At 48.4% G+C, this 265,775-nt stretch overlaps 21 protein-coding genes across 31 annotated transcripts; 6 read left to right on the forward strand and 15 right to left on the reverse strand.

Annotated features, from left to right (window-relative positions):
* Window positions 1–2,811: 2,811 nt before the first annotated feature.
* PEX5 (peroxisomal biogenesis factor 5) lies at window positions 2,812–14,112 on the reverse strand. Of its 3 annotated transcripts, XM_082043052.1 has the most exons (16): window positions 13,995–14,112; window positions 13,290–13,481; window positions 12,734–12,769; window positions 12,430–12,562; window positions 11,625–11,759; window positions 10,381–10,486; window positions 9,107–9,197; window positions 8,664–8,780; window positions 8,191–8,283; window positions 7,907–8,026; window positions 7,238–7,381; window positions 5,294–5,364; window positions 4,933–5,148; window positions 4,627–4,792; window positions 4,282–4,439; window positions 2,812–3,913 (listed from the first exon to the last, which is right to left on the reverse strand). In XM_082043052.1, exons 2-16 carry the CDS (start codon window positions 13,437–13,439, stop codon window positions 3,712–3,714), a joined length of 1,938 nt encoding a protein of 645 aa, XP_081899178.1. In that variant the 5' UTR covers window positions 13,440–13,481; window positions 13,995–14,112; the 3' UTR covers window positions 2,812–3,711. The 3 variants fall into 3 exon arrangements, with proteins under 3 accessions (XP_081899178.1, XP_081899179.1, XP_081899180.1); XM_082043053.1 differs by lacking the exon at window positions 8,664–8,780; XM_082043054.1 differs by lacking the exons at window positions 8,191–8,283; window positions 8,664–8,780.
* Window positions 14,113–20,681: 6,569 nt separating this feature from the next.
* Window positions 20,682–29,469, forward strand: LOC309437359 (solute carrier family 25 member 33-like). Its single transcript, XM_082047707.1, has 7 exons — window positions 20,682–20,841; window positions 25,885–26,061; window positions 26,472–26,549; window positions 26,870–26,970; window positions 27,607–27,673; window positions 27,871–28,154; window positions 28,254–29,469. The coding sequence occupies exons 1-7, from the start codon at window positions 20,750–20,752 to the stop codon at window positions 28,451–28,453; spliced, it is 999 nt and encodes a 332-aa protein (XP_081903833.1). The 5' UTR covers window positions 20,682–20,749; the 3' UTR covers window positions 28,454–29,469.
* Window positions 29,470–29,609: 140 nt separating this feature from the next.
* On the reverse strand, window positions 29,610–44,832 carry CLSTN3 (calsyntenin 3). The gene is made up of 18 exons (XM_082047700.1): window positions 44,715–44,832; window positions 41,916–42,038; window positions 40,798–40,993; window positions 40,119–40,327; window positions 39,659–39,808; window positions 38,833–39,018; window positions 38,177–38,446; window positions 37,806–37,918; window positions 37,564–37,726; window positions 36,431–36,487; window positions 35,488–35,645; window positions 35,156–35,304; window positions 34,454–34,680; window positions 33,210–33,380; window positions 32,483–32,628; window positions 32,227–32,362; window positions 30,517–30,734; window positions 29,610–30,444 (listed from the first exon to the last, which is right to left on the reverse strand). Exons 1-18 carry the CDS (start codon window positions 44,797–44,799, stop codon window positions 30,313–30,315), a joined length of 2,889 nt encoding a protein of 962 aa, XP_081903826.1. The 5' UTR covers window positions 44,800–44,832; the 3' UTR covers window positions 29,610–30,312.
* An 857-nt stretch (window positions 44,833–45,689) lies between these two features.
* Window positions 45,690–47,398, forward strand: RBP5 (retinol binding protein 5). Its single transcript, XM_082053523.1, has 4 exons — window positions 45,690–45,890; window positions 46,148–46,326; window positions 46,776–46,877; window positions 47,263–47,398. The coding sequence occupies exons 1-4, from the start codon at window positions 45,818–45,820 to the stop codon at window positions 47,314–47,316; spliced, it is 408 nt and encodes a 135-aa protein (XP_081909649.1). The 5' UTR covers window positions 45,690–45,817; the 3' UTR covers window positions 47,317–47,398.
* A 5,154-nt stretch (window positions 47,399–52,552) lies between these two features.
* C1R (complement C1r) lies at window positions 52,553–59,173 on the forward strand. The gene is made up of 11 exons (XM_082066967.1): window positions 52,553–52,629; window positions 53,428–53,656; window positions 53,889–54,081; window positions 54,256–54,399; window positions 54,547–54,743; window positions 55,235–55,382; window positions 55,472–55,593; window positions 56,168–56,246; window positions 56,651–56,791; window positions 57,715–57,789; window positions 57,899–59,173. Exons 1-11 carry the CDS (start codon window positions 52,622–52,624, stop codon window positions 58,717–58,719), a joined length of 2,157 nt encoding a protein of 718 aa, XP_081923093.1. The 5' UTR covers window positions 52,553–52,621; the 3' UTR covers window positions 58,720–59,173.
* A 3,214-nt stretch (window positions 59,174–62,387) lies between these two features.
* C1S (complement C1s) lies at window positions 62,388–72,384 on the reverse strand. Of its 2 annotated transcripts, XM_082056431.1 has the most exons (12): window positions 72,243–72,384; window positions 71,739–71,803; window positions 71,114–71,318; window positions 68,936–69,113; window positions 68,541–68,666; window positions 67,669–67,868; window positions 67,294–67,447; window positions 66,944–67,059; window positions 66,635–66,713; window positions 66,245–66,382; window positions 65,658–65,732; window positions 62,388–63,612 (listed from the first exon to the last, which is right to left on the reverse strand). In XM_082056431.1, the coding sequence occupies exons 1-12, from the start codon at window positions 72,258–72,260 to the stop codon at window positions 62,819–62,821; spliced, it is 2,148 nt and encodes a 715-aa protein (XP_081912557.1). In that variant the 5' UTR covers window positions 72,261–72,384; the 3' UTR covers window positions 62,388–62,818. The 2 variants fall into 2 exon arrangements, with proteins under 2 accessions (XP_081912557.1, XP_081912558.1); XM_082056432.1 differs by lacking the exon at window positions 72,243–72,384 and having other exon boundaries at window positions 71,114–71,236; window positions 71,708–71,769.
* A 10,817-nt stretch (window positions 72,385–83,201) lies between these two features.
* Window positions 83,202–98,241, forward strand: LPCAT3 (lysophosphatidylcholine acyltransferase 3; the record flags this gene model as incomplete). The annotated part of the gene is given in 14 exon segments (XM_082054911.1): window positions 83,202–83,243; window positions 83,245–83,398; window positions 92,293–92,400; window positions 92,518–92,624; window positions 92,761–92,854; window positions 92,976–93,013; window positions 94,070–94,248; window positions 94,648–94,756; window positions 95,491–95,577; window positions 95,901–96,067; window positions 96,692–96,839; window positions 97,374–97,532; window positions 97,643–97,769; window positions 97,889–98,241. Coding segments are annotated over 13 exon segments (1,509 nt in total). The 3' UTR covers window positions 97,760–97,769; window positions 97,889–98,241.
* A 223-nt stretch (window positions 98,242–98,464) lies between these two features.
* Window positions 98,465–100,670, reverse strand: EMG1 (EMG1 N1-specific pseudouridine methyltransferase). The gene is made up of 6 exons (XM_082054927.1): window positions 100,483–100,670; window positions 100,304–100,405; window positions 99,843–99,984; window positions 99,420–99,478; window positions 99,110–99,259; window positions 98,465–98,790 (listed from the first exon to the last, which is right to left on the reverse strand). The coding sequence occupies exons 1-6, from the start codon at window positions 100,621–100,623 to the stop codon at window positions 98,677–98,679; spliced, it is 708 nt and encodes a 235-aa protein (XP_081911053.1). The 5' UTR covers window positions 100,624–100,670; the 3' UTR covers window positions 98,465–98,676.
* A 196-nt stretch (window positions 100,671–100,866) lies between these two features.
* PHB2 (prohibitin 2) lies at window positions 100,867–107,176 on the forward strand. Its single transcript, XM_082054937.1, has 8 exons — window positions 100,867–101,029; window positions 101,101–101,185; window positions 101,264–101,343; window positions 101,460–101,644; window positions 103,724–103,853; window positions 104,313–104,416; window positions 104,823–104,900; window positions 105,458–107,176. Exons 1-8 carry the CDS (start codon window positions 100,903–100,905, stop codon window positions 105,536–105,538), a joined length of 870 nt encoding a protein of 289 aa, XP_081911063.1. The 5' UTR covers window positions 100,867–100,902; the 3' UTR covers window positions 105,539–107,176.
* A 5,829-nt stretch (window positions 107,177–113,005) lies between these two features.
* Window positions 113,006–123,169, reverse strand: PTPN6 (protein tyrosine phosphatase non-receptor type 6; the record flags this gene model as incomplete). 3 transcript variants are annotated; one of them, XM_082070047.1, is made up of 15 exons in its annotated part: window positions 113,006–113,769; window positions 113,890–113,987; window positions 114,706–114,857; window positions 115,253–115,320; window positions 115,613–115,767; window positions 116,035–116,166; window positions 116,286–116,435; window positions 116,527–116,606; window positions 117,016–117,112; window positions 117,522–117,635; window positions 117,801–117,917; window positions 118,636–118,858; window positions 121,952–122,146; window positions 122,430–122,552; window positions 122,828–123,169. In XM_082070047.1, the coding sequence occupies 15 exons, from the start codon at window positions 122,833–122,835 to the stop codon at window positions 113,661–113,663; spliced, it is 1,821 nt and encodes a 606-aa protein (XP_081926173.1). In that variant the 3' UTR covers window positions 113,006–113,660. The 3 variants fall into 3 exon arrangements, with proteins under 3 accessions (XP_081926173.1, XP_081926172.1, XP_081926174.1); XM_082070046.1 differs by lacking the exon at window positions 122,828–123,169 and having other exon boundaries at window positions 122,430–122,566; XM_082070048.1 differs by lacking the exons at window positions 114,706–114,857; window positions 115,253–115,320; window positions 122,828–123,169 and having other exon boundaries at window positions 122,430–122,566.
* Window positions 123,170–128,619: 5,450 nt separating this feature from the next.
* LOC309453059 (protein C10) lies at window positions 128,620–129,676 on the reverse strand. Of its 2 annotated transcripts, none has more exons than XM_082076188.1 (3): window positions 129,542–129,676; window positions 129,009–129,185; window positions 128,620–128,919 (listed from the first exon to the last, which is right to left on the reverse strand). In XM_082076188.1, exons 2-3 carry the CDS (start codon window positions 129,130–129,132, stop codon window positions 128,771–128,773), a joined length of 273 nt encoding a protein of 90 aa, XP_081932314.1. In that variant the 5' UTR covers window positions 129,133–129,185; window positions 129,542–129,676; the 3' UTR covers window positions 128,620–128,770. The 2 variants fall into 2 exon arrangements, with proteins under 2 accessions (XP_081932314.1, XP_081932313.1); XM_082076187.1 differs by lacking the exon at window positions 129,542–129,676 and adding an exon at window positions 129,254–129,454.
* Window positions 129,677–130,312: 636 nt separating this feature from the next.
* On the reverse strand, window positions 130,313–157,808 carry ATN1 (atrophin 1). 3 transcript variants are annotated; one of them, XM_082066065.1, is made up of 10 exons: window positions 157,538–157,808; window positions 141,050–141,241; window positions 140,092–140,229; window positions 139,618–139,731; window positions 135,404–137,430; window positions 134,624–134,840; window positions 133,798–134,512; window positions 132,390–132,533; window positions 131,960–132,140; window positions 130,313–131,420 (listed from the first exon to the last, which is right to left on the reverse strand). In XM_082066065.1, the coding sequence occupies exons 2-10, from the start codon at window positions 141,125–141,127 to the stop codon at window positions 131,387–131,389; spliced, it is 3,648 nt and encodes a 1,215-aa protein (XP_081922191.1). In that variant the 5' UTR covers window positions 141,128–141,241; window positions 157,538–157,808; the 3' UTR covers window positions 130,313–131,386. The 3 variants fall into 3 exon arrangements, with proteins under 3 accessions (XP_081922191.1, XP_081922190.1, XP_081922192.1); XM_082066064.1 differs by having other exon boundaries at window positions 133,798–134,515; XM_082066066.1 differs by lacking the exon at window positions 157,538–157,808 and having other exon boundaries at window positions 133,798–134,515; window positions 141,050–141,091.
* Window positions 157,809–167,357: 9,549 nt separating this feature from the next.
* Window positions 167,358–177,431, reverse strand: ENO2 (enolase 2). 2 transcript variants are annotated; one of them, XM_082071374.1, is made up of 12 exons: window positions 177,290–177,431; window positions 173,708–173,799; window positions 172,696–172,791; window positions 172,354–172,412; window positions 171,256–171,325; window positions 170,951–171,084; window positions 170,103–170,325; window positions 169,447–169,644; window positions 169,118–169,319; window positions 168,813–168,921; window positions 168,617–168,675; window positions 167,358–168,272 (listed from the first exon to the last, which is right to left on the reverse strand). In XM_082071374.1, exons 2-12 carry the CDS (start codon window positions 173,790–173,792, stop codon window positions 168,203–168,205), a joined length of 1,305 nt encoding a protein of 434 aa, XP_081927500.1. In that variant the 5' UTR covers window positions 173,793–173,799; window positions 177,290–177,431; the 3' UTR covers window positions 167,358–168,202. The 2 variants fall into 2 exon arrangements, with proteins under 2 accessions (XP_081927500.1, XP_081927501.1); XM_082071375.1 differs by lacking the exon at window positions 172,354–172,412.
* A 321-nt stretch (window positions 177,432–177,752) lies between these two features.
* On the reverse strand, window positions 177,753–183,760 carry LRRC23 (leucine rich repeat containing 23; the record flags this gene model as incomplete). Its single annotated transcript, XM_082065883.1, has 7 exons — window positions 177,753–178,074; window positions 178,358–178,581; window positions 179,177–179,313; window positions 182,094–182,224; window positions 182,321–182,574; window positions 183,450–183,568; window positions 183,644–183,760. 7 exons carry the CDS (start codon window positions 183,758–183,760, stop codon window positions 178,067–178,069), a joined length of 990 nt encoding a protein of 329 aa, XP_081922009.1. The 3' UTR covers window positions 177,753–178,066.
* A 4,924-nt stretch (window positions 183,761–188,684) lies between these two features.
* Window positions 188,685–191,609, reverse strand: TPI1 (triosephosphate isomerase 1). The gene is made up of 7 exons (XM_082051977.1): window positions 191,426–191,609; window positions 190,495–190,618; window positions 190,330–190,414; window positions 190,067–190,199; window positions 189,751–189,836; window positions 189,507–189,594; window positions 188,685–189,257 (listed from the first exon to the last, which is right to left on the reverse strand). Exons 1-7 carry the CDS (start codon window positions 191,535–191,537, stop codon window positions 189,139–189,141), a joined length of 747 nt encoding a protein of 248 aa, XP_081908103.1. The 5' UTR covers window positions 191,538–191,609; the 3' UTR covers window positions 188,685–189,138.
* A 264-nt stretch (window positions 191,610–191,873) lies between these two features.
* USP5 (ubiquitin specific peptidase 5) lies at window positions 191,874–207,075 on the reverse strand. Of its 2 annotated transcripts, none has more exons than XM_082045590.1 (20): window positions 206,819–207,075; window positions 205,237–205,362; window positions 204,871–204,937; window positions 201,867–202,000; window positions 201,416–201,561; window positions 200,920–201,104; window positions 200,229–200,323; window positions 199,527–199,720; window positions 199,293–199,364; window positions 197,905–197,986; window positions 197,565–197,690; window positions 196,976–197,129; window positions 196,405–196,579; window positions 194,973–195,061; window positions 194,642–194,764; window positions 193,892–194,035; window positions 193,589–193,734; window positions 193,354–193,507; window positions 192,627–192,711; window positions 191,874–192,452 (listed from the first exon to the last, which is right to left on the reverse strand). In XM_082045590.1, the coding sequence occupies exons 1-20, from the start codon at window positions 206,924–206,926 to the stop codon at window positions 192,359–192,361; spliced, it is 2,499 nt and encodes an 832-aa protein (XP_081901716.1). In that variant the 5' UTR covers window positions 206,927–207,075; the 3' UTR covers window positions 191,874–192,358. The 2 variants fall into 2 exon arrangements, with proteins under 2 accessions (XP_081901716.1, XP_081901715.1); XM_082045589.1 differs by having other exon boundaries at window positions 194,573–194,764.
* A 70-nt stretch (window positions 207,076–207,145) lies between these two features.
* CDCA3 (cell division cycle associated 3) lies at window positions 207,146–209,822 on the forward strand. The gene is made up of 5 exons (XM_082045607.1): window positions 207,146–207,506; window positions 207,583–207,712; window positions 207,803–208,039; window positions 208,946–209,067; window positions 209,419–209,822. The coding sequence occupies exons 1-5, from the start codon at window positions 207,255–207,257 to the stop codon at window positions 209,557–209,559; spliced, it is 882 nt and encodes a 293-aa protein (XP_081901733.1). The 5' UTR covers window positions 207,146–207,254; the 3' UTR covers window positions 209,560–209,822.
* A 1,484-nt stretch (window positions 209,823–211,306) lies between these two features.
* GNB3 (G protein subunit beta 3) lies at window positions 211,307–216,349 on the reverse strand. Its single transcript, XM_082051988.1, has 9 exons — window positions 216,217–216,349; window positions 215,615–215,653; window positions 215,337–215,443; window positions 215,162–215,225; window positions 214,888–215,050; window positions 214,735–214,801; window positions 213,619–213,820; window positions 212,240–212,456; window positions 211,307–211,428 (listed from the first exon to the last, which is right to left on the reverse strand). The coding sequence occupies exons 1-9, from the start codon at window positions 216,271–216,273 to the stop codon at window positions 211,322–211,324; spliced, it is 1,023 nt and encodes a 340-aa protein (XP_081908114.1). The 5' UTR covers window positions 216,274–216,349; the 3' UTR covers window positions 211,307–211,321.
* A 7,251-nt stretch (window positions 216,350–223,600) lies between these two features.
* On the reverse strand, window positions 223,601–234,658 carry P3H3 (prolyl 3-hydroxylase 3). The gene is made up of 15 exons (XM_082066780.1): window positions 234,172–234,658; window positions 233,743–233,895; window positions 232,837–233,026; window positions 232,578–232,709; window positions 231,539–231,672; window positions 231,161–231,250; window positions 230,793–230,845; window positions 230,522–230,580; window positions 229,221–229,345; window positions 229,004–229,099; window positions 227,882–228,032; window positions 227,594–227,711; window positions 225,114–225,189; window positions 224,576–224,716; window positions 223,601–224,280 (listed from the first exon to the last, which is right to left on the reverse strand). Exons 1-15 carry the CDS (start codon window positions 234,592–234,594, stop codon window positions 224,068–224,070), a joined length of 2,154 nt encoding a protein of 717 aa, XP_081922906.1. The 5' UTR covers window positions 234,595–234,658; the 3' UTR covers window positions 223,601–224,067.
* A 1,581-nt stretch (window positions 234,659–236,239) lies between these two features.
* GPR162 (G protein-coupled receptor 162) lies at window positions 236,240–240,471 on the reverse strand. The gene is made up of 4 exons (XM_082056450.1): window positions 239,011–240,471; window positions 237,992–238,181; window positions 237,275–237,426; window positions 236,240–237,115 (listed from the first exon to the last, which is right to left on the reverse strand). Exons 1-4 carry the CDS (start codon window positions 239,848–239,850, stop codon window positions 236,588–236,590), a joined length of 1,710 nt encoding a protein of 569 aa, XP_081912576.1. The 5' UTR covers window positions 239,851–240,471; the 3' UTR covers window positions 236,240–236,587.
* A 10,822-nt stretch (window positions 240,472–251,293) lies between these two features.
* CD4 (CD4 molecule) lies at window positions 251,294–264,531 on the reverse strand. Its single transcript, XM_082060681.1, has 10 exons — window positions 264,287–264,531; window positions 257,520–257,659; window positions 255,276–255,431; window positions 255,047–255,190; window positions 254,565–254,834; window positions 253,779–254,141; window positions 253,424–253,666; window positions 253,215–253,333; window positions 252,923–252,990; window positions 251,294–251,634 (listed from the first exon to the last, which is right to left on the reverse strand). The coding sequence occupies exons 2-10, from the start codon at window positions 257,578–257,580 to the stop codon at window positions 251,619–251,621; spliced, it is 1,440 nt and encodes a 479-aa protein (XP_081916807.1). The 5' UTR covers window positions 257,581–257,659; window positions 264,287–264,531; the 3' UTR covers window positions 251,294–251,618.
* Window positions 264,532–265,775: the final 1,244 nt, after the last annotated feature.

A 265,775-nucleotide genomic window follows, 5' to 3' on the forward strand; every position in this document is an offset into this window, starting at 1 on the left:
GCTAAGGTACGAAGGAAATATTTGCAATGCAGTAAAAGTAGAAAAGATACAGGAGAATGTGGTACAGTGGTAGGGAAAGGGATCCCCGTGGGAAGAAGTGGACTGTACTAAACCATCTTATTTACAAAGGAGACACTGAAGAAGGGAGCAAGAGAGATTAATAGAAGTATAGGAGGGTGACCTCCAAAATCAATTATTTGCTATGCTTTACAGTACCAGAAGTAGGAGACCACAAAGGAAGAAGTAGCAGGCTTAAAACTAAAGAAAACACTTGGATACCTAAATACAGTTCCCTTCTCCATCCATACAACATTGTAGACATCAAAAGCACCACCTGGTTTTAAAGTCAACAAGACACAGGCAGAGAATAAACTCAAAGGCCATTAAACAAATATACTGATGCAACTTATGAGTTAATCAGTCTTTAGGCACCAGACTCCTGGAGAATCTGGGAAAGCACCTGCTATATGCTTGCCATGAATACCCACTCTTTCCATGAATACCCACTTCATGTCACCACCCCCGAGCATTCCTCTGAAGAAGGATTGATCTGAGTCCCTTCTGAACTGGAAAGACTTCAACACACACAGGCAAAAGAGGTAGGAGCATGTGACCCCAAAATAAAAAAAATCTGGGGATTATAACTCAAGAAAACCCAGAACCATAATGAGGCTCAGCAGCTCAAGATAAGGAAACTGCAGTGGTAAAGCAGAGTATACAACCACCTTCTTGACAAGTATGGAAGCTAATGACAAGCACTGCAGCTAGAGGTATAAGGATCTCAAAGCACAAATTTTCATTTGCTGATATGTCCCAGTTGAGTGTTGGGTAAGGCCAACACCAAAAGAGACAAGAAATTCTAAGACTTCTTGGGGCCTTAAGCAGCAAATAAATAAATCACTGAAGGAAGTAATACAGCAGAAACATAGCAACAAATGTGGGTGGAAGAACACGTACCCTTCCCTTTGACCACATGTCCAGCACCCTATGAAAGATCTAGTTTGTGTCCTGTGATGCCCATGGATTTGGTGAAGAAGAAAGAGGAGCTATGATCCCTCACTTTTAGTGGTGACAGGCCCTGCCGTTGTTTTATTCATTGTGGAAAGTACAAGAAGGGAACGTACAAAAACTGCAGAGCACAATCATTTATAAGGCCCTCAGCTATTTGATCCAGCATTCAAGTCAGGCCTGTTCTGCCCATGGGGTTGGATTAAGGACCTCCAAATGTCCCTAACTGCCTTATCTTTCTGCAAATCTAAAATGCCCAGTACCTGCTACCCAACCCTGCTGTCCAGCAGGGCTTCACAATAGATGTCACTGGAAATGCACACTAGACCCTGCTACTTCCCCCACTTCAAGATGAGGATCAGGATACTTACTGACCTTCAGTGCAAGCCTGATGCAGAGATAGCCAGAGATAGGGTGGCAGATGGCAGGCAAAAGATATGAACAGGCACTAGAATGCAGCTATGATGGGCCAGCAGCTGTTCCCTGCAACACTGCTCCATTCCTAAAAGACAATCCTTAACAGGACAAAGGTCTGGACAGAGGCAGCCCAATCTTCACTCAGCTCTGCAAGACTAAATAGGGACTCATGTCTAGGTCAAGATCTGGCCTTAGCAAAGGTAGCACAGATGCTATGAGATGAAGGGAGGGAAGGAAGCGAGGAGAGAGGACAAACAATGACAGCCACTCTAGTTACAGGGACAGGAAGGGATGTGTTATAGGGAAGGACAGGAAGCACAAAGTCAGAAGATTAAGTAAGTGGCAAGGGAAATTGAGACAACTAGGACACCAAGGAGAGGAAAGGCATTAATGGCACTTGGGGATGAGAAAAAGTGAAGGCCAAGCAGGGATAATAGGAGCATGAACAGAGAGCAATATGATGCAGCAAAGAGGCAAGGGAAACTGGTGGTGAGAGGGACAGCAGAGAACTGGAGAAGGGAAAACATCTGGACCGCAGGTGAGGAACAGCATAGGCACTAATGTTTTCTTCTGTTCAGCAGAGAAGAATCTGACAGGAGGACTGAGATCAGTAAAAAACAAAAGTCACATCTCTGACCGGGGGCAACATGAGTGACCAGGACACAGACGCAGTGCTCTCCTTCCTTTTAGATAGCAGAAGCATTTAATCGTTCTGCATGCATTACAGCAATTGCAGAACAGTGCATGCAGGTTTCAGTGCCACAGTGCTGGATGGGAGACACAGGGGAAGCTAGAGCTCAGAAAACAAACAGCAAGAACTATTCTCTGCACATACTTTCTGCTCTTGATTGTTGCAGTAGTGAGAGAAAAACAAGCCTCTGAGATAGAGGTATGAAGAAACAGGTGCCTGATACAAGAGGATGGATTAAGTGCTCCCTGTCTAAGCCCCTGGTCTTGACTATTGAAGCAGTCAGGTTCCTCAAAGAGGTGATAAAATGTAACACAACTTCCATCACTGCAGGTGGCAAGAAAATGAAAATGAATGCTTCACTGACACTTAAAACTAAGCAAGGAGGAGAAAAAAAACTAACCCAAAACAAACACAAACAGAACCAACACCAAAACCACACACACACAAAACAAACAAACACACACACAAAACAAAAATCTTTTGGTACAGGGAAGTCCTACTGGCTCACAGAACTGAAGCCTGAGGTTACACCAAAATGAGATCCTTTAACCTTTATTTGCATATGGGCTACCAGTGAAACAAAACCTGGGTCAAAAGGGATGACAGAAACTGAGAGAGACTCTGACCTATCTTTTGAAAACCCCAGAGATCAGTATTACTCAACGCATGCAGCTCCAGAGGCACAGAGGAAGAGGTCATTTTGGCAATTTTAATTCTCCCCCTTTATTATACAAAATACTTTACAATTAAAAAACATTTTCCCCAATAGAATCATATACAGATATTTATAATTAACAAGATCCAGTTGCAGACAAGATGGAAACTTCTGCACAAAGGAAAAACAATAAGAGATTATCAAGTGAAAATTAAGACTTCACCCCTTCCCCACCATATTCTGGGAGGGGAGGTTACATTTTAGACTTTTATTCCTATCGCATTCCCTCAGGAATGAATTCTGGGATATGCTCCTATTCTGACAAGCTAAGGGCCTCCACCTGTGTCCCTAGCATAATACTCCACTCTCTGAAGGTTCATTAAGAGACACTGAGAAACTAGCATCTGGCTATACCGTGAAGTTACTAGTACCCAGAAAAAGGGACTGCTGACCCCAGTTTTCCCTGGCAACCCACATATACACACATGCAAGCACATACATGGGGGAAGCATGCTCAAAACCCAGAATTTTCCACCCTTGCACCAAATGGCAATCCCACCCCAACAAAGCAAACTTCACTCAAGAGGCTTCCAGCAGGTAATCCCTGCAGAATGGTTACCACGAGGTCTCATAGCCAAGCTGGGCATTACTGCAAATGCAGTCTGGCAGAAGGGCTGGATGGTGCTGTCTTCCCCACTTTGATCATCTGCCTACCAGCAGAGTGTCTGTCAGTCAGCCATGGAAGTAACATGAACCGCTCAGGCCACAACAGACAGGTAGGGGAAGTTGCACACTTAGTGGAGGTCCTTGAAAAATGGTTTCCAATGATCGTCCCTACCACAGCGGAGATATGTGTGAACCCTAGTGAACACTTTCTCTCTAAGGAAGTTCACTGCTGGGCTGAGCCAACCCTGCACTCACAGGGAAGCCCATCCCAGAATCACTGCTGGAGGCCAAATGCCTGAAGCAGTGTGGGAAGATCATGGGCATCAGCTGCCCCATACAAGTCACTCTGCCCCAGCATAGAGAGGGCCATGCGGAGGGTGCTCCAGATGTTGTCAGACATAGCGCCTTGCTGCCCCCGTGGACCTCTGCTCTTCTGCTGCATGTGCAAAGCCTCTAAGAAGTGCTCCACAGCCTCACTGTCAATATGAGAACATACACAGGTTTACTGGATAATGTGGTACATCTCATACTCCCTCCCCCATTTACTTCTGAAGTACTTCCACTCCAAAAGTTTCCTCCTCTTCACAAGGTCCTGACTTACTCCAGAACCATTAACAATCCCCTTTCTCCCCTCTGAACAGAAACTGAAGTCCAGATGGCCTCCACTCCAAGTGCATCTGCTTTATATTTTGTTCTCAGAGCAGAGTCTCCACATTCACTCCGCTATTGTATGCCAAGGGAAGGCTACAGGCAACGCATGGCACTGCCCCAGTCACCTATCAGTTTCCCCCATAAACACAGGCACACTCATGGGTCTCAGCAGATCTGCCCATCCTATGCTCACCGGTGAGCGCCTAAGTTGATGCAACTGATGCCCAAGTTGTAGCGAGAGCGGATATATCCTGGCTGGAGCTCCAGTGCCCGCCGATATGCAGCCACAGCTTCCTCACTCCGATTCCCATTGGCCAGGGTGGCACCAAGCTTGTTCCATAGAAGATGGTCCTGGAAGAGCAGGCCAAGAGAAAGGGCTGAAATAAACTGGATCTTTTAAAGCTTCAAGCCAACCCTCCCTCCACCATGTGTCTGCCTTATTCTTCCACTCCAAAAATGTACCACCCATACAAGTAGCACCTCCACCCAAACCTTCACACCTCCAGGTATCTCCAGCAACCAGTCTGCCCTTTCTTACATTGGGGCGCACACTGAGTGCAGCACTGAAGCAATCCACAGCCTTCTCGTACTCGCCACTAAGGTTGAAAAGGACACCCAGGCCACACTGAACATCAGGATCCACAGTCGAGGGGTTGCTGCGCACAGCTGCTAAGAAAAGCTCTTTTACCTCCATGAACAGCGAGCTGGAAAAGCACAGAAAAAGGATATCATTGTACTGTAAAGAGAGCTGGCCTTGGGTTGCTACCTCCGCTCCTGCCTGAACCAGTCACAACCCTCCAAGAAGTCTTTCAGCTGAAGGCCCTAATTTGTCACCCTAACTCACTCAGACAGCAGGGAACCTAGGGCACGCTTGGAAGGCCCCAGGTTTGCTCCCGAGACACTCTCCTCCGGTTCCTTCTCCAGCAGGTGGGCATAGTCTGGCTTATGGCGTAACCAGTCCCGCAGGGTCTCACATGCCTGCTTCTGCAAGGACTCATTAGTGAAGCTGACCGCTAAAGCCATAAGTGCTGTCAAGTTCCCAGGCTGCAGTTCCAAGCACCTGAAGGTCAAAGAAAAGTAAACACAGTACCCAGACACAGGAGGTAACATAATCAAGACAGAGTACACCATGCAAGCCATATGATCCTTGTGGCACTATGCACTAGACAAAGAGCCGTGCTCAGAAGCTCTTCTGCAACACTCACCGTCTAAGGGCACTGATTGCCAAAAGCTCCTGTTCATTCTCTGCTTGGGTGGTTCCCAAATATTGCCAGGCCTGGAGAAGATAGAGATACAGTAAGTCATACTTCTTCATATCCAGAGAAAAAGATCAGCCGATAAACCACAGACATGGATTAAATTCACCGTATTATCCCACACATTTTTAGAGCGAGACCAAATATAGGCAAGTATACCCATTAGCCACAGATAAGTTTCTTTCAGAAGACATAAACACATTATGGCACATAGGTCCTAAAGGACAATAAAACTGGTGTTGTTACTGTGAAACGAAGTGAACGTCTACATGGAGATCTATCATAAAGCAACTGTTGGCAGTTTTATACTTTTAAGTCACAGAATCTCCACTTCTGTGGTCAAAATGCAAATGAAGGAGGGAAAAGCAGATCTCATTTCCCTAGAGCAAAATGGCAAAGTGGCAGTGCTAATATGAGACCCCCGCAAGGCTGTATATACTTGTGCAGTGGTCCACTAGCAAGTGATAATCTTGGGGAGTTGACCGACAGATCTGAAAGCACAAGCGCTGTTATTTTACCCAATTTTCAATCATCCTCACACCAGTATATGAAAACCACTTCCATCTCCAGGCTGCTGACATAGGAAATACTTAAAGCACTAAACCGAAGTACCTGTTCACTTTATGTCGATAACCACACCCCTTGCTCAAAAACAGGCCAGATAGTTGGCAGGACTGTCAGCATGGAAGACCAGCATTTTGAACATAAGTCACAAAATGCAGGATCAACTGTTTCAAGAAAATTGTTTCATTAGCAAAGACCCAGACACACTGCACAAGCCACCACAAGCAAGAGGCAATCCGGTGCCTCAAATCTCTAATGCTTCACCATATAGCTAGCTGCAACTCAAGAAGAGCTGACCCGTGATAACTACATAGTGTTCTCCAGTTAGAAGTCTGTATTCCCAGAATCCAAGGACCTCTGTTCCAAGAGGTCACTCTCATCAACACCTCAGGAATAACAAATTAGGTATTTCCAATAATATACAATTAGCAGGGCTTGAATCAGACACATTTAGAATTCAGCATGCCCGCCCCTTAAGATTCTTCTTCCCCAGGCTGAACAAACCCAGTTCCCTTAGCCTTTCCTCTTCCACCATGTATTCCAGGCCCTGAATGCCTTACTGATTTCCACTGGACTTGTTCTGTTCCTGGGTACTTAAGGTAAGCACTCCAGAAATGGACAACATGAGTGTATTTGCATTCTCCCTCCTGCAAATATCCACATCCCCTACCTCTGGAGAAAGGCATACAGACTATTCCATTTCACAGTTCATCCCACAGAAGCTGAAGTGCTTTATGGAAAAAAGTATTCAACGAAGTAGGAGCTGAAAATCTGTCTTCAGTATAAAAATAATTCTCTAACCCCCAGCTTCAAACAAAAACTGTGAAGACACCCAAGCCATCTCTATCAACCGCTTGAGTTCCGTGTTCTCCTGGCATCTAGACGGAAGACCTATCCAGGACCCTCAGTCTAACAAGCTGCTCAGAATTAGTCCTTAATACAGACACTGAAAGCAGTTATCATCCGCCATAAGCATCTCCAAACTTGCAATGCCAATAGACTTCCACAGAAGCAACTTAAGAGATAAGAACTCCTTGTCTTGGCTTCCTGCATAGTCTCACATGCTCCAAAGATTTTACACAGCTTTGGTCCAGAGCCTCTACACTTTTTGTAACTGACCTTAGTCATAAACCTTCTTGCTCACAGTCCTCCTGGGGATTTACATACATCAGCTACATACTCAGAGCCACAGAAAATCTAGATGTTTTCATACACCCTGCACAGTTAACACTGAAGTGAGTTTTCTAAACAGACCGTAACATCTCACAAACAAAGGATCTGAGTAGCAAGACACCTGGCCAAGGCCTGTTATCTCTGCTCTTCACTCACCTCCATATGATCCGGCTTCTGTTGCACTGCAGCTTCGAAGAGCAAGACAGCATTGGGGAGGTCACCTTCCTGCAAGCACTTCCGCCCCTCTTCAAATGCATCTGGGTGATCTCTCATGGGATTATCTTCCTCAAACTGGTAACCCTAGCAGGGAAGGCAGACAGGGGTTCATGCTAGGAGACAGGCTTAGGGAGAAAAGCACTCTCTACAGTTTAGTACAGTCTAGTCTTGCTCAAACTGCAGACCAGCCAGCACCTTGTCCCTCTGCTAGTTTGTAGCAGATCAGAGAACAATGGCACTTCTTCCTGCCTGCTCAGTGCTGAAAAATTCCCCTAAACCAGACAGGCAATAAGTTGCAACAGAGACTAAACGTATGGGGTGGGTCCTCCCAGCTTGGGGTGGGATGAAAACACTTGCACTCATTCCAAGGAGTACCAGCATCAATTGGTATTTGGTGTTGCACAAGAACTAGACAACATCTGCAGACAAGCACAAGTGAAAACGTATTTGTTTAACCCCTGGCTGGTCTGCGATGAAGATGCAAGTGACAGTAAAAGATCCATGCAAAAAGGAATCCTAGCAGCATTTCAGGCCTGTGGAGCTCACCTGCCAGTTTCCTCAAGGCAGCCCATCACAGTGCTTGGACTGAAAGATCCTGTTCTCTATTACCTTGTCATATGATGAAGAGCTGAGGTCTTCATAATCAGAGAGCCAGGGGTGAGCCTCTGCATCCCTCTTGGCCATCTCCTCCCACTCGGCCTGGAGTTTGTCCCAGAAGTCCACATCTGACTGAAGGGAGAAGAGAATGTGAATAGTGTAACCCAACCATAAACTGAGTTCAGTACACACCCCAGAGAACACCCTCTTAAATGTTTCTAGCCCTCCTCACAGCATGCAAAGGAGAGAGGTAACCCTCAGCTGGTACCCCAGCCCAATTCCTCCATCAGCTTTACCTCCACAGCAGTCTTTGCCTGCTCAAATTCCGTATCAAGAGTTGACATGTTCCCAGATCGTGCAAAGTGATCCACCCAGGCATCGGATGCCCCCTGGGAGTTTGGAAAGAGAAGTACACCTTTCTTTTTAGAATCTGGCAACGTCAGGGCACATTCCAAACCAGCAGGAGGGTCTGTGATGACCCCTCCTCCCCATCAGCAAGAACTGATGGCCTGTAAAGTGGAAGAGAGTTCATCTGGATATCCCTTTTCCCCCAGGTGCTATGGAAGAAACCTTACACTGCACAAATAGCTTCCCAACTTCTGGCTAGATTCTGCTAAGAAGAGCCCAGCAGCCCCTCCCTTGCCTCCCCCAGCCTAGTCATTAGTAGAGCACTGCTGAAAGTTGAACTTGCCATTCTCTATCACTCCCAGACTGCACACTGTTGAAAAAAGCTTTCCTCCTTCAGAGCACATATGGCTGGGGCTCCTACCTGCTGCTGTATAAACTCAGCTGCCCATTGCTCTGCCTGATCTTGGTCTCTGTGGGTCACCTGATTAGCTTCGATCGATACCCTCCCATCTCCGATCTGGCAGACAAACTTTAGGAACTGTGGCAGAGAAATGAAACAAGGGTGGAGCTGGGCAGATATTTTGTCAACAAGCCCTCCACCCATGCCCCTCTCCTTCACTAAGAGGACTTCTCTCTGCAAAGTGAGCACAAAAGGCCCAAAAAGGTGGAGGTCAAGACTTATCATGTGGCAGACATGGATAATATCTAGAGTGAATGGTAGGGATTCAGCTTCCAATAATCAGGGAAGAAATGGAATGCAGGACAACAAGAGGCTTTATTTCTTTACTGTCTTCCCCCTTCCCAATTCCCCACACCCTTTACTCACACTAGGTATCTGTCAACACCAGTCAGGGAATTTCTCACCTCAGAATTCTTGAGTTTTGGATCATCCACTTTAGAGAGGAAATCACTAACAGTTTTCTTAAGATCATCCTCAGGTTGATATTCCTCATACCTGTGTTCAGAGGCAGTAAAAGGGATTATCTTACAACAGGCAACCATGGATTCTTCCACTTACAACAGTCTACACAACGGGGCAGACAACAGTATGGAGGGATACACCCCTCCCCTCACCCCGCAAAGTCTCTGGGGTTCTCGTCAGTGATTCAGTACTTTTATCCACCTGCAAAAAATTAAAATTGCTACTAGGCTAACTGACTGACAAAAACAGTAGCAAAATTAAACAATTACAGTGACAGCACAGTTCTGAAGAACAGTCTGGACTCCTTGGCAAGGATTCTATCAGACACTGCAAGTTTCAGCACTACCTAAAACAAGGTCACATATCTAGGAACAAAGAAAGTAGGTCGTGCTCATGGAAGAGGAACAACATCTTGGAAATGCATCAGCTCCATAGAGGATTGAGGGCTCATAGCAAGCACACAACTCAATGTGTTGTCTAGCTTACAGCAAGATAAGAGTAGTCCCAGGTGTTATCACTACACTCAGTCTTGGTGAAGTCTTTGGAACTGGTGGCAATAACATGTCCATATTTGCAGAAAGGTCTCAGAAAAGGCAAGAGCCATGAGGAAGGAAAATCCAAAAATGCAAAATCTCTTTGAGGGAAAAAATCTAAGCAGCCCAAATTGCTTGCTTGTGCTTTGCTTCTTTAATTGAAAAGCTTGACTGTAGTCAGCAGGTACCTATACAGAGAAGATCCATAGCAGTAGACTGGTTCCTCAGTCTACAACACAAAAGCACATTAAAATAATGTCTAGAAGGCTGAATCTAGAAATATGCACAGGAAAGGCTGAATGTGGTTTGTTGGATAAGGAGAATAAAGCGGTGAAAGTTTACAACTAGTAGTCTAGTCCTTAAGATCTCTAACTCTAAAAAAGCATCTGTTGTGGAAAAATGTTCTGCTCCTGAAATAATTTTAAGGACCTTCACATTAGGCATGAGATAAGTTAGCCTACATGATCACAATATCTTCTTGGAACTAGAAAACAGAAAAGCTAGGATCTCTTAAAAACTTCAGTCTCCAAGCATTGTTTCCCCTTTTCTCTGAAACTAAAGGCCTGAGTACATCAATCTAGGTTAAATGACTGAAAAGCATTCAGACCATAGCAGATTTTCTATCACACATCCAACTTCACCCACCCAAGCAGCAATAACTAGCCTTGAGAAGACAGACTCACCATTTATCTGCCAAAGACTGGTCTTCTAAGTCCCCAAGCCACAGTTTCTCCTCTGACTGCTCTAGGTATTCTTCTGCCCACTTGGCAGGAGACACAGACAGCGGATCTGCATAGGACATTAGGAAGAATGGGGAAAACAGTAAAACAGGCAGATCATCATTCAGATTAGCTTCACATTTTGCTCTCTCCACAGTTAGCTAACATACAGAGAAGACCTCTTCAAAAAAATATCGTTTACACCTGTTTCTTCTTTGTTTATTCTGATCTAAAAAAAACAAAATAATAATAATAATAATCAAGCCTTAGGTTCAGACTGTGTATTAATACATATGTCACTGTGGCACCCATAACCTTATGACTTTCTGCTTTAGTTCCACAATATTTTCATCTGCTCCATGTAGGGTACAATGTAGGTCAAGAAAATCAGCAATGCATTACAAGTCTCTGTCAAAAGCACAGCCAACAAAACACTAGGTTTTCTCAGAACTTTCACGAAAACCTTTGTAAATGCTGATTTATATCCCCAAAAGTTTAAAGAGTGAAGGTCAAAGGATGAGACTACCTGGTTCTCTACAGTGGCCACTCCTGGAGAAGGGAATAGCATCTACTTAAATCTTACTCATAACTTCCAGATTAGGTCACGGATGACAACAGGACTCCATTCCAGCCCCAGCTCTATACACAATGCAGGATGGCTTTTCAGAGAAACTACTGGCTTGCTTGAAATGAAGAGCTTAACCTTTAGGCCAGAAACATTGACTTTGCACATTTCCAACATGCAACATCCCTCTGACTCCATGAAATGGACAAAAAGTATTTCACCAAAGCACACTAAGTAATATTCACATTTGTACCAAAGGCAAATATAGCCTTAAGAGAGGGAATTACAGAATATGTAAGCAAGAAGCAGTACTAGGCCATCTGCAGAATTTGCATGATTTGAATCACAATAACTCATATAAAAACAGTTTGAATAGCCTGCTTATCCTAAGTTCTCCAAGTAACCCAAGCTAAAAACAAAAGACCCTTACACCTGAATAAAAGCTACCACACCACATTGTTCACAATTTGGCTAAGCCGTCACAAAGCAGCCTCACCCACCACCTCCTCGTTAAAGTTGCTACAGTAAATACTGACCGCTGGGTCAAAAGCATTACTCCAATTTCACATTCAGTAACATTCCATTATACACAGGCATGTGACTGGGTAACATCTTGACCGTAATTCCAAAAGGGACCCTTCACCTGTCACTTCAGCAATGAACTCCTGTGACCAGTCAGCCTCATTGTAATCTGAAGAGACATCACCAGCACTATCTGCTGCAGCCAAGAATTCCTGGGTCCAGTTTTCAGACAGTGCCAGGGCTGCCACACCTGGAGCTACAAGAAGAAAAAACAGAAGTGAGTATTGGAGCACTCAAAGGCATCATTTAAGTGTTCCAGGCCAGCCTTCATCCTGTCTGGTCTTTCTCCTTGTTAGAATAAAAGCACAGAAAGATTCCCCTTGGAAGGAATCTCTGGAGGTTGCTACTGTTCTCACAGCAGGTCAACACTAAAGCTAGAGATCAGTTTGCTCAGGGAATTCATCAGGTAACTTCTCAACTTGTCCAAGGCTAGCAATTACCCAGCCTCCCCAGGCACCTGTTCCAGTACTGAACCACCCTCAAAGGGAAGAAATGTTTCCTTACTTCTAGTCAGTTCCCCTTTCTGCAAGTTGTGTCCATTGCACCTCATCCTTTTGCTGTGTATCATTGTGAAGATCCTGGCTGTGACTGCTGAAGAAAGCTACTAGACACTCCATCCTGCCCCACCCCCCCTTAAGATTCCTCTTCACCAGGCTGAACAAACCCATTTCCCTCAGCCTTTCCTCTTACACCATGTATTCCTGTCCCTGACACCTTACTGATTTCCACTGGACTTGTTCCAGTATGTCAGTGTACTGGAAAGCCCAAATCTGGTAAACAATACTCCAGATACAATCTCATAAGTGCTGAATAGATTGGAACCACACTGCTAGGAGCAGCTCTCCACCTCCTCTAGTTTCCCTCACCTCGCTGAGGGGCCTGTCGGAAGCTCGACTGTTCAATCTCTTGCATCTCAGCCAACAGGTCATCCATCTTAAATGTCTGGGGTGCATGGGACAGTAAAGGTGCATTCTGCTCTTGCAGGAACTCTCCAACCAGCTGACATAAAAGGATTACAAACATAGCAAAGAAGATGGAATAGGCAAAGCCACAGAGCATGGGAAAAACAAATGGGCTTGTCAGAAGGAAATACTAATATCAGATAAGGGGAAAAATAGCAAACAGTGTTGATGAGAAAAGTAGTAAGGAGATGCATCAATCTAGTCTTACCTCATCTTCAGTGGCTGCTCCCAGTGGTTTGGATACCTACAAGGAATATTGGGTAATTACCCCAACAGCTTTGACTCCATATCCCTCTCCACACACACCCTGTGACCCACTCAGTTTACACCTTTCTTTTCCTTAAGTTTCTTTTCCTGTCAGCATTTTCTTGCAGTAGCTGCCTGCTTATGTGGAAGCTAAAGGAGCAGGGATAAGTTGAGTGATACTGTCCAACCCCCCGTGCCACCACTTTCTGGGTTAGGGTCTGTGACAGTAAAGAATACAGTTCACCACAGCCACCAACATAGTCTGAGTGCCCATAAATGCAGCTTCCACAAACAGGCCCTCACCTCACAATGCTGCAGGACAAATCAGGTAACCCTGTGATCCCTTTCCCCATAAAAAAAGGCAACGCTGCACTTATCTGCACCCACAGACCCCTCATACTGCTCACCCCACACCCCTCTTCAGCCGGTGCACCCCTATCCCATGCTGACCCACCCAGACACGGGCAGGCCCCACATCCAGCCCCAGCTCAACAAGCAGAGCAACCAATGACACTCACAGCTGCAGGTCCGGGAGCCCCAGGGGGCCAGGCCAGTGGGCCCTGAAGTCCTTCCTGCCGCAAGGCTTTGTCCTGGGTGAAGTGGCCGGCCAGTTTCATGAGTGGGTTGGAGCCCCCACATTCTGGTTCCACCAGCTCCCTCATGGCCATGGCGCCAGTCAGGGAGGGAGCCAAAGGCCGCCGGGCCTGCACCTGGCCCCAGGGCGGCACATACAGCGGGTGAACGCGACGCGGAGTGACCGACTACCGGGAACGCGCGGTGCCGGGCCCCGACTCAACTGCCACCCACCAGCCCCCCCTCCCCTGCGGGCCCGGGAGCCTGCCGAGGAACACCAGACAACTCCAGCCATGCCGCCACAACGCCCGCTCACCCGCCGACTCCCAGAGCGGCCGAGCGCAGGCCGGGCAGGCACAACTACCGTAGCCAGGAAGAGCTTCCGCCTCCCGCCGCCCCGGGGAGCGGGACCCCATGGGCCAGGAGCGGGATCTCCCTGAGCTCCCTCCGCCCTCCCCCAGCCCTCCCGGAGAGGACACCCGTTCTGCAGGACAGCAAGGCCGCGGCCTCCCCAGCGAGTCCCGCGCCCCCGCTGCCCCTCCCGCCAGCCGCCCGGACAGCAGGAGCCCAGCCCTGCCCCGGCACTCCCCACCCCAGGCACGCAGAAGCGGGGGCGAGAGGGGCTCAACAACAATTCCCCCACACCGTACCTGGCACTACCGGAGCTCACAAGGCTCACGGTGTGGGGGGCGGGGCCGGCTCTTAAAGGGAGAGCCGCACCAGAGCGCCTTAAAGGGCCAGACTCCCTTAGGCTGCCAGCGCCCGAAGATCTGTCCCTTTCCGGCTTCGGCCCCAGCCCGGCCTCTCGGGTCCCTCCCGCGGCCCGTGGGGCAGCAACACGAGACATGTTGATGCAGCTGGAGCTGCGCCCGGGCGGCTTCAGCTCTTCAGGGTGCAGCTAGCGGGGCGGTACTGGCGCTTCTCCCTGGCACCGCGCGGCCCTCTGCCCCCGATCGCTGCAGGGCCGCCGGTCTCTCTCTGCCCTTCTCCCGCAGCTCCTGGGCTTGTTAGCAAACAGAACACATAACCACGGACGTAGTTATATGCGGTGCTTTTATTTCAGCGCTGGGAAACCAGGGGTTCCTACCCAAAGCTGGCTTCGACCACCGATTCGAACTCCACTACATTTATACAATTTGGTTACATACATATTCATTAGGGTTACAACGTGTGTATTGCATATTCATCAGATTACATCATTATTTCACAATATCAGTTGCAGCCCCTTGGAACTACTCTAAGCATGCGCAGTGTCCTCTGGTGGTCGTTCAGGGGGTCTTCAGGATGAAGTAAGGAGTCTTCTTCACTTGTGAACTTTTTACCTTTTGTCACTGCACATGCGCACTATTCCTATACTCATTATAAAATACTCAGGTTTCTTGGATGCACATCCTCAAGGTTTCTTGGATGCACATCCTTTCCGTTCAAGATAAGATAAGGACTTACTGAGAACTAATAGAACTAATTTTAATTCCCTACTCTCAAACTAAGAGATAAAACCTTGTATACCATCTGTGAAATTTCAAGATAAGACAAGAATCTTGGATACAGTTTACAAAAGCAAAATACAACTAACTATAACAGGCTGGTTCCCGAGCCCTGTGCCCCCACGCTGGCCTAGCACCGCTGGCGGAGAGGACGGGCACGCCAGCACTGGAGCAAAGCGGCGTGTATATTGTGTGTGCGTATAACAGTCATTGTAAAGGCCCGTGGAGAATGAGAGAGTCTTGTAGTAGTTGTGAATGGCCCACATGCACCTGGCTGATGGACGGCTACTTTAGTATTTGCTTTGGGATCACTAAAATGTTGCGGCTGGTGGTAATGGGTTAAAAGTGCCTGCGTTTAGCTGAAAAGTATGTGGTAGCTCCAGATAAGCCATAGAAATGTCAACTCCTTCACAGTTTTCATCCTTATACACGTGTGATTCCAAAGGAAGAGCAAGCCACCTGGAAAATCTGGGTTCATTTGTATATAGCCTGTAAGAGAATGGGAAAAGCAAAAAGAGGGGTTTGCATGAGGTGAACTGCCTCCTGTGACATTAGGGTACTAGAAATAAACTGGTTTTAGAATCAAATCCCATCTTCTCCTTTTCAAAAGGAACATGTTCCTATGCAGGGTCCTTTTCAGACTTGGCAGATACAGGTTATCTACCCAAAGGTGATGTCTAGTGCTGTTTAGACACTATTCTTTGGCAGTATGTCTTCTTTACTGCTCTCTTTACAGCTTTGGAACGAATATGACATCTACAGCACATTCTGTGCTAGCAAGTAGTATGGCTCAATAGGAGCAAATCATTAGAAGTCATAGAGTCAGGGCTGGAAATCCAACATCCACTCCAAACATGTTTGGGGAACATTAGTTTGGATTATGTCTTCCCTGGTCCCATGGACTGCCCACCAATTTGTAGCTGATGTGCATGAGGTATGCTCATCTGTATAGCACACCTACTAGCTCAGTGCCACCTGAAAGATGTCTAGTTTGCACACCAAGCCTGTTCTGCAGTAAAAACCAAAGCCCAGCAAGCAGGGATCACTGGAAGATTCACTTTGAAACCTTCAGATATCCTTTCAGGTACTGAAATGGAAGCACCCTATATCTGGCAGGCAGCTGCATTAAGATGGCAACACTGGAAAATACATTTACAGAACCATTCTTACACATGGAGACTGACGCTACACATGCTTCGTAACACTGGCACAATACATTCCACTCTTCCAGATGTCTGCCTTATGATATTGCTCCCTACTTGCCTGTAAATTGTAGTCATCCTGGGACTAGGAGTACACTAAACCAACCCTTCCAGAATGAAGCCCCTGGAATGACAAACAAGATTAACCCACTATTGCCAGATGCAATCCTGTATATACTCAGTGTGATAAGGGTTAGCAAGAGCACCTGAAGACAGAGAGAAAGGGAAGAAGCTTTTGACAGAATCCTGAATTATGTTCAAGCAGAACAGATGAACAGTGTGTTGTCCCCAAAAAACAGGGTTCTTTACTCTGTTTGCATAGAAATGAGCCCAATTTAGCACACAGAGATGAGATATTGTATTTATTACAGAGTTGCGCAAGTCTGGATGCTGGAATAAAGACAGCATTCCAGCAAGAAAAGTAAAAGGCATTATATACAAAATCTAATCACTATGTTCACACCCTAAAGAGCCAATTGGTTAGACATTTGCATATTGCATTACATAATCCTTTTAGCGTATAATGAGCAACATTCAGCTGAAGGACACTTTATCCAACAGTCTTGTGATATGTGTTAAATCAAGATTCAACTAATTGAGCGGGCTTCAAAAGGTCTAAAGCTGTAAGGTCAGTAGTGTCTGTAGTTTGTGATTAGGTTTTGCCAGACATTCTTTGTTATACGAGCACACTGACCTAAAACTGAAAGGATTTCTATATCTTTAGGCTGGCAATTGCAGACAGGAGTCATCCTTTTAAGTGATGACAACAAATGCTGCTCCTAGGAAAAACAATAGTCTGCACAGATCCATGGAGAAGTGGAGTGTAGGGATTCAGATAAGGCATGGGCAGAAATCCAAAAGCCATCAGAGACTGAGCAGTGAAGAGGTGAAGATGAAGCAGTTTTGATGTATAAATATTTGTATCAGGGTCTTGGCTTATGCTCATTACACCAATCTATGATACCAGTCCAGCCTGCCCTACTGGTTCAGGACAGGAACTCTGAAAGGCAGCTGGGTAAAAAAGTCCCCATAGCCTCCCTTCTTTAGTCTGAGCAACAAGAATAGGCACCATGGGGAACACACCCAGGGTCATCACTGCTGCCTTCAGGGACAAGACACACTAAAGAAAAAAGGCATTATCTCTTCTCTTCCCCTCTTCTCCTGAGAAGACAGATTCTTTTCCCTGGCTCTTGACTGCCTTCAGGCTCACCATGACTCTTGCAAAACAGCAGTCATAATTGAAACAGTTCCAACACTAGGCAATCCTTTGATCTACTGAAAATGTCATAGTATCATTTGCACCAGTCTGAAGACAGCCTGTACGAAGCTTTCAGAAAGCATCTTCCATGGCTCAGTCACAGTTTGCCATTGCCTAGGAGTACCATGGGTACTGTACCACCTGAAGGTACAGAAGGGGACCTCGCAGAGTGAGACTTTCTAGGTTTTTGACCCAGAGCAAAGGAGACAGAAGGAAAAGCTGGATGGCCCCCTTTATCCCTTACAGTCCCAAAAGACTCTGATTCAACTAAAGGAATCAGAAGTGGTAGTGGTGGCAGAGCATCCAGGACAGCCACAGCAATAGCTATTGGTAGATAAGTATTCGTCTGAACTCACAGATATTTCTGTTTGCAGGTAGAAAGCAAAGGGTCTAATCTAAAGTCAGCAGGAAAAGGAGAAAAGTCAATGGACCGTTGCATGCAAAGTGCAAATATTTTGGCAGTAAGTAGTGAAACATAAGGGGGCCTCAATAACTCTTGGAGGGGTAAGAAAAGCAAATTGTAAAAGGCTAATATAGGCTCTGCATCCTTCAGCCAGTCTGAGTTTCATGGTAGCCAAGTACTCTGCTGAAGGTCTTGGGCCTGATGGGGATCAGCGACAAAATGGAGGTCTCTGCCAAGCTATTCCCCATCCTAACTTTGTGAAATTCATTATTTCTTTCCAAGTGCAGAAGTGCACGCATGCTTTTATTAAATGGTGTGCTACCCTTTCAGGCCATTTCTGTCACTGATCAAGACCATTTGAATACTCACATTGCAACCCCTTTCAGGTTAGTGTTATCTACAAATTTAATAGGCACACTTTCTAATCCACTGTATAAATCACTGAAGAAACTATTAATACCACACTGAGAACAGATCTCTGCAGGTCTCCTTCTTGATGATTTTCTCCAGATAGACAGTGTACCATGGAATACCAATCTTAGAATTTTCTGATCAGTATCAGACTCTGCTCACAGTGATTTCAGTAGATCCAGTTTCCCATGCTTCCTAGGTTGTTTGTAAGACTGTCAGATGAAATAGAATAAAAATCCTTACCGAAGTCAAAATATATAATATCTATTGATACATCCTTATCCACAAGGCCTGTTAGTCTACTATGAAAGATTGGTTTGACTTGAATTTTTTTTTTTTTGGCAAATTAAAAGTTAGAGTTGTCTACTTAATATTTATTTGTTCCAGTTATCACAGGGGGAGGCAATAAAGTAACACTGGCTAGCCAGTAATTCCTGATATAGTCTTTTTAAACAGCCAATATATTTGGCCTTTTCTAGACTTCTGAACCTCTCCATTCTCTAGAGATCTCGAAGATAACAGCCGGTTGGTCTGACATTTCTTCAGCCAGTTCTCCAGCCATCACAGGATTAATTTAGTCAAGCCTAACTGGTCTGAAAACGTTGACTCTGCCTAAGTGCTTAGAAATCTAGAATGACTTTTTGCCCACATGTCATTTGTGCTATTTAAGGTATTCATCTAGCCAAAATTACAGTGAAGACAAGTGAAAAATACTTGCAACTTCTTGGTATCTTTGATCAATTTTTCCATTTCACAGACCAGAAGGCCAATCTTTTTACTAGTGTTCTCATCACTGCCCATGTAGTGACATGAACTATTGATAGTTCTTTTCTTCTCCACCATAGATAATTATTCATTTCCTCTTTGAAGTATCTTTGTAGGTGCCTGAAGTCATTTGCCATGTTTCCCTCAATTCCTTCTTCTCTAGGCTACACAATGCAATTTTTTCAGTCCTCCTGCTTGGATGGCCCAGGTGAGTTGTTCCCCTCTGTGGGTTCACTTTCCCACATTTGCCTATTTTGTAGAAGCATTACAAGTTTTTATTAAACCAGTCTGTTTAAGTCCAGCATAAGGAGGCTTGGTGACTGCTCAGTTTTTTTGTTACATGTGCTTTTTTTGTTATTTGCCAGTTGTTGCAGCTTTGCTCACTAGACACTCAGTCTTGTGTCACTCAGTGCTGTAAGTACAGAAGTCACAGGAATAGAGCTGATCTGACAGCTTATTTCATCTGACCTACAGACTATCCTTGTACCCATACAAACTGATACAATGTGTGCCTTTTTGGCAATAGCATGATGTTGATGTATGTTCTGCTTTTTTCCAAGGAAGATGATATTCTGTGAACTGTGACACCATCTGAAACTTTTCATTTGCAAAAGCAACAAAGGATCTTTTGGGCCTGAATATTCCCCATCCTTGACACACTGATCCTCCAAACTTCAAAATCATGGGTTTATTTTGTTCAGAGCTTTTTGTGGTTTTTGGTTTGGTTTGGGTTTTGGGTTTTGGTTGGTTGGTTGGTGTTTGGTTGTTTTTTTTTTTTTGGGGGGGGGTGTCTTTTGGTTAGTTGGTTTTGTTGGGTTTGTTTTGTTTTTTGTCTGAAACACTTGGCCTGTTTTAATATAAAACCAAACATCTGAGGAAGCATCTGTGGTCCCAACAGAGCATGGATAAGACTCAGGAATGACTAGGCTCTGCTCTTGGACCCATCAACTTCTCCACAAGCTGATCTCAAAGACATTATTTTGCCATTTCGGCCTTGGTCTCCTCACTTGCAAAACAAAGATAAGGTTTCTTTCGAGTTTTTTTAATGAAAGATCTTTGAGTGGCTGGGCCAAAGGAGCTGTATTAGCAGGCTAAAATCTGCAAGGAGAGAAACGAGAGCACAAAAAGGACGGAGCAGGGAGTGCACCTCAGCGGGAGCGAGGCCTGGGTTCAGCCTGTTATAAATGAAGACGAGTTTTTGAGCTAATCAATTAATTTTATTAAGCAAGCAAATTTAAAGCAAGCGGTAATTAGGCAAAACAGCGCTGGATGACCGGGGGAACTCGGTTCCGCCAACGGGCACAAACACTCAGCTTTCCGTATGTGCTTTTATATGTTATTCACTCGTTCACGCGCTGGGACACCTTGACGAATTAACCCCTGGTTGGCTAGTCGACAATGTCCACGCGCTACCGGGCGCTTTGTTATCTGATGCACCATCTGGGCGCTCTGTCATCCGGTGCACTATCCAGGTGCTCTGTTATCCGCTGCAACATCCGGGCACTTTGTTATCAGTTGCACCATCCGGGCGTTCTGTTATCCGGTTTCCTCCAGATGTTGACCTAATTACTATTACAAAGTTCTACAAAACATCATCAATCTTGCACAAGCGTAGTTATTGCTTACAACAATATGCATAATATGATTGAATCCTACTCGATTTGCTCAACAATAACAATTTTGACCATCACTTATTACAAGCCCAGAGAACACACTGGGGGGAGGCACCGTCCATCAGGCGGGACACGCCGGGATGTCAGGAGCTGCAGCCCTGCAGGACGCCCCCCCCCAACCCAGCTTACGCAGCTGGCGGGCCCGGTCCCGCGGCCGCCCGGGCTCCTCCTCCGGCCGGCCGGGAGCCAATGCGCGGGGCGGCCGGATGGCGGCTCGGGGGTGGTGGGGTTCGGGAGGCGGCGCAGAGCGCCGGGATATGCCGCAGCACAGCACCCTGCTCCACTTGCTCGCCGGAGGGTGAGTATCCCCGCGCGGGGCGGCCGGGGTCCGCCGGCCTCTGCTCCGGGACACGTAGCCGGGGGCAACCCGAGGCTGCCCTGGGCGCGGGGCCTCGCCGGACCCGCGGGCCGTCTTCCTCTCCCGGGTCGGCGTGGCCCCCACGGCTACAGCGCCTTCTCCCCGGGTTGCTCCGAACCCGTCCTGTGCTCCCGCCTGCTGCCAGGCCGGCGTGTTCCCTCCGGCTGCCGCCCTGGCTTGCGGGCGGCCTGCCCGCCCCTGAGGAGCGAGGCCTACAGCGGCGGCTTGCCCCGGTGCTCGCTGCGGCCGGGCCTCACGTCGCGGCCGCACTTTGTGCCGGGGACGGTGGGGCACACGTCCTTTAGCAGCTGCCAGAGATCTGGCGAAGAGGACACTCTGCCTTGCCCCACTTGCCCCATAATCCTCACCCGCGCTGGCCTTGCTGTGCCAGTTGTAAGTGCAGGCGCGTTGTCCGCCACGGTGAACCTGTAGCTGTGCAGTTCGGGAAGAAGGGAAGGGGAGCCTCCCTGTGAGACGTGGGGGCCTTCACCTGCTATGTTATCCAGTCTGAGTTTACCGGAGATGGCGGGCAAGGGAAGCAAGGTGCCGAACGAGGGAGTGAGAGGCACCACAGGGCCTCTTCAGTGGAGGAAATGGTGGAGCACCCTTGTCTTTAGGAGAGTAGCCAGCCTTCCACCATCGCATGGCTGAGATTCCTGCATGTCTTCTCTGGCTTTAAATAGTGTGGCTGACTCTGGTGGGCCGTGTGTTTAGAGCTGCGCCAGGGCACTGCCTGTGAATTCGCAGTGTGCCCTTGAGCAAGTCCATTCTTGCACTGCGTTTCACCCTTCCTGTCTTTAAGAAACATGTATAATTTAAGTCTCAAAACAGTGAGGTTTAAGTTTATGATGTCCTAAACCAAAAGATATTGTGGTCCTCTGGGCTTTTCTGAGTAACTGCAGAACCCCCTTGTCCAGAGAGCCACCTAATCCCTTTCCAAATTCCACAAGTCCATGTGGTAGTGAGGTCTGCGTTGTATCATGTGCAATAAAACACATCATTTAATTGCCCTTAATTAGTAGATTTCCAGTTTTCTGCAGCTAATGCAGTTGTTGTGCTATGTTGATCTTTGCTTATATGTACTTACCCTCTCTGTTGCCACTGTCATTTTATCTGTATTGTTCTCTTTTATTAATTTATTCTTTGAACTATATAGTCGCTGCATCTTAGCCTTTTAAAATATATTTTTTCATATTTCTTAGCTTTCTTCTTAAGCTTTTTGTCACCTTCATTTTCCACTTTGGCTCCTGAAAAACTGTGAGAGTTTGGCTAGTGACAGGAGTGTTGCTAGTGGGAGCTTTGGCAGTCTGTATCCTGTCCTCACCCATTAAGCATAATCCTTGAATTACAATTAATTAAAACCCGGGAGATAAGATGAACAAGAGATGAATAAGAAGTTCAGATGATTTCTGCAGTATATAGTTAATATTATTGTTTCACCTAATTAAACAGATCTCATTGATGAAAGAACAGTTGTTTGCTTGATATGTTCTCGTACAAGAACTGGGGATCATCAGATGAAACTTGTGAGAGGTTTGTTCCAAACTAATGCAAGAACATAGCTTTTAACACAGTGTGCAGTTAAACTGTGGGATTCCTGGCCATAGGATATTAAGAAATACAAGGTTTTTTTATGAGTCCAGAAAGCATTTTAAAAAGATTAATGAAAAATGAAGTGTTGAAAGCTACTAAATGCAATGTAACATTTCTGGCTGATGAAGTTCCTGAGCTGAAATTTGCAGGAAGCTGGGAGAGTGTTCTGGAGACTAGTATTTCTCCTGCTTTTCTGTAGGTGATCTTTATTTACCTGTGTCCTAGGCAGAATCTTGGTTAAACTTGGTTTAACAGATTTGTCTGAGCTAGCCTTGCTATTTTTAACTGACGATTTTCAAGCCATCTCAATTTTTGGCTACCCTGAGTAAGGGCTAAAATGTGAATTACCAGTAAACCTTGTCACCTCTGTGCATGTTCTCACACCCTTTTCAGATCATTAAAAAATGTTAATAGTGGTTTTTGTGTTTCTCTCAACTAATCCTCTTTTCCTGCCATCTCAAACTTTCCAGTTTTTCTTTTGAAATATGAAAGTAAGATCTTTTTGCCACTACTTTGCTCTGGGAGTACATGTTGTACTGATTGTCAGCTGTTGTTCTTCATCATATTTTGCAGGAATTGCTTTTGTTCCTGCTTCCAGAGTAATGACTTCAGGGTTTTTGTTTTGTTAAACCGGTCTGCTTAAGCCCAGCATAAGGACCCTTGGTGGCTGCTCAGTTCCATGTGTTTTTCATTGTTTGCCAGTCACTGCAGCTTTGCTCAGTACTGTGACAATCTTTGTCACCAATGGATTTTATGAAAAGTAAAATGTTACCTCCTGCCTGTTGGTGGAAAGATGGGAAATTGTTGCGTCTAGTCCATAAGTGATTTTCCTAGACTCTTACTGGAGCACTGCTGTTTGATTCTTTACTGACAACTGGTTTCAGGGCAGGGAAAGAGTGGGGGCTATTTTTTTTCCTTCTTTTTGAGATTTTGTGGTCTGATTTTAATCCATTTAGCATCTATGCTGTAGACAGAGTGCTAAGGTTCTAAATGTGTTTTTGTGAGATATCAAGCTCACTTTTTGCAGAACTGAAGTATGTTACATCTTTGTAGAATCCGGCATTTATTTTCATTTTGTTTAAAAAAAATTATATATAGCCCTCCCCTGCATTGATTACTACGAAGTGGTTTTTAAGTTTATAGTGATCTGATTCCATAATTCTCTGGAGTGTTTTTTTAAAATCCTGTTAGACATTAGGACTTTTCCACAGGCCCCTAACATTTCTTAAGCATTTAAATCTGTAGGTATAAAGTCTCTTCAATCAGCTATTTTTAATATCCATGGCCATGGGTTTTTTGTGCCTGCTGATTTTAAAATGTTAGTTCCAACTAGATTTTGTTCAATTTTGCCTTCATTAGTATTGGAATGAAAAATATTTCATGTCTTTGTGATGAGTAACAATTTCTTTAACTCTTACTATAGCTTTTAAAATTATTTTCTATTATCTATACATATCAGTATCTTGAGAAACTTTAACTCGGGAAATTTGTATATCTACTGGAGGCGTGGGTTTGAATTCATATCCTGGCCACGCTCAGGTGTGGACTTCTTGGAGGAATGAGATATTACGAACACATTACATAAAGTTGTGTCCAGGCAATTGCTTCTCTAAATGTTGTCCTGTTGTAGTTTTTCCTCAGCTTTTAGATAAGAAGTTGACACTGCTCTATTCAGACTTCTTAGACATCTTGATCTGTCACCACTGTACTCAATTTTCTCCTGAACTGGAAACTACACTTCTGGTCAAGAAAACAACAGGCCTGTGAGTCTGGAGCCTGTATCAGGCAAATTAGTAGAAACCATGGTAACGTTCCTGTTAGGAACGTTAGACCCCTGAATTAATATGTTCTACATGGGAAGAATCAACATGGCTTTTGTAAAAGCAGGTCCTGCTTCATGTGACACCTGGATTGCTATGTAGACTGTTTTGGTGTCCGTGTTTGATGAGCTTGTTCATGCAGAAAACCTGAGCCGAGACATTTACTGCTTTGCTTTTTGTTGTCTTCTGAGCCTGAGCTGAGTTCTTTGGTTGTGTTTTACCTAATCCCAGACTCCCGCTACTCATCATATCTCCTGAGGGAAATTGCTGCTGATCAGCTGCTTTGCAAGTCATCACCAATGCATATATCTACAAAGGGCTTGACAAAGCAGCATGAGTGTAATGGAGTAACATAACTAGTTGCTACTTACTGGTATCAGTAGCTGCATCACCTTCTAGCTGCCAGATCTTAAGCTCTTGGACTTCATTGCAATAGGCTTCCAGGTGTCCTTTTACTTTATTTTTTTTTTTTATCCTAACCAACAGGCAATAGTAAATGAAGCCCTAGGAGCAAAGGCTGTGGGAGCAATATATGTGTGCACTGAGCTGTATAGACTTTTTCAAAATAATTCTTCAGAAATCTGGCCTTTGGGTGTCCTGTGCTATCATATGTAATTCCATTGTTATACTTGATTGTCCTCTGATATCTTGTAGTGCTTTGGTTGGCTTTCCGTCTTTGGAGCAGAGCGAGCTTTTTTTAAGCCTCCATCTGTTGTGAAATGAAGTGAGTTTGGCTGTACCAGATATGAGCAACTGTCCATTCATCAAAGCCTCTTGCATGGTTGTTCCATGCAAATTGATCTCAAAACAGTCTTTCAGGTATTGAGCATCCTCTAGAATAACAGACTTGTGAGTCCAATGATCTGAAGGGCGGAAGCTGAGAACCGAACGTATTGGTTCTGACTTGTCCCTGGGTGGCAGAAAGGGAGAATGGAGATACAGGTCCTTTCAGCATTACTGAGATGTGACTAGGCTGATTGATGGTGATGGCTCATGAGTTCCAAAAATAGCTTCTGTCTGCTGAAGGTCAGGGTCTGCTTTTAGTAAGCAATTCAAGCTGGGGGTGAGCCTGACTGTTGGTAGAAAATACAGATCTTGCTTACAGAGCCTTGCAAATGTGGGTTATGGGTTGAAGACACAGGCAGGCTGAGGGGTGGGAGAATTTTGTGCTGCCCCTGTCTGAGCCAGTGCTACTGTGTGGAGGTGTGAGGGACAGTGCCTGGTGATCTCAGCAGAAGGCATTGCAGCAAGGTTGGGCAGCAGAAATGTTTGCTCTGGGAAATTCTGAATTCAAAGATCAGCAGCTTTGAGCTGAGGGACTGCTGAGTCCCCATGGACTTGGGACTGTTTATCTCAAATATTGAGTGAGATTTCAGAGTGAGGCTGCCAGAAAAAGTCACAAGCTAAGCCATTATTACATTAATCAGTGTCAGAGCAGGAGGCCATGTGTGATGCAGACTGGGGGACCTAACCTCCTGTCCTAGAGGGGAGAGGTTGTGGACGAGCAAGATCAGAATTACTGCCCTGTTCCTGCACAGGGCTCATTCTTATATGTTCTGTTATGCCCTAGATGTGGTGGCACAGCTGGAGCCATCCTGACATGTCCCCTGGAAGTGGTGAAGACACGTCTGCAGTCATCCCAACTGACACTGCGGCCTCTGTGCCTCTCAGAGATACACCTGCCAGGGATGAGTGTGAGGCTGATGAACGCCACCTCACCGTCTCCTGGAATGCTCAAGTTGATGAGGTGAGTAGGATAGGGCACTGTGCATGTTAGCACCACCGAGGTGAAGATTTGGCCATCAGGTAGAGAGAGAGAGAGGGAAGTAACATTTAAGATGAGGATCTGGAAACCACAAGTGCAGTAGGAAGTTTTATCAGAGCACAGGTGCATCTGCTTCTTACAGTTGATCTGTGATTTGAACTCTTAAGTCTGCAAGGCAGCTTTTGGGACTGTGAGAAATTTCTCAGCTAGTGGTTTGATCAGGCCCAGAGTGCTGGTGTCAGCAAGATAAGGAGGAAATGAGTGAAGGACAGAGTAGGGCAGAAAAAGGATAACACAGGAGGTGAGGAGATGATGATACAAGAAGTACTGAAGAACAGGAGAGCCCCCAGCTTAGTTATTCTGCTGATTTCTCTGTTTATGTCCTTCTGTAGGGACATCCTTGAGAAGGAAGGCATACGATCCTTGTTCCGAGGTCTGGGTCCAAACCTTGTTGGGGTTGCACCCTCCCGGTGAGTACTGCTTCCTGAGGATAGCTCATGCTATACGCTTTTTAAAGGACCTTCATGGCAGCTATTGCTCCACGTTTTGAAAGCAGTCTGAGCCATGTGCTCATTGTGCCACAGGACTGCCTCACACAGACATTTTCTGGAATTTCTGATCATAGTTGTAAGATAAGGTGATTGCTGTTGGTGTCTGTAGATGGTGTCTGATGTCACACTGGACAAACCTGTGCTGGGAGTAAGAAAAGTTGGAGTGAGACTCCCACGGCAGTGCCATCTCTGCTCCTCATAGATGAGTTGTAACCTCTTCTGTATTTCTTTCTAACCAGGGCTATATATTTTGCTGCCTATTCTGGTGTTAAGGAGAGGCTTAATGCTGTCCTTGTACCGGAGTCCAAGAAAGTACACATGCTATCAGCAGCCTGTGCAGGTGAGTCTATTCTGTCTCAAATCAGAGCCAAGGGGTCTTTCTGTCTCTAAGTGTAAATGGATTTAATTCCTTCCCCATTGCTGCTTCCATCAGTCCTGCTCTCTCTTCTGCAGTTTTCTCCCTCCACACCTGGAACAGTGAGTTCCTTGGGTAACCAAACCATTTTCTCACTCTTCATTCTTGTTAGGCTCATCTCTTCAACTAATGGATCTAGTCTTTAGCCCTTCAGCTGCTATCAGGAAAAGAGTTCCATTCAGCTGTGAAAGGGAGAAGGCAATGTGTAATTTAGACCATACACAGAATGATTTCTCTTGATATATCCCAGTTCTCTAACAAAATCTTTCACTCTTGCAAGTTTAGCCCATTGTTTCCTGCCTCTTTGTAACACCAGAGCCTGTAGTAGGGTTGGAGGCAGAGGAGCTAATTACCCCCAGACAAAGGCTGGAATCGGGGAGGAGGAGAATCAAAGGGTCTGCCTTAAATGTCTCTTCTCCCGTGGGAGCTCAAGGTCATTCTCAAATTGCAATTGCCTGCTGCTTGCCAAGCAGAATTGGGAGAGCTGATAGATCAGCACCTCCTCACAAACTGTCAGTGTGATCCTGGTGCTCATGGCTGTCTTCCTGTTCTGTTCTCCAGGCATTACCTCTTCAACACTCACCAACCCTATCTGGTTAGTGAAAACCAGGATGCAGCTGGAAGCCAGGTAAGGTAGGCTAGCAGTGCAGAGCCACTCTGTGTCAGATCAGGACTAGTTTGGGGGTGGGGTTGGGTAGGGGTCTGTGACTTGCCATCAGAACATAGTCTTCAAGGCATGCTGGGGAAGACTCATACATTGTGTTCACAAAAGCATTATAGGTCAGTGGAGTAGTATGCCATTCTAACCCTCCTTGCTTTTTCCAGGGTGAAGGGGGAGATGACCAGCAATGCACTCCAATGTGCCATGCATGTGTACCATACTGAAGGCCTTCGTGGATTTTACCGTGGTATTACTGCCTCCTATGCTGGAGTGTCGGAGACCATCATACACTTTGTCATCTATGAAGCACTCAAACAGCAGCTGAGAAACAGCCATCATTCCCTTTCCCCACCACTCACACTTTCACCAAACAGCCATGATTTCTTTGGACTAATGGGAGCTGCTGCTGTCTCCAAAGCATGTGCTTCATGCATTGCATATCCACATGGTGAGTGGGTCCGCTCTCTTTGCTTCTTTTCCCCTCGATGGGAGATGCCATGCCTGTAGCATCCATCTGCTAATGTCACTTCCCTTTTTGTCTCTCCAGAGGTCATTCGGACACGGTTGCGAGAAGAAGGGTCACGATACCGTTCCTTTGTACAGACTCTGCAGCTTGTGGTCCATGAAGAGGGACCCTTGGCTTTATACCGAGGGCTCCTGGCTCACTTGATCCGCCAGATCCCAAACACAGCTATCATGATGGCTACCTATGAACTCATCATACATTTGGCCTCTTCCACCTTGTGAGCATGCTGTAGCACCTGGCTGAGGCTGGTGTAGAGATACAGGGACTTCATGGTCCTGAGACTCAGTTTTTTTCATTGCTCTGAGAGGTGGTGCTTTTCATAGCATATCAGAACTGGGTCAGGCATAGCATGCTTGGGACATAAGACTATTTTGTGCAAAGTTTTTTGCTCCAATGTGCAAAATGTTGCCTTTCTTCTTTCTGGAGACTTGAATTATTTTGGTGTTTCAAGGTGTCAGGGCACTGGTTTGACAGTGCCTGCTGTAAGTTCTTTGTATTAAACAAGGGCATGGAATTTACTGGCAAGGAGACAAAGGAGAAAGCGTAAGAGTATCTTAGACAGCCTTAGCACGTTCACTTCTTTTGCACCCAGTCACAACCATATGTGGGTACAGTTGGACATGAAGACAGGCTAGGGCGGAGAGAACTGTAGCAAGCAGAGATCTCATGCTGAGACCTTTAATGCCCTCAGAGGGGCTCTTAGACTCTCACCTGCTGTGCTGCCTTCCTGCCTGTAAGGAGAATTCCTCAGCCTTGGCTACCAGCAAATATCCTATGGCAGAATCTTCCTTTGGGTCCATAACATGTTGCAGCCTTTGCCCCAAGATGTGTCAGGCAGTTGACAGCCTCTTTTTGTCTTGCAGGGTCTGACTAATCAGACCAAGTGCATCAAGGGAAGAAGCACAACATGCTATGAAGCACTACATGAGCAACTACTACTGGGCTCACAGCCATGCTTTGCCAATATCTGTTGTTTTTCCATCCCTTCCATTTCCAACAGAAAGAGGAGGACACTGCCTTCCCTCAGAAGTACTGGGGCTGTTCTGCTATTATACAAGCTAGACACCCTGGTGTGAAAAGTACTGTTTTATGCTGGTAAAGAAGGTGGATCAGGTGAAAAGATGGGTGAATCTGAGGATTTGGCCTGTTTCTGTTGATGATACACTAAGTGTACGGAAAGAGCCTTATTTTTTTCTGTAATCAAGAATTCAGTTTGCTGCATTACACTTGCCTGTGACAGGCTGGTAGGCCTTCTGTTCCTCTCTGGGTTCCTACCCCTGTGTCCTGGGGCTACATTGTGTTTACGAAGAGTATTTTGACTCTTAAAAAGGTGGGGGGTAGGGTCATGGGTGTTGTGTTTTTTCTTGTTCCAACACATATACTAAAAAGCCCTTGAGATAAGGCAGTGATTTCAGTAAATACATGCTCTAGACAATCTCCAGTCTCACATTACAGGCTACACTGGCTGTTTCTCTGCTTGTAGTGAAAAACTACAGAAGCCCTGAACATTTTATTTGAAATCCATTTATTTTAAAATCCACTTTGTTTCCTCATTCTTCTTACCTTCATTCATTTAGTTTAGGCGTATCGACAATTTTACAAAGCGACACAAGCTGCAGTGGTTTTTTTTCATGAAACGAGAATAAACCTCAAACAACAACATTGAAAAAATATACAATATATATATATATAGTACCTGGGGAGGGGTTGTGAGAGACCCCACTCTGAGCCCTATGGCTGGCTCCTCCTTCCAAATTTCAGTTCTTTCCAAGTCCCTCCTTCTTCATCGTAGTTTGAACTGTGCCACTGTCATGTGCAATTGCCCTAACACGTTTCTAGAGAGCCACATGGGGGGGTCAATAATGTGGGGAATGTCCACAATGAGAATGACAGATGATGAAAGAACATGGGAGGCGGAGATGACAAATAAGGGAGGAGCGCATGTGTACACAGTGGGGGAAGGAAGAAGTTCAAAGTAAGACAACTCCTCCTTCCAGCCATATGTTTGGGGGGGATCCATTGGACTGGTGTTTTAAAGCTCCTAGCAGCGGTGAGAGCCATCACTTTTGCCAATGATGTGTCAGTCATCCACATCGTTGTTGTCCAGGGAGTCGGGTGTCTCTGAGTCGGTGCTGTCATCTTCATCCTCCATGCCCTCACTAGCTCTGCCCTTGGTACTTTCTGCTGCCCTCTCCTGGCAGCTCTGGTAGGACTGGGGAGGTGAGACATAGGTTAAGAAGGATCTGGCAACCCAGCTGCCTGCCCAGCCTCAGCCACTCCTCACCTCCATGGGGTTGACAATGATGGTGAGGGCTGAGTCATCCCACAACATGTCACCCTCTTTGCCTCCAGTGCTTGTGTGCCCCCCTTCAGCAGCCCTAGGGACCTCTTGCTCCATGCCCCGCTGGTGCAAGGAGTGGATGCGCAAGATGCCAAGGATCACCATGAGTGCCAGGAAGCCCACACACACCACAATGATGACAGTGGCAGCACTGGGGACCACTTTGGAGAAAGAAAATGAGAAGGTGTGGTTAGAATCTGTCACAGAAACATGCATCTCCAACCTGACCTGCAGGAACTGGGGTTTCTGGGCAGAGCTTGGGTTTTTCGTTTAGGCAGGAACTTGTCCTGACTTTTCTGCTCCCTTGGGCACAGGCAGTTCCCACCTTCAGCTGCTGTATCTTTGCATGAGGCCTGCATGGTTTTCCAGGAAGCCTAGGTTCTGGCGTGCTCTGATGTCAGCCTGGCCTGCACACTGCACGTCTTTATCTACAGAAGTCACCAGAAAATGTTGCACAGCAGCCATTTGTATCCCCCTCTTGGAAAGGAAAAATGTGTGCTGGGGAGAGCCTCTAAGGGCACAAGGATTTTTAGAGGGTGTAATTTCCATGCAAGCAGTAGAGATAGAAGGAAGCCAAAAGGAGTCTGCTTTGCATGTGGGACAGAGGTGAGGGCTATGATGGCCTTCTAATTAGTGCCATGGTCAAAGCCTGGCTTCTCCATAGAAGAAAACTTTAAATTCACCTAAGACTGTGAGCCAAACTCCCACCGCTTTGTTCTAGGCCTGCAGGCTGAGCTTTGAGGCCCCAGATAACCCCCTTCTCTGCAAAATCTGGGCTCTCCACAGATTTGTTCTAGGTGGTTCTGTACAGCAGGGACAAAGTTTCTGCTGCAGTCGGCAAGAGCTCGGGAACAGAGTGGCAAAGGCTGGTTTTTGGTGCTCTCCCAGAATATACATGGGCTGTCCCTGCAGTGGCTCAGTGCCAGCTGCAGAACTGGACCAGCCTGGGATCAGCTGCTTCAGGAAGCTGCAGCAAAAACAAGCACCAGAGGTGCTTCCCGTGTTCCTTACATCAGGGGGCCAAAACCAACACAGGGACCTCTGTAACAGTCCTAGAGCTTTCACAGCTTAGGAGGAGCCAGCCGGACTGTGGTCATGCTTGTAGCACAGCGGCTGCCAGCACAAACCAATAAATCTAGTCTAGCTTTCAGGCTTCTCTCCTGTTTTGGGGACAAGAAGCATCTTGTCTGCATGGTGCCATCTCCTATATTTTTTTGCCTTGTGGACCGCCACCTGGTTCCATCATCTTTTGTTTTGTTTTCAGAGCAGTGGCAGTCTTGGTACTCATTTCCCTCCTGCTGCTGAAGCTTCTTTCTGAAATTACATTACCCAAGCACACATAGCACCTTTGCAAGGTGCACAAATGAAATTGTAACAGCTTACAGTTGTTCTTTTTAGACCTTCTTAGGTGTAGATTTCAGACTGCTTCTACCTCAAGAAAACAACACACCAAAAGAGAAAGATTGTTGTAGCAAGCTCTAAAACACAACTTGACAGAGACTGCAGTCCATTTGATAATGGTAAGTAGGAAAGGACAGTATAATGGGAACTCAATAAAATGGGTATAGGGAGCCTGAAAGGAATCCTCTGCCTGTTCTACCAGGATATCAGAAAATCAGCAAAGGAATAAACCCAAAAGATAGCGTTACATACTTGGGTTGCTGTGGGTGCTTGCCAAACTGTGCCCAGATAGCTCTGGGGGTAAATGATGGCCTCGGTGCACGAACTGCTGGGAATTCAGAATGTGGTTAGGATGAGCAGCATGGTTCATGTTGTGGAGGACATTCATCTGCAGAAAGACCAGAGCGAGACAGACTCAACCATGTGTTCATGGTACATTCTACGTTGTGTGTATTCCCATCTACCATGGAGGCACAAGCACCTATATGTGCCGGTATTGATCCTGTACCTCAACAGTGAACTCATTGCTGGAGTAGCGTCCATTCATCTCAGTGCAGGACAGATGAAACTTTCTTTCATAAAGAGCAGCGCCATGGTTGATGTGGTATGAGACCTGGCGTAGTATTTCCTCGTAAACTGCAATGCTCTCCACACCTGAGACAAGAAGAGAGAACTGGTGTGGGGTAAGGAGGCTCCTGCTTCAAAGTCATCTGGAATTGTAACCCTGTAGCAACTAGCAGCTACAGAGGAATCCAAGACAATGCTGGGTTTTAGGACATGAGCATAGATGGAGGTGGCTGCAAAGGACCTGATGAAATCCCTGCTTGCTAAAACAAGTAGAAGGGAAAGAAGGATGAAGAGCAACAGCCCTGTTAAGTTGGAGTGTACAATAGTGTTGTACCAGTTGAACCTGTGGGATACGCTGTCCTCCAGTCATGCCATGCAAAATGGTGCTGGCACATGGGAACATGTGACCCCAAGGAGTAAGTCAAGGAAGAGCGATACAAGCCTGGGTGAGGGCTCAGACACCATGCCATAGTACTGTGCGCCAGAGGAGCCACCTCCCCAAGGAAGTGGCCTGGGGCTTCCAAAAGCCAAGAGTTCAACAAATGGTTACATCTCAGAGTCTCACGGAGTACACCCACACATCTTTAACATCGGGTTAAGTGCTACTCCCAGCAATGCCTGACAGGCAGTGAGAGAAGCGTAATTAGACAGCCAAGGAGAGGACATACCTGTGATAGTCAGGTAGGCTGAGGTGTTAACAAGCTCCAGACCCCGCTGCTGCAGCAGTGCCCCATCCAGGAGCAGATATTCCCTCTCTGGGTCCAAGTCATCTCCTACCAATGAGATCTCGCAGCCATCAAGGTTGTGCACAATCTCATCTGACATTCGTGTGTCTGTCACTGAGGTGCAAGCAGAAAGAAGACAGGGCCAGAAAGTCAGACAGCAATCAGTGAAAGCAGGTGTTAATCAGAATGGTACCAACTTACTTAAAAGTGCTCACATCATATGGAATAACTTCTTTCTCTGGCTAGCACTGACCTTGAGCAAAATCACTGACAGTGTAATTACTTGTTGAAGGAGTCCCCTTGATTCTAATGACATTATTTATGCACATAATAAAGTCACTTTATTTTGAAACAACATAATATTGTCAGAGTGGATCATGGTAACACATCTTGGCTGTGAGGACTCTGTTGACAGTGTGCAAATTAGGAACAGCTCTATCACACGTTCCCAGACCCTGAGTGCTTTTGAAAGCTTTCTCCTGTCTCAAGACTGCTGGTTAGAATTGTCGAGATCTTCTTTAAAATGGCAATCACATTCAAGGACTAACTGCTTTCAGCAGGGCTAAGACCAATCTGTTCTGAGTCAAGAAACCCATCATTGTATGAAGAAAGGCAAAGTTGCTAAATTAAAAACTATGAGCAAAAAATACTATTAACAGAAGAGACACAAAAGAAGTGAAAGTACATGTTGAGTGTAGAGTGCAGAGAAATAATCTGAGCCTGATGGAGAGAAATTAAGGGACAAGATATTACAGGGTGTGAGGAAACTAACTGGGGAATTCAAAGGAATAAGTGATGCAGGAAGAGATTGGAGAAGCTGAGAAATAAGGAAAGCAGGAGACTGAGTAAGTGCAGGAGTGGAGAGGGTAACAGCCAGGACATCCATCCAGTGCTGGATTCAATAAAGGGAAATGTAGGTAAAATGTGAAAGGGATTAGGAATGAGCAGCCTGGGAAAGGAGAAGAGAGTGAAGCAAAGGCACTGTGTGGATAGAAAAAGTACAGGGAGGAGCAGAAAAGGATAAGAACCGATTAGCCTACATATCGACTGACAATGTGCCTTGCTTCTATATTTGTAAATTCTCTCCTATTTTGAGTGTAATGAGGGGCTCTCCTTCCTCTGCAGGACAGCAACTCTTGTACGTCTTTCCAGTTTGTCTCTTATACCTCACCCTGTATTCCACTCACCGGTACCATGCCAGTTCTCATCCTTCTTGGCTTCCACCTGGTGAGAAATAGAACAGGAGATCTGGAGGTTGGGGAAGAGGGGGACCCCATCAGGAGCCTCAAAGTCTAAGGCAGGATGAACAAAGTGGGCATTGCCACTCAAGAGGATCTGGGGGGCATCAGGCTGTAGCACCACAACATAACCTTCCACATCAGGAATGGAGACACAGGACTCTTCACTGAAACACCTGAAGGAGAGCAGTAGAAAGCATCAGTTGGCCCAACCTTCCACCAGCAATATTGTAAAAGAACACCTGCTGCCCATTACTGCCAGTGAAAGGAATATCCTTTTTCTGTAGTCGTCTTCAAGCTTCCCTATAGTCTGTGCTGTGCAAGACAGAGAGGTGTGGTAGGAATGACATCACTGGGTTTCAGGTGACTTGGTCACACCCACACACACCACAGAGAAAATGAAAACCAGCCCACATACCTGGAACACCATGAGTGAGGGCAGAAGTTCTGCTGCCTGCACAGACCCTGGGACCCAGGATTACAGTATCCGTTTGGATACTGGATACTCTAATATTTATTTTCAGGAAGACTTTTATCCATTTGGAGACCATCAATTAGAATTAAAATACATGATGATGGAGTGTTATTTTAGTCAAAAGAGAGGTAACCCTCTTGCTGAACTTATCCGGAGGTGCTGCTTTGTCCACTCACTTGACAGTAGTCATGAGTCTGAGTGGCCGGACTCCAGGGGTAGCAAAGCGCAGTGAATTCATGTAAGCCACATGCTGGATTGCATGGTTGAAGGTTTCCACATCATCACCCTCCAAGGTAAGCAGGGACTGAGAGGGGTTCACATGAACCTGCAGGTGGAAGAGAAGAAAATACTCAAGGTTCCTTGGCAAATACCAAGAGTCCACGCTAAGGGAGACAACAAAGGAGAAAAGCGGAGAGTTGCTTGAGGTGGGGGAGCAGGCAAAGTCCTGGGATGCAAGGCTGGGGAAGAACGTGGAGGAGACCCATGCAAGCTCAGCAGATGGGCGTACCTTCATCCCTTTGCCAAGACTGTCGAAGTCACTGTAATCAAGCCCCTCACGGCAGGCATACAGGCATTCAATAACCTCCCGGCTCTCCAAGCTACCAGGGCGCACAGTGAAGCCAGCCAAGTAACCATGGAAGTAGTGGTGTATCAACAGAGGATCTCCTGAGAGAAACATGGGAGGTGGACGGTGTGAGAGACATGGTGAGGAAGAGGGCAAAAACAACAAAAGCAACAGTGTGAGGGACATACAGATGCTAAGGGAGATAGAGAGACACAGAGGGGTGCATGGAGCATGGAAAACCCAAGACAACAAAAGCAACACTGAGGCAACAGTGAGGTTAGGGGAGGTAGAGAGAGACAGAGGTGTGCATAGGACATGGAAAAGCAAAGACAACAAGAAGATGTGGGATCCTGATGTAAGGAGATGACAATTTTTTGAATTCCAGATGGAGGAAAGTGAGAAAAACAGGCCAACAGAAAGACTAGGGAAGTGAATGGTGGGTAGCATAGAGAAGTTTCTGCCCAACTGCTGAATGCCAGATGGAAACAATGTCTTGTCCCCTTCTCACTTTGCTTCTTGTGAGGGCTTTTAAAATAAGCTATATGTTACACAGGTATTTAGGGATGAGGTGACATCTCCTGATGTCTCTAATGGCTATTGTGTTCTTCGGAGACCAACTTTAATGATCAGGCATGAGGACTCTTTCTCCACATGAAAAAGCATACTCTGTCTCTCAAAGCAGACTGTAGTACTCCTGTCAGCCTTTTCATGCTCCACAGATGTCAAGGTATCAAGGACCAAACTACCAAATAAGGGTTTTCTTTCCCAAGATGGTGGAAGGTGGCAGGACAGGGTTGGGGGAGCTGTATGAGGAAGGCACCATGCAAGAAGTGATAGTCATACACGGTGAAGAGGGGAAGAGAACTATACTCTTTCTTTTCCCTACCTTGTACAGTATCAGTGGAGTTCTCATTTCCTTTGACTTTCTCTTTGTTTTTCTCCTCTGCAAAAGAACATTCAGACAAGCAATAAGACATTGGAAGAGGGTAGTTGCAGGGTCAGGCAAGGATCTACACAAGTGCTTGTATTGGCCAATCCAAAAGAACAGCTCTGGAGTCATATGCCAAGTAATGCACCCTTCAACCCTAGAGACAGCACATCACAGATGAAAGAGGGCAGAGTTCCCCTCATGAAGAGATGGTGAGACTGTACTGAGTAACTGATAAAAGGGAAAAAGCATAGGGGATTTTTCATCCTTTTCCAATCATTTGGGAATTAATTCTCATTTACGGAACATGGTCGTAGCCATGTTTGCAACAAGCCATGTTCTCAACATCCCTTTGAAACTCAGATGGTTCCAGGAGGGTGTCCCAAGCTGAGTAATATTTGTTGGTTGCAAAAAGTTGATAGAGGGACACAGAGCTATGGGAAGATTCCTGACCTGGGAGAAGCAGTACTAAATATTTGATATTGCTAGAAATTTCTGCTGGACTGAAGGCAAGCAGCAGGCAAATGCCTTCAGTTCTGTCCTGCTTCAGTCTTGCAGGGGAACTGAGAGACCTGGGAAATGCAGTCTTGCATCTCCACAAAATCGCTTTAATCTGGTAGTGGCTTAACTATGTTCCTAACCTTATCTTTGCCCTCCAACCCAGTTCCTCTACAGAATGACTTGTGACTTCTTCATATAGAGCCTCAGGACACAGATATCCCCATCAATACAACCAGCAATACAAATAGTACTGCCTACTCTAGTGAAAACTTTTGATAGAAACACCAATGCCTGAATGAGGTACAGTTTCAACATTCCTCTGCCTGAAAGCTTATTATCCATCGCATATTCTACTGCTGTTGTCCATGAAGCTGCCAATGACACTTGCCCCTGAGCTATTATTACTGTGGCCTGCTGGCTTGGTCTATAAGGAGGGAAAAAGCCCCATTGGCTTTGGTGCCAAGGAAGCAAGAAGGCTGCAACGTGTTTTGCATCATTTATTATTGGGCAGTGTTTCACCTCTTCTGGATCTCCCTCCACTCTCTTGTTTCCCATATGGGTTGAGCTTGGTTCAGGGAGTGGGCACTCACCGGTCCAGCAGGCTCCAATCATGAGCAAGGGTTCCTGCCGTGGGGGGTGAATGAGGCCATTGTCATGGATGAGGGCAGGGTCATAAGAGACACCATCCACGTAGAGCGTGACAGTGGGGAATTCCAGGTTAAGGGCATAATGGTGCCATTCATCATCGCAGACCTACGTCAGACAGCAGAGGAAGAGATGAGCGAAAGGCAGAAGGAGAAGGGACATGGGGAAGACGCAAATGCTTCCTCACCTGCTCAAGCTTCCAGAGAAATTTCACAGGCCTTGCACTTTCCAGCAACGGCCAGTAGAGGAAAGCAATCCGGCAGCCATGCACAGCCAGAGAGTAATGAGAGTAGCCATCCTCTGCCAGGGACAAGTACAGGGAGTTATGTATCATGCCTTAGAGCAGTCTCACTAGCCAGAGCCCAGAAGCACACACCAGCCTGCACAACTGGCACTCTACACTGGCTGCTCCCAGAAAAAGTGACACCTGAAGAAGCAGTGTTCCCCTGCCCAGATCCCGCTCAGGAACACAAGAGATTTCCCCCTACCGGGACAATCCCTTCTAACAAGTTAGAGGCACTGGGCAGAAGTGTCCCCACCCCAGGAAAAGTGTCTCACCATTCTGCACTGTGCTGCAAATCACTGTCTCCTCTTCCCGCCTGCCTTTGCCAGGGACCACGGCATGCTTCATCCATACAGACAGGGTGAAGTGGTCACTCAGCCCCTCATGGGCATTGGGCCCATTCACCACAGGCACCTGGGCAGCCTGGCTGCCATTGAACCAGTAGATGAGGCTGCTGTCCTGGCTGTAGTGCACCGAGAGCCGCGCAGTCCAGTTCACCGTGGGGCTAGGCACTGGCAGCAGGTCAATCTCTCCTGAAGCAGCACCTACGGAGAAGGGAAGGAGTCAGGGATGTCAGCATGGGAGAATAAGGAGCCTGAGAAATGGGGAACAGATGAGAGGGTGCTAGAGGCAAGTCCCACAGGCTTTGAAACTCAGATGGTTCCAGGAGGGTGCATCAATGAACAGAAACCTCTGGCTCCCCAGCAAGGAAAGCATGGGGAGACCCTTATAAATATGGGCAGGGTGCTCATTGCCCCTCAACGCAGCATGCGAGCTACGTGTTCTCCCAGCCCCACTGACCACACCAGATGCGAGGAATGCGTGCCCCAGCATTTCTGCTGTGTGAGGCACAGAGCTACCACTGTGAACCCCTCTAGGAGAAGGGGCAGGGTGGCACAGCTGCCCTTGGCCCAGGAAAGAATCAGTTCACCACAGAGTTTGCGTAGTGACTTCTCGGAGTAGTTATCCCGGTCACAGCCCTTGGCCACATGGTTTGTCTGCAGCTCCACGGTAGCTTGGATGTTCCACAGAGGTTCATCGCAGGTCTCCAGGTGAATGCTGGGGAAGAGTGCAAGGCTGCCTGCACCTGGGATGTACTCAATCCTCTTGTTCCAGCCTAATGAAGAAGAGTGAAATATAGGGGTTAGGTCCAGCCAAGGACCCAAGGCCAGAACATCTGGCACACATACAAGTGGCATCTATTTACTAGACCAGAACCAGAGATTTTTGGTCCTTTCCATGTTGAAAAGACTTTATGCAGCTGGCATCAGTGCACAGGAAGACTTCCTAGACGCAGAGAGTCCAAATTCTCAACTTCTACAGCTAGTACTAGTGTAGCATCACTCCTTGGATTGTCAGTTTCTCCTGACAGGCAGAACAGATATTTAGCTGTGTTGATTTTCCCTTATTTCTATTGGCTAAGGTGAACCCATAGGCATATAGCACCTCTGAAAAGCCAAATATCCTCAAGATAAACAGCTCCAAAACCAATGTACATTAAATACAGTCTGTGAGTCTTCTCAAGTACATAGCAGTTCACAGTAATCCAAGGAAGGATTTTCCACTATTAGAATTGTCTTTCAGTGGCTTTGCAACTGACTTATCCCCTTAGATGGGACTGATGGATTGGTGCCAGAACTGAACCATATATTTGGGCATACAAATTTATATGTGTATATACACACATAATGAGTAGAACTGAGTAGTAGTTCAGCAAAAGCAAAGGGAAGACATAACTGTATTTGGAAGTTTCATACCCTGCCAGCTGGGCTTGCAGGTGGGTTTCACCTGGATCTCCACTTGAGCATCATCAGAAGCCCGCTTCTTTCCACAGTCATAGGCTGTCACTGTGAATTTGTAGAGATGATCTCCACTGTACTGCAGCTTCTCCGTGTTCTCGATGTTACCTGGTTAGCAAAACAAAGAGCTGAAGGGAGAGGAAAGACAGTCTCCTCAAAGATGTTCCTTCTAGAAATCACTCTTATTTTTGATTAACTACAAAAACAACCAAAAAGGGGTTGAGTTCCACTGGTACTGCCACTCTATAACAAGCTACAGCATCCCACAAAATGGCTGCTGGACCTCTGCACCAGGAGAGAAAGATCAGCAGTGCTAGAAAATTCATATAGCACAGCTCTGCCAGCAAATGGGACTGGCAGAGAGGGAGCAAAGCAGGAAAAGGGGAGTGACGTGCTCATGGCAGGTGGCGATTCTTACCATCATTGTCAATCAGAAAGGGAATATTGGGGGTCAGGATCTCGTAGTAGCAGATTTGGCTGTACTGTGGTGAGCAGTCTCCATCAATAGCCTCCACACGTAAGATACGGTCATACAGCTTTCCCTCAGTCACTGCCACACGATACAACTTTTCCACAAAGACGGGAGCAAACTCATTCACATCGTTTACTCGGACATGCACTGTGGCCCTGATGCAGAGAGACATCAATAAGAACCGATTGGCTGATTAGGAGCCATGCACCACCTAAATTTCAATGTAAGTCACACCCCTGAAGTGCATCAGTCTGATTTCCAGCCATCAAAAGCAGGGATAAGGAAAGAGACCTTGTTTTCAATGCAGCAATGTTGGCACACAGGAGCTTAGACAATGGTTTCCCACTCCAGAGAAAGAGCAAAAGGAATGATCATGTAATCTGGATCTCCTGCCTATATGCAGCGACATAAAACACCACCCTTAGACACAACTGTCAAGCAGCCCTCATTTCTAGTGTATTCAGTCATGTGACTCAGTCTTTAGGTCTTATTGACATGTTGAGTTATAGCATCAAGGCTGGAGAAAAATACTTCTGCCTAAAGGAAGCATTCCCACAGCAATTTCATTTGCGTTTCTGTGATAGATCACATTTGGTAACATGCAGCAATGACTACATGGACTTACTTGTGTGATTTCTTGGTATTTGCTCCATCAGGTCCCTCTCCACAGTCATAAGCCTGGATGGTGAATGTGTGCTCCTTATGTGCTTCACAATCCACCGGTTCCTTGGCCCGGATCAGCCCCTCACCTGTAGCTTTGTCCAGGATCACAGCTTCAAAAGGTACCCCTGCCCCATGGATCCTGAAGCCACAGATTTCACCTAATACCCACAAAGGCAGAGAGGAAGGGGAAAAGAAAAGAAATGAGGAGAGCGCGTTATGCCCCCTTGCTTCCCTTTGTCACATTTTCTTCTTTTCTAACTTACAATTATCTTTCTTCCTCATTATCACCTCTCATTTTGAGCAATTTTTGGTTCCCTAGGAGTTCCTCTTTCCATGTCTTACAGCCATTAATGGTGTAGCTTGCCCTCTACTGGAGACCACTCCCATGGCAAGGAGACTTGACCAGCATCAAGAAAGATAAGACGTTACAAGGCTCAAGCTAGATTTATTAGTGCTACACAGCCATAGGACTGCGGAAGCACCTTATTTCTCATTGGCACCTCTCAGCGCCTTATATTGTAGATAGACAGCCAAAGCATGAAGAACTATGATGTCTCATCCACCTATGCATGCAGTATATGCACAGTACCACAGGGCACTGCCAATAGGATCACCTAAATCCTAAAGTTCAGCTCACAGTGACAACTTTTCCGCTCCCAAAGCTGAGGAAGGATGTGTGAGGAAGCTCCAGGCACTGCGTAAGCAAGCACCAAGAATACAACCCTCATAAAGCCTCGGCTGTAGTTTCAGGGATTTGTGCTTACTGTTAAGGGATGTAGCACTGCCAACCAAGTGTGCCCTTCCAGCTTCCTCCAGTGCTCATAGACACAGAGCTGTGCATGTGATCTTTAGAAATAGCAGAACTGCGTCAAAAAGTAGATGGCTCCACCCTCAGTTTCTCTCCCTAAGCGAAACAGCTCACAGCATCCTAAATCAAGCTGTGCCCAAATTACCTGCAGACTTCACTAGGGATCTCCTCCAGAACAAGGAATCCAGCACAGGGATGAATGTCATCCTGTCTCTGCCTCTTCATTAGACTCCCCCTGCCTCCAACCCTTCCCACAGCTGTTGCCCACCTACCTGCATAGCGCAGTGGAGCATCTTTGTCCAGTGCAAATAGCGGTGGGTTGAGCAGGACTGTGTTGTCATTCTCCATTATGATGCCCTGGTACTCAGCTTCAATCCAGGGTTTGTGCTTGTTTGCTGAGGTGGATTTGGGGCAAAAGATGGAGCACAGGTATGTGTTAACCGCCAACGACAGATTCAGTAGGAAAAGAGCAGAATACCATCCCGTGGCAGGTAACAACCATCCCTCCCCACCTTCTTCTCTGGGAATAATGAAGTCTGAAATAGGCTGGGAGAAAGAAGTTATCTTTCTTTAGTGCTACTCAACATGGGTCTTGGGAGACCTCATCAGAAACAATGTGTTCCTTCTGGTCTCTTCATTACTTTTGCATTGGAAACGTGAGGAGAGGCATCTGGGTGCCCAGGAAAGCTGAAGCAGTTAAAAAAAAAAAAAAAAAAAAAAAAAAAATGACATCAAGAGGCAGGAGTAGCCTGATTCTGGAGACAGACTCCAAATGTTAAATCCTTTAGCTCATTGAAGCCATAATTAAAGGATGCAGGATACATTTTCCCTTGGGGTGTCCTCAGGTGACAAGTCTTACATGTAGCCATTATCACTTATGCCTAGCATCCTCTGGACTAAGGCCCAGCATCTACGCACATGTACCCAGGCACACCTTCAGCCAGTCATCCTACATGTGTAATAACCTACTCTGAGAGTCCTTTGCTACTTCTTTCCCCACTCCATGGTGAGCACCATATTCCCTTGGCCCCTCCTTGCTAATCCTGATGGCTGGAGCCCAGCCAGGCTTGGCATGGAGGCAGCAGCCAGCAGGAGGCTCTGAAAAATGTCACAGGCCCAGAAATAGCAAATTAATCTTCATCACACAGGCTCCGGGGCAGGGAAAGGGAGAAATAAAGGGGTGGGGGGGAGGGAAAGGGAGGGGAGAGAGAAGAAAAATCATTACAAATTGAAAACCCCTCCCCCATGCCCACTCCCTGCCAAATGGGCCTCAGAGATTATATTACATAGCCTAGTTACAACCACCATTCCCAGATAATCCCCTACTCTCTCACCCCCTCGAGACAAATATTTATTACAACCAAGCAACATTTTGAGCACAGCATGGCTCAGAGCTGGTGGGAAGTAGGATACAGAGCCTTTCCCCTCAAGGGCACTGCTTCCAATATGTGAATTCATCCTCTGCAGCACAGTATGCTCTAAAACCATACCAGTATGGCATGATGTGTTGACTCGAAAGGGACAGTATCCCTTACAACCAAGCACTTCACCAAACTGGGGCCAGGGGATGCTGCTGGAGCCAGGTGGTGGGCCAGCAGACAGGACAACAGGTCAGAAAGGGGACGCACCAGCAGGGCAGAATGGGCAGACCCAGCCGGCTATAGCCACGAAGAGCGTGGGCTGGCATTTCTCCTTCACTGTATTGATTAAGATCATAAAGCATTGCGTAGGAAATCCAGAGAAACATCCATCCTGCTCAGTATGCAGGTGGAATCCTTCCTGTGTGCAAGTGCCCATGTTCCACCCCACCCCTCCATTGCCCCCACCAGATTCCACTCTGTGACGGCTCTAGCCTGTGCAGCACAGCACCAAGGTGGGAATACGTAGCTACAAATGCCAAATGTGCCCTGTTGCTGGGGTAACAAGCTGGTGGTAGAGAGATAAATCCTTTGCTGCATCCACCTGCAACTTGGAAATCACCAACCTGATTTGTCAGGAAATTAGTTCCTGGAGATGTGAAAAACATTTTGGGAATATTTTTAGGATAAAGAGTCTTACCAGCTTCAAGAAAGCTCCTGTAAATATAAAATAATTTGCCAAAGGTGGGTAAATGTTTCAGAGTGTAAATTTGCAAAGGAGAGAGAAAATCCAGAGCATAAGGAACCTTGCCTCACCACTGGGCCCCTTAGCACCAGAGCAGAACAAATAAATGCCCTGCCAATGTCAGCATACACACAGCACTGCGTTGCACCCACCCTGTAGCCTGACCTCATCCAAAGCACAGAAGGCACCCTAAAGTGTCACATTCCCTCATGACCCCTGAGTCCCTCGCATGTTTGCGGATTCTCCCACACTGTCAGATTACTGACACACTGACTCCCCTCAGATGAATTTCTCATGCCTGTCTCTACAGACACAGACCTAGAAATCTACATCTTTCTCCATTGCTCTACATGTTCAAAGAACATCTGCATTCAGAACGTTACAGCTGTAGCATTAGGGTTGGGTTTTTTTTACATATTTAGCACATAAAATGCTATTTTATACAAGCAACCAGCATAGTTAACATAAAACTGCACAATAATTCCTACTGACAGATTGTAGATGGATGAACTAGAATTGGAAGATGGAGATAGAGGATGTGTTTTGGAGACCACAGGGGTCTCAGTATGCTAAACGAAGGAACCCTAAATCCACACAGCGATAACTGAAACAAAAGCAAGACAAGTGGGTGGAAAGGGGAAAACGCGAGGGGAATGCTAGGAGGAGAGGAAAGAACGGGAAAAAAAGCAGTGGCAGGAAACAGATGGAGAAAGTAAAGAGAGGGAATGGGATGAGGGCGCCGGAGGGGGCAAAGAAAGCCAGGGCCGCCGGGGACTGCGGAGACCCCCCGACAAAAAACGTGTCAGCCGAAGGCGACGGGCAGCGCGGAGCCGCACCGCCACCGCGGGGGCGGATGGATGAGCCAACGTGCCCCTCATCCCCGTCGCAGGGGGCAGCTGGAGGGTCGCAGCGGCGCGCCCCGCCGCCGCCGCTGCCCGGGACAGTGCCCGCGGCGCTCCGCCGCTCACCTTTGTTGGAGGCGCTGCCGGGCAGCGCGGCGCAGAGGCAGAGGAGAGGGAGGAGGACGACGGCGCGGGGCCGAGGGTCGCCCATCGTGGCGGCGGGTCCCAGCCCGCCCGGGACTACCGGACAGCGGCGGGCGCGGCCCTGCCCGGCCCACGCCCTCGCTCCCGCGGCGGCGGCGCGCAGGGACGCCGCGGTACCTCCGCGATCCCCGCTCCGCTCCGCTCCGCTCCACGCCCGGCCCCGCCCCGCCACTGCAGCATGACGTCACGGGCGCGGCGGGGGCCGGGGGTCGGCAGCCAATGGGAGGGGCCGCCGCGCCAGGTGCTATGGGGGGGTGCGGCGCGGCTCGGCCAGGCTAGGCTCGGTGCGGTGCGGGGGAGTTGCTGTTTTCCTTCTCACTGCAAATCTGGGCTGTGCACGGAGAGGGGCGAGGGCTGGGGGCACCTGGATCTGGTGGGCGACGGTGGGCGCTTCAGAACTGGCAGCCGGTGCTTCGCCCCGGGAAGCATCCTCGCACCTGCTGAGGGACGCGGGAGGAGCAGGGTGGGGAGGGGAAGATCGTAAAGCGTTGCGTAGGAAATCCAGAGAAACACCCATCCTGCTCGATCCTGAAGATCGAGGGGGTGCCGAGGCGAGGGTCTGCAGACTGTATCCGGACCCCGCCGCCCATGCGACCCGGGCTCGGCGGGGCGGAGCTGCCAGCCTGCCGTCTCCTCGACGGGTTGGCCGGGGCGGCAGCGGCACTGCTCTGAGAACGCCCGTAGCTACCGGCTTCACGGCGTGAAAAAGGGCCGGCGGGAGGGGGCGGGCTTGCCGCTGATTGGCAGCCGAGAGTTAAGCAGACCCCCGAGGAGGTAACCTGTCGCTCTCACGTCGCCCCCAGCCGAGGCGGAGATGCTGGAAGCGGGGGCAGTCCCGGCTTTTTCCGCGCCCCCCGGCGCGGGGACTCTTACTGCAGCGGGACTCCGGGAGCCGGGCTGCCCCGCAGACCTCGCCGCACCGCGGGAGAGGGACCGGCACGCCCGCTGAACGAGCTCGATCCCAGCTCCGTGCGTGTTCCGCTGCTTTCTCCTCCTCGCCACCGGCCCGGTTCCTCTGCTCTGGGATGCCTCCCAACCTCACCGGTTATTACCGCTTCGTCTCCCAGGAGAACATGGACAATTACCTGCGTGCTTTAGGTAACTCCGCCTTCTTCATTCCACTCCTTTCTCCCTCTCGCTTCCTTCTGTCTTCAAAAATGTCAGCAGTTTGGGAGGGGAGGAGGGGTTTTGGGAACCCTCTGGTCGTTCTGTCTGCGACCATCACTTTTGTGCTGTGGTGTGAGAGAGGAGAAGACATGGCTGGAGCTTCCTGACTACGAGTGGAGGATCTGTGGGGATGCAGTTAGAGAGGGGTGCAAGTCATCCACAGATCTCCCCTCCCTCTCATCCTCCAGATATCAATGTGGTCCTGCGAAAATTGGTTTGCCTCTTGAAGCCTGATAAAGAGATCATCCACACGGGAGATCACATGGTCATCCGCACGATCACCTCCCTGCGGGACTATGTTATGGATTTTGACCTGGGAGTCCAGTTTGAGGAAGATCTGGGACCCGTGGATGGACGGAAGTGCCAGGTGAGAAGCCCAAACAGTGCAGTTTGACGGTGGACTGGAGGGCACTAGAAGTTCAGGGAATTGCTTCAGCTTTTGATTCACAAACCAGATGAGAGCCCAACCCAGAGCTGGCTTGTCCCCACAGGTCCAGGAATAAGTGGTTCTCTGAGTAAATCACTCACAGTAAAGGAGAAGAGCACTGTACAGCCAGAAGCTCAGTACTTTGGGATCCAGAGGGTACTATCCTCTGGAGCAAAGCTCTGAAAAGACAGAACATCAGGCCACTTGGCAGTACTCTGTTGCACTTGGAAGCCAGAGGGTCATTCACCCTCCCACAGAGAGCATCAATCCCAAGGGGCCACCAAAGACACACCAGGGACTGCATTTGAACATGTGTCTGACAGGAACAGTCAGTGTCATTGCTGGAAACTTGCCTTGGGATCACATCTTCTCTCCTCCTTTTTTTTCAGACCACTGTCTCCTGGGAGGGTGATCAGCTGGTGTGTGAGCAGCTGGGAGAGAAGAGGAACCGTGGCTGGAGGCACTGGCTGGAGGGGGATCAGCTGCATCTGGTGAGGAGGGGTCCAGCGCAGCTTGCTAAATCTCAATTGCAGTGGGTGGGGGGCGACACACAGTGTGGGTGCTGCAGGTCCTGAGCCAGCTGTGTAGCTTCCAGCTCCACTCAGACTTCAGCCCCAGCTCCAAAGGGGCAGCCAGCCTTTCACACAAATATCTGCCTCCAGGGTTTAAAAGTTAACACAGCTCAGCAAAGACGATGTCCCTGCTCTGCCCTGCTGCCTGAGCCACTGGGGCTTTGGGGGGCTCAGGAAGGGTGTGCAGAGGCATGTGGCCTGCAAGACCAGCATCAGGAGGGCAAGCAGGGCTGTGGTAATGGCAGCTAGCATCCAAGAAGTGGAGGATCCAAACTAAACTCATCTTTCACCCCGCTTTCCCCAGCGCATGACTGCTGAAGACGAGGTCTGTGTCCAGGTGTTCCAGAAAGTGAAGTGATGCCCGGCTGGATGCCCAGCCGGGACCCTCGCTCCTGAGTGAAAACTGCCCCGGGATTGAAAACGAAACAAGACCCGAGAGAGCCGAGCCTCCTTGTAGCAACGCGTTTTCTTGTGCTTTGCCTCTCGCCCTGCGGCGGCGGAACGGGCCGGGGCGGGTCGGGACCTCCCGCGGCCGGGGGGTCACGGCGGGGCCGGGCCTGCGGAGAGCGGAAGGCGGGGAGAGGAGGTCGCCAGGGTGGGCCGAGGCGGGGAGGGCGATGGGCCGCCGGCTGCACGGAGGCTCATTTCAGAATAAGAGCCAGTCGGGGAGGAGCGGGGCGGGGGTTGCTCCACGGCCGGCCCGCACCTCCGCAGCTCCCACGCTCCTCCTGCTGCCTCCGCCGAAGCCAAACCCCGCGCTGCCCCGCTGGGGCGCAGGAGGTGCTGCCTTGAGTGGGCAAGGTTGACTGAGGCTGTGCATTCTTCCTCAGTCACCAACACCTGCCACCTCCTCTTGTGCCCTGATGCCGCATTCTTCTCAGGATCCCGGAATAACTTGTCCTTCAAAGTCAAGGATTTTCATGTAATCGTGTGAAGTCCGAAGGCTGGGGCAAGAGAACTAACCCCATGTTCACTGTGCTCCTGAGAAGGTCCCATGGGTGATGAAGGTTCAGGCTTTCCTCCTGGTGTGAGAAAACATGGCCAATGCCTCTAGCCCCTTCACTCCTTCTGACATTCCTGACAGTGTCTCCACATGGCCATCATACCTCTGTGGGTTCACAACTCCTCTCTATAATCAGAGACCAAGGGGCAGAGCCAAAGGAGGTGATGTCCACTGAAAAGTCAGACCAGTGCCAAAGACAGAGACACCCGATGGGATGTGCACAAACCCACAGCCACACGGAGTTATTTCTGAAAGAAACTTGCAGTTGCCCCCCAACAGAAAGTTGAAGGGGAGTGTGCTCAGAAATGCATAGCTACTGACATCACAGAGAACCATGAGGTAGGCAAATTTTGAAAACACAGGCCCTTTCCAAGCAGAGAAAATGCCTTTTTTTTTTTTTTTTTTTTTTTTTTTTAAATTCTAGCAGCTCATCTAAAAAAAGTAGCATTTTCTGAAGAGCGTCTTTTCAGGGACCTTAAAAGGTGAGTACCATAAAAAAAGCATTCTTTCAGAATATGTGATAAGCAAGGGGTCAGGGAGCTGCAGCTGTATAATATTCTATTCTATATATTATATATTATATATTATATATTATATATTATATATTATATATTATATATTATATATTATATATTATATATTATATATTATATATTATATATTATATATTATATATTATATATTATATATTATATATTATATATTATATAATATCAACCTCTGGCTCTTCAGGGTTGTCTCTGATGACATCCCAGGCTGCAGCACCTTGTCAATAGCCACAGTACAAAAGTATCACTGGGTGGGACACATTCAAACCCAATGCAGACCATGCAGACCTCCACAACCCACCATTCCTTCTATCACAAGGAGCCTCTACATTACTATTGTTGTAACATGAGGTTGCAAAAGGCCGAGCTTTGACTGATGCCAGCTGAAGTTGGTCCAACTGTTTCCCTCTTCCTACTCCTTCATACAATGAGAGTCCTCTGAGCTGCTTTTGATCCCCAACACCAAGCTCACTTCACAATGTCCAGGCTGATATCTTCCAGTCTGTTTGACCAACAACTAATTAACTAGTTTCAGTCCCTGCTCCCAAAGCTGGTACAAATTTTCCTTTTCTGAGCCTACATTCTGGTTTGGTGATAGATAGCTATTGTCTTCAGGTGGTTAGCCAGACTCTTTCAGGAGCATGCCAACCACCTCCGTAATTGTCATGTAAGCCTATGACGTGATATACTGAGTGCATTGCATCTGATTGGTTGCCAGCCATCATATATCCATGACAGCCTCTTATATTCAGAAACCAGCCAGTTGTGCCAGCACCATAGGCAGGAATCACCCACCTCATGTGGTCTACAGTCATAATAAACATAAGGGATAGTACTCCAACCTATTCTAGGGTTTCAGTTAGTAACTATCAGCACTATTTCACTGTTTTTTCATTTGTATTCATGCTGCAGGTGCAATGCCTAAGTCAGATGGTGACTTTGCACAACAGTACCGTATCACTGACACATGAGCCTGTGAGAGATGAGGATGCTAGCATGTGGCAGGGAATAAGGTGTGATATTGGGAGGACACTGACTTCGTTCTTGCCCCTTGCTGAGCGGCCAGTGCTGCAGAACTACCTCCCTTCTGGGGTATTACACTTGGCTTTGCCCCTTGATTCAGAAGGTGCCAAGACCCTGCTGCTGCTCACCATCTCATACCAGGGGAAAGACCCACTGTTAGAGTCCTGAGCCTTCTTTTGGTGTAGGTCATTGTGTGAGTCCAGTGCAGGCAGGTCACAAGTACAACCAGAGGCCGCGAATGCAATTGGCAAAGTGCAAATTTATTTTTGTTACCTCGCTACATGGGGATCTCTGAAACAGCACCTGAGTCCCTGGGCAGAGGTGACAAAAGCAGAGACACAGGCACTGCAGAATTAAGCCGTGGTCAAAGATGAACGAGCCTGCTCATTTTGGTCTGTATATAGGGATTCACGCAGGCGCAATTTACCACACTGCTTTGATCTTTGCCTGCAGGAATCTCAAGGATATATGATAAACTGCCTTTATGAATCTTTTCACAGGCCTGTTATCTAAACACAGAGGTTCTACTTGTGATTCATGTGTTTTCCTACACCCTAGCTGCAGTTGCTTGAGCGTATTTACAGTTCTCCTTGCCATTCTTCCGCTATTCCCATACAGTCATCTTCTCCGTATCAGCCAGAGCTGCAGGAGTGGCATGATTTGTTTGAAAGAGTGGTAAGCCACTGAATAGCACAGGTCTGGCTGTGTGAAGTCCAAAAGGCTGCAATGGGTAGTCAAACCAAGGAGTTGAAGGTGGAATGCTCTGGGAAGGCAGCTCAGTGTTACAGGTGAGCCTGGGCTTGTGGCCCTGGTGTACTGTAGGGCAGGTGGTGTAGCTGTAGGATGCCCAACATAGGTATTTCTCTGTCTTCCTTGCTTCAGCTCTGAGGATAAAGCATCCAACTCATCTTCTGCTTCTCCTTCTCAGTGGATGACAGGGTCTGCATATCAGAGGATGATCTCCTGGCTTCTGAGGCTGTAGAGCAGGTTTCTTTCCAATGACCTGCTGCAACACACTGTATTCAAAGTAGGAGTCTCTCTCCATGAGAGGATGTCGGCATCTTTGACCATGCTGAAGATGTACAGTTTCTCTACTTTGCTCGGATAGTGTCTGGATTTATTGTACAGTCCTCTTGTAACCCAGCAGGCAGCAAACAGGTGCTAGTTTTGGCATTCTGTGGTCCTACATGTATTTTGCCCTTAAGCAAAGAAAGGCACAGACATCCTTCTGAGGAAAAAATGTCTCCTGCCTAGCATAAAGAAAAGGTTTGCACAGAGCATCTGAAGGGCAATGCTAGCAGTTGGAGCACTGGAGGAGGACTGAAGGCATAGCTGTATTGTTCAAATCAGGTGGGTCTATGGGACATGTTATAGAGGTGGGCTGCTCCAGTTAGGCTTATCACCAACTAACCACTCTTGCTTTACCAGCTGAAGCACTTTCCTAGTACCCAAGATGGTGTTATCGGAGCAGGGGGAGGAAATGAAGACGTGGGAGATTTGCCTTGAAAGTGCCACAGGGAACTCCCAGTAGTGCTCCCTGGGTATAAAATTCTTTGTCAAGAACACACTGAAATTATCATCTTATAAATGATTCTCAGTCACATCTGTCTATCTGTGCCTTGCCAGGGAACACTTCCCATCAATGACCTGTTCATAACAGATCTCTCAGTGAGTATTAGTTTCCAGTGCTTGCCAGCTACTTTCCAGATGTGGTTTCTGAGTAAAAGCTTCTCTTCTGGGGGACAGTAAGCCAGCAGAACCTGCTTCGGCACGGCACAGCACAGCAGTGTTACTGCCCGAGTATGTTCGCCACACAGAGGAGATGTTTGGGCAATGTGAAGTACTGGGGTAATGTGCCCCACTAAATCTTAATTCCGATGTCTTTGACCATATGTTGTTAATATAGAGGCACTAATTAGATGTTCATGTGATGTTTTGCAGATAAAAATTCAAAGGTGTTTGATGAGCAGGTTATCTAGTCTTCAATGCACTTCATTAAATTTACCAAAGAAGCTTTCTTCACTCATTTTAACACTGTTTTCATCTTTATTCAACATGTTTTTGTAGCTGTGAATTATTTCCTATTATTTAGATGCAAGGAACTTGCTAGTTTCTCTGAAATGACAGATGATTCTAAGAGAAAACGCTAAAATGATGTTTTACCTCTTACACCAAAGTCTTAAAGCCAAGGAATTTTAAACTGTATAAAGTTGGTGGCACACCATACGTGTCTTGAGCACTGTGTTGATAAAGGCCTGAAAAGTGTTTCTGAGTTGCTATCTTTTCTCATTTCCACATTAAATAATGACAGCCTTATGTATCTATCTTGTTTCTCCTAAACATGCTTGCAGAACAGCAAGAAGGGTTTTTGAAAAGGGGCTTCTTCGCAGAATGCTTTGATTTCTAATCAATTTTACTTAATTAGTTCATTTCTATTAATATCTATTTAACTCAAATGTCTGAGGTTTCTTGCATTGCGTGAAGAAGCTCCTAGTTCCCGTCTCAAAAAACCTGAAGTACTCTTCAGCAAACCAGAACAGACAAAACCTGACTCCTATGACAGTTCAAGGGGTTTTTTTAAAGTTTAATTTAAACTTAATTTAAGCTTAATTTAAATAAATTAATTTAATTTGTTAAGACTAAAATTTATTATCTTCTTCCTACACCAGGAAGCTGCCCAGAAGGAGCCAGGGAGACTTCCTAGGAGAACAACTTTGAGGGGGAACAAACTGAGAGCAGCTGCTGGATTGCAGATCAAACCCTAGGAAGGGTCTCAAGCAGTCGTTCATCCTGCCTTCTCGCCCACAAGGAGGAACTGGGCTCTGCCTGGCCGGGCTGTGACGGCCCCTAAAAGCGCTCCCGGCGGCCTGCGTTCGCATGCTGGGGGGGAACCAGCAGCTCGGCAGCAGCTGGGCAGCAGAGGGCAGCAAGCGCCGAGCCGCGGGAGCCTGGTCCCCTGCCAGGGCCGGGCTTCTCTTCCCTTCCCCCGCCTCTCCCCACCTACCTGATCGGCCCCCGGGCTCACTCGCTGGCCGCCGCTCCGGAGCTCCGGCCGGGGCAGCGGGGAGGACGGGCCGGGGGGCGAGCGCATGGAAATGTGAGTGGGGGCGGCTGGGGTGGGGATGCGCAGCCACATCTTTGCGGGAAGGGAAACGGGAGGGTTAGGCGCTTCCAACAAAGGACAAGAGGGCAGACGGGCTACACCCATGGTTACTGTCCCTCTGATAAAGCTTTGCTAGCATGTAGGGTTGAGGAAGAAGGATCATCCTGGCTGATGTTTTCATGAGATGTCCGCAGTGAGCTTCTTTTGGAGGAACACTGACAGTCTCGTTCCCCAGAGGGGAAGAGGGGTGATCTGCAGAATGAGAAAAAAACCAGGAGGGGCAACTTTTGGAGGAGAGGGATCGAGGCATGACTGGGTAGAGGGCTGCCCAGGAGGCACTACAGGATTGCTGCTCAGCAAATTGAGCTTGAGATCTCCACAACCTCACCAAAGGAACTGGGCAGAGGTCCTAAACTAGCAATAGACAGAAATGGCCAGATGGCCCAGACCCAAAGGGAACCAAACTTCCCCTGTTTCTAAGGGACTCAGCCCCATGACTGCTGGGAACAAGCAGATGTTGCTCAGGAAAATCACCCATGTTTTTTCAAATTGCTTTCTGGTTTGATGAAACTCTTTGGCTGGGTCACAATGCCTTGCTGGAACCTGGGTAGTGCTGATGTCTTCGTTTCAGCTGTCCTTGTTCCTGAGTGACCCAAGCCAGAAGCTACACCTGCAACTAGGTCTTCTGTGTTTGGATTCCATTAGACAGTTCACAAGTCGCTTGTGAAGTCCCCCCTGATTTTGGATGACCTAATTTTGTTAAATGTCATAGTTTACTTGCCATGTTCACAGGCACGTTCCTTTTCTCCTGTGGGCCTTCCTCTTTTGGGGAGTGATCAGTTCCAGTCCAGTGCCAAGAAAGCTTTTTGGGGAGATCAGATCTCCTGGCTATCCCAAGCCATATCCCAACAATAACATCAGCATCTGGGATATCCATGTTCCAAAAGGCTATGTGGTAAAGCTGACCTTCAGATATTTTGACCTGGAGCCATCTGAGTCCTGCTTCTATGACTATGTTAAGGTATGTGTATAGATACCTGGGCCAAGGGGTGGCTGGAGGTGGGAATCTAGTGGCCAGCATATGCAATGTCTCTTCATTCAACAGACCTCCTCTCATGCTTCCCACAAAGGAAAGGGAAGGAGATAAAGATAGAAATGGGTGGAGCAGGTACTAGAAGCTCATGGCTGGGTAATGATACATGGAGCAGGCTGAATCTTACGAGGCTACAGTGATTTTCCCTTAACCTTGACAGATCAAAGCAGACAAGAAGAACTTGGGCCGATACTGTGGCCAGCTTGGGTCAATCACAGGCAATCACCCAGGAAGAAAGAAGTTTGTATCTAAGGGGAACAGAATGCACTTGGCGTTTCATTCTGATTTCTCCAACGAAGACAATGGCACAGTGATTCCGTATAGGGGCTTCCTGGCCTATTACCAAGCTGTGGGTGAGTAGGCAATACCCTCACCATGCAGACAGAAGCCTGTGTGGCTCCAACCAGCTTTCCTCCTTGTCAGACAAATAAAGAGAAGCTGTAAGCAAGCATATGGATCTCTATGTACTTTCAGTGTACAGCAGAGAGGTTTAATGCTTTCCTTCTCTCCTCCCTGTATGTCTTCAGATCTTGATGAATGTGACCCTAACAATGCTGCTGAAGAAGATGAAAGGCCTCGGTGCCAACATGTCTGCCACAACTATGTGGGTGGCTACTTCTGTTCTTGCCAGGCTGGCTACCAGCTTCAGAGTGACCTCCACTCCTGCAAAGGTAAATTGAAATTTTGAAAGATCAGAGGATTCCAGGGAAGAAGCCCTTCAGCCAGACAGGGTGGGAGAAGTGACTTAGAGAGCAGTTGACTGGGCTGCAGAAGTCACAGCTCCACAATGTGACCTCTACGTTCTCCCTCTACACCAGTGGAGTGCAGCAGTGAGTTGTTCACAGAGGCATCTGGGTATCTAAGCAGCCCCGAGTATCCCCAGCCCTATCCTGAAGACCTCCAGTGTAACTACAGCATCCGTCTGCAAAAGGGCCTGTCTATCTCCCTGAAGTTCTTGGAACCCTTTGAGATTGATGATCACCAGCAAGTCCGCTGCCCTTATGATCAGCTTAAGGTACTGGAGATTAGTAAACTACTTCCAACCCTGCTGCCAGACTTGGACAGGAATTCTGGGTACACCTGTATTTGGATGAGAAATATGGGGTCAGTATAAGGAGAATGCCCCAGTACGAAGGACTGAGCTCTTCCCTTGTCCCTCCTTCAGTGCATGCACTTTACCATTGTCCTGAGGTCAGAGGCTCTGGGTCACAAGCCCCTGAGTGGAGCCAAAAAAATCATCCTTCTTTCAGTTTTATCTACCCTTGATTTAATCTCAGGATTTAAAGGGATTGATGGCTCTGATTCCCATGATAAAGGAGGTGAGCTTGTGGTATGTCAGCCCTTTGTTCTGATCTGTCAGTGCAGAAATCAGCAAAAATGGGTCAGACAACCAGCCCTGTTCACCATCATAGGCACTGTGGCAAGCTTGGTCTGGATTGAAATAGGAATATTGGGGCAGAGATGCATGTGTGTTTCTGTCCCTGTGACACCTGTTTTCCCCATCAGATCCAAGCACATGGGAGAGAGATTGGTGAATTCTGTGGCAAGGAGTCACCTGGCAGCATTGAAACCAACAGCAATGAGGTGGACATCCTCTTCCTCACCGATGAGTCAGGGTTCAGCCGTGGCTGGAAGATCCACTACACCTCGAAGAGTAAGATATTTCTTACGCAGAGGCTGTTACAGCCCATCTACACCATTTGTTAATACCAATTCACTTTGTCCCATTCCATTCTCTGAAAGAAATGCGGTGCCCGCAGCCTGTCCCACGAGATCAGTTTACCATCATCAGAGACCCGCAACCTGTGTATCAATTTCAGGACTATTTCATTGTCAGCTGCAAGACTGGGTATAACCTGATGGAGGTGAGATCCCTTCAGTCATATTTAGGCTTCTCTTCAGTTTGTGTAAGTCTTTGATCTTTCAGTAAAACTTTCCTTTGGGGTTTCATGCATGGTAACCTCTTGCAATTCCTGCTTCTTCCTTGCTTCTGTTGGCTTTCTTCCAGTGGTTTATCCTTTCCTAGTTTCCTTCCTCATGCAGTTACCATTTCACAAAGCCCTGGTAGAAGATGAGAGACAAAGATCTCATGAAACATTGGTAAACAAGAATATCTCTTTGGAAGGATATGAATTCAGACTTGAAGCAGCAGATGTTACCTGCCTCCCTTGCCATCTTATTGCCAGGACTGGGTAGCACTTGTGACACTTTCATTGTTGATGGCTGCTGATACCTTGGCCTGCTATGAAGAATTTGTAGCCTGTGGCAAATGCAGGATAGAGGGAAGGCAGCCAAGGGAGAAGACAGCAACTGGAACAGACTGCAGGGGGGCAACTATTGGACAGAAGTGGAAAGATGGGCAGATAGAATAATATTTTAATGTGGGGAGGGAATGCAAAGCTCTCTACAACCAACAAAGATGTTTTCTTTCCCATGCAGGGCAACCGAAAGCTGCTGTCCTTCACAGCTGTTTGCCAGGCTGATGGCACATGGCATCAATCCATGCCCCGCTGTGAAAGTGAGTGATCTGAGAACAGGGATGATGCCCCCTGCTGTGGCTTTCCCCGTCCAAGAACATAATGAGTTCAGACTCTATAACTCAGTTTGTCTGTGGCCATAGACTCATGGATATACTGGCTGGAAGGACGTGCAGAGGTCCGCAGTTGACTTTCGTTACATTTTTCCACTTGCAAAAACTTTAATGTTTTTCCTCCCTTACAAAAACGCGTAAAACATCACCTATAATGTTAATGTTGTAACATCTAAAAGCAAAAGATCCCAGTCTGGGATCCATTTTAGAACAACCTCTCTCTGCCCACTGTACTAAGTGGTCCTTGACATCATGGCCACAATCCAAGTTGAGCCTAAACCTGCAGGCAGTAAGGCTATCTTGTGATTATTCTGTTTTTTTCTTTCTTGTAGTTGTGAACTGTGGCAACCCTACAAACCTGACCAATGGGGCATTCAGCTATGTTAACAAACCTGCAGACAACAGCTACCAGTCAGTGATCACGTACCAATGCAATGAACCATATTATCACATTGTCACTGGAACAGGTGGTGGTGAGTCCTACTCGCACACAGACACTGAAATCTGTGTGTGAAAAGCCCGCTTAGATTTCCAGTTAGAACTGTCTCTGCTCCCCAGGCTTGGGGCTCCCCAGTCTTTCCTTGGCTCTGCAGCATAGCTCCTGAGGCTTCTTGTCTCAGCCTATTCCCACCCTGCTTCATTCCCAGAGTCCATCACATCCTTCCTCTACACTCTCCTTAACTTTTGCAGAAGGTCATCTTCTCTCATCTGTGATGTATTCTTCTGTAGTGGATTTCATTATTTCACTGAAATTTGAGGCATGGTGCCTAGGAATCACCAAAATTATGAAACTTTGCTACACCAGCCTGAGTTGCTACAGATGCAAATAAATAAACTTACATTCCACTCCACTGTAACACTGTTTACCTCTTTGGAATATTGTTCAGCAGCAGAGACATCTAAGGGCTAAATAACATACATACAGAAAAACTGATTTTTATGCAGCAGGTCAGAAAAATTAAGGTAAAGTTCAAAACCATTCACATGCCTTCTTTTTGCACCTATGATTCTACAGAAGTAGTGCCTGAGCTCTACTGATCTCCTTGGAACTGAGGTGCTTGGAGATGTACATGCTATCCAGAGGGAGACATTCCAGACTGTACCGCAGGTGGCTTTTCCTGGGAAAGGGTGCCTTTGAGATGGAAGGGTTGAGTGCAGCATGTGGGACACCTTGGAGAGAGGAACCCCTGGAAAATACTCCTATCCTATCCTATCCTATCCTATCCTATCCTATCCTATCCTATCCTATCCTATCCTATCCTATCCCATTCCGTGCTGTGCTGTGCCGTGCCGTGCCGTGCCATGCTGTGCTGTACTGTGCTGTGCTGTGCTATCCTAATTTTCGCACCTCATGGCTGCAGGCCTGGGTCTCATTTACTTCCCTCTCATCCTACAGACAGATTCACCTGCTCTCCTGAGGGAACCTGGGTGGATGGAGATGGCCAGGTGAAAATTCCTGCCTGCTTGCCAGGTCAGTAAAAGACTCTTCATCTGATGTTTACTGATTCATGCTTAGAGTCAGTACAAAGCCAGGACATCATGCAGGGAGAGGGTCATGACTTCCTTACATTTCTCCACAGTGTGTGGGAAGCCGGTCAGTCCCGTCACTGAAGTCCAGCGGATCTTGGGTGGCAAGACAGCAAGGACAGGCAGTTTCCCTTGGCAGGCTCTGACTCACATCCATGGACGAGGGGGTGGTGCGCTCCTAGGTGACCGCTGGATCCTGACCGCTGCCCACACCATATTACCCAAAGAGACAGCCAGGAACAATGTAAGCCTGGACCAGCTAGCAGAGGAGGCTGAGATTTTCCTTGGTCACACCAAGGTAGAAGAGCTTCACAAGATGGGTAACCACCCTGTACATAGGATCTTTATCCATCCAGACTACAATCCTAATGATGAGCACAACTTCAATGGGGACATAGCCCTGCTGGAGCTGAAACATCCTGTAACCCTGGGCCCTATGGTACTGCCCATCTGTCTGCCAGATACTAGCAACAATACTTTCTATGCAGATGGGCACATGGGCTATGTGAGCGGCTTTGGTGTGGAAAAAAACTTTATTTCAAATAATTTGAAGTATGTAAGCCTACCAGCGGTTGCTCGAGAGAAGTGTCAAAGTTGGCTGGACAGTAAGAAGAGAGATATGCCTATAGTTTTCTCCGAGAACATGTTCTGTGCTGGCTTCCTCACAGTCAAACGGGATACCTGCCAGGGGGATAGTGGGAGTGTCTTCACAGTGTTAGACTCAGAAAGTGGTCGCTGGGTGGCTACCGGTATTGTTTCTTGGGGTATCGGCTGTGCTGAAGGTTATGGCTTCTACACCAAGATCCTCAACTATGTGGACTGGATCAAAGGGATAGTAAGGGAGGATAGCCGCTCAATGTTGCTGTCCTACTAGCTGAAGAATCACTGATAGCATATAAATTTCCAGACACAGCAAATCTTATCTAAAGCTTTTGATGGTGTCTGAAAAGCTTTCCAAACACACATGCCATGTAACCTTCATCATGAGCACTTCTGAAAGCCACCAGAGTGTTTGATGAGTTCTTGGTGGTAGTATCAAAACTTACCAAAGCTGCTGTACCATTGGCAGTTTGTGGGACTTCTTCGTGAATGTTCTAGCTCTTCCAAATCTTATTACTGGATGAAGCTTTAATAAGATAAGAAATTCTCATGACAGCAAACATGTTATTGTTTGAAGTGCTGACAATATCATCAAACTACTGCAGTCAACTTTTGTACTCTATTGTGCAGGGCAGCAGACTTTCTTGAAGGATGTGGTACTTTGTGCTGAGTACAGTGTACATATGCCCATTTGCATTAGTGAGATTCTATTAATATTAAAATAATTGCTGGAGAAAACTGGTGTGTTATGTTTTTCTCTCCTTTTTTTTTTTTTTTTTTTTAACAACTACTTAATATTCCACATCACTGAGAGCAACTTCTGGACTTTAAATAGGCATTGCTTTACTTGCCACTAAAGTGTCTCCAGTTCTGCAATGGTTATGACAGTTGCTCACCTGTAACAAAATTGCCATTAGATTAGGAGTCTGAAACTCCAGGTGGCTTCAAGGAAGGCAAAAATAAGCTGTCTGTGTGATGCCACATTCAAAAGACAGGAAAGATGGCAGCTAATCTCATGGAGAAAAGAGCCCAGGCACCTTTACTGACCAGAATTTGAGGACAAGGTTTTTTATGCTATGCAAAGTAAAACTCCAACTGTAGGACAGCAGCTCTAAAATTATACTGATTCAGAGAGAAGATGACCCCTCTTGTGTTGTGCACTTGTCCACTCTCTGGAGTTGTCTCTTGACTAGTTTCCTTACTGCAGAACAACTTAGCTTTTTCTTGTGAGTCACTGAGAGAACTGAAGTTTACAACAGCTTGACAGGGGAACTCTGGGGGTAAGGTCATAGTTGCCTTCTTGCACTGTTCTCTGTAAGATCCAGCTCCAGATCTTTTCAGGTATCAGTATCTCATATATACTTTTGAGATTATATACCCCGTGAAATTGCACTTCTGATATAAATTCATCCATGATCTCCAGGGTTCAGAATTGTGTTGATTTTTCCCATTTTTATGTGCAAGAGGGGAGCATAAGGGGCAATAAGAGCATGGAAAACCATGATGTCCAGTTGTACAGGAGCAATGGATAAACACTGGTCTGGGAGGGAGGAGAGAGAATGAGGCATATGCAACTGAGCAGGGTGATATTCCAGGTGAAGAACAGGGAATTTCTAGAATGCTCAGTGAGTACAGGTGATAAGAACAACAAAATACCCAACTCTTCAGTCCTTGTAAAAACTGAGAAACATAATTGAGAAACCATCATAAAGAATCTCCTGCTTTGCAGGACACTAGGAAACCTTGGGAGACTGAGGCATGGAGAATAGATGATTTGCCCCCAAACCCTATAGGAATCTGTGACCCTCCTAGAGATGGTCGTCCCAGCTAAATAAATATCTTTCCTGTCTCCAACTTCTGGACCATTCAGCCACATTTCTGTTTCTCTTCTCCTCTGCTGTCCTTAATTGATTACAGCATTTGTCTTCTTGTCCTTTTCCCAAAAGATCGGAATAAATCAGTAAGCTAGTAAGTAATCATGTGACACTGCTTGCCTGAGTGGCTTTGTGGTCATAGAAACTAAGGAAAATGTGTTACCTTAGTTTGAAGGTCACTTTTTCAGAACTTAAGATAGATTCATTTTCCCCAAATTGTATTTTGTTGAGCCATCACTGTTGCTGAAGTATCACCACATACCAAAGAAGCAGCTTTCTGATAGCCAGCCATAGCAGTCTGTAAGATTTCCAGTACCTTTTGCTCATGACTACCCCAGATGTTTGAGCACAACTGTATTCTTTATGGAATTCTAATACACATTGTGAAGTTATAAAATATTGCTACAATGACACCACTTTGTCATTATTGTTTCTTTGCCAGTATATAGTCACCTCTTTGCACAAGATGAATGTAGGCTAAGATTGCAGCCTGGACTAGTTACCAGGGATGGACACTACTCTTTTGTGCTCCAATAAGTGAAAGCTGAGATGAGTCCACTTAGCAACAAGAAGGAATGGCTACAAAACTTCATACTAAAGTTGGCACATACAGATATAAAAGTGAAAAGCATTCAACATCCTGTGGTTCACAGTTGCTCAGGAATGTAGTACCAGATCCTTGTCTACCAGCCCAACAACAAAGCAACATTTTGCTTGTTACAAAAAATTGAAAGTGCTTGAGCTGAGTGCAGGAATTTATATGAAATCTCTCAAGAGCTGGACATACCCATTTCCTAGACTCTCAGAAAAACTTAGCCTGGAAGAGGAGGTCTCTAGTCCAACCCACTGCTGACAGCAGGACTAACTACCAAGCTTCATGGCCTTGCCTGGTCAAGTTATAAAGATGTCCAGGGACAGAGATTCCCCAGTCTTTTATGGCACTTGTTCCAGTGCTGACCCACATCCTGGGAAAAAAGCCCAACTGGAAATTCCCTTGCTACAATTTGTGTCTATTGTCTCTTGGCCTGTCACCGTTCACCTTTCTAAATGGTCTAGCTCTGTGTACTCTCTTGCCCTCATTTAGGTAACTCGATACAGCAGTTATCTTCCCCTCTTAGCTTCCTCCTTTTCAAGCTGAGCAAACACAGCTTCCTTCATCTTTGGTCATATGCTATCTGCACCAGCTCCCTGGCCATCTTAGTGGAAGGATACGTGTGAGGGATATAGGATTTTCTAGAGCAGAAGACAAGCCTAATGTATGTCAGGTAATCTTCTCCCACAACTCTACCTTCCCTAAATCAAGCAACTTTATTTCTCAACTAACACAATAAAGTTTGAAAACATAAAGCCCTAAGGACAGGTGAATGAAAGGATTTTGAAAATGTTTCTTCTGCTCAGCTTGATTCAGAAGTCCAAAGTATCATTGCTGGTAATGGTTGGTCTATGAGATGGGATCATCTCAGAAGCACTTCAGAAAGACTCTTAGGTAGAGAGGTGTGTGGGAATAACAGAAGTTTGTTGTGGAGAAGAATTGTAAATACACTCAAGCAACTGCAGCTGGGGTGTAGAAAAACACATAAATGACAAGTAGAACCTCTGTGTTTAGATAATAGGCCTGTCAAAAAAGTCTTAAGGGCACCTTATCAGACATCTTTGAAATTCCTTTAGGCAAAGATCAAAGCAGTGTGGTAAACTGCACCTGAGTGAATCCCTTTATAGAGGCCAAAACAAGCAGGCTCGTTGTTCTTCACCAGTGGTTGAATTCTGCAGCACCTGCATCTCCACTTGTGTGACCTCTGCCCAGAAGCTTAAATACATTTTTGAAGATCCCCCAGTCAGCAAGGTAACAAAAATAAATGTGCTCTTTGTGTTGCATCCATGGCTTGTAGTTGTTCCTGTGACCTGCCTGCGTTGGCTCACACGAGAGGTGACAAAAGCTGGCAGTGCAGTGGGTCAAAATGTGACTAGACACTTTATTTAGGAAGTTTTAAGGAGAACTAGGTTTAGACTGAGAAGAAGAAAGGCAATACACACACAATAGCACATTGCACAAAAGGCACTTTGGACATTCTTTAATCCTGTTAGATATTCTGAACAATACAGAAAATACATAACATAGATCAGAAAGCAGGTTCTGAACCTGCCCTGGGAACCAACAATTATTCTTTCTTGTCTTCATTGAAATCTTCCTGTCAGGTGGGGGGCATGGCTAAGTCTTCTCCAAGTGGGAAAAAATGGGGTAGAAAAAAATGAGAAGCAGAAAGAGCCTCTTTGTCCAGAACAGTATCTTCCTCTGATGCTACTATGAGTGGAAGAAAGAGAATTTCCCTTCTCAGAAAACAATGACAGTGGGAGAGACAGATACACATTTCTGACTCTCCACTCAGCACAGACACAATGAGTAGGCCCATTACATACACAGAGTAAATAGGATCATAGCCAGCCTAAACATGTAACCATCACATTTAGAAAGGGTGACTATGCTGAAAGGAGAAAGAGCTAATCCTGACATTCTTCTGCATCCTCATGCTTGCTCATGGTCTCTGTAATCCAGTCCAAATAATGCATTACCTTGGTGTAAAGACCAAAGGTGCCACATCTTGGTCCCCAGGAGATCAGCCCCGCCACATAATACCGTCTGTCATCAAGAGGATCTTGGATGGCATAGGCTCCACCACTATCCCCCTTACAGCTGTCCTTGCCACCACCAGCACAGATCATATTGTCAGTGAATCGGTAAGCACTAGAATCAGCAGAGCCCTCTGGTTTCACAGATCGGCACTTATCCATGTCCACCACGGGAATCTGGGCCTTCCAAAGATAAATAGGCAGTCTTCCTCTCTCTCTCTGGCCCCAGCCAGCAATGTAGCCCAAAGTCCCTTCTTGCAGCACATACTCAGGTGATTTACCAGGAAGACAGAGGGTCGAGATGTTTGGGCCCATCTTCACAGGATCCCTCAACTTCAATAATGCAATATCGTTATCAAAATCCGTCCTGGTTTCTATGGGCTGCTGCCTCCATCCAGGGTGGATGAATGAAATCTCTGGGATCAGCTGCTTGGCTTCACGGTCCAGAGATTCTCTACCAACATTGATTACCCCAGCATACATGTTGGGTTTGTCATATCCCTCCAACACATGAGCTGCAGTCATGACCCATCTTTCAGAGATGAGTACACCAGCTCCTCTTGGATAATCAAAATACACCTGCCAGGGAAAGTTGCCCTTTTCTGCAAGGGTGCCTCCAAAAATCTTTGCTTTCTCTTTGATTGGATTACTAGGCACCCCACAGACTGGAAACAAAAGAAAAAAAAAAGGAATCAGATGGGAGAATTAGCAGTTACAAATAGGAGGTTCTTTCTGTGTCCCTTCTTCCTGCGTCCTCTAAAACATTTTTTACTCCTGGTAACCAATGTTTATCATATGTCAAAGAGTTTGAAACTAGTATTCCCAGAGAAATTCAAGAACATTCAAGAAAAACTATCAACATTCAATTTAGGCTGAAAATACTAATTCTCAAATTCTTGTTCTGGAAAGCAGATGTCACCCTGCCAGTGTTGGGTATGTCAAAGCTCACAATTTAATTGCACTCTAGTTATCACTTTTCCCTTGCTGAATTATGTCCTGTAGCTGAAGGGATTGTCTTTCAAAAAGTATTTGCTTAAGTTCTTAGAAATATGACACTGCTCTTTATTTTCTTTTTGTCAGCTCTAGATAGTCTCAGGTTAAGTGTTTAGGTTTGTCACTAATTTTTTACCATTTTTCCTCTCCATTCTTTTAGTATGTAAAATCTTAAGGACTGGGTTAATGGAGATCTCATCTGTGGGTCTTATGGGTACAGAGATGCTCCGTGCTCTTTCAGTAAAATGTTCTGTAATGTTTTGCAGAATGTGAGCACTAAAGGTGTAAATAAGGCTGGTCATTCTGACATAGCTAGGAAATTGATTTCTTATTACATTGCCTTGTGTCCATTGAACCCTTGGTCATACAGTCAGAGATTGAGAAACTATAGGCAGTAGGTAGCTTCCAATTAAAATGAAGCAGAGTTTGTTAAAGAACTTCATATTATCACAGAAAGATTTAGGCTGGAAAGTACCTCGCAATGTCTCTAGTTCAACCTGTTCCTCCCTAACTGCCCTTCTCCCTGCTCTCCTGACTGCAAAGCCAGGTTGCTCAGGGGCTTTGACAGGTGACTTCTGATCATCCTCAAGGGTGGTGATTAGCCAGTTCCTCTGGACAACACTCCCAGTGCTCTGGGAGAGCATTTTTCCTTATATATGGTCAGAATTTCCTTTGTTGCAACTTGTGCGCATTGCCTGTCATTGTCTTTTATTGCTGTGTGCCGAAGAAGAAGAGTCAGGCTTTATATTCTTTGTAACCATCTCTTGGGTAGTAAATTCCTTGAGCTTTATCTTACAACTTGCCTTTTGCACTGTGCACTTGTGTAGTCCAAGTCACTGGCTGAGCTAGCTGTTAAAAGGGTTGAATCATCAGCTGGATCTTGTACTTTGTCAATGAAGATTTGGAGCTTTGAAACAGTGAACAGGTCCTAGGCCTGCTGTCTCCTCTAACAGGGTAAGCTGAACAGTGTGTAAAATACATAGGATTTAAAATTCTCTCTATCAGCTGGAAGTTAAGAGCAAGCCATAACTACCAGCAGTCAGGAGCAGGAGTAGTATCCATGCACTTTGCTCCTCAGTGTCTCCCAAGTACACAAAGAGAGGATGAAAAGGTCCTTGACAAGGATCTTGCTTGAGCTTTCAGACACAGTAAGTGTAGCTGAATACGGGAGACATTAAACCTTAAGTGTTTAGGCTATGGCTTCCGGTAAGAGTAGTGAAAGACCTTTCCCTATAGCGCTGCATCTCTAGTTAGCTGGGCACTAACCCCAGGAGAGGTTTGAAGAGAAGCTACAGCTCTCAGTTTAGCTTGGGAGGGACCAAAGACAGAAAGGTCCAGCATTGTTGGACATCTCTTTTGGCCTGACAGTCTCTTTGCTACCTGCAACACAGACAGAGATATAAAGCACTGAACAGCTTAAAAATGTGTATGCTTGAAGGTGGGGAAACTGGTGCAGAAACACACACTGATACTTGAAGAGGTCCTGTTACACTAGATGTCTTATTATGTTGCCCACTTTTGTTTCCACTTTCTTTTTGCTGCCTCATCTGACCTTTCTTTGAGGCCCACAGCTTTCAGAAATGCTCTGTCCAACATGATTCAAACAACATAGAAAGGATCAACTGTACATTCAGGCTTAACAGTTTAAAAACAGAGAGATAAAAGAAGAAGTGGTCTTCATATGCCATGTGTACATATACACAGTGTTTGGTAGTACCTGGGACACATTTTGGTAGCTTTGTTCCCATCTCTTCATTGACCCATTCTCCGCTGGCTGAGCACCGATACACCCCTTGGAAAATACAAGAAAAAATAGTGTCATAAGGATACAATCAAGATGAAGAGAGTGTAAATAGTATTATTGTATAAGATGATATATTAACCTTCTCCTTGCTTTCCAAAGCAAGCGCAGCTTGGTAAACATTGCTGAGCTCTCCCTAGAAGTACACCACCCCACCAGGGTGCTTCTGCCCCTATTTTGGAAGGGCCTCATCTAATAGATTTCTTGAGTCCTTTGATTCTCCACCAGAAATCTGTGCTAGATGTGACAAAAATCTCCATAGTTCACACACCAGGCAAATGGGGAGAAGACTTGCATTTAAGGTCAACAGCCCAAGTATAGACATTATGAGAATGTAGTAAACACAAAGGCAACACAAAACTACTGCTGCAACCCCACACCAATTAGAACATTTTCACAGTCTTGACCTCATGGCATATAATCCCAGCACCATGACGATGCCAGTATCATTTCTTAGGCTTTTGATCAAAGAAATATATTTGTGTAGTAGAGGCAGTGCTTACCATCCCCTTTAGTTTTTAGGGTATAGTAAGGTGCATCACATTGATACCGGAAAGCAGCTTTGTACAGAGGCTCATGAAGTTCGGAGACATATACAGCTTGGGCATTTTCAATAAGAGTGGGATCACCACAGTTCACAGCTGTAGAGAAGAAATAAAACCAATCAAATATAATTAAAGAGGCATCCTCACCCAACAATATGATTATTCTATATGATGGGGAACCACTCAGCTCCTTGTCCCTGTACAGTCATCAGTGCTCACTTCCTCTGTCCCTTCAGCATGCTCACATCCCAGTCCTTCAGCGTTCTTCTAATCTGGAGATATAGTGGATCTAGAGCCTAAAGGTTCCATTTCAGTCTGCTTCCCACAAAAGAGAGATGGGTCACTTACGAACACAGCTGAAATGGGAGTTGCTCCATTCACCATCGTTCTGACAGCTGGAGTGAAAAGTCATGATGCTGTCTCGTTGCTAGGGAAAAGAACACAGGATCCATGTAAGTCACTGGCTGTGAAACACAGCTGACCCAGGCACTTCAGTGGAGAGTCCTCAAAATGCTGCAGTGGCTGTAAGAAGCTTTAATTTTCTACAGCTGTGGTGAAAACTTGGAGTTCTCAAAGGTGCTCAGAACACCTGAAGGGAAGCTGCTGAGAAGATGCTGAGAGGGCCAGAGGGAATATAAATTTTTCAATGTAACTTACCCTTACAATTTCGTAGCCTTCAATACATGTTACCTTCACAATGTCCTTGAAGATATACCTGTCCTTCTTTGGGTCAAGAACAGAGTTGGGGATGACACTTGAGGGACAGGTTACAGCTTTGAAGAGACAGGTAGAAAACAGTGATTAACTAATTCAAGATTTACTCTCCTTCCAGCTCTCAAATTCTTTTTCCCCAGTTATTATTTTCCATAGTAAACATGCATCCTCTGTATACTCAATACCAGCAGCTCTGAACATGTTAACATGCTGTTGTGCAATGAATCTGACCTGGGACAAGCTCTCTCCCTAACTCAGCAGCAGACGGAATGCTTTCCCAAGTGTTTACTCACGATCACCATAGTAGCGTATTTTCCAGCCTTTGTGTTGTACTTTATGGTCTGTCTGGAAGATTATGTCAAGAATGTTGTTCCTAGTTTTGACTTCTGAAGGACCTGGGAATTTGCTGCCACAATAGGGACCAAAATGCTGCTTTCCAGAGACAAGCTGGGAAAATAAAAAAAAAACAAAAAGAAATGAGAAATACCAAATGTACTCATATAAATAGTCCGATAGGTATTCAATAGATAGATATTCAAATGTATTCCCAAGAACTTCAAAAGACAATATAGTTGAAAACAAAGTTAAGCAGTCACAGGGATATAAATATGAGGAGATTGAGGGGAGATTCAGAGCATCCTGGCTCTCTCCCTAAGCACCAGACCTACTGTTAAGCTGTCGTGGCAACTCCCTTTTGAGTCAGCTGGTTCCACATCGAAGTCCCCGCTGCGTATGGACAATGCCACAAAGTAGCCTGGACTCAGAACCACTCGGTACTCACAACGTGAGTTCTCTGGGTACTGGTTGGGATAGTTTGGGCTGGCAATCTCCCCTGATGGCTCAGTGAAGATATTTCCACTGCAGTTCACTGAGATTAAGGAAGGAACACAGATAGGATTCAGAAAGGAAATGGTCCATGTATGAACCTGACAAGCTTTCCCTCTTCCACTACATCTCTAGTTTCCTCAGTCACCTGCATTAACCATGTCACAACATTGCATCTTTCCAAGAACCTGAAAACAGGACCAGCCTCTATCTGATTAGCATGGGACTTTAACTTCTAGTGGCCTTTCTTTTTACCTTCTACCTGCAATTTAGGCCACTTTCTCTCATGCTCAGTTCCTCATATTAAACTCTTTTTAACATGCACCATTTGTGAACTTTCTTTTTTTTTTTAATTCAAGCCAAGCAGCTCCTTGGCCATTTTTGTGTCTTTATTGAATGGCCCTGTTTTGTCAGAGATTAAAAGGTTCACCAATAGCAGTACACTAAGAAGGGTCTTCATTACAGTCTTTAAAGAATGTAATTTAGCAGTTTCTTAATTCTTTTACACAAATAAGAATGTTAAGAATATGTTAGTTCAAATTCCACAAATCACAGTCTACTGCCAGTTCAGATTTGCACTGGGATGATTTTTTTCCCCCAAATATATCTGTCACAACTGGTTGAGAAGGTTGATAGAGAATGTCTTCCATGCACAATATCTCACTTGGTCTAAATTAACTCTTGCTGTTGACAACAGGTCATGTAGATCTCTTACCTCCACATGTTCTCTTATCCTCATAGAGGAAATAATTTGGTGGACAGGTACAGAAGTAACCTCCAATATAATTATTACAGTAATGACTGCAAGGTTCCTCCACAAAATCTGTGCATTCATCCAAGTCTGCAAGTATGAAAAGATGAATCAGCCAAGATTGTGAGAGGGCCCTAAGGGCAGGAGGAAGATGAGAAAGTGAAACAAACACTGGTGGACAACAAGGAAAATGTATCTCTAATACAGCATTTATGCTGGCCATAGTAGAAAGCAGTCTCATCTGGTGCCATCTCTTTTAAACAAGGCATTCTTGTAAGGAAAACCCTTTGTCAGCTTTCCCCCCTGCCCCCCACAGCCTGGACACTACACAGATTTAGAGGAGGATGTGTCAACCTTACCCACTGCAACATAGTAGGCTGCAAAACCAGTGAAACGCTCCTCATTGGAAAAGTCTGATTGGAAACTCATAGTGAGGGTGTTATAAGGGACATGAAATTCCTCCACAATCAAGGAGCCAGGGGCATGAGGTTTCTTCCGCCCACAAAGCACGCCTTCAACATGGCCACCAGAAATAATCTGCAGAAGAATGCAAAGAGGTGTTCTCTCATTACTGGAATACGTATAATACCAACACTTGAGTCTTTCAGCTTACAAGTGGCTAACCAAAGGCTCCTAATTGCATGCATTTCTCACAACATTCAGGTAGATCTACCAGAGCACAGCTATGTCACATAGTTGCCAGGAGGGACCAAGGCTGCTGTGTCATCCACCAAGCTGGTTGAGGGTGGAAGACAGCCAGCCAAGGCACAGCTGAATGGAGCCCCTAGACAACCAATTTCATTATGTTTATAAGACATAAGAGGAGTGTTTCCTGCTACTGACTTCCCAAGTGTGAAATACCTATCATAGAATCATAGAATGTCCTGAGTTAGAAGTGACCTACAAGGATCATCAAGTCCAACTCCTGTCCCTGCATATGACAACCCCAAAATTCACACCATGTGTCTGAGGGTGTTGTCCAGTCTCTTCTTGAACACTGTCAGGCTTGGGGCTGTGACACTTCCCTGGGGAGCCTGTTCCAGTGCTCCACCACCATCTGGGGGAAGAACCTTTTCCTAATGTCCAATTTAAACCTCCCCTGGCACATCTTCCTGCCATTCCCTCTGGTTCTGTCATTGACCACCAGAGGGAAGACATCGGTGACTGCCCCTCCTCCTCCCTTTGTGAGGAAGCTGTAGCCACCATGAGGTCTCCCCTCAGTCTCCTCTTCTTCAGGCTGAACAGATCAAGTGACTTTAGCCATTCCACATACAGCTTTCTCTCCAAACCCTTCACCAACTTTGTAGCCCTCTTCTGGACACTCTCCAGTAGCTTTATATCCTTTTTATCCTGTGGTGCCCAGAACTGCACACAGTGCTCCAGGTGAGGCTGCACCAATGCAGAGCAGAGCAGGACAATCACCTCCCTTGCCCGGCTGGCAATGCTGTGCCTGATGCACCCCAGGACATAGTTGGCCCTCTTGGCTGCCAGGACACACTGTTGGCTCATGTTCAACTTGCTGTCAACCAGAACCCCCAGATCCCTCTCCGCGGAGCTGCTCCCCAGTAGCTTGTTCCCCAGTCTGTATGTACAGACAGAGTTGCCATGTCCCTGTCTTAATTTCTCAGATACAAATCAATCCAGGAAGTTAACATCTTCTGGCCCACTTGTATAAAAAAAATCAACACCATGGTTCAAAATGGCAAAGCAAATGACTGACAGTCTGCAAAACAGTCCAACAGGTTCATTGGTTTATTGCAAAAGGACACATGTTCTTATAGCTCCCAGCAGAGCACATCCAATCTAATGTCCCATTTTGGTCCTTCTGCAAGGTCTCTTTCTGGTGCTACACCCGATCTTACTGCCCCTTTTCACACATAGCTATTGCAGGATAGGATGGTCTTCTTTCTGTTTGTGTGGAAATACTTGAGCTTTTGTGCCTTGTGGGACAGCATGGAGCAGAGCTAGTGGGTCTCTAAGTTTAAAGAAATCTGTGGTGTGTAGATCATAGAAAACTGTGGTGCAATGGACCACAGCGCTTCATCTGAGTGCCCACTATGAATACCATCTCTTGATGGTTTTTAACCTTCATTATTTCCAATCACTTCCTGATTGCATTAAATCATCTATGTCCACTCATGGATTAATGCTGAATAATTTCATGGACAGAAAAGCAATGCCCTAAGAAAATGGTGCCTTTATACTTATGGTTCACTGGCTAAGAATATGCCTGACAATAAGGAGGTGTCAGTGATGGCTAGGAAGGCTTTTCCTATGAATACAGAAGAAACATGGGGAGGCAGGTATAGATGGGATAGTTAGTTGGCAGACAATGCCCATGTGATTATGAAGCAAACTCAATTCAGTGACTGCTCATGCAAACACACTAGGCTATTTGGGCTTCCTGGAGCTCAGAACAGGAAGACTGTGTCTATTAATATCTCCTCTTCCAGCCATAAGCTTTGTACACAGCTTTGCTGTTCTGTGCTCTAACCCACCTTCTTGTCTTTTTCTCACTTGAGAATGGGGGACAGTACCTTCACAAAGTCATATTCGCAGTTCTGCGATGGTTCAAGATCCATATGGGTGAAATAAAGGCGAATGCCATATCCTGAAGGGACTTGGATTTCCCAAGATTTCTGCACATCATTTGGATACACCTGAGGATAATTGGGTGACAAGATCTCACCATACATGGAGGCTGAATCAGTCCAGACAGGGAGACAGAAGAAGATAAGGTACCTGAGAAAAGAGGAAAGAAAATGACATTGCAGTAGTCTTGTCTGTCCACATACGCACACAGTCCCTAGTGAAAAAGCTAGTCTTTGGCTGTACAGAGCATGCAGCATAGCTCCTGGCTTTGAAGTTTTAATGACCAACACTGCAGCTGTGTGGGGCTTGTCTTTCTCCTGTAGCCTTTCACACAGAAAGAGCACAACGTCAGTCATGCTCCCTGCTCCTCTCCAGCTCTGTAAGAGCTGGTAACACTACAGGAGTTGATCACAAGTGTCTTAACTGGTATTCCCTACTTAACTGCCTTGTTCTGGAGGCTACAGATGCATTCAGATTTAAGAATCAGTACAGTACTACAGGAAAAACACATAATTTAAAAAATTAAATTATTAACAAACCTGAGTTCCCCTTGGAGATTCAATAACTCACCGCATGTGGAAAAAGCAGATCTTCCTTTCTGAGAACTTGCAGGAATTGGACTTTAGAGTTATGATCTGGGACAAAAATCAATGTGATTGATTAATGTTACCTGTGCTCCTGCATGTCTGCAAAGCAGGTCAAAGACCCTAAACCCCCAGCTTCTGGAGAGCACGTAAATGTTTTTCCTGAAAAGTACATTTATATCTTTGTTCCTTTCTGCATACAGCAACCCCAATCATCAAGAAGGGGTGCTGGGCTCTGTACTGACAAAATTGAGAGATTATCTCTATCTTGGTATTCACATGGTGTCTCCAAACACCATGCTGGTGCACAGCAAATTAAAACAGAAAGCACATCCACCCTCCCAGGGTACCCAATCCATTCTTCCTAGCACCTCAAAAATCATGCTAAGACCTTGGGGTTGGGGAGCAGTTTGTCCTGACTCTTCTAGCTGTCAGACAGTAACGCTCAGGAAGATTTTCCTTTCCCATTTCTAAGGCTTGCAATATTTACCTTCTCTTCCCAGTTCATGTCTGGTTTTCTTCTCTCTTCCCTTCACTTTTCTCGTTCTCTTTTTTCTTCCTGTTAACACACTCCTCCAAATGCACCCCTAATTTGCAATATCGCAGCACCCTCTACCTGTGGGATGCAGCTTCCCAACCTCCGCACTGGGGTGCGATGCTGGGCCTGCCGGCTTTTGCCTGGAAAGGGAATTTCCAGAAATTGCACAATCCTGTTGCCTCAGGCTGTGCGGGGGAGCATGCAGATCTGGTCTGTATTAGGCATTTTCGGGAAATCAGATGACTTTTGGGAAAAGGGAGGATAACAGAGTTTTTGGCTGCCTTTCCTCTCCTGCTCTTCTGTCTCCCTTTTAAAAGTTAGGAAGAGAATCCAAAGGGTGTAAGAAAGAGTCCATGTTGGAACTGGTAAAATGCTTCTGCATGGAAAACACTGTTCAAACATCCTGTCCAGAGACCATTTTGTGTGGTCCACTCTGTTACTGCAACCTGGTTGCCACAGTGCTGCTGCCACTGCTCCTCACCTGATGCTTCAGAGACCCTTTTTTAAGGGGAAAACAAACAAACCAACCAACCAAGCTATATATAGAGAGAGTGGTCTATTCAATGTTGTGCCTCTCTGAGGCCACCAGCAGGAGTAAGAGTGCATTGTTTTGCTGTTTTTTGTTACGAGAACACTCCTCTAAGTAAGAACTTGACTAAAGAGTCTTAACTACGTCTTTATTTACCAAATGAACTTAATGTAAGAGCAACTGTTTGTCAGACTTCAGCCTGGAGCAAATTAGATCTAAGACCCTTATGGAAGGGAATTTTAAGACTTATTCCAGGTAGGACCATTAATCCAAGCCAAGACCAAAATGCCACCATACAAGCTAAAATACCTGTCACTAATACTCTAGAAAACCCATCCTCCTCACAGACCAGCTACACTGGGACTGGACTATAAATGAAAATGTAAAACTCCATTAAAACCTCTACCCTTTATAATCAGCACAGCACACTTCAGGGTTTGTTTTAGCAAGGAAAAACATTGTGGAAGTTTCAACAGGCCATAGGCAAAGTGTGTTAGTAAAGACTCAAGGGAGAGAAACACCTACAGATGAGTCATAACTGACTTCATTGTAGCCAGGATAAAGGCTTTACTTAAGAACACGCCTAGCCTGTTTTCTTTGTCAAATTGAAAATGGAAAGAGAAAGAAAACAGCATGTCATCTTACTTCTGATGTCTCTTGGAAGCACAACTTGATGTTTCTAACTGGAATTTTGAGAACCAGGAAAACAGTGCTGAAAGATACACAGCAAATCATGGGGAGATGTTTTCTCCTCCAAACTGGGCACAGTAAAGATCCTGCCAGTAACTCTTCAAGTCACAATCATATTTTTAAATGTGCATGGCAGAAGTAAAATGAATGTGGGCTGATATATTATGCATGTCATTTCATTGCAAGGGAATAGTATATTTTCATATAAACCTGACTCAACTTGTCTGTAGCAGTGGTAAATTAATTTGTGTGTGTGTATTAATAATTCTTTAGAAGACATATACCTGTTAATTAAGAAAAATATTTCTGAAGTTAGTTAAATAAAAAGGTAGCTGCATTTTACCTGGGCACATACCTACATAATGATAACTATTTATGCAGAAGATCAGTGATATTGATGTACATATTTACACTGAATGCAGCATTTGATTGCATTTGCCTAGATCTGTATGGTTTTTATGATTCATAAGATGAAACAGCTAGGTAGTATATTTTACAATTCACTGAAACTATGTCAGAAATTATATTAAAATAATAATTTAAAAGAGGCAAAATCATGACACTAAGGTTAATAAATGATAACGTTAAGTTTGCCAATGCAATATAATTCTGCTCAGAGGCACACACATTCTCCTAAATTACATGACCACATACTATTTTTCCTGATTTGCATAAGACAAAACTTTTCTTAAGATGACTCAAAGCTGCATGGCTGTAACCTTTCTGCCAGATGATATGAAGAACAATAGTGCTCCTGTTTTCATAAAATTACCATCTAGAATAGGCTTGACTGGCTTTTCTTCCTCCAGGAAGTTGGGAGAAAAAACGTTTTTCCTGAACTCTTAAGAAAAGCCATGATTTCTCATCTGGAAATACTGAGTCAGTGCATAAAACAAAGGGAGCAAATATCAAGAGAGAAAATATAACCTGACAAACCTGATATCTTTCTATGATGGTATGACTGACTGGGTAGACAAGGGGAGAGCAGTAGATGCTGTCCACCTTAACTTCAGCATGGCTTTGACACTGTCTCCCACAACATCTTCATAGGCAACCTCAGGAAGTGCAGGTTGGATGAATGCTTGGTGAGATGGATTGAGAACTGGCTGGATGGCAGGGCACAGAGGTTTGTGATCAATGATGCAGAGTCCAGTTGGAGGCTTGTGGCTAGTGGGGTTCCCCAGGGGTCAGTACTGGGTACAGTCCTGTTCAGCCTGTTCATCAATGACCTGGATGTAGAGACTGAGTGCACCCTCAGCAAGATTGCCGATGATACTAAACTGGGAGGAAGGGCTGACACACCAGAAGGCTGTGCTGCCATTCAGCGAGATCTGAACAGGGCTGAAGGACTGGGCAGAGAAGAACCTGATGAAATTCAACAAGGGCGAGTGTAGGGTCCTGCACCTGGGAAGGAATAGCCCCATGCAACAGTACAGGTTAGGGGCAGACCTGCTGGAAAGCAGCACTGCAGAGAAGGACCTGGGAGTCCTGGTGTTCAACAGGTTGACCATGAGCCAGCAATGTGCCCACAAGGACCAAGAAGCCCAATGGTGTCCTAGGGTGCATTAAGAAGAGTGTGACCAGCAGGTCGAGGGAGGTTATTCTATCCCGCCACTTGTCCTGGTGAGGCTGCATCTGGAGTTCTGCATCCAGTTCTGGGCTCCCCAGTTCAAGAAGGACAAGGAATTACTGGAGACAGTCCAGCGGCAGGCTACGAAGATGATTAAGGGTCTGGAGCATCTTTCTTACAAGGAAAGGCTGAGAGAGCTGGGTCTGCTCAGCCTGGACAAGGCTGAGAATGTATCATATTTATGTTTATAAATATCTCAAGTGTGCATATCAAGAGGATGAGGCCCAGTGGTGCCCAATAACAGAATGAGGAGCAACAGGCAGAGACTGAAGCATAGGAGGTTCCATCTAAACATAAGGAGAAACTTCTTTACTTTGAACTTGCTTTAGCAGGTGTGTTGGACTAGATGATCTCCAGAGGTCCAACACCAACCATTCTGTGGTTCTGTGATAACATTAACTAGGTGAAATCCATCAGCAGGGAATCAAGGATATGTAAGTAGCAATTAAAATATCCTTGATCTAATATCTCCAAGATATTAGCAGTTATTTGCCTGTTTCTTATTCTGCCAATAAGAGGATTCAGTGGGTTTCTTGCATGCCACACTTCCCTGCCTCATTCTTGTGACCCAGGCTGTTTTTGTTGCCAGTGGTTAAATTCAGAGCTTTGGGTAAGCCCCAGGAAAACTTGCCTGTGCTCTGGTTCAGAACTGCTTGGCATAACCCACTGATTTCCACCTCTGCTCACCATACCAGGGGGATTTTTACCAGTGTCTGTTCACATCTTTTACTTCCTCCAGCACTTATTCTGAATGCAAAGCTCTCACAGCCTCCCAGTTAAAACCTGCAACTTGGGATCATTCTGCTCCATGCACTGTACCACACAGACGCCTGCTGCCTTCTCAACTCACTTCCTCTACATCCCTGGATGTAGCTTCAAGTGGCTGTGACTGCTAAGCACAGATGCCTACACAGCTGATGTACTACCTTACCTACAGAACAGAATAGTCTTGTTTACACCTAAGACCTTTTCCCTGTAGGTGAGGGGCTCTGACTCACAGCTGGAGATATCCCACCATGGGTCAACTGGCATGGGTTCTGCCATGATCTTCCTAGGGATGTCCATCCTCACTGCACACATGGCCTCACCAGCAGCGAGCCAGTGGCTGAAGAGGAACAGTTTAAAGTTTTGTCTATTAGAGTAAAATGTTTCTAAACACTTTGGCTTACTTTAAACCACAAGGCTGTAAACTGCAGGAGCAGAGCAGCTGCTGCAAGAGGAAACGTGACATTTCTGGAGCAGGACCAGTAACTTCCAGGAGACGGCTGGCATGGGCCAGGAGGAGTGACGAGAAGCTCTTGCTTCCTCAGACGCACCAGCCGCTCCTGCTACACCACGAGTGACGACCACGGCTCTGCGGCTCCATCGGAACCGCAGCTACGGGCGATGATCTGCTGCCTGCTCCTCCCAGCCCGCCGCCGAGGGCCGCCCGCTGCGGCGGTCCCGCCAGTCCCGGCGGCACCGAGAGGTGGCAGCAGAGACTGGCGGAGCCCGCGCAGCCGGCGAGGGCGGGAGGGGCGCAGCCCTGGAGGGCTGACCCGCCCCGCCCCCAGCGACAAAATGAGTGTAGCTGGGTAGCAGGGCTTCCTGACCCCCCGGGTGACACCAGCCAGCGCCTCGAGTTTCGGCCGCGTTGTGTCCGAGCTCATACCACTTGAAAACACGGGGCATGAACTGCCTCTCCCTAATTTCGTGGAGGGGGCCCGGGGAACGGAGCCGGCAGTGTCTGAAAAACAGGTTCGGACATCACATTTATTTGTGCAATAATATCCTCACGGAAAACGTGAATTTTTTTCAAGCATACCATCCCCTCCCCATCTTAAACATCCGCCAAGTCCCAGTTTCTCCAGCTCTCTCTGGGTTGTCATTCACTCATTCATGACTTTTTTCCCTGCTGGCTCCAAGGTCTCCTATTCATCCTTTTAATGAAAACTTACTTTCATGTGTTCCCCTGCCTCTCATTCCAAGCAGTCACCCTCCCTCTGTACTCCCTGTCTTGCTGGTGGTTATTTCTTTCCTGCGTGCTTTGTTCTCTTCCCTTGACTCTTGTTTTTCCAGTATTTTCCTCTTCCCCATTAGCGTTCAACCCTAAGCTGCAGTCTCACCTGCTCTCCAGATAGTTACTTTGCCCCTAGTAGCAAGCTCCTCTCCCGTGGCCATTTCAATCAGGACAAGCTCCTCCTGTGCCTGCCTGGGAGAAGAGGCACCAGCAAGGCAGGGAACAAGGTCCTGTTTCAGTTAATCAGTGTAGAAGAAATGGTCCTTGAAGGAAAGTCCTGCAAGAGCTCTTGAAGAACTTTGTGCAGCTTTGTGCAGCTGTGGTCTGTGGGAAAGCTGCATGAACCACTTGAACACAGTCAATAAAAATGAATTTGCAGAAGCTTCAGCAGCTACACTCCCATGTTGCCACACTGAGGCTCATGTGAACTTCAAGTTTCACACTAATACCAATGTAATGTCATGAAATCACGGTATATCTTGGGGACAGTAAATATTTTTTGGGACATCCCTTCCTCCCAAGCATAGCACTGCCCTGATTATTAAAAAACAAAGAAACAAAAACAAAAACAAAACAAAAAAAAACCAACAACACACAAAGGAAAAAAAAAGAAAAATAATGGTACTCATCGTGATCTGAGTCTCAAAAACAGCTACTACGCTCTAACCTGAAGTGGCTATCTAGTATTTAATCTAAACAGGTCAAATATAGTAATAGTTCAAGCAACTGAAAACAGAATCTCACAATGGAAATTGTTAGGCAATCTCAGGAGCAGATGCTGCTTCTGAAATCCTTCTCTGACAACAATAAATTACAGAATGAAATGTCTAAAAGTTCACATGCACTCTGACTCACTATACACGTAGCTAATTGACCACAAGCGTATTTAAATAGTACAGTATTTTAGAAAATTATTTTGCAAATATTGGACATTTCAAATAAATTACTCTTCACACAAAATGAGTATCATGGATTTTTTTCCTGAGCTATTCCAGAACACAAGGGACATAGACCAGAATTTTGTCCAGCCCAGCATACAGCCTCTAACGCTCCCTTTTTGTGCAAACTCAGGTCAGAGTTGTGGATGGACTGCTGAAGGTCTATGAAAGGATACCAACTGAGAGAGACTGTGGTCCAAAGACATTTTTGCTGCTACGAATGTGGCCTCCAAAACCAGATGGAGCACCTTGACTTTTCAAAAGCAGAAGGAGCTTTTCTGCCAGGAGACAGAGGTTTCCTTGGGCAGATGTACTAGTGCATGTGGAAAACTAAGCCCAGCACTACAAGCCCTCATGGCAAGCCCAATATAGTACCAGTGGCCACAGCAACGGTGGTGTGGTTGGTGCCAGGTTACAGCCTGACCCTCAAAGCAAGTCTATTGCCCACAGAATCCAAGTAATCCTTCAGGCATGATCTAAACTTAAAGGGGATGAGAAGAGAAAGGGAAGGATGAGGGAAGGGGAAGGCACATGTGAAGGTCTAAGGAAAGAGGCAAGCATATACTGATATTTCCCTGCTATATTCCCCAATTTTTGGCTATCTAAAGCACAGAGACTTACTGAGCCAGTTGTATGTGTATCTTCTTTTTTATATGTCCTCAGTGGACCTTTCTTACATGAATGTTCTCATCATTTCTTAACTTTTTCATGGACTTTTAATAAAATTATAACAATGACCTAGTGGCCATTACTGAAACTTGGTGGAATGGATCCCATGACTAGAGTGTGACTATCGATAGCTACAGGCTGTTCAGAAGGAATAGGCAAGGAAGGAAGGGTGGAGGGGTTCCTTTCTACATCAAGAGATGGATAAAGTGTGAAGAGGTGTCCCTGAGGAATAGCCATGAGCAGGTTGAAAGCTTAAGGGTAAGATTCAAAGACCAAGGCAACAAAGGGAACCTTGTATTTGGTATCTACTACAGGCCACCTAATCCAGGGGATCCTACTGACAAAGCCTGCTTACTCCAGCTACAGGAGTCGTTACACTCACAGGCTCTTGTCTTGCTGGGGGATTTCAACCACCCAACATCTGCTGGGAAAGTCAAACGGTGAGCTGTAGGCAATGCAAGAGACTCCTGGAGTGCATTGAGGATAACTTCCTAAGCCAGGTAACAGACAGCCGTACCAGGGGAGATGCGATACCGGACCTGATGGTCACTAACGCAAGTGAGCTAACTGGTGATGTCAAGATTGGAGGCAGCCTGAGCTGCAGTGATCATGTGCACATGGAGATCACAGTCCTGAGGGATGTGGAATGGGCGAAGAGTGAAGTCAGGATGCTGAATTTTAGGAAAGCCAACTTCCGGCTCTTCGAGGAGCTGGTCAGCAAGACCCCCTGGGAAACTGTTCTCAGGGACAAGGGAGCAGAACAGAGCTGACAGATCTTTAAGGACACTTTCCATAAAGCACAAGAAATCTCTTGATCCTCAGGTGTAAGAAATTGGGTAAGGAAGGCAAGAGGTGGTTGATTTGAGACCTGCTGGTCAAAGTAAAGGGCAAGAAGGAAATGCACAGGCGGTGGAAGCAGGGACAGGTATCCCAGGAAGAGTATAGGGACACTGCCTGGTTGTGCAGAGATGGGGTCAGGAAGGCCAAGGCACAGCTGGAGCTGAACTTGGCAAGAGACACAAAGAATAACAAGAAGGGCTTCTGCACATGATCCAGAAAAGAAGGTCAAAGAAAGTGTGTCCTCCCTGACAAGCAAGACTGGCAAACTGGCAACAATGAACAAGGAGAAGGCTGAGGTACTCAACAACTTCTTTGCCTCATTCTTCATTGGCAAGCTCTCTTCCCACACTTCCCGAGCAGATGAACTGCAAGAAGGGTACTGGGGAACAAGGTCCCTCCCACTGTAAGAGAAGATCAGGTTTGTGACCAGTTACGGGACCTGAACCATAAATCTATGGGACCTGATGAGATGCATCCCAGGGTCCTGAGGGAACTGGCTGATGTAGTTGCCAAGCCCCTCTCCATGATATTTGCGAAGTCATGGCAGTCAGGCGAAGTCCCTGGTGGCTGGAAAAACAGGAACATTGCACCCATTTTTAAAAAGGGTAGAAAGGAGGACCCTGGGAACTAACAACCTGTCAGCATCACCTCTGTGCCTGGGAAGATCATGGAACAGATCCTCCTGGAAGCTGTGCTAAGGCACATGGAGGATAGGGAGGTGATTTGAGACAGCCAGCATGGCTTCACCAAGGGCAAGTCCCACCTGACCAACCTAGTGGCCTTCTACAATGGAGTAAATACACCAGTGAACAAAGGAAGAGCTACAGATGTCATCTATCTGGACTTCTGTAAAGCCTTTGACATGGTCCCTCACAACATCCTTCTCTCTAAATGGGAGAGGTATGGTTTTGATGGGTGGACTGTTTGGCGGAAGAGAAATTGGCTGGATGGTCACATCTGTAGTGGTCAGACACAGCATAGTCAAGCAGGATACAGTTTTTAAGAGCTTATAACCCCAGACCTGTTAAATCTGTGAGATAATTTGATTGTATCAAAAGTCGGAGGAAGCTTGATTATGGAGTGGATTCCTTCAGCGGTGATGCTAAATCTCCAATTGCTTTTTTATGTTCTCTCTCCAATTTGGCTTTCCATTTTCATGAAAATTCTACAAACAAAGAAGTTTAAGATGCCCATTCCTTATCAGATACGATCGGGGGAGGGACAGAGGGTCAGCATGCTCACATAGGGCTCATTTACTTAGGAAACTGGCCAATTAAACATGGAAATGAGAAATTGATATTCAGTCATTCTTTGGACTTCGTAAAATGTTTGGCAAACAGTGACCAGCTAGGGTGAACAAACACAGTAATCAATTTGTTAATTCTAACCTGATGAAGTCAGCTATCCGAGGATGGGGGTTGAACTCTTACTAACCATCTTGACTTGCCACTTGGCACCTTACACTGCCTTCAAGGGACTTCTGGAGGTCAAGGCTAAGATCTCCCCTTCTTCATGCACTTCCTTGCTGCACTGATTACTCTTCATTTCAATTTTTCTCACTTTCTGTGAGCCTTGGGGCCTTATCCAGGCATCTTATGAACATTTCCAAGGCTGAAGATTTCCTAGCCTCTCTAAGCACCTGTTCCCATTGTGAAGCTCCCTTTGGTCCAACTGAAATTTCCTTTGTGGCAGCCTGAGACCATTGCTTCTTGCTGATTCACTGTAGACCTCTGGCTCTGTTCTTCCTTAGCCCCATGTTAAGCCACATGTTATGTCAGGTGCATTTGTTTTTCTGAACTTTGTGAGGTTTCTGTCAAACCATTTCTTCATTAATTCCTTATCTATTCTACTATCTGCACTTTCTCCATCTTCTGCTGCAAAGCAAAACTGCTCTTTCAAGACTCTTTCCTCTTCCTTCTCTGATCTGTGCCTTTGCCACAATGGGGCAGGGGAAGGAAGAGAAAAATCACCTCATTTAAAGTGTCTGTTGAAGTGCCCATGCCCACTAAGGCCTGTTCCCAGCAGATGAGCCCATCCCACAGCCATACTGTAACCTCATGGTCAGAGTGGCCTCTAAGGCAGAATAATACTATGTACCAGCAGAGGCTGGGAGACAATGGGCTAAGGAGCAGCTCAGGAGAAAAGATCCTAGCACATAAGCCCATGATGCACCCTTGTAGCAGCTAATGCTAATGGCACACTGGGTGGCACAAAGAACAGCATAAATCTAAGGGTGGAGAGATAATTTCCTTCTATATAGCACAGATGAAGTTGTATTTGGCACACTGTGTTCATTATGGGCTCTGCAGCACAAGAGAGGTGTGAACAAACCCAGTGGAAGATCACTGAACAGGAGCCTGGAACACTGATACTGAGGAATCTGGATTTTTTTAGCCTGGAAAAGAGAACAGCAAGGGAAGGTAAGGTTTTTAGCCTGGTCCCCTAAGTAAATGACGCCTATGTGGGCATGTTGCTGGTCAGCCCCTCTCCCCATCAGATTTGACAAGGAATGGTATCTAATAGATGCTACTGCCCAAAAGGGTGGTTATGAAGGAGGAGCAGACCCTTCCCAGGATAAGACACAATGGGCATAACTTGCAACAGAGGCAATTCAGAGTATAATCTGGACAAAAATACTTCCTCCAAAACATGATTCATCACTGGCCCAGGTGCCCAGGGAGGCTGGGGGCTCTCCACCCATGAAAATTTACAGCAGTTGCCACGGCAGTGTCCTGAGCAACCCGATCAACCTTTGAGTCCTGCTTGTGAGCAGGGATTGGGACCAAAGATCTTCAGAGGTCCGTTTTCATACAAACCTTTGTTTTTGCCCCCGCCAGCTAAGTTTGGGAAATATCGCCCACCTGAATGGCACAGCAGGAAAATGGTAACATAAACAAGGGGAAGAGCACCACATCCACTGCACCTGAAGCTTTTGCTGAGGAGAACTTGGGGTGCAGTCATGGATGTCTGTACAAAGGGACACACGTAGGAGAAGGTCCTCCAACGTCGAGGTTGCGCAAGCCAAGACAACTGGTGACTACAAAGAGTTGGGTGCCACAGGGACGGGGCAAAGGGCAGGTGCTGCCGTAATGCCTGGTGTGTGAAGCGGGTGCCTCGGGGCCACAGGAACCAAGCACTCAGAGTCTGTCCTCCAGCCACCGGAGTAGCAGAACCCAGCAGCACTGGGGGGATCACTAGGATGCCTTGTCCCCGGCCAGCGAAGCAGCGCCCCTGGCCCAGCCGTTGCCCCGCTGGCACGACGGTTAGCGGCGCGCACAACCGTTGGCCGCCCGCCACCATCCCCACGCGCCTCGTGTCCGCGAATAACCCCTACCCCGCCCCGTCCGCTACCCCTCCCTGCCCGGCTCTCTCGTGTCCCTCCACAGCCAATGGGAAGGCGGGCTCCGCCTCGCCTGCCTGCCCCCGCCCTCCACCTCCCGGGCCGAGCCCCGCCCTCGGAAGCGCTTTCTCCAATCATTGGCCAGCGGGGACAGCCCTCTGCGGCACCGCCCACTCGCGGGGTAACCTTTGCCTTAGTGAGCGCAGGGCCCTGCCCCGCTGCCACCGACCATCCAATCGGAGGCGACTCGGGGGCGTGGCCGGATCGGCGCAGCCAATGGGCGCGGAGGGGGCCGCGAGCGGTGCGGGGGCCGTGGTGGCTGGTGCCGCTACCGGGTTCGAGGAGCTACCGGCCGGCGGGGCGGCCGGTGGAGAAGATGGCGGTGGCGGGGTCCGGCTGGGGCCTGGCCCAGGTAGCCGAGGCCCTGGGCTCGTCGGAGCAGGCGCTGCGCCTCATCGTGTCCATCCTGATGGGTGAGGGAGAGCAGAGGGCGCGGCAGTTGGGGGTGACGGGTCTGGCACCCCAGGAAGGGAGCCCCGCCCGCCGTGGGGCCGGGCGACCCCGCCGCTCCGCCGCCGTGCCACGCTGCGCGGAGGCCGGGACCGGGCAGCGCCGCGAAGCGCCTTCCAGGCGCGAAGCCGCACCTGTGTCAGCGCGGCTGTGCCAGGCCACGTGTGCCCACGGAGCCGGCGGGCGAGCCCCCCGCCGCCACCGGCCCGCCCCGCCACGGCCCGGCCCAACCCGGCCGGTGGAGGGTGGTGTGTGTGCGGCTGGTGCCGCGGCGCGGCGGGGCGTTCGGAACGTGGCTCGCGGTAGCTATGGGCGTGGGAGCCCGGGGAGACCCTCCGGCGCTCCCGGGGGAGAGGGGGAATCTACTTTGAACCGGGCAGGCGAACCGGTGGGTCTCCCCGCAGGGAGGTGGGGGTGCGCTCCTGGCAGGCTGCCTGTGAAACGGGTGCGCGGGGGAGAGCCTGGGCTTTGAGACCTGCAGAGCCAGTCACCGTGCTGGTACGGTGCGATGTTGGCATTCAGCTTGCTGCGAGACAAGTCCGATTTGGGTCTGTGTCCTGAGCACTGTTTGGGACAATAAGAACTTTGTTTGCAATTGTTCTGCTGTCTTTGTGCAAGTGGCAGGTGCTGCATATGCATCAAATTCCCCATGAGCATGTGTCTGGAGGGCTGTACACTCAGGAATCTCCACAACCCCTCTGACATGTTGCCCTGTCAGACTGCAGGGATCTTGCTGCCAAGAGACATTATTAATGTCGGCAGCAGTCATGGAACTATGCAGGAGTGGCGTGTCATCACAGGGACTACCAGGTAGGGTGAGCAAAGCCTGCAAGCTAAGTGGCCAGAAGAACTGGGATGTTGTCCTGTGCTCCACTTGCAATGCGAAGCCTGTTGCAAAACACATACTGCTTATGCTTATCTAAGCATAAGATAGTTAAGGCAGAGCTGTTGTTATGATGTGGGCTAGCAATTGAGCAGCACATTATAGCTCCCAGAACATTAATTCAGGTGTATGTCTACATGTTGTCTACATACATCTCTACAGATGCCCAAAGAAACTTTGGGTTTTGAAAGCTTTTGATGGTGTACTCACCTAGCAGAAAGGAAAGACAAGCTTTTCTCTGTACCTAAAAGTATATTTGAAGGGATACAGCTGCTATTGTGTGATCTGTCAAAGTTCCTTTGGCTAACTAAAAGTATAATTTTTTTAAAGAGTTGCAAGAAAAGTTGTGTCACTTCATAAATGTGGTCTGGAGCAGAATTATTTCTGATGATTTAATCTACAATATGTGAGATCAAACCGAACCAAACATTTTTCACGTCAAGTGTAGATATAGGAGATTGAACTGACTATCATTTTGAACTTAATTTAGAAGTCAGTTAAACCAAATTTCTTCTATAAAGAAAAAAGCAATAGGAAACATACAGGACATGCACATAAGTTAGCGTGAATTAGTCTTGCAGCTCTTCACAGCTGAACAGGAAAAGTCCTGCTTTCCTTTCTCCCACATCTGTCTCTGGTACTTTAATTACAATCTGACTGAAGTTACTTGCCTGGTAGAAACCTAAACCAGAAAAAGCAGATGGTTTACTACCAGGTTAGTCAACTGAATGAACCAAGGAACTAGTCTAACAAGTACTGACGCAGAAAAGATATTAGAAAGTGTGTGTGGAAGCAGATACATACAGTAGACTGATGCCTTTGCAGAATGCACTTTGAACATACTCTCAGAGTTCCTTCTCACTAGCAATAAGCTAGAACATGACACTGGAAGGCTGCTTGGTGTCCTTATGGGTAAGCAAAACCACTTATTGCTTTGAAATTAACTGCAAATAATTATCATTTTAATAAGAAGAAATACCCACTGCAGTCAATAGATCCATAAACATTCCACGTGCAGTGTTGACACCAAGCCACTGAGATGGCACAGTGTCTTTTCCTAATGTAGGCCTCTGTCTGTTTTGCATGAAGTCTTAATGGATCTTTATAATTTGTATTAAAAGTCTGTGTGTCAGGTACCAGGAACCCACTCCCAACTCTTTCCCTCACATACCTGAAGTGTAGTATACCAAACCAGACTAGAGTTGTATATTCTCTTGTCCGTCCTTCCTAGCTCAGTATCTCTTAGTTACATGCAACTGAAGGTGTAACTTCAGATGAAAGGCTTAAAGGCATGCACAACAGCCTTGCCTGTAGTTTGGTTCTCTTGCAGGTCATATAGATGGAACCATTAAGGCATAGGGGATTGACTTCAGCTTTCCTGTTTAGTGGATGGGTAGTAAAGCATTATATATACCATTACATTAAAATGGTGCCAAGCACCACTCCAGAGCAACATGAGAGTAGAGTGAGAAGAGTTCCTTAACCCAGCACTAACATGAAAAGAAATGTTAATGTAGTTGCAGCTTAGTTTACAATCGTTTTAATGTGACTGAAAGCCTTAAGCCTGTTGTTAATGCAGCTAGCACTGATGACCGCTTCATATGATGGCATGGGCTACAAATGAAAGGCCTTTCTAAAAGCTGGAAATGGCATTAGGACAGGCAAGGTATTGCTTTTCCTTTACTTCTTCCAGTTCAGGTGTTTGTGTAGAATCGGGGGAAAATAGTTTTGTTGGCTGCAGCTAATACTGCTGAATTATTTGAGAACAAGACTGTGAAGATGAAGCACAGTACTCTCTTCCAAAGATGGATTAAAAAGTTGTTGCTTATTTCTCCCTCCGTGATGCAGTTTGCCATCTACACAGTGCCGTTCTACTGCGACAACTGTTTCTAGGGTTTCACTGTTCAGCAGATCACCACAAAATGGTATAAATAGCCTTCTGCAAAAGAGGAGGAATTGCAAAGGACTTTGCAACTTCTTACATTAATTTTCACAGGAAGCTGAATTATTGTTGAAAAAATTAGTCTGAATGGACTCTTGATTCAGAATGAGTGTTTTCACTTAGTCGTGATCTGAAATAACCAAAAGACGTAATTTAAAACTAGTAACATTCTGCTACTACTGAAAAAAAAAGTAAATACAGGAGAGAATGAGAGAAGGAGAAAGTAGGAAAGAAGAGCAACCAATAACAAAAATTGGATAAGTCCTAAAGGGCACCATGCTTTCTCAGTGAACAAATGAAGTTTGTAACAGCACACTGCTGAGTACATTATGGGGACTTTAGTCAGAGCTTTGTATTTAAATCAGAGACATCCTGCAATTTTGAAGCAAAGAATACAACTAGAATAGAGTCCGTTACTTAGATTGTACAAGATTAAAAACTTACCTCATGCTTCCCACATGTGAAAATTTGCATAAAAGATCTTTGAAGAAATTGGGCTGCAATTTGGCAATGTTATCAACAGCAGTGATACTCAAAGTGTGGTTCTGGACCCCAACATTTAAAAAATGGTGGTATGTCTAATACACTAATATCTGTCAGTCATATCCAGATGTCTTTTCAGAGAGGTATTCTAACTTAGATTCTTCAGTAGGTCCAGGTCCCAGTGTTCCACCAGGAGAAACTCTGTCTGTAGGTCAGCATGGAAGACAATAGTGGTCTTAGCTCCGTGCCTACAGAGTTACTTCCAGGTTGCTGGAGTAAGTGGTCTGAACCAATGGCTGTTCTGTTCTCTCAGCGGAGAAAGGGAGGGAGCCCCTCTGGTGGTGTGAAGGAGAGAAGAGGGTTTCTGTGCTACTGTGCTGTCCTCCTGTGAGAGGAGACAGCTTTCTTCTTGCTGTCACTGCTCAGTCAGGATACAGGAGGCCTTGTGGCACTGTGTATTTAAGCCTTTAGGCTGGTGTTATTTCTTCCATGGCTGTATGATCCCAAAGAATTAAAGATCTTTATCTGGCCATACTGTTACACAGCAAGCTACCTGGGATGTTTTACTGCATAATATGGAGGGGGAGACAACATAGTGTTTACAGCCCTGAGCCAGAACTGGCCCTGCTGATCTACCCAGACCTGCCAGGAAGAGCCCTGGGACCCTCATGTACAGACATAGCAGTGAGCTGCAGAAAATAACACGTTCCTGCTGAGTAGGTGCCAGAAACCAGCTGCTTTGCTTGCAGGTGATCTTACCTCTTCCTACCTCTCACCATTTTTTTTTTTACATCCTCTGCTTATTCCTACTCTAAGCATCCTGAATATTTTTAGGCTCAGTGAAGTTTTCCCTATGGTCACCCATAGCTGATGACTTGCCCAAATGAAGCGCCCAGCTGGTCAGGCAAACAAGAACCTTACTGAAGGGGAGGCAGACAACTGGTAAGAGATGTGAGAAGTTTTAAGAGGCAGAGGTGCTAAAACCAGCCCTGTCACAGAGCACTCATGCTACCTTGTTTAAATTCTTCATTTCAAATACGTCTTCTTATTTAAATTAAAAAAAAAAAAAGCTGTGTAATGCCATACACTGACCGTGTCTACATTAACAAGTAAAATGGTACAGTAGAAGCAAATCTGTAGAGCAGAATTGTTTGCATCAGTACCTGATGGGTTTGGGCATTTACTTCAGTCCAGTCACATGGACTGAGCACCCACTGGAGTTCATTTTCAGTTCACTTTCATCTGAAAAGAGTCCAGTTCACATGCTTTGAGACAGTTCCACTATGCAAACTAAAGCACCGTTAAGTGGACCTTAGACGTATACTCCTGAGCTGAATTAAAATACTCATATATATGTACCCAATACTAAACACAGTGTGGGACTTTTGCAGTACTGTAGACAGAAAAAAATACCTTTGAAGTAAAAATATTAGGTAACATCTCTTTTTCCTGTTGTCCACTTCCTTTTAGTTTTAGCATTCTTATGAGAAAACTGAGACAATTGATCTGCTAGATGTTAACATAGGTGGAGTTAACTAAGCAGCAAAAGGGAGAAGAGAAAAAGAGTCTGATCTGCTCTCTTGAAGATGAAACAGAGCTAACGCATGTAAACGGGGAAATAAAGGGAGCAGAGATGAAAAGAATGTTTCTGGTGTTCTTATTTGCAGCTTTATCTCTGGAAAAAGACAGACATCTTAATCACCCATTCCAGAAGATGGCAAACTTGACAGTGCTATTTTTGCTTGGAATTAGTAGAACTTTGCTCCTGCCTAATTCAGCCTCTTGATCATTTGCTTCTTTTGCTCAGTTAGATTCTTGTGTCTGTGGACAACTTGGACGTTGTGCAGTGGTCCATTACTCCCAAATGGCTGTGGCGAAGAAGCCGACCTTGTCCTTTCTTTCCAGTGCTGGGGTTCTCTTAACCAGAGATCATCTTCTTGTTCCTAAGAAGTTAAAATAAAAAAAAAATTAAAAAAGGGAGGAATTTATCATCAGCAGCATGTGTTGGCTAATTTGGCCCTTTTATGTCAATTGATAATTCTCTTCTGTAGAAAATCTATATCTAGAGGCAAAATTCAACTCAGCATGCAGACTGCTTTTCAACTGTGGGGTGCACAGAGGAAGAGAAGCACTTCAGATTAAGGGGTCACCTGCTTTCTCCAGGAGTATTACAGCTGTTCTGGCTGGGTCTGCTCTGCCTGGAGGAGCTATGAAAGAGGAGCTGGGCAGACTGGGAGCTGCTGGGCAGGGTCCCTCAGCAAGAGAGGAGCAGGAACTCCACTCCTGTTGTTTCTGAATGGCAAAAGCAAAGCAACGCGACATCCTGACGCTAACATATCCAAATGTGACAGAAAGGTGGCTGGGAGGCAACAGTAACTTCAAAAACTGCTCTTCTGCTTTTGCTATGCTAATGCAGGCTGCTTTGCGAACAACATAGTGGGGTGGGAGTACTGCTCTTGTTATCAGTAGGAGTAGCTCATTATTTAATACATCGTGAGTGTTCAGAAGTACACAGGCCACAGCAGAATGCCTATTGATATTCAGTATCCACTGCCATTTGAGGGTTAAAATTTATATCTGCAGTGTGGAACTGGCCAGGTTGTGAAACTGAGAAAATTATCTCCTGTGCAGCAAAACTGTAACTAAATTGTGGTCCAGAGTATTCGCAAATTGCTCCAGATATCAGAAGACTTTAGGTGGATGTTGTGACTTTTGAACTGGAACAGCATCCATGCGGTGCAAGTCCAGGATTTAAATTTGTGGCTTTCTAAAAAAATATATGCTATCCGTATTAGTAGCTCTCTGTTTGCAAGGGGTCACAATTCTTTTTCCTTTAGAGCAGCACTACTCAAACCACAATATGATCTCCTGTGTAGAGCTAAAAAGGAGTACACCTGACAAGTGAGACAGGCCTTTGAAGGAATAGAAACACTAGTTGGAGAAAATAGATAAAATCTCTGGCTTTTAGAAATGCAAGGTACATTATAGTATCCAGTCATAATTTAATTCTATCTACAGGAATGGCTAGAGCCAAAAAAACAGATATTTTTTTCCCCAATGAAAATGGAATGTTTTGCAAGATTGTACTGATTTTTTGAGACAGCAGGAAGCCCTTGAAAATGTAGTTTTAAAACTATATGTGTTGAGGAACAGGAATAAATTGTGTTTTACCTGTATTTCTGATCTAATTTCTCTCCCTCTTGTTTGAAAAGGGGAAACATTTTTCCATAGTAAATCTCAGTATTTTAACTTTCCATCTAAAATAATGGTAACACTCTATAAATTTGTTGTCACTTTCCCTTTTGCAAAGCCAGTTGTTAATATGTTTATTAAACTTCAGCAGGAAAATTGGCACATGAAAACAAGAATCCCTGTCTGTATGTTTCTGATTAGAAGGCTGGAAGACAATACTACTTTAAAAAAAAAAATCATATTAATTGCTCTAATTATTTTAGTTACTCCTGTATCCTCAGAGAGCCCGTGTGATGAACTCTCTTTGCCAATTCCCCTTCCTCCCTCAGCTGGCGTTCAGGGAAGCAACGGGGGAGATGGGACAGAAGTGCATGCCAGCCAAGGAAAAGAAGGCTGTGTAGCAGGCATGGGGAGTGGGAGCAGAAGGGGAGGGTTATGGTAAAGTGTTTGGTAAGGGAACTTGGAATTTACAGGAGGGAAGGCCAAGCTGGATGGGCAGGAGCGAGGTTGCCAGGCTCTTCAGGCAAAGGGCCATGGTATGTGGGTCTGGCTGGCTGCTTAAACCAAGACAGCAGCCTGTGGTGTGGAAACCAGCACAGGCTACAAAAGGAGGAAGGAACAGGAACATGGAAGCAGGGAAAACCGAAAGAAGGGCGGCAAGAGCCAGAGGCAGTGGGGAGCAGCAGCTGCGTTTTCAGCAGCAGCAAGTACACATCTGGGCACAGCAGAGCATGCTGCCATGTGAGATCTGGGAGGTAACCCTGAAGTCTCAGCTCTAGGACTCCCTCCCAAAGGGCTTGAGGGGATGGAGAGAACCTGAAAATGGTTCCAGTCACACCTCAGCCTGTTAGCCCTGATAGACTGCAAGAAGTGTATTTTACATAACATAACAGAGTTTCTCATTTCCTTGCATGGTGGTGACTAGATTTGGCCTTGGTTATTGGAAACCTTCCATCTGTCAGACACTTCTTGGCAAAATGTGCATTTCATCACCTTTTATTTATTTTCCATATAAAACATGACTACCTACTGCTACTATTACTCCATTAGTGCAAGTAGCAGAGGTCTACCCACTGCTACAGATTTCAGCTAGGCTAATAAGCAGTGTGGATGCCAGTATAGTGGTATGTGATGAATTTGGGTTTTTTGGTGGAGTTTTTGGTGGTTTTTTTTGTTGGTGTTGTTTTTGGTTTTGTTTGGTTTTGTTTTTCTTTTTAGTCAGGATAAAAGAACACAAGCTTGCAAAGTAAAGCAGTAAGTTACTAAATGGCAGAATTGAAGTTGCTTCTACTATCCCAGTTCAGCTCATTCTGCACATGCCTTTAGAAACACTTCATTGTGTGAACAGACTTCACATATGTATGAGATGGACAACACTCCCTGTGTCAATATGTATTTAAACATAATATATTTATTGTCTAATACGTGGCAATATTTATTGCATGCTACCTGAACCTCACCTGGACGACAGAATTTAATTTATTTGTGGATTTATGTATGGCACTTCTCAGTGTACTACAAGAGTGCTTCACAAATGTTTGCTTCTCACTAGAGCTACAGATGAATAATGTGGATGCATTCCTAAATTAGACTAGGAGCTAAGACACAGAAAATGCAAGGAAAAAACTCCTTCCACTTGTTTCAGCTGCTCCATATGAAATGCTTCTGACTTTGATTTAAAAAAAAATACAACATATGTAGACCCAGTAGATTGTAGTTACAGCTTTGTGTGCTCAGTAGTTCACAAATTGGATGCAAATATGAAGTTAGAGAGTTATAATATAAAGAGTATACTACTAGAGGTCACTCAGGGAACTCTTGGATTAAAGCTGGTCAGCAGAACTCACTGAGGTGAGAGCAGGGATTGAATTTTTTGGGACAATGTAATGGTATTGACAATAAAATTCCCCTCCTCTTTTTTTTTTTTTTTTATTAATCCAGTTTCTTACTACATTCACTGCATTTATCACAGAATTTGGAAACCAATCAGAGACTGAAGTCTGATTCATGTATTTCAGCATTATTCATCTGATGTATTGAATGAGGCCAGAAACTGCAATCCTGGAATTTCTTGCACTTCAATGTCAACTTTTAAATATTTATGTTCCTGTTAAAGTATTCTGTATAGTATACAGAATAATTCATCTGGCATCTATCTCCCAAGATGGAAATACAATATCAGGAATGTACACTGTGACCTGTGTTGATGATATATCTACGTAAAGTACATGTTCCTAACAACATGTTCAAGAAAGCTATAACCTGGACCGTTACAAATTCTTATCTACGCTAATTTGCAACTCTTTCATCTGTTTTTTTGTTTTGTTGTTTTGTTTTTTTTTTTCTCCTCTACTCAGGATATCCTTTTGCCTTGTTCCAGCGCTATTTCCTCTTCCAGAAGGAGGCCTACCTCATTCATCTCTACAATATGTTCACAGGACTCTCAATTGCTTACTTCAATTTTGGTAAGATGAGTTTGGGAAGAGAAAGCTGCCTGGCGTAGGGTGTGCTCTGGTTTGAGAGGATCTGTAGCGGGAAAAATGTAATTTCTACTTCATCTCTCTCTTTTTCCTGTCACACAGGGATGCAGTTCTGTCATTCACTGCTATGTGTCCTAATCCAGTTCCTCATACTGAGACTAATGGGTCGCACAATCACTGCCGTCTTCACCACGTTCTTCTTTCAGATGGTAAAACTCCCTTTCTTACTGCATCAGTTTGTTCAGTTTTGCACTTCCCAGTAGCAACTCTGGGTGGAAAAGTGGAGACAGATCAAAAAGAGCCAGAGGAATTAGTTTGAATAACCCAAACAATGGTTTATTTCAGACGTACCTTATGGCTGGATATTACTTCACAGCCACAGAGCATTATGACATCAAGTGGACAATGCCACATTGTGTCTTGACACTCAAGTTGATTGGTGAGTGACACCTCCCTCCTATCTATTGCACTCTGCAAGCCGCGCCTCAGGGAAGAGAGGACTGCTTGTTCAACCAAACTAGCCCATCCCGGGGCTTCAAATAATTGTTTCACACCTCTAGGTCTGGCCATCGATTACTATGATGGAGGAAAAGATCCGGTGAGTAAGACAGCATTTCTCCTTCATTCCTCCTTCCCTCTTCCATGCTCTTCCAGTGAGCTAGAAGTCAGAAAATCAAATTCAAAGGATGTGAGTTAGCAAGCTGCATTCACTGTTTGGTAAAAGCCATAGCTGAGAGGAGAGCCTCGGTGTTTCTAAAGGCACTGAATTCTGGAATGGAAAGAAATAATTTTGAATAGAGATTAGAGATGGACGAAAAATTATTTGGAACAGTGATTAGAGGTGGACAGATGTTTCAATCATGTCAGAATATTATTCTGCCCCCTTCCAAATTCCCCACTATCTCCTTCCCCCAAATCTGTTGCATTAGATTGCTGATCCTTAGTGCTCTGTGTCTTGTGGGTAGTGTATCTTTAACTTGGAAACCATCAGTACTAGATCTCAGTTCCCATCTTCCTTTCCATTGTTTAGTCTTACCATATGCCTGTGAATGGTTGCCATTTACCATTTGTTAGGGCCTGGTTTTTAGAGCAGATGAAGCAGTGACAGAAGTTGCACAGCACATCCTACTTCAAGCATCTCCATTCCCTGTCTCCTGTTTGGGGCCTGACCAAGTCTTGAGCATCCATGGAATCACTGCTGACTGCAAGAAAACCAGGTTGAGCTGAAATTTCCTAAGCTGAAGTTTCAAGTATTTAAAGACAATGAATTCTTGCGTCAAGCAGTAGGAATTGTAGGATGATAAGGTCTTGGGAGAGAGTACATGCAATTGTTGTCAGGGACTGGAATAGGTCAGATACAGTGCTTTTATTATGCCTACTGTGCTGGCAGGGATGCATGTCAATAGATCCCTTCCATGTTTTGAGCTTATCTGGGAATAGAGATCTGTGCAACTGGTATCAACCATTGGATCTTGTTGCTGTTTAGAGGGGATAGGGATAGAGAGGGCTGAGGAGGGGAATATACAAAGTGGAAACTTCCATATACATGGGAGAGCAAGTACTGAGACCATTAAGGAGGTAGGCAGAGAACATAGTATCCAGAGCTATTATGAGATCCCCTAGGATGATGTTAATGCCACTCCCTTTGGTGCAGGAGATCCTGACACCTGAGCAGCGGCGATTTGCTGTCCGGGGAGTTCCTACCTTGTTGGAGGTCTCAGGATTCTCCTATTTCTATGGTGCCTTCATGGTGGGGCCTCAGTTCTCCATGACAGACTATCAGAAACTGGCAAGGAGTGAGATGACTGACGTTCAAGGCCAGAGACCCAATAGGTAATAAGAAGCCACTTAGCTCCTTGCTTTCCTAAGATCCCAGAATGCTGAATCCTCCATGTGTTCCCTGCAGCAGAGTGCCCTCTTGCCTGGACACTGAAGCACTGTGACTAAAAGTGTTTTATAGGTCAAGGCAGCTTATAACTCTCTGCTTAAGGTCCTAGCATTGTTCTAGGGCTTGAATGTCAACAACCATTTGACATCTTTCATACAGACTTGGTCCCAACCTGATAATGTTAGCATCCCAGCTTCCAAATGGAGGCATCTGCTGCAGTGGAACATGGTGACTCCCTTTTGCTATCTCCCCTACCTCTTCCTCTCCACTTCTGTTTTTAAAATTATGAGTTTGATGGTCTTTTTCCAAGGCTTTTCTTTGACCTTTGTATTTTTTTTTCTCAGTTTTGTGCCTGCTCTCAAGCGCCTGGGTTTGGGTCTCTTATTTCTAGTAACCTATACCTTGTCAAGCCTGTACATCTCTGATGAATACCTCATCTCAGATGATTATATGGTATGTATTCATTTGGCAGTTCTGGGTTGTGGAAGAATTCCACTTCTGTGGTGGGCACTGGATCTACAATAATGTTTTGTTTGTTTGTTTGTTTGTTTTTGTTGTTGTTGTTGTTTTGTTTGTTTTGTTTTAGTTTTTCCTCAGTTTAAGTCAGCAGCTAGCGATAAGCCTTTCCACAACTGATTTGGCTTTACTACCTGTCCTATGCATTCCACTTCATGCAGAATGGGAATGTGTTAAGCTGAACTGAACCAAATGAAAACTTTTACAAATAGAGAATTAATCTTAGATGCTGCTGTTGTTTATAGAAACCTAACATGTATTCTGTGACCTTTTAATGTCCTTCCATTTAGTCATTACATGCGAAGAACTTCACTAGAGTAACTTGCAAGGCTTTGAGGTTCTTAGAAAACTCTTAGCAAGTAATTCCTACTTGCAGATTATTGGTGTTTCTGTGTCAGTATGAATAAATGAGAGTGTAAATTCTGCAATAATTATGCTAATCCCAGTCCTCCCAAAGTACATATTTCAGTAAAGCCAAATATTACCAAAAGAAGGAGAATTACGTGTAAATCTGCATAAGCCAATAGCCTGGCAGTCCAGTCTATATAGAAGTTTCAACAAATACATCAGATTGAAATGGAAGACAGTGATGAGATCTCATCTTCCTTGTCTCACTATTGCGACTCAACTCCATTTTTAATTTTTATTCTGTTTCACTCCTATCTCTGCAGGAGAAGCCTTTCTGGTTCCGCTGTGGTTACATACTGATCTGGGGCAAAATTATACTCTACAAATACGTGACTTGCTGGCTTGTTACGGTGAGTCTAGCTGTCATTCCAGAAACAAAAGACATGTGAGTAAACGTTGCACCTTTACAGCTACTTAAAATGCTCTCGGATTTAATGCAAAATGGAAGTAATCCAAATATCTGGACATCAGTGCAGATCAGTTTAGCTTGCTTTAAGTAATCAAAGGCTAGCTAACTAAAAAGCAGGCAGTTTTCAATCCATTTGTTCTGTCTGCAGTGGTGCTCTCCACTGAACACAGCGAGAGTCGGAGTTTCCTCAGTTCTGCCTTTCCACAAAAAAAAAGGGGAGAGGCAACGTTTTCCTCTCATCCTTTTTGTGAATCTTTTCCATAGGAAGGTGTCTGCATCCTTGTTGGTCTGGGGTACAATGGGAAGGACCAGAGTGGAAAGCCTTTGTGGAATGCCTGTGCAAACATGAAAGTCTGGTTATATGAGACAACACCTTTGTTCACAGGGACCATTGCATCTTTCAACATCAACACCAATGCTTGGGTGGCCCGGTGAGCAGGACAAAATTCCCCTTCTATAATGTGTGGGTAATGTCTGTGTCAACAGAACCAAGATCCTGGGCTGAGAGGGAGCATTAAAGGAAGAATCTGCCAGTTTTCTGTTCTTATGCTCTTCTACATTTTGCTGCTGTGCCATTTGAAACAGTTTACTGGGTTAGACAGATCTTTTCACGGAATCTAAAACAGCAGTTCACTGATGTAGACAAGCAGCTGATGGCAGCAGGAGGGCAGGGGCTAGAACCAGACTATGGCAAGCCCTTTGGCCTGTGTGGTCAGCCACAGAACTGTTCTGCCAGCTGGTGCCTACATCGTGCCTCTGGATGCTCCCTATGCAATCACCCAAATGGGTTTTGGTTCAGCACTTGCTGGGAGACTCAACTGAATTGTAAAATGTAGTTTCTGTGTGCATTGTTGGATGAACCACTTCTGCCCATTAACTGGGGTTTCTTTAAAAACAAGGACTGAGGTACATTTTGCCCTGGTAAGGGGAGCTATCTTGCTGTTCCTGTCACCATAGGGCATGCAAAGTCCCCTGGGGCCTGCAACTCTGACATGGAGAGGGGAGGACAGACAATAAACTAGGAGCACTTTGAGTTTGTTTATTTTCTGCTCTAGCTACATCTTCAAGCGTCTGAAGTTCCTGGGTAACAAACTGCTGTCACAGGCGCTGGCCCTGTTCTTCCTGGCCATTTGGCATGGGCTGCACTCTGGCTACCTGGTGTGCTTTCAGATGGAGTTGCTGATAGTCATCGTTGAAAGACAGGTGCGCTTTGTCTGACTTACCAGAATAGGGTGGCCTGCATTCGCCTTTTCCCTTGGGTCTGGAAACTGACACACTGAAGGATTTACTTGGATTAAATATGAAAAGTGGCTTCTTACCTTGGAATTGGTTTTCAAACATGATACAGTTCTGTTCTCAAGACCTCAGTACATTGCTGGCTTCTGCAAAGGCAAGCCATAAATTTATTGCAGAAGCTGACAGGAAGGAAAGTGGAGAACTTGGCATATGAATAGAGGGCAACTGAAGTGCTTGGCAGCTGGAAAGGTTGGAGGGACAATCACGTGAGCTCAATGGCTCTGCTAAGTCTCCCAGTACTGACAGAACCGTATTCTATATTTAAACTGTTGTTTCTTTTAGTTAAAATTTTGAGGATGGGGTCCTTAGCTTCTTTTTTAGACTAACTGCTTACTAAAACTCTTTTTACACAGCTGGATAGATGACTTTGGCCCCAGAGCCTGCATATGTAGCCATAGGACATTCAACTGATCAGAATTCTTGTTTTTTTCTTTAAATTAGGTCATAAACCTTGTTCGGGACAGTCCTTCCCTGAGCACTTTGGCCTCTATCACTGCCTTGCAGCCCATCTTCTATGTGCTGCAGCAGGCTAACCACTGGATGTTTATGGGTTACTCTCTGGTGCCATTTTGCCTTTTCACCTGGGACAAATGGATAAAGGTAGTACCCACAGACAGCCCATGCAAGCAACTCTCTTCCCTCCATCCCATCTCTTATGTGCTTGGCTCAAAGCTGCTTGCTGATGCTTAACCCTGCCTTTCTCTTTACAGGTGTACAGGTCTATTTATTTCCTCGGCCACGTATTGTTCTTCACCTTATTATTGGTGCTGCCTCACATTCGCAGATTAATTGTGCCACAAAAAGAAAAGCTAAAAAAAGCAGAATAACAGCCAAAAGGTAAGGCTGTATGAGGTAGAGAATCCCACACAGCTGAAGTGGGCAGCAATGTTACATCCCAAGGTAAAAGGCAAACATAAAATCAACCAAAACAAATCTAGCACTTTTCTCTTTTTCAGATTGTACCACCCGTGCATTTGTAGGAGTCAATTTAACACTCCGGAAGCAAAGCATCACCTGCCAAGTTTGCTGTGTTAAAGTATGAGTTTTTTTTCAGCGCGAGGAGGGGGAAAGAGAAAGCACAGGGTCAGAAACCCAAAAGGAGGGGGATGGAGTAAGCCTCCTTCCAGATCCTCCACCTTCTGTATGTTGCCTTATCTCTCTGCCACCCTCCAGCGGACACTCATCTCTCTCTGCTGGTATCCGATGATTGTAAAACACTCAAGGCAAGCACTGTATTGGATTGGAGCCACCTTCTGACTTTTCTACGTTTGTCATCCAAGATAAAAAAAATGCTGTTGTTTTTTTTCCATATTGGCTTCAGTTCCTTTCCTCTTGGGTGCCTTGGTGCAAGAGTATGACCTGTTGCACACCACTGAGCAAGGTGACACAACAGGACTGAGTCACTTCAGCTGCCGGGTGAGCAGGACACTGCTGAGAATTTCAGTTCCATGACAAATTTGGGCTGAGTCCCTGCTATAAAGGGATCAAGCCTGACCGCATATTAAACATGAGAAAGTAAGATACACAAGCACTCTTCTCAAAAGTGGGCTTTAATAGATGAGAAAAAGGCTGGTGGGGCATCCATTTAAAGTCTCATTGCTCCAGAAACTACAAGGACAAAATTGAAGCTGTTCACTTCCCAGGAGCCCAAAGTGGCACCAGGTCCACACCTCAGTAAAAGAGGCTCTCCAGAACATGGAGTCATCATGTAAGAGTCCACCATGACAGTAGTAGCAGCAGGGGCTCATACTACTCCCCACGCTTCTTCAAAGGCAGTAGTAATTTTAGCACATGTCAGGGCAGCAGAGAGGGGATAGTTGCTGATGGAGATCATCTTTTCCGTATAGTCAACATTCACCTAGAGGAAGAAAGAAAAACAAAATCAAGCTGCAGGTTTTCACTTAGTCCCATTTATCTCTGTTGGTTGGAGAGGCACAGTATTTCTCCAAGGTTAAACACAGCAGGATACCTGCTAGCCCTCACTAGTGCATTGGGCTTTTTTTTAAAAAAAAAAAAAAACAAGCCTATCTGGGGGGAAAGAATGGGGGGACAGGACAGGGGGAACCAAACAAAAAAAGAGCAGAAGAAAAAAAAAAACAACAACATGGTCAGTACAAGATGGAAATCTATGCTGATAAAGATTTTTATAACTCCAAGTAACAGATAAATGCACTTACCGAACCATGGGCAAAAGCTCCCACGACAATGGCAACTGGCTCCGCTGTAGGAACCAGTTTACGCAGATCTGACACCTTTGGAACTGCAAAAGAGGTGCCTATCTTCATACAGCCCACAGGGAGATGATCACTGACTGGATTTTTTATTACCTACACAAAGCAGAAAGTTAATAGATGCACAGAGGTTAAAGACCCTGCCACATAGCTAAATCCATAGTTTGGGGAAAAAAAAAAAAAAAATCACCCTACATCACTAGCTGCAAAGGAGGAAAGTTGTGACATTACCTGTGAACAGTCAAAGAATGTTTACCTTCAACAATTTCTGAGGCCCATCAGCTGCTCGAACACTGAGCTTATGCAGCAACTGAACTGAGAGAGAAGAAAGATAGTTGTCTATTCTTTTGCTAGAGGAATCCTACCCTCTACCTAGTGATCAGAGATAAAGTATACAGAAGTCTATCTTTAGAGTTCCCAGCGTCTTCTAAAGTAGTCCTAAGAAATACCGATCAGTGAGTTATTTTACTGCTAGCACAGTCTCACGGAGGCACTCCCCACTGTGCTAAGGAACATGTAGTTGGACTATGCATCCTGGAATTCACAAAAAGCCACTTCTATTTCTCTTTTCCCACTTTCACATTTTTAAAGCTGGTACAACTTTTTGACTCAAAATTCTTGCACTCCTAACCACCCTTCTGCATTATTTTGTGGCTAGTAAAAAGTTTGAATCACTTACCCATAAGACCACAAAATCGATCAAAAGTTCTTGGGATTCTGGTTTGGGGATTTACTTCAATGAGAACATTCTTCTGGGTATGGATATATACTTGCAAAAGGCCAGCCCGATTCAGGGGGCTGTCCATGAGCATCAGGAGACTCTGAAATAGAAAAACAGTAGTGAAAGTAGAAAAGGTGCACAGGGGAAGACTCTTGGAAAACTTGAGGATTAAGCCCTGTGAATACCCAAGAGACCAATGCTGAGGCAGAAGAGTTCATCTGGCCATGTCAGCTCTACTGCAACAGTAACCAAAATCCTACATCCAAATAAAATTATTACACTTACGAACCACGAGCATAGCGGGCAGTGCCAAACTGACCCCCGTTCCAGAGGCACAAGCAAAGCTCCGGAGTGCGGGACAACCTCCTTCAGGCCACCCCCCAGCAGCCCGGGCAGCCACAGCCGCAAAAAGCCGGTACCTGGTGAGTGATGTCGGGCCGCGCCTCCCCGGGGTCCCGGCCGTTCCGCAGCAGCAGCCCCTTGTGCTTGTCGCAGTTAAGGAGCTCGAAAGTCTTGCCCACCTGTGGCCAAAGGAGGGAGAGGTGGGCACGGGCACCCACGGCCGCCTCCGGGCCGGCGGACACCACCCCGCCCGCACCTTCACGGTTTCCAGACTCGCCCCTTCCAGCACCACCAAGAGCCGGCGCTGCCCGCAGGGCCTCTTGGCCTCTAGCGGAGCGTCTTCAGCCGCCGCCTCCTCACCGTCGCCGTCCTCACGAGGCCGCCTGGGCGCCGCCATCTTGCTGCTGCCGCCGCGCGGCACCGGGCACACGTCACCGGGAGCCTCGCCCCCAGCCCGCCCACCGGCCGCCCCCACCACCCAAGATGGCGCCCAGGATGCTCTCGTTATCTCGCTCCGGCGGGACCCACTTCCGGATGGTAGCGTGACGGTGCCGGAAGCCGGCTGGAGAGCGGGGAGGGGCAGCGGCGCTTCCTGCGCCGGGGTTTCCCGCCGGAGCGCCTTGGTGGCGGCAGCTTCCGGTGTCCTTCCCGGCGGGGCGCGCGGCGCGGCGCGGCCATGGCGCAGAACCTGAAGGACCTGGCGGGGCGGCTGCCGGCCGGGCCGCGGGGCGTTGGCACCGCCCTCAAGCTGCTGCTGGGCGCCGGCGCCCTGGCCTACGGCGTCCGCGAGTCCGTCTTCATCGGTGAGTCCCCCCCTTCCCCCGCGCCTCGGTTCCTCCGCCGTCCGCGCTGACTGTGCTGCTTCTCCCCACAGTGGAAGGCGGGCAGCGGGCCATCTTCTTCAACCGCATCGGCGGCGTCCAGCAGGACACCATTCTCGCCGAGGGGCTGCACTTCAGGTAGGGCCCAGATCCCCCGCCCCAGCGCGGGCCGGCGTAGCCGCTGCCCCTGCGTAACGCGCTTCCCGCCCCTGGCAGGATCCCCTGGTTCCAGTACCCCATCATCTACGACATTCGAGCCCGGCCGCGGAAAATCTCTTCCCCCACCGGCTCCAAAGGTGAGAGCGGCCCCGCAGGCCGAGGCACGGGGTCCAGGCAGCACCCGCGGGACGGAGGGGGCGGGGCGGGATTCGGGCTGCGGGCCCGGCCCCGCTCACATCTCTCTGCTCTTCAGATTTGCAGATGGTCAACATTTCACTGCGTGTTCTTACACGCCCCAACGCTGCGGAGCTGCCCAGCATGTACCAGCGCCTGGGCCTGGACTATGAGGAGCGAGTTCTGCCTTCCATTGTTAATGAAGTGCTCAAGAGTGTGGTAGCCAAGTTTAATGCTTCACAACTCATCACTCAGAGAGCCCAGGTAACCCTTTCTGGAGGAGACTCGCACTCAGACTGCAAGGCAATAATGAAACTGTGGAGATGGGGAATGTTTTAACAGATGTAGATATATTAGGTCAGTAGATGGTGCATCCGAACGGGGGGGGGGCATGGGACTGTGTCCCGCTTTCAGTTTCATTCCGATATAGATACAAACATTAAGGCTGTACGGTTAGCTTCTGAGTAGAAAACTGGATTCATTGGCATACAAAGCCTGAAACTGTACCATAATGTTGTGATAGGGTAGAAAGACCTGATTTACATCCTAGTCCACAGGCAACAGTAGAACTGGCTTTAAAAAAATTATTAGCTGCCTCTCTTCATGGGTCTCAGGAGAGCTGTGAGAGCAAATTAAACAGTTTTAAAGGATCTGAAAAGTGAGGTGGATAAGTGATTATGGGTACAAACCGGAACACAGGACGTTCCACTTAAATACGAGAAGAAACTTCTTCTTGGCGAGGGTGACAGAGCACTGGAACAGGCTGCCCAGGGAGGTTGTGGAGTCTCCTACTCTGGAGACATTCAAAACCCACCTGGACACATTCCTGTGTAACCTCATCTGGGTGTTCCTGCTCCGGTGGGGGGATTGGACTACTAGATGATCTTTCGAGGTCCCTTCCAATCCTTAACATTCTGTGATTATCAAAGCAGTAAACTTTCAGTAATGGGTGCTACAGAAGGGCAGCAGCTGTTTCTGTTAAGAAAAATATTAGAGAGTAATTTGGTCAGGTGGCAAAATAATATAAATATTTAGCTTATAAAAGCCTGTACCTGAAAGTTTCTGTTCCAATGATTGACAGTCTGCAAATATCTGTTACCTGTCACAGCTGAGGGAGAGAGAAGTTGCTGGTCTTTTAAAAAGCTTCAGAAGAGGTCTTTCATGAGACTGTTAAGAGTACAAGTTGTGAGAAAAGTTAAATACAAAGTATCTCTTAACTAGTTGCAGATCCATGACAAAAAAGCAAATAGTAGAACTAAGTGTCCAGGTCTGGTGAGAACTGGTCTATAGCAGGGGCTTCAGGGTCTTGTGCCAGGCCATGTGCTGTGCACTGAAGGGATTTATTAATGACCTCGTATAAAGGGAGTGGATATGGAGGATGTGACAGCAAAGAAACAAATATCTGCAAGGAATTTAGGTTTCTTGGAAGTAAAGACGACTTGGATATCTCTGAAATTTCTGAACAAACTGACTTTAATTTGCCTTCTTGTGATATATTCATCTACTGTTCGTTACTGTGAAGTGGTGCATATTGAAGTGGTTGATAATCGGAAGATAATGAGGTGACTTTAGTTACATGCTTGCAGTTCACTTGGTAAAGGATTCTGGCATAATTTTAGAATTCTGCTCAGAAATGGCTGCAATCAAAGCAGAAGCAAATGCTAGACTGGTCAAGGATGTGATACTGTGGTAATGATTTCTGTTTAAGTAAATATTTAGTGCAGGACTTGTCAGCCTGTCTGAAAAAGGTTAAAGGTGAGTCAGAAATGAGTGGAGTAAATCAAAAGATCTACCAACAACACTTGTGCAAAAAGACAAAAGAGATGGAGTAACCGCCCTAGACGAGTAGCTACAGTAATTAAGAGATGTGATATGTCTACAGTGTTTAGCAGCGGAGAGTGGTAATTTTTATTTTCTTAATCTAAATACAAATATGAGGAGACAGTCAAACTGCAAACAGTGACAGATTCAAAAGGGAGGAGGAAACAGTTTTTGCAAAAATGTGTAGGAATCGTGGAACTAGATGTGATAGGATATGAAAGCAAAAAACTTCAAGACCATTTTATTTTTGCACTACTAGTTGTATAGTTAAGTAATAACTATAAGCTGTAGTGTAGTTTTGAAAATGTGGTAGGTAGCTGTGGATATGCAGTGTTATTTAGAGGTGGCAGATTCAGAGATAGTAGGTATTCGTGTCCATGGTTCAGGGTTTGTTTTAGGTAATGTCTCTCTTGGGCCTTAAGTGAATGAACTGTAAAGAGCAGTTGTACTTCACTTCTGGAGTACACAGGAAGTGAGAAACAGCTTGTATTTTGTTCTTTTTTTGCTATATTTGGGTTTCAGGTGTCTCTGCTCATTAGGCGAGAACTGACAGAGCGAGCCAAGGATTTCAGCCTCATCCTGGATGATGTGGCTATCACAGAGCTGAGTTTCAGTCGTGAATACACAGCAGCTGTGGAGGCCAAGCAAGTGGGTGAGTTCAATTTGTGCCTGGAAAGGGTGAATTGCCTTTGCATTTTCATTGAATTATTAAACAATGAAGCAGAATTTGGGCCAGCGTCATTGCTTTTGCACTGATACAGCTGTAGAGTTAGAAATCTCAGCTGCCTTAGAAATTGAGCTAAACAGGTTATTTCTCAAAGTATTATCAGAAAACTCTGTGTCATAGCTACAGGGATAGATCATTGGAGGGACTGAGTTCCCAAGACTGTAGGGTTCCTTGTCACACTGGAACTCTTATCACTTTGTGTGGGGTCTGGATGCTGTTGGTTTTATTTAAGAAAAAGTACACTTAGACACATTTCTTAATTGTGAATTTTGCCCCAGAACGCTATCAGTTCTTTTGGAAGCGAGCCTCTAGGCCTGTAGGGTTCTGGTGGAGGGCTCGGAAAATGGGACCTGTTTTCAGTGCTGTTGACCACTCTTTCCACAGCCCAGCAGGAGGCACAGCGCGCGCAATTTCTGGTGGAGAAGGCCAAACAGGAGCAGAAGCAGAAGATTGTTCAGGCTGAAGGAGAAGCTACAGCTGCCAAGATGATATCCTGCTTTGGGAGATTTTGTGGGATGTGGCTTGTGAGCTTGACAGTCCTGAGAACCTGTCCCATTGGGCTCATACTTAGGAGACTGTTATGAGATGATAGCTTCAGGGAGGTCACCGTCATTTTTTGTTTCCTCTGCAATTGGCTGGAGTGAGGTTACAGGTCAGAGCAGAGAAGGCCATGAGCCTTCACTCCCTGTTGTAAGCTTTAACTTTTATTGGCTGTGTGTGACCATCATCCATAATTTTGTTATTGATTTGAGGAAGTTAAAATATGCCTGCCCAAATGCCCAGGTTATTGGGGTGGAGTTTGTTAAGATATTTGATGATATGGCTTGGGTAGAATTCCACGAGGGTAGGTAGCTTCTGTTAGCAGGTTCTTCCTTAACTTTTGCTCCCCTGTACCTCGGTGAAGCTCTCAGCAGGAATCCAGGCTACATCAAGCTACGTAAGATCCGAGCTGCTCAAAACATCTCAAAAACGGTGAGCAATGAGGCACAGTATTTCCTTTGTCCTTCTGCAGTCTTTGTGCTGCCCTCCCAACCTAGTGGCCATATGATGAATTTAAGGCGAATGTGACTTGCCCTGTCCTGATCTTTGTTCCCACTCAGCCCTTCGTGGCTCAAGTAGAGCTTAAGATTTAGTTTGCAATGATCGGCAATTAGATGTGAGGCTAGGAGTTCATGCTCTACATACGACAAGGCCAGATCGACATCAGATTCCATCACCCACACTCAGCTGCAGCCACCAAAAGCTCCTGGTTCCCTGCAGGCTGAGAAGAGGGAACAGAAAAGTGGGAGATCAAAGGTCTGTTTGACAGGGGACAGATTGAGCACTTCTTTTAGGAAGTCTGATGGCACTGGGATGGGAAGTCAGGAAGTTAGAGTTGTTTTGGGAAACTGCATTGATTTAACTGAGATCCTAAGTGAACAAAACGAGAGTGTTGTATCTGGAGGGAGAGAGAGGTTCTTTTTCAGTGCTGTTCCTCCGTGTGCATTTATAGTCCTTTATGGCATCTTTTTAATTGATTTGTTTTTCAGATTGCTGGCTCACAAAACCGTGTGTATCTCACAGCAGATAACTTGGTACTGAACCTGCAGGATGAGGGCTTCACCAGGTAAAGGGGCCAGATGGCTGGATTTCTCTGCTCCCTACCTGTGAAGCTGGTCCCCCCTTTCTGGAGCTCTCTCAGGATCTTTTATCTGGAGAGGAGCATGATGCCAGAGGACACAGCCAAGTAGGGAGCAGTCTTACTTACTGTGGAAATTGAGATTGTTGTTAAATGTAATCAATTTACTCTTGTGTTTTGTTTTATTTTTTTCCTTTTCCTCCTCCTTACTGCATCTCCTGACACACAGAGGAAGGTAAGGCACTGTTTATTTTAATCCATTTTTTCAGTACTTGGAACAAGGGTGTTGATGTTTGATGCCTGGGATGTTTCTGGCTTGGGCATTTCTGGCTGCAGGAAGTTTGTTCCATCTCTCTCAGTTTCCATTTGTGATGTGAAGCTTGAAGCCTTCCTTGTAGAGGCCACAGAAGCATCTACAGGAAGTAGGAGATACTCAGTAATTGGAGCTCTGTTTGTGTCCCATAAGGAACCCTGTATGGGGAAGGCAGGGGTAACTGAGGAGCACCCTCTGATCTGTCCTGCCTATACAGGGACAGATTAGAGGACATACAAATGCAGGATTGCATTTACAGCAAAGAGGGCATTTGGATGATGGTAGGAATTTGTGTTTCTTTGGGGTAATGAGCTCTAGGAAAGATGCTCTTGTTACTCTCCAAAAGCTGTCCAGCCTGTTCTAGAAAACTCTATTCCCTGCTTTCTGAGCTGGCAGGAGTTTGTTTACTGGACAAGGCAGTGCCTGCTGAGATAATAGCATGCAGCTAAAAGCTTATATTCCTTAGAATCAAGAAAGGAAGCCAGAGCTGTGGGAGCTGTATTTTCTGTGGGATCTGTGACTGTAAGACCGTTCTTCCTTACCTCTGACCAGATCCTGTCTTATTCATCCCAGAAGACTTACGGGGCTTTGACAAAACTACCTAGTAGGAAGGACTTGAAGTCCAGATCCTTTGGATATAACACCCCACATCTGCAAGTCTATAGTGAGGGTCTGGTTCAGCTTTGTTTGTGCTTTCTGGACTAATGACTCACTTCTGTCTTGCTTTCAGTGACAGTCTCCTGCTCAAACAAGGGAAGAAATGAAAGAAACTAAAGCATCTTAGAACCACTGGCGCTGACCAGCAGAAGATAGGAGGGAGGAGCTTTGAAGTCCCTCTGCTAGTATTGTTTGCCCTCACTTTAAAGTTGCTAATCCAGAAGCCAGATATGGATCCCATGCCCCTGCTCCATCTGTGGTGATCCAGTTATGGGATTGGGCTCTGCCACTAGGCAGCTGTAATCCCTTTCTCACCCCACCAGTTTAAACCTGGGGAGGGGGGAAGGGTGCTTACTGGTATTAAACCATGTGGATATAGTAACTCACCTCTAATCTTCATTAATTTTTAGATTTCGGTAGGGTAAAATCAGTTTTGGTTTGTTGGGATTTTTGGCCAAGTGAGGGAATTCTGCTGCCATCAGTACCAGATGTTTTTTCTAGTAAATTTTGTCTCTCTTTCACTCTTGATCCCAAGAGAACCTGGGACTAAGTTCAGGACAATGTCATTCATTGGGTGCCTGTCACTGCTGGAATATCTGTGTCACTCTCTGCTCAGTGATTCTTTCAAACATTTATAAAAATTAAAACCCCTGAAATTTATACTGTGTCTAAGTGTGCTTAGTGCCAGAAATAGAGGTTATTTTGCACAGCGGGAGGTGGAACAGAGCTTTTATGTGGTTGAAGGCAGAATCAGGATGTTGTTGGGAAAGAAGGGAAATGCCCTCCTGTTCACACAGAGGTCACTGGGTGGGAAGAAAAAGAGCAGGTGTGGATGCTCACACAGCTGCAGGGCTGATCAGAGCTGGTTTCTTAGCTGCCTATAGACAGTAGAGGTGAGCATAGGTTTACCTGCTTTTCCATGTCACAGCAGCATGTATGTATTGTGTCCTGACATCCATTGTTACATCTTGTTTTATTTTTCTTCCTGCTTTTCTGGCCAAAAGTATAGGAGAAATCTTCCTCCACTGACTAAACTGTCTTCTGTACTTGGGCTTTTAAGGCAACTTTTTTTCTATTTCAGGGGCTCATTTTTTCCATGTCTCACTGGGCTGCCCTATACCAGATTTAATACTTGAAGATTTCACAGAATTGTAGAATCGTAAAATATTCTGAGTTGGAAGGGACCCACAAAGACCATCGAGTCCAACTCCTCACTGCTCCCAGGGCAACCCAAAAATTAAACTGTGGATAAGAGTGTTGTCTAAAAGCATCTTGAACACAGACAGGCTTGGGGCCATGACCCTGGGAAGCTTGACAACCCTCTCAGTGAATCGGTGATGCAGCTTTAAGCCATTCCCTTGTTTTCTGGTGCTGGACACCAAAGAGATCAGCACCTACTCTCTGTTTCCCCTAATGAGGAAGCTGTAGACAGCAGTGAGGTCAGCCCTCAGTCTCCTCTAAGCTGAACAAACTTGTATCCTCAGGTGCTCCTTGTAAGTCATGCCCTCTTTCACCATCTTTGTTGCTCTCCTTTGAGCACATATTTTTATATCTTTTCTACATAGTGGAGCCCAAAACTGCATGCAATACTCAGGGGTGAGGCTCGACCAATGCTGAGTATAGTGGGACCACTGCTGCTTTTGGCCAGTTGACTATACTGTGCCTAGTGCATCCGAGGATTATGTTGGCCCTTTTGCCTGCCAGGACAGGTTGACTCATTGATCTTGCCATCAACCAAAATGCCCAGATCCCTTTCTGCAGAGCTACACTCCCACCTGTTGTCCCCCAGTATACTCAGCTCCTGTGTCTAGGTCATTGATAAGAGCTTTGAAGAGAACTGGCCCTAAAAATGAGCTCTGGGGAACACCACTAGTGACTGGCCACCAGCTGGATGTTATCCCATTTACTGCAAGTCTTTGAGCCTGACCCATCAGCCAATTGTTCAGCCATTGTATTGTGTGCACATCTAGCTGTGTGCTTGATATTGTCCAGAAGGGTACTATGAGAGACAGTATCAAGAGCTTTGCTAAAATAAAACCCACATCTGCTGCCTTCTCTTTGTATACTAGGCATGTGACCTTGTAATGAAAGATTGTTAGTAAGGCAGGTTTCCCTTTGTGAACCCATGTTGGCTTTGACCAAAGACTGCATTGTTTTTCAATATAGCTCCTAGAATAATCTCCATAATTTTACCAGGCACCAGAATGAGACTGACAGGCCTGTAATTACCGGGGCTGTCTTGCCCTTCTTGAAAATTTGGGTGACATTTTCCAGCTTCCGGTCAACTGGGACCTCTCTAGGTTCCCGAGGCTGTTGATAAATAACTGAGAAAGGTCTCGCAATAACATTGGCAAACTCTTTAATACCCTGGGATGAATCCCCTCAGGTCCCATGGACTTTCTGTGCATTCAGTTGCAGCAGCAAATTCTGTGTAAGTTCAAAGTCAACTGGGAGCTTATCCCTCCCCGTTTTGTGGTCCTCCAACCCAGGGCTCTGAGCATCAGTGTTAAAGACAGATGTGAAGAAAGCATTGAATGTCTCTGGTTTATCTTCATCCCTGTTGGGGGATGGGGTGACCAACCTCATCAAGTAATGGACAAATGTTTTCTTTAGTCTTCCTTTTGCTATTAACATACTTTAAAAAGCCTTTTTTTCTTACCCACTATAGTACTGGCCAGTTTCAACTGCAGCTGAGTTTCTCATTTTCCATCTAGTTTGTTGAAGGAGATCCCTATTCAGCCAAGGCAGCCTTCTGCCTCGCTTGTCTTCAGGCACATTGAAATTGTCTGCTCCTGTGCTCTTGAAAGAAGGCTCTTAAAAAGTGACCAGTGTTTATGGACCCTAATATCCTCAAAAGCAGATACCCAGAGGACCCTACTAAGTAGTTCCTCAAGCAGCCTCAATTCTGCTCCCCTAAAATCCAGGGTAGTAGCTGGCAGTTTTTCCTCATACCACCAAAGATCTTAACTATTTCATGATCATGATGGCCAAGACAGACACCCCTGAGACTATCTATTTACAACCAATCATCTGTATTTGCAAACAGCTGCAACTTAGGCGCTCCAATGAAGAGGGGAGACCTTTAGGGACCTCTGACACAGGTGAAGCAGAGCACAAGATATTTAAAGGAACATAAAATCTATGAATTCCTGGTTTTATAACTCACTGTTGCTGGAAATCAGAGCCATAACTAATACCTGTCTCTTGACTTGCAACATCAAGGAAGCACCAATTTTTTGAAGCAGCTTTGAAAACACATTCCCAAATAGCCACCTGTAACAAAAATCATCTGTATGTCTAAGTGCCTAAGTGTAAAGCAGAGCAAACTACAGTGCCACGTTTCTTGACATACAATCATGACAGTTCTTGTTCAATCTGCAGACAGTGGATATTATGGCCACATAAAGCTCTGGAGTCTAAAACAAAAGCAGGTGTTTCCCGAGAGTAGGTCTTCAGACCCGTGGCTTATAAGGGGGTGTCAGGCAGCGTTCAGGTGTGAAACACAATACACCTCCACTCATCTTTCAGCTTTACTTCTCTGTCCAGTGTTTTCTTCCATGATCTCTTTCCTGCCTTTTCTTCTCTTGGCAGCAGAGCTGCAAAACCAGCTAGTAAATGCACATGTGTTGTCTCACAGGCTGAGGGAAGCTGAAGTCCAGCACATGGGGAAGAGGATCTGCCCATGAGGTATCATCTGTCTATCTTCTGAATGCTCCCAACCAAATTCCTTGCCATGTCAAATGACAGAAAGCAGTGTCCTTCCTCCCAATATCTCTGGTATGGCTTCCTCAGCCATGTGCTCCAGAACCAGCTGCTGAACTCAAAAAGATGGGATTGTTGCTGTGGCATTGTTTCTGCCTTTGCTTGCTTGAGGCAGAGTTTGCAGCTCAGAAGGAGCAGAAACCCCTTAGTATGCACAGGACGGCATGTGGCACTCATCCTTGGTGCTGTGATTTGTCCCTCATAAGCTTGTCTGTCGCCTAGACGTAGAGTGAAAGCTGTTTTTTTTTTCTAACAGGATGAGGGTTTTTTTCATCCTGGAAGTATATTATTGCTGTACCTGTGCCATGCATCATTGGCTTAGGAAACACTGTTCTCTGTGTTAATGTGGCTGAAATTACTATAGCATTCGTAGAGCCTGTCCACTCCTTTGTACGCTGTCCAGCCTCGCCTTGGCTCTGTCTATGCATTTGGCACCAGACCAAAGCAGGGAATCTAGCTGAAGTTACCTAAATCACCCTGCCCATCATCCTGCCACAGCCTTGCTGATGGGGATCCTGCTCCCTTGTGCAAAGTGCATGAGTGTGAGCACATCCACTGGCAGGTGGCAGGGTTATAGGGATGCAGTGTCTGCTTCTAGTTGGTTTCTACAAGCTGATAGCTGCTTTACCTTGCTGGCTCTCAGGCAGGTGTGTTGCCTTGCAGGCACATTGTTCCATGTAGCTTGTAATACAGCAGCAATAGCCAGAGTTCAAGGTACATCACGTTCCTTCTCCTTTCTGCCCCTTCCCCCGCCTGGCTGAGTTTGTGCTTTAGACTGAGAGCAGAGGGCCTTAGAGTCCCCACACCAAAGCAAGAGACAATTAGAGGTGGACTTTTGAAGTGCTCAGTATGGTCCCATGTCAGACAGCTGATAGTGATTGATTGTACAGGGCCCTCTAATGCCATTATCTGCCCATACAAGGCCTAGATGTGTCTCAGACCAGATAAACCTTCCAGATTTCCAAGCATTCTTGTTCTGGGTTCTAGGTCACTTTGTGACCTAGTTCAGGCTTTTCCGTAAGTGGCACGGAGCTCTTCCTGCCATCAGCTCTAACCAGGTCCTAGTCGAGGACCCCCTAAGCCATCTTTTCTCTGAGTATTAAATGCCCGCAGCCTCAGCAGTACTTGTACCTGTAAATTAAGGATCCCCCAGCATGTTCTCTGTGGTCTAGGTGAACTGCCACAGAAAGATTCAGGTCTGCACTCCTTAGCTGTGGCTTTTCCACACTCTCTCAGCATTCTCCCAAATGGGTTCCTGGGTACAGTTCACAGGCTGAGGCTTAGCTTTAACTGGTAAGACTTTAAAACATGCTGAGTCCCATTCTGACACCACCAAGGATATAAATAGTGGTGGGAAAAGACCTCCGGCAGTCTTTAGTCCAGGCTGCTGCTGTGTCACTACTATTATACAATACCAGGTCAGATCAGCTGTGGCTTTGTCCATTCAATTGTTGAAAGCCTGCATCTGTTTGAATGCTGTCTGATAAAAGCAGTCTTAGTGGTCAACCTGAACCTCCCAAGCTGCAATCTGGGACCATTGCCTCTGGTTTTAGTATCTGCCACTACCATCATCTTCATACCACTCCTCTGTGTAGCTGTAGATGAGAGTAGCTTAACCTTCAGCCTCCTCTTAATAAGCCTAAACAATCCAGCTCACTTAGCCCCTCCTTGTAGGTGACTAAGTATCAGTGAAGCCACAATGTGGCCGTGCTCTGATCTACCTTCTCCATAAATATGAAGTTTCAGCTCTAGCAAGTGGTACCCAGGAAGGAGCAGTCAGGGACTACACTGATTGCTGAAGCAGCCCTTATGACTTACCCTCCATCTCAGGTTGGACACCACCAAAGACAGATGAAACAATGACTAATGAATGATTTGGAAGCATGAAGATGACTTTTCCAAATGCCAAAATTTAAGTGCAAAAGCCTGTGTCTGCGTTTGACACAGCTAACTCTCTGTTCTCACTCACCTGACAACTACCAGCATTCAAGTCTCACAGCAAGGAGCCACTGTAGTTGGTCAGAACTTCTGCTCAGGAGTTGTCACGGTTTAACCCCAGCTGGCAACTAAGCACTGCCCAGCTGCTTGCTCACTCTTCCCTGGTGGTATGGGGGAGAGGATCGGAAGGGTAGAAGTGAGAGATCTTGTGGACTGAGCTGAAAGAAAGTTTAATAGGGAAAGCAAAAGCTGCACACACAAGCAAAACAAGGAATTCATCCACTACTCTCCACTGGCAGGCGGGTGTTCAGCCATCTCCAGGAGAGCCGGGCTCCATCACACATAACAGTGACTTCAGAAGACAAACACTATGACCACAACCACCCCTCTTCCTTCTTCTTCCCTCAGCTTATATACTGAGCATGATGTCATATGGCATGGGATATTCCTCGGGGAGCTGGGGTCAGCTGTCCCAGCTGAGTCCCCTCCCAGCTTCTTGTGCACCACCTACCTTTTCCTTGACAGGCCAATGTGAGAAGCTGAAAAGTCCTTGACTGCTCAGCAACAACTAAAACATCAATGTGTTATGAATGTTACTCTAAATCTAAACCACAGCACTATATCAGCTACTAGGAAGAAAATCAACTCTATTCCAGCCAAAACCAGGACGAAGAGGCTATAGGAAGTGATGAAATCTAAATTAGAGCCATTTTTGTAAGCCACAATTGAAGCCACAAGTACAGCTATACTCAAAAAGAAATTATAGAAAAAAACTTCTGGGAGTCAGCATTCAAACAAATACACATTTATTTACAAACAAGGGAGAAAACATAGCCATCACATCAAATTCTTATCTATTTACAGCATCCAATCGAAGAATTAAGTAGAAAAGAGATTGTAGGGCACGGAGTTGGTATTAAGGCAACAGGAAGTTTTCTAATGAATTGCAGAGGAGCTGAACTGAAACAGGTCAAAAACTCCAGACTTTAAAAGATGAGGCTTCAGGGAACACTAGCAGGCTAAATTCTAACCCACAGCAGTGGGCAGAGATGTAGCTCCTGTAAAGAGCTTCCTTAGCTCTTCTTCAAGAAGTCAGCTACAGCTGACACAGCAGAGGTGAGTTTGGCCTCCATGCTCAGAGAAGAAGGGAAAGAAGAGCTTCTTTTGGTTTGGTTTGTTGGGTTTTGTTTGTTTGTTTTCCTGTTAATGAATGGCAAAGGGGCAGCAGGAGACTTCACTGGCCTGCAGAGGCAAGGGACAATGGAGTTGGTCAGCTAAGCTGGAAAGCAGTCTGGTTCAGGGCACGGGAAGGTGGCATGGGAGTGAAGGGCTAAAGCCTGGTTCCAGTCCAAGAGTGGGGAATGGGAAATAAGCCAGCCTGGACGTGAGCTCCAGTCCTGCACCCCAGGTTCAAAACCCCCATGGAACTATCTGCAAAGCACGCTTATTTTTTCTTTAGTGAACCTTTCAGCTTCTTCTCTGAGGAGCGCTGTTTCCGCACCTTTTCCTCTTTTTTCCCCAAGTTCTCATAAACAGTTGACTCATCTTTCTGCCTGTAAGACAAGGGAAAAACAAAGGAAAAAGTGAGCATGGGGAAGAAGCCAGCCAAGCCAGCAGAGAGACTATTGCCAGAGGCAGGCATAGCTGCGCCTCAAGTTTAGGTGAGCTCTTACTTGGAGGATTTTCGTGTAGCCTTGACGTGCACATTCCTCACTGCAGGGGGGTAGGCAATGTTCCCATATTCAGACTCTTTTGGCTTGCCTTTCTGAGACTACGGAAGAGAAAAATCAAGGTGAGAAGAATGTGGTGTGGAGGAAGCGTGTGAGTTTTTAACCACGCTTCATGCTACGATCTCAGTGGATCTTGGTGGATTGTTGAAGCCCTCAGGCTCAGTGCGCCCTCCCTACTGCTCTCGCAGAGGTGAGCAGCAGGGATGCAAAAGTATCCTTATACGTGGGTGAACAGCAGAGCAGCACATTTCTGGAGGCACTGGAATGCCTGGGAGTGTCATGTCAGCTAAAGAATATTAAACAGATAGCAGCAGCTAGTGGGTGCTGCCAGAGGCTATGAGGAGAGAGAAATGATGCCACTTATCAGCTAGTAGGCGGAAATCCTTTCCACAAGGGCTTAGGTGGTACCTGCAGAACCAGCATGGGAAAGACAAAGAGGAAAGGAGAGGTCAAAGTCTTTGCCTGTCTTAGATTCAGCCTGTAACAAAGCAACACTTGGTGGAGATGTGATATAGAATGAAGCTGAAATAACTGCATTACAACTTACTGCTGCTTAGCAGGTCAGAAGGGGCTGGTACTTGAGCTGCTAATGCTGTCCCCTGAATTTCAAAGGGACAGGGACTGAAATCTTGGTGCATCGTAGTCTGCGTAGGTCCCAGTGCTATCTTAAAGCTTGGGAAGCAGAGCACCTGGGCTCAGAGCCAGCACCATGCAGGGCATGGACTCAGAGGACAGCAGAGTAGAGTTCCCCCTTCTCACCTGAATAACTTCCAGCTTTTTCTTCGTCGTCTCTATGAACTGGCAGATGGCCATATAGATGAACTTGTACTGGGCCTCTGTCTGCACCATCCCTGAGCGCTGGGCCCTCACCATCTGGATAGTCTTCTGGATGTCAATGTCACAGTCCAGCCCTAGCAAGGGGCATCAGAAAAGCTTATGGGTGTTTTCACTGACCCTCCCCTCAATTCTCCACCAAAAGCAGTCACAGTGGAGGCCAGTCAAGAAGTTTCAACTCCCGCTCCACACTTTTTATTCCTGTATGGACCTCCTATCCCTCCTTCCTGCTCAACATCTTCCAAGCCTGACCCTGGAGGAAGAGCCCATGCTCAGGAAAGGTTGGAGCCACAATAAGTGTATATTGTGCAGAGATCCAGTAACTGCCACGTGGTGAGGACAGCAGAACCAGGGCTGTAGCAGGATCTCTCCCACTGATACCTGAGAGTTTTCACCGCTTTGCAGCTGGACTTAAGGGTACAGCACTAGTGGGTAGGCCAATTCACTTCAACACATTGTGGGGTCCTCTTACCCTTGGTGGAGATTGTTTCCACTATCATATCAATGACGATGATAGTTCCAGTGCGGCCAATCCCAGCACTGTAAGGAGAGGACAAGCAGAAGTCAGAGCAATACAGCTCCTGAAACAAAATGCAATTGCTTCTGGGGAAGGATGCAGCACTTGTAGCATCTGTTCAGCAAATGCCACAAAAGAGTCAAGGACTCAACAGGCAGCAGAGTTTGGTTTGGGGGCATCAAAGAGGAAAAAGCGGAGCTGGCATAAACTTCCCTCACAAGTCCCAGGGAAGAGCTGGTGCAGCAGGACAGACTGTCTACAACTCACCCTATATAAAGGCTGGAAAGTGCTTCAAACCCCAGCCTCTGTACCAACCTGCAATGCACCAGAATAGGCCCTGCATCTGGGATGCTCTCCTGCTTCTGGTTTATTTGGTCAAGGAAGCTGAGCACTCCTCCTGGCTCACTGGGTACACCATGGTCAGGCCAGCTCAGGTACTGGTAGTGCCAGATCTCACGCACAGCCTTACCCTGAAAATGACAAAACACCACACTGGTAAAACTGGAAAACAGACCTATCCTTGTCCTCTGTCCCAGGGAGAGGTGGGTCTGAAGGTAGAGGGAATCTCTGTCTCCTGAGCACTTATTGGTGACTCCAGCCCAAACCAGGTGGGAACAGCAATCCCAAGAACGATACAACAGCAACATCACCACAGCACCCAGCAGTTCCCAGCCTTAGACATACAGTGACCATTAGACCCATGGGCTCCATGACAGCCCTCAACCAGGCACACTCACATGATCCTTCAGACACACACAGAGGTGCCGGAGCTTGTACTCCAATGCATCATGTTCCCCAGCGTTCTCCACAAGGTAGGGACCGTATTCCTTCATGCTGCCCACCTCTGGCCAGTAAGGCACACATTTGTTCTGTGTGGGCAGAGAGGGCAGGGTGAGGATGGGCAGAAGGCAGGAAAGAGGGAAAGAGCAGAGCAGTAGTTGAAGGGGAAAAGAGAGCAGCTCTGAGACACCTACAAACTGCTACTTACTCGCCCTCTTTCTACCTCCCGTGTGGTCATCACAATAATGCGCGTGTTCTCCTGCCACACCATCTGCCAGAAGTCATTGACTGTGGCATCCAGGCAGCCCTGGCTAGCGATGTAGGTCTTGGTGCACTCATCTGGGCTGATCAGTTTGTTCTGTGTGTGGACAGGGGAAGATCAGGAGCGCTGCAGGAGCAGGCAGGGCCTCCCCCATTTTGGGCATATAGCCATTTTCCAAGAGTCTCACCTTGACATAGTTGGCATTGATATAGTCAGATCCAGGGATATTTGGGTCCCTTCCTTGGAGGATGACTCTGGAGTGATCAACTGGGGATGCAGTGAAAGAACAAACAGAACGATGAGATACTCTGTGCCCAGCCACACGAAGCTCCTTCGCTGCCCCATGCCACCTCATTCAAGTTGCCCAGAGCATGTAGCATGCCCCATATTTTCACCTCTCCCTCCTTGTGGTCAGACCAATTTCACTTTATCCTCTCATCTCTCTACCCCTGACGGACCATCAGAAGCTAATGAGTCTGATGCAACCCTCCCTGCTTCCTTCAAGGACATGAAAAGCCTGTGAGCTCTCTCATCAGCTCTTAAATGCTTAACGTCTCACACCTTGTAACCCACTCTGGAGGACAGAGCAGGCTGAAGCAGGGCCGGGTTTGACTTGAACAGCTCTTCATTGCCTGTCTATTTGGGAATATTTTTATAGTGGAGAAGCAGGACTCACAGGGCAAGATGTTCTTGTATCGGTTCTTGCTCTTGTTTTCAGGTCTCTGACCCTCATGACGGTCAAACAGGTGCTTGGCTTCCTGTTTTTGCAGACTCTGAGAGCAGTAGAGAGAATAGTCACAGCAAGGCCAAATGTATGACAGGGGAGGTGGGCACTCAGGAACAGTGGTGACACTGGGTACACATGGACATGCTTGTGGGAAAGCAGAGAACTGAAAAGCAAACCTAGACTTGAAATGTCCAAGATTCATGCCATCACTGTCTTGGTGCCTTGTTCTCCCAACCATGAAAAAGCACATTTCTGTCTCACTGGGATCACTTAAGGATGACACTTTCTCCCCAGAGCAACACATTCCAAGCAGAGACTTCTTTCAAAGATAAATTGACAAGAATTTACAAGACACCTGAGAAGCTTGTGTCCAGGAAGAAATCAGGGATGGAGAATGAGTGGTGCACAAGAACTTCCCAAAAAAGCCAGAATAACAGCCCCCAGCAGTTTCTTACGTCAAATTCCTCCCAGAATCCAGCTTTTGATGTCTCCTCAGATAGGCTCTTCTTGTTCAGTTCCTGCACTCTATTCTCAATGTCAGCAGCGTTCACCCTCGTAGCGTAGTAGGGCTGGGGATGGAAAAACACAATGGATTGGCATGAGAAAGAGACACTGCTGGAGAGCAAAGTCTCCTCTGTGTGCTATGGAGAAAAGAAGGAGAGGAACACAAAGTAGAAATAAGAAGGGGGGTCTCTCCAAAGGAATGCCTAAGAAACAGAACAAATGGGATTTACCTGCTTCAGGTACACGAAGGAGCCAGACACCTCCTCAATTCCAGTCTTCTTGAAGTGCTCCACTAGATCTGCCAAGCTGTCAAACATTTCAGCACCTCCAACTGTGTAGCGTCCATTCTAAAAGGAGGAAGAATGTGTAATGCCCCACTCATGACATTCCTATAGACAAAGCTGATAATGCTCAGGGAAAAGGTAACAGGGGTGCAAAGCCATAGGCACCAACCACCCTGTGCCATCTAGAAAAGCACTTCTGGCAGAGAGATCAAATGGTAGTTTGCCCTAAGAACACCAAGTTCACAGCATGGTGAACCGACTCCTGTTCTCAGCGGATGGAAGCCTAGAGAATGTATGTTGCTCTCAGGTTTCACTTCAGGTCAGTTACTTTCTGTCCTTGAAATCTCCCTCCTCCTCTCTTTGCATCATCCCACATGAAAGAAATAGAACTTCTGACAGCCAAGTTGTTAACATCCTTCAGACTATATGTGGAGGCCTTGCAGATGCCCCACTCCTCCTCCACAACTGTTAACACTTTTGAGTTTGGTGAACTCATAATTAGATTGTGAGTCCTCCTCTCTCCCTTTTACCACAAACTCCCCATACTGGAGTTCTTGGTCACACTGAGCCCTGCTTCCTCCCATATCTGAGCACCCAGTCCTGCCCATGGTCACCCAGGTTGGGGTGAGGACATAAGGAACTTGCAAGGTGACAGCACTTTGATCCAAAACACTGTTGCTGGTAATCAAGCTGACAGGGCCCATGCTTTTGAGGACATGACAAACAGAGATCATCAGAGATTTCTTTCACTCCCTTTCCTTTTGCTTTCCCAACTGCTCACCTCACACATGATCTTAATGTGCGTGACTTTGAGCTGGGCCCCAGAGGCACTGGTTGCACCAGCTGGTGGAGCAGCAGACCCAGGTTTAAGCTGGTCAGTGAGGACAGACAAGACAAAATCCCCAGGTTTGCTGAGGCTCTCCCGCACCAAGAAGGTCCAAGGGGTGGCTTTGGCCTGGAGAAGTGACTCAGCTGCAGGGCCTGACAGGTGCCCATGGTACCACCTAAGAAAACACAAGAGAGGGTCAGAAGAGAGGTGAAGATGCAGGGAAGTGGATGCCCTTGACCTGATGAGTGAAGAACAGCAATACCAGGGAAGTGTGAGGGAAGAAGAAGGGAAGGTGGAGACAGAGGAGGGGAGAAGAGAGGCAAGGGAACCAAGGGAGGAGCAGGATGAGACGGACAGCAAGAAAAGGAAAGGGCAAGGGATGAGGCAGAGGTAGAAGGGGCCCAGGGAGCAGAATGCTGGTACCAGAGAACACAGTGGGAAAGCACCCAGTGTGATCCAGTTGTGTGAGGCACACATTTTCAGGTAAGCAATGCTTGCTGGCTTGAAAACCCATCAGGGAAGGGTAGTCTATGGGTTTCAGCACTTCCCAGCATCATTCCAGCCTTACTGCTGCAGGTTGGTTCAGACACTCGGAGACCAGAGAAATAAAAATAAACCCCTTGTGAGTCAGACTCTACCATTGGATTTAGCAGCACCCAGATGGCTGTCTAGAGATTGGATCCAGGAAAGAACTATCCCAGTGACCCATCTTTCTGAAACTCAGTCAGAGAATGATTCCCATTCTCTGGGCACATCACACTGCAGGGATCAGTCCAGCCATGGGAGTTAACAGCAGGAGCCACCTGGAACACATATTCTGCTCCTCTCCTGGTACTTATCACTGCTGTAGATCTGTGTGTGTGTTCCTATCCTCAGCACAAACACCCAGTCAGCAGCTCCATTTCTCCTCTCAGCATGAAGTGAGGAGCATCCCCGTTTAACTGAGGTGCTCTCTACCTTGCTGCAGGACTGGCCCCAGGGTGCAGAGGGACACAAGTGTGGTGCAGAGGGCACAGGTGCTGCTAAGACCCTTCCCACCTGCAAAGGCCTCGGGACAGGGGGAGGGTGTGCCTGCCTGGTGGATCTCACTGCACTGTGCAGTGTCAGTGCAAGCAATGGACACCAGAAGCAGGCTGGGAGATGGGACAACGCCGGCCTATCCTCCTACTGCAGGGCTCTTGGCCTTGCAGAAAATCCAGATGTGACCCAGGTTGTCCCTGTGCAGATCCTCTAGCTCCTCACGCTTGTCCCAAGCTTCACAGTCTCTTTGGACCACATCAGAAGGTCCAGGGGGGCACTGCTGAGCTGCTAAGTAGAGATGCGGAAGGCCGTGTTCACTGCAGCTCTGTTCTGCTTCCACACAACTCACTTGGCAGCTGGAGCTACAGATCCAAACCATAGAAAGTTGAGAGCTGTGAGGTTCTCTGGGTGCTGGGAAACACTCTGGATCATCCCGCTGCTCCTGGTACCCATTTCTGGTGAAGCCTCTGCTGCGTCTGGACCCATCTCAGCCCAATGGCCATCATATCCGTGGTGCTCCTGCCCCAGCCCCTTCTCTCCTTCCCAGCTCGGTGTCAGAAAGGGGAATGGGGCCCTTCTCTTCCAGCAGGGATGGGCCTGGTTCCAACAGACCCCTACAGTTCTGGGATATCCCCATCTCCAGCTGCAGCCATGTGCTGGGCTCTACCTTCAGGGGCCTTCGCAGCACAGCTGCTGTGCCAGATGAAGGCCACGTTGACTGCAGCTCTGTCCCGCTTACACAGAGCTGTCTCAACAGCTGGAGGCATGTCTGCTTCGGGCCATCTCCCCTGGTGAGCAGCATTTCAAAGCAGGTAGCTGTTGCAACAGACTGACTTGCGATGCCCATCCCTGGTCCCGCTCATCACAGGTACCACAACAAATGGCAGCCACACTCTATAGGTCACCGCAGACACTGCCATCAAGGCCAGGCTGATGCTCAGTGGACAAGCCAGTGCGGTTAGCGCTGTTGGAACAGGTTTGCTGGCCACGGGGCAGCTAACAGTGGAGACCTGGGGTGGTACTAATATCTATGGTGAACTTAACATGGCCATGGTTATGTTCCCAAGAACTGTAGCCGAGGCCCTCACCTACCCACGCATCTGGCCAGACAAACACATTCCTCTACACAAGATCTAGGAGCCATTTTGACAGCAAGAAAGCAGCAGGCAGTTGTTGTACCTTGGAAAGTAACTTCTGTTGATCATCACTGCAAGAAATAGCTGGTGCCTTCCATTACACAGCAGTCATTAATTTCTGATGCCCCTCCCAAAGAAGGGTTCAGCCACCATGTGCCAGTGCTCAGGTGCCCCCTGGGGAATGGTTGACCCCCTCCTGCTCATGAAAGAGGTCTCCAGACCTCCTCACCACAAGTAGGAAGGGGTTAATGGATCCTATTCACCTCTCCCTTCCCCCAGTAGAGCCCAGCTCTTTAAAGCCACGTGATGGAAAATCACTTGGGGAGACAGCGAGAGGAGATTTCGTAAGAGCCTGATGGGGGGGAGAAGTTTCCAACCGCAGGGAGGAAGAGAGGAAACTGCAGGGCCACAACCCAACAGCCTTGAGAGGGGAGGACAGCCAGCATATGCAGACCCTGGCCCCTCTGCAGCCTGACCCTGGAGTAAGCAGGGGTGTACCTAGATGCTTCGCCCAGGACATGTTTGGTCCCTTTGTCTCCAGGTATGCAAGGAGGACCTGTCTGCCCCAGAGCACAGCGCAACTGCTCCCAGAGCTGCATGAAAGAGCCTGCAAGCACAAGGGCAAAACCACCTGATTTGATTTAGGAACTTGGTGTCAGAAACATATGCAAAGTGGGGACAGGAAGGAGACTAAGCAGGCTAGGAATAGCAGGGAAACATGGTTCTGCTCTCAGCTATGTGAGTCACCCAGACCTGGACTAACCGAGGAGGCCAAGGGCAAGGCTCAGGGCATCCACATAATGTCACTCTACAGACCACTGCATACCTGTAACTAACGCCACAACCTTTGCTTTTAGGAAACAGCATATAAATAGCAAAAGCAACAGGAAACCAGAAGTAATAATGGAACCCCACTAGGTCTGCTGTGATGGGTCAAGGTACATCCAGCTATTCCTGGAGATGCCGCTCATGTGGAAGCACAGAAGGGTATGAGAGGCAAGAGACACTTTTTGCAGGGCTTGGCCTGAGGATGCAGGCAGGGCAGAAAGAAGACCATGAAACACAGAGGAGGTCTCATCAGAGTCACACCAGCTGCTCTGCCTTCTCCATACCTCTCTGTAGTGGGGTCGGAACAGTTGAGCGGATATCGCAAGTCGATGATCGTTCCATCTTTGTCCTGCAGTGAGCCCTGTTGCTGTGTGTAGTACTCCACCAGTTCTGACAAGGTGGCAAACTTCTCCCCTCCATAGAGGTCATAGAAATCCCCAGTATTCTGGATGCGGATGTGAGTTACCTGGTCACCTACCCTGTGGGATGATACACAGAGCAGTCTAGTGAGGTGGTTGGAAAAGAGGCAGAAAATGTTCTGCATTATCTCCAGCCATGGAACCAGAGCAAACCATCGCAGTGAAAGGAGATGACAAGAAAGAGAAGCTCCTGGGGCAACTTGAGGGATGCTAGGAAGCTTATCTTGGAAAGAACTCAAAGGAATAAGGACAGGATGAAGAAGATGCCACAGGACATGTGAGCATCTAAGCATTCTGCAAATGTAACCCTGGAAAGACAGAAGTTGGGGTCCAAGTTACTTACCTAACTGAAAGAGAAAAATCCCCTTGATTCTTCCGACTGGGTCTGGCCAGAAAGCTCCCATGGACACCTCGTCCCTTCAGTAAGGCTTCAGCTTCCAGCCCACTTAGGTCACGGTGAAACCACCTAGCAGAGGACATAAAAACAGAATCAAGTGAAGAGAAAAGGCCAGGCACCATTGTGTAGACTTGTTCAGTGAAGGATGTCACCATCCCCAGAGACACCCACACAGGTGAGAGCCAGCAGCAGCAGCCCTTTCTACCCAATACCTCCCCAAGCCTATGAAAGATTTCCATGAAGATACAGCTTTCAGAATGATTCCCCGCTCTGCTCTGTCCTACTTTCCTGTTCCCTCTCCCTGCCCCTTCCCCCCAACACACACACTACTCAGCCCCTCTTACCTCACCATCGTGGAGGGTGAAAGAAGAGGGAGCCAAGTGGCTACCACCAAAACAACTCAAGAAACAGAGGATAAATCAGCTTGCACCGGCGAGAAAAGGGAAGTCGGAGGTCTGTGTTGGAGTACCCAACACCAAGCTTTTTCTGCTCCTCTGGGGAGCTGGCCATGTATCTCTCCTGGCATCTACCGTCAGTCCATATCCTCTCCACTGCTTCTGGATAGGCGCCTTGCTCTCTGTCCCTCTGCACAATGCTGCTGGGCACAGCCTGTGTGAGCTGGGCAGGCGCAGCACCAGGAACAGGAAGAGCTCTGAGCCATCAGCTCCCCAGCCCCAAGCTGCTTTGCACACACTTCTGCTTCTCCTTTTGTGTCTTCTCCACCCCGCCTTCCCTACCCCCCTACCCCCCCACCCCCCATTGGGTCCCTCTCTTATTTCCACACCAAGGTTGACTCTATGTGTGTGTCTTGGGTCCTGGCCACACTCACAAAATTCATTTCTGCACATCCTCTGTGCTCCTTCTTTCTCAAAAGGCCAGGGGGAGCCATGAGTGCTTCACACCCCCAAGCCCTTGCTGTGGTGCCAAGGGGACCACAGCTACCTGGAGTCACCCAGACAACTGCAAGGCTGAAGCAAGCAGCACATGCTAGCATACATGGAGCAATGAAGTGCCTTACTACAGGTCATGACCACCCAGACACCCAGCTTGGCTCTGCTGAGCTGCCCTCAGCTGCAACCTCCATACTGCAGCTCCCTGATGAACCTTCTGGGCACGTAAATATCCTACACACTCTGTACAGCCACAGGGAGAACATGTGCAAACCCAGAGCTGCAGACTTGGAGGTTCAGCCCAGCTCTCTCAGCACAGTGCTGCCTTCCCAAAAACAGCCTGCTGGTGGGTGCGACTGACATGAGCGGTGGTGGCTCAAAAGGGCCAGGGTGGAAGGTGTGGTGAAGTTGCCCAGTAAAACAGGCAGAGAGCAGGGCAGAGGGCCCACACAGAACCAAAAGAGCTGAGCCTAGAACCTTCCAGGTCCCAGTACAGCATACTGAGGCCAAAGCTGTCAACCTGGACAACCAGATCAAGAAATAAAACAAACCATTTCCAGTTACCTGGTCATCTCCAACTACAGCCCATGACTGCCCTTTTCCATAGCACTGGTTACAAGGTCTGCAGGTCTCATGAAAGAATGGGAGCTGAGCAGTGGCCAAAGAGGGCAATCCAGCTGTCAAAGGAGCCTGACTCTTCCTTGGTGCCACCTCAACCATCCTGTGTGGTGGTGTGGGCAGCAGGAACAGCAACAGACTTGCTCATTTCAAGTATCAACAGCTGCATAACTTCCCTATACACCAGCAGACTGGGAAATCCTGCAGAAGGCTGAACAGGTTACTAGCAACGACCAAGGCAAAACTCATGGCCAAGACAGAAACTAACCACAAAGGGAAGTGCAGGAGAGATGAGTGGGAAGCTAAACTTCATTGCTAGAAAGGCAGCACAGGCACTTACAACAGCTTATTTTGAAATGCTTCTAGTTTCACACACATGATGAGCTGGGATGTGGTAAGCTGTAGGAATCCAGCTGTACTGACTAAAAACTGATATTACGGAAAAAAACGAAACAAAACAAAAGAAAACCCACCTTAAATGTACAGAGACCTGTGTCTCAAGGGAACAACTTCTACACAAAGTTGTAGAACTTGCACCTAAAAAAACTGTACCTAAATCTGAGCCAGTCTAGCATTGGCACAGGAAACAAATATTGTTTAGTTGTAGGACAGAAACAAAAGGAACTTCTGGGCATACGTCCCAAAGAAGAATTCCTGATATCAAAAGAATATTAGATTATGTAGGGTTGATATGATGCCATGGCAGATGAAATCAGACCTAGGCATCTCTACACCTTATGAACTGTCTGAAGCAGAACATCTGTCCAAGGAAGAGAACTTTAGTGGGACACAGGGGAACAGGGAAAGAGCAAGGTAGCAAAGAGCCCAAATCAGAAGAGAAAGAGTCGATTAGCACTAAACTCATGTAATTCAGTATGCTTCAGAAGGACAAACCACAGGGTGCAGCATAACCCACATGTCAGTATTTGTGTGGATACAAATCCCAAATCACATAATTTACAGAATGAATTTATACTTCTGGTTGCTTTCAGCTCAGAAAAGGACTGGATGCACACAGCTGACTCACTGTCTTTGACCTGGGCCATCTAATTAAAAACTACCAGTGAGGAGTTCCTTCTGGTAAGGGAGGGAAATACCACAGTAAAGAAGCAACTGGTTGGTATCTTTGAGCTTGCTCTCACAAATGGCTGCCGCATGCAATGACAGACTATAACTGAGCTGCTAAAATACTTTCTTAATATAATTAACGGGTCAAGAGATTTCAGCAAAGAGACTACTCTTACGCTGTTGTTCAGCTTTCAGTACAACACAGATGGTGGAACCTCATCCTGTAAATCCTTTGTGGAGCCAAGCCTTAGCTAGCACAGGAAAAAATTTAGAGGAGAAGAAATATGAAATAGCTAATTAAAAACCACTCACATCTGGACCACTGTAAAACAAACAAAAACTGAAAAAAAAACAAACAAACAACAAACAACCCAAAAAACCCAACCAACACACACACACACAAAAAAAACCCACACCAAACACCACCACTGGGAAACTGGACAGAATGCAGCACAAGGCCACTAAGTGGGGAACATGGACTTATCCAGCTTGGAGAAAAGATGCTTAAGGAGGGATTTAATAGCTGTCTGAGACTACCTAGAGGAGGACTAGGGGTTTGGAGCCAGACTCTTCTTTGTGGGATACAGCAAAAGGACAAGAAGCAACAGGCATAACTTGCAGCAAGGGAAATACTGATTGGGTATGGAGGAAAAATTGTACATACACTCCCCCACAAGGGCAGTTCAGCAATTGCCACAGGTCCCCAGAGAGGCTGGGGAATCTCCACTCTTTGAGATCACAGAATCATAGAAAGTCCTGAGTTGGAAGGGACCCACAAGGATCGTTGAGTTCAACTTATGTCCCTGCATAGGACAACCCCAGAATTCACACCATGTGTCTGAGGGCATTGCGCAAATGCTTCTTCAATACTGTCAGGCTTGAGACTGTGACACCTCCCTGAGGACCCTGTTCCAGTGCTCCACCACCCTTTGGGTAAAGAACCTTTTCCTAATGTCCAACCTACATCTCCCTTGGCACATCTTTCTGCCATTTGCTTGGGTTCAGGACCCACCTGAACAAGGCCCTGAGCAACCTGATCTAGCTTTGGGGTTAGCTCTGCCATGTGATTCAGAGATCAAAATGGTAGTTGAAGGAAGAATAGAGGAAGAGGTTATGCATGGAGCTACTTTTCCCCCTGTACTCCCTAAGCTTCTATTCGCAGCTACTTGTAGAGTCAACTGTCAAATCCATCACAAATTTAGGATCCTTTCACAAGGAGTTCCACTGCTTAGCTACAGAAACACCCCCTCCTTTGGCTTGTCTATAACCTCCTCCCTGCCCACTTTTATTAACATCTGGTTGTTGTAAAGAAAGAAAAAAGAGCAACTGATTTCTATTCACCCCCTACAAGCTGCTATGACACGGACTCATAACATCCATATCCTCCCTCAGCTCTTTGCCAGGCTAAAGACTCCAACCCTGTTTAGGTGTTCTTCATACAGAGTTTTTCTACAGCTCTGATCACCTTTGCTGTCCCTCTCTGAGATGTTTGCAACTCTGTTGGATTGTTTTGGAAATAAGTGTTTAGTGTGGCACAGAACTGCAGTGTTCAGCATGGTGGTGAGATATTTACGTATGTATATATATACATAGCAACAGTGATGATTTCTGCTATTTTTTCACCACAACCAAGCATTAAGCTAACAATTGCATGGACTTATACATGATCACAGTCTTACTCTAGAGAGGTTACAATTACTTCACAGTTAATTGTTTTATATGAAAATTTTGAATTATTTTTCTCCATGAAAATATGTCTATATTTATATTTCATCTTCTGTTCTATTGTCCACTCCTTCACTATGCTAAGGTCCTTCTGCAATTATTCACAGGCAGCTCCCACTCTCTTATCCTGAATAACTTTCTAACATCAGCCAATTTTCTCACCTCACCATGCAAGTTCTATTTCCAGAACCTCTCTCTGTACAAAAACATGCAGAGATGCTGCAGCTGCAGGCCTGGCAGAGAAACTGTGGGACTGGGCATCATAAACCCTGCTTGCTCTTTATTATAGTGAGAAGGAGCAATAACACCAGCAGCAGCAATCTAAAACACCATGAACTCCAGTCCTCCAGCTATCCTGTAGCTCTTATTAGGTGGGGTTTTTTCCCCTTCTGTACCGAATTCCTACTGCCAGTATTTTTATTTTTCTCACCAACCACTCTTGTTTTCTTCCCCTAACTAGCACTGACAGCACTCACCCACAGGATGGCATCAGGATCTTGACTCCCAGACCCCCACTAATGGGGCACTAACAGCAACAGGTGGAGGAAACACCACAGCCCTTATCCAGGGGATCCTACTAGAAAAATATAAAGCAATATTTGAATTATTAAGACAGTATCTGGAGACAGACTTAAGAGAGAGATCAAAGACTTTGACAGAGGACAAGTGGACTCGCACCTCCCGACAGGGCTGGACGCTCATGGTGGTGAGTGCCCCGTCTCTGGAGGGGCAGCTGGCAGCACTTGGGAACTGACTTCGGCACCTTCCATGACTCACCTGTGTCTGATCTGCACAGGCACAGCCCCCAACTTCCCCTGTGCTCGGGTGGAATAAGAAGAAAAGGTAGCTCCAGGTCAGGCAAACCACAGGCCTCAAGCTGAGGGGTTAATTTTCACCATTTGGAAAGCACTTCCTGGGCTGCAGTTAATGAATAATTAAAGGGGTGGAGGGAAGGCCAAGGCCAAGCTGGGAGAGGCAGATGGAGACGGAAGGGACTGACTGCTCTTCCTGCCTCTGATCCACTCAGCTCACGCCCTCGCTGGCTACGTTCCTGCCTGGTTCATAACTGAAGAGTGCAGAAGACAAAACCAGACACAGCTCTCTCACACCTGGTTCACAGCTCCCTGCTCTCCCTGGCCTGGCTCCTCCACCTCCAGCCCTGCCACCCATCATCCTCCCCAAAGACCCCAACGCTTCCAAGGGCAACAGGCTGGGGGCTACAAGCAGCTACATCTGATGTCCCTTTGTTTGAACCAAGCTAGAATCAGAAAAATCTCACACTGGAGTGAGGCTGCCCCGCCAGGTTTGTCTCTCTGTAGTCCCAAAAGACACAAGATACCGTTCCACACAGTTTCTGTTGTTCCAGGCTGCAGCCAAATGAGGCAAGCCCAGCCCTCCCACACGGTGCTGCTCCCTGCTGCCTTTTTCTTTAGGGCTGATGCGTTCAGCTGGAAAACAATGCAGCCACAGGCACTGGTGGCAAGAATAAGTTATCTGCCCTGACCGTGCTGGGGATAGGGGTCTCAGCTACACACACAGTACTTGCTGAACAGCAGGAGGTTGTGTTTAGGGACATGTTACCTAGTATGTTTCAAATACCGCATTTGTAAATGCTTGCTCTTAGACAGGGCTTAGCACCTCTGAAATGTTAAAAAAAAAATATACTTCCATCTCAAGCCCTCGGGCTTTCACACCAAGGCTTGTAAAATCAATTACCTTTTTGCAGAGCTTGGTATATACTGAGCCCCTTGAGACACTAGCACAGTTTTCATCAAAAATGAGGTGGACACGGCTGTAACTGCCTCTGCACCAGGGAGAAGCACCTGTGCCTGAAGGCATTTTCAAGATATTCTTTATTCACAAGCAGACACATAAGCATACACAAAGCATCCCACTCCCTTCAGGTCAGTGTCTCCCTTGTTCAAGTGCTGACAGGACCCATGCCTTGGGAGGACAGCCGTGGCAAGGCAGGAGAGGTCCACAGTCTCAGGAGGCTGCCACTCCACCGGTCCCAGCCCCATGCGGTGGCAGCGTCATGGGCGGCAGGAACATGGCCTTAAGCTTGCCCAACATGCTGGCGATCTCTGGGTCCTGGGACTCGTAGGACTTGATCAGCCGGGCGAACTTCAGGACCCCTGCAAGAAGGAGAGTAAGAAGGAAGCACACAACCACCGCCGCCCCCTCGGCAAGCCCAGAGCTCCCCACCCGGCGGGGAACACCCCACCTTCACCATCGTTGCTGAAGCCGTAGGCTTTGATCACGTCCTGCTGGATCTGGGTGGCCACGGGCAGGAGAAACTGCAGCATCTTGCCCATATCGTTGCAGGCGTTGTCCCGAGCCTCCTCCATCCGCTGCGCGTTTTCGGGCGCCCCAAAGGCCTTGATCACCTCCGCCAGCACCACTGAGGGAGACGAGCACACAGCTATCAGCCGGCCCCGGCGCCAGCGCTGCCCCGCTACCCGCACTCACCCTTCGCCTGCTCCGCGCTCATGGGCGCCAGCGGGGCCTGAGCGGACGCCGCCATCGGGCGCACCGGGGCCGCTGCGCCCCCGCCTCCTCAGACTCCGCAGCACCACCACCCAACGCCAAGCAGCTAGGACACACCCCCGCCCCGACAACACATGCGCGCCCCGTCTATTTTTATACGTTCGGGTAAGGCTTCCCGCGCGGCGGGAAACCTACTGGACAAATACTAAAAGAGCTGAAATCACTGAAGGCACGCCTGGCCCGCGCCAGGCCCCACCCAGGCCTCCCCACCTCCATGTGAGGGCGAGGGCTGCAAAGGCCGCTTCTGCCTCGGGCCACCTCCCGCATGTGCCCCAGCGGCTCCGCGCCCCCGGCCCGACCCGGCCCCGCTGCTCTGTCCGTGCTGGCAGCGGCCGTTGCCGTCCACGCAAGGCGGAGCCCCGCGGCGCCGTTCGGCCGGTATGCAGATAAGCCGCTTCCCATTGGTAGCGCGGCGCGTACGCCCCGCCCCGCGGGGGGGCGGGCTCTCCGCTGCCACCGCCGCCAGAGCGTGTGCTGCCGGGAGCGGCTGGCGGGAACCGCGGTCCCTCCGCCGCTGGCGCGCTCTGCGCCGGCCCCGCCACCGCGCCTGGACAGTGCCCGCCGGCGGCGCCCTAGCTGGGCTCCTCCCCCGCCGGGCTTGTCGTACGGGCCTGCTCACCGGCTACCCCGCGGCGTTTCCTGAGGTGATGCCCCCTCCCGGGGGCCCCACGGCAGACACCGGCTCCCCAGCCCTTCTTAGCAGCGCCGGTGCTCCTTCCTGGAGAGTGCATGTTTGTGCCCACTCTCAAGACAAGCTCCTCCTCGCAGGCCCGCATGGCCAGGGTAGCTCCTGGCCCCGGTGAAAATAAATGAACACAACGGAGCCTCTTCCTGGAAGGGTTTTTTGTGTGTGTTTTTTGGTTTTTTTTTTCCTTCTTCAGAGCTTCATATATATATATTTATATATATAAATTATTAGAATGTGTGTTGGGTCTTGGGAGTGCGTAGGGAACTTCATTTGGGTGTTTTTCCATAGCTGGGTTGTTGGTTTTCTTTTCCTTTTAATGGTTAAGTAAATATATATATATGGGGACCAATCGAGAAATACAACTGTGAAATCAGACACGCACGTGGGGGGTCAGGGGGAAGGGAGTCACAAGTTGCTACATAAAACTGCCACGTCTAATAGGATGTGCATGAGTTAAAGTACATCAATTCGAAAGGGTGAGGGTAAAGGGCAGCCACCATCTCAAAGACAAATCTCAGGATACCGTACACTTGGCCATGTCAGCTCTCCCCACCGGGCTCAAAGGGGTCGTGGTGGCGACGGCAGCTTTGAAAACAGTCTCCTGGTGCTTTGCACCTCGTGGCCATGCCCGTTCCTGTCAGCAGTGGGGAAGCACAACCACCACCTTGCAAAAAGTCTTGCGGTGCTTAGCACCCCGATGGCTGGGACCGGTCCCTCCGCAGGCAGGAGCAGCCACGTTGGAAGGGGTCCTGTAATGCTTCGTTTGCATCTGAAGGGATGCTGGAGAGTGGGAAGCCGCTCTAGCTAAACTGAAATAAGTTCCATGTTGCTCTTCCGTATTGCTAAAGCAGTAACTTACACCTAAAGGGGGGTGGGGTGTGAAGAGACATCTTGAAAAAAAGGCTCTGTTGGGTTTTGAGTTACTTCTTGGCTGCACCTCCTCCTCGCAGAAGCAGAAAAGGCAGCAGCATCATGTATGTGAAGTCCTGTAATGGTCTGCTCTTTTTATTTAATGCAACTGTCCCCCCAAACAAAAGATGGAGCTTCTGCCATTCTGAATTCACATCAGTCTTTGTCTTTTTGAGCTCTGTGCAATGCTGATTGTTTTCTTCAGAGTTCTGCTGAAATCACGTACCGATCATTTCATGTTCATCAGTGGTGTGTCAGTCCTCCCTCTCTTTTCTGTCCTCCACTTTCTGCTCTCATGATGCCATCCTGTACTTTTTGTCCTGTCGTCTCTCACACTCTATTGCATGGTGGGATCAGGATGTGTCACTCTGCAGCTTCCCCTCCTCCAGGATTTGGTTGATTGATTGCTCCTCTTGAGAGAAAGACATGATGATGTCACATTGACACTTGAAGTCAATTTAAAGGGGTTTGTCACTTTCTTTCTTCAGGTGGCTAGGATACAGAAGAGAAACAAGGTGACTGGGAGAGAGAAAAAGGCAATTTAGTATCCCCCACTGCCTTTTGTTAGTCTAGACCCACATGACACTGCGGGCTTGGAAACCTTTCTAAATCCTTCAAGTAGGAGATGCTATCGAAAAGGGACAACATTGCACCTCTCTCTTTCCCAACATGCTTCCCTATGCCTTTGTGAAAGTCTTGTCTTGGCAAAAGCATCCAACCCTTGCAAATGTCTGGTATTTTGGCAGGGTTATCAGTTAGTCATAACATGTGTGAAACATGCAAGTTTACCCTCCCACCAGGAGAAGAGGGGTTGAGACGCCACATAAGATTAGACACTGAACAGCCACTTGCCATGAATGACCATCCTAGTGACCACCCCAGCAGCTGTGCGCCAGTGACAAGGCATCCCTGGTCCCAGGTGTGGGCTCAGGCTGGGTCACCCACTTCAGGGCCAATGTGTTCCTGTCCCCTCTGCCACCCCCAGGCACCCCCTGCTCGCCCTGTGCTGTGGAGAGCACAGGCCCATGTACCTGTAGTAGTCCTCCTGCGTGGGGAGCGGCACACCATGCAGAGGGTGATGGGCATGAAGCCATTGCTGCTGTTCCAGAGCCAGGCGCTGCAGCTCAGCTGACTGTGCATGCATGGCCTGGAGCTGATGTGCTGCTGACATGGGTGCAGAGAGAGAGCCCGGCAGGTCCCTGTAGGGTGCAGCTGCAGCCAAAGATGAAACAGAGAAGAGATAAGGCAATATTAATAGCTCCATCCTTACCTGTGGCCCCATACCTCAGGCAAAACTCCTGCACTTCCCTTCCCAGCCCCACCACGTGCAGGAGTTGTTCATCCAGGGTTCTGTTTAACAGACCTCAGTTTGGGTCTGTGACCCCTCATGTCCACCCTGCCCTGGGAGCTCTGCTGATGCCCTTCAGAGGAGACCAGCAGACTCCCTGTGAGCATCCTTACCAAAAAGCTGGTGGCGCAGCACTTCATTCTCGTGCAGAGGGTGAGGCAGGAGGGGGTTAGGAATGGTTCCAGCTGGGTATGGTATCCGGGTGAGGTGTGATCCCGAGGCAAGTGGGTCGATAAGAGGGTGAACAGAGGCTGAGGCTGGGAAGAAAAGATACCACAAGATAATTCTCCTGTACTTTGTAAGAGGTAACACAGAGAGAGGCACAAGGCACAACAAAAAAGAAGCAGAGAGGGTTGGTGTGTGTTTGAGATAGAATAATTTCAAGGCTAGACAACACAGCACCACATTCTTCTGTTACTCTTTTTGCCTGCATTGAATTTCACGTGAGCCAGCCTGGCATAGCTCTGTCCCTATGCTCCTCAGGGAGAAGTACTGTTCCTTAAAAATCTGTTCTGCAAGGACCTGCTCTACAATCACGTCTGTATCGAGTATCGTGCCTATCTACCACCCTGGCTGTCATTCATGTACATACTCATATCGGGTTCTTCCATTTCCAGGTCTCATCCAGCACAGATGCTCAGTGCCAGGCACTGAAGTTTGCAAGTACCAACCAAGGCTGAAATGCAAGGTACTGTTCACACAAAATCTGTTCTTTCCAGTGTCCTGGACTCTCTGCCAGAGTGCTGGCTGGAGGTGGCCAGCTACAGAGCATGGGGAAATGGACATTAATTTGTACCTGATGCCATCTCTGACTAGTTGTGGCTGCTTAGACTGGGTGTCTGTCTGTCACCAGATTCCACTGAGTGCTCATAGGACCTGAGCAGGCACAGCAGTTTTTCCTACTGTAGTCTGGGCTTTCCTTCCCCCAGATTTTCAGTCCTAAGCTTCTTTTTACTTTGCTTTCCTATAGGATGTGAAAATGGAAGGACCACCACTCAATTTTGAAGGAGAGCAGCCTCCAGTTCCTTGCAATTAGTCCATCTTCTATCCCATCCCATCCCATCCCACCATCTGCAGCAAGAGCCCTATTTGCAAATTAGAGAACCAACGTTTCATTAGTCCTAAGGATACTGTAAAATTCATTAACGGGGCTCCCACTCCCTCTGCAGACCACAGAACCACCACCTTGGTAGCCAGTGGGATGCCAGCACTCACATTGTGTCCCAAGAAATCTAGAACTAAAAGACAGTGCAAACTACTCTGCTTGCCACTAAGCAGTAAACTCACAGACAGCCCAATACTTGCAACAGAGGTCAGTGTCTTTCGCTGGATGCGAGCAAGGGCAAGGCTGGATGACTGTGATGTTGACCTCTTCTGGCTGAAGAGGTGGATCTGGGGCCTCGAAGTCTAGTCTCAGCAGCTTTTGGACTTCCCCAGGACCAGAGTGAGGAAGCACAAAGAGTCCATAGTAGGAGGGAGAGCAGGGCTTTGTGCAGGACACCACCCCCATGGGGTCCTTACCTGCATGTATGGCATCCTGCTGGTGGAGATGGAGGTGGGAGTGGATGTGGGAATGCTGATGATGATGAGGTGTCACATTGAGCATCTGCAGCCGGGCCAGAGGGTCATTGCTGAGAGCAGCCACCCGCTCAGCATGCTGGCGCTCAGCTGCCAAGCGCTCAGCGTAGGACATGTCAGGACGAAGGGTCGGGCCGGCTGCCAGCGCCAGCCTCTCCCTCTCCAAGTGGCCCAGCCCTGGGTGGAAGGGAAAAGCGGGATGAAGGCCGGGGGCTGTCTGCAAACTCAGCCCGCCATGGCGTGGGAATGGATCCATAGCAGCAGCTGGCACGGCGTGGAGCTGCTCCAACTCGGCAGGCTTGACTTCAAAGCCAGGCTTGAGACGTTCACGCAGGTCCCGGTCCCTCAGGTCTCGTTCGCGGGCCTCCCGCTCTCTCAGCTCTCGCTCCCGTGTCGCTGGATCACTGCTGTAGATGGCCGGCACATTGTACCCCAGCAAACCTGGGTCGACCGCACCCAGCGGCACATAGAAAGGGTGGTTGCGGTTGCTGGGGGACATAACGTGGGGCCGTGCATATTCGCTGAGGGTGCGCAGAGCCGGGGTGTCAGGGCCCAGGTACGGGGGAACAGTTGCTACAGCACTGCCCTGCTCGAAGGAGGGGCGGTGGGGAACTGGCCCGAGGGACGAGCACTCAACCGGCCGGCCCTCCTGGGCCATCTTCTGCAAGAGAGCAGAGAGACCAGCTTTAGGGTCCCAGCAGGGAGTGGCCAAGGGAGCTGTCGAGCATCTACCCTGGCTGTGCTGCGGCAGTGGGATCCCCAAACCTACCACACTCCTCTCCAGCTCCCTCTCCTTCTCCCGCTCCTTCTCCCGCTCTCGTTCCCGTTCCCGCTCCTTCTCTTCCCGTGCCTTCTGCTCAGCCTCTCGCCGCACTTTCTCCACCAAGTCTGCCCTTTTCTTAGCCAGCTTGGAGCCATCAAGGGGTACGAAGTACAGGTCCGTGCGGGAGCAGGAGTTGAAGCCACGGTCTAGATGTTTGTTGAATCTGGGGATGAGAGGTGTAGCCTATCAGTACAGAAGGGGTTGGAGGGCAGGGATGGGCATGGAGATGGGGACAGGGGCAGGCAAAGCCAAGTCCAGCACTGTGGGAAAAGGAAGAGCATCACGGAAAAGGTACTTAAAGGGGCCTATGAGAAGGCTGGGGACAGACTTCTTAGCAGGGCCTGCTGCAACAGGACAAGGAGTAATGGTTTTAAACTAAAGGAGGGGAGATTCAGGCTACAAATGAGGAAGAAATTTTTTACGATGAGGGTGGTGAAACACTGGCACAGGTTGCCCAGAGAGGTGGTAGATGTCCCATCCCTGGAGACATCCAAGGCCAGGCTGGATGGGGCTCTGAGCAACCTGATCTAGTTGAAAATGTCCCTGCTCATTGCAGAGGAGTTAGACTAGATGACCTTTGAAGGTCCCTTCCAACCCAAGCTATTATAAGAAAAGTCAAAAGGGTGCAGCTTCACCCCACACTGAGAGTGACCTCCCCATCCCTGCCCCATATATCCCTCCCCAGCCTACAGACACCCCCTGTGTGCCCCCACAGCCTCCCCTCACCTGGCTGACTGGCTGGCGTGGCTTGGTACATCCACCACCTTGGGGGGTGGTGAGGGGCTGCGAGCAGGTGGCACAGGGCTCTCAGGGGGGTCATACTCCTCTGATGGCTCCTGCTTGATCTGCGCAGCACTGAGGGGAAGTGGGGGCGGTGGGGGGGCTGGGGCGGCCATGCTCCCTGGCAGGGGTGGTGGGGCAGAAGGGGCGGGTGAGGGGGCTTTGTAGCCCCCTGCCACAGGGGAGGAAGCCACCCGGTAGCCAGGAGGCGTGGTTGCCCGGAAAGGGGCAGCTGAAGAAGCAGGGGGTGAGCCTGGCTTATAAGGGGCCGGGGGCTGGAAGGTGGGGATGGGGGAGGCTGGCCGCTTCCCATAGGGGGCCACAGCTGAGGGGGGTACTGGGGGTGAGACCGTCTTGTAGGGGGCTGCAGATGGGGAGGCCATGGTGGCGATGACGGTAGAGAGGGTGGTGGCAGCTGAGGTGACAGGAGGGCCAGCCCCATGGGCAGGGGATGGGGGTGGTGGTGGGGGGAAGGTGTAGGTGGCAGGACTCTGCCCAGGGGGATGAGCGCACATGCCAGGGTAATTTCCCTGGGAAGAAGCAGCAGAGGAGGATGAGGAGGATGAGGAAGAAGATGAGGAAGAGGAGGAGGAGGAGGCGGAAGAAGTGGAGGAAGAGGAGGGAGCTGCAGCAGCAGATGATGGAGCCTGGCTGTAAGCGGCCTGGCTGTGGGGAGGGTAGAGGCGCAGCCCATAGCTGGCATGGGAAGGGTGATGGCTGTTTGACTCCAGGCCGTGAGGGTAACCCCCACTGGGCTGCGATGGAGCTGCAGCTGCTGGGGAGACCCCCCCACCACTCCCGTGGCTGTGGTGGTGCTGCTGGGGTGGCTGCGGGTGATGGGGCGGCTGGCTGGCAAAAGGAGCAGCGGGGTGGGAACCAGCGTTACCCAGGGGGCGGCTGTATGGGGGTGGCCCCTGGCTCCAGACAGGCTGGGAGGGCAGGGATGGCTGGGTGTACTTAGGGGGCTGGCTGGACACGGAGAGGCCACTGGGTGGGGGGAAGGAGTGGCCATAGGAGGCAGTGTAACTGGGCAGGGGCTGGGATGGGGAAGGCTGGGGGTACTGGGCCGAGGAGCTGGAGGCAGGCAGAGGTGGCGGGGCATAGGGGTAGCGGGAGGGGGTCAGGGCTGATGCCTTGTCCTGCCCCATCCCGTGGGGTGAGGGAAGGTGGCCGCTCAGGGCCTGCCCCACCATCCCTGGGGAGCTGGAGGCAGCCACCGCATTGTTGAGTGGGCGCAGGGCCGGGGGGGGAGGCAAATTGGCAGAGACGTGGGGAAAGGAAGGGGCTGAAGCTGGGGGGGCGGCTGGAGGGTTGGCTGGGGGTGTCTTTTGAGGTGGGGGGCCCCCGACCACTGATGCCAGTGAGATGGGGGTGGTGGGTGGCGGATTGTGCTTGGCACTGAGGGTCTGCTCACGACCCACTGCTGCTGGGAGCCCTCCAAGCCCACTGGAAATTTTGGCCCCAACTTGGACCACATTGGCTGGAGGGTAAAGAGGAGCGTGGGTGGAGGAGGAGGAGGAAGACGAGGAGGAAGAGGAGGAGGAAGAAGGGACAGCAGAAGGGGCAGCAACAGCAGAGGAGGAGGAGGCAGGTGTCTGTGGGGTTTGAGCCTGGAAAATTCGGGAGGCCTGGCCCTCCAGCTGGGAGTGGTAGCTCCCAGCAGGGGGTCCCTGGGGGTGCACCTCACCCGGGAGCCCAAAGCCAGGCTCAGGTGGACGGGCCAGGCTGTCGGGAGGGGGAGCTACCGGTGGGCTCTGGGGGAAGAGTGGAGGATGGTGGTAGGAGTGAGATGGCCCCTGAGACAGCACAGAAGAGGAGTCAGAGTCATTCTCCACGCTGCCAGGGCTGTACACGCTAGGTGAGGTGCTCCTGTTATCTTGGTCAATGTCCCGTGGATCACTGCTCATCTCGTCATTGAAGCTGTGGCCATCAAGGCTGTCAACATCAGATGGGGATGGAGGGCAGGGCAACTCCTGAAATAAGGAGAGAGACGTTATATGGCCTCCCAGACCATGCACAATGCTTTTCAAGTTCCCTGAGAACTTTCTGACCTTTTTCTGCCATCACTAGAAAACCCCACAGAGGGAAGGAGACATTGTTTTGCATGGTATAAATAACACCAGTCCTTCTGCCTCCCCTTGGATCAACTTCAGTGCTCTCAGGTCCTTCATGAGCATTACACACTCAGCAAGGAGGTACTGATGGGCACTGTGTGTACAGAGGCAGAGAGGGAGGGCAGGGAGCTGTTACAGATCAGGTTGAGAGTGAATAGATACAAAAGGTCCTCACACCACCACCACCAGCAATTGGCAACTGGCCAGGGTATGATCAGTGGTGGTACCAGCAGGTGGCATGGAGCACCATGCACCACAGTATGCGCAGCACAGCCCCCAGACCCTGAATTCCTCTTCTTGTCCCTGCAGGACTGCTCCACCTCCCTGCCCCAAGTGTTTTATCCTCTGGCCATCCTGCTCCTTATGTCCCCCCTGCACTTCCCAATCCCTGCTCCCCCCTACCACCTCTCACCTCAAGAAACCAAACATTAGTGACTCAACAGTCACTAACAGCATGGACAAGTGCCACTCCTGAGCCTGGGGGCTTACGGGAGAGGCTAAACTGAAGTCTATGTAGGGAAATTACATAGGTGTGACCACACTGACTTAATTAAAGTGACCTCAAAACATGAGCAAATATCCTTGTGTTCGTGGGCCTTTAAGGCCAGTTCTCTGAACAGGTTAATAGGAAACTGAGAAGCATGAGAGCAAAGTCTTCCTCCAACCATCCGACCACTGATCCAGCCTGGTGTCATCGGCATTTTGGAAAAGCCCTGTGACAATGACACAGAGTGCATGCTTGAGCAGATTTGGAACAACCATCACCCAGACCTGACCACGACTTAAGCAACTCTGTTTCACACTGCTCTGGTGGAGCAAAAGAGTCCAAGTCGAACCTGACCAGCAGCTGCACACAGAGCCAGGCTCTCACCCTGAGCTGGGAAAGGCACATCCCCAGCTCTGAGAGTACAGCAGTCATAGAATCATAGAATGTCCTGAGGTGAAAGGGACCCACAAGGATCATCAGGTCCAGCTCCTGTCCCTGCATGTGACAATCCCACAGTTCACACCATATGTCTGAGGATGTTGTCCAGTCTCTTCTTGAACACTGTCAGGCTTGGGGCTGTGACACCTCCCTGGGTAGCCTGTTCCAGTGCTCCACCACCCTCTGGGGGAAGAACCTTACCCTAATGTCCAACCTAAACCTCCCCTGGCACATCTTCCTACTATTCCCTCGGGTTCTGTCATCAATCACCAGAGAGAAGAGATCAGCACCTGCTCCTCTTCCTCCCCTTATGAGGAAGCTGTAGCTGCCATGAGATCTCCCCCTGGTCTCTTTTTCTCCAGGTTGAAAAACAAAGTGACTTTAGCTGCTTCTCACACGGCTTCCCCTCCAAACCCTTCACCAACTTCATAGCCTTCTTCTGGACACTCTCCAGTAGCTTTATATCCCTTTTATCCTGTGGCACCCAGAACTGCACACAGTGCTCCAGGTGAGGCCGCACCAATGCAGAGCAGAGCGGGACAATCACCTCCCTCGCCCGGCTGGCAATGCTGTGCTGGATGCACCCCAGGACATGGTTGGCCCTCTTGGCTGCCAGGGCACACTGTTGGGTCATTTTCAACTTGCCGTCGACCAGAACCCCCAGATCCCTCTCCGTGGAGCTGCTTTCCAGTATCTTGTTCCACAGTCTGTTCCCCAGGGGTTGCCACAACCCAGGTGCAAAATCTGGCACTTGACCTTCACGCATTTGGTGACTGTCCAGTTCTCTCTGCAGGGCCTCTCTGCCCTCAAGTGTGTCAACAGCTCCTCCCAATTCTGTGTCATGGGCAAACTTACTTAGTATTCCCTCAAGTCCTGTGTCCAAGTCATTTATGAAGACAGACAAAGCAAAGGAGGCAGAGAGCCTCAGTCTGCTTGGTCATCACTCCTGGTGGCATTTTTGTAACCCGGCAGATGCCATTTATGTTGGAAAAGCTGTAGCATGAAACCCAAGGTGGCAGGGCTCCCAAGTAGTGGGAACCTACAGCTGGGCAGGTGTGAGCAACACAGGCAGGCAATAGGAGACTCAGGACATGCCAGCAACCACAGCATGGAAAACTCACCTCTGTTTTGGTTTTTTTGGGAGCGTTGGTGTCCTCCCCTTCACTCTCCGAGATCTCTTCTGTTCGACCCTGCTTGCTGCCCTTGGGCGTGCAGGATTCCTCCACCCGCCCCTTCTGCAAGGGAGAGGGGAACAGGGAGGTGGAAGGGTCATGGGGTAACTTCCCACCTTGCCAGACTTTCACAGACTGCACAGAGCACAGACACACCCACCACAGCACATGTGTTGAAGAGCTTAGCACTGCAACACCGAGCCAGAATATGGCAAAAATTAGCACTATAAAGGGCTGGTGAGACTGAAGACAAGTTCTTGGGGGATGATGGGAAGTTCAAGACACTGGGGATGAGAGCAAAGAAGGATCCCACCCATTCCAGAGCGCTAACCCAGTACGGGTTCATTGGTGGATCCCTGAACAGATTCTACATAGTCTGGGCAGACCTCAAGAACCCCGTGCTCACATACTAGCTTATACTACCTTTGCTGTTTGTCGGGACTTCTCAGCCTTGCCATCGCTGCTGGAGGTGCTGACGCCCCCAGGGGAAGCTCGACCCCGTGACCTGAGCTCCTCTCGAGGCCCTGGAGTCTCTTTCTTCCGTCCACTCCGCATTGACATCTAAGAGAGCGATCATTGGATCAGTCCTGTTGTGCATCTCACTCCACTCCTGCCCTATCCTCAGTCTTCCAAAGCCCTTGAATTATAGAATAACCTGGGCTGGAAGGGACCTTCAAAGGTCATCTAGTCCAACCCCCTGCAATGAACAGGGACATTTTCAACTAGATCAGGTTGCTCAGAGCCCCATCCGGCCTAGTCTTGAATGTCTCCAGGGATGGGGCATCTACCACCTCTCTGGGCAACCTGTGCCAGTGTTTCACCACCCTCATTGTAAAAAATTTCTTCCTCGTCCAGCTTGAATCTCCCCTGCTTTGGTTTAAAACTAATATCCCTTGTCCTGTCTCAACAGGCCCTGCTAAAAAGTCTGTCCCCATCTTTTTTATAGGCACTTTTTAAGTACCGAAATGCCACAACAAGGTCTCCCTGGAACCTTCTCCAGGCTGAACAACCCCAATGCTCTCAGCCTTTCCTCACAGTGGAGGTGTTCCAGCCCTCTGATCATTTTTGTGGCCTCCTCTGGCCCCTCTCCAACAGGTCCATGTTTTTCCTGTGCTGAGGGCTCCAGAGCTGGACACAGGACTCCAACTGTGATCTCACCAGAGCAGAGCAGAGGGGCAGAATCACGTCCCTCGACCTGCTGGCCATGCTGTTTTTGATGTAGCCCAAGATACAACTGGCCTTGTGGGCTTCAAAACCCCTGAACCCTCAGGCACTCCACTACACAAAACTCATGTCCATGAGCTTTGCCCTGAGCTTCAGTCCCCACCCACAGCTTCAGCTTGGCTCCAAAGCCCCACCCCTCATCTCCCACCTCACGTACTGAGTCTTTGTTCTGTCGTGTCTTCATTCTTTTGGGTGTAGGACCCCCATTCTCCTTGGCCCGGTTTGATGAAAACATAAATTTTTATCACTTCACACGCCTCTTTGGCTGTTCCCGGGAGGCAGGTATGGGCAAGAGCAGTTCTTCTTGAAGGGGGGCGTACACCAGCAATGCAACAAGATCCCAGTGAACCTGAAAAGCAGACAAGGACGTGGTCTGTTACAGAAATATGACAAAATTAATACTGTTTCCTTAACTATTATTTACAGAAAAAGGATGTTCACAAAAAATGCAATAAACTTCCCCATCAGAAGGGGGATTTGGCTACTGTCACAAATGATTTCCAGCTTCTAGGAGTGATACCCACACGATATGAGGCAGGCAGTCCTCCATTTTTTTGGAGGAAGCAGGTAGGAATGATTATCAGTATGCTGACTGTCCTCCTTAGTACTTCCATTTCCTTGTTTATTTGATCATCAGAGAGAGAGAGAGAGAAAAAATAATGGGAAAGTGCTTTAAAGTGTTGCTAATGACAAATTTTCTGACTTCATTAGTTCCTCTCTGCACTTGTTGTCAGTGCAGTAAGTTGCACGATCCTTAACTGCCCATGTGCCATCATTAGCGAGCTGAAGCCCTGCCCCCTCCAGAGCATATGCACACCTGCTCCAGTACATTATGCAGAAAATGTGAGAAGTCTTGCTTAGGCTGTTTGGTGTCCAATGTACACAAATAGGTGTGAAAAAACACATTTAGCTTTGTTTTTGCATGATGTAAACAAAATCAGCTGTTTAGCTTGGAGTGCCTAAGTCTCCTTTGCCATACGTTGGTCTGCTTTTCAGTGTACCACATAAGAGTCATGACCAGAGATGCAGTGTAAATCCTTACACTTTGCAGCAGTGGCAAGATTTCTGAGCTCCCTCTGAATAAATTTACAGCTTTGTGCTATGTCCAAAAGCACCAGAGATATTTAACACCCTGTTACACCACACAATTCCTAGTTCAGAGTATGAAACCATGATTGTATTATCCAGGGAACTGTTCTGAAGTGATTCAGGTATGCTGAAGCTCATCTGCCTGGCTCCACCCAGCTCAAGATCTTTTGCGCTGCACTGCGCAGGGGTAACAAAAAAGAGACGGTCCTTCCACAGCCTGTCGTTTGAGCTCCTGTACTCAGACTCTGCAATGAATAATCTGCAAGACGAGGAAATGTGTTCTGTGGACAAGGCATAAGGAGAAAAGATGCACATCTCGTGGGTTATATTCTTTGATCAGGAAGTATAGCACAGTTTTGTGCGTAAGAAGACTTGAGATTTCGTACTCCTAAAGGCCACCCCAGACCTGGAAAGATTAGCTTCCAGGCAGCACAGGAGCACTTTGGATGCACTTTCATTTCTCTGAGAAGGGAGCTGAAACCAGAGACAGAACCATAAAATCATTTTCATTGGAAAATACCTTTAAGATCATTGAGTTCAACCATTAAGTTGGATCAGGACAAAGGCACCAGACAGGAGAACTCTTGGACCTTCTGTGCAGCCCTCCCACTGGACTGTGTGGCCTTGGAGTCACTGCTTTCCACCGCCTCCATCTCCCTACCTGAGAAAAGGGAGCAATGACACCAGCCTGTCTCTTGTGGGGCTCCACATCTTCCCTGACCAATGCTTAGAGAAATCCAGCTGGAAGGTAACTGGGAAGAGCAGGGGATTGTTTGTTTTAATGTCATTAATATTTTATTTGACCCTCATCATGAAAGCCACAGGGGACTCATCCAGCATTAACTCCCACACACAACAATTCATTAACTGAGACCTCTTCTCTAATAGAAAAATAGCTCACGATGGCTTATAACTGACCTAATGGAGGCAGAGCACGCTCCTAATCCCCATCAGCTGATGTGTTTTACAGCCTTGCATTTCTGTCATACTTTGGCCTCTGGTTGCTAATTCAGCCAGTTACACCGGTGCTATTCCAGATAAATATCTAGAATTAACACTTCTTACATGAAACAAACATTGTAAGAAAGGCGATCCTAATTTAACTCTACTTCGACACACATCATGTTGGCAACCTTTAAGTATTAGCTCAGCTCTGAACACAGAGAAGCAGCAACAGCACGTTACCAGTATGTCACTGCTCTTTACATCCAACAGGGATGCCACCCACACCTCCCACACTAAAGAGCTGAACATCATAATGCAACACACAGGTCTCACTTCAGCTTTCCAAAAGCTCTGTAATGACAATTATGGTCCTCTTTCTAGAGAAGTAAATCAGAGAAATAATATGCATCCAACCACATACCAAAACTTCCCTTTTTAAAAGAAACACCAGCTTGGTACTTATGTCAACTGCTGAATATGCAGTACCTAACAAACCCAGGAACAAATCTGTATGTTTCAGTGGACATAAATAACCACCGGGGCAGAAGTTTCTATCACTTAGAAGGTGAAGGCTTTTCTAAAATACATAACAGAATTGATGCATACATTAGGCTGAGTACAGCAACTGTTATGTCAGAGGCCAGATGAGAGTATGATACCACCACCTTCTAATTTTAACATCTATGAAATAAAAGCTTGCAATGTGAGCCTTGACAATTAACAAAGTTACACCTAACCCTTCCTGTCCCTGAAGATCCCTGTAAATGCCTCTGAAGAGTTCTTAGGACTCTGTGGTTTTGGAAAGGAAATGAGACATTTGGCAGGGCTGCTGTCGAATGGATAACCTTTTCCTGGCCCTGTGAAGCCCTTTACAGGTTTGACTGAGTTATGAGGCATTGCGAATTACTGTTTTCTGTTTGCGTTTCATACAACCCAGCTTGGTTTGGCTCACTGCCCAAACCCCTCCATATTCTCAGCTAAGCCCTGATGCAGTCTCCTGCAAGCAACACACACTCAGTAGGCATTCCCACGTGGGATCCAAAATGGATCCCACTCCTCTTCCTCTCCAGCTTCAAGTAATTCTCTTTGCCAAAGATGGATTGTCCTGCACAGACAGCCAGGAGATCACAGGCTCTGGTTCCTCTTCTATTGAAGGAAGCAGATAACCTATCTCCTTCCCAGGCTGTAGTGTGGAGCAGCTCTTCACAGGTAACAAAACTAGAATCAATTCCTTCTCAAATGAGACACACTCAAGTTTTACTTATGCATATACCCTTAGTCTCTCTTGGGAAGGTGGGTGAATAATTGTCCTTGGCTCCAGGTAGGATTTACACATTAGACTTATGGTCTGAGAAAATAAACTTTTCTATATGGCAACCAAAGCAGAGGAAATGGGAACAGAACCAAGTTACTTGGGATGGTGTTTGGGGGCTTGGCTGGGAACTGTAAATGACAAATGAGTGACACAGCTCAAAGACTTGTACATGTCATGGCTACACACATAGGTATAACCAGTACATGTCCCAGTAGCAGCAAAGCAATTTCCAAAGAGACACAGAAGTCTGGGAGGTGCCCCCAAATCCACGGAGGGCTGAAGGGTTTTCTCACTTCAGCTGGTGCTCAACAGCAGAGCTAGCTCCAGGATGGGCAACCCAAGTCCGGGGCTCCAGTCTGCCTGAGAAGATTAAAGGCCAGCTTAGCTCCAGCTAGTCCTCCTTGGGGCCAGTGACAGAAGAAGAGAGAGCTGAAAGCTCCCAATATCCATGCCACTTAAGAAAAAGAGCTGCTACCACCACCATTACTTCACCAGTGTTTCTCCAGCTAGCAGACATTTAAGACCTGATTCAGTCCTGAGACCTGATTCAGTCGTCCAAGATTAGCTGCTGGTACTCAGTTGTCAACAGTTACCACTGTCTCCTCATTCTTTTGTATCACTGCTCTCTTGGGAAGAAAAACAAACAAACAATCTACTGCTCCTGATCTTCTCTGACTGTAACATCCCAGTGATCTCAGGCAGATTCAGACCTGGTCCAAGCAGGAGAGGAGGTGCAGAAGGCAGAATGTGACTACAGTACATGTCACAGGAGTCCCTCCTGAGCTAGTGCTAGTCAGTGATGATTTGGGGGTGGAAGGGGTGGAAGCACTGATGTAGCCTCCCCTTTCCACTGAGGTTCTGCCTAGGCATTGCCTGGTACATCATATACCATCACATACCACTGAGTGCAAACACGTCAAGGTGCACAGCTGGATCATTCAGTCTGAAGAAAAAAAAATGAATTAAAAATACTGCCACCCATCAGGACCACAAATGCTGCAAGAAAGGGCAACTGACAGCATCTGTACTTTTAAATGAAATGGGACAGTGCCTGTTCTCTGGTCCTGGGGGTGACTAGCATTACACAGCTTGCACCCAGATGGCAAAATTCTTCTACTCTCCTAAAGGGGACAGACACATCTAACCTGGCCACTGGCAATCAGCGTGGTCCTGCACTAACTCCTAAACCACACTGAGGTATCATCTGAGAGAGCACTTGCTGGCACAGAACAGGGACCATACAAAGAAACAGGAATGCCACAGCAATGGACAGCCAGTGCTGTGCACCAGTGTTGTTACTACAGTCATAGCCAGCACTACCTTCCACTACATGCCAGTCCATGGAAAGTGTCTGGAGTGAGGAGTCAGTTCCTCCTTTAGTCTAAGTACAGATGTGCTAAAGTTCAAACTTCTTGTTTTCTTCAGTTGGGAACTGTTGAAAGCACACAGTGGCTATTCCTTAAGTAATTTTTTTGAAACGTAGAACTACATCCAAAATCCTACATGAAGTCAAATACATTTGCCTTGCAAACGCAGGGATCTAGAAGTCAGAAGATGTGAGAATTAAACTGAGTCTGTTTCTCTGCAATTAATTAGCTCTGTGTTCCCATCCTGGTTTTTCTGTTCTCCCTTCTGCTAAGGGATGATGCATTAGCACTGGAGGGAGGAACCAGGGTGGCAAAATGATCACAGCTGCTTTCCAACACATTGCAGATGTTGAAAAGTGTCCTGAAGGTAAGATGGGATGAAAGTAAATGGATCCCTCTTGACAGGTAAAGATCGCTCAGAAGGGAGTGCCCACTGGAATAGTATGGCCAGGGGACACACACCATGGGTGTGAAGTCAGAAGCTGGCATATTTATTTATACTGTCCTGTGAATGACAGTCCCAGCCAATACATTTTGAATTCCTGTCTCCATTCACCTCATTTATAAAACAAAAGGAAAATTCCGAGAAATTTAATCAAGGTTAACAGCTGTGTAGTATCTTGAAAACATGAAGTTTCATCCAAAATACTGCCGTCAGACAACCCAAAGTACATTTCCCAGTGGCTAAGTACCTGACTTATGTTTGAACCCTGGTGTCTTTCTATAGGGCACAGTGGAGACAGGGAGGGAAGGAGAAGGGTGCTGTATTTAGTGTTACCAATAAATGTATAGGTTGGGGTTCAGGTTGCATGTTACAGCTTTATTGTCAGTCTTTTGGTTGAGCGCAACATTACTGTAAAAGGGAAAATGATTGTGTGAGCAAATTGATTAGAATGCCAAAATGGTTGAATGCCAAGATGGAGGTGGGCAGACGCAGCTAATATTATCTTGGGCACAACTATTCCCATGACTTGCAAAATTTTTTTACTCAGTAAATTTTGTTAAGAATAAATATATCTATGCAACACCAAATGAAAGGTACTTCTGAAACACAGGCATTTTTCTGTTTCCTACAAAATTACTACAACAGTTGGTGGATGCAGGATCTGTGAACTCAGGCTGGAAGGTAGATTCATCAAGGACTAAGACTGTAAAACTGGTCAAATAATCATACTCCAGCTAAAACTGTTGCCTACTCAGTGCATGAAGTTTAACTACATCCTTGCCCAATACCAACATGAAGCTGGAGGATCCCAGGGGACTGAAATACTCATGAGCTCAGGCAAAAGGCAGGAAGCATGAGCTAAAGCCCACACATGCATGCCATGATTGGAGAACACACCTCCCTGTCCTCTGCAGCCCCCCAACACTGACAGTGGGACAGGACCATCCAACCACCAGCAGCTGTTGGATGCAGCTGGGAAGGGCTGAGACCTGCCGCACCACACAGGCTTGGCAGCACAGCGTTACACTGCAAACAGTCAAAAACACCACAAAACAACCACCTGTAACTGAAGTGAAAACTGCTGTTACTGCTCAGAATATAAGAGTTCAGTATAAAACCAGTGAGAGTTGAGGTTTTGTTGTAATTGTCTATGAGCAAATTGATTTTATATTGACAGTGTACTAGAATATCATTGGATTCTTCTATCTTCAAAATGAGTAACTATGAAACCTTTAAAATAGTTTTCAGAAATTTATTTCTGTACTGAAGGGCAAATTACACACACTTGAATCAACAAGCTGAATGAACCCTCTTGATTTACATGTACCCATGCATGTAAGAGAAGATGATGTCTGAGACCACCTGAGGAAACTGAACATACAAAAGTCCACGGGACCTGATGAGATACACCCCAGGGTCCTGAGGGAATTGGCTGATATAGTTGCCAAGCCACTCTCCATGATATTTGAAAGTTCACAGCAGTCAGGTGAAATCCGCAGTGACTGGAGAAAAAGAGAATACTGCACCCATTTTTAAAAAGGGTAATAAAGAGGACTGTGGGAACCACCAACCGGTCAGCCTCACTCAGAGAAGCTGTGGAAGCCCCATCCTTGGAAGTATTCAACGTCAGGATTGGTTGAAAATGTCCCTCCCCATGGCACAGGAGTTGGGACTAGATGATCATTAAAGGTCCCTTCCAACCCAAACTATTCTATGATTCTATGCCTAAAATAATACCTCCCAGACCCAATCTGAGCCAACAGCTTTAATCCTTGTCAACAGTACTTGTTGACAATTTCACTTGTCATTCTACCTGCATCTTCCTTCCCCCTAGTAAAATAATAAATAAAAATTAAAATGTTCACATTTCAGGAAAGGGTGCCAAATAGGAATACTAAAAATAACTTGCAGAGTGCTGGCAGTCATAGGAAATACAGCTAGTCTACATTTTATTAAGTCTGTATTAATGGTTTATTTTCTTAATTCTGCACAACCATGAGGAGTAAGAATATTATTTTAAGTATGAAAGCTGTAATTCTGGAATCTCCATTCAATGTAAAACTTATTTGAGAAAAAGATTTCTGATGAACAGAGTGAAATAAAACCACTTAGAGCTAACGTGAGGTAATAAATACTAAAAACATTCATGCATTTAACAATAGCTCAATTTACAGCACAGAAGAAGATACTAATTTTTGCAGAAGCAACTGAAAATAAAGTTTGATTCACTAAATGGAGGTTACATGTACTAAAGAAGGTTACGTTAATCGTTAAACAATTCCTGAGGGGACACTAAAGTGACTGTAAGTATGTAACAGATTTACTTAAAATATCTCAGAAGAATCATTCAGTCTCCCCAGAGGAAGGTCTCTGGATCTCTTGGAGAGACAGGCTGGCAGAGCCCAGTGGATCACAAAATGCATCACACTGGGTTCTTCCCTCCGCAAGCAGGATGGAGGACTAGGGGTGTGTGATGCAGAGGAGGGAAACATCACACTCTTCATAGTCACTATGTTAAGAAGTGCGATGTCTTCCATATTTGCAATGCCTGAGCACACCTTACCTGTAGGGCTGTTAGGGGCCAAGGGTCTATTGTCATACGTTATCTCCCCGTTTCTAAACATCGATGTACCTTTCCTAAGAAACGCAAAGTAAATTACTCAAAGACATCACAGGCTACTCAAAAATATACGTCAGCTGGAAGGGACCTCTGCAGGTACAAACTCCTGCTCACAGCAGGGCTGACCTCAAATCTAGAAGGGATTGCTCAGGGCCTCAATGAGGCAACTTCAAAACATCTTAAGGTGCAAAACTTCCCCAGCTGACCTGAGACACTCAATCCAGTGCTGAAACACTCATTTTCAGTTGTAATTTCCTTGTTGCAACTTGTGACCATGAGTCCATGTACCACAGCTCCTCACTCTTGGTACCTGGAAGTTATCCATCCATCAAACCATCATGGTTCCAAACTTCTGCTGCAAGTCCTTACTGGGGTATATTTTTGGTAACTTTACAGCAGTAGGACCAGCAGCTGAATCTGAAGTCAGAATAGCCACACCATCCATCCTTCAGTAACAGACCAGTGTAAAGCATGGCCACCACTTTCTGCCAAGACCTGTATCATTCTGAAGCTGGCAGAGGGAGGTCCAGGCAAAAACATGACCTGCTCAGAGCCCTCAATCCCAGGGAAACTAGTCAGAGCGAATAGAAGTATCCGACAGAAGCTAAAAGGATGAAGCGCTGTAGATGGATTTGAATGAATGAAGTCCTGAAAGTACCAGGCTAGGTGGAAGAAAGCCTGCTAGATCTTTAAAAGGATCAGTGTCCTACCTCCCAATGGCATTAAGTTAGGAGGCACTGTCAGTATTGCAGATGATCACAATTTGAGAGAGAACTTAAGAGAATAAAACACTGAAGAAGCAAAACTAGCATGGATACAGAAAAAGGGCAAAGGGAAGCCAATGTGGCTGATGAGAGTAAATTAATAAGGGTAATAATGAGGATGAGAACTGAGGAGAACTGTAGAAGGACTTTCCACGAAGAGTGATTGGGCAATGAAATGGCATGTGAGCTTCAACCTTGATAAACATAAAGCAATAGACACAGAAAAAAACAACTCCATCTCCACATAAGATCAGTGCCATTCAAGAGTGATACCCTTAGGATGTAAGAGGCAGATCCATGAAAATGTCACCTTGGCATTCAGCAGCCACAAAGAAAGCAAAACATACGCTAGAAATTCCTGAGAAAAGAACTGAAAACAAAACAGAGAATGTCACTATGCCCTTGCACAAACCCATGATTTTCCTACATCTTGAAAAGTGTGTGCAGTTCTGCTCCTTCCACAGGAGATAGAAAGGGCAATGAAGAGGCATGACTGAGTGGGTTAGACATCTCTGTCCAGAGAACAGGTTAAGTAAGGATGTGATTGAGGACTGTAAAACCATATATGAAAAGCAGGAGATGGGTAGGAAATAATTTTTCACTCTCTCTTCCAGTATAAGAATTGAGGACCATCAAGAAGTTCAAAACAAACAAAGAGATAGTTCTTCTTGAAATGAGTAGCTGCAGAACTTCCAAACAAAGGACACTATAGGTGCTAAAAGTTTGCATGGACTTGAAGGGAGACTGGAGAGTTTAATGCAAGAGAGAGTGACTGGTACTTACTGAATGGCAAGAAACCACAACCAGCCATGGCAGCCCCTCCACTGAAGCTGTAGGAGTACCAGAGGACAACAGCAGGTAAAGTTGCCTTAACTTGCCCTCATTCCTAGGGATTTGGTAGTGACCACTGCTGGAGCAGAAGATTCTGGACTAGATGGGCCTAGTAGGGCCTAGTAGGGTCACTGGTATGTTTTTGACAAGTTCAATAGTACTAAGTGCTCAGTGATAACCCGAAGAGACGTGACAGGCACACCTGCTCTAAGAACTTCTGCTTATCAGTAGGGACTGTTGAGGAGGGAAGGGATTTGTTAATCACAGGACAGTGATGGGCAACACTTATTTTGAAAGCATCAGACAAGGTATTATCAAGCAACAAGAAAAAGTATTAATGCCACTGGACATTGTACTTGTCAGACAACCTCTGCTAGACCATGTAATGCTTCTGTTACCCAACATCAGGAAAGAAGAAAGTGCCTTGGAGAAGGTGCAAAAAGCAGTTTCGAGCATGCCAAGGGACACAAAGAGCTGGAGGTGATGTCATTACTGTCCCTAAAACCAGAAACTAAACATAAAGGAGGTAGAAGGAACATTTAAGTTAACAGAGAAGGTTGGTATAAGACCAAATGACACTTTTATAAAGGCCAACAACACTTTTAAGATGGAAATGAGAAGACTCCTGGCCATGTGGTGAGGCTTTGTCCCTGAAGCATAACAAGAGCAAAAGAAAAACATTATTATCAAGACAGAATTCACTAAGTTTGCAAAACAAAGTAGGTGGCAGGGTGCTCAAAGGGACTTTGCAGCCAGTGACTCAAGGACACTCTTTTGATTCTCCTTTTCTAGGGATTCAAGACTGATGGCGAAGCCAACGTGAGAGCCATTTGTGCAAAAAGAAAGCATCTGAACAGGACGGAAGATGCACAAACAGATCCAGAAGCAAAAGGAGTGAACTGGGGCCAGGAAGATGGTCACAGGTACAATCACACAGCAGACCTGAGACACAGATAAGCTTTGAGTGACTCCCTTGGCTTTGGATCCTACATATTTTCCTTGGTTGACAGAACTGGCAAAGTGGTGTGACCCTGTCCTCACCTGTGGGGTGGAGCAAAGTGAAACACAATGCTGTGTCACAGGAAGGTTTACATGGGAAGATATTGCTGGAGGTCTGCACTCAAAACCCTTTTGTCGTAAACTGCAAAGCTAGATGAGGTTGTCATTAATACCTCGGAGAACAGAGTATCCCCAGCTTCCCAGGGAATCTGTGGCAGCACTGAACCATCCTTGGGAGGAGAGAGGTTTTGCTTACATACTTCACCAAGTTCACGGTGAGGTTTGATTTTAGTTCTTATAATTTTATGAAGTCAGAAAACATGATGGTTATGCCTAAATCAAGGTCTTCCTGGTCAATGAAGGATTAGAAGTCACAAGTATCTAAAATTCTCCCCAATCCCAAGAGAATTTGAGGCAAACAATTAATACTGAAGTGCTAGCACCTACAGATATATAACCTGCCTTTTCGATCACAGACATAGGCCTCCACCTCTCACATGGACACCTGAGCCCAGAGACTGAGGCCAAATTAAACTCAAACTGGACTGCCAGGACTAAAGGCATGATGTCAAGTGAAACTGCTGTCCAAGATATTTTTAATGCCTTGGGTAATCTCTGTAAAGCAACACACAACAAACAGTGGGTTGAAGCTTGGTACACAGCTATGGCACTGGCAAAAAAAAAAAAAAAAATATATATATATATAATATATATATATATTAAAAAAATGCATAGATTCATTGTCAAAAAGTAAGTTCCCCAAATCTCACTATTGACAGGCAATCGTGGTCCATCATGGAATATTGTTCGTAGCTGGTGAAGGCACCTGATGAAGAAAGTTTGCAGAAACATGGGTGAAATTTGCAGATGGTGCTGAGACAGGTGAGATGGTAAATGATGAAATGCAAACAGACCAGCTGGCATTACTGGTGTAATGGGGTCACACAGAAAGACAAGTTTTTAAATTAGGGAAGATTTTTACATCAAGAACAGGAACGTAGAAGGCTTTCAAGGATTAAGATCCAAGGATACACGGAAGCTCTGGAAGGCCTTACAGCTGATAGCAAACCGAAGATGAGTTCCCAGCACAAGACTTCTAAATGGGATATTCCTGAATGACTGAAAACCATCAATATATAAAGAGAGGAATATTCTTCAGGAGAAGGAATAGAGAGATGATTTTTACCTGAATATATACTGGATTGGTTGGACCATTATAGGAGTAGCACATGCAGTTTTAACCTGTGTACTCCAAAAAGGATGCTGACAAGCTGAAAATTTCCAAAAAAGAAGTCTGGTAACTCCTGCCCCTTACAGCAAGAACCTTAAGAAGCTAAATACATTTAATTTATCAGAGAGAAGGTTAAAAGGTGACTTGAAGATGGCCTACCAGTACTACAAAAGGAGAAGATTTCTGACAGCAGAGGGCTCTCTAACCTGTTAGACAAAGACCCCAGATAAAATGGATAGGAGCTGAAGCTAGACAAATTCCACACAGAAATCATGCAAAATCTGAAAAATGGGATAAATCAATAAACTGAAAAACTTGCATAGATATCTGGTGTATCACTGGAAATCTTCTGGGTTTTCTTGTTAAAATTAAATCTAAAATAACTACTCTTCATATTTTCTGCAAAGGCTGCCAGATGATATTCCCTGCCATGTGCTGTGCAGGGGAGAGAACCAGCCAGTTGATCAGAACAGGTTTTTCAATGCTAAAGGTATCAGCAGTCATAGACGTTTTGGCCAAGAGGTGATGGGGTCTAGCTCTGGGTGAAAATGTACTTTGAAGGCAATGGTCTAGCAAGGTATGAGGAAAGTCTGATGGATAATCATGACTGGATAAACCACTCTTCACAGAGGGTGGACCCTCTTCATGTACCTGGCAAACTCTGAATAATTCTGATGAAAATCACTTCATCTATTGCACTGCCTGAAAGAAAAGTGGTAGTTTATCCAAAATACTATGCTACAAATACACTTTATATTCAATGCACTATGCTAGATATATCAATACAAAACTTAATACAAGATATAACATTATGTATAAGATATATTATGTTATGGTATACAGACTATTATATTTTTATCGTGATATACGTGCACACATTAATAAATAAATAAATACACACACACACAGTATAGCAAATCCACTGTCCAAAGAGACGGTTGCTCAAATGCATTCTTCACTTAAATGATCTATGACACAGAGAGACCTTGTGATAGAAACAAGGTATCACCAAGTGCCTTGTAAGGCAGGGAGGTACAAGACTAAAATTTTCCAGCTAAATTGATCTACAATGAACAATGTCACCAGGTCAGGAGACATGAAGCAAGATTGAAAGCAACCAGCTACCCTTCTTCAGAAAAAAAAATGCTCAGAGAAGATATTGCAGTTAATGTTTGGTTTGTAGGTAAAAATACTGCCACAACAATCAATCAATCATTGATATGTTTACAAGAGACAGTAACAAATCAGTGTTTGCTGCCACAATAAACACAGCAAACAGCCAGAGACTTCTTCAGGAGCACTACCAGAACTGGAAGCACGGCAATGCTCCTGAAGGGATCATCTCCTTACTAAGTTGACTTGTGTTAAACTTTTCACATATGCCAAATCTTCACCCTTTAGCACTCAAAGCCCAAATCAGCCAACCAGGCTAAGGCAGAGGTGAAGCTCAAATCACTTCAGCTGGAAACATTCCCTTCTGTCTCATCATTCTCTGCACATGTCTCACTAAGGACATGGGTTGTGGGACCATGACTGCATACCACACAACTGGAAGAACAGAAAGATTCTCCAGCATTCGGCTCAGCGTGACACAAAGAGTGATGGGACACATACCTGGGCAACCTAGCAACAGACACGTGTCTTGGGCACTGCTGCAGCTTCAGTAACTCAGGCAAGGCACCGAGATGGAGCACCTCATGTTCATGTTAAACCATCCACTGTGTCCAGACTCAGGCAGTGATCACGTGAATTAATTCTACAGAGAATACATACCCTAGGTGAAGCTTGCCTGGTTAAGGCATAACTTTTTCAGAGATGCCTCCACTTCTAAACACATTCAGAACTTGTGCTGCCTTTAAGAAATGTGTAAAGCATTACTATCCTGCACTTCACTACCAACAGTCCTCAAGAAGTATAGATGGAAGGGATGAAGTGATAAATGCAGGAAATATCCTTCGTGCTTCCATAGCATCTCCTAATGGGGGAAGAGAGAGACCAGAAAATCCACTGGAGGCAAGAAAGTAATTTATTTATCCAAAAGAAAACAGCAGAAAGAAAAAACAGAACTGGGAAACAGAAATCCTTGCACAGGAGGAAATCAGGTTCTCACAAGTAAAGGCAGACACCCGAAGAGGAAATATATAAGACTGAGTAAACATTCAGGTAGATATTTAAGGAGGAGCAGAGCTTAAAAAATGCTCAGACCAATTCAAGAACCTGCATCTGCAAAGGTAAATAAATAATCCTTCCCTACACAGCTCTGGATTTCACAGTGACTGCTCCCCTCAACTCCACCTCCACCCCAGAAAATTGCTGACGAATATGAGGGAGCTCCAGGAAGGATCAGGAAGGTATATAAAGAGTGACAGAAGCTGAACCTTGGGAAGAAGTTTCAAATGAGAGTAAAATGGAACATTTCAGTTGGAAGTGACCATCTGTCATCTAGTCCAACTGAAGTAGATGCTCCCCCTCTTGAAGAAAAATACAGGCTGCTTTTAGTATAGTGATGTCACTATGTATATAGTTCTTTGCATGCCCATTATTATTTTGAAATGCAAGTATGCCCATAAGAGCCTTATTCTAAATCATTGTGCAGGCAAGCCTAAAGGTGAGAATGAAAGAAACTTCCAGAGGTATCCAAGGGTACAAAATCTAGGGGAGAAGGTAAATGCATACGAAGAGAGGTAAAGGCAGGCCACTGCAGCAGGTTAAACCTGTTAATCTTCTTCATTAGGAGTCACTGCACATTTAATTTTCCAATGTTTGGAGGGTTTTTATCGTTTCCAGCAAGAAACATAGTACCGTATGTCCATTCCTTGGCCATACTTGAAAAGCTCCATCATGAATCACAATTGAAAAGTCTAGTTTGAAAGACCAGATCATTCCCAAGAAGCTGGGGAAATAGACAAACAATTGGTTGTGCACTCATTAATAACAAATGTAAAAATAACAACTCGGCCAAGAAACGGGGAAAAAAAAAAATGAATACGGGGAAAAAAGGATGAAAAACATTCCAACTAACCATTTGACCATTTGCTTTTCTAAGTGTCCCATGCATGGGTAAACGATCTTAGAGCTCCAGCCCCTCAGGGGTACAGCACAGCAGTGATGCGCAATAGTCTCAGGCTTAGAAGAAATGAGGGTCCAGCTTTCAACTCAAACAACACTGGGATTTGGGTTACAAAACTGAGGTAAACAGGCAGGGATTTGGCTTGATGCACTGACACCGACACACTGAGTCTGGTGGGAAGTCAGGGCTGGACTGTGAAGCTTTAGGCATATGCAAACCTGAAGGGTGTATAACCATGCTCCACTGTTCAGGTGGACAAAAAATCAATGTCGTATGTAATTTCTTGTCCTCAGCCCTCCTGCAACACACCATAGGATAACAGCACACTAGCTTCTCTTCACTTTTTCAATGCCAGAAAGCATAGCTGTTCCCATGCAATCCGCCCAATACGATCAGAGATATGGAAAACAGATTTGAGTGGCTACCTCCCTAAGAACATGCTGCTCCTCAAGAACCACAGCACTGTAAAACAGACCCTGCAGACAAAAAGCCACAGTAATTCTTGCAGTAGCCATTCTGGCAACTAAGTAACTGGCCACAGAAGTCAAGGCAGCCACAACTCTGACACAAATGGAAAGAAAGACACTGCCCATCTCAAAAGCAACTTCAGGAACATACGATAGCTATCAAGGCAGGACTCAATGGCAAGCAATGGCAGCATGTAAAGTAACGCCATGGTGACCAAATGGCTGCCACTTCCACAGCACAGCGGTCACTCGGCAAAATACAACCAGCAATTTGCTGGGCAACAACAGCAGGGGCAGCCACAGGCCAGCAGCCTGCAGAAGCCAGCGGGGCAAACTGTCACCGGCTTGATGGCACAGCCAGAAGGACAGTGTAGACAAGACAGATGCCACTTCTCAAAAAAGACTTGAACAGCAAACAGACGAGCAGCCTGACACACCAAGGGATGTCGGCCGGTTCAAAGGGAGCGCAAACGCCATCCTGATGCAGCCCATCCATACAGGTCTTGTCCACTCCCTGGTCCCCAAGTACCAACCTGGTGTTTCAGAGAGGGAGGCGGGTGCCCAGGCTGAGGGTGGCATTGGGAGGGGCTGAATCACACCCGAGCCTGCCACATGAACGGTGGGGGAGCAAACGCACTTCCCAGCGGTCAGATACCGATGGAAGCACTATTTCCAAATACTCCAGCCCGCTCCCCAGACGCACCTGGGAAAGCAGGGACAATACGAGATTGGGCGGAAAGGGGGGCGTTCAGAGGTGGCTTTGGGGGCCAGCAGCGCGGGAGCTAGCTCGGCAGGCAACGTGTGGCAGATCCCCGTCCAGCATTGTTGTGCGTTCCTCCCCGCACCGCGCCGGGCCGCCAACTCGGGACTCCCGCCTCGCCCCAGCCCCCCCGGCCACCCTCCGCCGGGCACTCACCCCCCTTCCCCCGCCGAACTTTCTGCTGCAGGGAACGGGGGCTCCGCGGGCGGTGACGTCACGCCGGGTGCGCAGCGGGGGGTGTCCCCGCCCCGGGACCCCCGCGGCGGCCGCGGAGCCCCCCTGCCCGTCCCCCGCCCCTCTCCGGAGGAAAGGCGCTCCGCCACCGCCGGCCAAAGCAAACAAGCCCCGGCCCGGGCAGGCTGGAACGGGCAGCGCATCCCGCTGATTTACAAGTGCTCCCAGCCGCGGCCGGGACCCGCCGCCTCAGGGACCGGGATGGGGCCCCCGCCCCGCCGAACCGAGCCTCCATGACCCGCGGCGCCCCGACACCCTCCCGGCCCCTCGCCGCATCCACGCCGGGGCAGGCACCGCCGGGGGCCCTTCCCCAGGGCCTCAGGGGTTAACCGCCATACCGCCCTCGCCCCCCCCAACTTTTCTGCTGTGCCCCCCCCCCCCCCCTCGCCGCCTCGCCCCCCTCCCGGCAGACAGACCGGAGGGAAAAGAACACCCTCGGAAGAATACAGCGAGTGGGCGAAAAATGACAAGCGGAGCGGGAACGGCTGTGAGCGGGCGAGGGACTCACCAGCGGCTCCGGAGGGGAGGTCGAATGAAGGGAGGAATGGAGGCGGTGAGAAGCGGGGGGAAGGGATTTAAACGCTCCCCCCCCCCCCTTTTTTTTTTTTTTTCCTCTTTCCTCCCTCCTCCTTTTCCGCCCTCCCTCGTTTCCTCTCGCGTCTCCGGAATAACCGGTGGTCGGTGGCAGGGGCAGTGGCCCTGGAGGGGTGCGGCGGGGAGAGGGCCCCCCCCTGCGGTGGCTCTGTCGCCCCCTCTCCTGCCGCGCACCCCACGTTCAGGCGCCGCCGCCTCTGCCCCGCCGCCCTCCCATCGCTCAGACCGCTGCCCGCCTTAGCCACCTCCCATTTCCGAAGAGCCCAGAACAAGCCCCCCTCCCCCGCCCCTCCGCTCTGTCACCCCCCAGCCGCTCTCGCCACCGCCCATCCCCGCCTCCCGTCCCCGCGCCGGCCGCAGGGGCCCCGCAAAACACCCCCGCAGCCCACCCGCGGGGGGCGTGGGACGGGGGAGGAGACCCGGGCGAAGGGCGAGGAGCCAGCCCGGACCCCGCCCCGGCCGCGCCCCGCGTCGCCGGGTCCCGCTCCCCCGGCTCTCGCCTCCCCGCCCCGGCACAAAGGCCCGAGATGGGGAAAGCCCAGAGGAGCCTTTTCGGCAGAACGGGGCCCAGGGAGACCGAGCCGCCGGGAGGGAAAGGCGGGGTGGACCGCCGGCCGGCACCGGGCTCCCCGCGGCTGCGGGCGGGGCGGGGCGCGGGGCCGGTGCCTGCGGCGGGGCCTCCCGGGGGGCGGGGGTGGCGGCGCCCGGCTGCCGTTCATCAGCAGGCAGCGCGGGGCGGGCGCTCCCCGCCCGGCCGGCAACGTCCCATCCCCCGCCCGGTTACCAGGCAACGGCACAAAGGGAGAGCCTCGTGCGGGGCCCGGCGGGGGGGTCTCCTCGCCCGCAGCGGCGCCGGGACCGCTCCAGGAGCCGCGGGAGCCCCAGTTTCCTCCGCGCAGCGCGGCCACGGCGGCGGCGGGGCTGCGGGGAGACGGCGGGCGCGGGCCTCGCCCGGGCGGGCTTCCCGCGGCGCCACATCGCCCCCCGCCTTTGCCAGAAACGCGGCCGTGCGGTGCGGGGGAGCAGCGGCCGCTGCGGGGAGTCGCGGTTCACCCCGATTTTAAAAGTGCGAAGCATCACGTTGAAGATGTGAAATATTTTTCCCCACAATGTGTTTGGGAAACTGCGCTGGCGGCAGCCGCCTCCCCTTGCTAGCAAAGTTCAGCCCCACTGCGCGCATATGTGGCCATTCTGGAAAAGTTGCCGTGGCAGGAGGACTTTTGGGAAGTGGGAAGGGAGAACCCTGTTGGTTTTGTTACCTGAGAAGTCAGTGCAGGGCCTAATCCAAATACAGCCGCTGCCACGGACTTCCTGGGGGGCATGGCCAGCTGGAGCTGGGGAGGGTGGGCTGAGGAGAAGTGCTCAAAATCTGCCCTTACTCAACCATTTTAGATGCAGAAACTGGGGCTGGTTGTATAGGCAAAACCTAGGCTGCACCCTACAGATGCAGGCATGTGCTTGCACGTTTAAATAAGAGCAACTTTGTGTATGGACAAGTCCTTGCGTTGCACTCTGGTAGCCTTCAAGTATAATCACTGTTTCCTCGGCAGGACCTTTCAGTGAGCAGGCTGCATGGTGCCCTCTCAACGGGTTTTTATTCAGTCATTCTTATTGTCCGCTACATGGCTCCAAGCACTATTTACTGTAGAACATCCAAACTTGGCACTGAATACAGATGTATTCATCTCCTTGTGGGTTTTTCTGTAGTGGTAATCACCCAAACACTTTAAAAACATTAATGTCTCTGCAACACCCTTGTAAGTTGGTGACTCCCAATGCGTTTGTTCCACACCCTCTTCCCAGGGGTACTCTACCATTTTGAGGCCTCCCTATTTCTCCTGCATGCAGCATTGCTCTTGGTGCCTCATTCCAGAGCTAACCCTGTTGGCATGCAGCACCCCCTTGCACAACATCAGCATGCCTCATGTCTCCACCATTCATTCATTCTTTCATCCCCAACCTACCTCTTTGTCTTGACCCTTGCCAAGAGCAGCTGTAATCCTGGGGTGCTATTGTTCTCTAGGACTTTCTAGTTTCCACACATGGAGTGGGGGATTGAAAAAGCTCTGCCTAACATTTGCCAGACTGCCCACTGATTGTGGGTGGCCAGTCTGAAACATTTCAGAATATTGTTTTGCAGAGGTGGTATGCTGACGAGAATACCCTGTTGATCCGAAGCAGAGACATAAGTATTATCTGCTTCACAAAGTGTCTCACCAAGCTGAGCCCCAACAAACAAGAATATTATTATTGCTGTTGAGGTAGTAGTGTTTGCAGTTGTCGTGGCTGCTTCAAATGGTTACCTTAGCAGTTGACAGCCTTGCACCCCAATCTCATAATGAATGTGACCCTTAGAGGCCAAGGTGATGATTCAAGGAAGGAGGATGATCTCGGCAAAATCTCTGTTTTCTGGATGCTGAACAAAATATCCAGATCACACCATCTGTGATTTGGGGAAAACCCTCTATGAAAGTTACAGATATTATTGCTTCAGCCCCAGAGTCATCTTTATTAATAACATGCGACAAGTTTATTTAACCACAAAGTCAATCCCCAAATGGTTTTCAGGTCATCTCCCATAACCAGGTCAGCTTCTTGAGTTCAAAAATTTGATTTAAACACATTTTAAATTTATTATCAAGATTTTAATGTCATTCATTATTGACATAAGAGAACTGGCAGACACCACAATGCGTTAGGAAAATCTTACTAGGTTTAGCATTACTTCAAGAAAACAGACAAAGGTGGCCCGTCTCCTGTAAAGCCTGCAGTCTTAGTTTATGAAAGGACATCAGAAGCGATTCACAAGAGAAGCAGGACCAGAGGGGCAGGGTAACAATTTCTGTTTGTATAATCCTGACTTCTGAGGTCTTACTTCGGGACAACAAGCAGCATTTGCACTAATGTCTAAGGTTTTTGGCTGGAGTTATGAAAAATGACAAATGGTTGAAGACAAGCAGAGATGTTCAGGATCCTTTCTGGGTTTATAGCTGGCTGAGGACAGGCTATGGAGGATGTGACCAGGAGCAGGCTTCCAGGGCATGCTGACAGCCTTCCCAAAGGTGACAAACCATTTCCCTTTCCCTGCTCAGAAATCCTCATAGTGAAATTGCTGCTAGGTGAAACCACACTTTACTCTGATCTGTGGCAGTTAACATAAGTGGAAAATAGGCAAGAGAAACACAAGGAGTCATGTGTGCTCATGTGGAAAGACCAAGGTGGTCTGGCTGCAGAATATGGGAAATAAAATCATCTCACCTTTGAAATAAATAGATTGAAGACCTTGGCGAAATCAAGAGCATTATTAGCTATGACTCAGGGAGTCTGTGAGCCAGCTAGGAGGCTCAGCAAGCAGATACCAAGTTTGCTGGGGTGCAGCTGGACCTCTCTTAGAGCAAGGAGATGGGACACACCGCCTTGTGAGGTCTCTTCAGCCGTATCGTCCCACTGCTTTCCAGTGCTACCAGGGGACACACCGGCCAAACCGCAGGCCTTCGCTGTGATGTAGCCTTCCTACAGAAACAAGAAAGCACAAGAGAAATGTTGATAAACCAGAGTCCTGTGGGGGGAGGGTGGGGTAAAATGAGATAGTTAAGGTGCTGGAGCCTGCGGCATCCAAGGGGAAAGCTGAAGGAGCCGATTCTTGCATCCTGGAGTAGAAAAACTTTAGGGGGGAACTAATTACTCCCTTTAGCTACTTTTTTTTTTGAGGGGGAGGGGGAAGATGTTATGGAGAAGTTAGAGCCAAGCTCTTCTGGCAGAAGCACAGTGAAACAGTAACAGCATTTTCAAAAAGGGAAATTCTGACTGGATAAAGGGAAAACCTCCTCACTGAGGGTGGTCCTGCACTGGCACAGGTGCCCAGAGCACATGGGGAATCTGCCCTTTGGAGGTGATCGGGAGCTGCCTAGCCAAGGCCCTTAGCAACCTGATCTAACTCTGGGGCTAGCCCTGCTGTGAGCAGCAGTTTCGAGTGGAGACCCCCAGACATCCCTTCCTATCTCAACCTTCCTTTGAAACTCTGATTGTAAAATTACACAAAGCCCCACTTCCTTTTTTGACACACAGTACATAGTACTCTCCTTGGTGACAAGAATAAGCAAGCAAGCCCTCTAGTCTGCACTAGGCTTGGGGAAAGTCTCCCAGCCAGGGCCACCCAGGATGACTTCTCCTGGCTTTCTCAAACTCACACAAATAATACTTATGAACTGGTGATAACTGGTAAATGAAACACTGAGAAGGTTATAAACCTCCTTGCCCAGTCTCACCAGCCTCCGAGCAATGGCTGTCCCCATGGCCAAGGTAGCTCAGTGACTGATAATGAAGCAATGAGCTGCCTCAGTTTACCATTTAATCAAGCTAATTGGGCCTGGTCTGTAGCTCAGGGAGGTGTTAACTGAGATGGCTCATTCATGTGCCACTGGCATCCTCTAGAAGTGAGGAGTGAGGGTAGTAACATTACCTATCGCCCCAGTTCAGTTCTCCACTAGATGTGCCAGTATATCATAGAATGACAGAATCATAGAATTCTTTGGCTTGGAAGGGACCTTAAAGACCATCTAGGTCCAAGCCCCCGGCCATGGGCAGGGATATCTTCCACTAGACCAGGTTGCTCAAAGCTTCATCCAACCTGGCTTTCAGCACTTCCAGGGATGGGGCATCCACAGCTTCTCTGGGCAGCCTGTTCCAGTGCCTCATCACCCTCATGTCATACCTGTGCAGCTGATTTCTAAGGCACAGCAGGATGTTCAGTGTGCCAGCAGAGACCTCTAAGATACACACAGTTATCCAAAACTGTGGCACTTGTGTTATCTACAGAGGTGTTTCATCTCCGCCATACGTGGTGTAGCACACAGTTATAGCTGCTTCCACACTGAGACATGCAATGGTCTAGTAAGCTGATCTTTGCTCAGAGACTGAGCCTCCTAATGTCCTCCTGACAATGTGTCCAACCTGCCTGCATTCAGACTTCCAGCAACAGAAACTAATTTGAATAAGCCCCTTATAGGAATTACCCAACACCCCAATTTTTTTACCTCTTGTCAGACATTCAGCAAAAGACTGTCTTCGACAGTCTCTTGTGTTAAGGATGTTGGTCTCGCAAGGTTGCATACCACCCCATTGTTTTTGTGAGAGGCAAAAAGACACCAGAGAAATTCAGTAGCTCTCCATCATTAAGGCTTTCCCAGGCACCCTACAATGAGCCTAATTTATTGACATTTCCCCTTTCAGCTCCTTCATGGGCACATGCACCTGTTCAGAAAAGAAAGAGCAATACTGCAGGCTCGGGAAGCAGGGGGTTGTGGTGGTGTTGAATTAATGGCTTGACATTGCTCTGAAAACATCATTTAAACAGAATATGATTTGAGAGTTAAAGAAAACCAATCCCACAAACGTTTCTCTTCACAGATGCTATCCCATCTCCACGCCATCTCTGTGTTGTTCCTCATGCTCTGATAGAATGCACAGCAATCTGATGGAGACATCAGCTTATATAACAGGAGCCCTCGGGTGTGGAAATAGCGAAGTGTTTGGACATTTCTATCACGAAGAAACTAGAACCAAATCTCTGCCGCTGAGCCAAACAGAAAGCAGCATATATCTTATGATGCGTTGGCTAAGGATAAATATTTGCAGTGACCCAAGTAAACGTACCAGCGTCATATATTCATTACATACATTGTGCCATCAATGACAACTCTCTTGATTTAGAAGAGGCACCAAGGTGAGGCACTGCTACGGCACAATGCATTCTCATCACCTCAGTGCTCTCACGCATCTTCTCTGACACAGGGACGTGGCAATGCCTCACTGGCAATTACTCTTCACTAACAAATTCTTCCCACAAGGCAGAGATGTATATATGGGTTCCCTGCTGTTAAAGCCTTGCTGCATTTGAACAGGTAACACAGCCTGCCTTGGGTACCTGATTTCCCTCCTTGCACAAAAAAAGACAAAGGCGGTGGGTGAGATGTTCTTGGGAATATGAAAGCTAAGAAACCTTATTTTTTAAAAAATGCCCTGCTTGCTGAGTAATAGGACACCGTTTGCAAAATCACAGCATCTGAAACAAAGGCAAACAGCCGTCAGGTGCACAACCGGAACAAATCGTCGGCTGCCCATATCTGACACAGGCACACAAAACGCACCTTCCTTCACTAAAACAGCGCTATCGTGCACAAACGCTTTTGCAGGAGACGTGGCAGAGGAGGATGCCGCAGAAGACAAGACACCACGCACCCTCCCGCATCCACCGCGGCCGGGCGCGGTGTGGCGGCTGCCGCCGACGGGAACGCGGTCGTGCTGCGCCGCTGCCGCCCGCTCCCTACCGGGGGCCGCGTCCTGCGTGGCGGCGGGCTCCGGCACGGGAAAATGGAGCCTTCTCCGAGCGGCGCCCGGACTACAGTTCCCAGAAGGCACCTGCGGCCCTGCTGCCGTGCGGGGCTGGCAGCCTCCCTCGGGCTCCGCCGGTCCTCACTCAGCCCCCCGTCCCCGGCCTGCCCGGTTGTGGTGCCGGCGCCGCTCCCCCGGTGCCTCCCCGCGGGGTGGGCGTCCGGCTGCCAGCCTCGCCGCCCGGCTGCGGGAGCGTCCGCCTTTGTTGCTGGTCCTCGGCATGGCCAACAGCGGCCTCCAGCTGCCTCCCGGCATCTCTGCGGTTTACGTGGGTTCGTTCACCCGTGGGCATGGGGTGTGGAGCTGGTACGCGGGTTTTTAGGTGCAGGGTTTGAGTTTGGGGCGAGTTTTACTCCGCAGCTATGCTGCTGCTCAGAGAGGCTGAGGGGGAGACTTCACTGAGACCATGGGAAAGAGATGGCCTGCTGTTAGGACACAAGCTATTCATTACCACACTGGGGTTTGTTCTGTGCTCACTAGTGATCCCCTAGAAACCAATCCCGTCTCTACCTTTACATTCTTCTTCCCACCCTCTTTACTATTCTGGGCATATGTGCCATAGCTTTTGTCTTCCATTCTTGAACTTAATCCCTTTTCTATGCTATTTAGTAAAGAATCAGCAGTGAATTGTCAATGTTTTAAAAGGGTGTCTTTCAACTTTAAAGTCTGCCTCAGGACACAATCAAGGGGGCTTGGGACTTGGTGTGCAACTTCAGTCTTTACCCTTGTCCTTGCTCATCACAAAAGACAAGGCGGTGTGGCTTAAGCAAGGGTCTGGAAACTTTCCGTAATGAATACAGGAGGTTTGCAGGACTTGAGTGTGCCCAGGTACGTAGAAGGGCTACTGACATTAGCTGATAACGATGGGCAGGGTGTTTTTATGGTTTATTCTCTGTCACAGGTTGGGTTGCATTTCTTAGAGTAGCTCCCCCCCCAGCCTCCCACCTTGAATAATGCTATTGAGCAGGTGCTGGGGTTTGCTGGTGCTCAGCTTGCTAGGGCACCAGATGGAGCTGGTATATGTTCTCAAGTACTGCTGTGTTGCCCCTGGAAAACAAGATGGTGCTGAGAGAGTCTGATATCCCACCTACCCCTTCATTCACTGCTCTGCAAGTCCCTTTTTTGGGGATGAAGATCAGCTTTTTCTCTCCCAAAGATTTGCATTTGCAGTGTACCATCACTTGATGAGGGCTAAGGAGAATCTCAATCCCCTGATGGATGTGGGGGAGAATCATAGTGACAGAAGATGAGGGAAAGGCTGAGGTACTAAATGCCTTCCTTGCCACAGTCCTTAATAGTCAGAACAGTTGTGCTACAGGTACCCAGCCTGCTGAGCCAGAAGACAGGGAGGGGAACAGAATGAAGCCCAAATAAACCCAGAAGAAATGGTTAGCAACCTGCTACACCACTTGGACACCCACAAGTCTATGGGGCCAGATGGGATACACCCAGTGGTACTGAGGGAGCTGGAGGAGGTGATCGCTAACCCACTTTCCATTATCTATCAGCAATGCTGGCTAACTGGGGAGGTCCCAGTTGACTGCAAGTTGACTAATGTGATGGCCTTCTACAAGAAGGGCCGGAAGAAGGATCCAGGGAACTACAGACCTGTCAGTCTGACCTTGGCGCCAGGGAAGGTCATGGAGCAGATCATCCTGAGTGATGTCACATGGCACATACAAGAAAACCAAGTGATCATGCCCAGTCAACGTGGCTTTATGAAAGGCAGGTCCTGTTTGACCAACCTGATGTCCTTCTATGACAAGGTGACCAACCTAGTAGATGAGAGAAAGGCTGTGGATGCTGTGTACTTAGACTTCAGTAAAGCCTTTGACACCGTATCCCACAGCATCCTCCTGGAGAAGCTGACAGCTCATGCCCTGGATGGGTGTACTCTTTGATGGATAAAGAACAGGCTAGCTAGCCTGGCCCAAAGAGTTGTGGTGAACAGAGCCAAATCCAGCTGGCAGCCAGTGACAAGTGGTGTTCCCCAGGGCTCAGTATTTGGTCCAGTTCTGTTTAATCTCTTTATCAATTATCTGGATGTAGGGATTGAGTGCATCCTTAGTAAATTTGCAGATGACACCAAGCTGGGTGGGAGTGTTGATCTGCTGGTGGGTAGGAAGGCCATACAAAGGGATCTGGTCCAGCTGGATCAATGGGCTGAATCCAGTTGTATGAGGTTTAACAAGGCCAAGTGCCAGGTCCTGCACTTGGGTCACAACAACCCCAGGCAGCGCTACAGGCTTGGGGAAGAGTGGCTGGAAAGCTGTCTGGCAGGAAACAATCTGGGAGTGTTGATCAACAGCCATCTGAACACGAGCCAGTCGTGTGCCCAGGTGGCCAAAAAGGCCAACAGCATCCTGGCTTGTATCAGGAATAGTGTGGCCAACAGGACTAGAGAAGTGATTGTGCCACCGTATTCGACACTGGTGAGGCCCCACCTTGAACACTGTGTTCAGTTTTGGGACCCTCATCATAAGAAAGACATTGAGGTGCTGGAGAGAGGTCAGAGAAGGGCAATGAAGCTGCTGAGGGGCCTGGAGCACAAGTCTGATGAGGAGCAGCTGAGGGAACTGGGGCTGTTTAGCCTGGAGAAAAGGAGGCTGAGGGGAGACCTTATCAATCTCTATGACTACCTGAAAGGAGGTTGTAGCATGGAGGGTGTTGGTCTCTTCTTCCAAGTAGCAGGTGATAGGATGCAGGAGGAAATGGCCTCAAGTTGCACCAGGAGAGGTTTAGATTGGATATTAGGAAAAAATTATTCACGGGAAGGATTGTCAGGCATTGAAACAGGCTACCCAGGGAAGTGATGGAGTCAGCATCCCTGGACATGTTTAAAACGCATATAGACAAGGTTCTTAAGGACATGGTTTAGTGCCAGAGTTAGGTTATGGTTGGACTTGATGATCCTGAGAGTCTCTTCCAACCAAAATTATTCTATGATGTCAAATGGGGAGCTGGCCTGTGGCCAGTTCTGAGGTCTTTACATCAGCGGAGGGCATGATTGAAATCCCTGTACGGCAGATATTCATGTGACATGGTTTGGTGGAGATGGCAGGAGCAATTCCCACCCTTGCACCTGCCTTCCCCTTAGCATTCCCCAGCTGGGTGGCCAACAAAGCAGTCTGGCTGTGGGACAAGGCTGTGGAAGGAGGTGGGGGTTACTTGGGCCTTTCCATCTCTTGCCGGTCTCCTCTGCTTGTTTTGGTTACCTTTATGCGTGAGCATCTCTTGCTTTGATGGCAAAACGTCCACACTTCCCGAACACTGGCATGTAGAGAGAAACATCAGGCCAAGCCAGGCAACTCAGGTGTGAAATACATTTTAATTGAGTTTAAGGATCTGTAGTTTGTTTGTTGCTCAGCTGAGCATGGGATGTCCAGAAGGTGAAGGAGACATTATCGGTGGAGGAGAGGGTGTAGGAGTGCAAGAGGGAAGGAAACGAAGAGAGAAAGGTCACAAGAAGCAAATGAGAATGTGTATTTGTTTACGGATGTGATTTAATATATCGCCCCACAGTACTATGTGCTGACCCAAAGACTTGACAGCATACACACACGCACACCCAGTGAGGAACAGCAGTGCACTCCAACGCAAAGCTGCTGGCAAGCACAGCCCAACACAGCACAGCACAGCACTCGGGGTGGAGAGAAGGGACGCTCGGGTCCCACCAATGCTCAGTGTAAACACGTGCCTGGGGCACAAGGACGCCGTAGGCCAGTACACATACACCTACACACATGCACAAGGAGAGCGAGCCACTGGTGACATCCAAACACAGCTACATGTGCGACACTTGTCCAAACACACCTGCTGACACACGTATGTTCACCGCACATGCTTTGGCATACAAGGGAAACACACCAGGCAGCGTACTCCCTTGGTCTAACATGGGAACAGAGTGGCTCAAACATGGCCCTGCACAAAAACCAAAAGACACACAATGCCTAGATCCAGAAATGCTTATGAACTCAAAGCAAGGGACAGGATGTAGGCCTCTCTCTCATCCTTCACCTGGGTACACCTTGTCGGAGACACCTGAACTCAAGGAGGTTTGAGGTGAAAGGGAACTAGGTGGCAGAAGGGGGAGAAAGAGCAAAAAAGGAAGCAGTGGAGGGAAGAGGGCTTCAGAGTCTGTGAGGTGGGAAAGAGCAGCAGGGTGTCTGTGCCCTGGGGACAGTGTTCAAAGAACACTTGGGTTGCGGAAGTTGTGTCCAGCAAAGCGTGCTTCGTCACCAAGCTCTTCCTCAATCCTGCAGGAGAGAGAGAGAGACAGCAGATGTCAGGCCCTTGCCATGAGAAAGCAGCAGAGGCAGCAGGGCACCAGAGAGGCAGTGCATTGGCCAGGAACCTGACACATGCCAGAGGAGCTCTGCTCCTGCCAGCTGCCCTGCCTGTGGGGCTGCACCTTCACACCAAGGAAGAGGGAAGGAGTCTGCTCCAGAGATCTCCCCAGGATCCTACTCTCATCTCTGTACTGTGCATTTATAATGTTTCCCCCACAAGGCCCATCCACCTTTGGGCTTTCAGCTTTTCCCATCCCGATTAGTCACTCCCCTGTTCTCTCTTCAGCATTCCCATCCCTGGAGACCCTTACCTCATGAGCTGGTTGTATTTAGCCAGGCGTTCAGACCTGCAGGGAGCACCCGTCTTTATCTGTAAAGCATTCCCCAAAACAAACAGTATAAGACACTGTTATGACTTGCACCAGTTTCCCATGGTGGGGCAGGGGATTCGGTCTTCACACCCCTTTGCTTTCCTCCAGGCCTGTGCATGGGCTGGGTCTCACCTACCTGCCCAGTGCACAGTCCTACAACCAGATCAGCAATGAACGTGTCTTCAGTCTCCCCAGATCGGTGGCTCACCATCACACCCCAGCCATTCTCTTGGGCCAACTTGCAGCTGCAAGGAGCAAGAAATGCCATCAGTAGCTCCCCCTCCTATAACCACCACCTCAACAGGGGGAGATCCAGGCACCCTCTCCTCCCACCCTCAGCATCCTACACTCCAATAGGGACAAAAGTCTATTCATCCAATGGGTAGTGTAGCACCCTGCTGCAGTTCATCACCAACCCTTCTGCAGGACAACTCAACTCACGCTTGGATGGCCTCTGTGACGGATCCAATCTGGTTGACTTTGAGCAGGAGGCAGTTGCAGGCCTTCTCTTCGACAGCTCGCTCGATGCGTTTGGGGTTTGTCACTGTCAGGTCATCTCCCACTATCTGAATCCCCACATTGGCCGTGAACTTGGACCAGGCCTCCCAATCATCTTGGTCAAAGGGATCCTCAATGGACACCACTGAAGGGACCATAGAAAAGACATGAATCAAATCTACCTCCCTTTCCACCCCAAAAGCACAGAAGGGATGTGCTTGTTAAGTGTGTAACACCAGTACTGATTCCCTACTGCAAGCACAAAAGCTCACCTGGATAATCACGTACAAAGCTTTGGTAGAGGTCGCCCAACTCATCTGCAGAAATGTAGCGGCTTGGATCATCTGGGGACTTGAAGTCCAGGTCATATTTGCCATCACGGTAGAACTCGGAGGCTGCCACATCCATACCAATAACAATCTTGTCTGTGTAGCCTGCCTTGTCGATAGCTTCCTTGAGGAGCTCCAGAGCTGTGAGGAAGAAAGTTGCAGACAGAAGAGTCAGCTTTGGCACAGAACTCCAACTTTCAGTGGGAACCTCCCCCAGGAAGGTCCTGAGAGCCACTGGGAGTCTGATGGTGTGATGGGAGAGGTAGAAGGGAACCCAGAGCACAACAGAAACATCCCAAGGAGCTGTGAAGGCTATATCCAAAGGACAAGGAGGAATTAAAATACAATTCACACATCAGTGACAGGTTGGGGGAAGGCCTTGGAAAAATCTGCACACACATGAGAGGTTTGTACGGAGAGGCTGTGAACAGATCAAGGTCACCCCAAGGAGGAAGGACTTAGAAGCCATCCCCTAACACAAGAGGTCAATGACACTGAGGCATGGTATTTTGAACTGATGCTTGCGGAATGAGCTGAGTGTAGAAGGGCCCCAGTCACAGCAGTGCAGGTGGGTTACCCCATCTCTGCAGGGCTCTCACCTTCACTATTTTCCAGGATGTTGGGGGCAAAGCCTCCCTCATCACCCACATTGGTAGCATCTTTGCCATACTTCTCCTTGATGACACTCTTGAGGTTGTGATAGACTTCAGCCCCAATGCGCATGGCATCACGGAAGCTTTCAGCTCCCACAGGCAGGATCATGAACTCCTGCATGGCCAGTTTGTTGCCTGCATGGGAACCTCCATTGATCACGTTGAAAGCCTGGAAGAGTCCATAAGAGAATCTGAGCTGAAGGAACCAGTCTTGGCACCACCTAGAGAAGGCTCCCAGATGAGTCACCATGCCCATTCATACCACATCCCACAGGGTAATGAGTCAGACCAAAGGCACCTACAGGCTGGTGTCTCCCTTCCAACTGTGGCTCTAAGCAAATGGCTGGAGAGGACTTTCCCACCTCTTTCCCTCTGAGAGGTCTCCTGAGCTGTATGTGTTTATCTGTGCTGTGTTTATCAGCAATGCTATGTCACTATCCCAGGACCTTTCTCCTTTACCCTGAGAAAATCTGAGCATTCACAACACACTTTGTGAAGGAGTTTCACAGGGCAGCTACCCCGGTGTGAAGACCCACCCATTCCCCTGTTTTGAACTGTGCCCCAGAAGGTTCACATGATGCTCTCTGGTCAACCCCCCACCACAACCTCTGCTGTATCCTCCTCAGGCTCCTCTCTTTCATATTGAAACCTGACAAATCTCACACCTTGGTTTGCTTCCTTGACCAGTGCAGCGCACTCAGTCCTCCATCCCTTCCTTCTCTACCTCCTAACACACCCTTTGAAGTTTATTGTGGAGTTTCTGAAGGTGGATGTCAAGGACGGGGGAGTCTTACTGGCACAGGAAGGATAAGATCAGAGTTCCCAGCTAGGTCAGCAATGTGCCGATACAGGGGGACATCCTTCTCTGCAGCTCCTGCCTTGCACACGGCCAGTGAAACTCCCAGGATAGCATTGGCACCAAACTTGGCTGTGGGCAAGACCAAGGAGGAGTTAGCCTTTGTGGGCAGCAACCTTCTGCCCACTGGGTGCCCTCGCCAGCCCAGCCTTGGGCTCACCACAGCTGACAGTGCCCCCCACTCCAGCCCTGCAGCCTCCCATGCTCTTTACTTCCCAGGCCAAAAAAAGAGGAAGGAATTACATTTGTTCTCTGTGCCATCCATCTCAAGCATCAGGTTGTCTATCTTCTCTTGATCCACAACAGAGAGGCCCTGCAAGAAAGAAAGAGCTCCTGAGAAGGGGAAGCTGAGAAGAGCTGTTGGCTTTGGTGTTCAAGAAAGGAGGCGTTGATGGAGCAGCTGGGGGTACAGGGGCCCTTTTAGTTTGTGGGGGAACATATACACACAAAGCTCTGGAAATTAGTGCTTCAGTATGTAGTCAAGTTAAGTAACCATAGCGATGTGGCTGCAGTGCAGTGTAGGTGTACCCAGGCTGGAGAGGGGATCAACAGCAGCCCAGGCAAGGCCACACATTGCTGGGGACACAGGACTCTCTTGGGGATTTACTCAGCCTTTTGGCAGCTTCCAGGGAGTTTTGTGGTGCAGTGGCCACACAGAAGCTAGGCAGAAAAATACATGCTCAACCCCAAGCAAGCAAATGTCAACTGGATTGAGCCATCTCTGGGAGTGAGGTGGAGAGCAGGATTAGGCCAAACACAGGCAGCCCTCCACCAGGCCAGGTGTTTTCCAGCAGTGGAGAGAGCTGGGTTCTGAGCCTTCCCAGGTTGCACAGGGTGTAAGATGTGGCTTCAGCTCAGCTCTCCTCAGAGCAAGATCCAGGTCTTCAGGTGTAAACAGATTGCAGCTGTGACACCACTAGTCTGCAAAAGGCTGTCCTGGGGGCCACTGCTGAACCTTGCAGGGGTACGGTCATTGCTCATCACACCGTAAATGCTGGGTGGGACAAGCGGGTCTGAGGCCACAGACATTTGGATGACGTTCAGTGCTAGTGGAGGAGCACATCTGAAAGAGGGAGAGCACTCTACAGGCAGCATTGGGGGGACTAGTTAGGTGGTACAGATGCTGCACTGGACCAGGTAGTGTTAAATCCTTTCAGCCCAGAAAAAAGATCACTGCGGACACATACAGGCATAGAGGGCAGGAGGGGTGTGCCCAGGTTCACAGAGAGCATCACTATGTCTGTTAACCCACTGAGATGAACAGAGGCAGAAACAGAGATTGGGGGACAGAAATGGACCAGAGTAAGCATTGGACAAGGGAGAACAAAGAGAAATCCTTACAGAGCCCACGAGAGCAGGGGCGACAGTGCTGTTGATATGATCCACGGCCTGCAGGACCCCTAAAGAAGGGAAGAGACAGAGAAAGAGAGAGAGAGAGAGAGAGAGGGTGAGGCAAAGAGGAGAGTGGAAAGAGGGAGGGAGAGGACTGATAGACTGAGAGAGGGAGACAGTGAGGGAAGATTGAGGCCTGATCTTTCACTATATGCTAGGTCTGTGCCTCTATGGTCTCCCTGAGGGCAGTAAGACACATTCATGTCATGCCAGTGGATGAGCGGTACCCTCTGGCGGAGCCCCACGCTCAGGCAACCCCAGGGACGGGGTGCGGAGCAGGCATCTCCCCACCTTTTCCAAGGAAACGTGACTTGTCGTTGTCTCGCAGCTCCAGCGCTTCATAGATACCAGTGGATGCACCGCTGGGGACTGCTGCTCGAAACATGCCTGGGAAACAGCAAAACACCAGTGTGAGACAAAGCAGAGTGTGAAAAGGAGGGAAAGCCTTTGTGCACCTGCTTCTGTCCCACTTTTGAGGCAAAGGATGTAGCAACCATTTGTACAAATTGATGGTCCTGCTGGATGGCTGCTCTTGGCTGGTATCCTCAGAGATGGAGCAGATGGCAGAAATAAACACACCCAGGGCTTCCACATTGGGACACCTGTATCTTAGGCACCCAGAGGTCCACACTGTTCCCAGAACTATGGATTATGGGTGGCTTCTCACCCCTCTTCCTGGTTCCAGAGGCAGCCTGACCAACACACAACCAGTGGCTTTCCCCTCCTCAGACTGGGACAGCATTTCTGCCTCAGTGAAGAAAGAAGAGACTGGTCAGATGCCTGTTCTGGCCCCTCACTGCTCCTCACCCCTCAGCCCACCTAGCTTTGGGCCCAGCACAGATGCATCTCTTCCATTTGAGACATGTGCGTGTACATGCCTGCACAGAGATCTTGGGGACAAGCCTTCCCCTGCCTCATGAGCATGGCCATGGATGTGTTTCCAAACTTGTAAAATCATGGCTGCAGGAGGGCATCACAGGGACAGGACAAGAAGATAAATATATTTGTGTTAGCTACATTTTCCATCCTTGCCACTAGCAGGCACACTGCTCAAGTCAGATACATAGCAGCCAGCTACCTTACTGCTATTTGCTTGGCACGTATGCCGAGTTGCTGGGCATATGCACAAGCAGAGCCCCAAGGAGAATTTTGGTCTCTGCCCCTTCCCCTGGCTTGCTATCTGCCAGGGTTTCAGTGGAGAAGACTCTCTGTACTCTCAGCAATGTGTGCCAGGCTGCCATGCAGTGCCAGCTTAGCCAGGGTGGGCAGAACCTCCCCCCATCTCTTGTCCTCACCTACATACCTTTGTGTGTGTACAGGTCCACCTCAACGGTGGGGTTCCCACGAGAGTCCAGGATCTCACGGGCATGGATCCTCTCGACTGCCATGGTGAGTCTGGGGAGAGGAAAGGAGAAGGTAGGACCAGGACATGCTCAGTTTGAGAGACCTCAAGATGTGGTGCTCACCTATCTAATGTCTAGACAAGACACTGACAGAGAGAAGGGAGCTCAAGGAAGAGCAACCTTAGGAGCTGCAACTAAAACTACTGTCTCAAATAAATTTAGCTATTAAGACACAGATTGTGGAAATCTACCCACATTTTGTGCAGGAACTGGTTATCTATTTGAATTTATTCCATGCCTTTGCTGCAGATAACAAACTCGGAGCTCCCTCTTCCACTGTGCCATGGCTGAGTGCTGCCCTTTCTCATGGCTCCTGATATGAGTCCAGGTGGCAGAGACATGGAGCTTGCCCCAGCACCCACCGGCAGTGGAGAGGGAAGGATCAGCTGGCACAGCCAGAAGGTGCCCCTGGCCCCAGCGCCAAGGACCAGCTGCCAGCTCCTAGCATTTCCCTTCCCCTTGCTGAGGCAGAGGCTTGTCGGTCCCTGCTGGGGCCAGGCAGCCAGTGGCCACTGTGTTCATGTGTGGCGGACAGGGTGCCAGCTGAGTGAGCGGTGTCTGCCTGGGGCAGAGCTGGGCAGGGTGGGGGGAGGGCGACTGGCCCATGGGGACCCTCAGCCCCTCTCAGCCTGCAGCATGGGGAGCTGCCCCAGCCTGGCTCCCACAGAACCCCAGCTGCATCCCCCCAGCCTTCCCGTCACCCCTGTGAGCCACTAGGTCAGACTGTGCTGAGACGGTGGGAGCACGGAGGAGGCCAGCAGCCGGAGGAGGCCAGCAGCCCGAGGAGCCATCTTGCTGAAGGCTGTGGTGCCTCAAAGGTGGAAGAAAGGGCTCTGGAGGGCAGGGGGACTCAGCCCTGCCTGAACACCAGGCCTGGGCCCACCTCCCGACCCTTTGCTCTGCTCCTGACCTGGGGAAGGGGATGAGAGCAGAAGGCGTCTCTTGAATGAGGAGAGTGAAGAAACCTGGCGTTTTGGGTATGCCTAGTTAAAAACAGGCTTGGGGGTGAGGACAGCCCTTTGAAATAGCTTGTTTTGCTGAAGTTTGCTCTCTCAGGGTGTCCAAAATAACTCAGCCACTTTATCTCCACCTTTTTATTCCCTCAGCTGCGGTGCCAGGGGGCCACATCCCCCCCAAAGAGGGAGTAGCAGCAGCAAGCGCCATGTCACCCCACACCCCCACTCCTGCCAGGTTTTCCTCCTGCAGCTCCCACAGATGATTCACTAAACCCTGAGCAGTGCTGGACCCCCATAAAACTTGGTGCAGAGGCCAGGCCCAGGGTGACCACAAGGGCCCAGGCAGAATGATGCCATAGTATCATAGAATGTCCTGAGTTGGAAGGGACCCACAAGGATCATCGAGTCCAGCTCCTGTCCCTGCACAGGACAACCCCACAGTTCACACCATGTGTCTGAGGGCATTGTCCAGTCTCTTCTTGAACACTGTCAGGCTTGGGGCCGTGGCACCTCCCTGGGGAGCCTGTTCCAGTGCTCCACCACCCTCCAGGGGAAGAACCTTCTCCTAATGTCCAACCTAACCTCTCCTGGCACATCTTCCTGTCATTCCCTTGGGTTCTGTCACTGGTCACCAGAGAGAAGAGATCAGCGCCTGCCCCTTCTCTTCCCCTTGTGAGGAAGCTGTAGCCCCATGAGATCTCCCCTCAGTCTCCTCCAGGCTTAACAAACCAAGTGACTTTAGCTGCTACTCATACGGCTTCAGCTCCAAACCCTTCACCAACTTTGTGTGTGAACATGTGAACCATGGTGTGTGTGAGCATCTGGCAGGGGTACAGCCAGCAGAGGTGCTCAGCACAGGGTGGGCAGGTGTGCATTGGGGGGTGCTGCAAACATTACAGCACTGAGAGGAGCTGAGAAGTAGGCTGGGGGAAGAGCAGAGTTAAGTCTCAACAGCATTGCCTGGGTTGGGTGGAAATCACACGGGTGTGAGGAAACCATGCTGCTCTGAATTTCCAGCAAGAGCTTCCCATACTGGGGAATTTCAGTTAGTGACATGAAGGCTCTCTGGAGCCTGCGCAGGTCCCTCCATCCTGTCCATCTGGGTTGGGATCCCCCATCAGCTGCTTTGGCAGCACTTCCCACACCATCTGGCACACGCCGCGGGAACTTCCTCCAGAGCCGTGCCGGCACAGCTGCGAGCTTCCTTTGCAGCAGTGCCTTGGCGATGCCCCACTAGCCTCCACAGAGGAGAGAGGAACAGGACTCCCTTAAAGTGATCTTTGACAGCAAGACCTGTGCCAGATGCAGTGCCTCTCTGCTTACGTGGTCGTGTTGCCCGTGGTCACGTTCTTCTGCCCTCGCTGTTGGGGCCAGCTCTGAGGAAGCCAAATTAGAAGCCCAAACCCAGCCTTGCCTGCCCTGTGCCATTGCTCACTTAATCTCTTCTCCCTACGCCTTTCTGCACTTCTGTTGCTCCCTCTTGTCCCCCTGCATTTGCTATCCTTTGAACAGTACAAAGAACCACCCTGAAATCCCTGGCATCATCTGCACTGTCCTGAAAGGAGGTCAGAGACGGATAAGCTGGGATAAGAGATTGGGACAGAGCCATAGCCGGGAGCCCATAGATCAGAGTGAAGAGAAGAGAGAAGCCAAGCTGGAGGCTGGGCAGGGCACCCCAGGAGATGGGCAGTGCTGCAGTGCCTTCCTGTGGGCACTGCTCTGTGGCACTGCGTGTCGCCAGGGCACCATCTTGCTGGAGTTGATGCTGCAGAAATTCCCCCTACCTGCTCCACAGGCCAGCATGGCGAAGACCTTTCCCCCAAGCCACCACCACCAGCCCCGTGTGCTGCTGCGGTTCCCCCGGGCTGGGCACTGCTCCCAGGAAGCCCGCACTGCTGCAGTGTCGTGGCTGATGCAGCTATTGCTCGCTTGACTGTCACCTCCTCTCCCTGCTGCCCCCCCGCCGTGTGGTGTGGGGCTGTGCAGATAAGCAAACATCACCCTCCCCCCTCCGCTCCCTGGGACACGGCTGAGCGCTTGTGTTGATGTCAACACTTCGGGAGGCTCGGGGGAGGGGGGCTGGTCTGCTCTGAGGCTGGGTCCTTTCCCCAGCAGTGCCCAAACTGAGCCTTGCCTCCTCCCCACTGCCACCCTTCTCCCGCAGGTAAAGCTCCATCCCGCACCACCTCCCGGCAATGCCCTTGGGAGCAGCACCACCTGTCTTTGTAGGTTGCCCACCTCCTGTAGTTCCCTAGGTTCACATCTGAAATTATGCTTGCCAGGGGGGGGTAGGGAAGGAGGGAGTACCTGAAATTAAAATATGAAAGAAAAGTGAGAAGGGTGGGGGTGAAGAGAAGGAGGTGGGAGGAGCAGAAGGAGGAAGTGAGGGGAGTTTAGTCGTTAATGCCGCTCATCGTGGACCTTCTCCGCAGGGACCCCAAAGTGCGTGTGAGGTTTGGAGGGCACAGGCTGGGGAGCAGAAACACGCATGCAGTGAGGGGGTGCTGGCCGTGGGGAGACACTTACCTTCCTAGGGCAGGGGTGAACGTGAGATTGAGAAAGTGCTGGTAGAAAGGAGGACGAAGCTGAGGAGGGATGCAGGACCTCAAGGGGAGATGATGTGTCCTCTAAGCCGACAGCGGCGGCAGCAGGAGGATGGAGACGCCCCTGATAGGGCCGGGACAGCAGCATGTGACCCAGAGCTGCGATGAGTCAGGATTTAGCAAAGCTTTGCAAACAGCACGTAGAGGATGGAGAGAGAAATAGAGAGAGAGAGAGAGAGAGAGAGAGAGAGGGGGGGGGTGGAGAGGGAGAGGGAAAGGAAGAGGGAGAGAGAGAGGGAGACAGAGACAGAGCCAAGCAGGGGACAGACATAGACAGACGAGGGTGAGAGAGCCAGGGAATGGGAGTGGGTGTGCAGGATAAACAACTCCAGTCACTCTAGGCTCATTAATTATTTTTATTCTAATCAGAAAATCTTGTAGGATTTTTGGGAGCCATAAATTGAACCACAGAACCTGTAACTCTCTCCTTTCCCCTTTTCCCTCTTGGGCCTACTGAGAATAGAGCATATGAGTGCAGTGACTGCAGAAACACTGCAGTACCCCAAGGCAGCTTACATGATCAGGTGGGTATCCCTCCTCATTTTTTCATGGGCAAAAGGAGGTGAAGGTAGCTCTGGTACATACAGATCTCACTTTCCCAGCTGCACGTGTCAGGGAGGGCATCTTCAAATCTTGAATGGCTCTGGGAACAGGTGTTAAAGACAGGGGTCACCCTGCCACATTACTCTGAAGAGATCATTCAGTTTCCTGAAGAAGGAAAGAAGAAGTTTAATGACTCCATGCTCAACTTCTTTTTCACTTTCACTGCTCACTTCTGCTAGTAGGGCTGGGAATGGCCATGGGGCTGTGATGCTGGCCATCACCATCAGGTTGCGAAGCCCAGCCTCTGTTTTAGGGTCCTCTGCCCTTGGGACTGACCTCCCTCAGCCTTCTCTTCATGTAATATAGTGGAAGAGAGGCTTGATCAGCATATTTGATCCTCTCTCTTTCCCTTCACTTCCTTTTCCTCCCTGCGCCATGCTGTTCTCACCTTTTTCTTCTTCCTGCCTTTTCTGACGGATTTCGTTCGCATCTGCCCGCTCATCTTCCTCAACTAATTCCTTGTCAAGGCGTTGCAGGTGTGGCAGCAGGACCAGGACCTCCAGCCGGTAACTAGACTCATCAGAACATGGATTATCCAGCAGCACCAGTGCCTGCAGCATGGGGAGGACCTGAAGTTTTTCCACCTCCTGAAGGTTACTGATCCCATTGTTTCTGAAGAAGAGGAAACAGAAAGCAGGGTAAAGAAATGCATGCAAGTAATGAGATCCCTTTGGAACAGTAAGCTGACAAGACAGACAAAGCAACACTTAGCAGCAAGATAGACTATAGACAAGTCTTTATCACAAGTCTGTACTCTAAGGTCCGGATCCATCTGCAGCTCCCCAGACTGAGGGTCAAAAAGGACATTTCCTCTGGATTTCTCTGTGCTCAAACAGTCCATTGAATCATGTGTCATCTCCATCACCTTGTATGGCAAATGCTGAGAAGTAAAGAGCCCTTTTGGTTGTGTCCAGGACACAGAGAACACACTTAAGTAATCCAAAGGAGCTAAGTCAAGGAGTAAAAAGTATGAGATGGGGTTTGAGAGTGACTGGAGAGACAGATCTTCTCTGAGAAGCCCAGGAAAGGCCCTGGCTGTTACACTCCTGGACAGCTGAGTGCTGAACACCAGTTAAGGACGGTAAAGGTCAACCTTTCCCCATCAGATCTTCAACTTCCAAAGAAACCAGAAAATCCTAAAGATCTAAACAGGAGCACAGCCTGGTAAATGGGTCTCTGGTCCCAACACAGAGCAAGGAGGACCCACCTTAGATTGAGGTACTGCAGACACTTCATGCTACTACAGAATCCATCCAGGGTCTCAAGCTTGTTGTCACGCAGGTGCAGAGTTGTCAGCTGTTCCAGCCCCTCAAGGCCTTCAAGTTTTTGAATGGTGTTCTGGGCCTGAGCACCAGGGAGGCAGGGAGATGGAAAAAAGGGACACACAGGAGAGAGAACAGCAGTTATTTCTGGCCTCTAAAGCTCTTTCTACCCTTCAGATTCCCTACCACTCATAACATGGTCCTCTCAGTCACATAGTCCATGTGGTCCAGGAATCTTCCAGTGTCAGCTGGTAATCTTGCAGGGGAAATTTACTACCAAGAAGTCTCCTCTTCTACTCCTCTAGAAGCAGCCTGCATGTTCCTGAGAGAGGTTGCGGGGGCGGGGGTTGTTGATTAGTTTAACTTTAAGCTTTTCCAGGTATAATTGTTGTTATCCATCCATAGGGTGCACATTCTTGCAACAAATCTGTCAGTCTTAGAGTAGGAAGTTTGAAATTCCCCATCACTGAATTTCATTCACTTCACTGTGATATGAATTACAAAATGGGGAAATATGAAGTTCTGAATTTCAGCAACAGTTTCACAGGAGGATTTTGGCTGGAAAAGACCACTAGAGGTATTCTGTCCAATGCTGGGCTCACTGCAGTGCCAGCACCACCTCTAGATCAGGCTGCTCACCACCTTGTGCAGCCAAGTTTGGAACATCCCTGGTAACTACAACCTCCCTGCCACATTTTGCAGCCTGGAGCTGCACAGAGCTTGTGATTGTGGCTCAGGGCTGCAGTCTTTAAGGATGCAGCAATCTGCATGGGAAATGGGGAGAAAAGTGCTGTTGTGCTCCCTCTTCTTGTCAGTACCTAGGCAGTGGTGTGGCCAGTGCCTCAGACCAATAAAAGGGGCACAGGCTGAACTGGTGGGATAGGAGAAGAGTTTAGGACGGGGACACTCAGGAAAAGGATACTTTGTAGAAAAGGAGGACTCTAATGGAAACTGGACAAGGAAAAGTCTGGACCAGATGGCTCGAGTAAAGAGGGCAACACAAGGACAAAAAGAGGAAAGCTGGAGATTTAGTGAAGGTCGTGTGAACAGATTTAACAACCAGGAAAGATTATTAAATTGTACTTCAGAGGAAATCAGGAGCTGGTGTGGGAAATAGGGTGGGGATCTCACAGACCTTCACTTTACAGTCTGTAAAGTGAAGAGGAATCTCCCATCACTCTCACTTTCTTCATGACTTCAGTGTGAATAGTTTTAACAGCTCTGGCCCTGCAAGCACTAAGAGAACAATGCAAAATTCATTTTTTTTTCCAGGTTGTTTGTTTGTTTTTCCCCTAAATGAAAGAACATTCTGTATGATGTATCTCCTTTAATTAAACACTCGCATCGTCATTTTATCTTAGACACCAGTACTTCACATAGATGTGATGCCACCATTTCTTATGGAAAGCTACTATAATATGTTGCCCATTATGCCCTCTCCCTTTTCTGCATACCTGGCCTTGCTCTAATAAGCCTTTGTCACCACTGCTGCACAATGACCAGGAACTAACACAGCCCTACTGACAGCAGTGATTCTCAAACCAATATATGTACCTCATGGTATGCAGCCAGCAGCTTTTTTAATGCTAAATTTCGTCTGCAGCTATGTCATATATTAACCAAATTTGGTTCAGTTCCTTTAAACTGAAGTCTTTGTCCTCAACCCTGTCCTTGAAGCATCAGCTTCATATACCCATAGCTCAAGCAATTCCAAAATCCTTACACAGAAAGCAAAGCAGTACTGAAAAAAGGTCACCCTCCAAAATTATTTACTGAGCAGGTGGACATGAGAGACAAACTCAAGCCCCATTTTTGAGATACGAGTCAATTGTTCTAGTCTTAATAAACATATCTTGCAACTTGCCCACTTCATATGAGGAGCTCAGAAATTCCAAAATCATGCCAGGAATCTTTTTTAGATACAGGTGAAGTGTTTGCTTCTCTCCAATCATTCAGTAAAGTAACTAGTTTTACTTTGAAATTCTGTATTATATTTAGTGACTTCATCCTTTCTTCCAGCACCTCTAGCCCTAAAATCTCAGTTTTCTACAAGAAAATTGCAGGCAATTTCAGCAAGAAATCTCCTCAGCGTTTTCTGCAAGGGAGTCTTGATGAAAATAAACCATATAGCTTTTTGAAGCCTTTATCATCTTTAATTACTTTTTAAGACTTTGTGAATCAGCACACCTGTCCAGACTTTGCAAGCTGTAGCGCTGTGTGATGCATGGGACTAAGCCATACGTACTTTCTTTACTTGCATCTCTAGGAGTAAATGTTTGCTGAAGCAATTGTTTATGTTATTAGGAAATTGCTTCTCCTATCTTAGTTTCACTGTGATGTTCAATAGGTTTTTTTTTTTGGCAGCTGAAGGTGTGAATCATATAATTGTGCCATTTTTAAACCAGTATTTGTTTAGGCCCGTCAGAGAGGAGAAAGAGGCATCACCTTCCTCTCTCACCCAGAGCAAACCTGTTGCTTTCCCCACTGACCTTTGGAGTTCCCAGGACACACAGAATACAGGCTTGCCTGACACCACCAGAAGAGCGTCCCACAGGAGAGGAAGAACCTGGTGCACTGAACGCTGCCAACTCGCCCGCTCTCTGCAGAGCAGTTGCTGGTCAGTGGCTACTGCATGTGCACTATCTGGGCAGACAGTATAGAAGGAGCTACCCCAAATAAGTTATTTTGTCCCTTTAGCTCTCTGAAATCTGCCCCTCTTTAGGACTAAGAAGGTTGAACTGAATGGGCTAGCATGAAAATTATGCTGCTTTGATGGAGACAGCATCTCCTTTCCACCAATGACTGAAGGTGCCAGGCTCTGCAGCAGCTCTGTCCCACTCCCCAAACTGGCTGATCCCTTACCAGGTAGAGGCTCTTGAGTTTGGGAAGATTGAACCCTGCTGTGCTCTCTAGCTTGTTTCCTCGCAGCTCCAGGATTTGCAGGCTGAACAACTGGCCGTGACCCAGGCCCAGCGCTGTCTTGATTTTATTTCCTGAGTGCCAGAGTAGGAAGAAACAACAAGACAGTTAATCCCACCCAAAGAGAGTGTCCTTTGTGCACAAGAACGAAGAGAGGTGGTCTGTATCACCTTTCAGGCTGAGGTTGACTAAGCGGGGGTGAGTAATGCCCTCTATAGCCTTGATGTGGTTGTGAGCAAAGCTGATGACCTGGAGGTAGGGCAGCTCCTGCATGCAGGCACTGGTAAGCAGATTCCCATCCACCTTCAGCCAAAGCAGGTGGGTTAGGCTGTTCAATGGAGACAAATCTCGCAGCTTGTTGTCTGACAAATCCACATACCGCAGATGAATGAAGCATTTGAGGAGGCTGATGTCTGTCAAGTCCCTGTGGGAGGGAGGATGTGAATAAAACATCTCTCTTATTTCCCCCTGCTACTGGCTTTCAGTTTGCTCCTCACCACTGCTGGAGGGAGGGCACCCTCCTCTCCCACTTTGCTACTGTCCTAGGAAGCCTTGCTGGAGAAAAAGAGGGAAAAGACGGGTAAAAGGGACAGGCCAAAGTGTGTGTAAACAAGGACAAATGTTAAGATTGGACCTGCTTTCCTCGCACAGGAAGTACTTCTTCCCATTGAATTCTAGCTGTCAGGGGAGGGTAAAACCAGAGTGGAAAAGAGGGTAAGTTTTGAGCATGGGTCTGCTAGACAGTAGTGCCAACACCAAGGACTGTGTGAAAGGACTTTCCTAGTGGGAAAAAGCTGGTTAAGATACCTATGAGGCTACTGAAAGACACGGTCTTACTGAGGACTCTTAATCTAGGGTTATGTGGGTGGACTGATGTGGTTGAGACTCCAAACTGCCCCTAGGCCATTGTGGCACTGTATTTACCAGTGCATACCTTAAAGGTTAGCAGTTAACAGGAGAGATGCTTAATGGCTATTTCTGAAAGTGATTGTGGGGAGGTCACCCTGTTCAGGTCCCCCTAGGAGGCCACAGTCCAGGGGGACGGACAGTCTAGGGGGACAACTGATGTTGTCACCAGTGTGTCTGGCTATGGTGAAGGCAGTCCCTGGCTCAGGGCGGAGCATGGACAAGCTATGCTGAGGCACAGACTGGAAGCCAGACAGCCAGAGAACATGGCCTGGAAATGCTCCTGTCCCACATGGCTGGTCACTGGTGGCCTTACAGCACAGTTGCCCCATGGCCACATAGATGCCCAGAGAGGAGGATGCCTTTTCCTGCGGCAGCTGTTGTAACACTCACTTGCTTTTGGCTTCAAATTTCACATAGGCATGGGCCAGGCCATTGCCAGTCTTGGAGAGGAGGGACAGGCCCTCCTTCAGGACCTCTTCTGTCAGGGGACACGGGTCCGGGGTCGGCACCTGGGAGAGAAGGAGAGAGCAGGATGCCAGCACTGGCCTGACCACAGCCAGAGGGTGCTGAGGCCCCTTCCTCACCTCTTCTTCCTCCTCTTGCTTCGGCAGCGCCTCCTCCTCCTCCTCTTCCTGAGGGGTGTACTCCTTCCCCTCTTCCTGAGGGGTGTACTCCTCCTCCTCCAGCTCCTCGTCCTCCATCCTCACAGGCCCCGCTGCGGGAGATCCCTCAGGCCCGCCGGCGGCCGCTGCCCGGGCCCGCGGCGCCCTGCTGCCATGGAAACCGAGGGCAGGCGGGGCCCGGCGCTGCTGCCATAGCAACCGTGCTGAGCGACAGCGGTGGGGCGGGGTGGGGACTTGCGGCTTCCCGGCCCTGCTCGGCGCTGCAGGCACCTTCTGCCTCAGGCTTCGTCTTCTGCGCTTTCCTAAAAACACCCCATTTCTCGCCGGGGTTATCCTTGCCCTCCCCGCCTATGGACCTTTCTGCTGCCTCAAGTGGGGCAAATGTGGAACCCCAAGTCTCGTCAGCTCTGGGTAAACCCCCCCCAAAATGAGACTTCTTGTATTCCACATGCACTATTGCGCTTAGAGCATCTCGCAGCTAGCGCTGGATTTCCTGCAGCAATGTGGGCGCTGCTGATTTGCTGTTCACCAGCCATCCAAGCTCCCTGCGGTTTCTTTTTTCATCATCCTGCTGGCAATACTCCTCCCATCTGACTGCTCGTTCTGTCTTGCTGCTCTCACTGCCATGGCGTGTCATTTGTCATAAATTCCACACGGAAATCTCGAAGCATATCTCTCCTTCGTCAGAAGGACTGTGTGATTTACTCGACCCTCCCAAGTGCTCCCAGCCCTTCTTAGCTGAGTAACTTCTGCAATTATTAGGACCATATCCAGAGAACTAAAGAATAATTTTGGTGGGAAGGGACCACTGGAGGTCATCCTGTCCACCCCTCAGGCTCAAAACAGACCCAGCTTTGAAGTTGTGCTGGGCTGCGCAGGGTGGGGGTCACCCAGGTGGTGAGTAGCTCTGAGGAAAGACATTCCGCTGGTAAATGTTTAATTAATATGTCGAGCAGAATTAGGCTGGGTCTTGGTGTGAAACCTCCCATTATGTGATCTCCCGGATGCCAGGAAGTAGCTTTTGGGGTACAGTGTTCTGTCCTGACCCACTGCAGATGACGCTGCTTCAGCCCTCTCCTCCAGCCTGGGGACCAGGGTGGCTGAGGCTGACAGTGCCCAGCAGCTGCCACCCGTGCCTGCCCAGCTTTCGCACCTGTGGGCGGGTGGGTGGCTGTGCCCCCATCCGCTGCCAAGCAGAGACAAGTGTTTACCAGCCAGGAGTGCTGCTTGGAGCTGATGGCCGCCAGTGTTTTGTGGTTAGTGCCAAAGTCCAAGGCCCTGCTCCCCTCCCCTCCAGTGCACTTTGCTCCTTTGCAGCCCCCACGCAACGTCAGTATTAGATAAACTGGTCCAAGCTGAGTTGGACACGCAACCGTCAGACATGAGTCTCTTGTTCTCACAGCATGTGTGCCAGCTGTCACCCACTTCTGCAAAGCACTCCTCTGTGCTCAGGGCTGCATGGCAAGATGCTAACATGTCGACTGCCTTGACTCCCCCAGTGCTGGTCTCTTCTCATGTGCTGCACTTGCCCCACCTAACTTCACTCCCTGGTAACTAACCTGAATATGATGTGTTTTTCAACTACATTCACTGAAACAAACAAACAAACAAAACCAAAAACAAAAAACCCAAACCAAAACACCTCTACCCAGAAAGCAGTCCAGCTCCTCTTGCCGTTGCTTTCCAAGGCTCTAAGGAGCCCTTCAGTAAATCAGTGCTGGATGAAAAGTGACAGCCTGCTTTTCTTCCCATCACTCGTCCCTTTATTTGAAAAATAGACTGGTACAAGTCATATGTGCCTCTATGCATATGGTTTATGTGGTCTTACAACAGAAACATATGTCTCAATTAGCTTGTTTCTAGATGACCAAAGAACTTACAAGAAACAAGAGAAATTATACAAAGAAACACAAGTCTTTAAAAGAGAGAAATTTCATCTAAGTTACACTTATAAAAACAAGACTCCAAACCTAACTACACTGGTCATTAAGGGGGTTGTGTGACAAAGGCTTGTCTGCACACCCACAAAAGAAAACAGGGGAAAACGGCAGGAGGGGGAGCCCCATCAGCACCCTACCGGGCTGCTCCCAGGACCATCCCAGGAGCCATCTGCCCACCGAAGGCCCATCTCCACGTGCCCAGAGGAGCACAGGGGCACAAAGGCAGGCAGGAACCCAAATTAAGGACTCAAAGGAAGGGACACTCTGTCTGGGCACCTCCCAGGAAACCCTCAGTCCTGGAGCACCTTTAGGGCTCATTGCACTCAGGGCTGTGGAACACAGGGGATGCAGGGGAAGTTTGGGGATTGCAGAAGACTCACTAGGGGTTGTTCAAGGAGGAACCAAAGGCAGGAAAGGGACCAATCATGGTGATTTGTGGAGGAACGAGCATGTAAAAACAAAGAAGGATATGGGAATAAAAGGGGCCAGTCACATGTAAATGGTCTGTGATGGTTTGTCTGGCCATGCTCTGTGCCTGATCAGAGCAGCCTATCCCTTCTCCTCATGAAACTCACTTTGCCCTGGGTGAGGGACTCTCATTAGTACACGCAGGGATGTGGGGTGTCTGGGTGCCATCAGCTGGGACTCATGCCCACAGGGCAGCACCTGGCGTGGGCACGGGCAAGTGTGTGAGCAGCAGCAAGGGGGAAGCTGGACCAGCTGGTAATAGGGCCTGGGAGGAAGCTGTAAGGTAGGAGATGGCTGCTGGGGGAGTCCTGGCAGCTGCTGAAGAGGCTGGGGGGCCTGGGGCTCCCTGGGCGGGCAGAGCACCACAAGGAAGTTGGCTACTAGGAAGCCAGGGGGACTGGAGAGACTGGGATTGAGGGGCAAACTGACTGGACCCAGTTGCTAGAGGGAGCCACATTGTACATATGAGTACATAATATATATATATATATATATATATATAAATACACACACACATATATATACACACACATATATGCATGCTCACTAGCACATCTCCATCTTGCTCAACCAGAGGGAGAGGCTGGGATGAGGCTACTGGTACTGTGTTCAGGGAAATGGTCTGTGTGTCAGGCCACGTTATCTATGTATATGTGTGTGTGTGCCAGCCTGGCTGCTGGTTGGGGCTGAGTACATGGAGCTGCAGCAGCCTCTCTTGGGCTGTCACATCCGGCACAATGCATTTTTCCCAACAGCAATCTGTTTAAGATTCCAACCACTACAATTTACAGTATCTGGCAGTATTTCCACTCCAGCGAGCTGTGGTCCTGCCAGAAAGCAGACAAAAGGAAGAAAAACAAGGTCTGGCATTCCTGCTGATGCAGAAATTGTTTTCCATGAGTTTATTTCTCATTAAAAAGAACCCTTTCATGCTTCTGCATTCTCCTCAAAGCAGCAAGATCAATGTCCAGCTCCCATCTGTTTTTTCCTATGTAGGTCACTCTCCTGGGCGATTGCCTAGCTCTGTGGGCAGGGCTGGGCAGGAGCGGGAACAGTGGAGCTGTAGCATGTAGCTGATTCCTGTGAGCAGTCCTGGCTACCTGCGGCCAGCAGCCTCAGGCACAGGCCGTGTCCCTGCCGAGTCACTGCTGCTCTGCCCATGCTGATGCTGGTGCCCTGAGGCACCAAACTATGGTCATGACCCGGCAGCCTCAGAAACACAACTCTGTGGTTTCTACAGCAAGAGTGTTTCAGGTTTGGGTGTGTGTTTTGTTTTGTTTTTTTTCCTTTGAAGCTTTCTCCTCTCCACATCACTCTGCCCACACAGTGAGCCAGGAGCTGTCATTGCTGTGCTTCTGTCCAGCTCTTCCTTCTCAGGCCACATCACATCCTTGTTCACTGTTCGATGTACTTGCTTCCATCATGAGGTTCGCAGCAGCTGTGCCCCTGTGCCTGGGGCCCACCACCCTGTGCTTCCTAACAGTGATTGCCGCACCGTGACCCACAGCTGTGGCCCTCACAGCGTCACCACAGGCTGGCCAAGCCCTGCCTGCCCCCCCCAGGGCTTTGGCAGGGGAGGGCTCCTCACTGCCCAGCCTCGGTTCTCTACCAAATGCTCCTGCTGAGGAAGGGCCTGAGGCTCTTCTCTCCCCTTCCCTGCCGGCTGGGAGGCCGGAACACCATTAACGGCACTCGAGCAGGCTGGGAGGACCCACCTCATTAGCAAGTTTCCTATGATTTTCTTCTCTTGGGTCCCTCACCTCACAGCTTTCACCCCTCAGGCAATGTTGGCTGGGCAATACCTTGACAGCCGGAGTATCAGGGGAGGAACATACCACGACTGCAAAAACTATGGGCCAAAAAGCACAAAGTGGGAGAGGACCTCTCAGCTGTGCGTTTTAACAGACTGAACACGTTTCCATGTGTCTGCTCTATACCAGAGCACTACCCACACACTCCCACAGACATAGTGCCTCACAGCTAAGCTCCTCCTTCAGAGGCACTTCCTTTTTTATCACCCTTAGTACCACCTACAAATCTCCTAGCTGGTGCAGCAGCTGCCAAACAACATCTAGCCTTGATTTCTCACCCATCAGCATACAGCTGGCAGCGAGCACAGCCTCAGCACATAGCCTAAAAACCTTCCCTGCATAAAGAGGGAGCTGCTCTGCTCCACACTTAATGAGCAGCAATTACCAGTCCTCCCAGGCAAAGGGAGGAGGGATGAGCACATTACTGAGCCTGCCTGGAAAGGTCAGTTCACTAGTGGGACAGCCAGATGCTCCAGTAGCTACTGGAACAGAGATGCACACCAATTACCATGGGCCCAAAGAGGATTTGGAGCAGGAGAGAAGCAAGACCCTTAGGGCATGGTGCAGGTGACACCTATGATAGCAAGATACAGGTTGAGCCTGTGCAGTGCCTACAGGGGCAATGGTGGGCCCTCAAAAAAACAAAAATCAACAAACCAAACAAAAACAACACCACAACATAAAAGCCACACTACCCTCTCTGCAACCAGCTGCCTCCAGAAGTAGTAAATTCTATAACACCGCTTGTCTCCAGCTGCTTCTGAATAAGATCCAGGACACACCTTTGCTTTTTGTTTTCATTTATTGTTCAGTACAGGACACAGGTGAGGTAAGACATCTCACAGGGGTCTAAGCTGACAGGCTCCTTGCTGATGGAGCTGAAGGATGCAAGAGACTGTAGTTCCTTTTTCCTTCCCCCAGCACCAGTGGCCCTCTCTCCCCACAACACTGCAGAGGAAGGGGAGGGCACTGGCCAGGTTGACTGTGGGCTCTTACAGGTCAACAGGCAACTGAGGATTTTGCTAATTCAGAGAGGAGGCTGTCAAGGCTCTGCTGAGACAGGCTCCCACTAACAGGACTCCAACATGGTGGTGGGGGTTAGCAGCACAGCTAGAATAATGACTGTGGAGGAGGAAAGCCTCAGGAGGACTCTGTACTGAGACGTGTGCAATGAAAGGTCCCTTCTTGCTTCCATTTCTCGCTCTGAACCACAAGGGACTGCTCCTCACAGGCTGCTTCAGTGTTTGGCATTGATAATATCCACAAACTCTGGCTTGAGAGAAGCTCCACCAACAAGGAAGCCATCCACATCATGCTGAGAGGCCAGCTCCTTACAGTTGCTGCCAGTGACCGAACCTAGGGAGGGAACAGTATTTTAAGGTCAGATGTGGCCAGGTCTAGAAAAACGGGGCTTGGGCACAAAGGCAAGACTAGCTACATCTTACTCTGCAGACAGTAAAACTGTCTCCCATTTACTGAAACAAGCTAGTAGGTAGTTCTTCATGCTCTGACTGCAAGTTTCCTCGTCAGCAGAGCGTGTTGTACAGCTGTAGCAAGAGAAACCAAGCACTCCCTGCACTGGAAGGTGGATTCAGAATTATTTACCTCCATAGATGATCCTAGTTGACTGAGCAACAGCATCAGACACATGGCTCTTCAGCCACCCCCTCAGCTTCTCATGTACTTCCTGAGCCTGCAACAGAACAGAAGGAGTCCCACTGAGGGCCGAGCAACACATGTATATCATGTCCTTTCAGATCTTTAGTCTTTAGAGAGAATTTACAAGAAGGTCTCTTGAGTGGGAAGGGTCAGTAGGTCATTTAATCAGCCACCACTCCCCCACTCATACCTGTTGGGGAGTTGCAGTTTTACCAGTTCCAATAGCCCAAACTGGCTCATAGGCAAGAACCACTTTACTCCAGTCCTTCACGTTATCTGGGGAGGAGGGAGAAGGAATAGATAAGCACAGTATCCCATGCTGGGAAGGGTAGAGATGCAAACCTTTCTAGAATATGCAGGCCTTTTATTAACATTATCATTTCAATATTATGAGCGAACATTTGCAACAACATATCTGCAAGCCTTCCAGGAAGGCCAGGATGATTAATGGTGATTTCTTCCTGAATGTCCAAAGCTGGAAAAAAATGCCTGTTTTCCTCCCTTACCAGCAATGGCCTTGGTCTGTTCAAAAACCACCTTCTCAGTTATGCCAGCTTCTCTCTCATCCAGCTTCTCTCCAATGCAGGCAATGACTCCAAGGCCCTCAGCTAGAGCATGAGCCACCTTCTGCCCAATCAACTGGAAATTGAAAAGAAACAAGGCAACCAATAGTCAGATCTACTCCCGTAGTCATATTTTAACTTCTCCCCCCTACAGCCTTCGCAGGCACAGCTGAGCTGGACCATCTGTCTATCCTGGGGTCACTCACCTCATCAGACTCTCCAAAAACATGCCTTCGCTCAGAGTGGCCCAGGATCACCCACGTGGCTCCAATATCTTTGATCATTGCTGGGCTGTGGAGAAAGGAGACGACTCAGACCTCTGGGGGAAATTCATGTCCCATAGGCACCCAGGCTTTACTCTGTGAGCTCACCTGATCTCTCCTGTGAAAGCACCCTTCGGTACCTTGTAACAGTTTTGTGCTGCAACTCCGATCTTCGCATCAAGCTTCTGACGGGCAAAGTCAAGGTAGATGGAGGGGGCTCCACAAACAACCTCTGGAAGGCAGAGAAAGTGGTTACCCATGAGACAGGTAAAGGGCAGAAACTGTACCCAGCCACTGACCCCAGATCCCAGCTCCAAGAGATCATCCCTCTCTCCCAGCCCCCACTCCTAGGAAGGCTCAACCTGCCCATCATCGCTGACATTTCAGGGACCCTCTGCAGCAGGAACATCCCTGCTATCCGATAACTCGACAGCAGGGATGAAGCCCTTTCGAGTGGGCAGGCAGGTGATATCAGGTCAACAGCCAGGCCCCTAAGCCAGTTCACACAGGTCCCCTGGAAAGGGCCCAGCTGAGAAACGGGGTGAGAATCCCACCCTAGTGCCCGGGCCTGGCTGAACCGGGGGGAGAGGGCAGCATCGGGTTACGCCCGGGGTTGTAACCGGGTACGGCAGCGGGGCAGGGGGCACGGTGTCGCGGCCCGCCCCGGCAGCGCAGCCCCAAGCGACCTCGGCTGAAACACGGAGACCGCGGCCGTGAGACGGGACCAGGAGCACGCGGGGTGGTGGCGAGGCCCAGGGAGAGGCCCATGGCCGCCCCCACCTCCTCCTCCTCCCGGGGCCCCGCCGCCCGGGGGTGCAGCCGGAGGCGCCCCAGGGGGAGCCGCACGTGTCTGCCGGGCCCGCAGCCCGGATCTGGTTTCGCAGGTATATTTAGCCCCACCGCCGGGTTATATTTAGACCCCGTCGCCCTCTGACATTTGCCGCTCCCCCGCCCGGGCCCGGGCGCCCGGCCCCACCAGGCCGCCGCCGGGCCCCGGGCCGCCGCGCGGGACGTGCGCTACGTGCGGCCGCGCCCTCACCGGTGTCGGCGGAGAGCTTGGCGCCGTTCAGCGTGTGGATGAGCTCGCCTAGACTCTTCTTGTCACCGTTCATCTTCCAGTTGCCCCCCACGAAGAACTTCCTGGGCGCCATGGCGAGAGCGGGCAGCAGCCGGTACCGGAGGAGACGCGAAGGTCAGCAGCAGCAACGCGGATGCCGGCGCCCGGTTTTATCATCCGCTGGCGCCCAGACCCCGCCCTTTCCCATCACCACGCCCCCTCTGCTGGCCACGCCCCGCGCCCGCCGCCCAGCTCCGCGCCACCGGGCCGGCACCCGCGGGCTCCTGGGTGTGCGCCGCCGAGAGCACAGGGAGCCCGGGGTGGGGAAGGGGCCTCTGCCGCACCATCAGTGCCGACACCCCGCACCCACTCGTGTTTCAGCGCCGGGAGGGGCCCCGGTAATACAGGGAGCAGACAGAAAACAGGGGGATATTTCGACTTTTATTTTGTCCCTCGTGTATTTTGGCATGTAAAGGGCACACAAGGGGGAGGGGGGCACTGCTCGTGGCCCACCTCGCTGCCTGCCCAGCACCCTCCCCAGCAGGGTAGGCAGGAGGAACCCCCCCATATACAAGCCACACATACACACAAGCCACCTCCTCCCAGACAGCAAGGAGGTGGCATCATCCCACCAAGCAGCAAAGCACTAGGGCTGTGTGTCACAAGGATGGGGACAGTGAGGACATTTCCTATGGAAAGATATTCCCACCCCCACCCCCTCCCAGACCCCCTTCGCTCATGTCCATGGGGGCTCCAGCCCCCAGTTTATTACTCAGGGAACTCTTGTCTCCTCGTGTGTCTCCATAGACAGGACATGAAGAGACGAGTAGGGGAGAGAAGGACCCTCCTCCCATCCTCACTGCCCCCACACGCCTTCAGACCACTCCCCCCCACCACACACAGCAAGAAGATGTTCTAGCTGGGAATCCGCTGGTAGAAGTAGATGTAGCCCAGGTCCTTGGGGGGCTTCTCAGAAGCACAGACTTTCTGGTCATTGTAGATCACCCACCTGCAACAGGCAGAAGGGGAGCTCAGGGACATGAACCTGCAGCCAACGCACAACTTGATTCCCCTCCCCTGCTCTCATCCCTGACTCCCCCCTAGGACTTCTCAAGAAACAAGGGAGGACAGTGATTTAAAGCTGTACCTCAGAGTCCCCTTATTCTGTGAAAATCCCTCTTACCTGCCATCTTTCTTGATGTGACAAACATAGTGTCCACACATAGTCGAAGTGCCCATGTGGCTGATGAAGGCAAACAGCTGATATTCTTGAGAATAGGAGAGAAGAGAGGAGTGGTCAGAGAGGAAAGGCATCTTATCATGAAACAAATACCCTGTGCAAGGCCCTCTCTAGAAAAGGATCCCCGAAAGGAAGCTCTGCTGGGTAATAATTTAGAATCAGGTTCCTGTCAAGCATGACTGTGAGGATTTGGTCTCAAGGCCAAATGTGCAGGGAAAGAGGAGATGGTAACTGCCATTTAGCCTTCTCTCTTCCAACTGCTCACTTGGCCCATGGGTGCCAGGTGGTTAAGGGTAGGGATTCCCCCTCGCTATTGCACCCAGGAACATTTGCACTGATTCTACACACAGACTGGAACCTGTTTTTTCAATGGGAGTCTGAAGAACAGAAAACCCTCCTAGAACAACTGAGAGAAAGAGGCACAGCGCCTTCCTGTCCTTCACTTGACAGCACTTCCTCTGCCTCTCTCTTACTGGTTTCCAGGTAGTTCCCAGCCTGAAGGGTCTCAGGCCCCACATTGCCATCCCCCTCCTTTTCCTCCCTGCTTCCAGCTTAACAACCAGATCAGCAGTTGCTGCTTCTGAAACCTCTGGTACTGCATGGATTAGGGAGGATAAAGCCATGTTGAGTTTGCACCCCAAAATCCACATTCCTGCTGCTTGGAACTCACTTCCAGGCCCATCACGCACTTTAGGACCCACGGGAACAGATTCAGAGATGGACTCAGCTGCCGACCGCCCCTCTGAAATATCCATAGCAGCTTCTGCATCAAGGTCATCAATGTGACTAAAGATCCAATCCACAGCACGCTCCAGACTGTTGTTCTGGAAGGAAGAAGACTGTGAACTTTGGAATGCCTGTTCCTGAGAATATCCTTTCACTCTGATGTCACCTATGCCTCTCACCGTGGCTCTAAGCGCTTTCATAGCTTGGTCCCGGGAGAAGCCCATGGAGACAATGGTGGCCACACTGTCTTCTGAAGGAGGGTCTGGGCAGGCAATAGTAGACCCTGGCCCACTGGATCCAGGGAGAACTAATGGGTTAGCAAAGTCTGCAGAAGGAAACAGAACACAGCTCAGAGCAGTTAGATCTCTCCAAGAGGGACACAGTCTCAGGCCAAACTACTTCAGTTTTCTACTGTGGTAGTGGGACAGGAAGTACAATGTCCCAGAAGCAACAAGCTTCACCGTGGCCATGTGGCCTCATACCTGGATCATCCATATGTGACATGACCCAGTTCATGGCAGCCTCAACCCCACTGTTCCCTGTGTAATACACGGCTTTGCGGCAAGCATCCATGGGAAAGCCCATCTCCACTAGCTGGATAATCACTGACTCATCCAACATGGGTGCTGTGGGAAGAAAGAGATTAGAGCCACCCACTCCCACCCAGCCCTGCCTGCTCCGTTTTGTGCAGTGTCACACAGCCCCCCAAGCCATCATTTCCCGGCTTCATTTCACACAAATTCTGTCTCTCTGCTCTTCTCATTCTTCCTCAGAAGCACAGTCTCACACACAGACACCCCAAAGAAAAAAAGGATTCAACTCATTAACTCAGAAGCACTGGCTCTTTCCAAGCCTCCAAACCCTACCTCCCATCTGCAACTGTGAAAATAAAATACTTCTACCAGTTAAATCTTGTATAAACCCCAGCTCTGCCCCCTCTAAACGCAGGAGACATGCCATCTCCCCATCTTCCACGGAACAGGAATCAACAAACTCCCTTGCATAACTCCCTTGCATAACAGGCATGCAAGGGAGGCAGCGACATTTGTGGACAGAGGGACTGGGAAAGTCTGAGCAAGTGGGAAACCGCTAGCATGGGAGACAAGACAAGGAGAGCAAGGAAATGAGTCAGGCATCAGGAAGAGAGCAGGAGAATCACTAACATGTTGGAGAGGAGAAGTGAGGGGAGCAGAAGGAGTCGTCGTCCTCGTTGCCATAGAACCCCAGGCTACCTTTGGGCTCGTCTGGTGTCACCAGTGGGGGTGCGATGTCTGGCATTTCTTCTTCCCCATCTTGCAGCCCTGTTCCCTGCAGTGCAGAGATATCCAGCTCCTCTGGCATTTCAATGGAGACATCTGCAAGAAACAGTTTTGCTCAGCCTCCCCACAGGGGCAGAAACAAAAGACTTGGTTGGGAGATCTAGAAGAGTAAGTCCCTGGGGATGTAATAAGCTACACTCTGCAGCACCTTTTGGGGTAGTTACTTTCCTCTTTGTAGTAATGACTGCTATACCCACATGTGACACCCAATACTTATACGGTCTCTACTTCTCAACCTTCTTACCAAGCTTTTTGGGCACCCAGTCCAGACCGAAAGTGAATTTCTTGATCTGGATCACTAGATAATCTGGGAAAGAGGCGAACCGTGTTGTTCTGAAAGAGAAAATACTTTTAAATACTTTGTCAGCAATGACTGAAGGCACCGAATTGATTCAAGAAATCAGCGAGTACAGTGGAGGCATCTCCTATGGGGGAATACACGTATCTGTGCAGCTCTCCTATGCTGAGCTTAAAACTCTCCACAGAACCACTTGTAAAGCAGATGCTCTCACCAAATGAGATGGGATGCAGTATTTACAAAATCTTGGGGGATGAGGAAAAATAGTGCATGCTCTCTACCTTCCAATCCTGTATTTTACAAGCCTCCTCAGATTTTAGTATTTAATTCAAAGTCTAACTTAAGGAGTGTAGAAGAAATAACATTTTCTATTAGACTGAGAGATGCAGCTGCAAGAACTGACAAGCTTTCAAGCACAAGGGCACTTCTTTGGATACAAAGCAGAAGCAGGGAATTTTAAGCTAACTGAATTTGGTCAAACATTACTTAGTTATACAATTTGAGAGAGAGGGTGTCTGGAATCTATGAAACAGAGGGGAATGTTTGTGAAGGGAGAAGCAGTAATAAGACAGACAGATACTTATTATTGGGGGCTAATTGCAACATGCCTTAAAACGAATTTAAGTAACAGTATATATTTAATGCTCATTCTCCCAAACTGCTTGAACACAACTCACTACCTAAAAGCAAAATGAAATGTTACTTTTCATTGTGATCATGTTACTGACTGTTTATAGCAGCTATGGATTAATAATAGAATATTTGTTAGAAAAACATTTCCGGTTCTCTGAGGACTACCCTTTCATTGCAGAAGAACAGTCAGTAGCATCGCAGCAGAAAGCCACTTAAGTTTGTAATCTTCTCACTACACCTTTGCACGGTCACATGTGCTGCAGGCAGCAAGACAAATTAAAGCTGTTTTTTAAACCTTGCTACTAGCATTTTTAGCATTCTTTAAAATAACTCATGAGACTGTTGGACTCAGTGTTTTGCTCAAACTTCAGTAGCTAAGAACTTGATTTAAGAAATTCTAGAGGCCATGCAAGACCAGTGTTGCCATACTCTCAGTACTGTTTTTAAAGCTACATTTTGAATTTAGAATAGAAGCTGCTAGTTTTCTGGAATATCACTGTATTTTCATAGCCCCTCAGCAAAGGAAATCTGATGGTAAGGACTTCACTAGTACTGCTGTTCTGCCCATTGGGGGCAAACACTCCTGCACTGACAGACTGGTCCCCGCTCTGCTTCAATGTTATATGGCTCCAGGATGTGGAGAACTAAAAAGCTTTGGGAATACTTCTTCCCCAAACAACTACAAGAAGTCACCAAAGCTATTGCCAGTTTGTCATAGCCCAGCTGGTAAGTCACACACACTCACTTGAGAGCCACAGACTTGGCCTGCAAGGCTGTGCTCCAGAAATCATCCACCTGCTCTGGAGCTCCATAGGCCTCTAGGCAGGAGCTGAAAGGCACCTTGGCTCGCACCAGCTCTGGCAGTGGCTGCTTCTCCTCCTCTGCCTGCCGCTTCTTCTCCTCATACTCCAGTAGTTCATCTAGAAAATAAAGCAGAGGAGTCACAGACCACATCTAGGTACCTACAAAGCAACTGGTGCCAGCTACACCCAGAGGCAGAACAGGCCTATCAACACATCATCAGGAATAGAGCACAAAGCAGACAATGTCTTCCAGAGCACTGCTCAGCTACTGCAGTCCTGTCTTGCTGTTTGAATCACAGCCCAGCTTGTGGTGTCAGAGGGACATCACCATGTCACACCACCTCTACAGAAATCAGCCCGATCCCCCAAAAGAGGGTGAAGGATCAAACTGGCTTCAGAAGTGACAAAGTCAGTCCTTTAGGAAGTCCATTTCTCACTAAAGGAGTTCTGTAATAAAAGTACAGCATCTAAACATAATGTCTGCTACTGCTCTGGCCTTGGCACACTACTGACCTTTGTTCAGTGCAGCATCCATGGGCACAGGCAGCTGCATAATATAGTCCACACGCTGGGTATATTTCACCTTTTCTGTGGCCAGGCACTTCAGCTTCTCCTCCACCAAAAAACGGAAGACCTCATTAGGGTTCTCTGAGCTGCGGCAGTTCCTCTGAAGAAGGAAAGATTAGAAGGACAGATGTAACATCAGAATGTCAGAAATAAATATCTACAGTAGTGGTGGTTTCACACAGGACATGGCTAAAGAGTATTCACCTCTGTATGCAGTCCCCTGGAAAAGACAGCAAAGAGGAACTAGAGCTAACTTCTGTACTCCAGGAACCCAGGACATTCCTGCTCCTAGAGATAATTTACGTGTCCAGTTGTGCCATTCCCAAAGGAAATTCCTCCAAGGAATCGGCCCTGAAAACATGGCCAAGCACCTCTCCTTCTCTGCTCCCACAGGTGCTACCTGGCCCATTTCCCTGTGTTCTCTCTCTCCCTCTGTTTCAATGGTCAGCTTCTCATCTCCACTACTCACTCCCTGCTGTGGGGAGAAAACAAAGCTGGACTTTTTCACAATTTGACAGATAGACTCAATGATTACCTCCACCATGTTGATGAAATGCAGAAAGAACTCCTGGGCGTCCTGCTGTCGGTTAGTGGAAAATTCTGGGTGCCCCTTTCCAATGAGGGACTTAAACATGCGTGGAGCAATGCCATTCTGCATACCCTGCAAATAACAAGATAGAAGAGGAAGGTGGTCATAATTTGCCAAGCGTGTGTCCTGGCATGTGGCACTCTACTCTTAGCCACGCTTTCCTTCAGGTGACAGGACCCCGGAACGAGTCCCAGGAGATGTCTTCAGAAAGGGTTCTCCCTCCATCCCCCAATCAAAATGCCTCACGAAACACATACATCATGAGGATGCTGTATCCAAGACTCACCTTCTGATCCGGCTGTTGTTCCCCATCTGCAGAAGCTGGCTTTGAATACTCCCCAGAAAGCAGTCCATGGCCCAGTTTGGCTCTGGAATGATGAAGAAGTCACTGTTAGCATCAAAATGGTCTCTGCAATCCCACATACTCCAGGAAGTACATCAACTCATCCAGCTTTAATGCTACCATGGACTGTCAATCCCAGAGAGATCAGTCTTCTCTGCTGTACCAGCCAAGATCACCCTATCTTGATTTGCTCTCTGGGCCCATGAGACACGTCAACTTGAGAGTTACTAGAACTTCTGGGCACCAATCTCAACCATTGCTTGCACACTGGGGAGCAAACGAAGGAAAAGCTTCCTTTTCCCCACAGAAGGGTAGCTGGTGCTGAACCACACTGCAGCTGCCTAACACCCAAACGGAGCGACAGCCTGATATGGGCAAAATAGCGGTACATCTGACTGACTGTGCAGGAGACAACAGGGTAGAGTGAATCTGTCTGAAGTAGAAATAGCATTGCTGTGAGCAGACTGACCACGTTTTCCCAGGGGAAAGATCAAGAATGTGAGGCACTTAAAGGATAACAGTCACTTTCAGCAATTTCCTGCTATGCTCAGACTCTCCTACTATTCCACTTCATTCCAGTCCCTCTCCATCACTGTTGCCATTTGTCTGGAACCAAACCCTACCAGTTCCTCCCTTTGCCCAGGCAAAAGTCTTTCCAGCTGTCTTAATCCTCTCCTCAGTGAACATCTCACCCCAGGTTGTCCATATTTAGAACACTCCCTTATCACTGAACTCCTTTCCACAAATGCCTCCTTCCATTCCTGCACTGCAAACCTCCATATCCTGCTTTGCTGTTTTAAAACAGATGCAGCAGAGAACTCGTATTTAAAATGCAAGACCCTCCTGAATCTTGTGTTCCTTCTTCTGTATATTCTCCTGCTATTGCTCGCAAATACCTCTTTCAGGAAGCCTCTTTAAGGATATATAAATTATCCACTGAGAATAGAGTTGCCCAAGTCTGTGTATTTCTTCGCTCTTAGTCATCTCCCTCCATTGCAGAGAGCAAGCACCTTTTTGCTGTTGCACAGACAGAATATGCCTACCAAAAATCCCCTCGTGGTAACAGATGGTACTGCATTCCCCACATAATACATTCAAAAGCCTCTCATGAAGCCTGAGATGTGCTCTGTTCTCTCCATCTGGGGCATTCAGCTGAACTTTCTTGGCTTAGATCCTTATTGATCACTGAGGATCAGTGTCTCTGGCGACGGGCATGGAAACAGAGAAGTGAGGCTTGAGGGAGAAACCTGCAGCAAAGCACACTGTAGCAGCGCAGAGGGGACGCACCCAGGCAGCCTCAGCCTTCCTTCTCTCACCAAAACTCTACGTACACTTGTGTGCTGAAGTCCTGTGTGGGGTCCGAAGGTGCACTTTGGAATATCTTCTCCAGCTTGTCCACATACCTGCAAAGCAAAACGGAGCCATCTAAAGGACATGTGAGTTCATCTAGCAAAGACACAGTTCTAAGCCTGATCACTGCAACAGATGCTCCCAACTCTACACGATCTTTATACTGATCCCAGGGGATCCCAAGCCAATGAAAAGGAGCGACTAAGCTCACTTACTTTCTCTGGAAGTCTGGGATACTGAACAGCACCTGCATCACAGAATTGAGGTAGCAACTGTTGCCCAGGTTACGGATCCCAGTGTAGCCAGGCCCATAGAGGGGCTTAAGCTGCACGCCAGACTCCTGGATGAGCTCCCACTCCCCAATGCGCTGGTTCATGTCTATTTCCAGTTCTGTCATTGTCTTGTCTGTCTAAGGAGGAAAAGAACAGGAAAAAATTCTCAAAGAAGACTCAGCGAACACCAGAGGTATCAAAAGGGCAATCCTGTAGAGAAACATAGACTCAAATCCATTCTGGTTTATTAAACTAGAAGATGTGGAGGATACAAAAATTGTTTTCAAATATCTGAATACCTGGGTTACAAAGAGGAATGATAAGAAACATGGGAGACATCTGAACCATCCCTTGTAAAGGGCGATGGAATTCACACACAAACACTGAAGCTAAGGAGCAAAGCTCAGAGCCTGGGAACCTCCCTGTGGATGGTATTGACACAGAACTCCAAGGAAATAAACCCAAGGGACAGGAAAGAAAGGTAAAAAGGGCAACTAAAGAAGAGAGGCAGATGAGACAACTCTCTGCTGGACAAAAAACAGGGTTTGTTGACCAGGAATGGTTCTGCATAATCACAAAAAGCTGGGATCCAGCTAAGAAACCTCAGACTTGCTTCTCTCCCCCTCTGGACGCCACCCCCCTCACCTTCTGCATCTTGAGCATGTCAATCCCAAAGTGCGCAAGGTGTTCTGCCAGGTTGGGATCCAACACCATGTCATCCTCATCGTAGGAGTAGACGTCTATGCAGGAACAGAGGAAAAGGAGAAGACCTATAATGACCTGTGATCTAAAATTCACTGCTGGATGAATAGAACACAGTGGTCAGAACTGGGAGTTTTGACAAACAGAGTAGTTGAGGTTTCTCTCATTTCTCAGGGGAGTAGCACAACAGACAGAATATTGAAGTTCCTCTGAAACATGTGACAAGACAAACAACTTTGTCACTGATCAAGGTACAGAGGTATGTGTATGCCTGGAGTGAGGTAAGTGGGGTACTGTGCCATATACTCTCTGCTCAGGCTTTGGACACAAAATTCTTTGATAAACATTCCCCCACAGAAAATAAGATGGCGACCTGGATAAGTATTCTAAAATCCTCAAATTACAAGGGAGGGGAAGAGGAAGGCAAGGTTTTATCAGCTGGTTCCTTCCCTGCCACAACAAGTAGGTCAGAGTGGGAAAGTTCATGATAGGATGACACTGCATGTTCCAGGTCAAAAGATGGGCAACAGCAGCCTGATACCTGGAAATTCTCTCTGACTTTCCTTGTCAGAGGTTCCAGTCAGCCTGAGGTGGTGCATGGCACCCTTAACCCTCAGAGGATCCCCCTTCTCACCAGCCCCATCAGGAGTAATTGTTCCCAGTTTTACAGCCAGTGGGTAGCCAGTTTCCCGGTAGTGCTCGACTGCGTGATTGTTGCCACCACTGCCATCAAAATAACGCCGACCACAGAGGATGGCTCCATCAGTCATGTTCAGCCACAAGTTCTCCCTCATGTCACACTTGCTGCACTTCCAGCCACTATTGACAAGGAATAAAGAAAAAGAGATTAAGGTGAAAACCTTTGGGTTGTTTAATACCTCCTAAGCTCTCTCCATTACTACCCACTGACCACAGTATAAACAATCTAATTCCTCTTACTTCAAAACACTAAGCAGCTTGAAGTATTTTAGTTTGTCACTTCCCTTGAATTTACTATGACAAGGCACACTCTAGAGACTCACAAAGGAAGTCTCATCTGCTGCTGCAGTCCAGGACAGGACAGGAGAAGAAGGTGATGGGGGTGGGCCCAGCATACAGGGCGATACAGCTAGTTTCAGTACTATGCTCACCACGGCGGGATACGGACATCATTCTGAAGTTGTTGCAGGGAAAAAGCGTGTTTGGATACACGTCGAACCTCCCCATCCCATGCCTGCACCTCCTGCTTCCGTGAAGCTGAATCTGCTGTCAGGATGGCCTCGACTGCACTGGCAATCTGGAATTAGAACAGCAGGAAAAAAAAAAATGAGGGCACAAGGAGAGACGCTTCCAGTGGCCCAAGCCTCCACATTTAGGTTCAGATCAGCAAATCAGTTGTGCTATGGCAGCACTCACGAGCCTCAGCCACAAGCCAGGGCTCTGTAATATAAAGCACTATAGAAATGTAGAACAACCCTGCTTACTCCAAGCTGAGACGTCACAGCAGCTCTGCAGGATCCCTTTTACAGGACAGAAGTTCCTTCTCTGTAATGGTGTTTCCTCCTTACCAACAGAAAACACAGCCCTCCAACCCAAACATACCCTGTCTCTGACCATGTCTGGTAGTCCCTCCAGCCCATCGCGAGGAATATCCAAATGCTCTGGGAAAATTACTATTTTTACATCTTCATCATACTCAAACTTTTCCTCCGTGATATCAAATCCACCTTCTACACCTACAGGAAGAAAAAAACATTGCAGTAACAGGTGAAACTAAATAGCTTCTGATGCCTGTTTGCTCATAGCTTACATGAAATAAGGCACCACAACTAAGGCAAAGTTCTAGATTAGTGACCCACAATCTTTCTTCTGTTCCTGGATCCCAAAGGTTCTGATGGAGGTGTGGACTTCACAGAAGTAAATATAAGCCTAGTGACAACAGGTTTGCTTTTCACAGCTCTTTGTATAGATGCTTAGAAGGAACCTACAGACTCTGACTACAACCAGAAAAACAGAAGACCCGCAATAGAGAGGCAGTAGCCAGAACATGGCTCATACTTCACAGTGTATCCAAGACGATGAATCACAATGGGCATGAAGAGAGTATACTCTAACCCTGTGCAAAGGTTTAGTCTACCAGCATCTTTAAGGAGCCTGGCTCTGCTTCTTGCCCCTTCCAGGAAGGACAGTTCAGAGTCCTGAACATAAGTGGGGAGAACCAGGAGTTCCTGTGACACCACAATATCCAGAAGTACAGGAAAAGTCTTAGGAAAGGTATAGCACTAGTAGTTTCTCATACCCATCTAGCCATGCTTTACAGAGGTTAAAACAGAAACAGGACTTCCATACAGAACAGGTTATTTGCCAGTTGTCAAGAGTCATAGTCTTGACAAGATGAACTGTCATCAAGAAGTAGAGTTTGCAGTGGAGAGAACTCAGTGTAGGTACTCAGGAAAAAAAGCTTGGCCTTTCCTGTTCTCCAAGCATTCACACCTTACACCGCAGAAGGAAACATGCAGAAGACACGTGGCTTACTAGCAGCCCTGACCCCGTGTTTTTCTTTTGAAACTGATTTTCCTTTACTTCTTTAAAAATGGCATGCTATAACTGCAACAGATCTCTGAAGATACGTGGCTGCAACAGATCTCTGAAGGCAATATGAGTTCTTGCTGTTTACTGCCTTTGCCTCAAGAATCCCACGTGCGACACAGTTCTGATAACCATTTCTGAATTTGGTTAAAATATTGACAAAAATTCCTTGTTCCTACAGTATCTCCTGCAACTCTCTCCTCAGATACCTATGATTTTTAGACTATGCACCATCTGTCATGAATGAATGCAGATGCTGCAAGCCTGAGAGATTTTAGAAATACCTGAAAACAGACACCAGCGTCATGCAACAATATACCCAGACAATCCTCTTCTGTGCCTCTTCAGCACATCCCAGAGATATCTCCTGTCACCACTTCATAGACTAAAGCAATACAGAATCCCTCAGGGTATTGCACAAATCCCAAACTCTAAACAAACTAAAACAGGCTGGTGAGGTCCCCTTGGGTGGTTACGTGAACCTTCTGAGGAGGAAGAGGGTCTTCAGCCAGCAGACTGTCTCCTAGCCCTTCTTCCCCCTTATATAGCCAACAGCTTGCCATGAGGTACACTGCCTCCCTCTCCATGGCTGTATCTAAGTACCACTAACTCCAGAAGTTGTCCAACAAACATGCAGGCATGGGAGGCAAACACTATAGATTTTTTTTTTTTTTTTTCCCCATGGAGGGCAAAGCTAAGGCACAGAGAGATCAAGGGCTACATTTTGCAGCCAATGACATCTTGCTCCTAAATTTTTCTAGTACTTAAAAAAAAAATCTCCCACGTCAGGATTAGCTGAATCACCACAGTTTATCTAAAAAAGAGGAAGAAAAAAAAAAAAATCTCTACTGGATTTAAAATCACTGCCTCAACCACTATCTTCTATTCCCTTCCGCCCCATTCACACCACTAAGCTTTTCTCACAGACACCTATTTGCTGACCAAATGACAACAGTTGTCTCAAGACCTTTGTAGAACTGAGGATGCAGAAATAACTCATAATGCGGATTGGGTCTCATCTCACCAAAAGCAGCATAATCATACACATAAAAGCATTGTCTTTCTGAACAAATGTAGATTCTAGGCTCAATTTTGCTGGAAGTGACCTTGGGGACTCCACCTCATCATAAAAAGAGGGAGCAGCTGAAAATCTTAATTTTGGTTTGCGCTGTGGCAGAGTGGAGTCACCAGGCGTCTGCTACACAACAGCACAGCTAGGAAAAAAGTGAGCAAAAAGCAAGATGTGCACAGTTCAGGTTCTGGATTTCCCTCTAGTGGTCAGCTTCCAGCAAGCCAAGAACCTGTTACTACTAGAAAATGTTCCTTTACAGATCTCCATAATGGTTCAGAAATTACTAGCCGAGACTGCTCCAAATAAGCAGAATCTTCCATTCTGGCCATGACAGCCTTTGTAGTTGGTGCAAGAGAGTAATGGAACAGTAGTGCTGTTCTTCCAAAAAGGGGCTTGTTTTTAATATTGTAATGTTCACATGTATTTCTTCCAGTATCAGCTTTCCATTTCAAAGAACTACCAATCAAAAATGTCAATACAGCATTTACCAGTAATTTCTTCCTCATCTGTGTAAATAACACTAGTTCAACTTCTCATAAGTTTAAAAAATAGTTTTTCTATCAGCAACTTCAAACTTACTTTTCTCAGACCTACATGTTTGCTCAAACTTACATTGGGCCCACACTGGACACATCTGCATTAAGCAACAGCCCACACCAAGCTGAGTCAGATATACAGAGTTAAGAGAGGATGCGAAACATATTTACCTGCAGAAAACATGATGCGGCTTTGAACACATAACAAAACTACCACCTCAACAACTGTTTTGTGGTAACTGCCCATCTAAGACACGCTAGAAAAGATGAAGTTTGAATTCAGTTGGGGATACTAGCTTCAACTAGCCCAGAAGAAGAAAGGCAAAAGAGATTGTGCCATGAAGCCAGGCAGCTCCAAAAGACTGGTCCAAAACGACAAGGACGATATAATACACAAGTGCTTTCTTACCAATAGCCAAGCGAGTTGGTTTCTTCCTTGGGGGGTCCCCAGCAGTGGAGTTCGTATCTTCTTCCTTCTATTTTGTTAAGAAGAAACAGAGAAATAGAGTTAGGGGGACAGGCAAGCTGTGGCAAACCTTAAGGATTAAAATTAAGCTACTGTGAATACAGAAAGATGCTAGGCAGAAACAGCATAAACCACCCATACAACAATTCAACATAAGCAGAGCTAAAGAACTGGTGCACCTCAATTCACCAAGAAACACATTTGTTATACTCAGGAGACAAAATTCTGTATCTGATTGAATACAGAGACATATCCCAGCTCTCAGTTTCAGAAGAAGTTTAATTGTATGTTTGTTTGTTGTTTTTTTACCAGTTTACGTGTTCTTTTGAGGTGAAGGTAGACCCGCTGGCCTGTTTTCTGATAGTGCTTTTCCACATATTGCTTCCCAAAGCCCAGGAACGTGTTCATGCAGATATATAAGCCGCCATCTGACTCCTGAACAGAAGGAGAGGTAAAAACTGGAGGAAAATGGTAAAGAATGCCATTCCAACTGCTAAGATAGGCCCAGACTTACCTGTAGGAACACCACTCATTATTCATTAAGTCACAGCTACAGCTCATTCCTACATACCAGCCACTTAGTAGCTAGGTAGAAACAAGATGCTGACCTCCAGCCTGGCTGTCCCAGAATAACAGGTACTTCTGTCAAGCTGATGTATTTGAAAACCTGTTTGCCTGTTCATTTACAGCAGGACGCTACTGAATCAGGAAAGCCTGAGTGAGATTCCTCAGAAGCTTACCTTGTGAAATGTCCTTAGCATGTACAGTTCACATGGTCAGAGCACAGTACAATCATTATCAATATGACCATCCCATCTGAAAGCACCATTCCCAGTGCCATAGGGAACTTTGCCAAACTACAGTGTGAGGAAGGTTAACAGACCACTGTTTATTTTTGCTGCTGCATTCTAAAGTTTGTGAGTAGCTCAGAAATAGAAAAAGAATGAACCCTGGAGCAAGCACCCCAACCATCCCACAAGGACCTGGAAAACACCACTCATTCAGAAGAGATACCCTTTTTAAATTGAAGTGAGGGACCCAAATACAGAAGTTGGAAAACAGGGATGCCACTAAGAAGCCCTCAGCCTGTTTCCCAACACTAAGCAGCTGGGACAGAGTCAGGGCAGAGAGTGAACAGGCAGCCATCACTGTGGGGCCTGGGGAGGGAAAGAGGGCCAGGCTGCCGTGTGCTGCTTCCTCGAAGGACCCGTACCTTCCAGCCGCAGCCCCCTGCCAGATGGGTGCCTGCAGAGGAAGCACCTCGCCCTCCGGCCGCCTGGGCCTCCCTAGGTCCGCCTAGGCCAGGCAGGGGTAGGGAGGGAGGAGCAGGAATGCCGGCGGGGTGGAGACGCCTGGGGAAGGGACCACTGCCATCTTAATGACACAGCACCGACTCGCCCCCCGCCTACCGGGGCACGCCACGCGGTGAGGCCCCGGGGGCTGCTCAGACCCGCAGGGCGGGACCCCCCAGCCCGACCGCCCCCCCCGCCAAGGGCCGGGTCTGGGGCGCGCCCCGCCCCGCCGAGGGCTATAAGTGTCAGCAAAGCCCCCACAGCAGAGGAAGGTTAGGGGGCACCCGCGCTCCAGGCGCTCGGGGCTGGACTGGGCCACAGCCGAATGGGGCGAGCGACCTGCCCACGCCCGCTCCGGCTCCAAAACTACAGCCCCCAGCGCGCCGCGGCAGGGAGGGGCGCGGCGCGGGGCACGCCGGGCGCTGTAGTTCCCCAGAGCCCCGCGCTCCGCCCGGCCGCGGGCCGCTCCAGCCGCCGGGGAACCACAAGTCCCATGGCGCCCCGCGCGGGCGGCGCCCCGACAGGCGGGTGGGCCGGGAGCGGGCCGGAACGGGAGGCAGCCCTGCGAGGCGGGCGAGCCGGCCGCGGGGCGCGCTTACCGGTGTGTCAAAGGAAAAGGCGCACTCGTCCTTGTGGACCCGGTCGCCGGCCTTGGGCACCCGGATGGACGGCAACACCGAGAGCAGCGCCTCACTCAGCTCCGCCATGACAGCGGCTCACTGCAGCACCGCCCACAGCCCCACCCTAACCAATCAGAGCCCAGTGTGGGCATGCGAGCTCCGGCCAATCCCACGTCGCACGGGCGCGCCGGTAGCGAGGCTGAGGGACGGGCTCGCGGAACCGCCCGGCCGGTTCGCCCAATCGCAGTCACGCTTCTGCCGTCACGGGAGGCCGTGCCAGACTCCTCGGTCAATGGCGACATAGAGCTCGGCGGAGGCGGTGCCGGTCTCCCCGAAGATTGACAGCAGGCGGGGGGCTGGCGAGGCGGGACGTGCGGGGCGGAGGCTGCGGAGCCGCCGGGCGACCCCGCGGGAGATGGGCGGCCGGGGGCGGTCCCGGGGGCGGGGCGGGCCTCCCCTCGTGCCGTGGCCAATGGGGCGGTGCCGCCCGTCGCGCGGGAGATTTGAATCGCGGCGGTGGGCGGGGTGCGAGCGCGGCTCAGCGCCTGCTGCCATGGGGGCTTCTGGCAGCGCCCCGGCCACCCCCGCTGCGCCCCGCAACAAGCACCTGGCGCACGTCAGCGACCCCCGCTCCCCCAGCGCCGGCATCCTGCGCACCCCCATCGAGGTAGGCGTCCTCCTGCGGGTTCCCCGCCCGTCTCGGCGGCCCCGGGTCGCCACCCCCACGCCTGCCCTTTCCGCAGGTGGTGAGCTCCCCGGCGGGCAGCCCTCAGCCCGGCCCCGCCGAGCCGGCGGCGGGCATCACCCAGGAGCGGGACCCGCGCTCGCCCACGCCCGGTATCTACCGCACGCCCATGAGATCCGTGTCGAGTGGTGAGTGCAGCCTCCCCAGGGCAGCGGGTGGGGGGGCGGGCTGCGCGTCCCGGCGGCTCATCCCGTCCTCTGCCTCTCCCTCCTCGGCAGACAGCGTGGACCGCCTGGTGAAGCAGCTCAGCGAGGCCTTCGGGACTGAGGCCGCGGCCCCAGAGCCGGCGCCGCCGGGAGCGGCCTGCCCTGCCGAGGAACCGGCAGCGGAGGAGCCGGCCCGGCCGAGCTCCCCGGAGGCGGCCGCCGCCTCGGAAGAAGGGGCGGAGAGGCCGCCCTCCCCCAGCGCCGTCCCGGCTTGGGCAGCCCGCGCTGCCGGGCCCGGCTTCTCCTCAGGTGAGTGCTCGGTGTGGTGAGGCCCCGTGTGCCTGGAGAGCTGCGCGGTCTGCAGGTCAACACCCTCTGCATGTGCCTTCTCCAGGCTTGATTTCCTCCAGAGACCCTGGTTCAGCTGTCTCCTGTCACCTCAGATAGCTTGGCTTTGGGGCTCTGCAGCTGGGAAGCCCCTGTGGGAACTGGTCTTTTATCAAACTGATTTCTGTCAGGAGCTAGAAAACTGTTTCCAATATGTAGTCAAAATCAAGAGGTATAAATGTACCTCTGTAAGAAGTAAATGTGAGCTCTTCCCTAATCTGAGACAAGATTGTAATTGTGGAGGCCTGTTCAGTGGGGTCTTGCAGTTCTTCCTTGGGAAGAGCTGGGGAGTGATGGCGAGGCTAATGCTGAGGGTCTTTAATATAAACCATGTTTCAGAAAACTCTGTGCTGAGCATATCTCCTATAAGGAGAGGCTGAAATTGCTGGGACTGCTCAGCATGGAGAATAGAAAGCTCAGGGAGCATCATTTATAAGTATATATACCTGAAGGGAGGTTATAAGGAAGGAAGAGCCAGGCGGTACCCCGTGACAGGACAAGAGGCAATGGGCACAAACTTGTATCTGGACATCAGGAAACCCTTTATTGACTGTGAGAATGACTGAGTACTGGAGTAGGTTGCCCAGAGAGGTTACAGAGTCTCTGTTCTTGGAGCCCTGTGTATGTGGTTTTAGGAAACTGTTCTAGCCGGCCTTGCTGGAGCAAGGGCATTAGACTAGGTGACATCCAGAGGTCCCTTACAAGTCCTTGGGTAACAGTCTTTGCTGTGCAAGAAAGCAAGCTAGATTACAAAGGCCAGGAGGTATTTAAAATCCAGGAGCCTCTAGCTGTGTTGTGGTACACTGATGTGCTTCCTTCTGTCACTAGGGAGCAAGCCCATAAGACGCAAGATCAACAACAAAATCACGGCAACCTCCAGTGGAACTGGCCGCTCTCCCCTCAGCATCCTGCAAGATGATAATTCCCCCAGTGCTCTTGCCCCTCGCCAGGTAAGTCTTAGTGAGTCATATTGTGGGAGGGAGGATGGTCTGGGAAAAAACAACCAACCAACCAAAACCCAAGTACTTAAATTTTTATATTTTGTAGTGCCCCAGTTTGGAACTGTGAAATAGTTTTTTTTTGTGGTTCAGTCTTGTCCCTAGATGCTTCCAAGTCTTGTTCAATGTCTGTATCTTTGGCCTTACTGTTATATTGCCCTTTTTAGTGCATCCTTTCTTTTAGACATCACAAGAGAGGCAAAGCTGAATTGCCTGAAAATGAACTATGTGTTCCACTGAGAACTAACTAACCCTCAATTAACTTATGTTTTACACCATATGTTTGGTTTTCTATTTCTTTAGGGTAAGAGGCATGTGTTGGGAGAGAACCTTGGAGAGAAGAAGGAAGTGACAGTGGATCTGAACAGGAGCCTCAAATCCGGGAACTGTGCTTGGAGTGACTTGAACAAAGAGAACCAACAGTGTCCTTTTGTGGAGAACTAGAGATTTTCTTTTCCAGGTTCTTGCTGTAATTTTCTTTGTTTTGAGAGTCTTTTAGGGGTGAGAAATCCTGCTATAGACTGAAACTCCAGACTTGTGGTCATTCTCACCTATCCTGTTGTGGAAAGGGGAAAGAATATACTCTCTCTCCTAACTTTGCATATCTTATGTCCAGTACAGACGTCAGTTATTTTATTACATATCAACTGTATGGACTTAATGTATAGCTCTTATATGTAGCAAATAAATCTGTGTTAAGCCTTTGCTGACTGTAGCTGTGTCCTGATGGGACAGTAGGAGTCCCCTGCTTGCCAATTGCAAAGTTTTCTTTGGGGACAAGGATTCGGGAACAGAGTTCAGCCTTCCATAAGCCCTAAAACTTGTCTCTGTCCCCCTGCCTGTAACATGCCACCATAGGCCTGTGCTGAGAAGGGTCTATGTACTATAGAGTGGGTGGGGAAGCTGCAGCTCTGCAGGAGACTGCTCTATCTAGTCTCACTTCTAAAGTCCTGCTGCACCTATGCCAGCCTAAAACTAATGTGTACGAAGGACTGTAGCCTATTGCAAGGGTCTGGCATGAGGGTGAGGTCCAAAATAGGATGAGATAGTATTGTGCATTACTATCTTGATCTTCTGTAGAAAAGTCACTGTACCTTGTTGGTCTTAAACATTCCCTACCACAGTCTTGGGATCCCAGGATGTTCCCAAGTCATTTAGGGGCTGAAATGGGGAATAGGGGCTGGATATAATGGTTGTGTCTTGTAATTGAGCTCTAATCTCCACGGTTTGCAAGGATGCGTTTTCAGCCCTCTTCCCAACTCCAGGACAGCAAGCCTTGGGGCTAACAGCCTCTTCTCAATTAAAACACAGGTGAGGAATACCCTCCCTTGGGGACTTTGAGGTACAGCAAGGCCTGTGGATGAGATGTTCTCTGAAAGGGGTCAGTAGGCAGTGTTCATAGAAATGTCGTGCTTGAAGTAGCTTGTAATGCTGGAAAGAACACAGCCTGCAGCGTTCGTGTGAGCTTGTTTTATTAGTTTGGGCTATGATGATCTATAACAGACTTCAGAACAGGAGTCGATGGCTACTGGTTAGACAGGGTCACCACACAATGCAGGAGTGAGGCAAAAAGAGAAGGAACAGCAGGAAGCAAACAATAAGAATAAATATAATATTCCTTGGTGTTCTGGCAGGTCTGAGGGCTACTTTCTCCCATTTATGCATAGATAAGACTTGAGCTAAGTCTTTCCCAATGGAAAATGAGCCAAATTTACACTACCTTTTTTGCCTGATGTTGCATAATAGGAATCTCAAACCCAGTACATCTCTGAGGCTGTCTGCAGTGACAAAGGACAGCTGCACAGAGAAGTTAGGTAGAGTTTAATCAGGGGTGGAGCTTAGCCTGGGACGAATGTGCTGCATGAGAGGTCCTCTGAACGATGAGTGTCAATGTGGGTAGAGGTGTTTGAAGATGCAAAGTGTCTGAACTGCACTGTAATGTCCTGAGACATAAAAAACAGTATTTTGCAGGTCTTCAGGCCTGCATGAAGCTGGAAACTGCTGGAGGAGGGCCAGTGTGTGTGCTGCTCCCCAGCTCTCCCTGCTCCACTTCCCCAGCCTCTCCTTTCCCTTTTGCTCTGGGAGACCCCTACTAGCGACCTGTGTCTAGAGACAAGCGGGAGTGGTAGGTAGGCATTTCTGTTGTTTGCATGGGCTTGGGCTGCGTGCCATGCTTCCCCTGCTCTTTCCCTCTCTGCTGCCATCCTCAGTTCCAAATCTTGAGGAAGCTGTCCCAGGAGCCAGTGGCAACAGCCATGCCATCTGCCGTCACCCCCAGGCAGCTCACTCTGTTGTCATGGCCAGAAAGGATTCCTATGGAGGGAAAGAATAGAGATCAGGAAAAGTAGTGGGGCCTGGGAGAGATGAAGGGGTTGACTGTGCTGAGGACACACTGTAAGCTGTGTACCTACACCCGTGTGCATTGTGCTGTCTGTTCCTGCACAACTCGTTACAATCAGTACGTGGCTAGTAAGAACAAACATGCAGAAGAACATTTGTGGCATACAACCACCACCCATGGGACTGGCCAAAGAACAATGATGTTCTTGGGAAGGTCTGGCTAGCTGAATGTTCATACAACCACTTTCACCCTGGAGAAATGGTAGGACTAAGAAACAATGTCATTCTTGATAAGGCTGAGAAATAGCAATGCTGTTGATGGGCTGCATTATAAATTTTCAGATTTTCATCTGAAAGAAAAAAGGCACTTGGGTGTATTCTGTGTATGAGCATCACAGAGTTTCCACAGATGCTCAGCTTGGTACCTGGCCACCAAGTGGTACTGTGAATAGCTGGCACTGGCAAACAGCAGAGTCTAGGAGAAAGTAGGAAATACTACTGGTGCTTGTGAGCAGTTTTAGCTAATAGGAACCTTAATGCTCTTTTCTCCCTTGAAACAATGTTGTTTAAAGGCTAGACTTCCTTAACATCAAAGCCAATAGTTCTTCTACCAAAAATATAGTTGTACTACTTACGATGTGCTCCTTAAGAGTGAGGGAGCTTTATTTGGTTTCAGTCAGTATGAGATGTGTCCTTTTTATAAAAAATAAAGGCCTTTTCCTTGCCTTGGTAAGGTCAGAAGACCTTACAGGGAACAAAAGAGGGGCATCCAGGAGGCACTCACCCACACGCTCTGCTTTCAGGGAGTCCCAGATGTTGCAGTTGAAGTCATCATACCCAGCAAACACGAGGCGCCCACTGCGGGAGAAGGCGACTGATGTGATTCCACAGATGATGCTCTCGTGAGAGTACACTATGAGCTCCTGATCTGCCCGGAGGTCAAAGAGACGGCAGGTGGCATCATCTGAGCCGGTACAGATGGCTTCACCATTAGGGAAGAACTGAGGAGGGCACACATCAGATTTTAATCAGGCTGTGCCTTCCAGTTTTTCTCAATTCTTCACCTCCTCACTAACCACCAGGACACCACAGGGGTAGGAAAACTTAGTGGGACAAGACACTAGATCATAAAAGTTGAGTCTGCTGAAGGGGGAGACTGATGCTTCTCCTAAGACCTAGTAAAGCCTTCCATCTCAAGAAAGCAAATGACCTAAGGGCTGGAGCTATTGCAAAATGTCCTAGTGCTTGAGGGAGGATTATTTTCTTTGTAATTCCAACTGTTAGTTTAGGGCTTGACAAGTGTCCACCCATTATCCCCAGATGGGGTCTGGCACAAATCAGAGCTATGACAGCTTTCCTCTTTTTGATCCTCCTACATCAGCCTTCTCATACACGCTCTTTTTCTGCATCCTTGCTCTGAGAAGCAAAAAAGAGCTCCTCAGGAGCAGGTATGGCAGAAAATGATACGGCTGGCAGGGTAGCCATGGGACAGGTGAGAAAAGCTGTACTAATTGCAGTCAGTGGAGGGCGGTTCAAGCAGTAGACATTGCAGGAAAATGGCAGACTCATTTGGTTAGCTGAGCAGGATTAAACTGACACGTTTCATGTCCTGCTACCTCCAGGGTTCTGGTTTGAACCCTTGCCTCAGAGGGCAATACTTGCCCCTACATATCTGTGCTGCCTCCTGTGAAGATTTCACCTTCAGAAGATCTCCCTATGATCCCAGGTTCCCATTTCTGCTGTCTGGAGCGAAGACCCTCAGCTGAGTTAGATATTCCTGCTGCCTCACATTTGTCTTGCCCCAGGGCTCCTGGAGCATGCCTGAATCATGGCTCTCAACAGCTGCTCTGAGCAAAGCTGCAGCAGCATCCATATTAGGGTGCTGAGCTCCACAGATCACAGTCTGCTGGCTGGGTTCAAGCAGTGCTTTGAGTCAGTCCTAGATGCTTTTGTTCCCTGATGCTCAGGAAGACACAGCCTCCAAACTTCAGTGAACTCAGGCCCTCCCTGCTTCAGGCTGGATCATGGGGCTGAGCTCTCCTGAGACCCTTGTCCCCAACACAGCCGTGACAGTTTATTTCAAGCTTGTCCCGAGACTGTTTCAGAGCTGATCCACCATCCATTTTCCTTGCCTCCCCACCACTGTGCAGACAGCATACATACGCAGATGGCGTTGATATCAGACTCATGCCCCAAGAAGGTCTGACGGCAGGTGCCCTCCCGCACATCCCACAGTTTGGCAGTAGCGTCACAAGCCCCAGAAATGAAGAGTTTGAAGTCTGGGGAGACGGCCAAGCTCATACAGTCTCCAGTGTGACCCAGGAACACTGTCTTCTGCTGCCCTGTCTCAATGTCCCAGAGTGCGCTGTGGAGAGATAAGAGCTTCTCAGAGCCAACCCAGGCAAAGCAGATCTACAGCTGGGCTGAAGAGCTGTCTGACTTGCAAACACAAGAAGGGAAGCCATGAGCCTGACTACAGCATGGGAAAATGGGTGAGAGTATCACTGGAGTCAGCTATATGCAACAGGAGATATCTTTCTACCTTTACTAAAGTAGAGAGAGACTAAGGCTGGGGGTGTGGGGGGTTTGACTGTTTTCCCATAACTGCAACAGCTGAAGGGAATACTGAGGGGAGGTAAGAGGGACTCACAGCTGAGAAAAGTCTGTCATATCCATGCTCGTAGGATGTACAAGCCATGTTCACTGGGATCCCACACTACAATCAGGCAAACAAGCCCCATGTAACCTTGACCTCTGATGGAAATGCCACATCCTGACTCATCCTCAGTCAAGAGGTTCTTCCAAAGCAAGTGTTGGAACAGGGTGGAGGTGAATAAAGACTCAGCACTCTTCAGAGTCACAGCACAGCGAGACCTGAGAGCCAGGAGTCAAAGGATCACTGGCTTTGCAGGTGTCCCTTGCACAGGGGGTAAGACTTAAGAAGTGGAGTGTGTGTCTGGGCTTCACATAAATTTATGATGTTTTGTGTCCTGGCATAAATGACACATTGCATTGTAAGAGCTGATGACATGGTCCATACTACTTCAACAATAGATCTGCATCTTGATGTGTTCTCAACCAGGAAAAGGAGAACCTGTTCTGCCAAGGGAGGAAGAATGGATCTGGCTTCCTAAGCTGCTCTGCATGGCTTCCCTGTGCAGAAGCAACTGGTCCTTAGAGAGTGGAGGGCTGCAGAACAAAGGGACTGCACTTGCTGATGTCAGCTATGCCTCCAAGAGCCAGAGGTCATGTCGCTAGGATGCAGAAGATAACACTCACCATGTCGTATCTCCAGAGCTAGTCACAATATTGTTGTCATCAAGAAATCGGCAGCAGGAGAGGTAACCTGGGAAGGGGGAAAACGGAAATGTGAGAAACGGGGCAGGTTTGGAAGCGGAGGGCACCCAGGTTGCAGGCAGGCAGCACACACACCTGTATGGGCTGAGAGCTCCCTGCTCACTTTGACATTGCCTTCACGAGTCTTGAGGTTGTAGATGGAGCACATGTTGTCAAGGCCCCCACAGGCCACAAAATTGCCTGAGGGTGCATAGGCACAGGTCATGACCCAGGAAGAACGCAAAGGGATGGCATGTACCTGGGAGGACAAGAAACCGTGTCAGGACTGTGGCAGCAGAGAGAGAGCAGGGCGAGGGCACTAGCTCCAAAGGTCGAGCATCCCAATTTGCTGCAGCTGTCTGACTCCTACCTTGTTCGTTGTGTATGTGTCCCACACAATCAGTTTCCCATCTTGTGAGGCACTGACCAGAAGTCTGTGAGAGAGGAACAAGATTATGTTAGTAGCTCTCTTCCCGTCAGAGCCTTCCTGCCCTTCATACCCATGCGCTGCCCTGCACCCAGCAAATCAGCAGCATCTCTCTCACTTGGAGTCTGTGGACCAGTGCATGGCATAGATCTTGGCCAGGTGCCCACGCAGGGTCCTTCGGGTCCGCATCTGAATGCGGCCAACGACCTCTACTCCAGACACAATCTGAGGAAAGGTGAGGAGGAGAGGAAGAATTAATCTTGGTCTGACAGGAGCTTTACTGCTCCGCACATCTCTGCCTTCTAACTCTGCTTCCCAGTTGTAGATGGTCTCCCTTGGTCTGGAGCTAGCTGTCCTCCCCACACACTCACCTGCCCAGCCAGCCCTGTCCCTTACCTGAGCAAGCGTTGTGTCTGCACAGGCTTTCCGGGCATCCTAGAGAAGAGACAAGAGCAAATGAGACAGGAAAATAAAAGCCATATGATGAAGGCAATGGCACATGAAATTCAGGGGCATAACCAAGAGCCTGGTGGCTGCAGGAGGTAGGAACTGTGGCTTTGCTGTATTTAGATTATAGCCAGCACAAGGGGATTCTGATCTGTGACCAGGGCACCTCAGCACCCGTCAAACATCAGGAAGGTGAGCCAAAAGTTCTTCAGCATCCAGTTCCCCATACTGCACCCTTTGCATGGATACTCCTGCTTGGCAGAACACAGGCTGCCTTGCAGACTGAGGAGGTCCCAGGGACACGCTACACTCTCTGCAGACAAAACATCCATGGCCACTTCCTTCTCACTGTTGCAGAGTCACCTCGTCTCTCCCTTCCTCTCCCCCTCCTCCCACTACCATGCTATGCAGATCTGCATTAGCACTTAAAGGGAGGTGCAGAACTGCAGAGGGCTCCAAGGATGAAAGCTCAACTCCAAGTTGTGGCTGAGGAGGAGAACTTGGACACAAGGGCACTGCCCCAGCAGTTTAACGACTGTTGCCAGCATTACCGCAATCTGCTTCTTCAGCTGCTCAGCCTCCTGCTTCATCTGTTCCATTTCCCCCATATTTCTGACCTAGGGGTGGCTCCTCCACGTGGGGCAGCCTTGATTCTGGGGAGACAAATCAAAGGAGAAAGGTGTGAGATAGAAAGGGCACTAATATACAACCGATCAAGTATGCAAATGCAGGCATCTCTGATAAGGACTTAGCAACCATTTCATGGCTGAGATTGGTAATGTCATGCTGTATCTGGTCAAAGCCCTTAACATTTGGAAAGTTTGTACTGGGCTTGATCAGAGGTCCATTTGGTCTTGTATGCTGCTTATACTTACACTGGGAAGCTGAAGATCTCCAGAATCTCTTGCTGAGGTTCTGGCTGCACCTGTCCCCTCATCTCCTTATTTATAACCTTCCAGTTCCAGGCCCTACCAAGTCCTGGGTCCTCTTTGTCAGCTTCTCCCTGTCCACAGCCAAGCTGTCCATTTCAGCTCCAGGAGTAGAAAGCTTGATGAGGGGAGACCAGTGGCTATTTCCTATCATTTGTCCTAGGAAAAGCATCACCAGTCAGTTCTTACCACCTCTTTTACCACCAACAAAATCTAGGGGCTGTTGAGGTGCTCTGTCAGGGTTGCCTTCTAGTTTCACAACAAGAAGAAGAAGTGGGTACCAAGGGAATGATCTAAGAATAACATAAGCAGACAATAGTATTGTATTTCTCCTACTTTCCTAGCCCCAGCTTTTCATCAGCTTTCAAGGATAAAGGGAGCATTACTGTATGCAAATTTTTGATGAACTTTTCTTCTATGCTTTTGTCCATACAGCTTTTTGCACCCATGCTGAAATTCAGCATCCTCCATGGTGAAGACTTCAGCAGCTTAGTGGCATGCTCTGTGAAGAAGTTTGGCTACTCCTGGATGGCACTAATTCCACTTGGTGGTACGTAGCTTTTGAGTTGGAAGCATCAGCAAATAACTGGTCTCTACTCACCAGCATCACCTGGTTTTTAAATAGATCTTTGTCATATCTGTCTGCATTCACCTCTCTTCCACACTGCAGAGAACACGTAGTAATTCCTCCCATGTAAGCTGTTATGACGTTCTCTAAGGCCTTTTCAGTTGTTTACAAAGTATAGGTGATGTGTTTTTGCAGAGAGGGAAATGAACCAGAACTGTAATCCGTATTCAAGACACAGGTGCACCATACGATTATACAGCATCTCTGTTTTGTTCTCTCTCGTTACATGCACTTAAATTTCACCAGTGACTTTAGCATTTCCCAGTCTTGTGGACAAATCTTGTCTTTGTTGCTTCAGTCTTTCTTCTGGGTAGATATGAGTGTCCAGATGTGTTCCAGGCATTCTTCATCATTAGGAACAGCACTTTGCCTCAAGGCCAAAAAATGCTCTATCAGCATCTGCAGAAATTCCCCTAGTCCCTGTGAGTCACATCGCCCCTGCCCCTCTCTGGACTGTTGACTGAAGGCCTTGTGTTTTCCAGCCAACAGGCCTTTATATCCTCCCGTGTCAGGCTGCTCTCTTGCTGTGGACAAGCACATGCAGGTATCTCCCAAGTCCCACTGCTCACTGCTTTGTAGAGGTCATTGAGTTTCCTTCCAGAATCCTTTACCCTCCACATCTTTGTGGCTTTCCTTTGATCCCCTAGGCAGTGTGAGTTTCTGTTTGGCCAGTGACTCCTGAGGCATGGCTTAAGTGTAGGAAAGACAAGGAGATAAACATTTCCCCCAGCTCCCATGAGGCATGAGCTTATCCCAGAGTGATAAACTATGCTTTGCAGAGGAAGACTTGTACCTGCTGCCTGCAAACATGAATGCACAGTACTGCTGCCTCTTCCCTACTCCCTGCCCAGGCACTGGATGTGACTACTGGCCCCAGCACATGGTAAAGGATCAAGAGATGAGCCCTGGGCTGCACCATCAGGGCCTGGAGGCCCAGGCCACAGCAGTGGCCTGGGGCTACCAGCCTCAGCTATGCTGAAGGATGGGGACAGACCAGCAACTGAGCTGGGCCCTTTCCGCTGGGTTTGTTTTTTTTTTTTTTCTTCTCTCATTTTGACAGAACAGTGATGAGGAGGTTCCTTCCAGCAAGGATACATATCTGCGCCTAGATGAGTGATGTTGGCCATGAAAACCCACCTGCATGTACTTCTACTCCTTTGGGAAGAGTTGGATACCCCACACCATCTCTCAGCTAACTGACAGACTGGGGAGATGCTGGAGAAGGCCTTGTTGCTGTCAGTAGGAGGCTGCACATCCTCCTTATCTTGTGGTGTTTGCCTCTCAGCTTCAGCACACAGAAAAGATGCAGAGACTGTGTCCAGCTCTAGTCACTGCCTCTTAGCACACCAAGTGGCAGCTCTGAACTTCTAGCCACTCTGTGGAGACCAGGCCTGCCATTACAGAATCATGGAATCATTCTGTTTGTAAAAGACCTTCAAGATCATCGAGGCCAACCATTAACCTAAGACTGGCACTAAACCATGTCCCTAAGAACCTCATCTATGCACCTTTTAAACACCTCTGGGGATGGTAACTCAACCACTTCCCTGGGCAGCCTGTTCCAGTGCCTGACAACACTCTCAATGAAGAAATTTTTCCTAATATCCAACCTAAACTTCCTCTGGCACAACTTGAGGCCATTTCTTCTCTTCCTATCACTTGCTACTTGGAAGAAGAGACCAACACCCTCCATGCTACAACCTCCTTTCAGGTAGTTGTAGAGATTGATAAGGTCTCCCCTCAGCCTCCTTTTCTCCAGGCTAATCAGCCCCAGTTCCCTCAGCTGTGCCTCATCAGACTTGTGCTCCAGGCCCCTCACCAGCTCCGTTGCCCTTCTCTGAACTCGCTTCAGCACCTCAATGTCTTTCTTGTAGGGAGGGGCTCAAAACTGAGTGCAGTATTTGAGCTGCAGCCTCACCAGTGCTGAGTACAGTGGGATGATCACTTTGCTAGTCCTGCTGGCCACACTATTCCTGATACAAGCCAGGATGCTGTTGGCCTTTTTGTCCACCTGGGCACACTGCTGGCTCATATTCAGCTGGCTGTCAATCAACACCCCCAGATCCCTCTCTGCCAGGCAGCTTTCCAGCCACTCTTCCCCAAGCCTGTGGCGCTGCCTGGGGTTGTTGTGACCCAAGGGCAGGGAATAACTTTATTATTGTCCACACCTTCCCCTTTCTCCATTTTCCCTAGGACTGATCCCACCTGCTCTCCATCAGCCCTAGAGCATTGGATTGCCTTTTCTTGGTGGGCCACCTCTTCCCTCTGATTCTCTCCTTCCAGTCTCCCCTGCATGGTCCCCAAAGTCTGGTCTCTAAACAGCAAACCCTTCCTGAAGCTTCCTCTCAGCTGGAACAGGACCGGCTCTCTGCTCTCCAGGCTGCCATTTCATAGAGCATTGGCTGAGATAATTGTCCAGTCACCTGCCTTAAACTGACATCATAGAATTCTTCTTTTTTTCTGCCCAGACCTGCATGGAAGCAGGAGCCTTTTTCTCTCCTCCTTCCATTCACCTGCAATTTCTGCCCCAGGTAAAGCTGGCTGCACATGTCCTCTCCACCACCCACCAGATACCCAGTCTTCCTTGCATCTCTCCTAGTTTATACCATCCTCTTCCCTTCCCTGAGTGCTTCTTTCTCAATGCTGGCACTAACATGGGAGTGCCAGTTCACGGTACCTGCTCTGTGAAATTGCACAACCAGATGAGGGGCTTTCAGAGCTGGTAGGCAGATCAAAGCACAGGGGCACAATGTCGAGGACGGATAAAAGGGGCTAAATATAGAGAAGGTGTCACTCAGGTTCAGGACTTTGTCCAAACCCTTAAATCCCTTTGAGGGAACACTCTAAATGAAGGTGGGAATTGTTCTCAGCCTCAGAAGGACAAGGAGCCACAGATGAGTGATAATAATAGCTCCAGTTTTGCCTGTCACGTCCCAGTGCAATTTGTGGAGAGCGAGTTACCTAGTCCCCATTGGAGCACAGCTGCCTCCCAGGAGGACCATGACAGGTGTGCAAAAGAGCAGCTCATCATGTAAATTTAGGACAGGAAATGGGGGAATCACATGGGGGAAAACAGAGGAAAGGGGAATGGAACTTGGAGTCTGTCCAAGGCATGTTCTGCTGTGACCAGTAGGACCTTAGCGATGCACATTTCTTGTGGATCCACAGATCAGCTCACAGTTGCTCATGGTAGTTGCCCAGCCTTGTTTTAAGAGGAAAGGCTTCTAAAGTGTGCATGCCCAGTGCTTTCTGGAAGTATGGGCTCTTTCAAATGGATGCTAAGCAGTAGAGGAAACCAAGTCTTAGGTACCTTTAAAAAAGCAATTCATTGCCAGCTCCCCAGCATTGCAAAGAGCTGCAGTCAGGAGGACCTTGGCACCAGCACTGGTCTACAAAGCTGTGCTTCCTACAAGCATCACTGAGGTGTGTGGCACAGCTAAACAGAGCCTGGGCTTAGTCAGTTCATGCCAGCCCTCTTCTGAGCTCTGCCGTGGTTGTGCTCATCCAGTTCACAGTTCTTGTCTTTTGAAACCACATTTCACTTCTGCTCTCCAATGTGACTGTTCTCCCTCATCCTGCCTTTTCCAACAGACTTGCTGGAGGCACCCGCTGTAGCACTCCTGTCTGTGAGCAACCAGACCCATCATGACCTCTCGGGTGTCTGCTCATTGCAGAGCCAATGCCTCTACCATGGCATGAGGATGAGGAGAGTCTGGAATCATCCCCCTTCTGCCTTTTGCTGCCACGTCATGGCTTTTCAGGGCAGTGGCTGTGTCTCTTTCACCATACTAGGGCAGGGGCCCTGTCTGCACCCTGTGAGACTGTGCTGCCAAGCCACCTGTATCAGTCCCTAGTGAGGACAGGGGTGCAAGTGATGGGTGGGAAGAAAGGGGAGGTGAACCCCCTTATTCCCTATCCTCTGTGTAGCTTCCCCCACCCCGGGAAGGGAGTGGTCCTTCTGTGGGATGCTGGGAGAGCTGTAAATAGAAAAGGGAAAGGTGCAGGAGGAAGGCCTGAGTATTAATAGGCAGTGTCCCTGGGTCTCTGTGTAATCCCAGGCTGGCCTCACACACTTGCCCTGGTGACCCTGGGCTCCTTCCAGAGCCGGATACAGAGATGATCCCCTTCTCCTGTGATGGAGATCAAAGGCCAGGGTAATATTACCCTGCTCTGCTCCTTGCTTTCTGAGGGGTCCCTCTCCAGCCAGAGAAGCAGCCAACTGCAAAGAGGTGTGCGCAGGGGTGCATCGGGAGTGCAGGACTGCATACAGCTACTGAGTGCCAGGTCTGCCTGGGGAGGTGTTACCCTCCTGCTCCAGTCTGGAAACTGGCGAGATTTACCTGCCAAGGGGAGCACAAGCAACCACATCCCATCACAAAGCCCCTTATCATTGTAAAGATTTCTCAGTGCTAACCCTAACTTCTTCCCTCCCACATTCTCAGGTGCCTGCATAGGAAATCAGACCTCATACAAATACTCCCCATAGCATCACATCAAGAAACCCTGTGCCCCAAGCTCACCAAGGTGACCTCAGGCATCGCAACGAGGCAGCATCCTTACCGGGATCTGTAGGGCGAGGTGGGTTGCCGTCCCTCTTGTACGGGACCCTCACGGCCTGCTTCACCCACTGAAAACACCTTCCTGCCAGCCAGAAGCCCCTTGTCCCTGTCCAGTCTCCAGTCAGTTCTGCCCGTCCACCCAGCGGGTCCCTTGCTGCCTCTCGGCTCCTCAGCCTCTCCCAGGACTGATCTCCCCATGGGGAGCTGGAAGGCTCTGGACGGGAGGGGCTAGGGGAGGGCTGATTCCAGGAGCAGCGTCAGGCAAATTAAATCAGACACCAGAGACTTGGGGAAATCGGATTGGGACATAATGCAAAGCAGGTGGATGGGGAGGGGTAAAAAGAGAGAGTAGCATACTGCTCCTGAAGGGAAAGAAACCATCACCGGCAGATTTGACTCCCTCTGTTTATATCAGACACAAACTAATAAAGTGAAGATTAGACAGAACAGGCTAGGATTATCAGCCACTGGGGCAGGGCTTGCTGCACCTCACAGTCCACAGGAATCCCCGTTTTCCCAGGGATGACATGCCACTCATGTCCTGGGCAGGGCAGGAAAAGCGATGGAGCCATCTAAGATGGTCCTGTCAAGAGAAAACTCATGGCAGAGCCAGGTTCACACCCTCTCTGGGCAGCAAACTGGGCTCTGCATGGGGAAAACAGAAGTGGGCACAGGGGCCAAGGGTGGCAAAAGATTTGGTGGCATGCCTTTTGGCAGCCACTTTAGTGGGATGCTGTGAGGGGATTATCTTGGCCTCAATCTCTTTTAATCTCTCCCGCGGCTTTGGCCCAAGCCTGAGATAAATACCTTTTAACGGATCTCATCTGACGTCAGGAGGCCATCAGTCTAATCACCCAAGCCACCTTTGGGCAAAACAAGCCAGAGATGTGGACACTGACCCATCACATTCACATCAAGCAGGAACCATCCAACAACTCCACATGAATCATCGGGACAGATGTGTGAGTGCTAAAGGATGTGATGGACCTCCCACCAGGGACAGGGAAGTTGAAATGCACACATGGAACTCTTTTTCCTGTGACCCTGGGAAGGACAGAAAGCAATACAGGTTGCCCATGCAGGTTTACCAAGCGTGTGTGTTAAGGAAGTGCTTGGGTTCAAATTGAGCAGATTTACCGTTTGATGGAGCAGGAGCCCTGTGCCAACAGCGACATGGGGATCACCCACACACCTCTCACAACGTTGGCCCTGGCCCTATCAATTTCTTCCATCTGAACCGTAGTTTGGGTCTCCAATGCATAACTCCCACCAAGGCCTGTGTATGTCATGATCACAGGTTGATCTCTGGCTCTAATGCTTCCCAGGAAAAGGGTCACTGCGCTTTTCCATACTCCATATCCACCCCATTCAATTCCTGTTTGGCTACCATGTAATCTCATCTCAGGACACTAATCCCCTGCACAGTGACAGCAGATTGTCTTTGCATCAGGGTGGAAAATCATAAACAAAATATCTCTTCTGCTTTCAGGGGCAATTTGGTGCATGGACAGTGAAAAGAAAAAAAAAAAAAAAAAAAAAAAAAAAAAAGAGAGATGCTTTGCTGCAGGAAACCATGAGCGTACAGTGCTTTTTCTTAAAGTGACTTCCCACGTTTTCCAGGGGTTAGTCATGGCAGACCTGACTTTCTCTCATGCTCTCCCTTACTGGAAGCAGCTGGCATCTAGGCAACTACTTTGTTTTCTTTCACTTAGGGCTCAGTCTGCTTCCACAACTTGTTAATTAAATTTCCATCAGCAACAAGTGACAATGTCTACCCCCTGGTGCATAGACTCAAGCTCCCACCACCATCTGTGTCCAGCATTTTGCTTTTATTCCATATATTCAGAGTCCCTCACCCTTGCAGACCAGTTGAGAGGTTATGGAGTTTGCAGGTGCCTAGGAAATTCAGAGGCTGCTGTTTTAAGTTCCTGAATGTGACAGCCCTTACTGAAAGACCTCAGGCTCTTCCTCCCCATCTCGGATCTGGCCCTGGATGACCAGGGACCTGTCACTGAGAGGAATGGGATGAGGAGACCCTACCTGCTTACTTCTGAGTGACATAAACACATCGGTGAAGCAGTGAAGAAAGTTCCTGTTGTTGACTTTAATACTCTGTCCCTGCTACCATTTTTGGCTGCTGGGATGTCACAGAGAAGAAAGCTTCATCCCACCCCATCACTACGGCTCTAGCATGCTAATACATTGCTCCAGGCCTCTGTGGTCCTGGTTCTACCAAGACCGGCCAGGCCATGGTGTGTGTCAGTCCTGCCCCCAGGCCCGACATTCTCAGAACTCATCTCTGGCACGTAGCTCCTTGGGGCGCTGTGTTCTGTCTGAGCCAGGTTTGTGTCTCCAGCTCATGGGCCTGGCTCCACTGCTGGAAACAGGAAGCTCTGAGGAGGATCTGCCGCTGTGATCAGCTCCCTGACGTTCTCCTCCATTAGACCGGTCCTGCTCCACAGCTCTTTGCTGTATCACCTCCTCTGCCTTCACCCGCTCCTGCAGCCATGGAGACAGAGATGATGTGAATCCTCTCTGCTAGGGTCTTCATCCTGCTCACAGGGGCTGACAAGACACATCTCGTCTTTGCCACATCCATCCAATCCCTGCCAGAGTCCACTGCCTCTTGTGGGACCCATCATAGGCTGGACCCTCCACCAGGTACCTTGTCAGAGGACAAGTCCCAGCTGCTGCACTAGGCTCTGCCCCATGGGAAAGCCCAGAATCTATTCCTCAGGGGGATTTGGTCTGGCTTGGAGGTACTTGTATTCAGTTCTCCAACATGGTACTTTACCTGTTCAGCGTGCTCTTGGGAGTGTGTGTACCAGAGAGCCATGGCGCAGCGCCTGCCACGGCTCACTGCCCACACGCCGTGGGGGTTCTCCTTGCCAGAGCTGAAGGCTACCAGCCTCCCACACTTAGGACGCACCTCAGCCTGCCAGGAAAGGGAAGAGACAATGAAGCCAGCATCACCCTGCTCTGGGGTACACGGTCATTGTATGTGGAAGAGTAGAGAGCCACTAGGCACCCGCTGTCAGTCTATCAGCAAGGCAGGTCTTGCAGAGGGACAGAGAAAATCTAAGACACAACGCAGGTTACAGACACGCACAGACTGGAAGAGCCTGGAACATCTCAGCCAGGAAAGAGTTAACCTCTCCTCTGTCTGAGATTTGCATTGATTTGCCTTTAGGTGCCCCTATTTGAATCTGCCACAGCACCAGCACTGGGTTGTTTTTGGAGTGGTGGGACCCAATAACCAACTAGTTTCCTCCTGCCCAGATTAAGTCTACCGCTCAGTCCTCTCCTCTTCTTTTGGCCAGTCCCAGACTTACTGTGACAGTCACAGTGTCCATTTCAGTGAAGAAAAGGCCCCCACCTTGGAAGTCATCATTGAGGTAGAGAATGCCACTGTGGATAAAAAGAAAGAGGACATATGGAGGGTGAAGCTCATTCTTCCCAGGTACTCCCCACACTCCTTGTTGCAGGAGGCTGTGGGACCTGAATGATACCACAGGTTCAAAGTGACCAGATCACTTTACAGGGGAATCCGTTTGGGGGGGTGTTAAATACAGCAGTGCCTGACCCAGGGGAGTCCCTGAGCTGCAAGCCACGGGAGGCTAGGAGAGCATGTCAGGGAGCTAGCTCTACGCAGTTGTCCTGTTCTGGTTTTAATCCTCTTGTAGCACGTATCTGTGGCACTGCTGTGACAACGCCATGGGCTAGGTAAACCCACATGATGCTTTTTAAGATTGGGAATAATCCAAAAACTGGAAGAGGAGACTGATGAGCAAAGAAAGCCATGTCTTAAGAGTCAATAGATTTCAGGGTGACATAAGAATGGTCAAAAAGACTGCATGCATAAAAGTAAAACAGTAATTTCTTTTACTAATGCTAGACAAAAAGAGAAGTAGCGAGGCCATTGTGCAGTGCAGGTGAGACCACTGTCAACTGGGTCAAAGAATGGGCCACAAACTATTATACTTGCATTCCTCTTGGTATTCAATTAATCTGATAGAAAATGTCAGAGAACAAGAGAGGCTTATTAATGGGACTGTGAGAAAGAAACCGAAATCAACACTGTGGCTGCTGAAGCAAAACATTACAGACATAAGGACAGTGAGAAGACTACCAGCCCTGAAAGCCAGGAAATTATAGCTCTTCTGCCGTTGGGTTTCAATAAGACTTTGAAGTCAGAGTGGTAACACAACTGAAGAAAAGCAAGGACAGATCTCAGACGCACAAAAGGGTAGGAGGGTAGGAAATAACAGGTCCATGAGCCTGACCTCAATAGTCTGCAGGGCTTCAGACTCCATTTCTGAGAAGGGTAATTGAAGGACAAAAGGTAAATAGAAAATGGTCTTAAAATGTAACACGGGGGTACTAAAAGCAGATGGGGTTAGTCACACAATCTTTGACAAAACTGTTGATTTCATAGGCATAGAAAATGTGCTTGATCTCAGCAGTTTGGACTCCGATAAAAGTCCTCAGAACAGTGCCTCTGGAGAAATTAGTAATGAACACAGAGAAGATGAACGTATGAACAGCTCACACTGACTAGTGCAGCCCTGGCACCCAAAGGAGTACTCTTTGCCTGGAGGAGGATCACTGGATCACTGGGACCCCTGGGCTCAATACTGTTCAATAGTTTCATTAATGACCACTGCACAAATACACAGAAGAGATCCAAGAAGTCTGGAGCACAAAATGAATGGAGTTTGTCCTCATCCAAAACAACACTGGAAGTGCTCAGCCCTTGTGAGCTGGTTGGTCAATCACAATTCTCTCTGCAAGAGGACAGGAATACTCCTGGAAATAGCTCGGTGGCACAGATCCCAGTAAGATATTTTAATATACATTCAAGCAGAAGTCAGAGAAGCTCACTGCCAGGCAGGAGTGAGGTGACAGGACTGCTTTCCCACAGGAAATACAGAGATCTAACCAGTTACACTGCAGAGATTGGTAACTTTACAATCTGACCATACCACATCAACATCTATGTGAGAAGGGAAATGGACTCAACGATACCTCAGCTCCCTCTAAGCCCCACATCCTTAACATAGGCTGCTCAGAAAAGATTTCTGCTCTGAGTACAGCTACCACTCAAAGAAAAGGCAAATAAGATTTCTGGATGCCAATACATGGGACGGTAGATAGGTGGAATCAGCTATAGAAAACTGACCTAATTTGTCTGTAGTGTGGAAAAATTGTCACCATCTTTAAAATATTTCAGGTTATTTCACAGAAGAATACAAAATTCTGACAAAGGCTGGAAAAAAACAAAACCTTTCACATAGAATGGAAAACTCAACACAGAGTATTGGCAGTGGATCTTGAGAGAAATGAATGGGAAAATATTCACCAAAGTACACTGGCTGCTCAAACAAAGGAAATCCAAGAAGCCTAGTTCTCCCCTTCCTGTAATTCATGGACAATGCAGCAGTAAGACTGTGAAAGATGGAACATGTTTAAAAGGAACAGCTGGCAGTGGGCTGTAGTACTGTGGTAGAGCCCTAAGAAGACAATTTGATATCATAGTTCTAGTTCAAGCAGCCTCAGCGCCTCATTCTGCTCCCTGTTAATGTTTGGGAAGGGAGAAAGGAGAAAGACTAGATATTTTTGCCAGGCTAGGAAAGGTGTTTCACACCTCATTCTGAAGCCACTGATGCAGCCTTTTGCCTGATGCTACAGACCTGGTTGTCTTTGAGCCAACAATGCATCACCTGGTTTTGATAAGCTGAGCTTATCCTCTGATGGGGCTGTGGAGGCATTCTGATGTCCACATGACCTAATGCAGGTCCCCTTCTTCTCTTACCTGTAGTCCCTGTACACATAGGCAGGCGGTTCTCTCCAGCATTCTTGCCCCTCAGGATCCAAGAGACAATTATCAGCATGGACAGGATGACTAAGATCCATACGACCTCCCTGTTCCTCTGAAAATGGAAGTTTTGAAAAAGAATATGGGTATTTTCAGTTTCAATAAACAAGGCAGAGAGAAAGGGGCACAGTGAGAGTAAAGGAAAGAGACTCTCCTGAGAGCACATGGCTGGGACTGAGGAGACTCCCCAGGAGACAGGGACTAAGAGGGTGAAAGATTCTTTACCATCTACAGCCGTGCGGCACACAAGGTGTGTGAATGAGAAATGGAGTTTCTTTCCAGGAGTAAAGTAGGACTCTACAATTTTCCGTGATTTCTCACTGGCCCGCAGAAACAATTTGGCATCTCTCCAGTCCACGTCCCCATTCTGGGCCAGCTACAAGTGAAAAGCAAGCCTGTTAGAATACTTACATACAAAGATATTCCAAGAAATTATACACAGTACAGAAGAAGAGACCCGTGTAAAATTCTGTGGTCACACATGTAAGAAAAGAACATGTTTTCTCTTGTAAATATAAGTCAGGAATACATGTGTAAGTACAGAAATTCTTTCCTTCTACTCAGCACATGAAGCCACATCTGGAATGCAGTACCCTTTTGGGTCCAACATAAACAAGGGACACTAGCAAACCGGAATGAATCTTCAGTGAAAGGTCTTAAGATGGCAGCGATGTTGGAGCACATAATTTCAAAAAAGAGGCTGAAAGAGCTGGGTTTCTTCAGCCTAGAGAAGGCCAAAGGAGGATCTAACTACAGTTTCCTGTCACCTGAAAGGGGGTTATAGAGAAGATGGAGACAATCTCTTCTTAGACAAAGACACTGAAAAGACAAGAAGCAATAGGCAAAAGCTGCAGCAAGGGAAATTTTGTCTAGATATTAAGAAAGGTTTCATCCTCCTGAGAATGGTACAGCACTGAAACAGGTGCCCCGAGAGTGTGGGGAATCTCCACCCTTGGAGATGTTCAGGACTCGCCTGTGCAAAGCCCTGAGGAATCTCATCTAGCTTTCGAGTTAGCCATGCTGAAAGCAGGGGGTTGGATTACAGATCTCCTGAAGCTCCTACCACCTTTATTTTATTCTCTAAGCTAAGCATGTCCCTTCACAGGGACAAGTAGCAATCCCAAAACACTGTCTCATAGGAGAGAAAGCACTTCTCAAGCCCTCCATGTACAACATGCCTAAACATGACTGTAGATGAAGAGGGTCAGGGGAGACTGCATGTGTGCTTGTGAGGAAGATAACACAACTATGACCCCATCCAGAGTGCACTTCACAGAGGAAAATGCTGGTGTGGCAAACACTTTTTCTGGACAATCAAGGAGGTGGCAGACTCACAGAACCACTTACCTGCATGGCTTTCAGAACTGTTAACCCTTCAAATCTCTCATGTGGGGTGTGAGGTGATCGTCTTGCCCGGTAGCCATCTCCTGCTTCTCCTGCTGCCTGGAACAGGATACAGATGACACACACTATGCTGCCATCTCTCCCCCTTAGGAACACTACAACTCTGTCTGCTGAGGAGGAAAGTACACACACAGGAGCTCCTGCAAGACTCAGGCCTCACCTTTGTCAGCCGGAGGAGGTCCTTACACTCAGACTCGGTCAGCACTCTGTCAAACACAACCCTCTGGGTTCCATTCATCTGGTGGGAATCCATCGTAACAACAATACCTTCAAAAGGCAATGGACCTATCAAGAAGCAAGTACAGACAGACATGAGTGAGCTTTGGACAAGAAGCCCTCACACACCAACCCCCAGCCTGGACAAAGAAGTGAAGAGATGCTACACATTCTCTGAGAAGAGAGGACAGTTCCCCAGAAGTGCCCATTCCTCACAGACCTTGGGCCACTTGCACCCCTCACATGCTTCAGGGGAACGAGAGCATCAGCTGGGGAAGCTGGCCTACAGCACGTGCTTCAGGAGCCAGCAGAAATGTGGGGCTTGCTGGGAGAGCAGCAGGGAGCTGGGGAAAGTTGAGTGCACTGTGGATCGCAGCAGCAGAACAGGTCCAGCCTGCTGGGGTGAGGCTCTGGAGAAAAGAAGCAGGTAAACACCTCAATCAACCCTCTTTTCAATAACACATCTTATGTCAGAATTATCTCCAGTGAATTTTTCTACTTTCTTCAGCCCTAAAGAGAAGCAATAGGTATTAGTTGGTGATTTGATCTTTTGATCTTTGGCCATTTTTCTACCCCGACCTCTGACCTCTAGATGGTCAGGAATGCCAAGGTACTTAGATCCTCACAATGATCTGCTCTCCCATGTGTTACAGTACAGAACCACTTGGTGTCACTTAAGCAAAGACTCCAGGACAGAGCCCCGTAAGATGCTGTGTGTCCATACACAAGAATAAAGGACCAGCAAGAGCACAGGACTCTGCACTGCAGTCTATAGCATTCAGTCACAACCACCTGGACTTGTGTTTGTCAGGGAAAGACTTGCCCAAGCCAAACAGTCTGTTACCGGTTTCCATTTCCCACCTCTCTAATCGTCCCCTTCAGAAAAAAGTTGTTTGAATTTGGGCTGGTGGAGTTGAACCAGCTTTGGTGTACACGCTCCTGCCATACTGAACAGGGATCTGCCGGTCCACAGGCATGTCACATGCTCAGATACCACTACACTCAGCTTCTCCAGCCACAGTGCTCTTTGAGTTCCCATCCCAGAGATGTACACAGTGAGATTTTCAAGATGACACATGCATCATAGAGGGAGAAAAGGAACAGTGAGAAGACTTGTTGAGCCATTCGAGTCAGTCTGCATCTATGCTAGCATCCAAATGTCTGAGGATGGAAGAAAAGACAGCACTTAGCCTCGCTAAGCCTGGCTGACTGCATCCAAGTCATTCTTTAAGCTCTTTTACTCACCCCTCTTCTTCATCTCTTCCACATCCAGAGTTTCCTGCTTTTGCTTCTCCTGATCCTCTCTCAGGAGCAAGGGAAAAAACAGACACCGTGGCTGTCAGTACACAGAGCTATGCCTAACCCTCCTCTGCGGTAGCATTTCGTACCCTTCCTGTTCCTGTTTTGCCCATTCCTCAGTAGGTATTACTGTTCCTTGTACCACCTCTGCCAGTCCAACCCCATCTACTACTTCCAATAGTTACATTTTGGTTCCAGTCGACTTGGCCAACCTTACCTGTGTTTCCCCTTTAGGTTTTCAGGAATCAGCTCATCTGGAGTCCAAAGATCCTATAGGAACAAATGCAGATGGTTTAGTACACAACCAACTTCTCCCACATCCGATGATGTCAAACACCCAGCTCCTTTTCCTCCTTCTCCAGTGAATATCAGACCAATGATTCTGGCCTGCCTCTGATGACATCCAGATTTGGGTAATGCATCTGGTCACTGCAGCAACTTCCAACTAACTTTAGTCCTGGAGCAGCAGAAACTCATAAGGACTTGGGGGTCCTTCTCATCAGTGTCTGATCCCTTCTGAAGTGAATTCTGACAACTGTCTTTGTGAAATCGGGGCAGGAAGATTAAGATGATACCATTACTTACAGGGTCATCAAAACTTTCTCCTAGATGCTCCACTGCATAATATATCAACTTCTTCTCCATCAAAGATCTCTGCACATAATGTTGAATAATCTAAGAAAGCAAAGAGGCTGTCAAACAACCATCCCACAAAAGACAACCCCATCCCTATCCAGGGCAGAAACCTGCCCCAACACACTGCTGTACACTATGAAAGCCCTGTTCTGTCCTGCAGGGACCCTGCCTGGTATAGACTATAAGTAAACTCAGGCTCCAGTTTCTTCAGTCCTGGGCTTGGCACACATCTGCCGTGAAACATCCCCCCTTTTGTCTACTGGACCATGATTCTGTTGTATGGGACAGGGGAGGGCCAAAAACGTACAGACCTGGGGTTGTAACTACCTCTCTGGCTGTGACAGCTGTGTCCTCTCCCAGTTCTGTGTGATACTGTTTCATTTTCTCCAACATTGGCTCATCCATAGGATAGAAGAGCAAGTAGGAAGCAGCACATTCAGCAGCCAGCACCTGGTTCCCAACTTGGGCAGGGACAGAACAGAACAAACAGATTATGCCTCTGGAAGACCTGATGTTAGCAGCAAATGTGCACAGGCCAGCAGCACCCAAGGTCCTGGTCAGGGTCCAGCAGCAGGAGGCCTTACACCAAGTACACATCAATCCCTACCTAGTTGGGCTTCTACCCAATGGTGGGCAGACAATACATGGAATGAGCCTGGTTAAGAATGGGCCAATTTTCAAAATTTATTGGGAGCTCATTCAGAGGAAACAGAGAGAAAAAAAAAAAAAAAGTATATTTGGAAGAAAGATGATCCCACCTCCCCCACATGATAAGGGATCTGGAGGATTCTTTGAGATACAAGTTTTACCGACGACTTGAGACAGGAGATGAGAGACAGGTGGGTCAGTGTGGGAAGGAGTAGAGGTATCTAAGAGGAGAGCTGAGGGATGTGTGAAAGTGACAGGGTGGCAACGTGACCAATGTCATGACAGGCTATCAGTTCCGCGAGGGCAGGCAAGGCTGACTCAGAAAGAACAGCACTGTCAAGATGAGATGCAAGTGCATGCTCTAGGTGGGAAATGCAGGCCTATTCTGGAGTCACGTACTAAAAGGGAGAGTAAAAAATACACAGTAGATAGTTGGAGCAAGGACTTGAAATGGAGTGTGCTGGAGAAAAGAAGTGGGAAAACCCAACATTACAGAAGCTGCACAAGGAGACTGAAGTGGACCACAAGAGACCTCTCCTTCAATGGCCACAATCTTGAGCAAGAGAAGAGAGGTTCTGGGAAGAGTCGGAGGGCAGAAGTGGGAAACAAGAGGCAGAGCTCAGGTCAGTGTGCCACTTCTCCCCATGACTCCAGGTCCAGAGGAAAAGGACAAGTTTAGAGGTGCCACAGCATAGCCCACTGGCTTGTGACTGCTCACCTTGATTGTAGGCAAACTGCAGTAAATCAAGATGAGAGGGTATGAAATCTTCTGTGGCAGAAATCCGCCCTGGCTTTGTGGCGATTTCAAGGACGCACTGCTGTCTGCACTTCAAAACCTGAATATAATGGGCTGCAAGAGAGACGAGTAAGAAAGGCAGCAGCTCCCACTTCCACCAGACAGGAGAGCTGAAAAATGAGGCCTGTCCAGCGTGCGGAGCATGGCCTTCCTACCCAACCTGCTGTGCCTCTAATGCTACCTGCAATGGCTTCATACAGGCCAGGCTGCATCTCCTCCTCCTCCTCATCTTCATCCTCCCGAGGCCCTTCACACAGGGCACGACACTCTTCCAGTGCTGACAGAGCCTCTGTGAGTGACTCCTCCAGCCTGGCCACTGCCTGCAGGTACTCATCCGCATTGTAGTGCTGCACCCCAGCCTCATATGCTTCCTGCAAAGGACAGATCCAGACCCCTCATCAGAAAGGGTGACACCAAAGGATGCCCCGAGACTTTGTGTCGCTCACAGGGTAGTGCTGACATCTAGGGGCCTGCCTGATCATGCACAGCCCACTATGCAGTGACAGCAAATCTTCTGGACTTAAGCCCAATATACTTCTGCAAGTCCCTGCAGCCTGCCATAACTGTCAGCAGAAAGTCTCTGTGCCACACTTGCAGTAGTTTGTCTTCACCCTGAAGAGAAGGCTTCAGGGAGACTTTCTTGCAGCCTTTCAAATACAAAGGGGGCTTATAAGAAAGAGTGAGTGACCAAGGCCTGTAGTGACAGGAAAAGGGGCAGTGGTTTTAAACTGAGAGACAGTAAATTTAGAATAGAGATAAGGAAGACACTTGTTATGATGAGGGTGGTGAGATACTGGAACAGGTTGCCCAGAGAAGAAGCTGGGGATGCCCCATCATGACAGGTGTTCAAGGTCAGGTTGGACTGGGCTCTGAGCAACCTGATGTATTGAAAGATGTCCATGCCCGTGGCACGGGCTTGGACTAGGTGATCCTTAAAGGTCCCTTCCAGTCCAAACCATTCTGTGATTCTGTGTATGGGGGCCCTGTCTCAAGCCATGGCGCTTGTGTAGGAACAGATCACGGTTTCAGACCAGTCCCTAGGATGGGATAAGAGCTGGTGATGCCCAACACTGCATCGAACCCTCACCCAGTGTGGTGTGGCCTCCAGGTCCCGGAAGTTGTCCGACTTCACCCCTGACATACGCCGGTACTTCTCTATGTCCTCCCGCATTTGGAGGTGCTGGGGATTAGCGACGAAAAAGGTGTGAGCAGCAGACACAGCCTGATCCAGCTTCTTCAGCTGTGGAGAAAAAGCAGCAGTGCCTGTCACATTCCGGCAGGCCTCTTCACACCCATCCTTGGCCCCAGCTGCCCCCTGCATTCACTCACAAGGCATCTCTGCCCTGTGCTGCCCAGACACGCCCTGTCCCGGGCTGGTGAGCTCTTGCCCACCAAGGAGAGCCGTGCAGAACCAGTACGCTGCCTCTGCTGCACCTGCCCAGGGCTGGCGACCCCCAGCCCCCTGGGGAGAGCCCACCCCGGGGGGCCCCTGGCCGCCCCCAGGGCCGGTCCCCACCTGGAAGAAGGCCACTTGGAGGTAGTTGTAGGGCTCCCTCCGCTCGAAGTCGCGGCGGATGGCGAGGCTGGCGTGGTGGGCGGAAGGCGCGGCGCCCAGCCGGCTCCCCAGGCAGTGCTGTAGGCAGTCAGCGCGCTGCAGCACCGGCCCGAAGAGCGCGGCCTCCCAGGGCCCGGCCCGCGGCGGCCCGCCGAGGAAGGCGGCCTCCCGGCGGCAGGCAGCGCGGCAGGCGCGGCGGGCCGCCCGCAGCCCCGCGTAGCTGTGCAGGGCGCGCTGCAGCAGCTCGGCTGCTCGTCCCCAGTCCCGGGCGAAGTACGCCCGCACCCCGTCCGCGTACAGCAGGTCGTAGGGGACCAGGCGGCCCGGCGACGTGGCGGCGGCGGCGAGGAGGAGGCAGAGGCAGAGGCAGAGCAGGGACGCCATGGCCGAGCCGCCGGGGAGGAGGAGAAGGGGTCTAGGCCCGGTAGGCGGCTTGGCTGGCCCCGGGCGGGGCCCACCCAGAGGGCCGGGCCGGGGGGCGGTGCGGGCCAGGGCCGCGGTCGGGGAGCGGGGGGCAGAGCGGCTGCCGGCCCGCCCGGGCGGGGGACAAGGGCCAGCTCCGCCCCCCTGCCCACGTCTCTCCGCGGGGGAAGGTCTCACCGCGCCAGGCGGGAACGGTCGCCTCTTCGTGGGCGCCTGGACCAGCCCAGTGCTGGCCCTGCGTGGGACAGCAGAACCCCGGCAGCTCGTTGTCTGATGTGATACTTCGTCCAGGTGTCCGCCAAACATCTGCTAACCCTCCCTGTGGTACAGCTCACCCAGACTCCTCCAGCGAGACACCTTGTAAGATGGTACAGTTAATCTGTCAGAATCCATGCCGGGGACAAGGCACGCTTTGGCAGTTCATGTACCACTTCTCACATGGAGAGAGCCCATCAGAGGTGATGGGCTAGATATAGAATCATGGAATCATTTCAGTTGGAAAAGACCTTTAAGACCAAGTCCAACTGCTAACCTAACACTGGCACTATACCATGTCCTTAAGAACCTCACCTATGCATCTTTTAAAACCTCTGGGGATGGTGACTCAACCACTTCCCCAGGCAGTCTGTTGCAATGCCTGACAACACTCTCAATGAAGAAATTTTTCCTAATATCCGATCTAAACCTCCCCTGGCACAACTTGAGGACATTTCTTCTCTTCCTATCACTTGCTACTTGGGAGAAGAGACCAACACCCTTCATGCTACAACCTCCTTTCAGGTAGTTGTAGACAGCGATAAGGTCTCCCCTCAGCCTCCTTTTCTCCAGGCTGAACAGCCCCAGTTCCCTCAGCTGTTCCTCATCAGACTTGTGCTCCAGACCCCTCACCAAAACAGGCTCCAGTCTGAAGTATCAAAACAGCCCCTCTGATGCAGCCCCCCACCTTGCTCATGGCTGGAAGTAGAGCCAGCAGCAGACAGAATGAGGCCCATCTCCCACATAACTATCCCTGCACCTCTCTTCTGAGAGATTTGAGCAGGGCAGGAGCCTGCTCTGGACCTCACGGCTCCCAGCTTTGACAGTGTAGGCAGACAGGGACCTTGCTTGGGGAAGGCTCTGTCCGTTTTCCTGTCTGGGTGAGAAGTTTGGGCCATGGCGTTTTATGCAAAGTTTGCACTGGAATCAAAAGTTTGCACCAGTGAAATGAGATGTTATGGGTCAGGATCTTTTTTGGAGATAATGTAATTGTTTTTAAGCCTGGGGTTGCCTCAAAGCAATATTAGAAACCACAGAGGCTGCTCCTGCTTAGCTGTAGGCAGCCTAAGGCTCCCCTGAAATGGACAGGAAAGCTTTTCACTCAGTCTCCCATGACGACTCCTCGACACAGGCTTCATTCCCTTCCCTGGGCTGCTAAGCATCTGCTGCCTTCCAGATGCACTGACGAGAAAGGGATGGAGAGGGAGGAAAGGAGCTTCACACTTTTTGCATTTCCCTTCCAGAAGCCTATGAGGCTTCATTAAACATTAGGCCAGTCATTTTGTTTCTATGGAAACAAAATTATTACTAATATATTATTTTAAAAACAGACACACGATTGACACTCCAAATATAGAATTTTAATACCATTCTGTGCCTGCCCTGTCTTTTAGGGCAGAGCGGATGCGAGGGTGGAGTTCACAAAGGGATGGGACTGACGAGGGTGCCAAGTGGCGGTGGCAGCAGTGGGTGTATTTGTAACCTGAGGGCAGGCACAGGCTGTCCATGTCCGTCTGTCATGCTCCCTTCTGCGGATCTGTCCCACTCCTTTTTCCCCCACCAGTGTGGGGTGCCATGTTTCCTGCCTGCTGGCGAGAAAGATGAGAATGCAAATTAGTGATCAGGTCCCAGGACAAAGGAAACACTTGAAATTTTATTTAAAAATCATGATGACACTGAATGTTTTTGATGCTGTCTCTCATAGTTTGGGATCCTGGAAGGTCTGTGCCTCACAGGCCTCAAGGGTCCTTTCGTGTGGCGCCTGCTCTCCATCCTGCTGATGCCAGGCTTCATTCCCAGCCAGGGAGCAGCGCCGTGGCCGGTCGATGTTCTCCTCCTCTCTGCTGCCAAGGGAGAGGCGGCGATCACGGCGTGATGCGAGCAGGAGACGAGAGTGCCGTGGGCTGCAGGCTGGGGTGGGTTGTGGTGTCTCGTCAATGAACGTGGTGATCTCATCTCGGAAGAAGCAGGCGCTGGAGCTGGAGACCCGGGGCATCAGCCCTGCCTCCAAAAACTGCCGTAGGGTCGTCAGCTCGTCTTCAGGTGGCCGCCGGCGGTGCTGGTAGTCATGCAGCTGAGGAGGCAAGAAGCCGGGGCCTCCGGGCTTGCGGGGGGTGGGAATGCGGATGTCGTCAGATGAAGACCATTTGTGTAGGAAGGACGGAGCGGAGCGGTGGGCAGAGAAGATGTTAGTCTCATCATGTGACATTCTTCTGGAGATAGGGACCTGGCAAACAGAGAAGGAGGGTGGTGATGGAAGACTTGAAGAGACAGAATAGGAGGGGAGTAGCTGAGGCCTCAGAGAATCAAGAAGACACGAAAAGTGTGGGAGACTGACAGAGAAGGAACGGGGTTCTGGGGCTGCCTCTGCTAGCTCTCAGCTCACCTGCAGGTAGTGCACCTTGTCCTGTGGTAACAACATGTGGTGCATGGGCAGCAGCTTGATGTCCCGGGAGTCCCTCTTCACAGCTGCAGCACCGTTTGCATCAAATCTCACTTTGCAGATCCTGCCATCACCGTAATCATCACACACACCATCTGTTGGCAAAGAGGGGCACAGCAGTCAACACTTTTCAGCCAGAAGAGAAGCATTATCAGGGCACCTGGACGGCATCCTAATGCTTGTCTAACTTCTGCCACTCTACTTGCAGCCCCCAGGGCCCACCTCTGAAGAAGGACTTCATCCTTCTGCTTCCAGCAGCACTAAAAGACCGAGAGACTGCCCTGTTTCTTCTGTCTCACCTTTGAATCACCCACTGCCAGAACTTGGACCAGCAAGTTGGGCTGAGGCCCAGCATGTCACTTTGGTTGTGGTTTGGCAGCTGTACGAACTGTCTCTACTGTTGCTTCTACTGTGAAGGACGCTGCACTAATTTTTCCTTTACGCTAGTGAGTCCTAAGGCAGCAAGTGAGTGGCAGAGCCTTCTCCAGAATAAATTTTCTCATAGTTGCTGATTTAAGATATAACATGAATCCCACCTAGCCACCCACAGCACCACTCCCAGTGCCATTAGGTCCTTTTCCCAAGGAAGACCCGTCTTTCCTCTGTAGTCTCTTGCGAAATGGATTAATGAAGATGACCATGGGATCGCAAGGGGCTTACCATCATCTCCATCTTCCTCAGACATAATAGCCACACATTGCTCCCATACGGTGCGAAGATCCGCTCGGTAGCGCTCGCAGGACCAGATGAAGGAGGGGAGCAGCAAGGTCTGCACCATGGAGCACCAGAGCACTGCCAGGACCATCCAGGTGGGGGCTGTATCATAGCGCAGGCTAAAAAAGCTCACGACCTTCAAGGTAAGAGAGAGAAATAATGCTGAGAAAGAAGACAGAAGTTGGTATCAAGGAAGAAAGATATCGGGAGTCAATTATGTCATAGAACACAATCTGTCTGCAAAAGATTCATCAAGTAATTGGCCCATGCCCCTTTGAAAAACTGTTCCGGGGTGTTGTCCAGGTTTGCTGGACCATATTCTGACCTGTCATATCTCTAACATGAGACATGGTGTTATGATCCCTTCTTCCCTGTGCTCATTATGAGCTGGAGCTAAATAAGTGGTAACAGAACACAGCCACTAGGAAAAAAAAAAAAAAAAAAAAAGCTGTGACTAAGCCCTAAGCCTCTGTTCTCTTAATGGTTCCCTTTGAGAACTTCCCCAGCTCTCCAGTTTTGCAGAGAATCAACCAGCCAGCCAAAACCTGGATTCTGACTATGACCATACAAACAGAAGGAAAAAGAAAACTGTCTGTGACAGCTTTTAAAGCTGGTGTATCAGTTCTCCAGAAGCAGACTGGAGAAATAGAAATCTCATTGTTTTTAGAGGTAGATCCCCCTGTAAGTTTGCAGATTTTCCTCTCAGCCACTTGAAACTTTCAACTGGTTTTAGTGGTGTGGAGTGTATTCCCCAGGCTTAGACTTGTCTTAAGAAAATGCTGCTGCAGAAGGATGAGAGAATTGCTGCAATCTTTTTAAAACTGGCCCTCAGAATAACACAGATTCAGATGCAGCAACTCTGTGGCTGCTGGACAGAAGACAGGATTTCTTCCCTAAAACACAAGAGAAACGGAAATCTAGTTTAATGTCAGACCCTGAAGGGAAAGGGAGAACGAGCTGCTTACCAAGATGGGCACCCCAGTGAGTGTGTCGTACAGGAAGACAATAGCACTGATGAGGTTGGTCATCTGCAAGGAGGTCTTGGCTGACTCAGAGCCATCCAGTGAAGACCTCCTTTTGCCTCGCACATCCTCTACCACAATGGCCGGCACATTGAAAGTGGTGTGTGCTGATGAAGAGCAGGATGATGCTTCCTCTGCCCTCTGATGGCGACACCGCCGGCGTCTTCTGTGTGCCCACAGGGTCTGGTAGAAAGTGATACCCACGCACACCAAGCCCATGACGATTCCTCCAAGCAGCAGGAGGCTAAAGCAGACACCGAAGCCCAGCCCTATCTTGCTGACAATGAACTGGCAGCCACGAGCATAGTAGCGCTCACCATTGTTGTGCCAGCCGATGGAGGGCAGGGTGGAGAGGATGAACGATACCATCCAGATACCCATGACTGCGTGCAGAGCCTGCTTTTTGGCATTGCTCAGCCGGTAGTTGACTGGCCACCTCACCATCCACATGCGGTGGTAGGAAAGGGAGGCCACTGTGAAGCAGGTGGCCAGCGCCAGGGTGTAGTATGTGGAGACAAAGACCTTGCAGATGCTTTCGTTCCAGTCGTAGTCAGATGACTCACGCCGCAGCTGCACCACGGCATAGGTGGTGAGGGGTACTGCTGCCATAAGGATGTGTGTCCCAGCAAGGAAGCACAGCAGCAGCTCCAGAGGCTTGTGTTTCTGTTGTTTGGCTGTGATGCTGAGGATAATCCATGAGTTGGCCAACAGGGCTAACATCCCACATGCCAGCCACCACAGTGAGTTGTTGTGCAAGGTGGACTCCGATTCAGAGTCCCCCATACTGCCACCCCTGCTAGGCTGCGCCCTGTCCCTGCTGCTGGGATTTTGTAAGAGGGTGAGTGGAACTCCGCACTGGGGAAGCCCCGTCCCTCCTCATCTGCTGCTGCTGCTGCGATGCAAGGTGTCTGCACACTGAAGAGGTTCCTCAAGGCATTGCCACCGGGTGCTAGCTGGAACAGCTGTCAGCTCTGTCTCAGTTTTGGTTCTCCCTTTCCCTTCTTATATTTCTTTCCCTTGTTCTAACCTTTCCATCTGTTTTTTCCCTTGTTTTCTTTCTTTTTCTTTCTTCCACCTTCTTGCTCTCTCTTTCTTATGAACACTTGCCAGTGCTTCTTCCCTCACTCGCTTGGGCTCACTTTTTTTTTTCCTCCCCATCTATTTCATCTCCCTCCTCCACTCTTCCCCCAAATAAAAAGCTCTCCTTACTTCATGGGCCCACCAGGCACCTTCTGTCTCAGGAACCACCTTCTGCTGGAACTGGTGAAGGCCACACTGCTGGGAGACTCCAAACAGTTTGGCAGTAGCAGGTGCCTGCTGCCCAGTGTCCTAGTGAATGAGGACCTAAGCAAGAGTTTCAGAGGTGACAGGAGGCAGGACAAAGGTCCCGCGGAAATGGTGAGGGTGACGTGTACACCATGTGTAATCCCCCTCTCACCAAATGCCACGCTTGTGGCCAGGTAGAGGTTCCTGCCAAGGCTGTCAGAGACCTATTAGCAGAGAGGGAAGGGTGAGGAACAAGATTCAGAAGGTTCCCTATCCAAGACCTCACAGCACCCCACTACATTGTCCTTTTTGCTGTCCTGCAGGGCTCAGCCTGCTCTTTCAAGCTTCCCTGCACAGTGCAGGGCAGAGCTGGCAAACAATAAGGAGATGGCGAGGAGGGGAAGATCCTTTTCAAAGGTTCCCTTGGAGATTCAGGGCACGAGGTTCACTGTAGAAGACAGAAAAGAGAAAAAGTAATTTAAGATCATTCTATCTCCCCAGATCTCTCTCTCTCTCTCTCTCCTTGCCCACACAAACACCTTGTCATGATTTAGGCTATGTAGAACACTCCCTGTGTCTTTGAGGCAACAGAAGAGCCAGATTTGCACCAGTTTCTGCATACCTCACACTGGACTCTGGCCCCCAGCAACTCCTTCCAGTGCTGCCAAGACACCCTGTGCCCCCCGGCTTTCCAGTCTGAGGCTCCCCACCCAAGGCATTACTAATGCCATTTCTGAATGGAAGGCCTGTTTCATATTGCTCCCCTGCTATTCTGGTCCTGCTCTCCCCACGCACCCGTTCTGACACCCCTCGCTCCTGCTGTACAGCTCCCACAGCTCCACCAGTCTTTGGACCTCAGCTTTTCTCCATCAGTGTTCTGGATGTTAACCTGCTGCTCCTGTCCCGTCCTGCTGACGGGTGTTTGCCACCACTCTAGCAATACCACGCCATCCCACAGACTTGAAGCACGAGTCTTTTGGCCACATGCTTTCCCTGCCTAGCACATTTCTGCTAGAGCAGCTCTGGTGTCCAGACACCCTGCAGTTACAAACCAAGCAAACCAGACCGGTAACCTCATGCTGAAGCTACTCACCTTTGCCCCCTGGTCCTACCAGCTCAGACCCCCTCTCCTGTATTCATCTATAGGGTACACCCAAGCAGTATATTCCAGGAAGGTATAGGCCTGCTCTGCACCTTGAGATGTAAACGAAATAATTCCATGGATGGATCAGTGTCCCCCCAGTCTGAGCTAGTGGCTCTGTTCCCACCCCTCCCCTTCCTTCTGCTTCACGCATTTTCTCACCCTCTCTGTAACCACTTGAGGCTTTGCCTCCTTCCCCCCTGCTTGGAGCAATTTGTCATTACTGGATTGGCGACGCACCCGCACTGCCCTGGTTCAGCTCTTCTCCCCCAGTGCCACCACTCTTGCAGTTAGGCCTGTGGCCTCTGGAGACAGTTACGAAGCTAGCCAGCCCTGATATTCCCAGGGGAATGAATTTCCTTGCAGCATCTCCTTCTGCCGCCCTTCCCACCCAGCTTGTTCTGATGGCCCATGCTGTTCCCTTGATGAGGCAGGAACCCTCCCGCCTCTGCTGGCGTTGGGGCCCAATTCTGCTCCGAGACGGGGTCATGCCACTCTCGGAGATGGGAGACCCCTGGTGCTGATGATGGATGGCCAGTTCGGGAAAGATCCTGGATGGCCATGTTGGGAAAACCCGTCCACGCCTGACCCTGCTCCTTGGCCTGAGCCCCCACCTCATCCCACCGCCCATCTCACCAGCATGGAGAGAGAGACTCTTGGGGCTGGTGACTCAGGGGAAGGCAAGGGTGGGGGGTCTGAGAGGAAGATGACCCAGAATAATTGCAAGGAAGAGCAGAGAGAAACGGGGTGCCAGGGGATGCGGGCGGCCGGCGGGCTCGGGGCCGGGGTGCAGTGCTGCCCCCCACCACTCCCTCCCTCTGCCCCCCGCCCGGCAGCGCGGGCACGGCCGCGGCCCCCGCGGTGGCTGGAGGGGCAGCGGGGGTCCCCGGGCCGGGTCGCCCCGGGCCTCACCGGGCAGCGGGGAGGCGGCGCGGCCGGCCGGGGCTGGGCTGGGCTGGGCTGGGCGGGGGCCGGAGCCGCGGAGCCCACGGGGCGCCCCGGGGCGCGGCCGTGCCCGGCGGCGGCGGCGCCGCCCTGTGCGCGGCGGAGCGGAGCGGGGGCCGAAGGCGGCGGTGGGGGCCGATGGCGGCGGGGGCCGGAGGGACCCATCTTACCTCTCGCCGGAGCAAGCGCTGCCATGGCGACGGGCGCCCCGCGCGGCTGTGCGCGCCTCTGCCCGGCTGTGCCGGCCCCCGGCCCCGGCCGCCGCAGCGGACGCTGCAGGCAGCCGCCCCGGCCCCGCACTCCGGCCATCCGCCAGGCGGGGCGACGGCGAGGGGCGAGGGGCGGGGAGCGCCGGCGGGAGACGGCGGCGGGAGCACCGCCGGGCCGAGCAGCCAGGGGGCGGGCCGGCCGGACGGGCGCGGGAGCCGCCGCCCCGGCCCCGGTCCCGGCCCCTCCCGGCGCCCGGGCGCCCGCAGCGGCGGTCCCGGGGGGCGCGGGGTGACGGGTCGGCTGCGCCGGGCTGTGCCGGGGAACGCGCGACTTCCCGAGCTGGTCCTGGCCGGGGCTCAGCCACAAGGGCTGCTGCTGCTGCCGGGCTCCAGCGGGCTCCACCTCGTATGAATCCCTCTTGCCCCGCGGGGGCCGCCCCCTGGAATACGAGTTGCGGGAGAAGCAAGCGCCGGGCTCCCGTTCCCAAAGAAAGAGGGTTGTGAGGAGGCAACCTAAGAGATGTCCGGTGTGAGGGGAAAGGCAAGGAGCTAGCAGAGGGGCCTGCAAAAGGATGCTTGGAGCACGGGGTGCCCAGGGCACCTGCTCTCCGGGGTCAGCCATGGTAGCAGAGCTGAGTTCACCAGCCAGCAGCGTTGTCCCACAAATAGGGAAAGGGAAAGAAGGAAACAGAGCAGAAGCAGTGCTCAGAGGAACGGGTTGGTCATGTCGGAAGAATAAACCTCCCCCTACAGCTGCGTCACCTCAGGGAGGGCAATCCTGGCTTCACAAGACAGTGGACATCTCAGTTTACTCAGCTGATGTCTCGTGACTGAAGTGAAGGCACCAACACCTTCCTTGTCCTTGATCATTTTAGGAGCTGATGTCTCCCAAAATCTCTACATCTCTTTCCTCCATTAGAACTGGGGTGGGATGGGACACCAAGTTTCTGGACAGTTAACACCTCAGTTTGGATCATGAACAATTTAGGTTTAAGGAACCTGCAAGATGTACAACAGATATGGTCTGAGGACTATGAGAATTCAGCTTTACTTTGGACTAGAAATAGTCTGAAGTAAGCGCCCAGACATTCACAGCACAGCCACTAAGTCCTCAGCATCAGCCGTTTTCCTCTACAGATCTGCTCCTACTGTATCACCCTGTTTGCTAAAGTAGACCTGACCCTACAGATCCAGCATCTGCTCGGCTTTAGCACCCTCTCTGACAGGGCAAGTTTCATATATCATTCTAAATATTGGCTGAGGTGATCCCAAGTGCCTTGGATACCAAGGAATTTCATCTGAGGTTTGCATGGTCAGCAGAAAGAGTCCTGAGTAAGGTACTGGAGGTACTGCTAGTTCTGAGGCCCAGGGACAGCAGTGAAGGCAGTTCCAGAGGTATATATATATATGTATGTATAGCTGAGACAAGACCTGTCTGCATTGCACTGGTTGTTGTCACTGGGGCCTGTTTTAGAGACAGTGAGTAGAATCAGTAACCGCTATAATAGATCTGGCTTCGTGTCAGGTAGACATGAAGAGATATTTTTGATAAAGTGGTGACAATGCTGCTGTGCTCTGGCTATTCTTTGTCAGGCAGGAGCTGCCATGACAGAACAGCCCCAAGGTGGTCCATCTCAGCAGTTAGCCCAGCAACAGCAGGAGCCAGAGAGGTGAGAAGGGACAATCATGGCCCACCTCAGTCATATCTTTTCAACTCATATCATTCGTGTGAGGTTTACGTCTTGAAGTGAGAAGGTCTGTACCCACAGATGTAAACATTTTTGCAGCTCTAGTTGTGTCATTTGTATGAATTACTTAATGTGATAACTTCCACATTACCATCCTCTTCTGATTCAGAAGCTGAGTCTCCTTAGTGTGAGTTGTTAGCCTGCCTGTGTGGGTGAATAAATCCTCTTATTATCTCAGGGAAACAGCAAACCAAGTTTCTGGCACTTTCTGTGCTGCCTGCGTCAGCTTCATTCAGGTAGGGACATCCTGCAACCCAGCATCTCTTCAGGGCTTGGGATACACCTGACAGAGATCAGTGAGCAGAGCTGGATACGGACGAGTCCTGTCTTGAGGAGGCTTCTTGTGTTTGCAATGTGGCTGGGTTCTTAGTTTGAATAAAAGCATAAAACTGAAGATTTACTGTAAGCAGAATGAACTCTGTGGGAAGGAGAAGAGCATTTACCCTGGGGCTGTCATACTCCCAAACAGATGCTAGTCCATCCATCTCATCTAAAGGGATTTCAAAGACTCTGTTTATTTGCCTAGCGTTCCCAGACACGTGGTTTCACTGGTTTTGATAAGCGGTGGGTCACAACTGCATATGTGCTGCATATCGACAACGCAGATGCAAAGGAACACAAACGCTCAGATCTGGAGAACCTGAAGCCCCATGGTGCAGATCTCCCTGTGTATCTAGGAAGTCCAGGCTAGAAGTGAGATACCCCCGGACTCATCTCCTAGAAGGATTCACAGAGCTGGGAGCGATTTTTAACTCCTACAGAGCCAGGCAGGTCTCTGACTGGTGATCTGCTGTCTAAAGGTTCAGCAGCTCACTAGAATATCCTGAGGCATCCAGGCCCAAAGAAACACCAGTGTTACAATGTAAGGATATGAAATGCCTTCTGTAAAAGTTCGTTGCCTCAAGATCAGTTATTTCTGGACAGCAGCTCTGCAGGTCCAGGGAAATGCGCTTCCCAGAGGTGCCCTGGATTCTTAAAGGAACAGAGCTCATTAACTGAGCAACAAACACCAGCATTGTAAAACCAAAAGCACTAGCAGAACAGCCAAATTCACTTCACAGGGCTTTGATGCTTTTACTTGGGACTTTGATAGTGACCATGCGAGGTTTCACACATGTTTCTCACAGATCATGAATGTAACTAAATCCTCAGAGCCCCAACATGGCTTGCACAGCCTTTTGTGAGGCCATGCTGGGGTGCTTGCAAGCAGGTTTCCTGGCATCCTTCCTGGTTCTTTGAGCAGGGTGTGGTTAATGGCTAACAAGAATCCAGCCAAATAGATGTGTTAGCATATTGCTTCAGAAAAGACAGTGACTGCAATGTAGGTTTGTCATATCTAAATCTTAGATTCTATTTCTAGCACCATATGGAAAGATTTAGTGAGACTTCTTGGATAATTCATCTGCAAAATGGACAAGTAATAATAGCTCACATCAGGGGACAGACGACTAATGCTAGTCATGAGCTACACAGAAATATTAAGGGCTTGCAGTGTAAAAACTGGAATTTGAACTTGTGGATGCTTGTTTACAGTTGAATGTATTTCCTTACACAACTGGGCATCTTTTAAAATAGTTTTTTTTTTTCCCTCTGTCACATACATAAATACTTGTATATGATATTTTCCTTCTACATCCCTTCTGCCTTTGTGGCCTCACTGATATCCCAGTACAGTGCGTTCCAGCCTGTCAAGGATGTAAAAACATCATTTCAGAATTTAATTGTGCCACTTTCCAAAATTACAGGACACTTATTGTTTGTTCTCCTACACAGAAATGATAATTAGGAGCTCTTGAATAATTAATCTGGGAACCTGTGATATCTGAAAGGAGTTGACGTCATTTTTTATTTGGATTTGTAGCACAAAATTACAACTTTCTTTTTACTATCTGTTTCCCTAACTTGCCTAGGTATGTCTGAGGTTTCTTAAGACCAGAGCAGTATTTTCTTATTTCAAAAATGCGCCGAGATTTCAGGAGCACTGCTGACATGCTGCATGCAGCTGGCCTGTGTCAGGAAGCTCTCTGGCTCCCCTTGTCATTCCAGCTGGTGTGGTGGCCTCTCCGGGAGCCATGGCCCTCACAGGGCCAGCATCACTGTTACTGCTGTTCATCTCCAGGACCTTCTTTCCGCACAGCACACAGACAAGCTCCGAGGAGAGACTTCCCAGCACCAGAGCCTAAAACAGGCACTTTGACACCAGCCAGCTGGTACCAAACAATGAGGAGAATGGGTTTCTCCTCTCTTCCTTCCCTTTTGATTCCTTGCCAACGAGTCAGTCTCTGCCATCACCTCTTATTCTGCTGTTTTCTAATTCTACAAATCTGGAGAGCCTTTAAGGCTCAGCTAAGCTGGTTAGAAAATGAATAAGAAGAGAGCCAAAGACTTCTTCAGGGTGATACTGGGGAAGGACACTGACACACATGAGGCAAAGGCAGCCTGCCATGGCTTGGAAGTGTTGCTCAGATGTGTGTGCACTAAACTGCACTGGGAGTACACTCAGAAAGCAATCAGTCCAATCAGTCCAGAGCTGAGCATTTGCAAGGGTCTGTTATTCCTACTCTACCCTCATCTCTGAGAAGGGTAGATGGAAGCTACTCTCTCTGCAGCTGCATTAGCCTGATGAGCCACTCAAATGGACGCTGAAAGCTGTTCTTTCCGCCCCTCCCCGCCCCCCCCCCGAGATAAAAAGAAACTGGAAGATGCTGAAGTGCACAGCTTCCTCCCTTTTAGACCTTGGGAACATGTAAAGATACACACAGGGTCATTTGGCTCTGAAGGCTGAGGGATGTGAGCGCTTTGCTGCAGAGCCCGCGGGGAGCATGAGTCACATGGGCTGCCTCGGCAGATCCGGGCTGACAGCATCCACCGGATCACCGCCTCGCCTTGCACTCAAAGGGCAGAAATAAACTGGGAAGCAGGAGGGGCTTGAGGAGGTCGGGCTGTGGGCTGGGGTTATTTCAGCCTCTGTGCTTCTGGTTCAGCAGAACTGGACAGGGTAGTACAGCCTCATCTGCGTCCAAGCCCATTTCTCCACGGAAGCAAGTAGGTCTGTGGGTCCTGGTGGGGGCCCGTGCATTGGAGGTGGGTCCAAAGCACTGAAGCATGTGCTTTTTTTCCTTCTGCAGCCCAGAAATGTGGGCAACAGTAGTACCAGAAAGACCAACATGTTAGGGAAAACAAACATGTCTCAGTTTATTCTAAATTCTTGCTTTCCATGATGTTTCCACATCACTGCACTCTGGTTGCTGTTGTTTTGTAAGCATGGGCCTGTACGCTGTTCTGAGTCCTGCCGTCTTCTCAGGGCTACTCTGATGATCTGTCACCACGTGAAAAAATATGTCTGTCATTGTGTTTGTTGCTTTGTAGAGTCGTACATCACTGTGGTTTATGTTGTGCAGAGGCATTATGCTATTGCATAGTGTAGATACACCCTCATTACACCTAGCAAAGGGAGAAGTCCTCCTGAGAAGGAGGACCAGGATACATTCAACACAGCATTTAAAGCCCCGGGGTGCCACAAGGAAGGAACCACACAAAGCGATCTGATAGGGACACCTGGCTTCTTGTTTCTGTCTTCAATGTGTGGAGGAGCACTGTTGCCACAGTGTCACCTCCCACACAGGCTGTGAAGACAGCGTGTTGTGTCAGAAAGGGAGCACGCTGTTGTATTTCCTCAGCCCAGGCCTGGGCAAGATGTGACCTCAGTCCACTCCAGCTGGGGACTTACCAGGTACATCTACATTGACACATGTTTCGTGCAAGCTTGTTCTTACCTGGTATGAACCTCCACCACTGTGCCCACACTGAAGCTTTTAGTATTGCATTCAGAAAGCAAAGCCCATCTAGGACTTGCTCTGTGAAAGACTTTTCTCTCAGTTATGGCAGTCTGTGCATCTAGGGAACAAAGAAGTTCATCATGTGAAAAGATGCAGACTGTCAAAAAAAAAGAGATTAATGAGATCGGAGCCTACAGTGGTTTGTGCTTGCAGGTGAGTTTCACGTAGAGCAGGGCAGGGTCATGACTGCTGAAATGGGGACACCTACTGAGGAAATGTGCAGTGTTGAGGAAGGCTTATAATTCTTGTTATGCCCATCCAGATGTGAGAAGTGGACGCTGTGCATCTGTAGACACAGCTGTGTACTTACAAGTATTCCGGTGTCACCATCACATCTGCTGTAACATCAGCCAGGCCACCTGGAAATGGGTGGAAGGACCTTCTGTATCGATGGTGGCAGTGTGAGCCTGACTGTGCTTTGCAGGTCAGTCCCAGCTCTAAGTGGGGACACAGCCTTTGGTTGCTTGTGGGGACACAGTGTGCCTCTTTCAGCCCTTGGAAGAGAGCAGAACCGGGGTTGCTGAGCTGAGGGTCATGTGTCTACATGGTGTCACTCCTCGCCTCATGAGAGGACCAGCCTGGCTTGGAGACTGCACCACCACCTGCCAGCATGAGATCAGGGCTGTGGTGAGGCAGGTGTTCTGCCTCCTGGACTCGCACAGCTGCAGGCAGCACTGTCAGGCAGCACTGTCAGGCAGCACATGCACCTCACTGTTCTCCGAGCCACAAGTGGGCACATTTTCTGCTGCCCAAGCATTTCATCCTTGACAAGCTAGGCTTGATGGACCCAGTGCCAGAAGCCCTATCAGCTTAGTCTCTCATTGTCAGACTGATCCTCTCACAGAAAAAGTCAAGGCTTGTATTTTTAGGTACAGAGGTAGTTGGTTCAGCTGCCGGAGTCTCAGCTGAGCACCTGAACTGCTGCAGTTGGCTGCAGTGCCAGGGGAGCTCATGATGGACCCTCACCCAAGATGCTGCTTTGTCCCAGCAGGGGATCAGGTGATACAGGTGATACAGGATAATCTCTGTGCTCCAGACACCCATGTGAGCGTGAAGAGGAGCAGAATTTGGTACTCGAGCAGTTATTTTAAAAAAAGGGTCTGGACTGCAGGAGCAGGGTTTGGTTTTGGTTGAAAGAACTATGCCAAGCACTTGGTCATGATCGTTATATTGACCACCACTGACCCTGGACTCAAATTCCCTCATACAGCTTCCAAAACTGACTTCTCCTTAAACCTTGATGTTGCCTTGTTTAGCAGACTGATCAGCCTCAACTGGCTCTCAATTTACACTGGCAGTTCAGGGCTAGCTGAAAATGCACTAGCTGAAAATGTCTTTCCCACAGGAAAGACATGGACCTGCTGGAGAGGGTTCAGAGGAGGCCACAAAATAATCAGAGGCATGAAACACCTCTGCTGTGAGGCCAGGCTGAGATAATTGGGGTTGTTCAGCCTGGAGAAGAGAAAGCTCCAGGGAGATCTTATTGCAGCCACTCAGTACTTAAAAGGGGCTGATAAGAAAGATGGGGACAGACTTCTTAGCAGGGCCTCTTGTGATAGGACAAGGGGTAATGGCTTTAAACTACAGGAGGGAAGATTCGGGGTAGACACAAGGAAGAATTTTTTTATGATGAAGGTGGTGAAACACTGGCCCAGGTTGCCCAGAGAGGTGGTAGATGCCCCATCCCTGGAGACATTCAAGGTCAGGTTGGATGGTGCTCTGAGCAACCTGATCTAGTTGAAGATGTCCCTGCTTATTGCAGGGGGCTGGACTAGATGAACTTTGAAGGTCCCTTCCAACCCAAATTATTCTATGAGTCTATAACTGAGGGACAGGACAGGAGCAGGAGGAGCAACTATATGCACCAGGATATGGACCAAGGCTTTTCCAAAAGTAATGTAGTTTTGTGTGCATAAGCACAAGCTATGGGGAAGGCAAATGACATTGTCACGAGCCTTTGTCAGGTGGTGGAGGAGCAGGCATGACTTTCGTGGTGGCCTACATCTGCTGCCACAGCTGCCTGGGGCTGTGTCCCCACTCCTGGAGTGAAATGGGGCTGGGGTGGGGGGAAGATTTCCCCCAGCTCACAGGTGTCGTTTCTGCCGTTGTTGCCATCTGTCTTTTTACTGTCAGTAACAGTATGATGCTCATGTGGCTGCCACAGGGAAACCCCCTCCTCCAGCACTGAGCATCCTGGAGGAGGGGTCTACCTCATGGGGAGCACTTCCCACAGCCCAGTGCCCCTCTCTGCCTCTCCCCAGCAAGCCCAGCACAAACAAGCAAAACTGGACTGCAGCCAGCAGCAGCTGTAGGACCTCAAAGCCTTTCTGACCCATTGCTAGCAGACAGTAGAATAGCTTATACAAACACAAGGCTTCTGTGTACGTTTTTTAACAGTATTTTTCTTTCAGGACATTTTGGCATCTCTGCAACACACTTTTACTTCCATCCTAAATTTCCTGGACTTTTTACTCCCTCTTCCCATCTCCTTGAGCCAACAAGGAGCCATTTTTGGTGGCTTTCTCAGAAGGATCTCTTCTCTGCACTCTGTGGGCTTGCACAGTCCAAGGCTGGTTTGTTTCCCTAGGAAATGACTTGGTCACCCCCTTCCCAAACTTACCTTCTAGATCGACATTCACAACTGCTTCAGACTCTGATTTCCAGAAGCCACTGGTATCCTGAACTACATTCCTGGCAAAATTAGTCCTGATTTATCCCACTGCTCATGTTTTTTTCACTTGTGCATTGATTTGTTGTGGGACACATGAAAGTACAGACTGAGGGATGGGGCTGGGGGGCATTGTAGGGCTCAGACTGCCCAGGAAAGGAAAATGAGGATGGGCAGGTTTCATGGAGAGCAGAGGGCTGGTGGGTTAAGGAAGGCTCATGGCTGCCAGGGTGGAGGGAGATAGTGAGAATCAGGATTCCACATCCTAGCAGGAAAGGAAGATACATGAATTTGAACCAGATGAGAATGCCTCAGGAAAAAATTTAGCCCAGCTTGCAAAAAAAAAAAACCAAAACAACCCGACCCTCAAGTAATTTATTGTAGCTCAGGCAGATAAAAGAAGTGCATAGAATCAGTTCCATAAGAAGGTCAAATTAAGTGCAAGAACAAAATACAAGCATATAGGTATGTATACAAATATATGCATCAGTGTCTCTCATTGTAGAACTGGGTATCAAACCTAATCCTTAAGGGTTTCTTGTGTTGTCCATCAGCTCCTAGCCGGACAACATCCCTCCAGGACATTAGACTGGGGGAATGATGAAGAAATGAAGAATTACATCAAAAGAATTACATCAGGAGACAGTGAGACAGATTCACAGAGCACTATGTGATGGCAGGCGTTTAGGTACTAGCAGAGACTTCATCAGTCCTTCTGACTCCAGTGCTGCAATACTACTTATTCAGCCGACTGCAAGAGAAAAGTGTGATGTGAGTACCAGTATTGTAGAGGTGAAAGGCTTCACTTGGGTATCTCAAAGCCAGCCAACCCCACACTTTTATTGCTTATTGTAGAGAACGACTGCCCACTTCTGTAGCTGGGGATGCAAACGGTTACTTGTGCATCCACATGGCTGTGGTTTAGGTTTCAGTTACGCTGAGCTGCTGACTTGGCAAAGAGAGTTAAAGAACAACAGTATCAGCACTTGTATCACACAGATTTATCTGGTCTCTGATGTAGTTGTATGGGCTTTGTCTTCTTCTTCTGGAGGTTATTTTTTAACCTTGATTAAAAGTAGGTGAAAACAAAGTGAATTCTTTGACACGTTATACTAACCAACTCTGCACAGCTTATACCTCCCAGCTATGAATGCCAATAAACATTCTCACTGAATTTGCAGTGACAGTGGAAAAAAAAAAAAAGGTGAAATTACCACAGTTTGCCACTGTCACCAGTGAAAATTGAGCAGAAATACAGTTCTGTACCTATACATCCATTGAAATGGTTAATGCGATCATTTATACTGTCCATAGCTCTCCACTTCCAGTGACAGAATAGCTGCCACTGTTTCCTCACAACTGCTTGTGATGCCTGATATCACATAAGCTTAAATACCCGGAAAAATGCAGCTTCTCTGCTGGGAAATCCTTGCTTTGATGAAAAGGGACAGGACATGATGGTGTATCTCCTATCACCTAAGGCCTTTGGGAGAGGGCATGGTTCACAGTGTGCTGGGGTTTTCTCCTCTTTTTATTTGCTCCAATAAGTTTATTGGCAATTTTCACAAATTGCAGTCCAGCACTATTCTAGCAGAGCTGGAATCACATTATGGACATCGCAGCTTTTTAAAATGTGTGTTTCATCCTTGAGCTTGGTTGTGTGTCTTCCACCTCCACAACCTTGATATCCAGGTCCCAGATCTACTGTCTAAGCCATCAAAGGACTTTGGAGCTCCTGTTTGGGTTTGGCCAACATCTCTCAACATCAGGGTAATTCAAGTGAAACCTTTCTACTCAAAAGTTTTCCAGCACAGTGCTACTACCATGGGTTCAGGGTGCAACAGGAAGTTCATTAAACCTATCTATTTCATTGAACCCTTAAACATGACTTAACATGAGTAAAAGCTGAAAATGCTGAAACACAGCTGTACTGTAGCACCAAGCAGGCTCAAGCTCCATTTTCTCCCACTTGACCATCAGGATCCCCTGTCTTGAAACCGGAGTCTTTGCCCATTCCAGATGCCCTCATTACCACTTACTGTTGACACTGACACGTCTTGTTTTCCAGCAAGTATTGTCGTGCTTGTACCATCCTTTTTGCCCGTTGCTGCCAGGAGAGAGAGGATAAATAACAAATGGATTTTTTTAATGCTTCACCTCTGAAGTGGTGGTGAAATACTGTCTGACATCTGCAGACTGCCCATCTCTAACACTTTGCTTTGAGTCTAAGGATTGCCTATTTGTTCTGGCCTACATCCAGAAAATCAGACTCTTCGTACGGTTTGGGGAGACTGTCATCTCTTCACCTTTCACAGGGACTGGGGCACTCACCCTTCTCCGCTGCCAGCTTATACCACTGATGGTGCACAGGCATGCAAGGACAAACACCAACACACTGCCTCCAATACTTGCTCCAATTACCACATAACTGATCCAAGCAGGAGCTTCCTCTGTGGAAGAGAATAAGTATTCAGAGACAGATACAAAGAGAATTTTAAAGCTGTTGGGTGAAGGCAGGGATGTGATGCTAATTTCCATACCCACAGGGTAGCTGAGGCTGATCATCAAGTCATTGTCTTCTATGAGGTGACAGATCCACAGCCCTGCAGTGCTGACATTCACCTCCAACTTTACTTCATGTGGCTTTGACTTCTTGACATCCATCTGAGTCCCATTCACACGTTCCCAGCGCAAATGTGTGTTGGGTGGGAGTGGGCTAGAGACCTGGCAGGTCAGGGTCATCTCGGCCCCTCTGGCGAGTGGCCCAGCAGGGTTAGCTGAGACTGTGAAGGTAAGAAAAAGACATGGGAAAGAGAGGATGGGAAGAGGGGTCTATCCATACTCTCGTGGCTTCCAGTTTTCTGCAGCTTCATCTCTTGAGCCACTTTCTCTCACCTTTCATCACCACTAGCTCTATCTTGCTCTGCACATATCTGCTGTTGTATGCCAGCTGGCACTGGTAGTGCCCAGAGTGGTTGAAATTGACTTTGGAGAGTTTCACTTCTATGGCGTTTCCAAATTTGCCTTCAGGTATTTCAAACCAAAAGCGGTTGCTTTTTTTGGTCTTATGCTGCTGTCCCCATGCTGTGATGTTGAAATCAAGTAGTTCATGAGCAGGTGCACTTTCCTGTTGTTTCCAATTCAGTTGTCCTGTGAAACCTGCTTTCCATGTTATCTTCTGGAAGTTCAGATGCCATGACAAGATGACAGTGCTACCGACAGTTGCATACTTTCTTTCCAAGTCTGGATTCTGAAAACCTGAATTCAGAAGAGACAAGGAATACAGAGGCAGGGAAAGCCATGGCCACACTTCACTGTGTCCACCCTTGATTTGGAGAAACATGTGCTGTGCTCAGTTGAAAGATGACTTGAAGAAAAGCCAAGAGATATCCCAGGAAGGATAAATAGTCAGTGTCTGAGAACAGGTTTAAAGACCCAAAGCTCCCAAGCTTACCAGAGCTGAAAATAATAGACCCCAAGGAGAGTGGAATATTTTAGGGCAAGTCTGGAGAGGAAAATGGGAGCAAGTGTGGGACAGAGCTCAGGCAGCAGAGAAATCCCCAGGCTGCAGTGGGCAAATCAACCCTGGAGCACCATTGCTTGGGATGCTAGAAAGTGACAGCTTAGCTCATTAGCTGGATCCTGAGAATGCGTGTGAGTTGCATTTTTCTTGTCACATACCTAATACCTTTACATCAAAGGAGATGTTCTGATTAATCAATGGAGAGTCTGAATGGACACGACACGCCCAAGTCCCGCTGTCTGTAGCCTCCAGTTTCTTCACTGTGTATTTTTGATGGGTCTTGTCTCTTGATACTTCGTGTTTTACAATGTTGTTGTTACTGTTAAACAGTGTGATGCTGAGATTGGGTAGAGGATGGGATGAATTTTGCATTAAAGTCAACTCAAGGTCTTCATTTGGCAGGAAGTGCCCATCTAAAGAGATCATCACTATAAAAAGAAAAAGTGCAACCAGTAAGTCAACTACTCCTCCTGTGAGAGAGGGACAAGTGTTACAGCAAAGAGAATATGGGGACCTTCTGCCCTGCCCAGGACCAAAGATATAGCAGCTGGATAAAGAATCCCAGCAGAGAGGTCTCTCTGAGCTCTAAAATCTTCCCCCACCTCACCTCTTCAGGGACAAAAGCCCTTTAAGCACTCACATTTGAAGACATGTAGTGAGATACTGACTGTGTGAGACTCATATTCACAGGTGTAGATGCCAGCATCAGAGAGCCTTAAGTCCATCACCTTCAGGTGGTTAGTGCTGGGGATGATTTCCGATCGATCACTCATGGTAGCTTTGCCTTTTGAAAAAATAAGCTTGGTTAGGAGGGAAGAAGTTTCTCAGCCATATATTGGGGAGAAGGGGTGGTGAATTGGGAGCCTTGCCTTTCAAAGGGGTAGTAGATGACTTTTTAATAACAAGCTTGTAGTGCTTCCAGGTCACAACTGCATGCTTAGATATGCCTCTGCAATTCAAGATGACTGCCTGTCCTGCGACACCAATCTGTACTTCATTTTGCTGTGCCATAATGGAGATCAGACCTGAAAGTCAATACCCACCAAAACCAGCAAGTTAATACCTCCCGTCCCTCCAGAAAGATGCAGATATTTCTCCTCCATTTCCCAGATACTGGGAAGATTGACCTAAATTTCTGATTTTTTCATGTCTTTGTCTCATTGACCAATTCCTTCTCTTTTCAGCTCCATAGCTTCCCTCCACTTCATTTTTGGCTCTTTACCTGGCTAATGGTTATTCTGTTTCACATACATTCTGAAAGAGGAAAAATGCCAGTGGTTGTGGTAGATTCATGGAATCACAGAATATTTGGGTTGAAAGGGACCTTCAAAGGTCATCTAGTCCAACCCCCCTGCCATGAGCAGGGACATCTTCAACTAGATCAGGTTGCTCAGAGCCCTGTCCAGCCTGGCCTGGAATGTCTCCAGGGATGGGGCATCTACCACCTCTCTGGGCAACCCATGCCACTGTTTCACCACGCCCATTATAAAAATTTTCTTCCTCATGTATGGCCTGGATCTCCCATCCTTTAGTTTAAAGCCATTACCCCTTGTCCTATCACAAGAGGCCTTGCTAAAAAGTCTGTCCCCATCTTTCTTGTTGGCCCCTTTTAAGTACCGAGTGGCTGCAATAAGATCTCCCTGAAGCCTTCTCCAGGCTGAACAACCCCAACTCTCTCAGCCTGTCCTCAAAGGAGACTCCCCATGATTCACAATTTTGAGATGTCAACAGTTTTACTGAAACAGTCTTTTCCCACTGGATGAGATTTTGTTGTCCTACTGGTAGCAAAGGCAGGATGGCATATGCCATCCCTCCTTTACTCCCCAGTCAAGACTTGAGGCAGCACCTGCAAATTTGCTCACCCCTTCTTCCAGTTGTTGCATGCAGCAAGACTGAAAACCCAGAAAATGAAAGGACAAAGTGAAAACCAAAGAAATAAGGCTGGCCCAATGCCAAGTCTGTGTTCTTGAGATGAGGGCTATGTGACAGTTAAAGAAGTAGGATGTATAAAGCTGAAGAAACATTAGGAGCAGATTATTGGAAGAACCACCTCCTTTCTTTCACTGTAAAGAGAATATCTGCAGGAGACTATAAGAAGGAAATGGATCTCTCGGGATTGCCTAACCTGCGGATCACTCAGGTGACCCTTGTATTGGAGACCCGCAAAAATGCAAAATAAAAAGTTTACCTTAGTCTAAGGGAGGGTTTTTCACAAGTTACATATTCCTCCGAGAACATAGCTAATCTGCCAATACATGTTTTCAATGATTACACATTGGATCACAGAAAATTATAAACTTGCTTAAAGTGTGAAATTATAAATGCTATTTATAAGAGTTGGTAACTTTTGCTTTGCTTTTGGTGCTAGTGTGCACAGAATAGTTTAGATCTTTCCTCTAAATCTTCCCTCTGCAACCAGAGGAATCACAGCTGAGTATCCAAGAAATGCAGGCTTGGCTTTACTCAGGCACCTTCCTTTCTTGGAAAATGAGCACTAAAAAGTCCTCCAAATCTTATAATACTAGCAGTCAAACTGAGCAAGCCAGTAGCATTGTCTTTATAAAAGCAAATCTGTATTGAGAAACACAAGTTTTTTTCCCCAAGCAGCTGGAGGCAGTGTGGAGAGCAGTATTTTGCACTCTGTGCTCAATGTGCAAGCCGGCTGTCATAGGAACCCCACTCCCGCACTTCTACAGGGGAGCTCCCCAAACTTGGTGAGGCTCCAGGCACCCTGGTTTTGGCTGGCAGGCTCAGCAGGAGTCAGGCTGGGAACAGCTTGAGTCCCAAAACCTGAGCTGTCGCTGCCTCTGAAGTCATAGGACACAGACAGAGGGAGCCCCCCAGCTTCCAGACCCTCTGTCCTCATCTTCGTTGCATGGCCCCACAGAGAGCTGCTGGGCAGGGCAGGAGTGGGCCAGACAAGGTAAGGAGGCAGCTGTCACAGCTTCATCACTGGAATGAACCTGCTTTGAGCCCTATGAGGGATGTTATAACAAATCTAAAATATATATAACAAATGGCAAATCAAGAGGTGCTTAAAACCACCCCAAATGTGGTGAGACCTGTGGAAAGGCTGTTAAGAACTGGGAGGGTTCACTGAGCCAAGGACTCACCCAGATGCAGAACCAAGACGACGCAAAGTGTGCTGCTCACCACCATGCTGCATGACTCCATCTCTGTGGGAATGCTCCTCCTTGCTGTGGGCTGGAAGTGCTGCTGGTGCCAAGGGGTGCTATCCTGGAAGACTCAAATGCTGTGTTAAAAATGTTTCATTTTTAGACCTTGGTGGATGTGACCCACGTTCCCAGTGAGTACCCACCATTTTGAGTGCAGCAAAATGGAAACTCATTGCTAAAGTCACCTGAGCCCCGTGTTTCAGCAAAGAATCCAGCTGCAGAGTTCCCCCTAGAGCGTGGGATTAAACATTTTATTTTAGTCGTCCCTAGGTTTCTGGCATTCCTCGGGCTGCAGGTGTTTATGTCATCAAGAGTTCTGCAGTTTTTTACTTCTCTATGGCAGGTTATCATTGCTCTTGCAGCGATTGAGGTTAAACACATACAGGGTTGCATTAGCCAGACCACAGCCAGCAGGCTGAGGGAAGTAGTTATTTCCCTCTATTTGGCACACCTGAGGTCTCATCTAGAATATAGGATCCAATTTTTGGACTCCAGTACAAGACAGATGTCAACAAATTGGATACAGTCCAATTAAGGGCCACTGGGATGGTGGGGAGGCTGGAGCACGTGACATACAAGTAGAGACAGAGAACTGGGTTTGGTAGGGAGAGCCAAGGTGGGGTCTAATTTCAGTCTCCCATTATCTGAAGGATATTACCTAGAAGAAGGAGCCACATTCTTCTCAGTGGTGTACAGGAGAGGAACAGGAGGCAGCACTCATAGGTTGCAGCAGGGAACTGTTGACTAGATAGAAGGAGCCCAGCTGTGAGCAGGAGGTTGGACTGGAGACCTTCAGGGGACCCTTGCCATCTAAATATTTCTATGCAATTTTGTGATTCTATGATTAAGGACATCTTTAGGCTTTTACTGGTTTTCTTTAGTTTGTTTTTTTGCCTTCTTATTTCTTCTCTTAAAAATATCAATAACCACCAAGTCTGATGTTGTTGGAAAGACTTGCTTGAATTCTTAGGACTATTCAACACGAAGTCTAGGGAGAAGGGAGGGATGAGGTCAGAAAGAGCAAGATGCATTGATGACAACAAAACCTTAAGTGGCAACTGAGAGTAAACAATCATGTTAAAGGTGAGTTATCAAATTAGATGAAGGATCTGACTGTAGCAAAGAGCAAGTGCTGGGACAACCTGCAGCTGGGTGGGCTGAAAAGGTGAAGGGGACTATGGCTGCTGGTGCAAGCAGACTACTGAGCTCTCCATCCCTAAACCAAGGCACCACAAAAAGGAAGCCAAGCTGGTTAACTAGTCTGGGAAATGAGCAAAAACAGTGAGGCAACCACACCTCTCTGAAAGCAGACACTCCCCATGCCAAGAGGCCCTTGGGGTGGACCTTCCCTGTTGCTTGTATAAGGTGTCAGCCCTATGAGGACTTGTACCTGGAAGGCATCCACCAAACCTCGGACAGAGACCACCAAGGGGCCTCTTGTGGCCAAGGTGGCTGACCCAAGAGGGGCCAGGGAGCCAGCTGATATAGGGCAGATCAGAAGCATCCTACCTCTAAGCTCAGTACTGGTCAGGATGAGGCAAAGGTTGGAGGATGCCACGCTTGTGAAGGCAGCTGGAGGGTGCTGTGTGAACACTGACAGCATAGCAACAGGTCACAAAAGGTCTTACTGGCATACTTAGCTTGTAAGGCAGAAAGATCAAAGCTGGAAATTCTTCTAGAAACATGCATAAAATGAGGCAGAGTGCTAGGGCTGCAAAGTGTGACAGAGAGAGCAGTGTGAAGAAAAGGAGTATGGAGTCATCAGGAACAAGGGAGCTGAGCTGTACAGAAAACGTGGGCTTCATCTGAAGCAAGAGAGGCTTTATTTAAACTAAAACGGAACCCAGCTGCTGACACAAAGTAAGAACTTTTTTATACGAAGACTGGGGAAAATCCAACCAGTATAGATAAGCACATAACGTGGGTTGAAGCATCCGAAACATAAAAACTCCATGTCCTCAGGTGAAGGTTCAGGTAGAAGCTGGTGAAGCTCAAGGGACAAGCAGGAGGAAGCAAGCTGAAAAAGACAAATCCTGTTTTAATGGACTATGGAAAAATTCTATGGATGCTACCAATGGAGAAATCAGATATCAGAAATAGAACTAATAAGTAGTGGGGACATGGATGAGAGATCCAAGCCCAAGGAGATCTGGATCCCTAACAAAAACATCATACTGTTTTTCAGAGAAATCAGTAGGACAGTTGGTGGGATGGGTGCTCAGCTCTAGCCAATAATAGAAACCTTCTGTTGCAGGTAGTGCGATACATAGAAGGCTGGAGTCATAATGGGATTGAACTAAAAAAAAAAAGCTAGAATATTTTTATACAATATTTATATGTATTATTGTACAATATTAAATATAACATATTCTATTAGAGGATGATTTAAAGTTGAAATTAATTTAAATGATCAGAGCACATGCGACTATCAAAGAGTAGATGAAAACATCAGCACTACATTTGCGTGAAGATCGGGTAAGCACGACCGATAATTTGACAGCTTGACAGAGGAACACACATATACATCTGAAAAATACAGGTGCAAGAGCAAAGCAGCAGCCATATACACCATAAGAAGATACATAGATGGCAAAGCCACAGTCAGAGAAAATTTGGGGCGTGCCTCGCACAATGCAAAAACCCCATCCCAGCACCAGGGAATATTTGCATGAGCTGTTTTGTGCAAAAAAGTAAAATGAAGGAACCAGCGCATGTGATTAGAGATCACTTCTAATAAGATGCAGTAGCAGTGATCAAGCAGTTTGCTGGGCTACGCTACAGAATAAAGAAAGGGCCAACAACAAGGCATCTGTATGCATCTCAATCTAAAGAAACATCCGTAACTGAGAACTGGTGTAGGGCCCCGGGTAAGATCAATTCCTGAAACGACAGAAGAAACCTCATCCCCGCTGTTAACACTTACATCACCTGTCCTAGAGGGACCAGCAGGAAAAGTCAATCCCCACTCTAAAGTGGTATCTACAAATTAACAGGGCCAGTGCTGGGTTTCAAATATTTTAAGTCCTTAAACTTTATATAAAATCTGAAGGTAATGGAACAGGTAAAAATTAATCAAATTGCTGAGTCACACCCCATCATTTTGTTTTAGCTGGGAATCTCTGTTTTCCTGTCATCTTATGGCTTCAGTTTGTTCTTTGCCTTCTTGCTATCTGGTTATTGAGTGAAACCCTACAATCAGGGCACCGTGGGACTGGTGAACCACTGAACTTGTGCAGCTTTGTAGATTCAGAGTGATCTACCTTTGTTTTTCTGTTTCTTCTCGTGGTTTCACATGTTCTGCATTCCTCCTTCATTCACACTAATCTTTGTATTTCTGTGGCAAATCTCTACAATTTGATGTTTACCCACCTACATGTTGCAAGTCAATGGGGAAAATGGGCTGCCTTCAACTGGCATTTCTTTCATACATTTTGTCTACTGATTATCTCTACTTCTCATGCGTGTCACTTCCTATTTTCCTGCTCTCTTTCTATCTCCTTCTGTATCTTTCCAGGTCAGATCACAGGCATTGCTACTCTGGAGTTCACAGATCTCAGTGGGTAAGGCTCTGCTATGTTAATTTTCATTAGCAGATGCCTCCAGCAGACCTGCAACCTCCTTACAGGCAGCCCAGCTGTATCTTATGGTGGTACTCATAAATTAAGTGGTGTCAGGGGATGTCCCCAGGCACTGGAACACACTCATCAGCCCTGTTAAATTGCTAGAACATTTCCTGACAGATTTTTGGCCCAGGACAACTCTTGCGCTCCCAAGCAACTCCCGAGATGCATTTAGGTGTTAGCAGGGCCAGGGACCACTCCCATTAGGCGGATGGCATGTCGCCAGTTCATTTTGGAGGTTAAGTGAGTTTAATAGCCCAGACCATCTCATGCCGGTTGGCCTCTTTGCCAGAAACAGTCCAGGCACACTTGATTTATTAGCACGTCTAGCAACAGAAGAGCAGGGCTCCCTCCCAAGTGAACATTGATTTCCATTTCATTTTAACTTCTCCCTCTTATTAAAAGGGTTTAATTTCCTTCTTGACTTACTTTAATAATGCCTGCCTCTCTGAGGGATAGGAAAAGATGAGCTGGGGTAGTGAGCTGTCTGGGGGATGATGCCTGCAGGACCGGTCTGGCCTGGAGAACATCTGCTTGGGAGAGGGGCTGGCAGCCCCTCGCTCGCTCCAGCACCCAGCACCAGTGAGCAAGGGCTGCAGAGAGCTCTTCCCCAGGCCGGTGCTGGCATGACACAGGAGGAAACTGAAATTAAAAAAACTCAAAAAACAACCAAACACCAAAAACTCAGAAACCGCTCTTGAGTAGGCCATCTCCCTCCCTCTCTGTGTTCCTGTGCCTCTTTCATGCAGTGTGGTTTTTCTTGTTGTTTGTTTTTTTGGTTTTTTTTTTCTCTCGCTCTTGCTTGTGGCTGTGCTTTTGATCCGGCAGCAGCTCGCTGGGTTGGGGTGGGGGTGCTTCCCCACCGTCCATCCGCTCCAGGGCTCCCACACCTCTGCTCTGCGGCCGCACGGCATTTCCCCTTGCCATGGCTGCTGGGCCAGAGAGGAAGGACACAGCTGCCCCTTGTCCCCGCACATCAGGTTGGATTGGCTTTGGGGATCTGGCTTGCAGAGGGTCACCTCTCTTTTTCACAGTTTAAACATCTAAATCAAAGCCGGTCTTTGAAATTACTGTTTAACGTTAAAGCAAACACATGTGAGCAGCAGGCAGGGTAAGAGACCAAATGCAACAAAAAATAGCCACCAGGGATCAAAGAGATGATAGCAGTGAAGGTCATTTCATGGGCCCCACTGTCACTCCCAGACTGGCCAACCCTGCCTCGATGTCCCCTCGAGTGCCTGGGGCCGTTCAGCAGAGAGCAGCTGCCACCCTTGGGAGCTGCTGCGGGAGGAGTCCCTGGGATCAGGCAGGTGGAATCTGCCGACCCCCTCCAGAGACAGGTCCCACCATCAGGAGGAGGCAGGGTGGTGAGGCCACCGTGTCAGTGTCAGTTGGGCTTCCTACAGCCCTAAAGTTCCTGTGGCCTTGCCGTGTGCCTGGAACCATGTGGAGGCCATGTGAAGCAGCTCTATCTCCACAGCCTGGGCTGCTCCCTGCAGCCGCTAACCCCTCCATCAGCCTACGGGGAAGCCAAGATCTGCCTTTGCCTCACCAGCATTGCAGCACTTCCTTTCTGAACTTTTGCCCCTACACTTAGCCCCCTTCTTTCCTCCTAACTCTCTTCATTTTAGCTCCACAGCCTTTCATCCTGCAGTTTGCAAATGCAGCCCAGGGGTGACTTTCTAAAGCCACTGGAGGCTGTGAGTAGCAAAGGCACTGAGATGCCCTCTGAAGTCATGCCCTCTATCACCCTCCCAAGCTATATGTATGCATGGTTTGATGTTCAGGTATCATTCACACAGCTGCCAAAATGGGAACAGTGAGATCCTACCGTGCAGCATACTTGATGTGCAGCCCAGACTGGAGAAGGGTCTGTATACATATTGATAAAGTCAGCACAGCAAAATGGCATAGACCTGCCCATTCAGAGCAAAAATACATCCATTACATCTGGGGAGCCCAGGAGACACCCCTTCTCAATTTTTCTCTGGTGAATACGGGGGGTGGCAGCAGACTGTGTAGACAGAGTCCCTGGCCAGCTGAGAACCACAAGTGGGAATGGGACAGACGCCCAATTGAGATGTGGCAAACCCTGCTGTATTGCAGGCGGATTTGGCAGCCATGTTTATGAAACACCGGGGAAAAAAGCAAAAGGCTGTGAACTGATTTGAGGCTAATGCGCACCAGTGTCTCAAGAGAATTGTTTAGTTTATAGTAGAGAACATTAAGTAGCAACCTGAGCTCAACCTCAGTGAACCATGTGGAGGAATATTTGAGGTGGGTGATGAAGGTTGAGTAGGATACGCTACCTGAAAGTTTAAAAATTCAACCAGAAATGAAACTCCCATTTAGAACAGTGCAGCAGCCTATGAAAGAGTAAGGCAAGTCACTTTTCTGGTGTCCTTATATAGAAAGGATTACTCTTTCTCCAAAAAACACTGCTTGCTCAGCCCTGAGCAAGTGGATCAGGCTGCATCGGCAGCCAGTGTCAGGCAGTGAGCCAGTCAGCCTGGATTAGCAGAACAAACCCCTCTGGTCTCAGCTCGTACAGATGTCAGCAGATGCCCCTAGTTAGCTAGAGACCGACATCTTGTTATTTTTTCAGGCTTTTTTTAGAATAATGTTCTCCTTCCTGGAGGGCACATGGAGAAGGTGATAGCAAGTGGCAGCTGGTGGAGGGCTGCTCCCCAGTGCATTTCCAACCCTGGGGGATCTACAGTCACCAGAGACAGGCCCTCATATCTGACGTTTTTCCTTATACATGGATTTAAAAGATCTGTGAGATCTCCGGCCTCTGAGGCTGGTTGAGCTTCTTGTAGCTCCCTTTGTTTTGCCCCTTTAAGGGAAAAGTCCAGGAAGACAATCACTTATTAGTTAAAAGTAAAAGGCCTTGGAGGATTGCACGGCCAAAAGTACTATCAAGTCAAAAGTTCAAGATGGTTTTACATCAGACCTTTAAGTGGAGCAAAACCAATCCATCCGTGCCGAAACAGCAACTTGTGCGGAATAGTAAAATTTGTAACATTAAAAAAAACGAAAACAGATTGGCCCCTTTTCTCAGAGAAAGAAATAAAGTTTCCTTACCTCTTTTCCTTCCTCTCTGCCTCTGTGTTTCTGTCTCCTTGTGTTCGTCACCTGCTGTAATTGATCTCACCCAGCTACAGCTGAAACAAAAGAGGAACGAAGTTGATGCTCAGAAAGCAGCTCAACAGATGTTGGCCTTGAAGTCTCCTCCTCTCCTGCCGGAGCGTCAGCAAGGTCTTGCTGCCAGTCCAGGTTCTGCTGGCACCTGGCACCTAGGTTCTCTATGTTGATGGTGATTTTCCCAAATGCATGTGATCTCAGCTCTGGGTATGAACAGAAATGGAGACCATAACGGAAGGTGATGTATTGCAGCGCCTGGGGAGAATGAGTGTGTAAAACAGAGAGAGCCTATTGGCCATATGGCAGCTGATGGGAGGCCGTGACGGGGTTGAAACTTAAAAGTGAATCGTTGGAAACTGGTTCTGCTCTGCCGACAAGGAAAGCTCGCAAATGAACGTATTAGTTGAGCGGATCCGGACCTAGCCTGAGCCTCTGATAGTCTGTAAGAGCCACCCGACCTCCATTGCCCAGCCTGTGTCACTGCTAAGAGGAGGCACCTCTGAGGAGTGGGCCATGGACCTGGCCCCAGGGGCGGCACAGGAATAGCAACAGAGGAAGAGAGGACTCTGATGGTACGTTAGGGGCACCTGTCTGTGGAGCATGGCTGAGATTTGGGGTGAGATGAGAGAATATTTCCTTTGTAGTGGTGGTGGGTTGACCTTGGCTGGCCGCCAGCTGCCCACCTAGCTGCTGTCTCACTCTCCCTCCTCAGCAGGGCAGGGGGAGAAGGTAAGATGAAAAAAACCCTCATGGATCAAAATAAAGACAGGGAGATTGTTCACTGGTTACCATCATGGACAAAACAGACTTGACCTGGCGAAAGATTAATTTATGGCCAATTAAAAACAGAGCAGGATAGTGAGAAATAAAAACAAAACTAAAAACACCTTCCCTCACCCCCCTTTTCTTCTCAGGCTGAACTTCACACGTGATTCTTCTGTCCCTCCTTCCCCGAGTGTCACAAGGAGATGGGTAGTGGGGGTTGTGGTCAGTTCACAGCACTTTGTCTCTGCTGCTCCTTCCTGCTCATGCTGTTCCCCTGCTCCACTATGGGGTCCTTCATGAAGTCCTCCTATGCAGGTCCTTCCTATGGACTGCAGCTCTTCATGCTCGCCTCAACATAAGAAAGACATTTTTTACAGTGAGAACAATCATTCACCGCAACAGCTTCCCCAGGGATATGGTAAAGTCCCCATTGCTGGAGGCTTTCAAGATGCAATTGGACAGGGTGCAAGATAATCTCATCTAGGGCCCCTTTCCCACGAAAGCCTGGACCAGATTATCTTCCTGTCTGACCCCGACTGTTGTATGATTTGATGATTCTAACTAATGCAGCATGGATCCTCTACACGGAGTACTCTCCTTTAGGAACAAACAGCGCCAGTGTGGGTCCTGCATGGGCCACAGCTCCTGCCAGAAAACCTGCTCC

Source organism: Streptopelia decaocto (genome assembly GCF_964273445.1).
Source record: "Streptopelia decaocto genome assembly, chromosome: 1".
Lineage (NCBI taxonomy): Eukaryota > Metazoa > Chordata > Aves > Columbiformes > Columbidae > Streptopelia > Streptopelia decaocto.

Coding starts and splice junctions, on each gene's coding strand:
- PEX5 (XM_082043052.1), bottom strand. CDS start 13,439: ATGGCCATGAGGGAGCTGGTGGAACCAGAATGTGGGGGCTCCAACCCA. Junction 12,563..12,733: donor GAGCAGCCACTGAAGATGAG/GTAAGACTAGAT, acceptor CTTTTATGTCAG/CTGGTTGGAGAGTTCCTGCA. Junction 5,149..5,293: donor GCAATCAGTGCCCTTAGACG/GTGAGTGTTGCA, acceptor TTTGACCTTCAG/GTGCTTGGAACTGCAGCCTG.
- LOC309437359 (XM_082047707.1), top strand. CDS start 20,750: ATGGCGGCTCGGGGGTGGTGGGGTTCGGGAGGCGGCGCAGAGCGCCGG. Junction 26,971..27,606: donor GCTATCAGCAGCCTGTGCAG/GTGAGTCTATTC, acceptor TCTGTTCTCCAG/GCATTACCTCTTCAACACTC. Junction 28,155..28,253: donor ATGCATTGCATATCCACATG/GTGAGTGGGTCC, acceptor TTGTCTCTCCAG/AGGTCATTCGGACACGGTTG.
- CLSTN3 (XM_082047700.1), bottom strand. CDS start 44,799: ATGGGCGACCCTCGGCCCCGCGCCGTCGTCCTCCTCCCTCTCCTCTGC. Junction 39,019..39,658: donor CTGCAAGCCCAGCTGGCAGG/GTATGAAACTTC, acceptor CTTCTTCATTAG/GCTGGAACAAGAGGATTGAG. Junction 34,681..35,155: donor AGACTCATGACTACTGTCAA/GTGAGTGGACAA, acceptor GCTCTCCTTCAG/GTGTTTCAGTGAAGAGTCCT.
- RBP5 (XM_082053523.1), top strand. CDS start 45,818: ATGCCTCCCAACCTCACCGGTTATTACCGCTTCGTCTCCCAGGAGAAC. Junction 46,327..46,775: donor TGGATGGACGGAAGTGCCAG/GTGAGAAGCCCA, acceptor CTTTTTTTTCAG/ACCACTGTCTCCTGGGAGGG. Junction 46,878..47,262: donor AGGGGGATCAGCTGCATCTG/GTGAGGAGGGGT, acceptor CGCTTTCCCCAG/CGCATGACTGCTGAAGACGA.
- C1R (XM_082066967.1), top strand. Junction 54,744..55,234: donor GCCCTTATGATCAGCTTAAG/GTACTGGAGATT, acceptor TTTCCCCATCAG/ATCCAAGCACATGGGAGAGA. Junction 55,594..56,167: donor CTGGGTATAACCTGATGGAG/GTGAGATCCCTT, acceptor TTTCCCATGCAG/GGCAACCGAAAGCTGCTGTC.
- C1S (XM_082056431.1), bottom strand. Junction 69,114..71,113: donor GCGAATATGACTTTGTGAAG/GTACTGTCCCCC, acceptor ATTCTTCTGCAG/ATTATTTCTGGTGGCCATGT. Junction 63,613..65,657: donor GCTACCAAAATGTGTCCCAG/GTACTACCAAAC, acceptor TTTTGTTTCCAG/TCTGTGGGGTGCCTAGTAAT.
- EMG1 (XM_082054927.1), bottom strand. CDS start 100,623: ATGGCGGCGCCCAGGCGGCCTCGTGAGGACGGCGACGGTGAGGAGGCG. Junction 100,406..100,482: donor CGAGTCTGGAAACCGTGAAG/GTGCGGGCGGGG, acceptor CTTTGGCCACAG/GTGGGCAAGACTTTCGAGCT. Junction 98,791..99,109: donor GAGCTTTTGCCCATGGTTCG/GTAAGTGCATTT, acceptor TTCTTCCTCTAG/GTGAATGTTGACTATACGGA.
- PHB2 (XM_082054937.1), top strand. CDS start 100,903: ATGGCGCAGAACCTGAAGGACCTGGCGGGGCGGCTGCCGGCCGGGCCG. Junction 101,030..101,100: donor CCGCGAGTCCGTCTTCATCG/GTGAGTCCCCCC, acceptor TTCTCCCCACAG/TGGAAGGCGGGCAGCGGGCC. Junction 101,344..101,459: donor TTCCCCCACCGGCTCCAAAG/GTGAGAGCGGCC, acceptor TCTGCTCTTCAG/ATTTGCAGATGGTCAACATT.
- LOC309453059 (XM_082076187.1), bottom strand. CDS start 129,308: ATGGCGGCGTCCGCTCAGGCCCCGCTGGCGCCCATGAGCGCGGAGCAG. Junction 129,186..129,253: donor GAGCGCGGAGCAGGCGAAGG/GTGAGTGCGGGT, acceptor CGTCTCCCTCAG/TGGTGCTGGCGGAGGTGATC. Junction 128,920..129,008: donor CTTCAGCAACGATGGTGAAG/GTGGGGTGTTCC, acceptor TCCTTCTTGCAG/GGGTCCTGAAGTTCGCCCGG.
- ATN1 (XM_082066064.1), bottom strand. CDS start 141,127: ATGTTTTCATCAAACCGGGCCAAGGAGAATGGGGGTCCTACACCCAAA. Junction 139,732..140,091: donor AGTCCCGACAAACAGCAAAG/GTAGTATAAGCT, acceptor TCTCCCTTGCAG/AAGGGGCGGGTGGAGGAATC. Junction 132,141..132,389: donor GCTGCGCCACCAGCTTTTTG/GTAAGGATGCTC, acceptor CTTTGGCTGCAG/CTGCACCCTACAGGGACCTG.
- ENO2 (XM_082071374.1), bottom strand. CDS start 173,792: ATGGCAGTCGAGAGGATCCATGCCCGTGAGATCCTGGACTCTCGTGGG. Junction 171,326..172,353: donor CCCCTGCTCTCGTGGGCTCT/GTAAGGATTTCT, acceptor TCTTTCTTGCAG/GGCCTCTCTGTTGTGGATCA. Junction 169,320..169,446: donor CTTTGTACGTGATTATCCAG/GTGAGCTTTTGT, acceptor TGGTCCCTTCAG/TGGTGTCCATTGAGGATCCC.
- TPI1 (XM_082051977.1), bottom strand. CDS start 191,537: ATGGCGCCCAGGAAGTTCTTCGTGGGGGGCAACTGGAAGATGAACGGT. Junction 190,200..190,329: donor TTTTTGGAGAGTCTGATGAG/GTGAGTGACCCC, acceptor TTCAATTTCCAG/TTGATTGGGCAGAAGGTGGC. Junction 189,258..189,506: donor AACTAGGATCATCTATGGAG/GTAAATAATTCT, acceptor TTCCCTCCCTAG/GTTCGGTCACTGGCAGCAAC.
- USP5 (XM_082045589.1), bottom strand. CDS start 206,926: ATGGCGGAGCTGAGTGAGGCGCTGCTCTCGGTGTTGCCGTCCATCCGG. Junction 205,363..206,818: donor CCTTTTCCTTTGACACACCG/GTAAGCGCGCCC, acceptor CCTTCTGTTCAG/GAGTCAGATGGCGGCTTATA. Junction 192,712..193,353: donor AGTGCGTGATGGGCCTGGAA/GTGAGTTCCAAG, acceptor CCTATTCTCAAG/AATATCAGCTGTTTGCCTTC.
- CDCA3 (XM_082045607.1), top strand. CDS start 207,255: ATGGGCGGCCGGGGGCGGTCCCGGGGGCGGGGCGGGCCTCCCCTCGTG. Junction 208,040..208,945: donor CGGGCCCGGCTTCTCCTCAG/GTGAGTGCTCGG, acceptor TTCTGTCACTAG/GGAGCAAGCCCATAAGACGC. Junction 209,068..209,418: donor GTGCTCTTGCCCCTCGCCAG/GTAAGTCTTAGT, acceptor CTATTTCTTTAG/GGTAAGAGGCATGTGTTGGG.
- GNB3 (XM_082051988.1), bottom strand. CDS start 216,273: ATGGGGGAAATGGAACAGATGAAGCAGGAGGCTGAGCAGCTGAAGAAG. Junction 215,654..216,216: donor AGCTGAAGAAGCAGATTGCG/GTAATGCTGGCA, acceptor TCTCTTCTCTAG/GATGCCCGGAAAGCCTGTGC. Junction 215,226..215,336: donor CACTGGTCCACAGACTCCAA/GTGAGAGAGATG, acceptor CCTCTCTCACAG/ACTTCTGGTCAGTGCCTCAC.
- P3H3 (XM_082066780.1), bottom strand. CDS start 234,594: ATGGCGTCCCTGCTCTGCCTCTGCCTCTGCCTCCTCCTCGCCGCCGCC. Junction 233,896..234,171: donor TCCAAGTGGCCTTCTTCCAG/GTGGGGACCGGC, acceptor TTTTCTCCACAG/CTGAAGAAGCTGGATCAGGC. Junction 231,251..231,538: donor CAGCTGTCACAGCCAGAGAG/GTAGTTACAACC, acceptor TTGCTTTCTTAG/ATTATTCAACATTATGTGCA.
- GPR162 (XM_082056450.1), bottom strand. CDS start 239,850: ATGGGGGACTCTGAATCGGAGTCCACCTTGCACAACAACTCACTGTGG. Junction 237,427..237,991: donor TGAGGAAGATGGAGATGATG/GTAAGCCCCTTG, acceptor CTTTGCCAACAG/ATGGTGTGTGTGATGATTAC. Junction 237,116..237,274: donor ACAAGGTGCACTACCTGCAG/GTGAGCTGAGAG, acceptor TCTGTTTGCCAG/GTCCCTATCTCCAGAAGAAT.
- CD4 (XM_082060681.1), bottom strand. CDS start 257,580: ATGGAGTCATGCAGCATGGTGGTGAGCAGCACACTTTGCGTCGTCTTG. Junction 255,191..255,275: donor ATCTACTACCCCTTTGAAAG/GCAAGGCTCCCA, acceptor TTTTTTCAAAAG/GCAAAGCTACCATGAGTGAT. Junction 253,334..253,423: donor CAGCCTCAGCTACCCTGTGG/GTATGGAAATTA, acceptor TCTCTTCCACAG/AGGAAGCTCCTGCTTGGATC.